Source organism: Tiliqua scincoides, chromosome 1 (assembly GCF_035046505.1).
Source record: "Tiliqua scincoides isolate rTilSci1 chromosome 1, rTilSci1.hap2, whole genome shotgun sequence".
In the NCBI taxonomy this organism is placed as follows: Eukaryota; Metazoa; Chordata; class Lepidosauria; order Squamata; family Scincidae; genus Tiliqua; species Tiliqua scincoides.
The window spans coordinates 186,762,454-187,050,811 of record NC_089821.1 but is presented as its reverse complement, the minus strand read 5'-3'; the positions used below and the strand labels follow the sequence as shown (position 1 = coordinate 187,050,811).

The 288,358-nt window shown below is 41.9% G+C and overlaps 1 protein-coding gene and 1 pseudogene across 2 annotated transcripts; one reads left to right on the top strand and one right to left on the bottom strand.

Annotated features, from left to right (window-relative positions):
* The first annotated feature begins 55,814 nt into the window (after window positions 1–55,814).
* Window positions 55,815–238,943, top strand: EPHA7 (EPH receptor A7). Of its 2 annotated transcripts, none has more exons than XM_066612748.1 (17): window positions 55,815–56,000; window positions 63,116–63,180; window positions 69,941–70,610; window positions 128,970–129,125; window positions 130,003–130,338; window positions 204,014–204,138; window positions 207,497–207,665; window positions 212,879–212,987; window positions 214,254–214,309; window positions 220,092–220,205; window positions 224,219–224,404; window positions 224,998–225,059; window positions 227,454–227,663; window positions 228,746–228,895; window positions 234,654–234,847; window positions 236,086–236,241; window positions 237,969–238,943. In XM_066612748.1, exons 1-17 carry the CDS (start codon window positions 55,904–55,906, stop codon window positions 238,081–238,083), a joined length of 2,970 nt encoding a protein of 989 aa, XP_066468845.1. In that variant the 5' UTR covers window positions 55,815–55,903; the 3' UTR covers window positions 238,084–238,943. The 2 variants fall into 2 exon arrangements, with proteins under 2 accessions (XP_066468845.1, XP_066468837.1); XM_066612740.1 differs by having other exon boundaries at window positions 220,080–220,205.
* On the bottom strand, window positions 126,195–126,311 carry LOC136637679 (5S ribosomal RNA; annotated as a pseudogene).
* Window positions 238,944–288,358: the final 49,415 nt, after the last annotated feature.

The window sequence follows — 288,358 nt, the reverse complement described above, 5'->3', positions numbered from 1 at the left end:
GATTATCCAGACAATCTTCACATCACACTGCATCTAAGCTTACATTTGTGCACAAGAAACAATAGCATATTCTTCTACTTTGCTTCCATTTTCCTGTGCTTCCTCTTTTGTCTCCCTGCCTTCCTTTAGATTGCGAGCCTTTTGGGACAGGGAACAGTTTTATTATTCCTTTGTTAAGTAAGCCACTTTAAGAACATTCTGTGTAAAAGCAGACTATAAATAAATAAAATAGAGTTAGGAGGCATAAAACATTCATCCTGACATGTATACACTGCATCTGAGGAATATGTGTTGAAGTGGCATAAACATACTCTAGTCTAGGGTAAGATTTGCAGCCTCCATTTGTAAAATGGGTATCTACTTCCCAGCTCTGTTCCATCCTGGGGTCTGTTTCCTGGCCATGCTATGATACAGAATGGTTAGGACCTGGTTTTTATTGATGGAGCTGGATTAGCTTCAATGTGAAGAGCTGATGAAGAATAAGGAAAAAAAATTCTTATTTGATTTGAAAGAATGCTCAAATAGAGGGAGCTACTTCCAGCACTTGGTGCCGAAATCAGTACTGTGTGTTCTGCCAACCTAGACTAGCTGGAGGCACACAGCTTTTCATAAGCAGGACATCACACGAATGCATTAATGCCTGGAATTATAAGGCAGTTATCACATTTTCAATTACATAGCACATTTGGCAATTAACATTTTGTTAATCATCCAGTTCCCAATTTCAAGTTATTTTTTAAAGTAAGTATCTTACCCTCTACCTTTGTAAAATTACTGTTTATCATCAGTGAATACCTAATTAGACTTGAAGTTTTGCACTCAGCTTTGCTTAGAGCCATTTCTGGTAGTTAATTCATCCAGTAGGACTGAAGGAGTTTCGTCTGCCATCGTTTCACAGTTTTTTTTTTTATAAAGAGATGGACCGCCTAATCCTATCTCCCACCTAGGTGTAGCATATAGCCATGCCCTGGAGGTGCATGCTGTGGTGTGTGGGGAAGGGGGGTCATCAGGAGGCTGGGGAACAGTAAAGAAAAATAATTTATCCTCATTTTTTCATAGGCCTATGGGTCTCCTCAGACCTTTGCCAGCTATAGCTGGCATAAGATGAAATAGAGAAAAGGGGAGGGACCAGGAAAGCTACAGGGAATAGGATTCTGGCACACGCCAGTCCCACAGGAATCTACCCCTCTCTCCCCCAATCCACACCCTATCCTCCCCATCCCCACCCCAAAATTTTCCTTGCCCTCCCCCTCCTCACCCATGACACCCCTCACCACCAAGTTATTGTGAGCAACAGAGCCAGGGTTTACAGCAACATGGCACCAGAGTTGCCACCACTTTGTGGGCAGCACACTGGACAGCACCGCCTAGCCTCTGCTGCAAGTGGGGAGCAGCTGGATTCATATGGCGGCAGACAGGGGATGCCCACCACCTGAGGTGATGCAGGGGGCAGGAGGGAGGTGTGTAGGGTGAAATGGAGAGGCGAATAAGGAGGAAGGCAGAGGGGTACAGGTTGGGCAGCAGTGGTGCCTGCTGAATCCTGACTCTGTTTCTGGGCCCAATCCATCTTAACTAGTTCGCATGGACTTGCACCAGTGATATCACTGGCACAGGTCTGAGTAGACTTGGAGGCTGGGCACAGGCTGACCCTAGGGCAAAGGAACAATTGTTCCCTTACCCCAAGGAGGCCTCCTGAGATGTAACCTTCCCCACAGGATGCAGGACATGCCATATTGGTGCCGCTGCATCATCATTTGTGGAGTTCAAGTAGAATTGGGCTGTAATATGTCATTCTCTAATTTACCCCATCTAGAGTGTGGATCACATGTCACTCAAAGTGGGTATAATCAACAAGCAATAGAATTGCGCCTGTTCACCTGCCAGCCCATGGCCTACTTCAGTAAGGGCACAATCCTAACCCCTTATGTCAGTGCTTTCCAGCACTGGCCTAGCGGTGCCAATGGGACATGTGCTGCATCCTGCAGTTGGGTGTCAGTCATGGAGGCCTCCTCAAAATAAGGGAATGTTTGTTCTCTTACCTCAGAGCTGCATGGCCCTTAAGTCAGTGCTGGAAAGCACTAAGGGGTTAGGATTGCACCCTAAGATGTGCAGCAGTTGCTGGTTCAAGACCACCTGCCATGTCATGCAGTATTCTAGCCTGCCACTCTCCTCTCCTCTACATGTCTTCTTCTGCTCCATTTCCCATTATCCTTATCATTTTTTCTCATCCAGAGTTGAGAAAAAGGTGGAGGAGGTGGGGACATGCCGACCAGGAGAGGCAGATACCCCTCCAATACATCATGTGAGGCAACTGTCTCAATTGATCTCATGAATGAGTCGGTTCTGTCCATATGTTGAATGTGATACATCACCAATACATAGGCACTGCGTCTAGAAACTAGGCTTGACAATGTTATGCGGATACAAACAGCTTTTCTTGGCAGGGATTGCACATTATTGAGTCAATGTGCACCCCATCTATACGTATGTCAGTCAATTACATCCAAATATATGCAAGTGAAATGAGCCCGAAGCCATGGTCCTAATAGCCCAACTGTGCATTGGTTATAACCAATGTACGAATAAGGCTCAGGTCATCATCAATATGATAAATAAGTGTAATTATTATAAACTCACAACACATAGAACCACAGATAAAATACCTTGGTCATTTGGCACCAACATCCCTCCATGTTTTATGAGCTTACAGTTGTTTTGAGAAGTGCACACAGCCAAATGATATAATTGCAACACTTTTTTCCCATCTCCTTTAATTGTGAATAGAAAATAAGAAAACAACAGAACTATAACACCAACAGAACCAAAACAAAATTGAAAAGGGAAATACATATACAATGTGCATTAAATCTAAATTATAACATTTATCAATAAGCAATCTACAAAAACAAATTAATAAACAATCCCTGCATAAATGTATAAAAACAAAAAAGCCTCCCAGGTGTCCAAAAATAGACCCATACAGAGTTGTCTTCTATAAGTCATGCATTCGAATGTTGATAAGGTTAAAAAGTCCTCAATCCATTAAAGAGCACTTATCTTTCCATTTCTGCACTATAAGTCTTTTGGCTACAATAAAGGCACAAAGAGTCTATTTCTGCTGTCTCTCAGGTAGCTTGCAACACACATAGGACAGCTCAAAGGAGTACTTTGCCAACAAGACTTCTTGAGATGGTTGTGGGAAAAATCATTCGACAAATAGACATACAAAGTATACTGCCATCAGTGGCGCCACTAAGGTTTGTGTCACCAGGGCAGAGGCCAGCACATCACCCCCATGATGGACCTCCTCCCATGCAGTGGGTGTGGCAACACCCTGGGTGGTGGACATGGTGATGCACCATTGCCCCACATCCATTTTTTTTTGGCTATACCTTTCAATAGAACACAGATATTTCAGTGCAGTTTGTTTCATTGCATTCTGCATGAAATTACATAGCGATTGATATATAACATGATGGTATTAAACCTACAAACAATGATTTTAGCTATTTTGGTTATTAGAGGTGTCACACGCCCCCCTCCGGACAATGTCGCTTTACTGACACCTTATTGGTTCCATGCTGTGTCATACTAACATCTCGTTGGCTCTTCGAACACTCAGTCGCATTGGTCTTTTTTGAATTAAGGAAATGTATTTTTCTGTACAATCCTGCCCTGCACTGGAACAGGCAAGCCAAGAGGCTTGCGCTGTATCCAGTGGAGGATAGGGGCCCAAAGCAGCTCAGCCAGAGGCAAGGGGAAACTCTTCCCCTAACCCCAGGGTAAGGCACCCTTGCTCCTATGGGTCTCCTCAGACTTGCACCCCCTCCTGAGATGGTGCAAGTCCGAGGAGAGTGGAGAAGCTTCAAGTCGCTCCGATCTCCCCGGGAACGGACGTTGGAATCTGGCATAACTGCCGGATCCCAGCCCCTCCTCCCACTCCCCCCGCCTGCCCCAGGGCTGCCCACTGCCCACCCGCCCCCTGCCCAGGAAGGCAGGGCTCTCTGAGCTGTGACGCGACTTATTCCTGAGGAGTCACAACTGTGCTTTACAACATATTTGCAACCTTGCGCTGGCCCAACTCATTTTCAGGATTGCGCCCACAGTTGCATTTTTGTTTTCTGGTTTTTTGGCTATAACTTTTGATAGAATGGAGATATTTCACTCCAGTTTTTTTATTGCATTCTGCTGTAAATTACACATTGAATGGTATATAACATGATGGTATTATTCCTACAAACCACAATTTTGGTCACTAGTGGTGTGACCCCCCCATACGCGTCAGCCAGTGCAGTCTGCACCCCATGCACCCACCTAGCAATGCCACTGACTGCCAGTAGTGGGCACTGTTTTGTTTGTTTACTTACTTACTTATGACCAAATCCTATCCAATTTTCTAGTGCCTGTGCAGCTGTGCCAATGGGGCGTGCACCACTTCCTGTCACAGAGGCCACTTCCTGTCACAGAGGCCACTTCAACTTAGGGGACATTTGTTCCCTTACCTTCGGGCTGCATTGCAGCTGCACAGGTGCTGGAAAGTTGGATAGAATTGGACCCTTACTTATTTCCACTTACTGTACAACCTGCTTTCCACCCTACTTGGTTTCAAGATGGCAACAGTATGCAAGCAAAAAAATAGTAACCAATAAATCAAGCCAATACAAATATCAAAAAGCAAAAACAGAAATGGAAAGAAAAAGCAAATCCTGTCCTAGTTGCTGCAGGCAGCTGCCAAGCCCAGACACCTGAAGGGACAAATGGGCATGTCTAAGAGTTTCATAAGGAAAATATATGCAAAGACCTTCCCCATGAAGTTTACAATCTAAATTTGAAAAGTAGGTGATTGGCAATGGAGAGAGACAAAAGGAGAAGAGATTAATGTGAGCAAATGTAGTTAAAGATACATAAATCTGGTTAAGCAAAAGACATCAGAAGCAATTTACCTATAAGTTATGGTAGCTGAATGGAATCTGTATGTTTCTCCAACAACAGATAATGGAAATAAAGAATGGGGAATGTTCACCACCTTCGCCTCTTCTACATAGAAGTTTTTACATGTCTATTGGTATCTGACTAAACTCTGTTGAAAACAGAATATTGGACTGGAGATGGACTTTACAGTAGACCGTCCCTTGTTTTCTTACTGGCCATCCACTAATGTGGCCTGAGGAATAAAACAAGTCATGTAAATTGCAAAGCATAGTGCCACATTCCGACAAAAAATATAGTTCAATGTAATAATTAAAGGCCTGCAGACAAGTAATTATTCTGTACTCTTCTACAAGCAGGCAGCAAAGAGGCTTGGGTCTTTTTATGGAAGGTATCCTTAGGAGATGCCATTGTAAAAGCCTTGTTCTGAATCTCAAACAAATGCATTCTTTTATGAATGACATGCTGGAAACAAAGCTTTCCTGTGAGACCATAAGGGGAACGAAAGGTTCATATGAGGAAAGATGCTTCCTCAGATATGCCGAGCCCAGACCATTTGGGGCTTCAGAAGTCATAACCAGTTATCCCACAGTATGTATTTGAACACCTAGCTTGACACTTGCTTGTGCTAAACTGTCCAGGGCTTGCCATCAATGAAGGCTCCATTACTGTAGGAGAATGGAGAAGTCAGATGGAATGAAATCATCTGAAAACTTTTCATCCTGATTCAGAGAGCAGTTGACATGTAGCTGCCTTTCCTGCAGGCAAACTTCAAAATTCATTCTTTTCCAGTCAAACTGTCATCTGGTAGTTTTTTGCTGAGGCATACTCATGTTGCACAGTACAGCTACTCATGGCAAACCAGAAGAGTATTTAATCATCAAGCAGATTGAGTAATTAGCTGTGGCATATTCATAAAGCCAATTCTTTAAATTTTCTTTGAAGTGTATATGTGTGAGAGAGAAAACTTCCTTGGATTTGTGCTTCCAGTCATTCTACTGATCTTGTTAGACTGGTTTTTGTTGGAAAACTGGAAGTGACTTTTAAAGACCCTCTGGAGCCCTCAGAAGGCTCCAGAGGGCTGGAGGAGGCTGTGCATGGTCCCTGGACACAACCGATAAGGGGGGGCAATCAGTGGGGGGGGGTGCACGGCATGCTATGGTCCTGGCCCTGCGCAGCACAGGGGCCAGGATCACCAGTGATAGAGATATCTAAGATTTTTAGCATATCTATGATCTAGGGAGCAACAGCATGTCCTCCCCCCACCCTATCCAGCAAAGATAGGAGATCTCTCTCTAACAAGGTGAATTGTTAAGGTCCTAGAAGCAAGGGTGTAATATGGGTACTTCCATTCCTGAAAGCGACTTAATTCATATTTCTTTCATGAGTAGTAAGAAATTCAGTGAAAACAGAAGATAACAAGAATGCATGGAAACAGAAATTCAAAGTGAATCTCTTGTAAAGTAGCAATTAAGCCCTGCTTCAGACATGCACAGTTAGCCTTTGATAGTTGCGCCATCCAACAATACTGGCATGTGTGAATGGCTGACAGCATATAAAACAGCACATTCATATTCATTCACAGTACTTTTTCAACAAATTCACATTTGTTACACATTTAGCAGCCCGTTGTTAAGGGCATTGCTCACACACACTTGTTCACACATCCCATGGTGATTTGTGCATGTGAATGGATTATTAAAGATATAATATCCCAGGAAAACTTCAAGTGCAAGGCTTTCCAGTCGTGTTAGTTCACACAACTGTTCACACAAATCTTATTCACATTGTATTACTGTACCCTTAATAACTGGAAGTTGAATAAGGGTACAATTATACAATGTGAATAAGAGTGCAATCCAGGGTGCTTGTTGGGCTGGCACAAGTCCCTTGCACAGGCCAGGGAGTGTCTCAAACTTACGTGAAAGACACATTTGCGCCTCCTTAGGAGTTGGGGAGGCCAGCTCGAGGATGTGTACCAGTCTCCCTGTACCATATTCCCACTGTACAGGGGTGAGTTTGCGCCAGACTGAGGAGGCCAGCATGGGAGGTTGAAGAGGGTAGGGTGAAGGCAGAACAGGGTTCAGAAAAGGGGTGGGCATACCAGGCCCAGGAGAGGGGTGGAACCAGCCCCCAGCACTTAGGCCAGATCCTAAGCCTCCCCTCTCCCTCTTGAGCAGCCCAGCATTACACTGAGTAGCCTCATTAAGGAGGCTGGGGCATTACTCAGAGTAAGGGAACATAAGACCCCTTACTCCGAGTTCCACTCCCTCCACCTTCAAACCTGTGCAGGATACAGTGCAGGCCAATCAGCCTGCCTGTTTCAACATAGGTTAGGATTGGGCTGCCTATCTAGTAATTAACATGCTTGTTTGAAGACAATGAAATGTGGCTGAATCACAGGTTGACTAACTGACTAACTGAAGGCATAACTGAGTTTTGTTTTATATTGAGAGAGCGAGAGAGAGAGAGAGAGAGAGAGAGAGAGAGAGAGAGTATGCTGGATTGTGTCCATTCTTCTCAATACACACAGTCCACCTACTTTTGGGTTACCCTGTATATAGAATATATTCACCTTGTGGGGCTCTCAAGTTTAGGACTGGGCTTGCTGCCAAATATCTGCTTTCAAACTCCAAATGGAAGCAGATCAGCGGATCAAGTCTGTCTCTGTGCAGAGTGCTTGAAAAATCCAGAGGCAAGGCTTACCGCATCCGGTTCATTTAGTTGGAATTGCTTGATACAGAAGACTCTGTAAAGAAAAGTTATCTCATTGAAGCAAGTGAACATATGTGGAAGTGATTCTGTCTGCTAAGGTATCTTGCCATTTCAAGATTAATTTTGCAGTCCACGCTTGGTTGTCTAGTTAGTGAAGAAAGCTGTAGATATCCTGTACAATCCATCAGGATAGTAGAAATAAACTGTCACTACCAATCTACGATGTGAGTATGTTTATGTATGAGCTGCTCTGCGGAAACCAAAAGGAGCAGAAATCTAGAGAGTAATGAAAAAAATGGAGGGCATTTGAAATGCTATATGTTAAACAGAAGCTAATAGAAAACATGAGAGCAAGACATTCGGAATCACTTTTCAATTACAAAGAGGTTAAGGATATTATCAAGAAGTTTGGTTCTTACAATCTAGCTACAGTGAAAATGCTGAACTTGGCAATGAAAGGCATTTGCATTTGAAATGTATACTAGGGGCAACTCATTGTTTTAAATTAACCAAGTTATTAGGCACAAGGATTTGCCCAATATGTGACACAAAATATTTGTTCTGTTTTCACAGAGATAACCAGACTGCATATGTATGACAGTTTTCTATACACTGCATTGCTTATGATTTTACAAGCTGAAATATGCAAGCCTTTCTAAAAGCTACCATCATGACAAAGAGATTAATGTTGTGTTCTGAAAACATCTCCTATAGCTATTCAAGGCTGGGATATCCCATAATTTCTACTCCGCCTCATTAGCAGGTCTGCTTGCTCATATTGAAATGTCAGGACTATCCATGGCTTGGGTTGTATTCATTTTTGAAGCAAGCTGGTGATTCCATTGTTTCTGTTAATTCAGAGACCATTTCTGGGTGGGATAACTTCACCCCAGGATGAAACAGGTTAACGTCTGCAGTATTAGATTACAATAGTAACAATATATTCAAAGTTAGATCTTTGTTAGGTCTTAAGAGGGAATGACCCAGGAATGGGTCCCTGACAGCATTGCAGCGATCATGGCTCTGCAGAGACCCAGGGAGTTCCCCATGGACCTAGGGGTGTCCCAGGGGTCATGGAGGCATGCAGCCGCATCCATGACCCTCTGCACAGCTGCAATAAGGTCTGTTCTGCTCTCGGAGCTCATGTGTGGTTTGCAATTACACAAACCGGAAATGAGCTCCAAGAGCAGAGTGGAACTTGTTGCAGCTGCACGAGGATCTTGGAGGCAGCTGCAAGCCTCCGGAACCCTCCGAGAGGCTGCAGGATACCACCAGGTACATAGGGAACTCCCTGGGTCTCCGCAGAGCCACAATCGCTGTGCTGTCGGGGCCACCCCCTGCTCCTACCCCGCCCCCGCAACATCTCACAGCGGTCCCCACTTCTGAGTAGGTCTTTGGGAACCACTGGGCTATAATATAGCCCAGACGCAGGGTCAGCCCATCTATAAGGCCTGTTGAAGAGGTCACCTCAGAAACAGCTATCTATGTCTGCCAACAGGCCTGCACTGTTGCTCCTCCTCCTTCCACTCCCTGGACTGGAAAAAGAACAGAGGGGAAGAGGAAATGTGGAGCAGAGGAGAGTGCTGAGTAGAACATTGGAGAGTGGGACAAGCGTTCTCAGATAGAGGGGGCAGCATTTGGCATGCTACCACAGGCATCAAAAGGTCTTGGACTGGCCTGCCCAGAAACGTAACAAAAAATATACGAAAGAATTTTTTTTTAATTCAACGTCCTCAATGCAAGAGAGCAAAAAAACAAAAAAATACCCCCCACACCAGGAAATAAAATACAGCCAGTGACCTTTGACAAAGTAATCCAAGTGCAGAGTTATTCTGTTGGACAAGCACTGAAAAAGGAACCAGCTCACTTTTCCTTTCCTGATGATGTTAAGGAACTCTTGAATCAATATGATGCAGCCTCTCTGTCCTTCTTCCTTGCCTGACAGTACAGTGACAATCCAAAATCAGGTCCTCTGCTAAGACGGTAACAGAGTGAGTGTCATGCTTGCTAACTTACGCACTCTTTTGCTAAGGTAGCAGGGTTGGCATGTGAAAGACATTATTTAAAGATATGCTTATGGCCCAGTCCTGACAGGACCTTATGCTGCTAGAACTAGCAATCTGGCAGCATACGGTCCTTTACAGCTCTTGCCGTACAGCACGGCCAGGCTGCTGCCATAAGCAGCGAGTGGTCTGGTCCATGCACCAGCAGCTGGAGAAAGAGCCCTGGCACCAGCAAGTCAGTGGAGGGATGGGAGGGAGCTGAAGAACTGGACAGAATGGGGCAGGAAGGAACACTGTGGAGAATCGGGCAATGAGGAGGATGGATTGAGGCCAGGAAGGGGACAATATTGGCAGCAATTGTACCACCAATATCCTACTGGCCTAGATCTTCTTTCCCAAGTTCATTCAAACCTGCACAATTTATATGTGTGGCACAGGTCTGAGTAGACCCAGAGAGAGCTTAAAGCTGGGAACAATGTTCCCTTACCTTGGAGAGGCCTAAATAGCTTGAATCCCCACAAGATGCAGTGCACACCATTGGTGCGGTTGCATCAGCATGTACAAAGTTAGGAAGGATTGGGCTGCTACTAACTGAGGTGCGGTAGGGAAGAGAAGAGAGTTACAACACAATCTTAGACAAGTTCACTCAGAAGTAAGTCCCATTGTGCTTAACGGGGCTTACTCCCAGGAAAGTGTGGATAGGATTGCAGCCTCAGGGCCCAATCCTATCCAATTTTCCAGTGTCGATGCAACTGTGCCCATGGGGCATACACTGTATCCTGTAGTAGGGAGGCAGTCACAGAGGCCTCTTCAAGGTATGGGAACATTTCTTCCCTTACCTCAGTGCTGCATTGTGGCTGCACCAGTGCTGGAAGGTTGGATAGGATTGGCCCCTCAGACTCACTACTGAAGTGGTAGAATTAGTACAATATCTTAAATCATCAACCTAAATGAGTCACCATCTTGGTATCTCCAGGTGTCCTGAAATCAAGGACTTGTTGAATCTCCTTTTGTTTTACAGCATACTGACAGAGCATCCCCTAGCCTAACCTATCACACCTCCTAAAACTTATGCCTCTAGATTAGTGATTTTCAACCTTTTTCATCTCACAGCACACTGATAAGGCACTAAAATGGTCAAGGCACACCATCAGTTTATTGACAATTGACAAGGCACACTGCATTGTTGGGGGGGGGCTCAAAGCCCCAATGACCCTATTAATAAATGGCCCTCCCCCAAATTTCTGTGACACATCTGCAGACCATTCGCAACACACCAATGTGCTACAGCACAGTGGTTGAAAATCAGTGCTCTAGATCAGGGGTGCCCAAACCCCAGCCTGCAGGCCACTTGTGGCCCACTGCGTGTCCCCATCCAGCCCCCAGAGGGTCCCCCATCTCCTATGCGCACTCGGTCCTCACCCCAGCCCACACTGGCCCGCTGCACAATCTCTGCCCCTTGCTTTCCCTTGCTGCCGCTGAGCTCAGCGGCAGCGAAGGAAAGACAAGCCCAGCACGTGTGCAGGGCCTTTTATAGTGGGAAGGTAATGTGAGACTTGCAGGTCTCGCGTTACTTCCCACTATAAAAGACCCTACGCACTTACTGGCTGGTCTCTTCCTGCCTTGCCCATGGACTGGGCTGGGCTCCGCTCCACTGGCCTCGGCTCCCCTCCCCACCCGCAACATGAGCCAGGGGAGTGCAGGAGAGAGAGAGAAATATCCCCTGGGGGGGGGTGAGGTCTTGCTTTGCCCAAGGGGTGGACTGGGCTCCGCTCAGCTGGGCTTGGCTCCCCTCCCCTCCCCTCCTCTCCCCTCCTGCAACCTGAGCCAGGGGAGTGCAGGAGAGAGAGAGGTCCCCTGGGGGAGGAGGTCTCTCCCTGCCTTGCCCAAGGGCTGGGCTGGGCTCCACTCAGCTGGCCTCGGCTGCCCTCATCTCCTGCAACCTGAGCCAGGGGAGTGCAGGAGAGAGAGAGAGAGAGAGAGAGATCCTGCGTGAGGGAGGGGAGCCCAGCCCAGCCCACAGCACATGTCTCCAAGGGAGGGAGTGCTGGTTGACTGGCCGGCCAGGAAGGCAGGCAGGCAGGCAGCAGCAGCAGCACATGCCACCCTAGCTAGTGAGGAAGGGCAGTTAGGTGGTGGACAGGCAGGCAGGCAGGCAGGCATGCAGCTGGGCGAGCAGGCAGGCAGCCAAGCGGGCAAGTGGGCAACCAGGCAGGAGCACATACAGCCCAAGCAAATGAGGGAGGGAAGGAGGGAGGGAGGCCGAGGGGGCAGGCGAGCAGGCGGGTGTATGTGTGTGAAAGTGTGGAAGATCCCCCCTCCATTTGTGTGTGTGAATGGGATCATAAACTGGCATGAAGATCTCCCCCCCCCTTATTAGGGTGAATGAAATCACAAACTGACTTGAAGATCTCCCCCCCCCCTTATTAGGGTGAATGGAATCATAAACTGGATTGAATTCATTCATTCATTCATTTTCCATCTCTAATATATTCATTTATGTAAATTTATTTGAATTTGAAATGCAAATTAACTCTTTTTTTTCCGGCCCCCAACACAGCGTCAGAGAGATGTTGTGGCCTTCCTGCCAAAAACTTTGAGCACCCCTGCTCTAGATCAGGGGTCTCCAAACTGCAGCCAGATGCAGCCCACAGCAAGCTTCTATCCAGCCTGCGGCCAACCTCTTGTCCCCTGAAAGCCTCTGGCCCACTCAACTGAACATGACCAGAATTGTGCTCTGATTGTGTCTGGAGGGTGTTCTAAGGGCCAGAGAGGTTGAATGAATATACCCATTCATTCATTCATTCATTCATTCATTCATTCATTTAGTAGTAGTAGTAGTAGTAGTAGTAGTAGTAGTAGTAGTAACTTTATTGTCATTGTGCTACAGCACAATGAAATTTATGCACCTCTGAGATACAAGCATAAATATATACTACAATTCCAACAATCACACTCTACACACTCACCCACACATTCTATACGACATGTACGATAATATAAAAACAGTATAACAGACCATAATGCCCAGGAGCATGGTAACAACTATATCGCCTTTTTCAACGTAGTTATGGCTGTGGGATAAAAACTGTTCAGGAATGGTGTGGTGCGTGCTCTAATTGAATTGTGCGTGAATTGTCTACCCGAAGGCAACAGTTCAAAGAACTTATGAGCCAGATGCAAGGGGTATCTCAGAATACTATGTGACTTCTGCAGACAGCGAGTTGTATAGATGACCTCCAAAGCTGATAGATGAAGGTTGATGATGTGCTGCGCGATCTTAATAATTCTCTGCAGAGCCTTTTTGTCCCCTGCAGAGCAATTTCCGAACCACACCAAGATATCATAGGTTAGGATACTCTCAATGGTGCAACGATAGTAAGACACAAGCAGCTGTTGTGACAAATTTAACCTCCCAAGCTTCCTCAGAAAATATAACTGCTTTTGTGCCTTTTTTATCAACATGCTGGTGTTTAGTCCATGAGAGGTCCTCTGTGATGTAAATACCTAGGAATTTGAAACTAGCAACCCTCTCCACCTCCTCACCATTTATGTATAATGTTGTGTGTACATCCCTCTTTTTCCGGAAGTCAATTAGAAGTTCTTTAGTTTTTTTGATGTTAAGTGAGAGATTATTTTCTTTGCATCACAATAACAACTCCTGTACCTTCTTCCTATAAGCAGACTAATCATTCCCGCTAACAAGCCCCACCACTGTAGTATCTGCAAATATCTGTAGTCTCTGCAAATATCTGTAGTCTGCACATTTTATAATTTCATTGGTGTTATGTGATGGGGTACAATCTTGTGTATACAGGGAATAGAGGAAGGAGCTCAGCACACAGTCTTGGGGAGCTCCTGTATTTAATATCAGAGTGGAAGAATGATAAGAGCCCATCTTAACTGACTGTGGCCTATTTGTCAAAAAGTTCTTTATCCACAGACAAATGTCTTGCTGTATGCCCAAAGTAGTCATTTTAAAAAAACAGCCTGCTAGGTAGAATGGTGTTAAAGGCAGAACTATAATCCACAAATAACAGCCGTACATATGTACCCCGTTGTTCCAAATGACGAAGGACTGTATAGAGATGGCATCATCAGTCGACCTATTACTCCTGTATGCAAATTGACAAGGATCCAAGGTGGGTGGAAGACCAGACTTAATATGTTTCAACATCAGCCTCTCAAAACACTTCATAATTACCAAAGTTAGAGCCACAGGTTGATAATCATTGAGAGAAGCAACTACTGTCTGCTTAGGAACTGGCACTATAATAGATGTCTTCAAGCAAGTAGGGACAGAGCACTGTGACAGAGATAAATTGAAAATATTTGTAAAAACTTCAGTCAGCTCTGCAGCGCAGCCTTTAAGGACCCATCCCAGAATTCCATCTGGGCCAGCTGCTTTCCGGACGTTAATATTCTGTAAAACCCATCTCACATCATCAGTCTGCAGGACAAGTGACTGACCATCAGTGGCTGCAGCTGGAATTTTGGTAGCTGCTATCTCCTCCTCAAACCGGCCAAAAAAAAAATTTATTCACTCATCTAAGTTCCATCTCTAATTTATTTATTTTATTCTAATTTTATATTTAAATTTTTTTCTGGCTCTCTAAACCATGCCAGATATTTGATGCAGCCCTCTGGCCAAGCAGCTTGGACACCCCTGCTCTAGATTAAAAGGTACACCATTTACACAGTTCCACTTTACTGTTTCCATGCACTCATCAGCAGTGCTGCAACTGCTAATCATATCTATCAAAGACTGGAAAATATTCAAGCAGAGAAATGTGTGCCTCACCTTCATCCTCCATCTGACTGTAGGGCAGATTTATTTGCCCTATACATTCTCTTGGGAGTCTCAGCTAATTGTTATTAATGTGCTAATGTGCCTTATCTGAGCTAAGGTTTTACTAACATATGCTGCATTAGGCTAAGCTGCTGACCAGTAATGCCCTTGAAAGGTTCATTTTTATGTGCTGCAAACAGTAGAATTAATTCCTTCATTACTAAATTACTATGCGCCCAATATTTCTCCTGTTATGTGACATGTCAAACACAAAGGGGGCTTTGGAAGAATGTAACAGCACAGGCCCTTGGTGTTGTGCCATGCAGCCAAAGGATGGTAGAAATCCAAAAAAATCTGATGACAGTAAGAGCTGAGATTTCCTCTTCAACCAATGTGAAACCCCTGGGAAGCAGCAGAAATATCTTGTTTACTGGGAAGACTGGGAATGTGCAACATGAACCTAAGCATGACTAACAGCCCAGTCCTACTGAAATCCCCCCACTCTGATCCAGCGAGGCCAGAGCGACTTTTGCTATATCTCGCGGGGGAATTTTGTAGCCTGGTGATCTCCTTGAGGTAAAGAGACATTTGTCTCCTTGTCGTGGGGGAAAGCCCCAGTCATGACCATTTGTATAGATCTAGTTTCTCTCTATCTAATTCTGGAAAATTTATTAATTTTATTTTAATGCCTGTAAACCAGTGATTCTCAAACTTTTTTGCAGCAAGACTCACTTTTTAGAATGACAATCTGTCAGGACTTCCAGAAGCAAGACTTCCAGCAAGTCTTGCAGGATTTGCTTAACACCCCCATATGACAAAATCAAATCCAGTTAGAAAGTAAGTAAATTAAAAGTTTACAATAAGTTTAAAAAATTATTTAAAATAAAGAACTCTGCTAACCTCTTAACCGTCCTAACCCTCCAAAGCAGTTGCTGAGTTTCCCCAACCATCCCAGAGGCTGCAATCCTATCCACATTTAACATGGAGTAAGCCCATTGAGTATCATTGTTAAAAGCATATACATAGAATATAGTAGCCTGTTAAAAATACAGTTCTGTAACATTTCTCCAAATAGAGTCACATACCAATGAGTCACATACCATCAAGTCTAATAAATAAAATACAGATTGAAATGAATGGGGACCCACCTGAAATTGGCTCATGACCCAATATATGGGTCCTGACCCACAGTTTGAGAAACACTGCACTATGCTATAGCAAACAGATGGGTGGCCCAATTCTATCTTGCACTGGAACAGACAGGTGGAACAGACAGGTGGCAGACCTACGCTGTATGCGGTGTAAGTTTGGGGCTGTCTGAGGTTCAGCCCAAGGCAAGGGGAAACTTTTTTCCTTACCCCGGGGAGAACCACAGCAGCCCCAATGGGTCTACTCAGACCTGCGCCACCTAAATCAGTGGTGCAAATCCAAGCAGCCCGGGAATGGAGCTAGGATCTGGCATAAGTGCCATATTCTGACCCTGTTCCCTGCTCCCCCCCCGCCCGCCTGCTTGCCCGCCCACTCCAGAAATGACCGTTGCCCACCCTCCCCCACCCCAAAACACCTCCCTCCTGTCTCCTCCCTATGCCCCCCCAGTCCTGCACGCCAGCCACGTTCGGCCAGCACAAACTAACTCTGCCCGGCTCAGGGAGGCCGATGCATGTCCCTACACCAGCCTATCTCCTCTTTTGTCGGCGTGAAAGTGCTTTACGGCACTTTCGTGACAATGATGGGCTGGCTCAAGGGACTTGTGCTAGCCCATCTGCCAATCTGGATTGTGTCCTTAGATTCATTCTAATAAAATTGTTTCATTTTCCTGTACGCACTGTATACCTATATGTAAAATTGCTCAATGTTTATGTAAAACAGGGACTGTATATCTCATTGAATTTCTCAAAGTGATTTGAAATGTCTGTCTAGGAGGAGTGTACAAGTTACACAGTTTTGGCAAATGTGATAATCAAATGACAGCAAAGAAGAGACATTTAGAGAAGATCACTTTCACTTTTGACCGGTGTTAAATAGGCTCAGGCCATTACAGCTGTTTTAATGTTTACAACAGTTGGGGAAGCTTGCAAAATTATTGCTAATTATGCACTCTCATAATAAACATTGAATTCTAGTGTTCTTCCATAAAATGTACCCCCAAGACCAAAGTGAACAGATGGAGTTCACCAAATCACCTTGGATGTTCCTCTCAGGTGGATTCGTCTGCTGAATTTGTCAGTATCAACAACCTTCAAGATATTATTGTGTGCACAAGGTACAATACAGACTAATTCATTGAAGAGCTTTGAACAGTGCCAGTTTCAAAGGACAATATTCATTTGCCATTTTGAAGGCATTACATTTAAACCTGATATTTGCTTGTGTCTATTTTATATACCTTAAAATTGAAAAAAAAATACTGTCATTTTAAGAACTAAAATCACACTTTGAGAGAGACACAGGATAACTGTGATGCCTGAGGGAAGAGAAGGTTAAGGGCCCAATCATATTGGTGCTGTATGCCATGAGCATTCAAGTGGCATAAGGTGGTTTCCAGCAGTCACAAAAGATGAAATGCTGGAGCAAGGGGCTGGCTCTGAGTGCCAGCGAACTACACCCATCTGCTGCCACAGGTGAGTGTGCTCAGGTTGTGGGAGGGAGGTGGGGCTAGGTAGAACAGGGTGTCAACATGGCAAGCAGATCAGGACCAGAAAGGACCCCCTTCCCAACTTAAATCCCCCAAGCCAAGTCCATGCAGACCTACACCAGCTATAGAGCTAGTGCAGGTCACAACAGACCTGTTGGCCCAGCACAGGCTTACCCCAGAGCAAGGGAACAAGGAGGCCTCCAGCTGGCAAAACTCCTCACAGCGTAAAGCAGGCATCATGTTGGCACCACTGCTTCACCACATGAAGAGCTGAGTTGAATTGCACTACCCTTCTCCCACCACAGGCTCACTTCGGCACATATACATAGTAAGTAGAATGGAGGGTGGAATCACCCACATGATTAAAGCTGTTGTTTCTTTCTCGTTTTTTGTTCAGCAGGTGTAGGGTATGCTTGAATTCACGCATATTAAAGGCACATAAGGTGCAGGCCAACTGTATGTACTAAATTCAATACGGGCAGTTGTTCTACACATCATGAAGTCATGTTCATAGCACTCAACATCGATGCACACATTAATACATGCCATAAATGTTTTAAGAGCAGGCATTACTCTCCAAGATACTTGAAAAACATATCCAGTTTCACATGTGAAATAAGACATGGTAGCATCCTGTATATTCTGTGACACTCAACAGATTTTGTGATAATTACAATATGTACATGTGCACTTGCAAAGGTCAGATTCACACACACACACACACACACCCATTCCCAGGCAGAAAATACTTCTGCTTGCACACAGGAGGAGGACAAAAATGCCTTCTCACAGCTGCCCTTCATATTTTATGGGATGCCACTCCAAAGAGCGTTCCAATCTTGGGAGGGAGCTTTGTAAGATTGTAGGGTGCTGCCCCTTGACAGGGAGGCTTTAAGCTTATTCAGGAATAGAAAAAAAAACACGTCTGCACCAATTTGGATCCCGGCTAGTGTATATAGTTGGACCAGCATAATTCACTGCAACATTTCAGACACATTTGATGCTTGCTACGTGAAATCATTGCAACTGCATGATTAGGCAGGCGTTACCTACATATTCAGAAATGCCAAGTGTGAGTCAAGGTATAATAGAAAAGAATGTTTATTTGTTCTTAGACAGGTGTAATATGCACATAGTTACAGAAAATGATGCACTTAATAGCTACCTATAAAATGTGATAATATGTTGGAGCATAAATATTTTGGCACAGAAATGAAATTTTAGTTTAATACTCTCCACTATTTGGGATTTTAGTGCAATCCTGTCCCTCCAACAGTGTTATTGATCAGTAATAGAGGCAAACTGGGGACAAACAGCTTCAGTTTACAGAAGTATAGGGCACCTCCTCTTTTTTTGCTGTTATTCTGAATAGTCTAAACCTTTCCTGAATACTTATGTAATGAACAGGGAAAACCTAGGTACTCTGCATAAAAATATTCATCCATTCATATAGACATTTAACAATTTGCTGTAAGCTCCCCCCCCCCATGAAAACCATTAGGCACAACAGTAATATTTACGTATCTTCTACAAAAGACTATAACTCAAGGAGTAAAAATTACGTATAGTCACTGCAAAGATACTATCACTAAGCTTTCCCAACTTTGATTTAATAATGTGGGAGAAGGGGCAGAGTCATTTGGAATCTGGAAAGTTAGGATAGAATCAGGTGAGCAACGGTGCAATCGTATGCATGTCTACTCAGAAATAAGTCACATTGCGTTCAAGGGAGCTTCCTTCCAGAAAAGTGTTCATAGCAATGTTTCCCAAACTATTGTATTGTAAAACTGACAAGCTGATAGCTGACAAGGAAAATGCATTGAGCCTTATGGAAAGTGAAACTGAGCTGATTAGGGGTTCTAGTATTAGTTCTGATGATGATGATGATGATGATGAATATTTATATATTCCTCTTTTCAACAAAGCAGTTCACAAAGCAGTTTACAGATGAACATATTACAAAGTCAAATAACTAAATGGCCCAAAAGGGCTCACAATCTAAAGAGAGGCAGAAGAACAAAGGCAGACAACCACTAGAAAAGACACTGTGCTGTGGTGAAGAGGGACAGCTATTCTCCCCCTGTTAAATATAAGAGGAGTACCACTTGAAAAGCGCCTCATTTCCCTGTTAGCAGGGGCAACTGTATTATGATACATGGAAATGAGAGGTGGCTCATACTAACAATTTAGAGCACAATCCTATGCTTGTCTACTCAAAAGTTGGTCCCATTGCATTCAATAGGGCTTACTCCCAGGAAAGTGTGGATAGGAAGGGCTAAGGGCCCAATCCTATCCAGTTTTCCAGTGCCAGTGCAGCCACGCCAATTGGGGGTGCACTGCGTCCTGTGGTGGGAAACCGGTAGTCACAGAGGCCTTCTCAAGGCAAGGCAACATTTGTTCCCTTACCATGGAGCTACATTGTGGCTGCACTGGTGTTGGAAAGTTGGATAGGATTGGGCCCTAAGGCAGCAACATGATCCCCAGGATCGTGCTGCTGTCAGGGATGGGAGTTTTTGTTTTCCTTTACTTACCAGGAGCCAGCACAGGGAGGTTTGAGAGGCCATCCAAAGATCTAAAAAACTCCAAAAAACTGAGTGCTCCCAAACTTGAGCTAAATATTTCACACATTTCTTGCCCTTGACATGCATTTGAGGCAGTTGCGTGGAAAGGAGCAGGCAAGAGAAAAGAGCTGCCTTTCTTGAAGGGAAGGAAAGAAGGTAGAGTGCTTTGAGGAAGAGTGAGTGGCCTAAAAGTTCAGCTGATCAGCCCACTCTGGCTTTAGTAGCTTCAGTAGCAATCAGAGAGATATGAAGAAAGATGGTTGGAAAGGACAGGGGTTGGTTTTGGATGTCAGTGGGTATGGTGATTGTCAGACTAAAATGGGGATGACATGTCACAACACCAGCAGGTTAATGCTTCACAGACCAACAGCAAGGCAGGATTCAGTAGGTGAATGAAGAACAAAGAATGAGTGGAGAACAAAGAATGGATGTGGAATGGAAAACCAAGGCTTAAAGCCAAGGCCTTTTATTAGTTTTTTCTCATAAAATCCTATGGGTGACTCAATCTGGGGATCCTGTTTTGTTAGGTGAGGACCCTGCTGGGTTCTGCCTTTGTTTTCTCACCCAGTTGAGGGTGCAATAACTAGCTGGATGGCTATTGGATCATTTCTAGATTAAGCTTAATTATGGGTTTGGTAAGGACCATTGGTTTTGGGTCTGTGGTCTCTTGCCATCAGTCCCTTTAACAGTCACATTACTAATGCTATCCAGACAGGCACCAAGCACCACACATACATGTTTATATGTGTGTCTTCTGCACATCTTTAATTAAAGGAAACAAACAGAAATAAAATATTGACCATGTAATGGGGCCGGGGCAGGCACTCAGGCAATGATCCTTGCTTTCGGGATAAGGGTATTATAAATACACAGGCATGTTTCTCTAGTGCCTGCTGCAGATTTGTGGGAACTCTCATCCCAGATACCCTCAGTGTGCTGTGCTCCCTCAGTGTGGGTCTTACAGCTTGGAAATTATACATCTGGTTTGACTTTAACTCAGATGAAGACAAGGAAGCAATACTTAAATCCCTTTTGGAAGCTCCGTCCCGTGAGAGGCTAAGTGTCACTTCAGAGGTTGTGAGCAATTTCATCTTTTGCTGATTTCAATGAGAGCTGAAGGTACTCTACATCCCATCATAAACTGCGGTTCTTCGTCCCTTACAGCATCAGCAGGGCCATTGTTCTTCATGGTACTCTGCTCATGTTGTTGGTCTACATTCCATCTCCTGTTTCAAAACTGTTTCACCATGAACATTCGCTTAGGTCTTTAATTTCAATTTCGCCTGAGACCACGAGACTCACTCTGTGTTATTTCTCACCTCAAACTAGACAGCAACTTGGCTGAAGAAAATACCAGCCAGTGTGTTTTACTTGCCATTCAGTGCAGGCACCTATTAAAACTATTCCTGGTGCAGTTTTATTAAACAAAAGGCTTATTATTGGCTACAAGCCATTCGGCATAAATATTCCTCGGTCAAGAACTAATAAAATAGAACATCCTGACTAATGTCAAAAGAACCACGTAACAACAAACGTATGTCAGTTTACATAAAAGTGAAAATTTAAAGCAGATTAATTGAAAATTATTGTAGCATATAAGGATAATTTTGCAGGGATATAAATATATATCCCTTCCCAGGTGGAAGGCCCCACTAGGTTCTATCTGTTGGCTGATGAAGAAAAAAGGTGGCTTCCCAAGCCAGAAAGTACATTTTCTCAACATTTAGAAGCCAGTATTATTTTTGTAACTTCCATTTCTCCTCATATCCCTTCCCTAAGTCATGCAAGGTCTATTGATATGAAATGACTGCACCAAAGAAACTCTGGTTACTTGGGGCTGATACTTAAAGCAAAGTTCTGTGCTAACAGACTGACAAAAAAAAATAAAATCCGTATTAAAAGCAAATTTGGAAATCACACAGGGCAAAGAAGAGTGGACACCATTGTTACTGAAGGAAGGGGTACACTCAACATTCAAACAAGAAACAATTCAAAAAGACATGGGTTGTATTCTAATCAGGCACTCGATGAACAAAAGTGCTTCTACTCACAGAAGAGTTGCCTAGGTCCTTCCACAAGCTCAGCTCCCTGTCCATGAACAGAAGAAGCTTTTGTTCAGGTTAAGATGCACCCCAAAATGTCATTTGTTATTGTGTGAATATAGAGATAGAGTGTGATGCCTCTATGCTGATTCTGCTTAACCTAACAGGGACTAACAAGAGGTTGCAAGAGCTGAGCACATGACTTGCAGCACAGACCTCTGCACATCTACTTAGAAATTAGCCCCATTGCGTCTCTGGTAAGTGTGTGAAGGATTGCAGTGTTACAGCCTAATCCAATGTAGGGCTGCGCTGCCCTTTGCAACAGTGGAGCACAGTTTTTCTGTCATAAATGGCCACACAGCGGTGCCCGTAGCATGTTGCCAGTGGCCATTTTGGGTCCGCCACCACAAACAGTGGTAGTGGCTGAAGCTCACTACCAGCTACCTCCAGCAGTGAAGGTAAGCTGGTTCACTTGGGGAAGGGGTTTGCAAAATGGGGTAGGGGAGGAATGGGGAAGTTTGTGGGAGGGGAGTGGGCAGGTAGGAGGCAGAATGGGGGTGGATCCCATGGCACGATGTGTGCCAGATCCTAACCCCATTCCTCCCTCCCCTTACCATCCTTGGACTTGTACCAGTATAATAGCTGGGGCAGATCCAAGGTGACACACTGCAACAGCGAAGGCTTGCCTGGGGTAAGGGATGTTTCAGTCTGTTGCCTCAAGGAGGCCTCTGAACTATGGTTGCATTGATGGAGGGAATTTAGTTAGGATTGGGCTGTCAATTTTATTCATGCAGGGTATCCCATAGGAACATGTATGTACCATTTCTAAAGACATTCCTTGTGCATTTCATTGAGTGCAACAGTGTACAGCAAATGTGCCCTTAGGAGTTCTTTAAATTAACTGGTTTTAGGACCAGGCTGCCTAATCTCATCGGTGATCATTTCTAAAAGGGGAGGGCCCTGCATTCAATTCTTGGAGAAGGAAGCTGAAATTTGCTGAGTGGAGCTCTACATCAAACCTTTCACTGAACCGTCCCAATGGAAAAGTGACACAAGTCAGCTTTTAATGTGACAGCTCAGAGCAAGTTCTTTGGGCTGTCATGTAAGAGCAGTGAAACCAATTCCCAAATAATTTGTGACATGCCTAAAGATATAAAAGGAGACCTGCCACCAAGAAACAAATCTTCCTTCTATGCTAAATCCAATAACGTTCAGCAGAAGCCAGCTACCTTCGTGCCAAACAATACGTGCTTTAAGAAATGAGCTATTAGGTTTTTAATGAATAATATGGGCATGGTACATAGCAAGCAGGTGGCAGACGGTGTCAGTGGGTAAGATGCATTTATTATGCAGCAATGACTGCAGGAGAGAGAAGAAACTATAAAGGGGCCTAGTTACCTTATTCAAGATGACTGCCATTGTGGAAGAAATCCAAGGTAAACTGTTATAAAAGCCAAGGGAAATGTTCGTCGGTAGGCAATGTTGGAGATACCAGTAAATGAATGAAAAGGCTGTTTATGGTGCAATGTGATTGGTTACAGTCTGCTACCAATTGAGCAATAATGTATGCTCTCTAGGCAAAGTGAAGCACTCTTAAATATCATTTATTTCTCTTGAAGGAAGTCCCATACGTACTAAAATACAAACGTTCAAATCTTTGCTCTACCTTAAAGATCACTGATTGACCTTGGACAAGTCAGTCATTCAAACATATCTCACTGGCCAACATCAGGCAGGTGATGTTTTGCTGACAGGATGCTGCTCTGTGGATGGCAGGCTGTGTCAGGATTTCCATGGATGCTGTTGGCATTGCTGGGAACAGTTGTGCCAATATTACTAGGAGGGCTGAACCAACATTACTGGGAGGGCTGCATTGGTGCAACGTTGTCCACACCCAGCTTAGGATATGATGACACTGGTCATATGGATATGTTGTGCTGGTGTCCATGTGACATTGGTATGGAGTCCAAATGGAATTAGGCTTTGAGTAATTTACTGTATTGGATAACTTTTATTATTACATATTGCTCATGAGAAAAACGGAATTGACATCTAAGGTTATTCACTGAATGCCTTGGGCATCACCTGTTAACTATCAGCAAAATAAAATCAATATACAACATTCAAAAAAGAACAAAAGAATCTGAGCTCTGGTCACATTGATCATATGACATTTTTCTGTTGCTTTACTGGAGGATGTTGTAAGATCTTAAGTATCTTGTGGTAATACTCAGCGAAGTAAGAATGTAAAATGTAGCTCCTAAAATTGATTCTAGTTTACAGTAGCGACTGTGGGCCCAGTCCTATCCAACTTTCCAGCGCTGATGCAGCTATGCCAATGGGGCATACACTGCATTTGGCAGTGAGAAGGCAGTCACAGAGGCCTCCTCAAGGTAAAAGAACATGTGTTCCCTCATCTCAGGACTTTACTGTGGCTGCAAGGGTGCTAGAAAGTTGAATAGGATTGGGCCCTCAGAGATGGAGCTGTGAGTCAATATTCAAACTACCTCAGCCATGAACTCACCAGAGAGTATTTGGCAAATTATTCTCTCTCCAGCCCTTCACCTGGGGATAAAAATGCATTTACCTTGCAGAGGAATAGTTTGGAGACCAAACAAGTTGGCCTTCCTTGCATGGCATGCCCTACTCCCTCTTCGGCACTCCTGTTCCATTCTTCCAATCACACACACACACACACACACACACACATATATCAACCTAAATAGATTGCATGAGAGGAGGCCGAGCAGGGCATGTTTGTGCACATCCTTAAGCATGTTCGAAAGGGTGAGCTCAGACACTGCCATTCAACTGGCCCAGGGCTAATGTAACAATGACAGAGGCAACATATGTGAAGCACTTTGAACATTCTGAAGTGCCAACTATTATTATTTATTAATCTCCACAATTTGCCCAAGGTTACAAAACACCCTGTCACAAAATTCCATGACAAAAAAATATGTGTGGAAAGAGAGCTCAAAGGTCTACTTGACTCTGGAAATCAAGCCACGCCAAAAAACTCGTAAGCATTTATACATATTTTTACATTAGCTTCTGGGCACAGTGTTGTTTGCATTTTGCATTAGCTCCCTAAACCACTATGAAAATGTCATGTAGAACCACACCAAATGCCTTCCAAATGTCAAGATGCACTACATTAAAATCACATGATTAGTTCTGTTGAAGTCAGTCGGACCACTTAAATAAACAGGATGCATGTACGTGGAGACATAAGATAGCAATCCTGCTCCACTGAACTCTATGGGAGAGACATACTATTGACTTCAAGAGCAGCGGGATTGCAGTGATGGAAGTGGCTATTTTATCATTTCATTTTTATATAGATACTTGAATATTAATTGCATTGTTTGATTGCTCTAATCAGATGCCAGGCTGAACTTAAATAATCTGTTTTGGCTCATTTACACAATTTACACAATTGAATATTTCTGGAAAAACAAGATATTAAAATATTTTATTGATATAGTGATCTGTTAATAAAAGTAATAACATAATTTTATTTCAATAACTCACAGCGCAATCCTATGAGTGTTTTACTTTAAAGTAAGCAGTCCTAAACACACCTTCCTGAGAATACATTTTATTGAATTGAGTGGGTCTAACTTTTAAGTAGACAAATGCCTAGCTTGCACTGCTTTGGACTGTTAGAACAAGTGCTGACATTCAATGTTTGCTAACGAAGAGACAGCAAGGGTGATCCAGTGAAAAGTTGGATGGATTCAAAGATTAGTTCTACCAGAGTGTAGATGCAGCAATGCCCTGCGGCAACAGCAGACTGGCTGGAGACATTACCTTTCCCTCTCCTGGAGGGTCTGCAGTGGAACTGCAGTGGAAGTTTTAGCCCCCTATGGCAATGTCTTGAAAAAGAAAAAGGATTGACTTGAGTGCTTGGTCAGCAGTAGTAATGGTTGGAGCCCCTGGCATTTGCCAAAAAGGAGCAGACACCCCCTGTACTTAGCTGTGGAAAAAGAAGGGATTGTTAGGCAAGTCTGATGGCAGAGACACATGTGATAACCCTCAGAGTTTCCTCTCTCTTTAGCTTACCTGTGAGAGGTGCATTGTGCTTGCTTCCTCTATTGGGGTGGTGAGGTAGAGGTTGCAGTTGAGAGTGTGCCTGTGGAGTCCTCAGAATACCTCAAAAAGAAATCTAGCAAAATAAGACTTAAATTGTCTTACTGTTGTTGGCAACCTTCAGTCTCGAAAGACTATGGTATCGCGCTCTGAAAGGTGGTTCTGGAACAGTGTCTAGTGTGACTGAAAAGGCCGATTCGGGAGTGACAATCCCTTCCACACTGGGAGCAAGTGCAGTCTGTCCCTGGTCTGACTCCCTGGCTATGGGCCTTCCTTCTTTGCCTCTTTGCCTCAGTCTGTTGGCCGTCTCTTCAAACTGGGAAAGGCCATGCTGCACAGCCTGCCTCCAAGCGGGCCGCTCAGAGGCCAGGGTTTCCCACCTGTTGAGGTCCAATCCTAAGGCCTTCAGATCCCTCTTGCAGATGTCCTTGTATCGCAGCTCTGGTCTACCTGTAGGGCGCTTTCCTTGCACGAGTTCACCATAGAGGAGATCCTTTGGGATCCGGCCATCATCCATTCTCACAACATGACCGAGCCAACGCAGGCGTCTCTGTTTCAGCAGTGCATACATGCTAGGGATTCCAGCTCGTTCCAGGACTGTGTTGTTTGGAACTTTGTCCTGCCAGGTGATGCCGAGGATGCGTCGGAGGCAGCGCATGTGGAAAGCGTTCAGTTTCCTCTCCTGTTGTGAGCGAAGAGTCCATGACTCGCTGCAGTACAGAAGTGTACTCAGGACGTGGACTCACCTCCCTGCATTACAATCTCTGCGCATGAACTGGAGGTTGTCCATGACTTTGTGTACCTTGGCTCAACGATCTCCGACACTCTTTCTCGATACCAAGCTAAACAAGCGCATCGGTAAAGCAGCTACCACATTTTCCAGACTCACAAAGAGAGTCTGGTCCAACAAGAAGCTGATGGAACATACCAAGATCCAGGTCTACAGAGCTTGCGTTCTGAGTACACTTCTGTACTGCAGCGAGTCATGGACTCTTCGCTCACAACAGGAGAGGAAACTGAGCGCTTTCCACATGCGCTACCTCCGACACATCCTCGGCATCAGCTGGCAGGACAAAGTTCCAAACAACACAGTCCTGGAACGTGCTGGAATCCCTAGCATGTATTCACTGCTGAAACAGAGACGCCTGCGTTGGCTCGGTCATGTCGTGAGAATGGATGATGGCCGGATCCCAAAGGATCTCCTCTATGGTGAACGCCTCTATGAGTGAACGCAAGGAAAGCGCCCTACAGGTAGACCAGAGCTGCGATACAAGGACATCTGCAAGAGGGATCTGAAGGCCTTAGGGATGGACCTCAACAAGTGGAAAACCCTGGCCTCTGAGCAGCCCGCTTGGAGGCAGGCTGTGCAGCATGGCCTTTCCCAGTTTGAAGAGACGGCCAACAGACTGAGGCTAAGAGGCAAAGAAGGAAGGCCCATAGCCAGGGAGACAGACTAGGGACAGACTGCACTTGCTCCCAGTGTGGAAGGGATTGTCACTCCCGGATTGGCCTTTTCAGCCACACTAGACGCTGTGCCAGAACCAGCTTTCAGAGCACGATACCATAGTCTTTCGAGACTGAAGGTTGCCAATACATTTCTTTCTCCAAAAAGAAATCTAGCAAAATAAGACTTAAATTGTCTTACTATATATGTTGTAAGGGACAAGAGTTCGTTTGGGCCAGGTCCTCCCTTTGTGCACCATGCCTTTTCACCATTGTGCCCATCACCAAAGTTCCCCTTTGACATATGAAGAAGTTTAGCCCAACGCCTCATTTCTCATCTAAGCTGCAGTCTCCCTGGTAGGGGCTTTAGTACTGGGGTGAATGCAGTATGATTAGCAGGCAAGTATGCTCTATCATAGGGGCAGGATAGGGGCAATTTTCTGCTGTTTTCCTGTTTTGGAGTGCTGAAAATCAAAGAAATTTAAATTTTAGGCATGATTAAGAGTGGGTCATTTCTGTTGTTGAAATAAAGGTATGAGTACCAGCCCAATGCTACATGTTTACACCAAAGTAAGTCCCACTGTGTTCAGTGGCACTTGCTACTATGAGCATAGGTAGAGGATTTCTGCTGAAATCATATCTAACTCGAATCCCATTACTATCAATGGGATGATATGAATCATACTTAATTTTTTAGCTGCATGTACCCTGGGCATAGCAGTTTATACCGTGTTTACTCAGAAGTAAGTCCCCTTGATTTTTAGTGGAATTTATCTCAAAGAAAACATGGTTGGGATCAGGTTGTATGTCTTCCCTGATCATCATAAGGTCACTTGTGCTTTAGTGATATCTAGATATAAATCTATATGAACTTCAAAAGAGCTAATCTGCCTTTTGCGTTTGGCTGTATTTGGTAGAATTGATTTTGCAGACTTCTAGTTAAGTGAAAGAAGACCGGGTTGGGGAGGGAGAAGACTTTGAAATTGGACATATCAGGTCCTTTTTTTTGAAAGTGCATACCCAACACCTCAAAGCAGCTGTTTTTCGATAATGAAGTTTTGCTGCAATTACCTGGTAACAACACCAAACAATCAGGTAGGGTGCTTTGAATTGGACAAAGTGTTCAGGTTTCAAAAGCAGTCATTGGGTGCAGAGTTAAGATGTTTACTATGCAATATATGTTGCAAGATCATAATATGCAATCTGCACTATTATTACAACACAGCAGATCCATTTTTGGAGGAACCATTACCATTATGCTGTTAAATGGCAATCATAGTAATTGCTGACTATATTTATAAAACATAAAAGATGCAGGTGGGTGAAAATGACCCAAGGAGTCTGCCCTCTACATTTGCTGTATGTTCCCATATAAATATTCTTTGTGGGTGTGTTTATATATGTATGTGTGTGTGTGTCTGTGCATCTATGCACAACGCGTAAACTACAAAAATACCTGAGCGTATTGAATAGCATATCTTGTCAGTAACAGCACAATTCTATGAATGTCAACTCAGAAGTAAGTCCCAGTGATAGATATATTCTCCCCCCACAATGTCCCAGATGTTCTCCCTATAATCTCCCAGATATGTCATTGATTCAATACATTGTGTCTGCGGTGAGAAGGCATAGCTGTCACCAGTGGTGGAAAGATGACAGTATGGTAAGGTGGTAGCCATAGTTTTTCTTCACAATGCCCTGAACCAATGTACCATTTAGGACATCTTAGGGGTGGGGTGGAGGATAAAAAACCATGGGCAACATGACAGTTACAGCACAATCATATGGATGTCTGAAGAAAATCCTATTGTAGCTGATGAGGCTTATTCTCAGGAAGTGTGAACAGGACTGCAGTCTTACAGTCCAATTCTGAGCTGCCTGGGACATGGCTGTGGGGGCACCGAAAATGGCTGCTGCCACATCCTACACACCCAAGGCTGCCACTGGCGGCACCTCAGGAGAAGGGGACTTTCGTCCCCTTCCCCCAGGTAAAGGGAGTAGCCCTGAAATGAGACTACTCAATTCACTGCCGATTCACCTCCCCCCGCCATCTCCCTGCCTCCCCCCTATTCCCTGCCCTGCACCCACCCCGGAATGCCTCCTCCCTGCCTCCCCCACATCCCTGCTTACCTCTCCATTGCTCAGCAGTCTATGTGACCGCTGAGTGGTGGAGGCCAGGCGCCCACCCAGCACTAACCCAGCGCCAGCCAGAGCAGGGCTAACACGGGCGCTTGCCTGGCATTAGGGCTCGCAAACGTGCCTTACGGCACATTTGTGACAGTACACACTGACGGTAAGCCAGAGCTCAGGATTAGATTCTTAGGCTACAGTCCTTTCTACACTTTCCTGGGGGTAAGCCCCATTGACTATAATCTGAGCACTTCTGAGTAGCAATGTATAGGATTGGAGCCCAATCCTTAGAGCCCAATCCTGAGCTGCCTGGCATGCAGGGCTGCTGTGATGCCAAAAATGGCTGCCATGGCATCCTGACTGCGCCAGGCAGTCAGGCGTCCTGACTATGCCAGGGGGCCTTCCCCCCTGCCCTCTGCGTGCCCAAGAATGCCTCCGCCCCGACTTACCTTTCCACTGCCAGGCACTTTGCACGGAGCACCTGGTGGCAGATTGTTGGCCTCGGACCTGCACTGTCCCACACTGACCTGCACTGTGGGCTCACGCTGAGACAGCTCCAGCATTGGACCAGCACTAAGCCCCATAAAGCACATTTGTGACAGCGTTCGCCAGCAGTGAGCAGGGACACACAGTTCAGGATTGGACTCTCAGTCATCTGAAGGAGCACCATGGCTTTTTTTTCCATTTTAAAAAGCTTAAAGAAGTTGTGGGGGGAGCCTACTGCTTTACGCACTGCATGGTAAGCCTTTGCTCATTCCGAAAATAAACAAGTCCCAAATGGCATGAATGGAACACATGCCATTCATTCAGTTTGGGGCCTCCCCACATTCATCTCAGATTGCATGAATGAAAAGCGGACTGAATGGGCCCCATTCGGTTCATTTTTCCATTCATTTCGAAATGAACGCACATCCCTAGTCTCAATTTGATTCTTTAAACTCTAGCAAATGTACTTTGATTATTTCATTATTATTGTTGTTGTTCATTATTACTATATTAACGACATTAAATTCATTTCAGCCTAAATGGGATATTCTCTGCTCTCCAACAGTGCTCTTATTTGCTTAAATTACCTTCTAATTACTTACAATATTAGCATATAGAACTGAGTTTCCCAATGGGGCCCAAACATTTTATGGGTGGTCAGATCTCAATTTTTATGTGACGTTGTGCTTACCTGGCTATTGTGACGTTGTGCTTACCTGGCTGTTGTGGGTTATCAAAATATTAGCACAGTTTTATCGGTTTTTTAAAACACAGTCATTTAATGGAACAGGGGGTCTATAACTCAAAAAAAAAAAATCAATAACAGATGGTGAAAAGGGATTTGTTCCCAGTACAGATGAGCACTTCATTACACCTTCTTCTTTCTAAAACTAATTGGAAACATATTCCAAAAAAAGGAGGTATACAGGTTGCTTCTCATTTGGGATGATTAGTTCTGCAGAACACAATTAAATATAGCTGCACCTGCACTTTACTGAAACACAAAAAAATTATTTAATAGTCAAAATTAAAGAATTGTTATATAGCTCCTGTATTTCTGAAAAGGCATAGGTGGTAGTAACTTGGGTTACTGGGTGTGTCCACCCAGTAGGATTGTGAAGTTTGGTAGATGAATATCCACTCCTGTCCTGACCCTATCTTTCCCTTCTCCCTGCAGTGATAGGAGGTGATTTTGCCACCTAAAAAAAGCACAATGCAATAATTATTTCCCTAAATGCTCAATAAATTCATATATGTCATCCCAGTAATAATTATGACAACCCTGTGATGTAGGGCTGTATTAATATTAACATACTACAGCAGGTTGAGAGAGATAGATAAGGCTGAGAGGCAGTGGGCCGAAGACCACCCCAATTGCTTCCATTTCTAGGTCCCATTAGCAATGCTGACACAGCTAGAAGCAGAATTATAACCAAACAGCATCATTAATATTATTTAATAACTTAGGCCCAAATCCTAACCCACTTTCCAGCACTGGCATAGCTGTGCCAATGGGACATGTGCTGCATCCTGCAGTTGGGGGGCACTCATGGAGGCCTCCTCAAAGTAAGAGAATGTTTGTTCCCTTACCTCAGAGCTGCACAATGTCAGCTAATGTCAGTGCTGGAAAGTGAGTTAGGATTGCGCCCTTAATATATTGAATCTTTTATCAAACTTTAATATGAAAATTAATATATGTGATAATATATATCAAGCATTAGAAAGACCAATTATAATCAACAATTAAATTTGAAAATCAACAGAAAACGTAGGGTCCATCAGTTGTGAATTGGCCTCAAACTTTAATTTGACTTTTCAACATGGACTTCTGAAGAGTTAAAAAATGAATCATCCTAATGCACAAAGTTAATTCAAAATATTTCATTGGATCACTTCCCCACAGCAACTGAAGGAAATAATCACATTATGGCTTGAAGATAGCAGGACTTTGAGAATTGTGAGTTTTTTTGTTGTTGTTTTTTGCTTTGACTCTCCCTTATTCCAACTCCTTCCCTCGGTTTTGTAACACCCAGTTAAACAAACAATGCTTTCGCCTTCATGGCGGAAAACCTGAGCCAATGACATAGCTGAGGTTAAAACTGTTTGAAAGCAAATGAAAGCTTTTGTTGGGATCTGGCTGGAAGTCATTGCTTAGTGGAAGGCGAGAGTGCTCCTGCTTTCACCACAAATACTTTACAAGGCAAGGAACTTTAAAGAATGATGACAGCAAAAACTATTAGAAGATTAATGAGGATCCCTGCAGCCTGGTCTTTTATGGATCGCCAGCTTCTCTTTCATCAGCTATATTTACTGGGCAAGTAAATCTAATACGAAGAAATATGAAAAGATCTCCCACAAGCCTGCTTAAGGTTAAAAGACCCTAAACAAAAGACTTAACATGGTCCTGCCAACAATGAATGCCCCAATTTTAAAAAGGAAAAACTGCAAAATGGAATTTAAGGAACCTACTTAACCAGGACAACCTTCATTCAGTCTGTCAGTCATTTTCCTCACCCAGATTTTGAGCTGTCTTTTCCCATTCGCCTAAGAGGGCAACATAAGGTGACAAATTTTATTATAGCATTGATCTTTTATTACACAATATGTTAATGCTATAAGATCATTAATGAAACTATAATGTTTTTATGATGTACAGCCTTTAAATGGAGGATTTATGATTCAAACAGCATCCAAGTACAGTTGCACGCTTAGGAGGTGCGATGAACCTATTAGGAAAAAAAAAAACCCTACACACATATCAGAGTAATAAAAGCATACTATGCACTTATAATAATGGGACCTAGAGAGTAATAAGCTTCATTGGTAATAAATTACAATACAGGTGTGACCAATATGTGGTTCACAGTCTTGTTAAAGAACTGTCTGAGCAGTGTCAGGCTCCATTTGGATTGGGACCAGAAATTATGAGCAAAAAGAGAGAATACTTGGAAAAACGTTGTCCCGGCTTTCAGAGTTCTAAATGTACTCATAATTACTACTCTATAAGTCAGCCATTTTCAACCACTGTGCCGTGGCACACTGGTGTGCCACAAATGGTCCCCAGATGTGCCACAGGAATGTGGGAGAGGGTCATTTATCAATAGGACCATTGGGGGATGTGAGCCCCCCCATTGACTGCACAGTGTGTCTTGTCAGTTGCCAAAAAATCTGATGGTGTGCCTTGACCATTTTAGTGTCTTGCCAGAGTGCCATGAGACAAAAAAGGTTGAAAATCATTGCTATAAGCCTTTGAGCCTCTTTACCTGGTGGGTGGCATAGGTTGGTAACTGGAGAGTTCTCCCTCTGCTTTCTCCTCCTCTCCATCCTCAGCAGCTGCTGTGACTATGGTGGTTGGAAAGTTAGGATTCACTGTTACTTTGGTTCTCATTTTCTTTTCTACCTCTCCTTCTTCTCTTGACTTTTTTCTCTTCCTGTCCCTCTTCTTCCTCTTCTTGGCACCTGAAATGATGGCATATACTGTATACTTTTCAGAAAGCATACCTGACATTGTCAGGGAAAATTACCACCAAAAAGTACCAAACTGCTGCTTTGGACTTCAAACCTGGAGGTTTCATGTATGCATCATAACTACCAGGCATTAACAGACCTATCCTCATGAATGTGTTTAATCCCATATTTTCTGGCAGCAAATTTCATGTATTGATTATATGCATTGTGTACAGAAGTACTTTCTTTGGTCTCTTGTGAATGCGCTGCTAAGGAATTCCATAGGATAACCCCAAAACAGTCTTTCTGTCTACTTTGTCCTCAGCACATGTATAGTTTAGAAACCCCTACCACAGCCCCTCTTTAACACCCAAATTGCTTCAGCTGTGCCTGATAAAGATGGTGTTTCAGCTCCTTGATCGCTTTGCTTGCCCTTTCTTGTATCTTTTCCAGTTCTAGGAAATTCATTTTTCAGATGGGCTGCTCAGAACTGGTCTATGTTATTTATTTTAAAATACTTCTAGGCTGATTTTAGCTCCAATAAAGTGACCACCAAAGCAGCTTAGTACCATACTGTTAAATCCAATAAAATCATCAATTAAAACACCTGAATAATTTCTTTAAAAACACATTGGAAATGGAGCTAAGCAAACATGAAAGAATAAGGCAAGAATAGTCAAATACTCAAAGAACAGAAGCAAAAATGACAAGTAGTCATGTGGCACCTTCATTTATATGTAAAATAAATGTGTCAAGTCTTTAAGGTGCCACAGAACTCTTTGTTTATGCTAGTATAGACTAACACGCCTACCCTCCAAAAACTCAAAAAGAAAACCAACTGAAACAAAAGAGTCTGTACGCAGTGTCCTAAATCAGGCTGCACCAAAGATTCAGGTGGTTTTATCTTCAATCCTTTTCTCAATAACCCCTAGCATAGAATTTGCATTTTCACAGTCACTTCACCCACAGTGAACTGATGTTAGTAGAACGGAAATAAAACATTCTGGTACATGAACAGGATCTAGTCTCAACAGTGCTTTTTTTGTAAAAAAGAAGAAGAAGAAGAAGAAGAAGAAGAAGAAGAAGAAGAAGAAGAAGAAGAAGAAGAAGAAGAAGAAGAAGAAGAAGAAGAAGAAGAAGAAGAAGAAGAAGAAGAAGAAGAAGAAGAAGAAGAAGAAGAAGAAGAAGAAGAAGAAGAAGAAGAAGAAGAGAAAGGAAAGGAAAGGAAAGGAAAGGAAAGGAACTCACAACTTGTTAATCTTTTATTTATTTATTTATTTATTTTAAAGCCATTTTTTATCGGAGAAATAAGTAATAAGATACAAGACTTAACCCACAGCCTCCAGCAGGGGGCTCACTCCAGGAGCTTAACTGTGGGTTAAGTCCTACCTGGGAATTAAAAAAAAAAGGTTAAAAAAAAGCCTGCCTGGGACTGAACTTTGAGGAGTTTTGCAGCCTCAGCTGGCCCCCCTTTTGGCAACTGGCAACCAACCTTTATATTTTGCAGTCATGGAGCACCTCTCCACCTAAAAAAAAAAAATATTCTTCATAGGGATTTGAACCCCTAGCACAGACCAGCACTTTAGCAATTGAGCCATAAGAACTCTTAGGCTGAAAGTGTTTGGAACTAATACTTGAGGCGCTGATGGCCACCAGATGGGCTCAAGACCTTATATATTAGTTCTTAACACTTTAACTATAGGCTTTCCTATAGCCCAATGGAGAGAGTGCCGGGCTGTGGACCACAAGGTTGGAGGTTCAAATCCCTCCCTAGCCAGCAGTGTGGGGTGGAGGCAGTGAGGAGGGGAAAAAAAGGTGCCGGTGGTGCATTCCATTACAAAAAAAGCCCTGAGTCTCAAGGTGAAACCAGAGAAAGTCTGAGAACAGAACTACCTTGGAAGGAGGGCAAGCAATTTTGAGCAGGAATTGAGCCCAGTAATTTCTTAAAGCCCTGGAGATGGAGTCCAACACAAAAGCTTTCTATTTATTGAAGGTGTGTTATTGAAAATGGGTGTAGGAGAGAGGAAAGAGAGATCAGGCCTGAATCTTATTTTTTTGCCAGCTGGCCTGAAAGTGAAACATCTACACAGGCCAGTTGGCAATGTTTCCAGTGGTGAGGTTACATAGTACACCAACTTCTACTAAGTCAGAGCATTGGTCCATTTAGCTTGGTATTGTCTACGCTGACTCGCAGTGGCTCTCCAGAGTTTCAGATGGATGCATCCCAGCCTCACCTGGAGATACCACGTGCTCTACTACTCTGCTATAATGTCTCCACATCCCTTTTCCTCCCCAGGTTAGGTTAAGACTGCAGAAAAGAGCAGTGCATTCTGGCTGAGAATGTGGCAGTGAAGTGCAGGTGAGGTCTGAAAGACATACTGCATTGTTGGGGCAAAGACACACATAATGTGAGAGCTTGGACTGCCACTCTAACCATAAATTATAGTTCATAACCTTTATATATCTCTCAACAATGCGCATGCTGTGGACAAAGTTATATAGTTTTCGGGAAGTGAATAGCCATGCAAAATACCTTCACAGCAGTGCACTTGTGTACAAGCCTCAGGATATACCGAAACAGTAGGGAAACAGTGACAGTGGAAAATTATAATTCAACACACACAAAGGGAAAGTGCTAGTTCTTTAGTCCCACAATCATGTACAGCACCCATAACCTAGGTTTATCATGTCATCAATACTGAATTATAGTCTGGGTCTCCTGCAAGTCCCTATGTATACAGTAATGGGAATGAGGAATCAGATATCTTGCTTTTCACATCCTATAGGTTTTATAACTTTCTGGAATATATAACTTTTGGCCCAAGAGTAACAGTGCCATCAATAACAGCAGCACTGAAAACATCTTATTTTAAACCTGCTAGCAATAAAAATTGTTCAAAAACAAATTCTAGTTTGAACTTCCTCAGACTGCATACTATCCAAATAATTTTCAGTCCTTGACTTGTAGTTTTATGGCATAAAAGACAGGGATTCATATTTGTTTTATAAAAATTAAAAGCCCATATATACATGTAGGAAGATCATGTGGCATCGAGTTTCTGGGACTGAAAACTTCCCCCACTGAAAATTTGGTGCATCTAGAAAATTAGTGCATTAAGCACTAGGCATGACCTTTGACCTGGCAATAGTTTTCCATGGGTGGAGAGATTTTGAGCAATCACGCATCCAATCACATACCAGTAGACTGTAATGATATAGTCCGTTTTGGGTGATCTGCCTTAATACATGGATGAACCACATGATCATGTATGCAACAAAAATTGTTCTTTATTTCGTTAGGACACTAAAAGTACAATCCAGCCCCCCAGGATGGGCCGGTGCAAGTTCAACCTAACAGTGTCGAGAAAGTGCTGTAAAGCACCTTTGTGCCACCATTTGAGGAGGGAGGCTGGTGCACAGATGTGCACCAGTCTCCAGAGGCCAACCTGAGCCCCACTCAGCCAGCACAAGAGGTAAGACCATGCTGGCCGAGTCAGGCTGGTGCGAGTGTCTGGGGGGTGGGGAGGGCAGGGAGGATGTTTTCAGGGCCAGGGAGGATGGGTGGTGTGTGGACCCATGGGCAGATGGATGGTGAGCAGTTGGTGGGGCCAGGATCTGGCACTTATGCCAAATTTTGTCCCCAGTTCTAAGCAGCACAGAGCAGCTCCAGGCTTGTTGGATCTGTGCCACCTCTTGAGGTGGAGCAGAACCAAGTAGCCCCATTCGGGCTACTGCAGTGTTACCCAGGGTAAGGGAAAGGAATTCCCCTTGCCCCAGGCTGAACTGCAACTGGCCCCAACCTGTCAGCCTGCCTGCTTCAGGGCAGGTTAGGATTGGGCTGCAGGGTAGCAAATCTAAATGGAACCGTTGTAGTATGGGGTATGCATAACCTGATAATAATCTGGCCCAATGATTTAGAGGTGTACGAAAAAGAGCCATAGTACTTGCTAACCTCTGTAGTCTTACTTGAGTTTCCTTACTTCATTTAGGACCAATTGTGTACAAATCAATTCCCCTCTACATTTGACTGGTTGAAACAGGGACACTGTTGTGTGTTTATCTCCTGATTATCTTCTATACTTTGATAGTATAGAATCTACTTTGTTTCTGTGTTGTTTTTTTCTGAACTCTGCCTTAGGAGGAATCTGTGAGTTTCGAGTAAGTAAAACTGAACTGAGTAAACGAAGTTCACTGAATGAACAGAACTGGAAACTGAACAGAATAAACTTCCAGATTTTATTTTTCAAAATATGGGGGTCCCTCCATTTTTGGCTTCTTTTATCCCAGCAGCCCTATAAATGTATTGAAACTACATTGCTTTTCAGTGTCTACATACTTTCCCCACCAAACTTCACCTTTTGATTTTACAAACTGCAAACTCTTAGGATACCTCCAACATGCCTTCTTCCCCTTCTCCCAAATCCTTCTGCTTACCATCTACCTGATGAAGTAGTACTCAGGTCGTACATTTCTACTACTCAGGAGACCTCTGTTTGATGTTTGGTTCTTCCTAATGAAAGCAGTACTGTGGAGTTTTCTCCTAATGGATGAACAGGGCGATCTACAATTTTGTTTTGTGTATTTATAACACTCTTATGTTCACACCAGTGATCACACACACACCACTATATTGTTGAAGGTTAAATGTCAGCTGTACTGCACTATTTGTTTACACTACAATAGTCTTTCCTGTACTGGCTTCCAAAGCAGAATATGTTAGTAAACTGACCATAGTCGTTTCCTTTTTAGAAAATTGTATGTTAATAGAATATAAAGTTTCACAGTGCATCTGGTTGTATTTATTACTGAACAGCTGCAGTTCCAAACACTCTGCAACATTTACTATCTGGATAAATACTTAGGTCTGTGCATGAATGTGTATAAGGGGACCTAGTGCACTCCTTACATGTACACACTAACATTGGTTTTTTAAAATAGCCACAGAATACAAAATAGGGACTGGTGATTAGAAGAGTTTTTAACTTTGTAGCAGGAAGGGATACAGGAAAGCTACTTAATGCAGTGATTGTATGTGTTTCATATATGTCTTCTTCCACCATATCCCCCCCCCCCACACACACACACAGTAAGTTATTATGAGGAGCTGCCATGGGAGGACGGCGGTTTTAGTTGTTTGTTCTTAATGTGGGCTTAATTGTTGTATTGAAGCCATCCTTCCTTGCATAGGACCAAATTTTTTTTTAAAAAGTCATCCTCACGTGGGTGAAGCCTCACAATATAAGACTCCAACAGCTATTAATCACATAATCACTTCTGAGGCTAACAAATTAACAGTAACACCCTTTAATGTGCAAAGCACATAAAGCCAATTAACACACAGCAGTACAATTAAATTATACGGGGGGGGGGGGGAGATCTTCTCTGGTTTTACAGTGTTCTCCAGAAAGCCAGGACAAGGCAAAGGACAAGTGTTCTGGTTACGATTTTGGTTAGCTCAGTAGCTCTCCAATAAGATTTCGAATGAGTTCTTATTTGTACACTGAAATAATTCCAGGTCGGTTTTGACAATTCTTCTCTGACTGGCCCAATCTGCATGGCATGTGAGCTGCAGCTGATCAGATCCCATTCACCCTTCTGGCATGTGTATGGTAATCATGTGCGGAGGTAGTCCATCTGATCCAGCCTCTCACATGATTAAAATATATATGATGGGGTAATTTGGACTTACTACCTTGCACAATAACTAATACTGGAAGACAGGCAGAAAAGGGCCCAGGCAATGCTCGTTCATGTGACTCACTCTTGTTCATTGTGTGCGGGCAGGGCAAATCAGACAAGTAATGTCGAAACTAGTGTTTCTCAAACTGTGCTCCTAAGAGTCCTAGGGCTCCTTGAGACAGACCCCTTCAAGGTCTCCATGAGTACACTGTGCATTGTGCTACTCTCTGCATGCACTAACATTCTGGGGCTCTCCAACACTATGCACATGTCGCACCAGGGCTTCCTGAGTTTGGAATATTGCAATATTGCTGGTGCAAGTCTGAATTTATCCACGTTGGTGGATCAAGCCCAGGAAGGGGGACAGAGTATGGCATTGGCCAGTGCCACCAAGACTTCCTTCGCCCAGGCCTGATCTGCCTACTCCATATCCATTGCCTCCCTCCCCTGTCCCGTTGCATCCCCCTTGTCCTCCCCCTGCCCATCATCACCCTATCACCACTCTCCCCATCCTGCTATACCCCATTCCTGTCTTCCCCCTCCTTTGCACTGGACTTATGTGCTCCTTCATACACGGGCACCAGTGGGAAAGCTCTGGTCTTCCCACTGGCGCTCCTGGCCTATACACTGTTGAAAAGCACTTTACCACTGTTTTGCAAAATTGCAATGGCCTGGTTTGCTAGCAGAGCACGCACTCTGCCAGCAGGCTGCTTAGGTAAGATTGGGCCAAAAGAGAGAGGGGATTTGATCTCACAGAGACTGCAGTGGAAGCCCAGAAGGAGAGCTAGCATTTAGCAGCTGCAGACTTGTTTAGAAGACCCATGTAAGTGATGTTGCTTGGAGGAGTTTGCAACCTAACTCCCTCTAATGCTCAAACTTGTAAGTTTTGTTTTATTTCCAAACATACAAAGTTACCATAGGCCTCCATTGCTTTCTCATCTAAAGGAAACCAGAACCCAGGTGACCCTGCACACGTGGAACTTCTCACCACTCAGGGAGCGAGGCCCGGTCATGTGACTGTGTAACATACCTCAACCCTCTCACTTTTATCTCTTGTCACATCAAACATTGCAAAATGTCTTGCTTTATTTTTGGAAGTACGATCTTCAGCTGAATTGTGAATAACAACTTTCAGACAGATTTAATTTTTAAGAGGCCATTAACAAGCTATGGACATGCAGGAGTGTCTTTTAACTACAGATGTGAAATCTCCTGAGATTTAAGATGCTCTTAAAACATCTTTTCTAAAAGCATCTCCTGTTACATCTTAAATTATCATAGCATTATGCCGTAAAAGTAAGTTGCTTGATCTTATCAGGAATTTGAGATATTCTGCTGGTTTTCCATTAACAACCATTCCAAATTCTGACACGTAACAATTTACTAGAGTTTGCTTTCATGAAACTGCTTTCCGGGGGGGGGAGGGGGGGGGCTAATACTAAAAAGTGGCATATTGTGTTTCCAGATTGCTAATCTATAAAACAGACTGGGACTCACCATAGCTATATGGTTAATTGCATAATTAATATAAATATGCAAAGAATACGCTGGTTTGAAAAACTGAAATGTTACTCATGCTGCAGTAAATACTACTTTGCTGGTAAGTTAGTTTGTCTTAATTTAATCAAATTTTCTTGCTAATATGCTTCTTACATAAAATAGGAACATGCTAAAATGAATATTGATAAAATCCTACATTTCCTTCATGCTCAGGGGACTGTTTTTGCTATCTGCTTCTCTCATTTTTATCCACCCATCTGTCAAATCATTCTAGATAAAAAGAAAGAGATTTACACAAGGAACCACAGCCTTGATCACACTTTGAGTGGAAGTGAGTCCCACTGAAATAATGCAGTTTACTTCCCAGTAAATCTGTTTAGAATGGGGTTGTAAATGTTAAAAAATGAGTTTGCTTATTTGGGTTTTTTTCTCATTTTTCTTTTATTACTGATGTGGGTTGCTTATTAATCAATGTTTAACAATATAATTACAGCTGTTTTTAGTCACACTAGATAACACAGATGAATAAATGATCTGCAAGTAGTGGTGTGTGTAAAGAGGGTAATGAATTCTTTTCATAAGCACATTAATTTACTAGTAATAAATGAAGAGTATGATGAATTGGGAAAAATTGTATACTTTCTGAATACTGCAACAAAAGTTTCCAGATGACAGCATTTAATCAGTCTGTTTCCTTCATTTACTTCCCTTCCAGTGTCATCAAGGAGTTGAGATATGGCTTTCTGATCTGAATTAAGCAGTCCATCTAAAGTTTAAGAGTTTATGTAGATTTACATTAGTACAACTGATATCCTTGTGTATCAGTTTTAACTACCATTGTTTGTGGCATCATTTGGATGCAAAGGGATGGCAACTTTTTATTAAGGAATGTAGCTGTAATGCAGCTAAGGCTGCAATCCTAACCACACTTTCCTGAGAGTAAGCCCCATTGACTAAAATAGGACTTACTTCTGAGTAGACCTGATTAAGCTTGTGCCCTGCCGGATTAGCCCCAGGTCTCTGAAACTACATTGGTTTCAGCTTGAAAATGACACAATTTGTAGGAAGAAGAAAGTATTTTGAAAAATAGCCTGCCTGATTAATGTGACATGCTTTATTTTGTTAAGTAGGGTTATCACACACATTCTTCGAGTATGTAACAATCTGATCCACATACAGACTGACAGGGCTCTACACACACACACAGAGAGAGAGAGAGAGAGAGAGAGAGGACGAGGACGAGGACGGACTCTGCTGTGTTGGACCCATCCAAGGAAGAGGATGTGAAGACGCTGCAGGATTGGACTGGGAAGACTGGACTGTGCTTTGAAGCTGCTGTGGACTTGGGCTAGAGGCTTCAGACCTTTACCCACTAAGTTAAGTGAAGTTTTGGGAAAGGGAAGCCTCTGGATAAGAGGAATTGCAGGGAGTGTGTTTGTAGCAATAAATTTTGTTAATTGCTCAAACTGATAAGGAGTTCTGTCTTCATTCCTTTGCACACTGCAGCTGTTGTACTTGGAGAAGGGGATTAATTAACCAAAAAAGTGGGCATTGGGGGACAGAATATTTTGGATGGGGCACCTTCCCAGTATTATTTATATTTTTGTTGAAAAGTGGTATTTAAATTTTTAATAATAAAAATATGGAACAACAGCAAGAAGAGGAGGTGCTGCTGCTGCTGCTGCTGGAACTTGCAATGTCAGCTACTCTGCCTCCTGTTCTCCACATCAGTAAATTGACTTATTCCCAAAAGCAACTGGTCATTGCATAGCTGCTCTGGCTTCCACAAGCCAATGGGAGCATCCTCTAGTGTTCACACAATGAACATTCAGGAGCATTCTGGGGGATGTTTCCATTTGTGGGCAGGAGTCCTAGGAGCAATGGGGCCCGAGCATCTTATTTATTTATTTATTTGTTTGTTTGTTTGTTTGTTTGTTTATTTATTTATTTATTTATTTATTTATTTATTTATTGGATTTTTATTCCGCCTTTCTCCCTAAAGGGCACCCAAGGCGGCATCTTAGTCAACTCACATTAATACTTCCAGATCTGGCCAAATGGGCCTTCTGATGAGTGTTGGTCCTTGACCAGGGCTAAATATGTTCAATCCTGGAATTGCCCCATAATATTGGTTGTGGTCAGGGGAGTAGGTTCACCTCTTTCCCTCATCACAGTTCCCTGACTTAAATTGCTTTCCTGAAGTTGCTTTATTTCCTGAGAAAACTTTTGGGCACAGTGGGCTAAATTTTTGACACAGTGTTATTGACTAGAACTGCCCTTGGCTGTTTCATTTTCCCTGTATTTCCTAACACAGTACTGAATTTAACTTTAAAACAATTTTTTTTGTTTGCAGTTCATTAAACTGATATTTCAGTCAGCTTTCTACAATTGGTGAGATCTCTTTTCTTGATAGTTCATCCTTGATGTTTCATCAAGGTCAGTGTGCATTTACTTTACTTATGCAATTTATAAGCAACCTTTCTGCCTGAAGGCACCTGAGGCAGCATACAACAATGTAGAAAATTATATGAAGCTAAGAGTTTATTTTTACCCTGATTTGCATCACTTTGCACTTTATGAGCTTTTCATAGTACTTGCAGTTTTACTACCCTGGCTAATTAGATGCACTTGGCTTGAAACCAAACAAAAGGATGCATATCTTTTGCTGCTGAAAATCTTCATTCACAGAAATATAATATTACCATGGTATCACACAAGGTCTGCTTGATCATGAAGTTGGCTGAAAACCCTGATCTCTCTGGCTCCAGTCTGTTATGATGGGGGTGAAAAGCAGCATCCAAAACAGTGCCAAGGAAGGTGCAATGTGGACAAATTTACTAGAATGTTTATTGATTGAGCATACCCTTAAGGTGGTCCCGTCTTGTCTAGTATAACACATACAGGATGTTGATACCTCCAGCACATATTGTGATACCTCAGATGTACAGGTCCAAAGTCAAGTGGAAAGTGGAAACTAGTGAGCAGCTGAAAGCAAGGAAATGTACAATTTAGAAGAAATAAAATGCACTGTGAAGACTGAGCTGGAAGAATATAATCCATGACATCACTTTTCAGTTAATGTGACAATTTGGGACCATGGAGGAGGTCACAACTTTGCTATCCCCTCCCTCCCTTTCCAGTGATGCACGGCTTACTTGATGAATTATTTCCTCTGGATACAGCCTGCTGGTGTCTGCTGAAATTTGTACAAATGCTGCAAATTGTACTTATAGTGTTATCACAGCATTGTTTGGTTTCAACTGGATTGGACAATTTTGCAACTGTATTGAATGTTCAAACCCGCAGAAAAGTTAGATTTTGAGAGATGTTGTATGACAAAAAAGTAGCCAAATATTTCTACATCTAACTATATCTATGAAAATAGGTTCTCTGTGTTATAAGAAAATTGCCATTTTTTAAAAAAATTTATTTTTTTGCTGTAGCTTTCAAAAATTATTGGGCAGGGGATGTTTGCCAGTTTGAAATCAACACAGCACTCTCATTAGATCTGCTAAATCCTGGATCATGAACCCCTGTGGACTTAACATGCAACAATTTCCTCTGTCAATGTTGGATGTCATGTAAGAAATACTTATATTCCTTGAACTATTTGGATTGAGTATATATCAAGGAAAACCTTATGTATTGAAGTGTAACTGTAGTTGAGATACCTAAGCAAAATAATGCATATGCAAATAGGTGTGTGAACTGATTTTGTGGGGGAGGACAGAGCTCTCTGTGTGTGGCTTCTGTGGGAGTAATTTGAAGAAAGGGAGAGAAGGAGTTTTGTAATGGGATGATTTGCTTGGGGGAGCTCATTCACAAATCATTACTAAGAAAAGAAGAGGGGGGGAAAGATTTGCCTTAGCATGCAGCAGAAAGAGAATTACATGAACAGGGAGAGTGCAATGTAAATGATGGGAAGCAAATGAAGAGGTTTGAGTCATTTATGGGGAAGCAAACGAGCTCTTGTAAATATTATATAAACCATTTGCAAATTGGTTCTTAGAATCTCAGTATAGCTATGACAGGTGGAGATGGCAAAAGGGGATATAAGCATATCAGAAAACAGAAAGAGAATAAGTGTACATTTGAACTAAACAAAAGGTATAGTGAAGTAATGGTAGCACTGAGAAGTGATGATGTCAACAGACTATGGGAAGGAAGCTATCAGGAAGGAATTTTGTCATTATTTATGTTGTTAAAACTATCAGTAATCTCTTCTGACAATGATACAAAGGAAGAACCTTCTGTTCATAATTGTTTCTAGCCATGCTGCCTACATCTGTAATTTTTAGACTGAAACTTTCATATCTAAGATTGCTACCACTGATTTACTTACTAACATTTGTGTCAATATTAAATATTTAATTTGATCAATGAGTATACATGTAGATGTAAGTGAAAACAGAATCCAACATGGTTTGTGGTTTTGTTGAGTAACAGCTCATGAACTATGAGGGAGGGGTGACCTGAAGGCAAACGAGAGGTAAAGAGACCTCCTCAAGGTAAACCTTCACTACCCCAATGGGGTAGTTTCCTTCAGCTATTTTGGTGGTGCAAGTCTGAGGAGAGTAAGGGAAAGGGAAAGAGAATGAGTTTAGGACCCTGATGCATGCTGGTGCCATTGGGATCCACCTCCTGCTTACCCCTGCCTTATTTTAGCTGCTGGAGGTAGCTGGCTGTCATATACCAGCTGCAGTTTTTGGACAGTTTTCAAGGGTGGCCCCAAGCAGCGTGTTACAGTACTCTAGATGTGACTGAGGCCCAATCCTACTGAGGCCCTGTGCTACTGGTTCTGGCAGCACAGAGTCCTTAAAGTCCATGTTTCTTTTTTTAATGGAAAAGCTGGGCCACTGTTGTGTGCTCTTGGACTACTGCAAAAGATGAGAGACATGTTGCATGTGTCAGTGGCTCCAGGAGGCTCTGCAGGTACCATGTTGGGGGAAGAACTGGGGAGTTTGGTGGGAAGGAAAGTGTGGATCTACTAGCAGTGGCACACACCAGATCTTATCCCCCATTTTTGTTTCTACCCCACCTTTGGTTTTCCTTGGGCATTTTACAGCAGTAAAATGGCTGGCATAAATCAAGGTAACCCATAGGTATGCGATCATGCATACTGGGGGGGGGGGGATTGTTAAGTAAAAAAAAAAAATAGTTTTACTTAGCCCCTGCAGGCTCTCTGATCTCCCTGCACCATAGCATGCAGCACAGCCTGGCTTTATGCTATAACATGGCAGGTGATAGAATTGGACAGTAAGAAATGGATCACTGCAATCAAATCTGCTTTCTTCAGAAAAGAAAGTGGCAATTGATTTAACCAAAGCTTAACAAATGCATTTCTGACCATAGCCACTACCTGTATCTCCAAGAATAAAGCTACATCCAGGAACATCTCCATTGACTACAGTATGTTATGTAACTGAAGGATACGATTACTTCTGGGCATTCTCATGCATTGCACTTCCAGTCCTGCCCACTCCATTCCGTCTCTATCTCATCCTTTCTGTTCTCATCACAATGGATGTGCTGGCAAGGAAGAGGGGACAAGTTAGGATTGATTCACATTTGATAAGGCAAACATGTTTCTTTTTTTGCACAAATTAATGTTGCCATCATGAATGCCATAAAGTCTGGGGAAAAAAACATGCCAGAGAATTGCACCTTATTGTGGCATGTGTCCCCTTAATTTTGGAGATAAATGTTTGCCCAAATCCTAACCAACTTTTCGGCACTGACACAGCTGAACTGACATAGCTGAATTGATGGGGCATGTGCTGCATCCTGTAGTTGGGTGGCAGTCATGGAGGCCTCCTCAAGGTAAGGAAATGTTTGTTCCCTTAGCTCAGAGCTGCATTGCCCTTACCTCAGTTCTAGAAAATTGATTAGGACTATGCCCTTATTCACACTGGATGGTGTTCATCAGGCACATCTATTGCATAACTAGTGAATTCGCTCACATCTAGTGGTCTTGGTATCCAAGAAACTAACAGACCAATCCTAACTACACCACCTCTACCAATGCAGACATGCAAATGGACAGCATCCTGTGTGTTTGTGGGGTGGGTGAAGTTGTGGAGGTCTCCTCATGGTAAGAAAACTTTTGTTCCCTTATCCTGGGGCAAGCCTACTGGCCTAAATAGATCTCCTCGAATCTGTGTCAGTCACTTCTCTGGCAGAGAATCGAGAGGTGTAAGGGAGAGGGGAGAAGAGGGGTAGGATCCTGCTGCATGCTGATGCTACTGGGATCCACCCTCTCTATTTCCTGTTTCGCCTCCTGCCCCCTCCACCCAGACACTTGCCCACCTGACCTTCTGTATCTGCTCCTCCCATTGCCTGCCTTCCCATGCCCATGCCTGTGCCCCACAGTGTCCCCTGTGTCCCTTGCCTGTGCCCCACAGGCACATGCTGCTAAGCCAGCAACACTGCCTCAATTTGGTGTGGCAGTTCCAAAATGGCCACTGGGCGTGCACTGCACATGTTGCCATATGGCCATTCATAACAATGACACTGTGTTCTGCTGTCATAAATACTGATTTACGATTTGGCCATAAACTATTTTTTTAAATTCTTTTCCTTTTGCTGATGAATGGCACTAAGGGCTTTAGCAGCCTAGAGAGGTATTTAAGGAGGTGGCTGTGCAGAGCCCACACCAGTGAGCAGATTGGTGTTCCCTATACATGGTACCTTGTTAGGTAGGAGTGTGGCAGGCCTGAATTATGACTAAGATAAAGATCTGATATCTTGGAGGCAGGCTGTGCAACATGGCCTTTCCCAGTTTGAAGAGACACTTGGCCAGCAGACTGAGGGCAAAGAGGCAAAGAAGGAAGGCCCATAGCCAGGGAGACAGACCAGGGACAGACTGCACTTGCTCCTGGTGTGGAAGGGACTGTCACTCCCGGATTGGCCTTTTCAGCCACACTAGACGCTGTTCCAGAACCACCTTTCAGAGCGCGATACCATAGTCTTTCGAGACTGAAGGTTGCCAACATGAAAGATGTGATAATTCATACATTACATTCATCTCTGCAGGGGTACCCTGTGTGTAACTGAATGTGTTGGATATGTTTTTATTTATATTATTTGGATATTTTATTACCCTGTTCTTTTTTTATTTTGGTTCAATGAAATTGTTAGTGTGCTTTTGCACCTTATTTAAGTACTGTTTTAAGATTATTATTTTGTATTTTTATTGTGCGTTTATTGTATTATTATACTGTTACCAGCCACCTTGTGGTGACCACTGGTTGTGAAATGTGGACAATAAATTGCTAAAAATTTATAAATAATAAGTATTTACTGTTGCATGTAGATGCCACCGGTTTGCTTATAATATGTGTGTATAATATGTGTGACCTCAACAGATGGGAAACCCTGGCCTCTGAGCGGCCCACTTGGAAGCAGGCTGTGCAGCATGGCCTTTCCCAGTTTGAAGAGACACTTGGCCAGCAGACTGAGGGCAAAGAGGCAAAGAAGGAAGTCCCATAGCCAGGGAGACAGACCAGGGACAGACTGCACTTGCTCCTAGTGTGGAAGAGATTGTCACTCCTGAATTGGCCTTTTCAGCCACACTAGACACTGTTCCAGGACCACCATTCTGAGTGCAATACCATAGTCTTTTGAGACTGAAGGTTGCCAGCTATGTGTGTATTTAATATAAATTTGCATAAAACTACAATAGAAGCACAAAATAAGACTATATCAATAAACCCACTTTTAAATAGTAAACCTGTTGAAACAGCAGTAGCCTACTAACCATGACAGGATCAAGTTGCTAGGGGTTCTGGGACAAAGCCATGCACTGCCTGCCCCTGGCAAGTTGGGCAGGATACTACTGCCTCGTGTACTAGGGGTTGACAGGTCTTCCTGGCTTGTGAACCCTTGCCAAGTTCCCAAGGTGACGGACCCCTGACATCACTTCTGCAAACTAGAACTGACCTGAAGGGCTTTCCAAAACAAAGTTATACCACCTTTTAAATGCATTTAGAGCAAGTGTGCCCAGCTGGCCTTTCTTGGAATGGAATTTGCACAGAAAAGGAGCCATCAGTGAGAAGGCCTTGCTTTCAGTAAATGTCAGTAACTTCTGTGAATAGTATTCCCAGATTCAACCTGTGAATTGCTTCCACTTTTGCACATGTATTCTCAGTTTGGAGGAGCTAAGTAAGCAATTCATATGCACACCCCACATTCTCGGATTAGTTTTATACAGGAATTCAAGCATGAATATTCCATGGGGAAAATTCCATGAGTGGGAACCTGGAAAATGTAAACCTGCCCTCAGTCACTGTTCACAAGATTAATCTGGATTCACACCATTTTAGCTGTGCAGAAACTAGCCTAATGTGTGTAAATGGTCACTTGCTAAAATTATCACCTTCAATATATAAATTTACCAATAAATGAATATATTAGAGATGGAACTTATATGAATGAATGAAGGTTCGCAATAGCTCAAGGCCTATAAAAGGCCTTACGCAAAGGCCTTTGCTGTCTCTGCTGCTTCACAGAAATGAAACAGCAAGCAGTGGAGGGAGCCCTGGGCCTGGAGCTCCTGCAAGAGGTCAAGCAGCAAGCACTCATGCTGAGAGCAGTCATGTCGGGCCAACATGGGCTCCAGCAAGTGTCTGGTGGGCCCGACATTCATTGAAGACTGGAAGCTCCTTGAGGGCCAGATTGGGTCCCTGAGGGCTGCAAATGGCCCCCGAGCCAGGGTTTGTCTTAAAGCAAACAAAAAATAATACTATTGAACCCCCAAATCTCAAAACTTTTCCAATAGTAACTTTATCTCATGTTAACCTGTACATGTGCACCATACACATTTGTATACATGAATCAAAATAATCAAAATGTATTTTATATGATGCTTCTTAAGGAGATGCATGTTTATGTGGAAGACTAGCAGTCCAATCCTGTTGTGGGCCTATGGCAGCAGATCTTGTGCTCTGCTGCTGTAAGTTCTGGGTCAGCATCAGATAAGCTATACTACTGTGATGTGCTGCAGGACTGCCAGCAGAAACAGCTGGAGGTTTTGCTAACATGCCAGTGGGTCACCCAGCCCATGCTGGAGCAAATAAGGTGGTGGCGAAGGAAGCTTGGGGGAGGATTGGGGCAGAGAGTAGAACAGGCTGAACCAGGGCTGGTTTGGGAGAAGATCTCAGTAGTAGCCATGCACACCAAGATTTTATTTTCCTGAGGCTAAAATAGCTGGTGTAGGTCCCAGGAGACCCACTGGTGGCCAGGGGGCCAGGCAGTTCTTCTGGAGAGGTAAGTAAAAAAAGATTTGTTCTTACCTTCCTGGGCCATCTGGTCACCTCCCTACCATACCATACAGCATGTACTCCATCAATGGTGTTGCATGCTATGAGCTGGTGGGGGATAGAATTGGGCTGCCTGCTCAGTGAGGTTTGTCTTGAATTAAACTGTGTGTAAGTACAGCCATGATGAACAAACCTACACAAGTTTGCTCAAAAGTCCAATCTATTCAATGGTGCTCATTTCCAAGTATTTGCATAGGATTTCAGTCTTAAGTATGTTAATGTTACTTTATAGTACACACACATACACACCATGTTATGCCTAAGTATTTGGTCCCAACAGTGGCCCAGTGAATGACTGAAGAGTATCTGAAGGCCAAAAGATGCATTCCATTAAGCCCATGACTGGGGTTTATGTGCTGAATTTAAGGACAAGTGGGGGCCATGGGAAGCAATTTGGGTTAGGGCTACAGTACTGGAGATGGAGCCTTAAAATGTTCCCCTCAACATGGTCTCAATCTGAATTGGTTACCCTGCAACTTCCCCCCTGTGACAAAAAAGCATCTTTGTGGGGTGGGTCTGAATTGGGGCTGTGGCAGAAGCAAAGAGGATAAAGCCACCCCTTCCCTAATGCTATGGTCCTGATCTGAACTGGTTCCCCCTACAGCTGCTATTTAGATAATAAAAATCAAACACATAAGGTGAAGCACATCATTAACACCACATATAATTTTGCCCTAAGAATACTGAAAGGTTGCTAATCATAAGCATTCCACAGCTCATTAAAGTCAACAGGAATGTGTCTCACTACGCAGACAGTAAACTGCAGATTTGGAAATAAAACATTATTAGAATAACCAGTCATTTTGCTGGGAATAGATGTGTTTGAATTTCATTGCAATTATAGACAATAAGTCGCTGCTCTGATCTGTCATACTCTTTGAACTTGGGTCATGATCCGAATTCCCTTTACATTCTGAACTATCAACCCAGCAGCAACCATTTATTTAGCCCCATACACAGAATTCTTACAACTAGGTGCTGCTGTGCAGTGTACGTATAAGAATCTGAGCACAAATCGTAACAGAACAGTGCCATAAGAGAACCAGAACTCTCCCAGCCACTCTTCTAAAACAGGCCAGTGGGAGAATAAGGTTGAAGAGGAAGTGCTGTTGTGACCATGTCTGTAGCGGCTGACTGCAAAACCCAGAGAAATGTTTTGTCTGGTTCTGCCTCCTACAGGATTCTCTTCCTCCCAGAAGCTTGCACACACAAGAATTTTGAATGCGCTAATAAAAACACATTAGGAATGCCTGTCATTTTTTTTTTAAGTAATCTTTAAATAGTACAAATTACTTACACTGCAACCCTAATGAAGTTGTCTTGGAAGTTGTTGTTGGTAACCTTCAGTCTCAAAAGACTACGGTATCGCTCTCTGAATGGTGGTTCTGGAACAGCGTCTAGTGTGACTGAAAAGGCCGATTTGGGAGTGACAATCCCTTCCACACTGGGAGCAAGTGTAGTCTGTCCCTGGTCTGTCTCCCTGGCTATGGGCCTTCCTTCTTTCCCTCTTTGCCTCAGTCTGTTGGCCAAGTGTCTCTTCAAACTGGGAAAGGCCATGCTGCACAGCCTGCCTCCAAGCAGAATGCTCAGAGGCCAAGGTTTCCCATCTGTTGAGGTTCATTCCTAAGGCTTTCAGATCCCTCTTGCAGATATCCTTGTAGCACAGCTGTGGTCTACCTGTAGGGCGCTTTCCCTGCACAAGTTCTTAGAGGAGATCCTTTGGGATCCAACCATCGCCCATTCTCACGACATGACCAAGCCAACGCAGGCATCTCTGTTTCAGCAGTGCAAACATGCAAGGGATTCCAGCTCGTTCCAGGACTGTGTTGTTTGGAACTTTGTCCTGCAGAGGAGATACCGAGGATGCGTCGGAGGCAGCGCATGTGGAAAGCGTTCAGCTTCTTCTCCTGATGTGTGCGAAGAGTCCATGACTCGCTGCAGTATAGAAGTGTACTCAAGACACAAGCTCTGTCGACCTGGATCTTGGTATGTTCCATCAGCTTCTTGTTGGACCAGACTCTCTTTCTGAGTCTGGAAAATGTGGTAGCTGCTTTGCCAATGCATCTGTTTAGCTAGTAGGAGAAAGAGTGTCAGAGATCATTGAGCCAAGGTACACAAAGTAATGGACAACCTCCAGTTCATGCGCACAGATTGTAATGCAGGGAGGTGAGTCCACATCCTGAACCATGACCTGTGTTTTCTTCAGGCTGATTGTCAGTCCAAAGTCTTGGCAGGCCTTGCTAAAACAGTTCATGAGCTGCTGGAGATCTTTAGCAGAGTGGGCGGTGACAGCTGCATCGTTGGCTAAGAGGAAGTCACACAGACATTTCAGTTGGACTTTGGACTTTGCTCTTAGTCTGGAGAGGTTGAAGAGCTTTCTGTCTGATCTGGTCCAGAGATAAATGCCTTCTGTTGCAGTTCCAAAGGCATGCTTCAGCAGGACAGCGAAGAAAATCCCAAACAAATCCCAAACAAGGTCGGTGCGAGAACACAGCCCTGCTTCACTCCGCTTCGGATGTCAAAGGGGTCTGATGTTGAGCTATGAAAGACTACAGTGCCCTTCATGTCTTCGTGGAAAGACCTGATGATGCTGAGGAGGCTGGGTGGACATCCGATCTTGGGGAGAATTTTGAAGAGGCTGTCCCTGCTGACCAGGTTGAAAGCCTTCGTGAGATCTATGAAGGCTATAAAGAGTGGCTGTCATTCTCTGCATTTCACCTGTAACTGTCTAAAGCAGAATACCATATCGGTGGTGAACCTGTTGGCTCGGAATCCGCAGTAAATCCTACTAACATCAATGGAGCTACCTGATAAATTGGGTTAATTAGGAAGACAGCCTAGCTAATAACTTTATCTTTTGTGTTTGTGCATGCATAAGTGTGAAACACTTAAGTAAATTACACACTCACACACTCACACAATAAAGTGCAATGCAATTCCACTCATGCCTTGATAGTAGTTGTAATGTCTGTTAAATATGTTTAAATATGTTTAAATATGTGGTAGTGTCAGCTTTAATGGAAACATTTTTATCTTCTTAATGTACTGTACATTACACTTCTTAATGTACGTAGCAGCTGAAAGATAATATTAACATTTTAAGCCTTCACTTTGTGTATTTTGAAATCATTATGATGTACCTAATCAGAAAGCCTGCCTGCCTGCCTGGAGATTTCATTTGAAATTCATTCACCCAAATACTGTTATACAGTATAGAGTACAGTTCAGCCAAAGTGAAGCAGTTGTAAGTTCCAGTTATTTCATTGAGGCAGTTAAGCATGTGGACTTAAAACTGCTTAACATTGGCTGGATTGTACATGCACACATCTACAGTCATGAATGTGTTTTATACATAGTTCTTAATTTGCTATCGCTTTGGTCTGTACTCAAGTAATCCATATACAATCTATGAAGGTCAATCGCGTTATATATTTTGCTTTATAGCATGCCTACAAAGAACAGTAAAATCACAGCATATTCGGATATACTGATCGGAGTATCTCCATCTCCAACTATGTGAGGGATTAAAAAATATTCTCATAGGGTTTTGTAAACTGGGACTACGTTTTTCTGTCCTCAACTGCTTCAAAGATGTAAACAGGTGTTCCACTTAAAATATTTTGGTACCTTTAAAAGGATACAGCCTGAAGGTCTGTAGTCATAAAATTTGCAAAATAAATCTGAATTCTGAAATGATTATTTACTAAGCTTAAAATTTCAAGTTAAAAAAAAATCATTTCCTCTAATCTGAAGTTGAAAGCTTCAAAGTATGGATCAACTATTTTTTAACAACGCAACTCTCTGTTCTGCTGTTGCTGACAAAAAAAAATACATTTTGCTTGTGCATTCTGTTCACACAAAGGCCATTGCTGAGCTAAGACTCTCAAGACAATCAACAGTAAGGTTCCTAGTCTTCTCCCCTTCTCCCTGTTTCATTCTTTAAGCTAAACCAACTCTATACATTTGGTGTTTCACCTATTCAGGTTTCTTTCTTTTTTCTTTTTTCTTTTGCTCCCTCCCAATTAATAACAGATTGAGAGGAGTGGAAGGAATGAGTTTACACTTGCCAGGCTCCTGATGCTGAGAAAGTACTCTTTGCATCAGTGGGCTGAACTTTAAAATAATTTGACAATCTTCTTTCTTTACAAAACAATAACTCCCCCTCCACTTAGTTTTATCTGATTAGTCCCTGTTTCTGGTTTGCTGACTGGAGAAAAAAAAATGCTGAACAGCAGCTAGATTCATGTTGTCATTAAACTGGTTGCTTCATAAGTGTGTAGCGGGAAAAGTGTGAAAACTGAAAATGTTGCTAATGTTAATAATTTTGCTGTACTTTTTAAAGAACTTTTGACAAAGGACTGCAAAGTGTACAAAAGTTTCCAATTACAGGCAACACAAAGAGCTTGTTTCCCCGTTTACAAAGCCTGCATAAGAAACAGAACCAAATGTTTTATTGCAGATGTTCACAGTGTACAGTGAAGATCAAATACATGAGGCTTCACGTTACATCGTTTTATTTGTCATAAAAAAGACTGATTTTTTTAATTGTTTGAACTCAAGCACACTTTATTCCACAAATGTTACAACTGCAAAATTGTTTAGGTGTTGGTAGTTTGCCTTTAAAAAGAAAATACGACCTGCACACGCTTCCTGTCACCTCCACTTGTTTCAAATTCTTGCAAAACACTACATTAGAACCAGACTCACAAATCAACTGATACAAAGTATCAACTTATCTGAGTTGTTTGAATGTTACCATTCAATGAAGGCTCTGAAGCCTGGGGCGGAGTGGATGCGGGAGAGCCCCAACTCCCATCCGGATAACTTCGGGGAGAACACTGACTTTAGAGTCACTAGAGAGAAAGGATCTAAGACTGCAATCCTAGCCACACTTTCCTGGGACTAAGCTCCATTGACTACAATGGGGCTTACTTCTGAGTAGACATGCATAGGATCAGGCTCTAAGGCTGCAATCCTAGCCACACTTTCCTGGGAGTAAGTTCCGTTGACTATAATGGGACTTAGTTCTCAGTAGACATGCCTAGGTTCAGGCTCTAGGGCTGAAATCCTAGCCACGTTCCTGGGAGTAAGCTTCTTTGACTACAACAGGGCTTACTTCTCAGTAGACATGCATAGGATCAAGCTCTAAGGCTGAAATCCTAGCCCCACTTTCCTGGGAGTAAGCTCCACTGACCACAACTGGCCTTACTTCTCAGTAGACATGCATAGGACCAGGCTCTAAGGCTGTAATCCTAGCCACACTTTCCTGGGAGTAAGCGCCATTCACTATAAAGGGGCTTACTTCTGAGTAAGAAGATGCATAGGATCGGGCTCTAAGTCAGTATCCATCAACAAAGGGTGGATGTGTGCTTGTGACTGGAGATGGGGTGCGTGTGCGTGAAGCAACAAGGGTAAGCTACAGAGTTTGCAGAACTTTGTAATTCTCCCATCTTCCAGCCAGCTCACAGCATCAGCTTCCCAGACATTTCAATTCCCTCCAGACCACGACAAAAACCCCACCGCAGCAGCTTCAACGGGGTGGCACATCGGACCGTGAATACAATCTGCAAGACACCGTGCATTGCTGTTCGTTCCACGGACGGCTCCAGCACCACATTCCCCTCCTGCAAAGGCAGCACCAGCAGCAGCAACACAACAACCTGGAGGGGAATCCAGGACCAGCAGCAACCTGACACCTTTCCCCGCTCATTGGATGAGACGCCTGGATCCGCCTCCACCGCCTGCGCCCAGTGGAGCCTCCGCAAGCTGGGATCCAGCCACCTCTTAGGCTGGGCTGCGCTGCCAATCATTGTGAAAGACGGGGCTGCTTCGCCAGCTCTGGTCCTGCCCCTTCCACTCCCCCCCCCCCCCGCTCCTATTGATATTATTGGAGTGTGGAGCAAGCGGCCGGTCTGCAGTCGGAGACTCGCAGGCAGCAAATAGGGAAGAGGGAGAAGGCAGCAGCCGGAGAGAGCTCTGGATGCGAAGGCAAGACACATTGCAGAACAAGCCCTTTCAGACTCGCCCAGTGGCACCAGCAGCAGCAGCAGCAGCAAAGATCCTGCAGTCAGTCTCTCTCTCGCTCTGCATACATATGTAAATAGCTGTCTTTAAAAAGCCTCCCGCTCGCGCACCATGGTGGTTCAAAGTAGGCTCCCCTCTTGGATTATTTTCTGTTGCATCGGGCTGCTTCGCTTTGCACGCACGGGGGAGGCACAGGCTGCAAAAGAAGGTAAGGTGATGCTGAGAACAAAGTTTAAAGCTTCTTCGGTGGCAGGGGCTTGTCAGAGTGTCTCGCGGGGTGCGAACTGCATGCAGCCTCCTTCTGAGCCCCCCTCCCCTTTCTTTTTAACACGGCAGGGGTGAAGAGAGAGAGAGAGAGAGAGAGAGAGAGATGGGCACTCGCCACCCCATTTGGAGTGCATTCATTTACGACTCCTTCCTATGGAAGTGAATGGCTACCCATTCATTGATTATAAGGGATCCAGATTGCGCTCTGATTCTGTGTGTGTGTGTGTGTTAAGGACGATGGTATTTGTGTCAGGATTTAGGTTTGCGCGTGATGCAAACCCTTAAGATGCACTGTGATGCAAACCCTTAGTGTATGCACTGTATGTACGTGTGGGTTGGGGGGGCGGAGTTGGAAGGATCCCTGGGGAGATATTTTTTTCCATAATGATCAGAGTGCAACTTAATAAAGACAGTGATATGAGGAGTGTAACCTCCTTTCGAAGGGAGGGTAAACCGCTCATATATATATACACACACAATGAAAAAATATTCTTGTCGTGGCTCCTGGAGTTTGGGGGGGGGATTAAGCTATCAGACCACTGCAGAGGAGTTTGGAGGAGTTTGGAGACTGGCAGCGCAATCCTATGCATGTCTACTCAGAACTAAATCCCATTGTAGTCAGTGAGACTTACTCCCAGAAAAGTAGGATTGCAGCCTGTCAGCCCAATCCTATGCATGTCTACGCAAAGAAGTAAGCCCCCATTAAAGTCAATGGGGCTTACTGCCAGGAAAATGTGGATTGGGCTGTGAGGCTGTTATCATCCCAAAGGATTTTTTTTTTCCGAGGGGGAGGGGAGAGTGACTTTTTGCTAGTCCACCATGTCACCTATCGCAGCTAATAATAAAGTCCACTAGTCCGTGCGGTGCTGCTGATGGCGTGATCGGAGGCTCGAGAAGGACGTTCAGCCGGGGTGGAAGCCAGGAGTGGGGTAGTGAGTGGCAGAGAGCACGCTCGTGTGTAGAACTATTTGCATCCCCAGATAGTATAGTACCGCCGTTGTGGGTATATATACCGTGCGCATATCTGTACACTTGCCATCAAGCCCTCCCCTTCTTTTACTCTCCGTATGCAACACAGAAAGAGGCTTTCCGTGTGTTTAGGAGGCAGCTAGTGTTGCACCGACATATTTTTTTCCCCTGACATGGCAAGAGGCGCTTCAGAAATCCCATCAATTCCATACGAACAGCAATACTCAGAGGACACACAGTATCCCACAAAATGCAGGTGGTGGACCCCCTGAGTTCGCGCTCTCGAGCACCCGAGATGCTGTTTGGGGTGGGATTGTCATGTCAGGTTGGGAGAGGATTTCTCCTCCCAATACATCGATGCCCCCCCCCCCCCCATTGAGCAACTGGGTGCTTTGGGGGAATCTGAGATGCTGTTAACATCTTTTGGGGAAGGTGGGTGTAATGTCTGGGAGAGGATTTATCCTCCCAGTACTCCCCCCCCCTTGAGCAACTAGCAGTAGGTGAAATAGGGTCTGAGCCTATAGACCGAGGCAGGGGTGGAGAGGACCCCCTTCCCTGTAAAAATCATGTCCGCAAGTCCTCTACAGGGAATGGGGGGAGGATCGTGAGCTCTTCCTCAGCAGGGGTGGAAAAGTTTATCTGAAAGGCTAGTAGGCTGAATGACATGGTGAAAGGGCGAGGGGCGCTAAAAGAAGGGGGGGCGACGAGGCAGCCCAATGCTGACTGCAGGAGGTCGAGATCTGGGGTGGGAGAACCGGCTTCCTTCCTTGCCTTCCATCCGCTGCCCTTGTGGAGAGGGTGGGGGGGATGGGAGGAGAGAGAGGGGGCCCGCAGGAGCTGAGCCTGTGTGTGTGTGTGTGTATGGCTACAATCCTATCCACACTTTCCTGGGAATAAGGTCCACTGAACACAGTGGAACTTACTCCTGAGTAGACATGCCTAGGCTTGGGCTCTGTGTATGCTGCCTGGCTTAAATCCGCGTAGTAATGTGTGGGCTGCCTGGGTTGAGAGTTGACCTGGCAGAAGCAGGGAGGCGTGTGAATGGGTGACAGGCAGCCGGGACCTTTACCTGAGGCAGGGTCAAGAAAGCACCCTTCTCAGAAGCGACTTTTGCAGGCAATCCTCGCCTCGCCTTCTCCCCACTCTGGGAATAAACAAGGGGCGATCGATGGCCCCTTTCCCTGCCCCACTCATGCTTCTGACTTGCTCGGAAAAAGAAAAGAACCGGGAAGGGGAGGAGGGCAGAGGTGGTGGTTTTTCTTTCTTAGCCCAGTAAGGCTGCCATCCTAGCCACACTTTCCTGGGAGTAAGCCCCATTGACTATAATGGGACTTACGTCTGAGTAGACATGCATAGGATTGGACCCTAACCTCATAGGTGGAGAGGGGAAAGAAGAAGCAATGCACGAATGTGTGGCGAGACCCACAGTGCAGTCCTTACACTGCAGTGCTGTGTAAGGTAATGCACTCAGTGCAGCGCAGTGTCTACTCAGAGACGAGCCCCGTGTGTCCAATGGGTTTTACTCCCAGGAAAGAGTGCACGGGACTTAGGATTGCAGCCCCAGTTTGTTCCGAGGGGATAAATGAAGTCCTCGGCGGAGTGCTGAGCCTAGGAAAGGGCTCGGCGGTGAGCAAGTGGGAGGTGTGGCGGTTGCGTTAAGGAAGGGGGCTTTCCTGCTCGCTCGGTCGGGAGCTGCCCGAGTCCTTTCCGCCCCGCCCTCGGATGCCGGCGGCTTCTGGGCTTGGGGCGCAGGAGCAGAAGCGGTGCCTGCTGGTGGCTCTGCCGCCTGCCCTCAGTAAGGCTCCTGCTCAGGAAGGAGGAGCGCGGGAAGTGGCTGCTCCCGCGGCGGCGTCAGGCTGCCCTCCTAGCCCTACTTTCCTGGGAGTAAGTCTCATTGAACACAATGGAACTTGCTTCTGAGTAGACTCGCACAGGCTTGGGTTGCGAGTGTGGGGTCATGAGAGGAGAAGGAACTTCTCCGCGCCTCTCCTACCGCCTCAAGAGCACAATGCCCTCCATTGCTGACTCGCAGTCCAACTGGGATCAGTGGGACTTATTCCCAGGAAAGTGTGCCGCCTCCCAGCCCAATCCTATCCACACTTTCCTGGGAGTAAACCCCATGGACTCTAATGGGACTTACTTCTGAGTAGACATGCCTAGGATTGGGCTCCAACCCCCCTTGGAGGCGAGAAGATGCAGCTGCCACTGCAGGGCTGCCCCCTGTGAAAGGAGCCCCCTCAGAAGAGGAGCTCCAAGACGTCACTTGCCCGCTTTCCTCCCCTTTCCCACCATTGGGTTAAGGCATGCTGGAAATTGGGTGGAAATGCTGGCCAGGTCTCTCCTGAAACCTCCCCCCACATGCTCCTCTGCACCCTGTAGGGAGCCAAGCCCCCTTGTTGACTTGGTGTGTGTGAGGGCTTCAGGCTCCACTTTCCTTGGAGTAAGCCCCATTTAAAGCAATGGGACTGATTTCTGAGTAAACATGCATAGGGTTATGCTCTCAGTTAGCCCTGTGGGTTAAGGCTGAGGCCTGGGCTATGAAAAGTACTGTACAATCAACAAAAAGTGACTGCCCCTCATCTCTGAGAAGCCTTATGACAGCGGAAACCCCCCTTCCCCCAAGTTATTGTGGCTCCTGTAAAAAAAATTACTGAGCCTGCATGTAAACCATTGAATTTAAAGCCCAATCCTATGCATGTCTACTCAGAAGTAAGTCCTATTGTAATCAATTGGGCTTACTCTCAGGTAAGTGTGGATAGGATTGTAGCCTCAGTGGGACTTAGAAAAGATGAAAAGGATTGTACTGTGAGGGTCTAATCCCAAACACTGTTTATTAGGTAGTAGGTTGGATTGAACTCAGTAGAATTACTTCTGAGTAAACATGTTTAGGGTTGTCCTTTACTTAGAAGTGTTTGAAAACTGTGTTTATTTTTCTCAAAAGTAAGCCCATTGTGTTTGGTAATACTTTGGCTGTAATCCTATCTTACTCACTGGAAACAAACACCTCTACCTATACTGGATTTCTTGTGGGCATGAGTTTGTACCAGAATCTGCCTCTTTAAGCCTTTAGTCTTTCAGGTGCCACAGGATTCCTTTTTGTCGTCTTCCCCCCTTAAGAATAACCACAGTCAGTCTCCCCACAGAAGCTGGGCATCTTTGATCCAGGGCAGGTGATATAACTCCCAGTCTGAGCTGAGCACTGATATCATACTGAGCATGTGTACAGGGAAAAACCAAATCTTAGGAACACCTTTTCAGGGTTGTGTTTGAGAAATGGACTGAGAAATTGTTTAAAATGAAGGTGTTTATGAATGCTATTTTCCAAAATGGAAGAGGCCATTCTCTTGGCATCCCTTTCTTTGTCTGTGGTTGTGAGAGAGTGTAAAGAGAGGAACCTGGCTCTTAACTGTGCAGAAAAATGGCACAATGGACCATGGACATGCTACACTTCATTTATCTTTATGTGGCAGACACCAAAGGTTGCACTAGACAAAAAGTTCTGTGGCACCTTAAGGACTAGCTAATGCTAATTTTATTTAGTGGAGTAAGCTTTCACAGGCAGGAGGCTGCCTAGAAAGCTCCACAGTTTTTGAGACCTTGATTAGTGGGGTTTGGTTTTTGCAGTAAAGCTAAGGTTGTGACCAGCGTGTGGGCTACATATCTCATTAGAGACCTTCTCAAACAATTTCTAAATTTTATTTCATTTTTTGCTGTTATCTGCCTGGTTTGTTGGTTGGTCAAAGTAATTTAAAAAGGAAACTCTCTGATTTGAGCAGTTGGCAAGAACTTCAGGGCTGCCTTATGGAATATAAATAAAAATGCCCCTCAGCACTTATAAAAGACTCCCTTGCAAGAGAAGTTGCTGTTTTACTCAGAATTCATAATCATAAAATAGGATTAGGATTGTTCTTATAATATCTTTTTTGGAAGGGGGATTAGCACTCACTAAGGCTGCAATCTTATGGTCACTTTCTTGGAAGTAAGCCCCTTTGAACACTAAGAGACTGACCTCTCAGTAAACATGGATAGGACAGTGCTATATGAAACTTAGTGCTTATATCTTGCAGACTCAAACACAAAAAAGGAATGCCCATTCACTATAACTTGGTGTACTGTGTAAGTTTAAGATGCCTGAGGAACACTGGGAATGTTTAAGGCAATGAGTTACTTCAGTTTTTCAATAGATGCATTGAAGGGGTTAAACAGGCACTATGGCTTTTTTTAGCTAAGTTTATCAGCATGGTCTTTAATTAGCAACCCAATACACAGCATTCTATCAGCTCCTAGTTAGGTACCATTAATAGCTGAAGTCCCTTAGATACCTGGATTAATTAATTAAATAAATGAGAAGTGAAGCTATTTAAAGTTTGAGTCTGAACTTCTTCAGTGAGCAACTTCAAAATTATAGTAAACTATTGAATTATATGGTTTTCTTAGTATGTATGCATATTAGACATAAGAACCATTAGAATAAGTGTGATTTATTTTTAATATGTCTGCCTAGGTGATCAAATGTAGGACTGCAGTCCTGTTTATTTAGAAGTAAGTTGCACTTAAATAAAGTTGCACTGAGGATTAATCCTGTGTACACTTTCCTGGGAGTAAGCCCCATTGAACATAATGTTACTTACTCAGGAATAGACATCATAGGATTGTACTGTTACTTCTATTAAACATGGTTAGGGATAAGCAGTAAGGTTAAACAATTGCTGAAGAATCTATTTTCTGTCTGCAAAGTTCTAAAAGTTTATTATGGCAAGTTTAAGCTTGTTTCATTCCTCAATACAAGTCCATATAGATGGGTAAGTTTCAAATGTTGCTCATCTCAGTCAGTTCTTTTGAATCTTAGACTGCAATCATCCACACACTTGTGCAGGGATTTCAGTGGAATTTACTACTAAGCAACTGTGTAGAGGACTGCAGGCGGTGTATTGATTTATTTTAGTTGGTTATTTTAAATTGAAAAGTGGTGTTCTTTTGTTAAAATATATAGTAAGTTGGCAGAATATACTACATAGGGCTAAAATATGTTCTTGAATAAAACACCAGGCTTATATCGGTGATTAGTGAAGCAATATTGTTTGAAATAGCCTTTAGCCAATTATTTAAACCAACTGCTTGCAGGTTTAGCATAGACCAACATTTTCAGTGGTACTATGGAAATTTATACAGTACAGTAATGTGTTAGCAGGGTTTATGGTTGTGTTTAGTTGTACACTTATGTTTATATTCAGTAAAGTATGAAGAAAAACTACCTATTACATATGTAGTTCTTCTTGAATTTATTAGAGGAGATGTCTGATACTTGTCCATTCCAGCCATATTTGCTTGAACAATAGTGATGTTATATCAGTTATATTCACATAACTAGCAGTGTAGTCTTTAATTTGCAGACATTGCAAAACATATTAAATTTAATGTATGTGGATTGTATTTTAGATCTTATAGGAAATATTTCCTGTTAAGATGTACATATTTTAAAATATTATTGCATGATGATGAATTGTTAAGCTACTATGGTTTTTGGTGATGAAAAGCAACTTGTAAATATTGTTTTATCAATGCTTATTTTCCTGTATAATGTCTTGCTTTAGCTCTGCCTTTCCATTATTGCATTACTCTTTCTTCCCTAACAACCTTAGACCAGTACAGAATGCAGTATTTAGAAGGTTATATATATCTTATATTGAATGTAAAAATAAGAGGCTAAATGAATAGATGTATCTTTTCATACCCCTTTTTATTCATATTCATTATTTGAAAAATAGAGTGTATTTTCATCATAGTTTTTAAAATGAGGATATTATAAATGCATAAAAAATAGATCCACCTAATTTTCCTATACAGTTGTTTTGGTTTATATTATCTGTATTTACATAGTTCCAAATGTTTTCAGATGTTTAAATCTTAATGCTAAGAATCACCTACACTTCAAGATATTCAATCAGCTGCCTTGTGTTATCTTCTTTTTGAATAAAATTTTAGAGAACAAAAATAATATACAGTAATACACTTCTTTCTATTGAGTTTCATCATGAAGTTTTTATTATTAACATTGTTTAATACACAATGGGTTTTTTCTTTCAGTAATATTGTTGGATTCTAAAGCACAACAGACAGAGTTGGAATGGATTTCTTCTCCCTCCAGTGGGGTAAGTATATTATCATGCACTTAAAATGTGGTGAACTGAACTCCACAAACAATATTCATATTTTAAAACATGCCTTAAACGAATGCTCTGGCCCAAGTTTCTCCTGCAAATTTTAACCTGTGCTGATATGTGTTGTTTCTTTTGTAAATAAAAGCATAGCTCAGGTTAGAGCATACAAATTCTACTAATTACAAGGAACCGTCTCCTCATTCACTTAAACACAGTTATTATCCCTTATGGGATACTTAAAAGCTTTGTACAGTATTTTTATTTTAAAATATTGTCACCTCAAATACTTCTGCTTCTTAAAAAAATACTTGCAATCTGTAATCTTATTTGAACATGGACTTTTGTTCATGTTTCTGAAAATGTTACTTATATAACTAAGTTTTGTGAGATAATGCAGTTGCTGTTACCTGTTAAATTAAGTGTTTCCAAAATGTTGGAATCTTATAAGCATGTACAACAGTATTTCCTGTATAACTTGTGCTTCTAAAGCTGCAATTTGCTGCTGCTGTAGCATACTTCACGTACTTATTTTCACAACCTTGTCAACAGACTCATCCCAATGTATTTTGACAGTACAGCGATCAATGTATTTATTTCGTTACAGAAGTGAGCCCTTAACTGTCAAGCTTGGAATTCATTCAAACCTAGCCAAATACAATAACTATATTTTCAGTTCATGCTTATCACTTATCTTTTGAGAAACAATGTTACTAGAGGACAAAATGTCATCCCTAAAAACATAGGTGGTTCTTAAAATGATCCAGTGCCCCTGAAAGTACATCAGTTTGTTTTTAGGTCAAAACAAATAAGTAACATGTCCTCAAAATGCTTCCTCAAATGGAGACTGTTAAGTTTCCAGTGGCTTATGCTGTCACAATACAGTACTTTGAGGACTGGGCTGCCTATAATTTAGAGTAGTTCTTACGTATGCAGGTAGTCTCTTTGATTGCCTGAGAATAAAGTTAGCAAAATCAAGCCTTTAATCCAAAGTTTATAAAGAAATCTGGAACCCAAAGAGCGTGAACTGTGAGTAGGGGATACAAAAGTGTAACAAATCCTGTAAGTAAGAAGAATGAAAACTTGAAAGTGTCTTAGTTGAAAAGCAAGATTGTAAAATCAATCCAAGTACGGAATGGAAGTGAGCTAAAGACTTTAAAAATATATGTAATGTGATCTGAATGCTTAAGATTAAGGAATAACATCAGCATTAGAATTTCATATTGAGGGAAACCTTTTAAGAGGCATGTTGGAAAGAACCTTTTAAAGCAGAGCATTATTGTCCAGATTTTAGATAATAAAGACCTGTCCTCTTGCTGGGAGAAGGGAGGGGGGGAGAAATATTGAAAAATGGTGGGAATCTAGTTAAACAATAACAATCGATCTGCAATATATAGGTAAGGTTAAAAATACTTTAGGAGAGAGTTGGTTAGACTCTCAAAAAAATTCTTAGTGCGACTTATAAATAAAAAAAAGTGGACTTCTGAAATTATGTGTATTTACTGCATCGATTAATGTTCACAAATGCCCAATAAAGGAAATGAGAACAATTTTTCAAGAATTTCTAGTTTGTAGTGAATCTTGAGGAAAAATTGAGTTTGATTGGTTTTACTGAAATGTCTAAAACGTCAGGGGAATTGTATAAAAGTCTAATTGCAAAAAGGAAGTCGGTGCCAAAATTTCCTAACTGTTTAGATTCAGGGTTGCAGATATGGAAAATGCTATGGTTACCTCTTAGAATTCAACAAAGGGATGACATTCAATATATATACAAGGGTTGCATATACCAAATGTGTATGAATACTGAACACGGGAATGTCTTTGGATATTTTTCTCTTTTATAATATGATAGCTTTCACCATTATGGTATGTTGGCTGATACTTCTTGCCCCCACACATGATAATAGTACTGTTCTGTCCTGTTATAATCAAGATGATAGTTGAGTATCTCCTGTGTTAATTGTACTGGCATATAGGCAACTTGATTTACAACCAGTTGTTGTACTTCAATTTAATTCTTCCATGCAAATTATATTAAAACTTTCCCTAAATCAAGGTAAATCAGAAGACCAGGGAATAGGATCATGTTAAGATTAGCAAATTTGATTTTGCTGCATTTTTTCTATTTTTTTTTTTTTTACAGCAGTGGTGCTTCAAGGTACCAGTAAGGATTTAAGTTTCCTTTTTTGTTTATGTATAAAATGTTTTCAGCAAAGCAGGAAGCGCACAAATATATGCTAGATTTCCAAGGGGCGAGAGCTACGTGGCAGAACACAAGCTTGCACACTGAAGGTCCTAGGCTCAACGTCCAGTCAAATGAATTGCAGCAAAACTGGGAAAGATATTTGCCTGTTAGTCAGAACAGAGACTACAGTGTAAGATAGACCAGCAACTTGATTTAATATAATAGCTTTGTGTGTTTTTTCTTTCTCAAAATGGAATACAGGTGGTGCCTATCTATCTGAGAGGGACCTGTTCCCAGACCCAACACGGATACTGAAAAATGCAAATATTGAAATCTTTGGTTTTTGCAGGCCACCTGAGCTCTGAACCCGACTGGAGCCTTGCTCCACTTGCATCCAGAGCTGTTCTAAGCCTCAGAAAGGCCATTCACCACCACTTGAGGCCTCTCTGAGGCTCAGAATGATGCCTGAAGCGTTTTTTTCCAGTGACTTCTGCTTAAACCAGAAGTCACTGAAAAACACTCCAGGTGTCATTCTGAGTCTTGGAGAGGCCACCTGAAGTAGCACGTAGCCTCTTCAAGGTTCAAAAAACCTCCCGGTCATGACCAGAGCAAGGCTCTGCAGAGCAAGGCTCTGGTCACGTCGGGGAGGTCTGCAGGGGGCAATCTGGGGGTTCAGCATCTGCAGTGAAGCAAGTTCACGGATACTGAATCCCTGGATAAATAGGCCCCACCTGAATTATATTTTAATAGGCAATTGAGTTTAGTCCACAAAAAACACATTCCATATATTTCATTACATGGACATGTCCTACCATATGCATTATAACAAACACAGCATTACTTTGAAAATGCACTTTGATGTTTACAACTTCTGTGCATTTTAACATTTACAGCCATAATATAGTTTGTGGTAAGTTCCAGTATCAGTTCATCAAAGTCTTTTTTTTTTTTTTTTTTTGGAGCAGTAGGTCAACTCTGAAATGATCTCACTTGCTGTCAAGTAGTTTTATGAACAATTGAGTGCTATTTGACTTGGGGATTGGTAAGCCAGTTGTTTTGTTAGTGCTTGCCTTACATGAATCATTAGTAGTGAGTGAGGGCTGGAGAATGTTGGGCAGTCTCTTAACCCTAGTTAAGAGGTTACAGGATGACATGTTGCCTCAGCACATCTTTTGGAACAAATCTTCTGGCTCCTTCTCTACTGATCTGAATTGAAGATACAATACATTGGATGGACATTAGCCTGGTGAACATTAACCAGGGTCTGAAACTGGTTAGGAAACCTTGGTTAAAAGGAAATCTATCAGTGCTGATGTAGTCCTTAACTGTGGCTAAGGCCACTGGGGAAATTTGTGCTAGAAGGAGAAGACTGCAATCTTGCAGCTTACTGCCTATCACTAGAGCGACAGCTGTACAGTGCTGGTTATGAATAATCTCACAGAAACTTGAGTATTATGATTCCAACCTGATCCACAGTCCACCAATTGTTCAGTGTTAGGCACACCAGTAATTTCACTGTGTTGCTTTTTTGGTGTGTTTCTAGGTACACTTAAATGGATTTCAGATTTCCAGTGGAAAAAGGAGTGACTCCTATTAAATTGAATACAGATAACCATATTTATGAAAAAGTCACTTAAATATTTGTCATTCTAAGAGAGAAAAAAGTGTAATTGTTATTACACATACTATACAATCTAACTGTGAATGTGTTTATTAAAGGCAAAAGATCCAGGTTCTACCAGTTGTTACACTTGTAAATCTGAAATATGGACCTGAGGTTCACTGATACCAGTTAAAATTATTACTCTGAATTTAAGTGCATTTTCTGAATTTTCCAAAGAGTGAATTCACATGTTCACTATTGACATAATTGGTATCATAACTTGATGTCCTGAATTATTTCAGTTGATGATCATGTGAAGAGATATCAGAGATAATTGCCTTTGAATATGTCATTTTGGGAGCAAAATTGGAAGGTGATACATCGCATGATGTTTCCATTAATGAATGTATGAATTTTGTCCTCCTAATTCATTGCAATCAATGGACTATTTTTGGTTAACCGGTTTGACATGTAGACATTGGACTATGTTCAGTCAATTAATTCTGTCTTATTATGCTCAAACCATGTGGTATTTACACTCAAAATATTTTGTTCCTGAACTGAAAATCTCAATTCAAATACTATTTTGCTTTCTTTCAGAAAAAAGTAGTAAAGTAGATATCATCAATGTAGACTCACATAGTGTCAAGAACTTTGAATTGTAAATAATGGTCTTGATACTAGGTAAATAAAATGGTTTAGTCAGAATTATTCTTTGTGGGTTTATTTTAGTTATCTAAAGCAGGGGTGTCCAAAGTTTTTGGCAGGAGGGCCACATCGTCTCTCTGACACTGTGTTGGGGGCCAGGGGAAAAAAAAAGAATTAATGTACATTTAAAATTTGAATAAATTTACATAAGTTTACATAAATGAATATATTAAAGATGAACTTATATGAATGAATGAAGGGCTTGCAATAGCTCAAGGTATATAAAAGGCCTTGCACAAAGCAGGCTGGCCTTTTCTTTGCTGCTGCTACTGCATCACAGACGTGAAACAGCAAGCAGTGGAGGGAGCCCTCATCCCACAGCTCACTTGAGAGGTCAAACAGTCACCCTCATGCAGAGAGCAGTTGCGTCGGGCCAGTGTGGGCTCCAACAAATCTCAAGAGGGCCAAAGGCTCATTGGAGACTAGGGGCTCCCTGAGGGCCGCATTGAGAGGCCTTGAGGGCTGCAAGTGGCCCCAGGGCCAGGGTTTGGGCACCCCTGATCTAAAGCATAGTTCTCAAATAGTAATTCAGAAGGGAAAATAGTCATATTTGTAGATTCATTCCTTTCTGATGGAACATGGTTTATTTTCAGACGTGAAATTCCTGTTGATTTTGTGAAAGGGGTAGTCTCATCGCTTTGCATATTGTTGTAGCTGGATTATGAATTTGTGCCTTCTTTGAATAATTTAGTGTAACACCTATAGCTGTGGTCCAGAAGACTGTGCAGGGAGCTTTCATTCATTCAGTAGGGTTTCCAATCCTATCCAACTTATAGCCCTATCCTATCCAATTTTCCAGCACTGATGCAACTGCAATGCAACCCCAAGGTAAGGTAACAATAGTTTCCTTACTTTGAGGAGGCCTCCATAACTATCAGCTCCCTCTTCAGGATACAGTATTCACCCCATTGGCGTGGCTGCTTTGGTTTTAGGAAGTTAGTTACGATTGGGCTGTTAAACCCTCTCTCTAATCATGACAGAATCTTCCCATGTTGTCTGATGAGTTTATATAGTAAATTAGGGAAACTTGCGCATTCCAAAAGTAGTCTTTGGATCTTGACCTTGAAATAACATTAATTGTCATCAAAATATTTTGTCGCTAGGGTGCAATTCATAGCATACAGTATCAATGACTAAATTACCTTTAGCTTTAATACCAAGTGGCTGTGAGAGAGTGGCTTGCCTAAGGCTTACTGGTGAGTTCATAGCAGAGGTGAAATCATGGATACTTCAGCTTAAACTCTCAGCTTAAATCTTGTGTCTTATGAGTGTTCTGATCAGATTGAGAACAGTTCATCTCTGTTTAAGAACACTTTATATTTTCAATACTAAGAGTAAGGAACACCAGATGGTGCACCAGCTGCGGCCATACTTGGATCGTGCAGACCTGGCCACGGTGATCCATGCCACGGTGACATCGAGGTTAGATTATTGTAACATGCTTTATGTGGGGCTGCCCCTGAAGAAGGTTCGGAAACTGCAATTAGTGCAGAATGCGGTGGCCCGTGTGTTCACTGGAGCTAGGCGGTTTGACTCTGTCAGCCTGCTTCTCCGGGGGCTGCATTGGCTGCCCATTCATTTCTGGGCCCAATTCAAGGTGCTGGTTTTGACCTTTAAAGCCCTATACTGCTCCGGGCCAGGGTATCTTAGAGACCGCCTACTTCCACACAATCCGGCTCGTCCTCTTAGGTCATCAGAGAAGGCCTTTTTACAAGTGCCGCCGCCTAAGGAGGTACGTGGGGCGGCGGCAAGAAATAGGGCCTTCTCAGTAGTGGCATCAACATTATGGAACTCCCTTCCCCTTGACTTGAGAATGGCTCCCTCTCTGGAGACTTTTTGGCGAGGCCTGAAGACATTTTTGTTTAAAGAAGCCTTCTGAGTGCATGGCCTTTTTAAACATCTTTTCTGTATCTTTTAGTATTTTTACAGGCCTGATTCCTCTGATTTGCTACGTTTTGCTCTTTTTATCTGACTGGTTTTTATGGGTATATGTTAATCTGTTTTTAATATGTTTTTATTTGTGGTTAAATTATGTTTTTAATCTGTTTTTAATATGTTGTGAGCCGCCCTGGGTCCCTTTGGGGAGAAGGGTGGGATATAAGTAAAGTTTTATTATTATTATTATTATTATTATTATTATTATTATTATTATTATTATTATTATTAAAGTTTATTGCAAAGAACTTTGTAAACCAGTAAAATCATATTAGTTATTACTGTCTATCTAAACACAAGTAACAATTTCTTTATTGTTTTAGTGGGAAGAAATTAGTGGACTGGATGAAAACTACACGCCTATACGAACATACCAGGTATGCCAGGTCATGGAACCTAATCAAAATAACTGGCTTCGGACTAACTGGATTGCAAAAGGCAACGCACAAAGGATTTTTGTAGAACTGAAATTCACTCTGAGAGATTGTAACAGCCTTCCCGGCGTCCTGGGGACATGTAAAGAAACTTTCAACTTGCATTATTACGAAACAGACTATGACACTGGCAGGAGTATCAGAGAAAACCAGTATGTAAAAATAGATACTATTGCAGCTGATGAAAGCTTTACCCAGGGCGACCTTGGGGAGAGGAAAATGAAACTTAATACAGAGGTGAGAGAGATTGGACCTCTGTCCAAAAAAGGATTCTACCTTGCATTTCAGGATGTTGGTGCCTGCATTGCTTTGGTTTCTGTGAAAGTATACTACAAGAAATGCTGGTCCATTATTGAGAACTTAGCTATCTTTCCAGATACAGTGACTGGCTCAGAGTTCTCCTCCCTAGTTGAGGTACGAGGAACTTGTGTCAGCAGTGCAGAAGAGGAGGCTGAGAACTCTCCTAGAATGCATTGTAGTGCTGAGGGAGAATGGTTAGTACCTATTGGGAAGTGTATCTGCAAAGCTGGTTTTCAGCAAAAAGGGGACACGTGTGAACGTAAGTAGAAAACATACTTTTTCATTCTTGTTCTAAATACAGTATTTTATTCTTACTTAAAAAACAAACACTCACATCTTTGAATCAAAGCATTATATTACAAAGTTTGAATATGAGTCTGGAAATTTGTAAGCTTCTCACTCACTAGTGTAAATCAATTGCATTTAGGATGAAAGTCAACAATTGGATGTCACATTTTGAAAGGCTGTTACACTGACTGTGTGGAGTACAGTTTATAGTCCTTAATGGTATTATGCACACAGTGTAAATGCAGTTATGTAATGATATTTTTGCACAGAAATAGGCCAAAGAGGACATTCACAGCTTAATGGTTTTTCAGAATACCCTTGAGGAAATCAGAGCTTGCAGAGATGATTCCATTAATATTCTTGTGTATGAGAATTATTTGCTTCTTATTTAGTAGGCTTATGGCACTGTCCTAGGCATGTCTACTCAGATGTAAGTTCCATGAGGTTTACTCCCAGGAACATGTGTGTAGTATTGCAGCCTTATTTGTAGAAAACTGTATAGAAATTAAAACTTATAATGCATTTGTGATGAGCAGCTTGGGATGCAGTTTAGGAGGATAGGAATGTGAATGTGGGAGAAGCTGATATCCAGTAAAGAAAAAGTCCACCATACATGAATTCTCCACATCTTTATCTACATTGGAGACCTTAATCTATGAAAATACTGTGTGGATTGATTCAAAAGTGTAGGCTTCTTGAGTATAAACACATCACTTTTTTTTTCTTCTGCAAGCTTTACACTGATTTTCTACAGTGTAGAAGTGATATTGACATTGGACCTATGCAGAACTGAAGAAATCTTTTAGCACTGAAAAGAATAAGTGCTTATGTGTTAACGAGGGCAATCTCATTAAGAATTGTAATGTGAAAACTACCCATGCAAATCAGTTCAACTTACTCTGCCTTTGTTCTGAAAGAAGTATTAAAAAGAAACTCAGTTTCCATCAAATTACATTCTGTCCACTGTCCTTAAAAAAAATTTGGATTCTAATCCTATCCAACCTTTCCAGCACCAATGCAGCTCCAAGGTAAGGGAATAAGCATTCCCTTTCCTTACCTTGAGGAGGTCTCCATGATTTCCTCCCTATCGCAGGATGTAGCACATGCCCTGTTGGCATGGTTGCATCAGTGCTGGAAAAGGGATAGTATTGGGCCTTTAGTTGGCTTAAGGGGGAGCAGAGCAGTTAATGATAATAATGCAAACTTCATTTGTCTTTCAGAAGAATTGGAGTAAAGTTTAAAACTAATGTTTGTTGGAAGAGACCAGTGTTTTGGTAATTGGAATTTAAGTAAATTATAGGCCTCTTAATTTTAGATGTTGACAATGGCATTAAATGATAACTTGCACTTGAGTGTAGCTAGCTCTGTGTTCATTTTGCATGAACACTTCTCATGTCTGGCCTGTTTCCAAAGCAACTGTTAAGAAAATATCCTATGTTGGAAGTGATCCAATTTTATATTATCCTTTGGTTTTTCTTTTCTGTCCCTTCCCTTCAGAAATCCTGGTAAAAGTTTCAAAAAAAATCCTTGGTCCATACTTCAGTGATGTATTTTTTGTGGAAGTCTGGGAAATGATAGGCTAAATTCCATTAAAACTGTAAGCTTTTCGATGTTGGGAAGACATGGAGTGACTTAAAATGTCTTTAGTCAGCTGCACCAGTCTGATACTAGTTAGAATTTTCTGCTGTGAAAGCATTAATGATCAACCATATAGCAACTTATAATACAGCTGAAAGAGTAATATTCTCACTTGATAGAAACTGTCACTGAACATAGTGACATCAATCCAGTTGCGGTGTATGTGTTTTACTTTATGGCTTTGTAGCATACCAAGCAGAACTTGTATGTGAGTCCTTAGCCCATGACTGTAAGGGGCCTTTCAGCCATCTCCATCGTGCAATTACTTTGAATGGATTATTGAATATTAACCTAAATGTACTATCAAAATGTACATTCCTATTGCTTGCAGTCCAGATTCTGGCACTCCAATCCTGAGTGCATTGGCTCTGCTCCATTGATACTTAAGTACAGTATGATCTCTGTGTGCCCAGGGCTGCACAGAAGTTAGGCACGGTTGCTTTTAGTACTAATCACCTGTTTCTGGGGCGGAGGATAAAGTCTGAATTACGTCTGTCTACTCCAGCTTCCAGAAATGAATTCCTGATTGTACTGTGAGTGGACCTGATTCACCACCAACAATTGACGTTTGAGAGGATGCTGAATGAGAGGATGTAGAATACAAAATTTCCAGTATTTTTCCTCTTTTCTGGGCTCTCAGTCTTGAAAGTAATTTGCACACAGAAGCCTGTTGTTGTGCAAGTTCAACTTGTGGATTGGAATGCTTATGTAAAAAACAAAAAGTCCTATTAAAGAAGTTACTTATGCGCACGTGTGCTTAGGAGTGTGGCCTAAATACTATATACACATTTTTCTATTCTACTTCTAAAACACTGTCAGATATCCTTAATACAGTGAAGGTAAAATCACTACTTTTGCCAACAGAAATAAGTTAGTAATAAAATGCATAGCATGACCACCAATTTTCCCTTGCTTTTTTCCCTTCACAGCACAACTCATGGAGACAATTTACAGACATTCTATCTTACATCTACTGCATGATTTGTTGTTTTAAGTGATCCTTTAGGATTTAGCTATTTGCATAACCAAATCTGTATAAGCTCCTGATGTCAACAAGTTTAAAGACTTTTTTGTTGATTTGTCGTCTAGTTTTTGATCAATCATTTAAAATATAAGTTCCTTTTGGAGTACTTCTGTGCATATGCCTCTGCTCCTGCAGTAAAGAAATTAATTCAGACTTGTGGGAAAACTGTAAAAGAAAACTTTGTGCCAGATTAGATGTGACTTTAAGCTTGTGTCAGAATCTTGTGATTGGGACTCTTCTCACTGTTTCTTTTACAAATAATATTCATGGAGTGTGCTGATATGGATTGGAACCATACTGTAGGGTATTTGGGAGTTTAACCTCCCCCCATGTTATAGTCCTACTGAAAGTTCCCTTTCCAACCCCAGATATGTTTTCCAAGAGGCAAAATTTATATAATCCTTTTTAGGCATCAACATTTAGCAAGAATATGGCATGGAAGAGTAGATTAAACCCATCTTCCTCCTTAATCTGCTCTCTCTGTAGAGACTGGGGCCCTTCACACTCCCTTTATGGAAACACAAAAAATAGGGCGCTTCCTAATGCTGTTCCAGCATGCTGTTAAAGCAATGTCTACTTTGAATTTTTCTCACTGGTTAAATTCTCATGTAAGCTTTGTCTTAAGAAAAAGAAGCATTTACGTAAAAATGAATGAGGGGTTTTGTGGGTGGGGAAATTTTGAGAAGTGCTGATATAATCCATATTCCATATGTTCTGTGTTATTTAAAAAGGGAAATAATATCCATTTGCTCACACACAACGATATAATATTTCATGTGGTAGGAAGTGCTTCTCAGTGTGCATGAAATATATATGAAAATTAATTTGGCATTGTGTCTGAAAATTCATACTTCCAGTGCAAGCAAAATTGATCCATTCTTCCATTTTAGCAGCTTTGTAACACCATGAAAATAATCATCCAAAACATGGGAGAATATTACAATAGTTTTTCCATTACATGACTATGTGTTAACTCTTGAGTTCTCTGCTGTACAGTGGGCAGTGCAATGTGACATTCCAGTGTTCTGGACTGTATGGTTGTGTGTTTTTCGAGTTGGATCACTAGGCAGTACTCAGTACTCAGTACGACCTTTATTGGCATAAAAATCACTAGGCAGGTAGGAGGTTGCTTAACCACTCTTGTGTAAGGTTTTTTTTTCTAGCCTGTGTCTTGAGCTGTTTTTTTTTCCTATCTGAACTTGCTTCTTGTCTTGGATCCTTACAATAGTACCAGTCACGGGCCATTTGTAAGAAGAAAATCAGTAGGTAGGGGAAGGGCTAAGCATCCTAATTCTAGTCAACAGTTCTCTCTTGCAAGTGTAAACTTCCCTTCATTAGTGTTATGAGAAAAATATGACACTGGGAATCCTGTGTTTCTCTTGTAATACATTGTTCCATGTTAGTGTAGGGATTGATCTGTGTTTTTCATGCCACTCAGATTTAATATTGAAATCACTCAGAAGTATTTTATTCCCTTTTCTGGACACTTGGAGGCAAATATTTCTCTATGAAGCACAACGTTAGGCAAGTTTCTTCTCCTTGGTAAGAATCCGGGCCCACCTAATTTGGTACTGTCAACACCAATTTGTATTGGCTTTCCAGTGTTACAAACAGAAATGTTTCTCTGTCCTGTGGGCAGACGTCATGAACTGAACCTGGGACCTTCTGTATGTAAAGTATGAGCTGTACCACTAAGCTATTGTTCCTCCTTGAATTGCATGTTTATTCTCTAATCCTCAAGACCTACCTTGCAGCTGTTGTACAGATTACTGAGACATGTAAAACACTTAGGGTCTGATCCTATCCAACTTTTACTCTAGAAATCTAGAAGTTAATCAGGGTATAGAAACTTCAGTGACTGGGAGAGAAGCATCCACTCTGTGCATTTACTATACTAGAATCTGTGTTTTGTAATTTGTTGTAGTCCCCACCAGGTGCAGAAATACATTTTAAAGAATGTCTGTTCCAAATCACAGCAGGGTCTTTTTTAACAGCGTATAAAGAGGAATGACTAGAAATGGGTTGTGTTTTTTTAAGCTGTTTTTGTTTTTATGATGAGAAACATTTATGCCCTGAAATTGAGAGAAATGGGAAGTTTGCATAAGGTAGAGTCTATTGTGCAAGAACAGATATGGGAAGAGCAAGGATTTTCATATTCAGGTGAACTAATGTCATTATTACATTGTTGCAGAATTCTGGTAAGTTCATATATGTTCCTAGGAGCATTGCAGATGCAGTTATACATTTATGCTTCAGGGTCTGCCTCTGTATGTATTTAAAAAAAATAGTGAAGGTACAACAGGAATAAGAAATGGCAGTACACGAACATTCACAAGCAAGGTGAAAGGAGAAGATTTGCAGAGTGGGGTGGGGGGAACTTGGAAAAAATCAGGCAGTACTCTCTAAGCATTCCATCCATGAAACCGCAGTGGAAGATAAAAGATTTATGTGATGAATATTTGCATGATTGGCCGAAACATTCCAAACCACATGTACCAGTGGAAGATGAAATCATGCACTCACTTTCACCCAGCTGTCAGTCCATTTGTATTGATTAGCACAGGAATTCTAAAATGAGCCTCCTTTTACCTGAGAAACCATGGAAATTGCATGCTCTTTGATCTTTATCTGGGCCTGAAGCTACTCTTATATTTATTGCCACTTAAGACTATAGTGTAAAAAATCAATTATTGCTCCCTCACTTTTAGCATTAATAATACATGGTCTTAATGTTTTTTCTCCATTGTGCAAGCCCCAAACTAGAATGGTAGCCTAGTTGATTAAAACCAATAAGATGTTCATAGAACGTTTACAAGTAGTCATCAAGCCTGAAATGTTATGAATTAAACTGTTTCAAATAAATGTGCTACAGTAGAGAAAATGGAATTTCACTAAGTGACTTTCAGTAAGTATTCGTACTTACTGTTTTTCAGGAATTTCAACTATTTTTATTTGACATAAACCTTCTTTTCATTAAGCATTTGAATTTGTGTTTTTAAAATCTTTCTTCTGGATCTTTTTTAAAAAATTTTTTTTTACCAGACTAAACTGAAGCCAACATGAAAGATGGATGAAATGCAAAGATTTTAAAAACTCAAATGTGTGATTTCAATAAATTTTGTAAATTGAAATGTTTGAAGTAGCCATCTGTTGTAAGCTATATGAAAGTTCTTTGAGATGTCATTTCATTAAATTGAAGTAACAAGATGGTCAGAGTATATGCAGATCACAATAGTGCACATCAGAGCCACATGCTCAAAGTGTAGCATCAATGAATATTTTGCAAACCTGAGAAATTAACTACTCTGCTTTTTGGGGGTGGGTGGGAGTTGTGTTGGTTCAACTCTGTTGGGTGATCTAGTCAAATCAGCAGTGTGCATAGCAGGAAGACTCTGATACAGTGGCAGTGTTGATGAATGTTGACTGAGGAGGAAACCCTGATACTAGCCAACAATATTTTTTGGCAGAGACAAGAAGCACATTGAACTGCATGGCAGGTCCTATCTATGCAATATGCAGGTGGATCTCATAGGCTGCCATCCCTGCAGCTGCAGCCAGCAGTGCAGCAGCCAGTAATTCATGTCTCATCAGTGGCAGGCTGTAGACTAGCCATCAGCTCAGGGAAGGTGGTGGGCGGGGGAGGCAGGTGTTGAACTGGGAGTGGGGATCACAGTGGCAGCAGCATCCGCATTATCCTGTGCTCCCGTTTTAGCCTAATAAGCTAAAGAATTTAACCTAACAAATTTATACTAGCAAAATAGCTGGTATAAGTCTGAGTAGGCCTATTGGGGACCAGGGTGTGGTCCCCAATGAAGGACCCAAGGAGGAACCAAATAAAAATTTTTATTTATTTGCCTCTTCCAACCAGCCTGTGCAATGCAGTGGAGTCTGTGCCAGTGTCCCTGCATCACACAGGCTGACGCTAGATAGAATTCGGTCCTAAGTGCCATTAACTTGTCTTGGTTGGTGGTAGTATGGAGAATATGCATTAACCATTTGTCATGCTTACACTCTGTGTTCCTGCTGACACTCAGTACCACTGCTGCCATTGTACAGTGCCCTCTAGCTTTTCTCCAAGCATCATCTCCCACCCTGCAGTAATATTCTTAGTCTGTTCTCTGCACACCAAACTATTGCTCTGGCACAGTCATCAGGCTCCAGATAAGCCAAGGCCATACAATTTCAGTTCATTTTTCACTGTGTGCAAAAAATATTACTTGTTGTTGGAATGGAGCACTCCTACTTGGGTAGAGCTCCTTGTGCTCATTTGAGCTCCAAAGAATTTCTTTGCAGCTATAGGCCTTGATCCAGTAATGGTTGTGGACAATTAGTCATTTATTACAACGGATGCTACTTCTGGGTTTGGATACCCATGTTCAGCTAACTCAAAAGACATTTAAACATAGCTCAAGACTTGGGTGAATGTTACAGTGAGGATGGGGATTATATATAAGGCAGTTCATGTGCATGGATTTCTTGTAATTTTTTGGGTGGGGCTGATGGTGTTTGTAACAATTTGTTTGACGAATCCAGAAACTATCCTAAACATTTGGGTACAGAAATAGGAGCCCATGCAAATGGTACTACTGTATAAGAATATCTTGACAGTATTAAGATTGCTCTTATTCCATAGGAACTGATAGCAAACAAAAGTTATAATGGTTATTCTGAATATATGATTGATAAATAGCTGTATTCTAAAAATGATTTGGGATTGAAGGATCATGAAAGCTATTTAACAAAGACAAACATTTAACACTGGTATTGTCATCAGTCCTTTCCTCTCCAAAGAATTGTTCTTGATTATTCCTACTTGGATACAGGCACAAATTTATTTCATTCTTTTTTTTGTGCCAGGTTAGAAAAATGTTCTTGTAACTTAGAATTGTTTGACCCTCATGACACTGCAGAACAAACCACTTCAAACTTACCCACTCATTCCTTGTATAAAATTCCTTGTATAACCTAGCCTAGGATAATACAAATCAGTTTCCTTCCTCAGTTGTTTATTACTTGATACTAGTCACTATTAGTGGAACCCTATGCTTTTTTGCTCAAAAATCGGTCCCACTGAGTTTAGTGGGGCTTGCTTCAGGCAAGTGTGTATAACTTTGCAGCCTTAGTACACTTTTTACTAAGTAGGACTTTCTCCTCTATATATGAAACAATGTTCAGGTGTTATGTTCATTCAGTGTTAAGGACCTGTATCAGTGCTTTAATCTCATCATCATCCTTTTGGTAAATTTACCTTTCTTTTTCCTTGTGTCTTTGATAGTCAAAATTTAAATTGTAAGCTCCTAGGGATAGGAGTCTGTCTCTTTTGTTTACAATGTAAAGCATCATTTATATTGCTCGTGCTGTAAGGATAGTAGTGATTTTGTGTTCAACAAGCATATCCTAATGTTTATATAATTCCCAAGGTCCAGACACTGAAAATGCATTCTGAAGGAATGTAGGCAGCCCCATCTGTTTAACTTTAATCATACCACTAGCCCTATTGACTTTATATTATTAAAGTTCTGATTCACAGCCCACTTAAGTAAAAATGCACAGATGCAATCTGATACTCTATTTCCTGGTGTGGGAGAAGAGCACAATTGTGGATTTAGCTTGCTGTGGCTGACAGGTGGTAGGCTACCAGTTTGGATTATAAGCACTCTGCTGACGTGTGTGTAGATATCTTGTCCAGGTAGCTTTGCACCTGATCAGTGATGCCGTAGTAGGCGTTATTACCCTTGGAATATTTGAAACCACAATTGAAGGTTGAAGGAGCCATAAATTTTGATCTGGTACTTGGCAGGTAGATTGCATATACTAGCAGTTGTGGCATCATATGGGTTTCACGTTTTCAGATGGGATACCCACAATACATTTAAGAAAAGGCAGTAGCGTTCATTATTCATTAAAATTCAGTAGATGTCATACTGCTTGTTGCCTGTCAAAAAATGGAGTCTAGAAGAATATTGTGGTTGATTGATGGACGACATTCTTGGAGAATCTACACAAACAAGCTGCTTAGGTAACTTGAGCACATGAAATCAATGTAGCATAAGCTCAAAGATCCTCTCAGCAAGATCTGATTCTTAATCTAATAAAGTTGCAGCCCATTAAACCTAATTTATAGGCTCTACGTCTTCCTTCTGCCTCCTAGGGCAAAATGCAGAGACCATTTGCTTTTTTTTTTTCTTTTTTCCTTCAGTGACTATCCAGGACAAAAGAAGTTGCTGCAGCAAAGACCAAGTACTTTAATATGTCACATTATCATTAAAAAACACTGCCATGTTTAGAAACTGAACTGCAAGATTGTTTGTGCACTGTATGAAGGATACACATTCTTTTAAGAAAGATTTTTCTAACATAAAACAATCCAGCATTCCATTCTGCAAGCTAATAATTAACTATCTGGTGGGATTTATGACTGTATTCCACCTGTAAGCTTGACATCCTGAGGCTTAACATGTCTAAATTCTTAAGTGAGATATCAAATTTCAACCCAGCCTCTTCTGTTATGGATCAAATATTCTGTCATCAGAGACTTAATCCTTGTACTCATTTCTGCCTCTTATTTGCACTTAGTCATGTACATTTTGTTGTGTTTGTTACTGAAGAGAAAAGACTTAATTTTCTGCTTGTCACTTATCAGGTTATCCAGGAGTCCTCAAAGAGTGGCTGGTATTAATAACCAACCATTAGTGGCCAGCATGAGTATGGTAAAACAGAATCTGATCATGTGCAAAGTTCTTCCCTGTAGCCTCACTTATCCCCATATAAACTTGAATAACAGGATTTACACAACAGATAATAAATCTGACAGGTGGACATGTCTCCCATGGAAGTCCACTTGACACCCTCTCTCTCAAAATTCCATCTTCCTTCATATTTCAAACAGAGATGGCTAGCACACTATTAACCTTACCTCTTAACGTTAATAAATAAAATCAATATTAAACCAAATGTTTACACAAGATTACTTCTCAGGGGAGAGATCTGAAGTATATTTAAGTTGCATTCCTATGGTCGCTTACATGAGAATAGGATCTAAGGGCCTGAACCTGAGCCCTTACTGCTGGCGTGTACTGCTACAAATGTGCCGAAAGGCACGTTTGCGAGCCCTTACTGCGGGCCCAGCATCAGAGCTAGCCCAGTATGAGCCCGTGCTGGGGCCAACTCAGGCACTGAGCCTGCATTCTGTCACATGGCAGTTACCCAGACTGTTGCACAGTGGAGAGGTGAGTCGGGGCATGGGAAGAGGTGGGGAGGAGGTGTGGTGGGTGGTGGGACTGGTAGAGCTCAGCTCCACCAGATCTTGAACCCTGCATTGGGCCGCGCCACCTGCCATGGGAGTCTTTAGTTCTGTGCCGGCTCCACAGCTGTACCAGAATCAAGTAGCCCCATTGAGGGGCTACTTCCCTTACTCTGGGGCCAACTTCAACCTTTTGCTACAGCTAACTGAAAGGGAGGCTGGTGGTTTGGAGTTCAAAGTGTAGGTACAAATGAGGAAAAGGAGAAAAAGGAGTGCTTCTGAGCTTGGGTTAAGAGAGATAAGAAACCTAAATCCTAGCCAGTTCCTGTTTTACATTAAGCAGACAGCTTGTAGTGAACAGGAGACTAACAAGGTAACACTGCTGCATTCAACAAAAGTAAAGCAAGAGTTTGTCTCTTTGGGTAAGGAGAAAGGAAAGGAAGGTCAGCGGAGGGGTAGCAAATCTGAAAGAAAACCAAGCTGCCATAAAGGAACTCATTGTCTGTAGAAAATTGGAACAACTCTTAGAGGCTGAATCCAAATGCTGCAGCCATGCCAGAACAGCAGCAAAGAGCCTGGGAGCTTGCTCAGCAGCCTTGGTGATCCCTGCCTGCTTGCTAGAGACAAGGTTTTGGCCCCCTCCCCCAGCGTGCCTACCTACCTGGCTAACTTTTATTATAAAGTGCTCCTTGGTCAAAAATGCATTGGGAAATGCTCAGAAAAGGTAGAGTTGACCGGAATGCCTAGTTTCCATGGTGACATAGCTTGTGTACTCCTTTAATTACTCTCTTGTCTGATGCTGAACAGTATCTTGTCCAATTAGATTGCTAAGGATTACATAATCAAACTTTGTTGCCCTTATCCAGCAAGGAAGATAACTTGTGTTTGGCAACAAGGGCACACAGATTCTCTTGCTTGACTGGACACTGCTTAGAGAGAATGGGTAGAAATGCACAGCTTTGTGATGTCCATTTGAACATGAGGAATCTGATTAATTCACCATTTGCACTACATTCATATCTACAGTGTCGCAGGGCTCATACTTGGTCCCTAAAGTTCCTAAACTGCAATAAAGCTCATCCTGGGTTCCTAAACTAAAAATGGGAAATTAAGTTTCTTTTGAATAATTTATGTAAATTTTAATGGTTTCAGTATAATTTTTTAGGCAAACTGCAGGAATTTAAGCCTGATGTTGCATTTCTCCTGGAGGTATTTCCCAGACCCAAGGAAGTGTTTCTTAACTTTTGACTTGAAGCTGAGGGCTTCCACTTCTATTTTTATTCCAGACACCAATCTCCATATCCCTGGATGACCTTTCCAAGTTGTTTCATGTAGATATTAAATAACATGTATAGAACCCTGCTGCAGCCCACACCCTAATTGTCAAGGTGCCAAACAGGAGTCCACCAGTATCGCCATCTGTGAGTCACAAAGGAGTGGAACCACCACAAGACTGTGCCCCGAATCCCCAACTTGACCAGCCATCCCAGAAGGACACTATGATCGATGGTGTTGAAAGCCACTGAAAAGTTCCAAAAGGACCAGCAAGAATGTACTCTCTCTGTTCAACCCTCAGTGTAGGTGATTAAAGTCACAACACACACACACACACGTTCTCCCTCTCCAGGGCCCTTCAAGGGGCAGGGTAGAAGCAGCAGCTTTCCTTTCTCCCTGAATTGATTGGAACTTGGAGTGGGCCACCCTAAAGCATGGTGGGCACAGGCCCTTGATCCTTTTGTTTTCCCAGCAGGGCATGCCCCAGACAGCAGCTGCAGTGATGGGAGTGAGGCAGCTGCTTCTGCAGGATTCTGCTGTCAGTGGAATTGTCTCTTTTTGTCGTGGCACAACTCCAGCAATCTGCAGGCACTTCTGAGAGCACTTTTTTGATTCCCTTGTTTCACTTGAGGGCTGGCAGAGGAAACTTGTGAGGCATATACCACTTCATTGGGTGAAGAAGAGATCCAGAGTGGCTTTATTCGCTACTTACAAGTAATGGCCTTCTGTTCCCACCTCTTGTTTGGATACGGTGGGTTCAGTTGAGTGTGAGCAGAGCACACTAGGAAGAGATCAAATGCATTGGTGTGCTACTGCTGGATCTTTCTTCCAGGTTGCAGAGACATGATTCCTACATAGCCAGGTATATCTGCTGATTGCAGATCTCCAAAGATGGTAGGCCACCCTACTGCGGCCGTGCACAGGATGCCTCTCTGTCTGATGTGGAGTTGGGAGTCTCCATCATTAGTTCCCATTTCTCTCTCCCTGATTTGTCGGGGGATCAGATACAGTCTCAGGTCCTCTGGTGGATTAGGGGTGTCGTGCCTAAGGGAGTAGAGGAAAAGAAGGATTCAAAGACCCAAAGTGAAGATTACATGCATTGTCTCCTCCCAGGCACCATAAGAGTTGTAGAAAGCATGAGAAACACTCCTTCAGGAGTTGTTACAGTTGCTAGTGTCCCAGAAAGCATCATGACTCAATTACCTCTTAATCTTCAGTTTTTAGTGTCACAGAGACAAGCTGCTCCTCTCACAATCTCTCTCCACCTCCTAAAGGTGAGCAGTGTAAGTGCAGAACCCCTACCCCCATGGATAAGGGTGACAGTCTTGGTGCTTTCCCACTCCTAAATCTCACAGGTAAGGCAAAAAAGTGTGGAGGGAGAAGGGACCTTTTGTGATTATCAGGTCAGGACCATCTGTGAATTCCCCCAAAGAAAACAGTGAACTGTCTAGCGAGGAAATGACAGATCAAGATTTGCTCGAGGATGAAAGTTTTCCTGCTGAAGTTTTTTCCAAGCTTCTGTCCAAGGCCATTTGTATTCTACAGTTGGCCCCAGAAATGGAGACCCATATGGAAGAAGCTGCAGGTCCATTCAAGGCATTTTTTCTACAGGGACTGATTAAGCCACTGTTGATACACCTGTATGGGTTCTGTCGTCTTCTGCTGCAATTCCTTCAGCTGCTGAAGGTGGACCCATGAATACGTGTAGCAAGTGGGTAGTATTTGCTGTCAGATGTAGCTTTGAGTTGTCAGTTAAAGCATCACGGGCCTCTACCACCAATTCCGGGTGGGTGGCTATGGTGGCTTTTCACTGGGTCAAGGAGCTAGCAGTAGTGGAGTCTTTCACTTCCAAGGTAATAAATGATGGTCTCAAGAAACTGACCTTGCTGGCTACCATATTGGCAAATTCCTCTTTGGATGCTATTCACATCTTCTAGGGCAGGGGTGCCCAAACCCTGGCCCTGGGGCACTTGCAGCCCTCAAAGACTCGCAATCTGGCCTGTGGGGAGCTTCTAGGCTCCATTGAGTTTCTGGCCCTCTGGAGACTTGCTGGAGCCTGCGGTGGCCTGACACAACTGCTCTCAGCATGACAGCCAACAGTTTAACCTCTCTCGTGAGCTGTGGGATGAGGGCTTCTCCACTGCTTGCTGTTTCATATCTGTGATGCAGCAGTGGCAGGGAAGGAAAGGCTGGCCTTGCTTTGTGCAAGGCCTTTTTATAGGCCTTGAGCAATTGCAAGACCTTCATTCATTCATATAAGCTCTATCTCTAATATATTCATTTATGTAAATTTATTCAAATTTGAAATGTGAATTAATTCTTTTTTTCCCAGCCCCCGACTTAGTGTCAGAGTGATGATGTGGCCCTCCTGCCAAAAAGATTGGACACCCCTGTCTAGGGTCATTGGATCCTATGTTGTGGCTAGGTGCGCTATCTGGTGCCATGAGTGGGGTGTTGACCTGGAATCCTAGGGGTAGTTGGTAGACATTCCATTTGCATTTCTCAGTTATTTGGTGAGATGTTAGATTCTGTTGTGATCAAAACTAAGGAAAAATGGAAAGCTCTCCCCAAGGCTCATAGGGATAAGTGCAAGCCCAAGACTCAACAGTCCTTTTGCTCCTTTTACTTGTCCTTCAAGGCCAGAGATCAATCCCAACCCTGACACAGCTGGGCTAGATTCTAGTCATTCAGGGGCAGCAGGTTGTTGGAGGAACCTTTGGCCAAGGCAGACAAAGGGCACCATTTAATTTGATTCAAGAACTACATCCAGATCAACCCCAGCCAGATCAATAGGTAATTTATGGTTTCCATGCTCCAACATGACAGACTCTTGGGTTTTTAAAAGCAGTGATGTCCAGATGCACTCTGGAGTTTGCCAGGAGCCCCAAGACAAGGATCAAGAGCTCGTCCAAGGTCAAAAAACAGAGAAGCATGCTTTGCATGCTTCAAACCATCCAACATCTGTCAGAACAATCAAATCTGTTTCTTGGTCCCTTAAGTGTTTTGGGACCAATTCCATTCTTTCTCAGTTTCAAAAAAAAAACAACCAAAAAACAAAAAAACACAACTGGGCTCAAGTGGTTGAACATGTTTCTACACAAGCAGTGGATCAAGATGGAGACCCTGCATTGTATTCTGGCAGCCCTATAGTAGGAAGATTATTATTTTTTTACTTGATCAATCTGTTTGAGGTATATCTTCACATCTCTTTTCTTCCATAGAATATTCTTCCAGGCATTTGGACTGACATCATTCCCCAGGGTCTTTGCAAAGGTCCTAGTGGCTCAGGTTGTTCCTTGAATTGGTCTACATTGCCCTTGGGACAGACTTCTCCAGTCAGAAAGCAGAATCCCTTTGGGGGGCCACCAGCAGCCTGTTCAGGCAGTGCTCCCCTGAGTGAAATATGTAGTGCGGCCACCTGGGCATCCATTCATGTCTTTACAAAACATAGGTTTGACTCCTCCTCAGTGGAAGCAGTGTTTGGTAGAAGGGGTTCACAGAAAGTGTTGTCGACTAAGGTGGGGGTACATTGCCCTGTTTGTTCTTCAGCTTTGTTATATCCTTAGGAATACGGAATGCCCTTCTTCCTCCTCCCAGAACAGGATTTTACAAGCATGAAATTCCCATTTCTCAAATAAAGGTTCAGACTTTTAGCAAAGAAAGTATTGTGTGTGTGGGTGAGTGTAAATGCATAGTATAAATGAAAAGAGAATGTACATCTTCTGTTTTTGTGTCATTTATCATTTTGTACCATTTATTATTATTTTTAACACTATGTGGATAACATATTGTTAGGTGCCAGTCAAAAGGAAGCCTAGGAGAACATTGGCTTTGATGGACATCCTCTGAAACTACATTCCTACAGTCTATTTAGGTCATTTGAGCATGAGGCCAGTGCAACATAGCTCCAAAGATTAGAAAATAATACTTTACCTGAATTATCTCAGTATTTGTGAAATTCACTTGAAATCACAGTTTTCTAAAATCTTTGTCATTTATTAATGAGAATGTTTGCCTTGATCAAGAAAGTCCAGTTGAGTTAATTTTTCCATAAACTTGGAATTTACATGGGAATTTTGATGTTTCCATGTAAGAACATTAGAAGAACCCCGCAGGATCAGGACAAAGGCTAGTCTAGCTCCTAGTGGCTCCCCAGATGCCTCAATGATGTATTGCTTAAAAGTGAGCATTTTTATATGTATGCTTAAATGCATCTGTTGTACCTTTCCATGACCAAATTATAAAACACAAAGTAATTCTAAACGATATGTTGGGATGTGTGTAGCACACATTTCATTGTGGGTTTCTATTAAATTATTTTAAATAAAGCTAGTATGATCTAGTAGCAGACAAGGTTTTTATTGTTGCCTTTGGAAATGCTAAAGAATGTGGGTACTGAACTGTGAATGTGGAACTTTACCTTCTAAAGTTCATTGGGGAGGCTTTGGGCTTTTATTACTATCAGGGATTCACTGGGATCACTTTAGGCTACCTTGAAAGATGTTGCACTTCAATAAAGAAGAAAAAGCAGTAACCACTTGCTATGCTATAGAATTGCTCACTACATGAAAATCTGTAGAAATCAACCAGTGACTACCTACAGATGGTTCTTCAATTGCATGTATGTCAAGGAGCAAGTGCTTTTATATCACAGGCATTTCCACAGAACCCCTCCCGGCCTCATCTGGGATTAAAATCTTCACAGCCACGAGTCCCTGATTTCGGAAACTTGCTATTCCATGCTTTACCTAGAACTATATTATGATTATCCTAAACCTATATGGCATATAATTTAGTTCTAACCTTCCCATGTAGAGTATTAATCTTCAGCATCGCTACTTGGCGCTATGTAAATATTTTCTCCTTTCCCAGTTTGTGTAGTTCTTTGTGCATTCAGTGTTGTAGATGGAGAATTGGCTGGACAGTTTAGAAGGAACAGTAGTACAGGTCTGTCTGGACCATTGAAGGTAGATGTGAGGGAGGGATGAAAAAAGATTACAGAGAAGTGAAAAGGAAGGATCACAAGGATTGACTCAAACTTTCTCGGATTCAGTACACAATGGAGTCTGACAGCCCAACCCTATACAAGTCTATTCTGAAGTCAGCCCCAAACAGGTCAAAGGGACTCACTTCCAGGAAAGTGAGGATAGGATTGCAGCCTGAATGAAATTAGATAGACTCGGAAAAAGTGGAGTTTTTTCCTGATTTTTTGGAAAATACTTAGCATATTATGAACCAGATCATACCTTGCAAGTATGTTTTAGTAACTTCTAACTGTGGTAGTTCTGTGAACATACAGGTGCAGCCTATTTATCCATGGATTTTTTATCTGCCATTCTTTATTTTTTATTTATTAACTGGAATGGGGTTTACTTCTGAGTAGAAACGCATAGGGCTGGACTCTTAAAAGATCAGCATCCCAACTGTGAAAGAAGCTGGGCAGCTGGCAACGGGGAGAGCTGAGTATGGAGCGGAGGGGATTGATAACAGCTGCCTTAGTTTCCTTCCATCCGGAAGTGTCAGGGTGCAGTGTATTTGCGCAACTCTATGGAATCGCACACAACACGTTTTTGTTAATCACGCCGAGTCACGAAATGGAACTAACGCGGATAAATAGGCTCCACCTGTAGTTTATTCTGTAGCTTATAATTAGCATCCAGACCTTTCATGGAGCAGTGCTCCTGTCAGGATCTCCATTCATGTGTGGGCAAAACCTAACCTTCTTATCATGGAGGGAGTTTCTAAGGGTGAAGTATTGCACCACATAAGGTATGAATGCTACTTAGATCATTGCATAAATCACCACTTATTAGGTGGCTGTCATGATAAAATGGTGGTAATTGGGAAAGAATACTTGTTCTACACATATCCAGAACTGTTGCACCATTGAAGATAAAACCCAGTACATTTGCACTGCAGTGAAATGCTCATGTCTGCATAGCATATATGACAACAAAGAATTGCAGTATATTCTGTCTGGCTAATAATTTAAGTGTGTTATCTGTGACTAGCAGCCACATTTGATTTGTTTTCACCCAGTTCCAAATCACTTTGTTTTGCTGGGCTTTGCTCTCTTTGGATCCTTGGATGATGGTTGCTGCTATGACGACAGGGTAACTGAATAGGATTGAGACAAATATATGTGGGTTTAGATTTCATATCTCAGTGAGCCCTTTGGACAAGATAGAACCTTTAGTCAAGTCAGTGGGCAGGTTATGCATTAAAAAATGTTCTTTTTTGAGGCTGTTAATGTGGAAGCTGCACATTTCCTAACAGTACAATCCTATTGTATTGTACTCTGTAAACATTTCCTATGCATGTTTACAGAGAAGTAGATCTTACTGTGTTCTAAAGCAGTGTTTCTTAATGTTTGTCCTCCGTCATACCACTTCATATGGTCCACCTATTTGAAGTACCACCAGAAGTAACTGGAGATGATACAATTGTCAGTTACTTCTGAGTTGGGAAGCCAGATGGAATGTGACAAACGACAGTAAGAGGCTCACGGTGGACGGGAGGAATTTTTCAAGCATGGAAAAACATGCTTTGGAGTGTCCTACTGCTGTTTCTTGTGTCACATTCCTGGTCCTGCTGCTAGGTGGCAGGTTTCTAGGAGTCCCGTGAGTATCACCAGACACTACCTCAAGTACCACTGGTGGAACCCTCATCATTCGTTGAGAAACACTGTTCTACAGGGCTTACTCCTTTCTAACTGTAGTTTAGATTGGGATAAGTTACCCAAGAGGCCCAAGCCCCAGCAGTCTTAAACAAATGAGCACAGCCTGGGGAAGCTAGTCAGACTCAGTAAGAGAGGGCTGTGCAAAAGTGTATGAAAAATAGTTTTTAAAAAAATGTTTTCTTGCATAAGCGAAAACTGCATGAAAACTGTGTGAGTAGTTTTGGCTGAGTTTTATACCTGAAGGCATCAAATTCATTTTTTCGTGTTCAGCATAAGTCAGTATGCTCAACACACAGATGTTTGAATCCAGCTTTAGATTTCCAGTTTATCATGGATATGATTAAGTTCCTCCACATAATTAAAAGCTGTGCCAAAACAATATTTTAGTATTTCACGTGAATACTGTACACTTTCTTGTCTGTACACTAGAGGAATGAAATTGTTCCATGCAGATAAAATTGTGACTACAGTCCTGATTGCTGCTATTGCAATCTGACTTTTTTTTTTTGTTCAGATTACTTTGGAATAAATGAATAAATAGATATGGGTGTTACAGGTGTATTGATGAATAGCATTAATATTTTTAAAGAGATGAATTATTTATTTATGAAACTTAAAAAAAAAAAATCAATCAGCATAAGCAAATCTTTGGTAGGATTATGTACCAAAGCAAAAATGTCATCTCATGCTTGTCACAAATTCATAGTTAAAATTTTTTTTCTTCTGCTGAGAACTATTAGGTAAGTTATAAATGAGTTAAATGCTGCAGTCAAACCACATATCAGTTTCCTCAAAATGCCATTGGGGAACTGAGATAAACGGTGCAGCATTTTCTGTGTTGACATGATGTTCGCCTGTCTGATTGCATCCTTCCCAACAGACGGCAGTGAAGCAATTACAAAATAAAAAGACATCTGTGCCAAGGTTTGGCTAGCCAAAGAGGGCAAACTCTTGTGTTTAAGATGTATAGAATCTAATCGATGAAAATGTCTGGACCTGTTAGTACCAACAAAGCTGAAGGCCACTGGGAAGCTCAGAGAGGGTCTTTTGTTGCAGAGATAGAAAAGGGGCCCAAACAGTGACACTTAGGGAGGAATGGGGTCAACTAGTACCATCATCCATCTTCCTCAGTGGCAGCTTTCTGTCAGCTTCTAACCCTGCTCAGCAGAGGCTCTAAAGCTCTATTGTTGACACCAGCCAATTCTCAGCCAAGTGTAAATGAAGTTAATATTCACTGACCTTATGCATAGCCAATGAAGGTCCTCAGTGTCATCTTGGAAATAATGTTATCTGACACTTCAAAAGCAAATGCTGGCAGGTTGTTTGTGTATTTCGTGTGTATGGGTATATATGTGCGTGCATGCGTTGTGTCCAAGTAAGCAAAGTTCCACTGTTCAGCCATCCTGATGTTGTTGTTTTTTAAAACTGATATATTCTCTACCATGAGAATATTTTTACTTTAAACCAACATGTACTTTTGAGGGGTTTATGTTATAGAATTTACCAGTTTACACTTACGTTATCAGTGTGGGATGACTTTACATAACAGCTGTCAGTAAAGATTTAGGTTCTTATACCGTTAGTACTTGGAACAGTTGTAAACATTAAATGTGTACGCCTAAAATATATACTTTGGGTAACATTGGCAAGGCAAATTCAGCATTTTACAGTGAAATAGTGGTTTATTAAATAATAAACGCTCCCTCTTACAAACAACTAAATATGCTTTATTTTTCCTTTACTAATGAATGATAGCTTTAACTGCAATTTTCCAAGATGAAAATATTAGAATTAAAATATCAGTATTAACTAAAAGACTTAAAAAAAAAATTGGAGTAAAGTATTTTATAATTTGATTTTTCTTTTAATGAAGTATGTGAGTCGCCTTTGGGTGTGATTTTATTGAGTGCCAGCTATGTTTTCATTCTGCTTTTCATGCAAATAGAAATGCTTAACAAATTGAATAGTCATAAACTTAAATAGTAAAATAAGTGCTGTGTTAGAATCAATCTTGGGTGCTATTTTAAAAGCAGTCAGTATTGAATTGGTAGACAGAAGATAAAAACTACTGTCTCTTACTGCATTTGCTTTTCACGAAGCCAATTGCTTTGTAACCAGTTGCTTCCCTGTTACTTTCATGTATCCAGTTGCTTCCCTGTGTCAGACTTGCTTTCCTTATGAGAGGCTATAAGTCATGCCTCATAGAACACTATGCAGTACAACCTCATTTATCTGAATGGCCTGTGTCTTAGTTACAAGGAGATTTACAGCCCAATCCTATGGACACCTTCCACTTATTGAATAAGCATCAGCAGAAGGCCCTCTCCATTGGTGCTGTGGCTGCAGGGACAATGCATGCCATGGGGCTGCCAGCCTGAAAAGCTGGCTACTGCACATGTATGTGCACACACCAGAGTGTCCAGCCACCACTGAGAGAGTTGTGTCAGGGAAAGGGAGTGCTTATTGACAGTAACGGCCTCATCCAATATCCTTTTCCCCCCGTTTGACCTCACCATGCTTCCTTAGGTCTACTTGGACTTGCTCCCGCCAAAGATCTTGCACAGATCTTAGTAGACCGATTGGGAACTGCGATGCAGTTGAGTAGTTCGCTTTATGGTCCCCAGTTGGCCCATAGCATACAATGGAGCCAGCCCCACCACATACTCTTTGATGGCAGTGGAATAGGACTGTACTGTTACCTGGAACCCTATGTACTGTACTGTATTGTACTGTCTTGAGCTCCCTGGCAGAAAGATAGAATTTGTGTTAAACATTAGTAAATACAAATAAAGTGCTATTGAGCACTCATAACTTGTAAACAAGAGTGCTAATTTCATTTGAATTGATTGACATGTAACTCTCTGGAGTCAGTCAGAAGTATTTGAATAGTTTAGATATGATCAGATAATGGGAAGTGGAGTGAAGTTTCAGGTAGACCCAGAATGGTTAAACAATACAGGTGGCCTGCTTTATCCATGGGTTTGGTACCTGTGAATTTCTTCATCTGCGGGTCTCCAAACCTACTGTGTGGGCCAATCTGAAGTCTCCAGAAGCTCTTCTGAAGTCCGCAGAGACTGCGCACATCTGCCGATGGTCTCTGTGGGCTTCAGAATGAAACCCACAGTTGTTTCAAGGCGACTTCTGGTTTTGGCTTAAACAATTTAAACCAGTGGCTCCCAAACTGGTGGGTCATGACCCACCAGCCTGGGAAGCACTTAGTTCTGTCCCCTTAAGGGGCAGGGAAGGGGGGAAGGCAGCAACACAATCCCCAGAATCTCACTGCTGCCAGGAGGGAGAGGTATTTTTTCGTCTTACCTTAGTGGCTGCTGGCCTTCAGAGGGTGTTCTCCAAAATAGTTAAAAAATGTCACAACTCAATTGAAAACCACTTCCTGTTTTTGATCAAAATATGGAAGTGGCTTTCAATCAAGTTTTTTTGCTATTACAGAGGCTTGGGGAGCTTTGCAAAAGCATCTTTAGGGCTCCCCATAACCCTTCCCAGAAGACAGTCTGGGCAGTCTCTAAGATAAGGTGAAAACCGCCCCACTCCCAGGCAGCAGCACAATCCTGCAGATTGCATTGTTGCCATAGCCCCTTCCCCACTCATGCTTACAGTGCTTTCAACTCCCTTGCAGGAGTTTCGGAAGCACTGCTTTAAACAGTGCTTCATTCCTCAGGCAGATGCATGCAGCCTTTGTGGGCTTCAGAAGAGCCTCTGGACCTGACCGGGTTTTGAATACCTGCAGTTTTCCTTATCTGCGGAGGTTCTAGAAACAGAACCCCTGCAGATAATGAAGGCCGCCTATATACAACGTTTCTGTGAGTAAGCAAAAATCAAATTTTCTATGCTGTAGCCATCCATAAATAATAGTTTTATATAAAGCAGTTCAAACTGATTAATAACTTTGGCATGGAGTGAGGTATGATTGTTGATCTGGGAGTGCCAGAAGTAGTGAGGTAGTTGATAAGTGATTATTTGACATGCTGGATAATATGCTAGAACAGATCTGCATCTAATTCACATCACTCATACTACATCTTAATATAAACAGTCTATAAAAATTTTGGAAGATGTGTATTGATTTTTCTTCACTTCATCAGGATTGCTTATTTGTACTTATTAAAGACATGAACATGTTCTCTGTAAGAACAGATTTATTCAGACAGCAGATGATCAGTTAGATTTTTCCTTTTTATTATATTAATTCAAGTCAGATGGGATAGAATGGGCATGACCATATTCCTTGACCAAAGGATACCAAATAAATGAACAGTTAAAAAGGAATTATAAGTTCTCTGGAAGAGGAAGGGGTTAATTCTGTACTGTGTGGGATGCCCCTCCCTCTGCACGAGACAGGGCCGGACTGCTGATGTTGTCTCTTCCACCAGGGGGTGTCCCGGTCCCCAGTCGGGTTCTGGCTCTCCAAGGGACAGGTCGGGTTTTTGTGAGCTTAGCGTTTTCTACCTTTCTCCTCCTTCCTCTCTAAGAAGATCTCTCCCTGGCCTCCATCCCTGCTCTTTTTCTCCTCCATTGCCCTTAGTTCCTTAAAGAAAATAGCCCTGGCAGCCTTAAGAGTTCCTTAAGAACTCCTGGCAGCTTTAAGAGTTCCTTAAAGAAAATAGCCCTGGCAGCCGCCTTTACGGCAGACTCCTCGCTAGATGCACTGCAGTTGAATGCAAGGGCCCTGGTTTCTAACGTGGTTGCTAGGCGCCACATTTGGCTACATGCCTGGGATGGCGATGCAGCCTCTCAGTCTAGATTGGTTGGTGTGCCTTTCCAAGGGGGTAAGTTCTGTGGACAGGCCCTGGATCCTCTTCTGGTGCAGTCCAAGGACAAACGCAAGATACTTCCTTCGGGCAAGAAGGAGCCTAGCAAGGGAAAGTCTAGTACTTTTTGCTCCTTCAGGTCCAATTTCATATCACAGGACACGCCCAAGTCCAGGGCCAAGTGGGCCAAATCCTGCCTCTTCCCCAGAAGTAGGCCCCAGAGCGGCGCTGGCTCAGGACAAACCCCCAAGGCCACCACAGACCACCGGGGGGCATGACACCATGCTTGGAGATGCCCCCTGCCCTATAGGAGGTGCCTCCTTGGCTTCGTGGACTCCTGGCGGGTTACCACCTCCGACACCTGGGTTCCACAGGTGGTTTCCCTAGACAGTGTGCCTCAGTTCTCCCCAAGAGCATTTCTGGTGGGACCCAGTGTCCAGGAATCCCCTGAAACTCCAGCAGAAGCTGGACACCATCCAACATCTATGGGACATCAGCGCAGTAGAGAGAGTGCCTCCAGCCCAGAGGGGTGTGTATTCTGTATTCTTCCTGGTGCCGAAGAGGAACGGAAAAATGAGGGACCTACAGGTCACCATACAGGCACTCAGGGTGTCTTGTCAGGATGTGGTGGCTTGGTCCCGGTTTCACACCCGTCCCCTCCAGTCGACTCTCTACCCCTTCCTACATCTGGTGGAGAGGAGACAGCATCGTCCCATCCCTATAACATGGCAGTTAAGGGATTGCCTGGAGTGATGATTGGCCCCAGGGAGGCAATCACAGGGGGTCAGCCTGGAGATCCCGTCCAGGACTGTGGTGACCATGGACACCAGTCTCCCAGAGTGGGGAGCCCACCTGGAGGACGAACTTGCACAGGGACTCTGGGAACCAAGGGAGTCCCAGCACAGCCTCAACTGGTTCGAACTGCAGACCATCCAACTGAGATTCCATTGCAAGATTCAAGGGGCCCATGTGCTGGTAAGAACAGACAACATGACCGCCAAGGCCTACATATGCAGGCAAGGAGGCACCAAGTATGCACAGCTGATGCAGGAGGCCTTTCCACCTTGGTCTCTCCTCCTGCTGGTCCTCCGCAGGGTCAGGAAACTGGGAATTGAAGTTCTCCTAGTGGCACCACACTGGCCATGCAGGCCTTGGTTCTCGGGGATAGTCCAGTTGACGGACGAGCCAGGGTTGCCACTACCAGCACACACACACAGATCTGCTGCAGCAAGGGCCACTCCTTCATCCCAAGCCACAGATGTTCTGACTGACAGTCTGGCTGTTGAACAGGCATCGCTGTCCCAGTGTGGTTACCCAGACAGGCTTCTGAACACCCTCCTGGCCTCCAGAAGAAAATTAACCAACAAGGTGTATGGGTCTACCTGGAGGCGGTTTGTGCATTGGACCAATGCTAAGAGTATCAGTGCCACCAGGCCCAAGCTTATCTTACAGTTCCTGCAGGAGGGTCTTGAAAAGGGTCTCAGCACCTGTACCCTCAAATGGCAGGTAGCAGCTCTGAACAGTATTTTGGGGGCAGGAATTAAGTGTAGCATCTCTGTGCACCCACATGTCAGGCGTTTCCTTAGGGGGGTAGCTCTTCTCAACCCCCCCAACTGTACATAGGGACCTGGGGATGGTCTTTTCTGCCATGATGAAGGCTCCCTTCGAGCCCATGGCCACAGCCCCCTTGAAGGAAGTCACCCTTAAGACACTCTTCCTGGGCGCGATTATCTCAGCCAGGAGGGTGTCAGAGATAGGGGCCTTATTGATTAACGACAATCTTTGTGTCTTCCACCGGGACAAGGTGGTTCTGCGCCCGAACCCTTCATTCCTCACTAAAGTGAATTCCCTTTTCCATCAGTCGCAGGACATCGTGTTGCCCTCCTTCTGCCCGCAGCCAGTCCATAGGAGGGAAAAAGAGTGGCATACCCCCGACGTCCGCAGGGCTCTGCGTTATTATACAGTGTTCCAAAAGCATCAGGAAAATTGACACTCTGTTTATCACCTTTGCTGGCCTGTCCCCAGGCAAGAAGACTTCAGTGGCCTCCCTGGTGAGGTGGCTAAAGGGGGCCAATGTGGAGGCATATGGAGCACTGGGGATAGAACCTCCTGAGGGTATCACTGTGCACTCCACTAGGGGGGCGGCAACTTCCGCAGCCTTCAAAGGGGTGGCCTCTCTCAAGGATATCTGCAAGGCAGCCACTTGGGCCTCTCCAATTACCTTCACCAGGCACTATAAAATTGACCTGGCTGCCTCTGCTGAAGCCGCCTTTGGTAGGAGGGTCCTGCAAACGGTTTTGCAGCGGCAGGGGGCAATCTCACCAGGCCCACCCAGGTGATATGTAACTTTTGCATATCCCACACAGTACAGAATTAACCCCTTCCTCTTCCAGAGAAAATGGAATTCTTACCTGTGAATATCCTGTTCTTGGAAGAGGAAGGGGTTCATTCTACCCACTGCTATCCTTGGTGAGATTCCTCGGCTGCAGTCCAGTTCCTCTGCAGCTTCCTTGTTGACTGGAGGGTGGTAGTTAGGGCATCCTGAGGCCAGGTTCCCTACCTCTCTTTCACATTATTTTCAAGCCTTGCTGCTTTCAGATGAGGCATTTACCAGGTGGCACTGTAGGCCTCCAGGGTGTTCTGTGGGCCGTGTGGGAAACCACAGCGGCAGTTTGGGGGAATCTTGGTTCTTGCTCTTTAGTCCAGACTGGGACCGCGACGCCCCCTGGTGGAGAAGACAACGTCAGCAGTCCGGTCCTGTCTCGTGTGGAGGGAGGGGCATCCCACACAGTACAGAATGAACCCCTTCCTTTTTCAAGAACAGGATATTCACAGGTAAGAATTCCATTTATTTGTTGTTGTATTTTATTATTCCTAGTTGGGCCATCTGCAGATAATCAGTAAAAATATTTTGAACATTGTAGGGCATTTGAGAACTGCCAGATTTAGTTGATAATTGGATGAATTTAGTGATGATGATGTAGCATTTTGCCTAAGTTAGTTACTCTTCAATATGTAACAGCCCAATTCTAACTAATTCCTTGTGCAGCGATACAGTAGTGCCAATGGGCTGCGCACTGCATCCTGCAGAGTAGTTAAAGGCTGGGAAGTTCTTCTCAGAGTAAAGGAAATATTATTTATAGTTAGTAGTATTAGGAAATAATAATAATAATGATAATGATAATAATAGTTATCTTGCCCCAGGGTAAGCTCTCACTGCCCCAACGAAGTCTATGTGGATTTGCGCCAGGCATAGGATATCGGCAGCATTGCTGCCACAGATACTTCCTCTCGCCTCCCTGTTCTGCCAACTTCCACCTCCCTGCCGAGCTGCATGGTGTGTTGTGTTTTGCGATAGCCATAAGAGACCTCACGCTACTGAAATGTAAGGCCCTGTTAAGATTGGGCTGTAAGGTTGCAATCCTATGACACTTACCTAGGAGTAAATTCAATTGCAGTAGGACTTTGGTTTTAGTACACATGAATAGGATTGTGCTATAAGAATTTGGTATCCCAGTGAAATGGTGGCAGAGAGATAGTGAAAATAGTTATGTAACTATTAATTTAATTGTTTCTCAACAGAGGATTGGTTCAGACAGTGTTTTCAGGTTGAGATGTCCCCTTATTCTGGAGCAGACCATGTTCTCCCAGTCTTTGCTGTCAGGCAAAGATGGCATGACTTGTTGGCTTATGTGGGTGAAATTCAGCATAAGAACATGTGAAGGGCCCTACTAGATCAGACCAAAGTCCATTTAGTCCAGCATCTTCTTTCTGACAGTGGTCAATCAGGTGTCTTTAGGAAACCCAGAGATAGAACAAGTAGGTAAATCATATTTTCAGCAACCTGAAATTGGAAGTAGCATGTTGCCATCTTGTTGCCAAGTAAACTTGTCATCTTTGCATTTGTCTAATCTTTTTGTAAAGCTGTATAGGCTAGACAATCTTGTTGCAGTGAATTCCACAGACTAATTATCTGCTATGTGAAAAAGTACTTTTAGTTTGTTCATCTTCTGCCAGTCAGTTTCATGAATAGACCTTCAGATTCTGGTGATGTGGGAGAAAGAGAAAAAACTTAGCGATTTATACTTTTTCTAACCACCATGCATCATTTTATATGACTTTATCATATCTTAATAACTTTTTTGTAAACTAAAAAGCTACAAATATATTAGCCTTTCCTACTAAGGAAGGTGATCTAGGTGCCTAGTCGTTTGGCTGCCCTTTTCTGCACCTTTTCCAGCTCTAAAGTATTCTGAGATGTGACCACCAGATCTTTGCACAGTATTCTGAATGTGGTTGTACCATCAGTTTTTGTACATCATTATAATATAATCAATTTTGTTTTCAGTTTCTTTCCTAATGATCTCTAGCATGTGAAAGAGGGCAGTAGTTGGTGGCCCTTGGGTTGATTCCACTGCCTTATGGAAGATATCTAGTCTCTCATCAGCCTAGGAGTGAGGCAGGTGTAGGGAGTTGTGAAAATTTGACTTGCTAGTAAGTTATCAAAAGTGTTGGTTGGATGTTTTGCCCTGCTGTATGTTCCTATTCCTCAAACTGCACTCTTCAAAATGAACTGCTGCTGGCTAGGGTGTTATAGGGCAGCGTAAAGTGCAGAATATTGTTTTATATCCAAAGATTGATTTTTTTCCCCCTGGTGTGCAAGGGGACAAAAAACTGTGTTTGATTTCTATCACAGGGAATTTGATTCATTTCCTGCTTTCAATATTGAGTAGCTATTTTGCTTTTTCAGTTCAGGTTTACAAAAAGTTCCTTTTCTTAGAGGTCAGGAGCCAAACAAGTGATCCTCAAATAATCTAAATGGAAAGTGTTTGGTTTAAGGTACACTTCTGTTTGTTTTTCCTGTAAAGAAACGAAGTAAAGAAAAGTCAGGAGACAGGTTCTTTGTACTAAATGTCAGCATAAGATTCATTACTCCAGTAGTGACATCTCTAGCTGTGAATTGTGGATTTCTGAGGAGGTGGCTGCTTTTCTTTTGTTGCTGTCCAAGGGAAAAAATAAGCCTGGCATTACCAACAGCTGTTTTAATGCTGTCACTCTGTCCAGCTTTAACATAGTTTTCCTGTCCATCTCTCATTGCCAAGAGAGACAGGCAAAAGCCCAGGCAGGGAGTGGGAAGATAAATCTCATGTGGAGTTAGGTTGACTTCTCTTGATTAATCTGATTTGTAGTGGGGCAAGATTGTAAGAGGCAAACTTTGACCCACATCTGTTATTCAGAATAATAGGTAATTTTCACCTCGCCTTCATCTGTGTCTCTGTAGAAAAGGTCTGTATGGATTGGAGTTCACTGTGTATTGCATTGTCAGCATAGTTGTGATTTTCTCTGACAGTTACATCAGTGGGGATAAGGAAGGGGGGAAAATGGAATTAAAGCATGAAAAATTGCTTTGTTCTCTTGAGTTCTGGAAAACGGCTTTTGAAGGTTTTCTGTGCAATCTTCAGCACATCTGAAGATAATTAAATTTATAAAGAATAAACATCAAAATTGTATTTGAAAAATTTAATATTGCAGGGGAGAAAGGCAAAACAAAATCAATTGGAAGCGTAGATAGACTATTTTATGGTGAGTAGCCTGCACTGTTCAATAAACAAAGCAGATTATGTGACTAATCAAAAATTACCTTGAAGCCAGCAATTAAACTCCCGGAGTATGTGTGTGTGTGTGAGCACAACAGTTTGATGTAGGGATTAGAGTTAATAGAGAGACCATAAATTACATAACTGAAAATAAGTTAAACCAAATATATGGAAAAGGAAAAAGTAACAGATGGATTTTATAGTAGACTTTAACCTTTAATTCTTGCATATAGGAATATCTTGATTTTCGACTGCTTGACTTTCATCACTTTGCTCTTTTGAGTGTTTCAATTTATAACTATTCAACTTATGAACCAGGTAGCGCCTCAGCATTCCTTGCACTCAATCATCGCTCCCACAGTCCAACACTCATCCAACCTGGCAACTCACAGTCCATCATCCTGCCAGTGGTTACTTGAGACTCTGAAATGGCTGGAGTACAGAAGCACTTCTTAAAGGGCCAGCTGTCTCTGTTGCTGATGAATCCTCAGCAGGCAAGAGGGACAGGTCTCACTTCTGTGCATTAGGAAACAGACTTAATGACTGTCTTAAGAAAGTGGGATTCAGAGGAAAGGGAGAAAGAAGAGTGAGTGTATCCAGAATTAACCCTGAATGTAAATGGAATCACTCCAGATTGTTTAAGACTTGCTTAAAGACAAATCAAACCTTTACCTTCAAAGGTTGGGTGGAATGGATTTGACATTTGTCCATTTTTTACTATTGTCAATGCTCTGGTCCCTAACCAGATGAAAGTGCAAGATATTGCTATATAGCATTTCATCCACTTTCATATTCACCTCTAGGATGCTGTTACAGTAAACATGTTCTGATGTAACAAGGATTCTCACATTTCCATCCTAAACACATCACTTGAAGCTTATGCTATTGATTTCAGTAAGATTTGCTTCTGAGCAAGATGTTATACACAGGAGTGAAAGCTGTGTCACAAGTGGCATGAATCACTTCAGGTTGATTGTATTGCTATGCTGCAGGAATTACTTTTAATTACCTGGTCATTTTGAAGTTATCTTCTGTATTATGCATCAAGTGTCATTTTCTCCAAAAGTTATTTTCTGGCTTGGAATATTAAACAAGATTCTACATGTGCAGGGTCAGCATTCTGCAAACAATGCAACTAAAGCCAACTTATTGTTAACTAAGCTGTAGATGTAGTTTCATAGCAATCAAGAAGAGCAAAGCCAGCTGCTTTGTAAGTACATATACAGCAATTACAGGTATGTGCTGCAACCTTCTGGCCAACAACGGACCACATATATGGTTGGTGTCCTGCTGAATTCACTGAGCTAACAGCTTCCTTCCCTTCTTCCTTACCAGCTCAATAAGCTCATCTGCACTTTACACGCTTTCCATTCATGCTTTCACCAGCTGCCTTCTACCTGCTATCCTGGCCCTGAAAGGCATTCTGGGACACTTCCTAACTGCCATTGGAGGTTGTCCAGACAACAACCAATGCATCTAATGATGGGGTTTGCAGAACGTATCACCATTGTTAAGCGGCACATATCTGTATTTAATGTTATCCCCTTACTCATGATGAAATTCTTATTGATTATTCTAAGTTAGACCATTTAACTATGCAGTCTTTTGTATGGTGGAAAATCTTCTCTCAGTCACTTTTCTTGACTATTTCTTGGAAGCATCTTAGGTGATTATTATCCACTATCCAGTTTAAAAGGTCTTTTTTTTTCCTGATGTTTGTTTGGAAGGAGTGCATAAGTTTCTAAAGACATTTCTGGTGTGATTGGTGCATGACAGTTTCTGTTAAGGTAGCTTAGTCCTTTTCCTATGGAAATCTGCGTAACCATACTAGTTTATTTGAATAAGCTTAAGCAATTTATTCTTTGCAATGGTAAACTGTGATTTATAGAAGTTGCTGCATTTATAGCAAATTGATCTTCTTCAAGATAGTTTCTCAGCCAAAGCACCATAGTTTGGAGTCAATATCCTGCGCAGAGCAAGTGGGCCTTTTCATTCTCCGCAGACAGTAGTGCTATTCGTCCATTTGGGCATGTCTGCAGGACAGAGTGAAATTGCAGCTGCTGATGCTGCCCCATCCTGTATGTGTTTGCCAAAGATCTGAAAGAACTTATGAAGTGCAAACTGTATGTTTGCAGGAATGCCAAGTAATGTTAACCGCTGCGAACTCAGCACAGAGGTACCTTTTAAAATGGTGTCCTTCTATAATGAGTGGGGGGATAGCAGTTGTCCAACCTTGCCCGTGCTTACTGTCTTTTCCAGTGACTTAACATTGTGAACCCTTTAGCTATGTAAACTGCTTTGTGAGCTACTTTTTATTGAAAAAAATGGTATAGAAATATTCTCATTAGTAATAATAGCAGATCCTCAAATAGGCAAGGAAAAAAAAAAAACCTTTGTGCATATAGTCTACAGCAGGGTCTAGTTTTTAGAAGGAAAATCTGTCAGGACCCACCTGAAGTGGCATCATCAAGCAGGAAAATTTTTAACAATCCTAGGCTGAAATCTTACCCGTGCTTACCCAGAAGTAAGTCCCATTTACTGCCATGGTTAAAAGCATATACATAGTAGCCTGTTAAAAGTACAGATGTGTCACGTTTTAATATATTCAAAATAAAATATTGAAATGAATGGGGACCCACCTGAAATTGGCTCATGACCCATCTAGTGGGTCCCGACCCACAGTTTGAGAAACACTGGTCTATAGTATGGTGGTCCAATACATGGTCCGTGAGGCCCTTTTTTGCAGCCCCTGAAAGTCCAGTCATAGCCCCCGCATGCTTCCTCCTGCTTCAGTAGCTTTTTGGTCTTCTTGCCACACTGTTCCAGCTTCTCCTTTGAACAGAATCCAACATTATAGAACAAGCATTTGCTATGGGAACATTGACAGAAACAATTAAATTGGCACTTGAATCATGGTAGATACAGTGATGCTTTATGTTCAAAATGTCAAATTTATCTCAGCAGGTTGCTGAGGAAACCACCTTATCATGCTAATGGTCCAGATGTAATAATTCCCAAGCCACATGGAAAAGTTTCAGTGTCTAACTCTGTGCAGGTCCTCTCACTTGGCCAACCCTGTGTCTGCTGGAGAATGACAGCAATGAGCTCCAGAGTCAGGGCTTCTCTCTAATATATCTACATATATTTAAATAGATGGCCACCCTCTGAACTACCCAAGACACTCGCCTATAAGTCGACCCCACAGATAAGTCAAGGGCAGGTTTTGAACCAGCAATCATGGAATTTTCTATGACCCTAGGATAAGTCGGGGGTTAAACTTAGGGGGGTGTCTGACTATAGTTTTGTCTGATTTTACCCAAGGCCAGATCCTGAAAAATAACCTACCACCAATTGTTACCTAAGAACTGTAGTCTCTAATTTATTAAAAACATAGTAAAAGATCATAAGATACATTTTTATTCTTCTTAAATTCTGGTCTTCATCACCTTTTTGTAAGCACTATCAGAGTAAGTGCACTGTAAACAACATACCAGTAAAACAGTGTTTCCCAACCTGGTATTCATGTACTCCCAGGGACACTCAACAAGACCTTTAGGGATACTTGAAAAAGAATGGAATAATGGCAGAAAAAGGCAGGTCCTGCTCCAGAATGCCTTGCAAGACAGGAAAGCCTTGCAAGGACCAGCAAGGCAGGAAGGGAGGTAGCTAGTTGGCTGTGAAAGCCCCACCAATAGCTAGTTTTTGGTCATCAATTCATGTATGAACCAGTGATTGAAAAGCAGCACAGTAAAAAAGCTGAAACATAATATGGAAAGTGATCAATCACCCAGAATTTCTCAGCACACTTCTGGTGCAAAACAGTGCAAAGGCAGAGTCTTCTGTTCTTCAAACAGATAAAAAGAGAAAACATTGATTTCTCATGAAACATGAAGTCTGGGCTTTCATATAGAGGAGATGAGGGCTTGTATTATTAATTACAAACATTTTGCTAATATGAAGGGTACAATTTATGGAAATGGGCTGCCAAGGGATATGCAAGTGAAAAAGGTTGGCAACCACTGCAGGAGAACCATGAATCAAATCCACCTTTAAGGTGTCTGGTGTGTTAAGCCAGAAGCTCTATGTACAACATACAACCCCTAACACATAACTGGGAGTGTGCAATTCAATTCACAGCAGAGAGATGCAGCAGCATATATTTGCATCCTTTTTACTCAGAAGTAGACCAACTGCTTTCCATTGGTGTTATTCTTAAGTAATGCTGCACTGAATTGTAGCCTGGAACTTTGCTTCAAATGGAAAGGAGGATCCCATCCTGGTGTTGAAAAAAACAGACCTGCTTTGCCAGCATTTACAAAAGGGAAAGAAGGAAGGAGAATAAAAGGTTAACTTTGGCTGGAATTTCCCAGTTGCTGTAGAAACAAATGATCTCTGGGGTACCTGCCTGCTGCTTGAGAAAGAAAGGAAACTTTTCAGAGTTGAAAAGCTCTGCCCTCTGTTTGACCAGGAGATAAGGCAAAATGATAATTTGAGCTTGATTACTTGGCAAAAATTTTACATACTATAGTCCAGTATCTACGGTAATTAAAATTAAGATTTTTATGGTCAGTAGTGTGCTGTATGCCCACTGGAGTCTCATGCCTGTTTGGGAGTAGGATAAAGGTTAAAGAATAAGAAAGGTTGATTTCTTACTCTTGTATTACAGCCTAAGGCAGTGGTTCTCAAACTTTGAGGGAGCTTCACTCCCTCAGCAAGTCTTTGTGGGAGACGGGGCAAAGTCACCAACGTGATCCCCTGGATCGCATCGCTCAAGGGGACAAAAAGGGGTGCTTGAACTTACATTTAAGTAGTTGGGGCTGCAGGAGGTGCGGGGAGCCCTGCACAGCCCTCCATAGGACTCCCTAATGCTTGGAATGTTCAAAAGGATGTGATCGCAAAGCACTTCTGGTTTCCAGGAGGTGCTTTGTGATGTCTCCGTTTGAACATTCCAAGTCTTGGGGAGCCCTGAGGGGATGTTCTTTTCCTTCTCGCACAACACCAGAACCAGGGGACATCCAATAAAATTGAGTGTTGGGAGAGTTACAACAGACAACAAAAAAAAATTATTTACCAAATGTGTCATTAGTCTGTGGGACTCCTTGCCACAGGATGTTGTGATGGGGTCTGACCTAGATGTCTTTAAAAGGAGATTTGACTGATTTTTAGAAGTCCACCACAGATTACAAGCTGTGATTAGTATGTGCAACCTCCTGGTTTAAGAAATAGGTTACTGCAGAATTCCAGATGCAAGGGAGTGGCACCAGGATGCAGGCCTCTTGGGGCGCAATCCTAGAAAGGACTTGGGCCAACACAAGTCCCTTGCGCCAGCCTGAGACTATAGCAAAAGTATGGTAAGGCACTTCTGTGCCACTCATTGGGGAGATAGGCCGGCGCACAGACATGCGCTGTCCTTCCCACGCTGCCGCAGGCCCTGGGGAAAAAGTGAGTTTTGTTGGCAAGCTCGGCAGACACAGGGATCTGGGGGGCTTGGGGAGGGCGGGGAGGAGGCAGGAGGGAGTTGTTTTGGGGCGGGGAGAGGGCGGGCAGTGGGTGGGACGATGGGCGGACAGGTGGGGGTGGGAGGCAGGCGAGGACCCAGCAGTCATGCTGGATCCTGACCTCGTTCCTGGGCAGCCTAGGGCAGTGCCGGGTTGCTCGGATTTGCGCTACCTCTTCAGGTGGCGCAGATCTGAGTAGACCCATTGGGGCTGCTTCAGCTTGACACGGGTAAGGTGAAACGTTTCCCCTTGCCCTGAGCTGGCCTGCAGTCAGCCCCAAACTTGTGCTAGATCCAGGTCCACTGGCCTGCCTGTTTCCAGTGAATGTAAGGATTCCGCTCTTGATGCCTTATTACTTCCTGAGGCATCTGGTGGGCCACTGCAAGATACAAGAAGCTGAACTGGATGGGCCTTTGGCCTCATCCAGTAGGGCTCTCCTTACAGGAACTGAGCTTTGGCTATATTTTAATGGTTGTAATAACACACAAATAGTAGAAGTTTAGTGATCAGAAGATTCTAGAGTTTCTAGCACTATTGAGGTCTATATCTCATTGGATGCCGGGATCACAACACTCAATAAATTTTGAGACTGGGTAAAAACTGAATCAGATTTTTTTTTAAAAGGCTTTCTAAAATTCCAAAGGAAGTTTTGGTACCTTGCAAAAAGTTTACACGTTATATAACAGTTTATATTCAGGCCAACATTAATACTAGCTAATCATGTCGGGTTAAGGACACCGTCCTAACTTGCACTGGAACAGGCAAGCCAGAAGGCTTGCACTGTACCTAGCGTAGGATTGTGGCGAGAAATGGGAAATTCTTCCCTTTACGCCTGGGTAAGGGCTGCTGGTGCCTATGGGTCACCACGGACTTGCGCCACCTCCTGAGGTGGCACAAATCCGAGGAGAGTAGAGCGGCTTGAAGCTGCTCCATTCTCCCCCGGGGAGTTGGGATCCAGCATAACTGCCTCCCGCTCCCCGCCCCTGTGGCTGCCCATTGCCCTCCCTCCTCCTGCCCAGGAAAGCCTCCCTCCCTCCTTCTCCCTCCCCTCCCCACACCTACCTTTTGTCCTTGCGTCGGCTCGCATGAGCCGACACAAGGAGCTGAGGGAAAGCTGGCACGGAGGCTTCCGTCAGCCTCTGCAGGCCGGCGCTTCTCAGCCTCTGCAGGCCTGGCTTCCTCCTGAGGAGGTGCAAACGTGCTTTATGGCACATTTGGGACCCTCCCAGGCCAGCCCAAGCAACTTGGGCTGGCATAGGGCATAGTTTGGACTGCACCCTTAGAATATTTTTCTATAAAAATATATATTTTTATAATGTATTTATTTATAAATCTTATTTTCTCAAGATGACGAAATAGAGTATGGGGTTAATCTTTATTAATTTACGATGCAATCCTATTCACACTTTCCTGGGAGTAAAACCCCATTGACAATAGTTGGAATTACTTCCAAGTAGATATGCATAGGATTGGGCTCTTAAGCATTAAAAATAGCATATAACTGTTTAAAAATATACTCTGTTGAGAACATTCCTGATGCTGCAGAAAGGTAGCCCATTTAAACTCATTAAAAACAGATTGTATGTTTATTCTCACTACGATGTGCTAATAGCAGTTCAGCTATTAGTGAGTGTCTGTTGTGCATTTGCAATAAGTTGCATTGCTTGGTCAGCATGTGCGGTAGTGTCTTGTGATAAATGAGCGATATTAACATACTAGGGCATAAGTAGATTAAAAATTGCTTAGGATGTCAGTTTTGTATTCTATGTTTCAGCCATTTGTTCTCTTGCTAAAATTATGAGCCAAGCATTAAATAATTTATGACTTCACATTTACAAATAGGGTTATGTTGTATTGATCTAGTTGCAATCAGGAACAGTGATGTGAATGTATATTATTCACTTCATTTAAAGTTTGGTAACACTTCAGTGATGATGGAAGTAGCATTGGTATACCCGAGAACCAGGCATTTTTGTTGCACAGATTATGCAAAAAAACAATGAAAATGAGGCAAAAACAGGGTTCCCCCCTCAGGCCTGAATCAGAATGTTGGAAATTTGGGAGAAAACTGGATAGAAAACCGCATTATAAACACTTGTGTATGTTTGAAAGTCATGGTTGGCTGGCAAACTATTTAAAACAATGTTTTGGGATAATATTGCTTCACAACCAATTCAGAGTACTGTAGATTTCTTATATCTAAGGATCAAAGGGAGCAATGTTAGTATTTGTAGCATTGCTTCTGTGTTTGTCTGGCTTACTGAACAGGCAACAGTGTTAGGCCTTCATGTAAAAATACTTCAAATGCTGTAAATATAGAGTACCTTCAGCTATTTGGTGCAGAAGCACAACTATGGTCTTCTGAGTATATTGCTCCAGCAGTATAGTGACAAGTCTTTATACACTTTAGTTTTCCTTGTTTCTCACTTGCCTTAGTTTGCTTTGTCTTTCAAAACTGATGAAAGTTTTTGAAAATACTGTACAGTGAACCCTTGATTTAACAACTCTGGAGAGGACTGGCAAGGACTATGGGCAGGCAAGGAGGCAAAGAGGAAAGGACCATAGGTGAGCTGGGAGTGAGGGTGGAGAGGACCAAGGGAAGAGAGATATAAGAACAAGTGGAGAGGAGAACCAGAAGGAAAAAGTGTAGGAATGGAAGGGATTGAGGATGCTGGGAAGAGAAAGGAGAGACTGCGAGAAGGAACAGGAGGACCTTGGGAGAAGGAGAACTGGCTGGAGTAGAAAAGAAAGGGGTCCAGGGGTCAGCAGGTGGTTAGGGATATTGCATGGGTGGAAGAGCCTAGGGAAGCCTAGGGAGAGATGGGATTATCTCTGTCCTGGCTAGGGAATGATCAACTGCAGATTGACAGGTTTTACCCCATGAGACTATCCAGGTGCTGATGTAAGTCACCCCCTTTTCCCCAGTAAACCAGATAAGTGCAGAGTGCAGATGAGTGTTGTTGGAATAACTCCTACCCCTAAAATATTATTCCCAAGCCCCTATGATGTGAATCTGCCCTCTTGGCGGGGGGGGGGGGAGAGGTTGAGAGGAGCAGGGCAACCACAGGCCCCATCCCAATTGCCAAATGTAAATTTAACTATTGTATTCAGGCCAACATTAATACGATCTAATCATGTCTGGTTAAGAGCCAGACCAGGCATGATATAGGCATGCCTGAACAAGAACTTCCATATAAAACAAAAAAACGTTAAACCTGCTGCTCGTGGTGGGGTGAATTGAATTAAGGCTGTAGCACTAGGAAAAGTTTTTATAAAACCCTTTCTCCCCATACCAATTTCCCAATTTAAATTCCTGCTACTCTGAAAGTGCTATTTGCCCTATAGCAGAGATTCACAAACTGCGGCATTATGACTCCCCAGCCAGGGAAACATTGTCACTGCCCCCTTAAGGGACAGGGTGACAGGGATGGCAGCAATTTGATCGCCACTATTGCACTGCTACTGGGAAGAAAGCATTTCTTTTAACTTACTTGGGGGTTGTTATGACTCTCTGGAGAGTCCAGGGACCCCGCAACCTTCTCTGCAGGTTTCCCCATACCTCCAAAGTGCTGTAAAAAATAAAAAGAAAACAATGACAAAAACTATTTTTTAAACAGCATTTTGGAGGTGTGGGGAGGCCTGCAGAGGGGGTTGCAAGCTCCCTTGACCCTCTGGAGAGCCATAGTAACCCCCAGGTAAGTTTTTTAAAAAAATCTTCCTCCCCGCAACTACAGTGCAGTCATGGTGATCATGTCCCTGCCCCCCCATACTTACTGGTTCCCAAACTCACCCAGAGAGTTGAGGAATTGCTGCCTTTTGAGAGTTGGGTAAAAACATTCAGGTAGCATTTGCGGTTATATCTCCGGTTTAGATGCTGACTTGTTTGCAACTCGTTGGTATTGAGAGTAGAATTCGTCTTCACCAAACTAGAGAATATGGTGGAACTAGGATTAAACTGTTCTGTGTGGTATTTGAATTGGTTCCATATGAACCATATATGCATTACATTGAGTCTGATCATTGATCCATCTAAGTCAGTATTGTCTGTACTGAACATCAGATGGTTTTCAGAATTATTAGTTGTTTTAGGCAACAGTCTTAATTGGTTTAAATATACATGAATATAAAACAAAATTTAAAAAATCACAAGGTCATGTTGATTGTTTTGCAGCTGGGATATTTTCCTTTTAACCTAATAAACATCTCCAACAACAAACTGTGATGCCAAAAAGGGATTGTGACTTAAAGTGTGAAGGAATCTCTCAAGCATTCTTTATCCTGCTTTGTGCAAATTAGTTTAATAACGACGTCTTTTCATAGATCCAGAAAAAGAGGGAGAAACTATGCTAGGCATTCATTTCCAAATTTTCAAGAGGGTCAGAAGCTTTTAAAAAACAAGAGTAGTTTTAAGTTTTGCAAAATGTTTAGTGCTATTAAAAGAAAACATTGGATGTGTAGCCTAATTTGCCATGTCAAATTTTGTAGTCATGAACAATGAGTCAAGTACTTGCCAATACATTCATGAGTCAGTCTTTCTTTTCCTCCAAAGTGTTTTTCACAGAAACAGGAGAAGTGAATTTAATAAGGGGCATAGCTTTACTTTGCTATTTTGTAGAAGGTTATCTCATGTGAAGGATGGAGTTCTGAATGAAACATTTGTCTCTGGCTTCCTTGTAATCTATAGTATGACTGAGCTTGTTAGTTAGGTTGGAATAATGTGCTGATTTTCTGAGGATAAAGAGAAATTTATTCCCCCCTCCCTCCTTTTACGTTCTCCCTGCTGTGTTTCCTTGATTTCACAATACCTGGCTGATTTTAGCAGCTCCCATTTCAGCCTATCACTTTCCTTGGCTCAAGTGTAAACACTGATATACTCTTCTCTTTGAGGGAGAATATTTAGGAAAGGTAGTCCAAGGGAGAGTGCTGTTCAACTATCAACACCAGATACTTCCTTCTTTTCTCTGTCACTGTCTCCATTCATTTCCTCTTTTGAATTTTGGCAGAACCTGTCCTTTTTACAAACTAGATTAGAATACTTACTATGCATGGAGAATGGATTTGGTGTGAAAACAAAGCTTCTTTTTTCTAAAACAACCGTAGGAACATTCGAGAAAATAGTGCAAACATTAAGGGTAGTCATTGCAAAAATATTTAAAAATTCTCCTAAAGGCTACTGAATAAAGTTTGGAATGTTTCAGATACAGACATACCTTGCTAAAAACTTCCTGCTAATGGGGCAAAGAAGCACTTTTTCAAGTGATGCTTCACTTCTGTTTAGCAGGGGAAGAGTAACTGTCCCTTTCATCCCAGCACAGTGTGTTTTCTGGTGTCTGTTTGCTGGTATTCTTCTGTATCTTTTAAGATTGTGAGTCCTCTTGGGACTGGGAGCCATTTAATTATTTGATTTTATCTGTAAACTGCTTTACTCTTAATCCGTGGATAATTAGGATGTACCTGTACCACTTTTCAGCAAAGAATTTGAAAATCGGTACAGGTATATCCTAATTATCCATGGATTTTTCCTCGAAAACCTCTAGAAGTGGTTTTAGAGGATGAAAAATTAGAGGACAAACATCCCTTTTAAAAACAGCCTCACTTACCATTGTAATGGGGGAGAGATGGCAGCAGTTAATCTCTCTCTCTCTCTCTCTTTCTCTCTCTCCAGGCATTTAGAAAGGCTTCACTCCTCTGCAGGCAACCTCTCCCTTCCCCTGAAGCATGTGAAAATGCAAAGTAGAAGTGATTATCCCCTCCACTTTGCATGCTCTTTGCATTCATTGAGGTCCTGGTGAAGTGGAGAGGTTACTTGCTTCAGAATGAACCCTTTCTAAGTGTCTGGAGATTGATTCTCCACCTACTGCCACTCTTGTGCATTAAAAAGGTAAACAAGGCTGTTTTTAAATCACTGAGCAAGGGAACATTGTTTTTTTAATGAATTTCCTTTAACATGACTTTTGACATCCACATGGCTTCTGGAAACAAACTCTGAAATACAGAAATGTCCTCCTGTAAATTAGAATGGTAGGTAGGTGGAAATTTGGTGAAGAAGTTGTTCCATATTCTTCAGCCTTCTTTAACATCTAGATTTAGAACCCAATCCTACAGTGCACACCAGCTCACTGCTGGAGTGCTGTAAAGCACGTTTGCAAATGCTTAATACTGACCCAGCTCTGGAGCTAGCCCAGAGGGAGTGGAAAACTGGTGCTCTGCCACTTGGAGGTCACCTGAACTGCCAAGCAGCGGAGAAGTCACCTCAACTGCTGGGCAGGGGGTGTGGGGGGGGGGAGTCAGGGCAGAGATGTTCTGGGGCGAGGGGAAGTTTTGGGGCAGGGGAGGGCAGGAGCAGTGGAGCTCTGCTCCACTGGAGCCTGTGCCATTGTCGGATCTTGTGGCCTGACATGGAGGCTCTTGATTCTACGCCAGCCCAAGGGCTGCTGCAAAATTAAGTAGCCTTATTGCTGCGCTACTTGCCTTACCCAGCAAAAGGGGATGGACATCCTCTTCTCCTAAGGAGCTGCTCGGAGGTGCCTGGTGCGAGGCAGTCATTTTCAATGCCATGGCATCCCTGGCAGCACCAGGCAGCTTAGGATTGGGCTGTTTGTCTGATTCTATACTGTCAGCAGAATGCAGAATGAGTTGGTAGTGTCCTGAGGTGTAAGAATGGTCTGCAGACTTTACGGTGCAGGTGGGGGAAAATCCATTTTTAAAAAATGCTGCGCTGTGTGAAAAACTGCATATTGAAAACTTAGAGCAGGGCAATTTTTCTACTTGCAGATGTTTTTCTTTGTGGAACATTCAAAAATGGTACCTATCACACAACAGAAAAGTAAAGTTTTAATATTTAATTTAATTTAATCTAATCCAGATTAAGATTTAATTTATTCTTTTGCAGCACCCTTTTATATATTGATGACAACTCTTAAACAACTTCCTCTGTCTTAACCTTCATTTTCTGATTTCTTAGGTAAAATTTCTGGCATCACATCATTTAGGCTGGTAATATTGAAATATGACTAGTTTTGATTTTTCAGGGATGTTTTTGCCATGAAGTATAGGCAGAAACCTATTCATGACAGTGCATGTGTATATATACATGTGCCCTGTACACAGTGATCTTTCTAATATGTCATGTTTGAGCCTGCAGAAATATTACTCTTGTGGCATGTAGTTTTTAGTAGCAATGGGGCTGAAAGATTGAACGTGCTATTCTATTGCTGTTGTTGAGTGGTAAGATGGAAGCTGCAGCCTTTAGCAGACATCATTTGGCAGCATCACAGACACCAAATTCACTGGGACTGTGTTGTGCAGGGGCTTTACCTAAAGAAGGGCTCGCAGTTCTCACGAACCAATTATATTACTGGTTACCCTAGTGGCTATCTTTGTCAAGCATGAGGTGGCAGCTTCTCTTTGTGTAATGTAAGAAACATACATAGGCACCTGTCTTGCACCGAGTCAGTTGGGTTGACACTTTGTGCCAGAGGTTCTCCAGGTTTCAGATAGAAATATTTCTCTACCTTTTCTTTTCTCTTATCTGGAGACATCAGGGATTAAATCTGAGACCTTGCTGACCTTCAGGAATGAGGCCAAAACATGTTCTCTACCCCTGAGGTATGGCCCATGACCTCTGGAAAGGAAATAAGTTTTTCTGCTGCTTGTGGGTGATTGACAGAGGTTGCAGTAAAGGACCATTTCTGAAAAACTTTTTTGAGTTCTTTACCTGATGTGGCTGTCATTTGTGTATGATTGCATTCCCTGCCAGTAAAATTTGACCCAGGTGGATGAAGTGTCTTATGCCAGGGCCACCTTTACTTAGGAGCCACTGATGCTGGCTTTAGGAGTAGCCACATCATCTGCCCCTTCTATGTATGCTCCCTGCTTCTGAACTTACTGAAGTAGAGTAGAATGTCAGAAGTGGTAACTCCTTCAGTAACCTGCCCTATACAAGAGCTGTTGTAAGGAGCCTGGGATGCTGAATGTAAAAAGTGAAGGATAAAACTTCCTTTGGCATTAGGAGCGGCCTCACATTCTTCTCACATTCCAGTTTATATCATCTTCATGTACCTGACATGTGAATAAATACACTCTAACCATGTGACATTTTTTTTTTCAGTAAATGAAATCTGTAAGTAGAAGTTGTATTTGCTTTTATCTGTCACCATATTGGAATGGAATTCCAATGGAACTGTAAACTGATTTCTGAACATGGAGGATGTAGTGCTTGAATTCAATCAGTATGTTTTATTTCTTCACTTCTACTGTAACGTATATACAATCCAGGAATACTACATTATGAAATATGCCATTGTATTTGGAATGAGTGTAAAGCTGCATAAAGCTTGATGTCACATTTTCCTCACCAACTAGTAGGCCTCTGCTTTTCGTTGATGTAGATGATGGGGGGGGGGAACCGACTCCAGAAATTTCTACTTTCATTATGTCTTTGTGGCATTTACTTTAAAGTAATTGTCATTTATTCCTGTGTTAACACTAGAATTAGTTCCCCCTGCTGAACTCCCACTTACCTCTTGTGAATTAATTGTCCATAGTTTTGCTCAGTGATAGGCGTGTTGAATGTAACAGGTACTTCTCTGCACAACAGCCAATGTAAAGCTCAGCGTGAGTAGCACATAGTGAATATCTTTTCATGCTATCTCTAATCTAAATCAAAGTGACAGGGAGCTGAAGGTGTGCCTTTTGAAAGAATATGTATTTCTTTTCTTAGAATATATTAAAATATTCAAAGACGTAAAGCAGTTTCCTACAAGTAATTAGAGAAGCTTCCCCCCTCCCCCCTTAGCACCAGTTTCTCTAGACTGACTTCTTTTGGAAACAGGATGCTGGATTAGATATATATTTGATCTGATTCAGCAGGGAGGTTCTTATATGCTTTACTGTATGTAGCTTTCATGTCTGTATTTTAAAAATAATAATACTCAGTCAAACTATTTTTCCCAGTAAGAAAGACCTGCAACATTTGCAACCCCTATCTGAATGGGACTATGTGGGGGAAGGGGAGTTAGAGTCTTTGACATCCTAACTCTGTGAATTCTTGTGTTCTGAGGAGTGGATGCTCCTCAGTGCTAACGAGCCCCTTTTGCCTGCTACCATGTACATATGGCAGACAGTCACAGGGGGACTGAAGGGCAGTATACAGCCAGTGTTATAGCAAAGGGTGGGAGGTGTTTGGGAGGCTAGCTGGGCGGGCTGCTGCAGTAGGCACCCTGTGTGATATGCCAGCCAAATGATTGACCCTTGCAGTGTAATGATGGGCCTTTTGCTAGTTTCATGTGCTACAGTCTCCCCGTCTGGTATGCCTCTTTGCAGTGACACCAAATGCTAGATGGGGTGCTCTTGCCTATATTTTGCTGTGGCTGGATGGTTAGCAAGCAGCCTTGTGTAGTGGCTGATAAGGGTTCTAGATCTGTTTACCTCTCTTCTTTTGGCTGTGCTGTGGGTGTTTCTGGCCAATCATGCAAAAGGTGAGTGTCTTGCTAATTAGCCCTTGGCAGGGCTTGAACTACTGTTGCTTGGACTGTTCCTTTGTGCAGTGAGCAACCAGTACCCTGCTTTGCCTGAGTGATTTGAGGCTCCTCATGCCAGTTCTTTTCCATTTGGCAGATGCCCCCATGGGGATTCAACCCCTTACTATGGAAGGGCTTGTGTGTTCGTATGACATGGCTGTCATCTTCCAGGGGAGTGATCTTTCTACTTGGACTCTGCTCTGCTCAAAAGGAATTCCTTGGATGCATATGTTTATATTGGTAGGATGAAGGGATGTGAACCCTGGGTAAAGTTCTTTGTTAGCAGTTCTATGCTATTAACCTTTTGCTGCCGATGCCACTGGCTCCTGTAGGAGATAGGTTTGCTGCTGCATCCTTGTGTTATGTTGTTTGTGGTGACCTTGGGGTATCTCCCCATAGACAAGGTGGTGCTTTCTACACTCTTATTCTTATTGGTTTCTGGGGTGGTGCTCCCCAGGCATGGGTTATTGGTCCTGCACCTGCCATTGCCCCTAGTTCATGTGGCAGTACTTCTCTGGCTGCCAGTGTTGAGAGTGATTGGGTCACTGGACATCAGTGACACAAGGGCTGATGTGCCAACTTCAGGAAAATCGTATCAATGTGACATGAATGATGTACTGTTGATTCACTGCCATCAGGACACTGCTCTGTTACTAACAGCCTGATGTAGTGTTTGAATGGACACTGGGGGTGATACTGAGATGCTGTGTAGTAACATTGCTTTGCCAGGATAGGTTTGGCATGTTGCTCTTGTTGTGTTGGTGTGGCATTGTCAGGACAGCCTTAGGATACGATGGAAGTTGTACCAACTTCCTTGTGGTCTCAGTTCAGTATCTGAATAGGTTTGGACTGTTGGAAAGGTACTTCTTCATATGTTGCATAATTAGTCTGTGGAATACTGTACTTTGCTGCAAGATGTGGTGATAGCCACTAATAATAATAATAATAATAATAATAATAATACAGGTATTTATATACCGCCTTTCATGGTCTTCAGATTTCTCCTCAGACTTTATTTCAAGGCGGTTTACACAGGCAGGCTATACTAAATCCCTATAGGGATTTTTACAATTGAAGAAGATTCTGTCTTTCAAGAACTACAACATTTCAGATGGATCCTTTTATGATCTGGTATCACATTCTGGCCTCCAGTTTCCTCCCACGCAAGCTGACAATCCTTCATATCTCACTTGAAGGGCGTCCAAAGAGCAAATGGAAAAAGCTGTCAGCTGCTTCAAGGTCTCGCTGTTCATGGTGCTGGTGGCCTCGAACTGGTGACCTTCAGCTGTTATCTTCAGGCAAACAGAGGCTCTACCCTCTAGACCAGACCTCCTGCCCACTAGCATGAACAGCTTTAAAATGCAAATTTATAGAGTGCAGTACAGATCTATTGATGGCTACTATTAGTCATGATAGCTATGTTATACCTCTAGTTCAGCAGCAGTTTGCATCGCAGTACCAGTGGAAGTGGCAAGGAAGTGCTGTTGGAAGATACTTTTCTCTTCTTGTGAGCTTCCCAGAGGTAGCTGGTGTGCCACTGTGAGAAACAGGATGCTAGATGGCCTTTGGCTTGATCCAGCAGGGTGTCTTGCATGTTTTTATGTCTCCTTCAACACTTAATACAGCAGAAATAGGTATGCGTTTAAAGATTTAGACTACCATGTTTTTCTTGCATGATGTATGTTAAAGAGTTATTCCACACTAACATTTGTGGCCAGTTATCACCCATTTAGAAGTTCAGTGTAGACATGTGAAAATAGGACAAAACACACAGGATAGCATTAGAGTAGGTACATTCTTCTGGTTAATGTATCTGGGATTAAACTCTCCTCTCTCAGTGATTCCATTTCGGGAGGGTTTGTAAAGAATATTATAAGAGAGGCTTTCTTATTTGATGCTGCAACATTTCTGTTCCTCACTAAACTACTGCCTCTCTGAGGCTTGCCACAGCTCTGTATTTCATGAATGTGGCACAATTTCCATTTTCAGCCTTCCACTTCCAAAGGCAGCAGATAAATTTCTTCCATTGCCAGGGTAAACACCTTCCTTTTCAAGTTCCTAAAAATCAGAGCTCCACCAATCTACTTACCAAGTTGCCAGTGGCAACAGACCCCTCTGGTGACCTCCATGAGTTCTCTCTGAATTACTTAGAATTCAGGGCAGAGGAAGTGTCAGTTTCTCCTTTTGCACTAGCTTTGCAGAAGGCAGATGTAGCATGAGAAGCTCTGTAGAAGCTGTGCATGAAATAAGAAGACCCTGCCCCTCTCCTGTCACTTTGCACGCACACTGGGTTCAGGGCAGATGAAGGGAAGAATAGCTGACCTCTTCTTTAGTGCCTCCACAAGAGTCCTGATTGTGCTGTTCTCCTCAAGTGCTGTGCAAAAGGGGGACATGTGAGTAGGTCATAGTGGAGCATGTATTTCCTCCTCCCCATGATGCACTTCAATGAACAAGAAATATCTGGTCAATAGTGCAATCACTTTTGCAAACTTTTTAAGGATATGGCGTGTTTACCTTTTTCATTTTAGTGTGCCTGCATCTGCGGGAGGTTGGGGTGGGGAATGCATAGGATTGGGTCCTCACATTATTGATAGGCAGTTGATTGGGTCAGATCCTTGCAGAATCTTTAACTGGATTTACTACCAGCTCTGGGCCTTTCCTGAATGTTGACTTTCAGTATTACACCTTCACAGTAACTTAATTGGAACATTCACACAAATATTGTAGCTCCTCAGAAATTCAGAAGCACCAGAGCCTATCCATATAACCTTGCAAGTGTGCAAGTAACCTCAAGGTCGTTATTCACTGTAGTTGTTATAAGGTCCCACTTATGTGAAGCAATCATATCTCTAAATCCCTGTTCAATAAAGGTGCATGTCTTCTGGGTAAAAGGTACTTTTGAGATCCACAGATGGTGTCTGTGAATCATCTGCAGGCCTACAATTGAAGATTATGGTTTGGGATGATGTGATTTGACCTCAGTGAGGTTATCATGGGGTAAGATGTTTTAGGCATAGGAAGCTTCAGGAACAGCACTGAAGCACCTTTGATAATACTGTTAAGCTTGGTGACACTGAACTTTTCCACTTGCAGGCAGCCTCAGAAGTTGCTTTAGCAGTAGTGGCACAGTCAGACATTCATGCTTCCATGTCTATAGCAGTATCCTAAATATAGAAGGCAAGTTAGAGTACACTTCTAAATGGTAAAGAATCTGAGGATGCAGTGACATGTTGAAGTATCTGCTTAAGGGATGCTAGCGACCCCATCTCTATTCCTGGTGTTGGTAATTGCAGGGAAGCACTACTGTTGCAGTGTGGCTGTCAGATATTATACAGGGAAGCCCATTCGCCGTACATATTATTATAACTGTTACCTGTCCCAATGTTTGAGACATGCACCTTATTCTTAGGTAGAATTATGCAGAAGTCCCTTTGCAATTAATTGAATATATGTCTGTTATATTAGGATATGGAATCTTACTGGTAGAGCTTGATCTCTCCATTGTGTGAAATCCAAACAAATCCCAAGGTGACTGCAATGTATATTGGGGACCCATCCAGCTGTAGGTGTCAGAATTATTTGCATTAGAAGACATTGCAAAACTGAAAGAGGAGCTTTAGGAGCTGTCTTTGGAGGATATATGAATCGGAACTGTGGCAGGAACAAGGGTTAAAGCATTTCACCATGAAAGCACAATTCAGCACCCCTCTTATAATATGCCAGTGGAAATTACAGAAGGGGTCAACATAGAACAGCTATTGTATTGCACGTGGCCTAGGGAGACCTTGGTTCAAATCCACTCACAGTTGTAAAGCTTATTAGGTGACCAGTTAGCTTATTAGGCCGCTTATTAGCCCGCTTCAAAGCATATTGTGAGGATAAAATAGATAACCCTGAGCTCCTTGGGGGAAGGACATGATCCAACTCTTAAAATAAATGAAATAAGCAAGTGCACAAAAGAAACCTAATGGAGAAATAGCTAGCAGATATTTCTTCTTATAGTATTATTCAAAAAAAGTATTTAGGTCTGGAGGAAAATACACACACAAAAGAAAAAAAAAATACTACAGAACAATTGCAATGCAACTTTTATTTCCCTTTCAGGTAACAGGAGAAAAAAAGGGCAGGGGGAAGAAATTGCTACCAGGAACATTTATTCTGTTCCACAGTTTTGTGTTAGTATTAGTTTTTAATCAGTTGCAAAGGCTGTGTGTATGTGACTTTATCTATGTTCTTTATCCATGCATGCTATGCCTTTGTTATTTGTGGCTAAGCCCCTCTTCACTAGAAGACATTTTGTTTGTTCAGTCGCATTTACAAACACACTTTCTTATCAGATCCTTGTTGAACATTTACACACTAGGGTACGGTTTAAGTATAAAAATAAACGAAATTTAAAAATCTTATTTGACCTGTTCCACCTGGACTCCATCTGTAACTGTTCTGTCATCGGTTTTTCTTCTGTGTGTTCTTTATCATTTCAGATGGGTGCTTTGCTACACCTCCTTCTTTTTCCCTCTCGGTTATACTTAGTGGAAAGTGACATTGCCAAATCCTCAAGTTCAGCCAGGCAGATTTGATACACTATCAGCTGAGATATAGTTTGATGATCAGGGTGTGCAATTAGCAGAGACAGCTTCATTTCACAGTGCAATGACTTTTGCTTTACTACTTGGAACTGCAGAGTTATGAGATTCTGGGAGTATTCCCTCCCAGAAAAACTTCCAGCAAATAAACCTGTCATACAGTTATCACAGTTTCTCTTACCACCACACACAACACCCTCCTATATAGGTTTTATTTAACCCCCTTTCTTCTATTAGCTATTCTTCTATTACCCTATTAAGTTGTATCATTTTAAGTGGGAACTATACATAGCTAAGTATGTATATGCACATACACATTAAAAATGTGCTTCCTGTCAAGTAGCTTTATATTTTAATATATATTTCAGTTATAGTCAGATTTTTGGTTCTAGTATTCAGTGGTAACACAAATTTTGTCATAATGGACCACTGAATGTTCTACGACTTGATCAGCTGGAATAAATTGTAAAAAGCGCTTAACTACTTGGTAAAGCTTTGTTGACCTGCGTTATTCAGATACAGTGGCAGTGGGGGGGGGGGAAGTGAGCTTTCTTTACTGCTACCACAGGTTCAAAATCTAGCCTGTGTTTGGTCAGGTTCACTCTGACTCTCCTGCCAGTTGTTTCATCACCATCAGCTCCTCTGTATATCAGGGAGTAAAATAATTTGTCTGGTCTGGGCAGGGCCATCTAGGAGCAATCAGCTTGATTGCTTGTACTCTCCTTGTTTTAGAAGAAATCATACCTGGTGGTTCTGCCAGAGCTATAAACAGAAAAATCCCCCTTCCCTGAAATATCAGGAACCCCTCTCAGCCTCCAGAGGTAGGCCAATTTAATGTATATTTCCTACCTGTGTTGTCAGGTGTAGCTGATAGCTTACCAGGTCATAGTTCATCCATTCATGACAAAGGAATAAGTACTGATTCCAGTATTCATCTACCACCATTCTCCTGCTCTGTATAGAAATCCACCTTAACAGTGCATTGAATTCCTATACATCAGAGATTCCTGAAGTGTGCATCACAACATTGTAGGGCTGAAGTTCTCAAACTGGAGTGTTGCAGCACCCTTGCCTGAGAGCCTCAGTGCCTGGCCCCTTAAGGTTAGATGGAAGGTGGTGATACTACTAATAGGAGCGAAGGGGGGGGTTGACTTACAGGGAGCTGCTGCAAGGTCCAGGAGGCCTCTGCAGAGCTCCCTGAATGTTAGAATACTGAAAATAAGCAATTGGAAACCATTTTCAGTTTCACAGTCACAAACCGGAAGTGGTTTCCGATCACATTTTCAGTATTCCAAGACTCGGGGAGCCCTGGGGAGGGCTTCATAGGGCTCCCTGCACCTCCTGGACCTCGCAGCAGTCCTCTGTAGGTCAAAACCTCCCCTTCACCCCCATTAGCAGCATGATCCTGGGGATGACATTGCTATTTTTGCCTTCCCCCCAAGACTTGACTTGTGAGTTGTTCTGAGAAGTTTGAGAACACTTGCCTTAGGGTGTTGTGTTGCACTCAACAGGGCACCCTGGGATGTCCCTGGTGGCCCCTCCTATCTGTTCTTTTTGGTGTTCGCATCTTTGATGCCATGAAAGCTTGTGAGATTTGGGGGCCATATTGGATTTCTTGAGATTTTCTGAGACCCAAGATGGTGGCGCCCCACTGAACTGGGAAGGAGAGGCTGCGGAAGCATCATGACTCCGGTAAGTTTGGGAACCACTGCTATACATGTTTATTCTGAAGTCCCACTGTATTTAATGAGGCTTTCTCCAGAACTGCAATGTGAATGTATGATCTGCTTAATGTTTCGGACCTGATATTCTTTGAGGCAGATCTGTGGTTGTCACTGCAACCATGAACTCCCGATGTACATCAGTCAGTGTAGAAGTTACAATCAAATTGTTTTGTATAAATTGGCTTTCACAAGGTATTGGATAATACACAAACATTTCTGCATGCTTTCAGCACATGAAGACTTCAGTGAGTCATTGAAGCCAGTGATTAATAATAAGAATGCATATGCGTGTGTACAGGATAGTCCAGTATGTCTTCTGTTTGTTGAAGGTCTTATTACTGCCCTTTCTTCTGTTTGCCCTTTAGTTCTGTTTCATTGATGGCTTTATATTATGGAAATCAGATTTCTTCCCTTCTCCCTGTTGAATACAAGCTTGAGGTCCCAATCCTATCCAACTTTCCAGCTCCAGTGTAGCTACAATGCAGTCCTGTGGTAAGGGAACACAAGTTCCCGTACCTTAAGAAGGCCCCAGTGACTGCCCCTCTACCATAGGATGTAGCGCACAACTCACTGGCACAACTGCACCAGCACTGGAAAATTAGATAGGATTGGGCCCTGACATTTAGAGCAAGACACTATCGAAAAGAAACACAAATGTGATATTAAAGTATTTTAATTACACTTCAGTTGGAAAGCCTGTAGACATGTCTGCTTCTGTTTATTATTACACATAAGCCCTCCAGATTTATTTTCTGTTGACTTGCCATTAAGCATTACTAGAGCAAAATTAAATTAAAAATCTAATTCACATGCATTGTGGCAAGCCTCTTAAAACACTATCTTACCTTATTGTTTTCTTTTGTCAGTGGTTTGTATCAGACTATTTTAGGCCCGATTCCTTCAGCTATATTTGTTATATCTTGATTACAATAGTCATGTGATAACTTAGTGACCTGCAATAGCTGTTATTGCCTCCAGTGTATAGTCCCAGTTTGCATGTTATGGACAAATTCTAGCTCAGCAAATTTTCATCTCAAGGCACACTGACAAGGTGTAAAAATTATCAAGGCACACCATCAGTTTTGTGACAATTGACAAGGCACACCGTGTTGCTGGAATGGGGATCACGTCCCCCAATGGCCCTATTAATAAATGACATTTCCCCAAACTCCCGCAGCAAACCTGTAGACCAGTGGTTCTCAGACTGGTGTGTCGCAACACACCAATTCATGTAACACTTCCCCTGTTCCTTTAATAATTGGATTCAACCCAAGAAAGCGCAAAAGATAATAAAAACAGAACTATGCTTATACGCTGTAGAAGAATGAAAGAGCTACAGTATTACAACACAGTTGCCCTTCATCCTAGGTGCAGTTGACACTTGGCAAAGAGAAAAACAGTTTTTATTTATTTTGTTGGCATCCTTCAGTCTCGGAAGACTATGGTGTCACGCTCTGAATGTTGGTTCTGGAACAGAGTGTCCTCTCCAGTGCGCGAAGCCTGGGTAAAGTAGGTATGGAGGATAGGCTGTTTCCCATGCAGCAAATCCCCCCTCTCCACGCTGCTGAAATGGTCCAATGGAAAGGCAGAGGCCAATACGGTTGGTTCCAGCGGCGTCGCAGGAGTTGCCAGAACGTGACTGTGTTCAGCCATGAACTGCTTCAGGGATTTTTTTTTATTTATACAGGTATTTATATACCCCCTTTCTTTAGTCGTCAGATTTCTCCTCAGACTTTAATCCAAGGCGGTTTACGTAGGCAAGTTGTTCTAAACCCCTGTAGGGATTTTTACAATTGAATAGTTCTAGTCTTTCATAGAACACCTCACAATTTCACCCACCATTTCCCTTCCTAAACACATGTCTGAGATCAGAGAATGAAACTGCTGTTATCTCAGTCTCACGTCCAGCCTGTCTTTTATAATTTTTAAAGTGTCTATTTCTAACATAAGGGATTTTCAATGTAATTTTGAGTATACACAATTTTAGCTTTACACACCAATTCTGGAACATAACCCTCATGAAAGATGGGGGGCAGCTGTATGATGTTTACTAGGGTCATCCTTTTAAATTAAAAAATAAGGATTTTTCCAAGTTTGGACACTTTTCTTTTGTCTGAACATGGAATGAGCAAATCTTGAAAGACATTAGGACTATGTGTATGACAGCCAGGGTATTACTGAGTAAAGGCGAATAACAAGTCTGAGAAATTCCTGACAGGCAACATCAAACATTAAACTGGTGATGGTATGCAGCCAGAGGACAGTCCTGTTTGGAGATGTCATTCACGCTATTCCTGAAGAACCATTAAAAGTCTTGTGTTTACTCTAGCTAACCATACAATGCAATTCTTTGATGGAAGCACACGTAGTCTTTAGACACCATTGCAGTTTAAAAGAAACATTTGCAAGATAAAGTAAACATATATTAAAGCTAGGCATTTATCACTGTATGGTAGTTAGACAAATAAAATATAGCAGTCTGGGACCCTAATATATATCACAACTATATATTAGGTGCCATGGAAAAAATAACAGATGGCACATTTGACTATAAAAATATGTTATAATGTCCTGTATAGTCATGACTGAGAGTTATATTGGAAAAGAGGATCTAGGATTAAAATGACAAAACACTTGCTGTCTTTTTGCACTTTTCCTAGTTTTTTTTTTCAGTCAGTTGTACCCACTGCTGTTTGATTTTAGATTTTGCTTTGATTTGATAACTCTGAGCCCAATCCTATGCACATCTACTCAGTAAGTCCCATTATGGTCAATGGGGGTTTATTCCCAGGTAAGTGAGCATAGGATTGCAGCCTCAGTTTCATTACAGATTTTGTATGTGTCAATTAAATAACATGCTTGTATTTAATTTACATCCTGCAATATTCCTCACCTTTCCTAAAAACTCAATAAAATGTAATTAAAATACATTCTATGAGACATTTAAAAACTCAATATAAAGAACAGTAAAAACATTATTAAAACCAACATTGATTTTTAAAACATTGGGATAGTAATGTGTGATATAATACAGCTAATATAGTAATTAAAAGTAAAAAAGGATCACCCCTGCTTTTAAAGTAGAAGATGATATTTGTATGCTAGAACTCTGTATTCAATGGCTGTTCATAAATATGCACTCCTTTTTTTTTAATGTGTCACATCATCATGGGTTGCAGAATAATTCCAAAAGATTAATGCATTAGAATACTCACACATTTTTAATTATTGCACCATCCATCCTGTATTCTCTTTGTTTTTAGTGTGAAAAAGATGGTAATGTATCAGTGTCAGGAGGTCTGTATTTGAGGCTATTGTAATTATTCCCACTGTCAATAGGATTAAAATGAAGATTGTGAATCTGTCCATCTAAGATGAGGTCAGCAACACTAGCAGTAGGAGTACTATTTTGGCACACTGTGCTTTCAGTGTTGAATTACAAAAGCATGGACATGAATATGACACAAATATCTAAAAGCTTCATTGGCAAAAAGAACATACTTTTCCAAATAAACTAGAACATCCATCTGCAGTAAAGAAAATGTAGTTATAGTACCTGGTCAGTGGTGTCACAAGGGTTCACGTCAACTAGTGTTCTGCAAGATTCCAAGGCCAAGCTCCACCTAGAGAATTATTATTAGGTATTATTCCTAAACCCCCCCCCCCAGTGCATGTCACCTCCATTGTGCGCATCACCCGGTGCGACTCACACCTCCCTAGCAATGCCATTGGTCCTGTTCAGGCAACCCAATCCTATCTCCCACCAACCTGAATGATGCAGTGGTGGTGGGCAACGATTGCTAAATAAAATATCATTGTATTTGCCTCCCTGCAAGTAACCTGGCCACCAATGGCATAAGCCTCAGAGAGGGAAGAGGAACCAGGAAATGGGAGATAGAATCCTGGCATGGTTGCCACAGGAATTCTGTCCTTCCTACCCCAATCCTCCCCTATTCAGCTCTCAAACCATCCATAACCCACCTTATCTGCTTCAATAAGGCGTCTGGGAGCTGCTGGCATGCAAGGAGAGCCTCCAACTATTTGTGCCAGAGGCTCCATTGCTTTCATGCCGCCAAAACAGTGCTTATGGTAGCAGTTTGTGAGTGAGCTGTTAATGTAAGTGTGACTAGGAATGAGCTGTTAATGTATGAAATGCTGTATGTTCTAAAAAGCTTCAGACCCATATAGCTTTAGTTAAAGTGCAATCTATCTATATTTTAAAATTTAGAGCCGCTTTGCAGCTTCATAACTTTAGTTAATTTAGAGCACAATCCTATGCATGTCTACTCAAAAGTAAGTCCCACAGTATTCAATTGGCTTACTTCCAGGAAGGTCGGTATATGGTTGCAGCCTTAGTTAATTTTGGAGAGGAGGAGTGAGAAAATTTTTCCTCAACATCAAGTGGCAGACTAGGAAGCCTGCAAAAGTAAGGTGACATCCTTTTGAATAATGGACATTTGGATCTAATAAGCTTAAATTGTAACAAAACCAAGTTTTGGGAAAAAGACATTAGCTGAACTAAAAAAACTTAAAAAAAAATTACAATTGTATGACATCAATTCTAGCATTTGGGCAACAATGCCAGCTTCTTATTCAGATTATGGGCAGCTGGGCACATGTTTCACCACAACTGACTTTCAGTAGCTTCTGTTATCCTAGCATACTAAGACAGGAATGTTGCCATTAAATGTCAGTGGTATTACACTCTTAAAAATTTCAGAAAGATGTACCTGTTATTTTATAGTATTTTAACTTGCAAATTGTTATGCATTTCAGTATAACTTCTTAGCTAATGGCAAGTAGCCACTGAAATATTCATAACTGTATTTCTTCAAATCAGTTTCATGATGTTCCTCTTACAGAGTTGCGTGTCTTCCAGTGCAGCTTTCTTTCTCTACGTCTCCTCTATTGCTGAGCTTGGGACCCTTTCTTATAGGCAATCCCATGAATGTGTGTATAGGATTACAACCTTTACATCTTGTGAATTTGACTTGAGTCTAATCTGGAGATATTATCTGAAGTTCACAAAACTAATCAATTGACTTACCAATGGATATAGAAGGTGGTAGAGTCCGGAAGCACAAGAATCAACTGTGTAAATTCCGGCTGCCAGTGAGGGAATCACAATTCTGATTTTCTCATACCCTTTTAGAAACCACTCTTAACAGAAGTTTGCAGAGAAGATGTGGTAGTTTTCTACTATCAGGAAGTTTAAAAAAATGGGGAGGGTTATCAAAATCAACCACTTGTAGTCTAAAGTGGTCCAATTAATCTCCCACATTTGGAGGGGCCATAGTTCAGTGGTAGAGAAAATTCTGTGCTCAATTCTGGCAACTCTAATTAACAGTCCAATAATAATAATAATACAGGTATTTCTATACTGCCTTTCTTGGTCCTCAGATTTTTCCTTAGACTTTATTCAAGGCGGTTTACATAGGCAGGCAAATTAAATCCCAGTAGGGATTTTTACAATTTGAAAGAAGGTTTCTGTCTTTCAAGAAACCACAACATTCAGGTGTTTCTTTCTTGATCTGGTCGCACATTCTGGCCTCCATCCTCCCACGCTCAGCAGATGGAATAGCTCGGCTCAGTTTGTCAGCTGCTTCAAGGTCGCACGGTGCCGGTGGCCTCGAACTGGCGACCTTCGGATGTTATCTTCAGGCAAATGGAAGCTCAACCCTCTAGACCAGACCTCCTGCCAATCTCACTTAAACCTCCTTGCTGCCATGCAATGGGACCAGTGTGGCCTCCACTGAATCCCGTAGCAGATTTTGACTGCTGGAGGTCTCCCTGGAGTAAGGCTTATTGCCCAGCAGCAAGCCCCAGCAGCCACTATTGATCAACTTGGACTTGTGCCAGTGAGATCGCTGGCACAAATCTGCATTGACTCATACAGGTGGATCAGGTCCACCTCATCCACCTGTGGAAAGAAAAGGAGGTTAGATTGAGCAGGATTTACACATATAATGGTTGGCAACCTTCAGTCTCGAAAGACTATGGTATAAGCCTACAGCACCCAGTATTCCTAGGCGGTCTCCCATCCAAGTACTAACCAGGCCTGACCCTGCTTAGCTTCCAAGATCAGATGAGATTGGGCATGTGCATGGTAACAGTTGCTGTCACAACTGTTACCCTGCACATATAACATACAACTGTTACACATATACATCTGGGTCTGATCTGCCCATCCTCTGCCCTCTCTTCTCCCCGTTCTACCCGTCCTTGCCCTGCTCCATCCTCTGTGCCAGGCTTAGTTGCCTCAGTGGGCTTCCCGATGTCTGCCAGCATGCGTGGGAAGACTCTAGCTTTCACACCAGTGTGCTGGCAAGTTACGCTGCCGCAGAGTGCTTTCTGGCAGCCTCCAGTGGCAGAATGTATATTCTTCCGGTGCTACTTTTAGATAGGATTGGGCCTTAATTATATCCGTTAGGTGATGGGAAAGACACATACTTGAAATGTAAAATCTCTTTTTATAAAGAAATTTTTCATTGCAGTGAAGCAAACAATTTGATGATCACAGGCTCACTAGTGCTAAAGGGCACATTCTCAGAGGCATTTTTAAAAATCACTAGAAATTTTGAATGTACTATACACATGTATATGACAAGCTTGCCTTTGTTTATCTAACCCAGGGATGTCCAAACTTTTTGGCAGGAGCACCACAACATCTCTCTGACATTAATTTACATTTCAAATTTGAATAAATTTACATAAATGAATATATTAGAGATGGAACTTATATGTATGAATGGTCTTACAATAGCTCAAGGCCTATAAAATTCTTTGCACAAACCAAGGCCAGCCTTTCCTTTGCTGCCGCTGCTGCATCACAGATGTGAAATGGCAAGCAGTGGAGGGAGCCCTTGTCCCACAGCTCATGGGAGAAGTTGAACAGTCGCCCTCACGCTGAGTGCAGTTGCATTGGGCCAGCCTGGGCTCTAGCAAGTCTCTAGAGGACCAGAGGCTCATTGGAAACTGGGGGCTCCCTATGGGCCAGATTGTGAGTCTGCGAGGGCTGCAAGTGGCCTCTGGGCTGGGTTTGGTCACCCCTGATCTAACCTAAGGGTGCTTTACACTCAACATTCTAAAGCAGGACAAAATGGTCTATCAAGTGACATGAAAGTACCAAGGTAGTTGTTCACATATGGTTCTCTTGAGCTTGCTGTGAAGTGTGTGTTTCAGTGATTGTGTTTGATCCAGTTTGGTTCCTGGCTAGGAAGTGTGTAATTGGATGGTAAGTGTGTTGCATTCCTTCTATAGTGTCTGCTCTTAAGACATTGTCACTTCAACTCCACTTCAATCAAAAATCACATTTCCTGCCACAAATAGCCTAAGGGCACAATCCTAACCCACTTTCCAGCACTGACATAAGGGCAATGTATCTCCAAGGTAAGGAAACAAACATTCCCTTACTTTGAGGAGGCCACCGTGAGTGCCACCCAACTGCAGGATGCAGCAGATGTCCCACTGGCACAGCTATGCCAGTGCTGGAAAATTGGTTAGGATTTGGGCCTAAGTCTATATACTCTGCTGTAATCATTCATAATATGGCAAAGAACTGGTTTCTGATTCAAGGAATCTTTTTTTTTTTTTTAATTTAGGCAACACAAACCTTTCTCTATTCTTTTAACTGTGCATTGAACCCAAAACTACAGTCCTTCTTAATTTCCACCATAATCTTCAGTACTTTCCCTATTTCTCCTCTTCCTTACAATGTCAGTATCTACCTTCTCTCCTGGTTTCCATGTTGGGTTTCTCCTTTCTCTCTTTCTCTCTTAGCTTCCTCATTTTGTTATATGTGTAAGTCCTGCTACAGAAAGGGCACATTCCTTAGACATACTGCTGTGAACTACTAAAATAAAGCTGTGAACTACTAAAATAAAGCAAGGAACCTTAAATCAGTGTTGAAAAAAAGTTACCTCTGATCCTAAACATTTTGTTCTTTAGACATGTAAGATCAAAAGTTTATGGACTTTTGGCTTCAGGTAGAGGATATAAATTGCTGCTATTGTGGCAGGACAAAACCTGAAAATATACTGGAAAAGCAGGCTATTGTATAAGCACAAATGTTTAAAATCAGGTATCACTCCCTTTTAATTGTGATTTTTGGATACATTTTCTTAGAAGTAGATTCCTCTGAAATCTCTTAGACATCCTTGTATGATTAGGATCAGAACATTTGGAGATTTATGTTCTGCATCTTAAACTGAGAACCTTCTCATTGAAGCCTATAAATTATGCAATCACTTATAACTTGTGATTGCATAATTTATATATAATTTGTGATCGAATGGTAAAACAACATTATGGGCACATAAAAGTGCATCTGAGAGCAAATAATTTATGAAAGCCCAGAAATTGTAACTGAATTGCAGCATAAGAGTAAGAGAATTGCAGCATAAGAGTTACTTACGTGGGAGTAAGAACCATTGAATGCTGTGGTACTTGCTTCCAAGACAACATACACAGGACTGTGCTGTTAGTCCCCCTTCCTTTGATCAAATAACGTAAGTGCACATAACAAGCTGCCTGCCATTAAAATCAGGTTCTCTGTATTTATGATTTATTTTCTGTTTTGTTTGTGTGCTTCGTGTTTAGAAAGGAAAAGCAAAGATGATTTATGTTCTTAACTGCAATATTTTTAAAACTGGTGAAACCATTCCAGTTATGAAAGACTGGCAAAGCTCATTTTTGATACTTTTAACATTTTATATTTTGCATATAGCTGAAAGATCCCTCAAAGGCACATGTTCAGATATCTTTTTGTTTCATTCTTTAGCCTGTGGCCGGGGATTCTACAAGTCATCCTCCCAAGACCTGCAATGCTCCCGCTGTCCTATGCATAGTTTCTCAGACAGGGAAGGATCTTCACGATGTGATTGTGAAGACAGCTATTACAGAGCACCTACTGATCCACCATATGTTGCATGCACAAGTGAGTTGTTCATGAATTTAATCACAGTGGATATTGCTTAGCCAGCCACAGGCGCAACCATTTATAAGGTGCTGTCTCTGTAGTACACAACTTTGGCCCTTCCGCATATCAAATAGTGTTTGCAAATGAAGTTTAAACTGAGCCAAAAAGTGGGGAAAACAGAGACTTAGAGAATCTACATAAATATAATTTCCATGTTCCTCCAGGATAACTTGGACAAGCTGCTTGGGAAAGCACGTAACCAGTAACAATGGAAGAATGTGGTTTTTCTACAGATATTTACATTGTCATAAAGAGTATACATAATGTGATGCAGCACCAAATGAATAACATATAAAATAAAAAGTAACCTGTGTGGAATTTGATTGAAATGTAATGGGATCAAGCTTAGTGTTCCATCTGCAAATAGACTAACCTGCAAAGATTGGTGGTTCAAGTAATGAATTTTTACAAGTTCCTCAAAGCTGAGCTGTACCCAGCTGTAAATCGCATCAAAACTGATTAAGAAATATCTGAATGCATTTTGTTTCATGCGTTTTAAATGGGCACAAAAACTCAAACAGGAAGGATTCTGTATGAATCAGCTTCAGAAGTGCATTAACTTATCCCTTTAATTGCACAGAAGAAAAGCTGCTAAAGCTAGGTGTAGTAAATACATGGAGAATGGCTATCCTGTTTCCTTAATGGAAAATAAATAAAGCTCCTTGTCAAGTGAGTTCAAGCAGGCTTTTTGGTAGCTTGTAGTAAGTAAATATAATGAAAAGTTTATGTCTTGGCAAGCTTTTGCCTAGGTAATTAAAACATGAGCTAAATTTTCCCTGATGATTTTTCTTGTGCTTGTTTCCCTCTTTCTTTTTTGTGCTTGTGTTTAACCAAGGACCTCCATCTGCACCGCAGAACCTTATTTTCAATATCAACCAAACTACTGTGAGTTTGGAGTGGAGCCCTCCTGCTGACAATGGAGGAAGAAATGATGTGACCTACAGGGTACTGTGCAAGAGGTGCAGCTGGGAGCAGGGCGAATGTGTTGCCTGTGGGAGCAATGTTGGATATATGCCCCAGCAAACTGGATTAGCAGACAACTATGTCACCGTCATGGACCTGATAGCTCATGCTAACTACACTTTTGAAGTCGAAGCTGTGAATGGTGTTTCCGATTTGAGCCGTTCCCAGAGGCTGTTTGCAGCTGTTACTGTTACCACTGGTCAAGCAGGTAAGTTACAGAACCCTGCAGTTTTGGAACACATCTGAGACGGATGTTGAAAATTACATTTGTCCACAGCTGAAGTGAGGTGCTACGCATCCAGCTTGCCCTCAGCAAATTTGCAGTGCTCAGTGCTAGGACAAATGGTGGTGATGCTAGTGGGACAGGTATTCCTTTGAAAGAACACGTGGGGTAGTCAATGACTTTCTGGAGGAATGGCATGGCATTGCTAATAGTTGCTGTTACCCTGTGGCAAGGAACAAGCCTGGGTTGCAGGGCCAAAGCAAAGGCAAGAACTGTTCTCTTGTGCCAGAGGTGGAACACTTCAGCCACATCCTGTCACTGCATGCCACACAATATAGAATTGAACAGTTAGCAAATGTGTATGGGCTACCTAGCCAAAGTTAACAACACTGAAGTCTCCTTATTTCCATGGGAAAGTTAAGCTTATCATTAGAGCATCAAAGTGCTAACCTTCAATCATATTGTGTTCTGCAGTCTTAATTTGCTGCCTCACATTCTGAATGCAATAAGACATGAATTGACAAACTGTGGCCCAGAGCACATTCATTTTTATTCAGATGTACTAATGCATTGACTTGTTTTTTGCTTGCTTGCTTGCTTCTTTGTTGTACCAATGACCTAGTACAGTGATTCTCAAACTTTTTGGGAGATTTACTCCCAAAGTAAGTCTTTGCGGGGAAGGGGCAAGGGCAGCGATGTGATCCCCAGGATCATGTTGCTAAGGAGGGTGAGGGGGGGATGCTTTCACTTACTTTCTATGGAGTTAGGGCAGCAGCAGGCTCCAGGAAGTAAGGTGAGCCCTGCACAGCCCTTGGCAGAGCTCCCCAATGCTTAGAATCTTCAAATGGAGCAATCGCTAACTCCTTTAAAATTATCGCCTCCCCTCGCCTCCCTTAGCGACGTGATCCTGGTATCGCGTTGCTGCCTCTCCCTTTCCCCTGCCCTTTAAAGGGATGAAGGAAGCTTTAGTCAAGCTTGTGGGTCATGACCCACCAGTTTGAGAATCACTGTCCTAGTATTTTTAAATTCTAAAATGGGAAGTACCTACTTGTTTATGATACAGTTTAAATCCTCTTTTGGCATCCTGAGTTGCTTAGGTGCCTGTCAGTATGTTCCGTATTCACATTCCTCCCTCAGGATTATGCTTCCAACTTATTTAATACTTCCAGATATTTGATGATGAGATTCAGTGAGAATGTGACAATTATTCTTTGTTTCTATATTTATGATAATCTGACAGGTGAAATGTCAGGGAAAATAAAATCAAACTACGCATAACACCCAAGGGGCAAAATGTGTTTTAGTGGTTTTGCATGTTGAAATAGGAAGTTTCGTATTCAGGAATGTGAAATGATAAATTACTTGTTGATAAAATGATGGTCTGGCAAGTCTGCATTTTTCTATGTGATGCTGCTACAAAAGATACTGGAAACAGAAACATTACCCCTGAGATACAAGTGAACTCCTCAGATAGCATAATAATAATATTTTCTGGGGTTCACGCAAATAACTGTATTTGGGAAATTAGAGAGTTGTTTTGGAAATATTGGTTATTAAAGGACATTTAGAGCCCAATCCTGAGCTCGGCGCCCTGGCTATGCACTGGAGCGCACTGTCACAAACTTGCTGTAAGGCATGTCTGTGAGGCTTACTGCTGGGCCAGTGCCCGTGCTAGCCCAGTGCTGGCCAGTGCCCATCCTCCAAGCCACACCACGGTAAGCGGGGGCGGGGAGGAGGCATTCCGGGGAGGGGGGAGGCGTGGGAAGGGCAGAGAGAGGGCAGGTGAAGGCATGCCAGGGGGAGGGAGTGGGGAGGCAGGAGGCGGGTCCAGTGGAGCTCGGCTCCAGCAGATCCTGAGCATTTGTGTAGGGCTTGGCGCCCTACACAAATGCCTTTACTTTAGTCGGCGGTAAAGTGAGTAACCCCACTGCGGGGCTCCTTCCCTTACCTAGGAGAAGGGGATGAAAGTCCCCTTCTCCCGAGGTGCCACCCACGGCAGGCTGAGGCGCACAGGATGCTGCAGCAGCTGTTCTCGGCGCCACTGCAGCTGTGCGCCCTGGGCAACTCAGGACCGGGCTGTTAGTCATCACAATTTATGCAGTGCAGGAGGGGATATGCCTAGAGATCAGTAGAATCCTTTTTGTTTGTTCTTATTCTCCATTGGCCCTGATACATGTGCACATAACCCTCCAGACACTGCCAACCAGGCCCCTTATGAACCTCCCATACGTGGATCCAATCACACTGCTCATCTATCTAGTGTTTTTAATCATAATTTTTACCACTTTATATAGATATTATAATTTATTTAAAATATGTTTATATCCTGCCTTTCCTCCCGTAAAAGAGGGGCATCCAAAGTAACTAACATCAAAGATTAAAATGCAAAATAATGTTAATGAGTATTTTTAGTGCAAATGTTTATTGGTGTAAGTGTAATTTTTCATGATACTGCTGTCTGCAAATAGTTTCTATTCAGTGAACATCCTGGATTTCCTAATATTTTATGCCATAGAAGTAGATGACGGTTATACATAGTTGGATGATGTTGTATCAGCAACTGTTTTTGAACAGAATTTTCAATACCTTGATTCAAACATTTCTGATCCATTTCCTGTGGATCAGAGTAAAGAATTAAGAGTAATAGGCAGATAGGTTATTGATCAGTTGTATCACCTCAAACTAGAATATATTTCTTGTAACTGTCTGAAGAATTTTGAATGTCTTGATTTTTTTTTTTAAAAAATAAGATTCACATTGGGAGAATGTTTTGTACCTCAAGTTTCAAAACTAAAATAATCTGAATATCTACCTTTTGAGTTCTCCCTATTTTCTAAATGTTGACTTGGACTCTAAGAGGGTATGAGTGATCTGAACATGTTTTATTTAATGATTTCTGCTGAATCTGTCCACTGCCTATGTATCTCCTGAAAATTTGCTGCTGAGGTTTCCTGAACCATCAGTTGATTTGCAGAGGAAGGCAAAGCATGGACTGGTGAAAATTACTCCCTGGAGTTAACATAAGTCCTTTCATTTAGGAAACACAATTTTAGGATACAACCCAGTGTTTTCGTATTACGCTGATGGGTGAGAATTTTTTTTTTTTTTGCCTTTTGCTATGCCAAGCTGTCTCTCTGTCAGAGGTCTCTCAGCTCCTTGGAATTCTTTTAAGTTTATTATCTGTTTCTGCCATGATTTCTTGCTGATTCCTGCTATGAATATGATCTGAAGTGAAATAACATTGTTTAATCTAAAACTGCAGCTAGCTACTCATTGATTTTCTCAGACCAAGTACCAATTGCTATTTTGTATTATGGGAAGGAGGACTGCACCTTTGCAAGGCAGAAACAGAAGGTTCCAACTCCCTCGTTTTTAAAATCCTGTTTGGGTTTCAAGTGGCAAACTTGGAACACACTTTTTGTATAATAAGCAGCCAATTTCGAAGACAGAGAGAAATGTTAAAATGTATTTTTTAAAAAAATATTCATTTACATGGCTTACTGAAAGTGAATGGTACACATGAATTGCTGAAGTTATGGTGCCTGGTATGTAACAGGCAGGGCAGCATGAGGAACTGTTTACCTCCACCTTTCATTGTGAAACTGGAAGTAGATCACAATTTCATCAGGTAGCTGTTCTGAGGTGTGGGGAGGCATGCAGAGGGGGCCACAGGCCCCGTGCACCCTTCAGAGGACCAGCAGGACGCTCAGATATGTGAAAAACCCCTTTTTCACTGCAGCAGCACAATCTCAGAAGTGCTGTTATGGAGTTTCCACCTCTCTCATAAAGTTTGGGAATCTCTGTGATAGAGTGGTACCCAGTGCTAAAACGTTTGGGAACCACTGTGCTAGCATACATTGTGGTCACACATAGGATTGGGCTGCCCATTCATTAAAACATCATACATATCCTATCATAGCAGAGTAGAAGTTACCATGTTTTCTTCTCTGACTTACCCCAGAAGCACTGGTGGTCCTAGTGGCAAAATTGCTGCTTTTCTGTGTTCCACATCTTGCCCAAGGTCAATGTAGTTTGTACGAAGTTAAGCAATTATTCTATCTGTATGTATGTAAGGACAATTCTTAACTATTTCTTGCACTTTGAATCGCATGAATACAGTAACTGGGTATTTCAGATTGGTGATTGAAACCACATATATCTATTCTGTGCAAAGACCAAATTATAGCTAGAAAGTTATCATTGCAACTTTGTCCTTCAATATGTCCATTCTCAGTTTTCTTTTTTGTATCATATGATTAGCAGCCCAGTCCTCAGTTGCCTGGAGTGTGGGGCTGCCGCGGCACCAAAACTGACTGCTGTGGCATCCTAACCACAAACGGGTAGCCGCCAGCAGCTCCTCAGAGGAAGGGGATATTTGGGTAAGGAAAGCAGCCCTGCAATGGGGCTACTCGATTCTGCCGCAGCTCTGGAGGTGCTGCAGAACCAAAGAGTTCTGTGTCAGGCTATGTGGCCCGACGTGGAGCTCAGGATCCAGTGGAGATGAGCTCCACCAGTTCCGCCCTCCTCCCGCCCTGCTCCCTCTCCCTGCTATATAGATGCATTTCACCCATGAATTCCTAAAGGCACACACAAGAAAATTTATTGGATTTAACTTCCAATAACCCAATTAAGAAGCCAGGTATGAAAATTATTACATTCTGTAGTTTAGAATAGTTTTGTCGTGTAAATGCTGGCTTCTACAGTTAATAGAAAAGGAAATATTTTAGGGAGACATAATTGAAGACCATAATTGAATATAAAGTCTTGGAGCTCAGTAGAGAAAGTCTTGAAAGTCATTACCCCTGATAACTGGGTAAGAGGCTCTTTTTCAAGTGGGTGCTTGTCTTTTATTTAGCAGGGGGGGAGTAACTGCAGCAGTGTCTTTTCTAGTGGCTGTCTGCTGGTGTTCTTTTACATCTTTTTAGATTGTGAGCCCTCCTGGGACAGGGAGCCATTAGCTGTTTGATTTTCTCTGTAAACCGCTTTGTGAACTTTCTGTTGAAAAGTGGTATATAAATAATAATAATAATAATAATAATAATAATAATTCTGAGTAGAGAAAATCTTGAAATTAGAGCTATGCCTTGGGCATTTGCTTTGGCATGGGAAAGGTGGGATATAAGTAAATAAATACTTGTATTATTTTTTTAAAAAGTTGTCCATGAAGAGAAGGAAAACCTTACCCTTATTCATAGCTGCATGCAGTTTTTATTGATGACTGTTATTTTTTGCTTTATGCAAAAAAAATTGATGACTGTTTTATTGATGACTGTTACTTTGTGCTTTATTTTCTTTAGTCACTTGTTTATGTGTGTGTGTGTGTGTGTACTTGCATATGCCTGAACCCAATACAGGTTGCTAGTGTGCTATTGAATTAAGTAGCCATAATAATGGCTTGTACATCATGCAGTGATTTTTTTTCCCTGTAGGATCAGTTTGTTTCTGTAAATTCACAATTTGGGGTTGCAGTCGCAATATGCAAGTCATTACATAAAGATAATATTAGATTATTTAGAGAAGATGAGGAAGGGCTATAGAATATGCACAACTTGTTAATCCTCTTTTATTTTGCCTACCCAACACCAAGCCCCAAGGAGACAAAGAAGCCATGTCAGAAAAGGGAAGAGTGAAGCCAAATCAGCTGAGAATAGAAGGGCAGATGGCAGGTGATTAAGATCAAATTTTTTGTTATTTTGGAGTTATATGGAGGAGATGTATGTAAAAGGATAATTGACACAGCAGGGCCACATTGCTTAGGCTCCATAATATAATTATTGTGTGTTGTGCTATAATTAAAATTGAAATTGGTATATACCATGCACAGGTTGTACCAAAAGGTCATAACAGTGTTGCTCATTTGTTTAGTCATCTGTGCATCAAAATGTGAAAGAAAGCAGTCAGGAGCGCAAATTAAAATGTATTATTTTAGTTGTGCTTTTAAGCACTCTCAAGAGAAATTTGGCATCTTAGACGTAGGCATTTGTGCTGGCATCTACTTGCCAGGTCACAGTAAGTCACTTGTAAGTTAAGTATAAAGGCTAGTTTAGTGAATTGGTATGCTGAGTCTTTTTAAGTAATTTGTCATACTGTCCTTGATCCCCCCACTACCATTGTACAATTAAACTGAAGAACTGATAAATTACATTTTGTTAAATTCTAATGTGTGGTTGAGGCTTTGTAGTAGACAGTAAAGACATTTTCATGTTTGCTGTACATTTCTTGACGTACAAACTATATGATACAATTTTTGAGTTAGAATGATTCCTTAAATTTCCTTATATTTGATATTAAACAAGGTAAGGATATATAAGTGTGCTAAAGCGGCAACCAAAGATGGCATTTCTAATCAATCAGCATGGGAATCTTTTTTTTTTGGGGGGGGGGGGTAATCATCATTGCATGTGGGCAAACAAGGTGCTGTGAGTAGAAAGGATACACATCCACAACCAGATGTCCTGTTCAGTGCTTTTAACAGAGATGACCAGCACTGTCACATCTGAAATATAATTTTCATAAACTTACTGTAAAATCAGACCAATTCAGCCAAAGGCAGGTTTTCAGGTGACTGGTAACATTATTAACAACACAATGAGGAAGGTTTGGTTGTTGTTATGGAATTATCAAATGGGGTTGTAATAGTTCTCAAACTTATTACTCTGTGTTCTTTCTTTCTCCTTCTCCATGTCCTCGTATTAAAGTGATTCTCAAAATGGAAGAGTGTAGAAGATCTGAATCTGTGCTTTATCTGTAACAAAATTTTTGTTCCACAAACAAATTATAACATTACTGGATAATAATGTGACTGGGTTAATCTCTCATAATTTTAACGTTTTCTGCATTTTAAAATATTGTAATTGGAAGTATTTTCTTCTGGAGTAAAATGCTACACATTTTCCTTTGAGTCTATTTAATAATGACTTCAGAGAGATGATTCCCTGATTGTTTTACACTGGTGTAACCAAAATAAAGTTAATTGTCCCTTGTGTCAGATTAGTCTGTCAGGTATCTGACCAGATTTAGTAACTGGTTTTATGCCTGAGTTAAATCTAGAAACAATGGCTTCCTTGTCTCCATGAAACAAGCATCAGGCCAAAAATAAGAAGTCTGATGATTCAGGTGATTATAGCCACTATCACTTTAACATCATAAGATGCAGAAACCAAGATTGTTGTCTTTGCTTAACAAAAGTAGCATTGTTCAGCAATAATAATAGTGGAACAGGAAAAAAAAAATGTTCTGTACACCATGGGAAGTAACGCATTTCAGCCAGTTTCAGCTCTCTCTAAAAAAAACAACAAAATTATCTGTCTCTTGCTTTATGTCACTTCATACAGTATAGTGGTACCTGATAGTATGGCATCTGGTATTTGGCCTTACTGCCATAGTGTGGCACAGCCTTGCCTGGCCTGACCCCAATGGAAGCAGAGATAGCTGGGGTAGTGGTGCACTATGATGCAAGATATGACTGAATGGCTGTATGGTCCTTCAGAAGAGGCACAGTTTGGGGAAGGAGGGTGCCAGTCAAAGGTGGGAGCAAGAATTAGCAGCAACAGAAAAGGTCACTCCCTCTTGCTTCAACCACAGCTATAGGGACCTACTGATATCTCTTTGGCTGAAATAGTGGTACTTAAAAGTGCTTTACCTGATTAAATTGTGCCTGCTTTTCACGGTTTGTGAATTGAAACTTTATGGTTTGTCATAGAAACAAAATTTCCATAAGAAAAAAAAGTTATGTGTAACAAGCAGCATTATGCCTTTGTAACTTTTGTTTAAGACTTATTCTAATTAACATAAGCTTATTTTAAAGTTTAAATTTACTTTGAATGTGCAGTTGCAGAGCCAATGAGTGCAGAGCTAGTATTGAGGGAAGCCCCCTGCCAGTCATTGGAAATGAGCATCACAGGAAGATGCAGTTCCATTAATCATGGGGAGGTGTCCTAAGAACACCACACCCACAAACACAGTGCAAAGATGCCACACCACCCTCAGCCCCTTCAGAAGCTACAGTGACATCAGCAAAGGAAGTGCAAAAGCAAAGAACCCTGCATCCATGATTCTCTCATCCACCCACACAAACATCCAAGGAATAGTGTTTGAACCACAGAAAAATAGCTCCCTCAGAAGAGGGCAGTCATCTGCAACAAACTTTCTCTATGGCAAGTCTTTGGATCTCTGTAGGGACAGTCACCAGCCAGAAAGAACCTTTTCACCAGAGGAGAGAGTGAGAATAGGTCACAGGAGGAGTTTCAGCAGCATGCAGGTAAAGTCTCAACAGCACACAGGTAAAGTCAGGGTCCTAATATCTCACTGCACAAAGGCATAGGCTGGGAACCAGGTGAGATGACGTTTCTACCTTGCCCTGTTTTGATAGGCTTATTTATAATTCTTAAACCTCAACATTATTACTGTATAGTTTGATAAACAGCTCACAGCTGTTAATAAGTAAATAATAATAGGAAGTAATAAGCACAAAATAGGCAGAAGAGTAGTGAAATCTACCATGCAGCCCAATCCTAACCAACTTTCCAGCACCGATGCGGCTGCAGTGTAGCCCCAAGGTAAGGGAACAAATTTTCCTTTTTTTCTTAAAGAGACTTCTATTACTGCTGACCACCACCACAGAATGCCACACACACATTGTTGGCATAGCTGCATCAGTGCTAGAAAGTTAGTTAGGATTGGGCTATTCGTTCCCTGATAGCTTTTCCTAGAGACGGAATTAAAATCCATTCACTTTCATACAGACGTGAGAACTTGGAATTTTTCATTTATATTAGGACAGTATGCGAAAAAAGAATTCAAAGAGGCTTGTGCACACACAAATACTCCCAACTTTTGACAGTAGCTTTCTTTGTGCTGTATACATAGAATGCTGGTTTGAAGGATCACCTGACCATTAGAAGAGACTGGTGTTTCTTTAAAGAGGCTGGTGTTGCTAAAATGCTTCTGACCGAGTCCTTTGCATTCTAGACAGTGTGGTTTCCTGATCGTTGTTTGAAAAGCACAAGTCTGAAAGGGTCTAAGCCAAGATAACTACCCTGTTTGCAGGAATTCTATTACTTTCCCATCTCCTATTTGTGTTCCGCAGTTCTCTTTACAAAAGACCTCCATTGTGCGAAACAATGTATTTGTTAGCTTCTGAAAAACTGAATTTGAGTGGTAAAGCTAATTAGATGCACACATATTTGGAACTACTTTGTAGCAGTTGTCAGCTTCATAAAGACAAACTTTATGGGATAGTGCTTTGAGCCTACCGTTATATTCCTAAATGGTTATGTCTGTGCACTTACCATATTAATCACCTATTAATATAAAGTCACAAGTCACCTATAAAGTCACCTATTATTAAAGTCACAAAGTATATCAATATGATATACTTCAGTGGCAGACATCTCCCTGACTCACCCTGTGAGCACCCTGACTCACCCTGTGAGCAATTTGCTGAGGTTGCCGTAAATCGTCAGTAGTAGTTGGTGCCCTGTGTTCTGTATTTAATGCTAACATAGCAAATCTTGATTATCTTATTTTTTGCTTCGTTAGTGATGAATGAGAGCAAATTTGATGTAGACAAGCAGTCTGATGGAATGATGCGGAGCCATCTATGAAAACATCTGTACAAATCCACCAGCGCAGTAAATTATTGCTACAGGCAAAAGACATTGATCCAAGAGGATCATTAACAGCTTTAGCCAACTGATCCAAGTAATAGGGTAAATGAAGGAACATTATCGAGTCTAAACTTTAAAAAGCTGTCCATTTTAATTGATAAATCATTGTCACAATTTTGTTTCAATTTGGTACATCATGACTTAAATTCACTTTCTTCTTGTGAGCACAAAATAAATATCAACTAAGTAGTAAAATCTACCCCCCTCCCCCAAATAAACTCATGTAGCCACCCTTCTCTTCATTTACCAGGAGGTCAGTCACAAAAGAAGAGATAATTGCTTCAAGGCAGCAAAATTAATCCATTATGAGTAAGAAAGGATGATGTATGTTCAGTGACAAAGTACATGACAGAGATGTACGTACAAACTGGTAGATTCTTCTTCTGGAGTGGATGCAAGGACAAGAGAAGGAGACCTGTGAAAAACAATTAACATGACTTCAGACTAAGCTATTCTTAATTATCCACAGCATGGATATTCTTAATTATCCATAGCATGTCGACATCAGACAATTAGTGTCCCAATTTTAACAATATTTTATGATTAACAGCAGTCAAACATAAAGAGCAAGAGTAAAGCCAGTTTGGTCCCAGTGTTACATAATGGCATGCACATGTTAATACAAGTCAACAAAATCGCAACCATCCTAGAAAATAGAAATCCAGTTGTAGCTTGGCCGATTCACAGTGCAATCCTATGCATGCATACACTGAAGGAACTCCTATTGTATTCAGTGGAGCTTACTCCCAGGGAAGTATATATAAGAGTGCAGCCTCAGATGAGTTGATGTGTTATAAGTAATCTCTAGATCTGGTATCCAAAGAGAAGCTTCTTCCTTGCACACACTGAGGAGGAGGGTCAGCTGATTACTCTTCTGATGGCATGCCCTGTGCCTTATGGAATGCCACCCTAGTGAGACCTTGAGGGGAGACTTTTCTGACTGTGTGAATCCTGCCAGTAGAAGGAAAGGCTGAAAGGCCCTATGCACATGCTTCCCTTTTGATCCTGACCTATATATCTTTTAATTTGCTAGTATGATTAAGCATGTGGTAAAGCATTCTAATTTAGCAATTTACTGTGATGTTTCTAAAGCAAAATATGCATGGCTAGATATGAAAGAAATGTTGGGGTTAAATCAAATACAATTGTTTGCCTGACTTTTTTTTAAAAAAATTCTTTTTAAAAAAAATACACAGTAACACTTAAGAATTTGTACTTTGTGAATAAGTATCTGTTCATTTTGTGTTCTTGTTTTATCGGTAGCATTGGTTTACATCACAAAGTATACCAGAAAGCAAATATCTTGGTGGGCTTTTACTTTATAGACTCCAGAACTATAATATCAGTGTGAAGGGTCTTTGAAGTCCTGATTTTTTCCTTTTTGTGCGAAACACTTGAAAACAGCTGAAGTGTTAAATGTAATTGAACACAGTTGGCTATATGGCAATACAACTGAACAAATTGACTATAAAGTTCACTGACACACATGAATTTATACTGAAATGTTTATTATCCAGTTTGTTAAAGTGTTCAGTGTGCATGGTCCCAAAGCATTTTTTCCTCCCAGCTCTTCTGGCATACCACAAATGGTAAAAACCAAGTACCTGTTTGATTTGTTCACAAGATCAGCAACATTCAAGATTGTTCCAGAGGTTATCATAGGTATTTACTACTTTCATAGAATCATAGGATCATAGAAACATGGAGTTGGAAGTGACCTAAAGGTCATCTAGTCCAACTCCCTACCTGTAGCAGGAAGTCCTCCTAGAGCATCACCAGCAGGTGCTTGTTGAACTGTTGCTTGAAGTTCTCCAGTGACGGAGAATCCACTTCCTTCAGCATTGCCGAACCACTCTTACCACCAGGAATTTTTTCATGATATCCGATTGGAACCTCTTCTCTTGCAGTTTGTATCCATTGGATCAAGTTCTACTTTGAGAGGCAGCTGAAAGCAAATTTGTTCCTTCTTTCATTTGACAGCCCTTCAATATTTGAAGAGCGCTATCATATCTCCTCTCAGCCTTCTCTTCTCCAGGCTGAACATACTAAGTTCCCTCAACTTGTCTTCATAGAGCTTGTCCTCCAGCTCCCTGATCTTCCTTGTCACTCTCCTCTGAAACTTCTCCAGTTTGGCTGCATCTTTCTTAAAGTGAGGTGTCCAGAATTGGACCCAGTACTCCAGGTGAGGTCTAACCAATGCGGAGTAAAGCAGAACCACAATTACTTGCAACTTCGGTTCTATTAATGCAGGCTAAAAGTGTGTTAGCCTTCTTTGCAGTTACATCACACTGCTGACTCATGTTCCTCTTGTGATCCACTGGCACTCCAAGATCTTTCTCACACGTTGTGTTGCCAAACTAGATATCACCCATCCTGTACCTGTGTCTTTGGTTATTTTTGCCCAAGTGCAGAACCTTGCATTTATCCTTTGAACTTCATCTTATTCATTTCAGCCCAGTATTCCGTTTTGTCTAGGTCTTCTTGAAGGCTTCTACTGTCTTCTGTTGTATTTGCTACTCCGCCCAGTTTGGTGTCATCCACAAATTTGATGTATCTCTTCATCCAAGTCATTGATGAAGATGTTAAAGAGATCCGGGCCCAAGAGAGAGCCCTAGGGCACCCAACTCAAAACCCTCTTCCAAGTTGTCATGAAGCCACTGGCAAACATCCTTTGTGTATGGCCATCCACCTAATGATAGTATCATCTAGCCCATAGTTTCCCAACTTGCTGATTAGGATGTCATGTGAAACCTTGTCAAATGCTTTAGAGTCCAATCCTGTGGTCCATGCGGCGCCGACCACAGTCGCAAACGTGCTATAAGGCACATCTGCAGGGTTTACCACTGGGCTTCCGCCAGAGCTGGCTCAGCTCCGGCTGGTGCTGAGCTAGCGCACGGCGGGCGCCTGCGTTCCACAGCTTGGCGGTGTCTGTGACCGCCAGGCTGTGGAAAGGGAAATGGGGGCGTGTCCAGGGGCATGGGGGAGGCGTTCCGGGGAGGGGGGAGGCATGGCTGGGGGCATGGAGGAGGTGTGTCGGGGGGCGGGGGAGAGGCAGATCTGTGGAGCCAAGCTCCGCAGGATCCAGGGCACTCAGGCAGGGCTGCATGCCCTGCATGAGCGCCTTCACTTTAGCAGCGACCAAACAGTCGCCGCTAAAGTGAGTAGTCCCATTGCGGGACTGCTTCCCTTACGCGGGGGAAGGGGACAAATGTCCCCTCCTGAGGAGCCTCCCGCAGTAGCGCAGGAGGCTCTGGATCCAGCAGGAGCCCTTTGTGGAGCCGCCACGTCCCACAGCTGAGGATTGGGCTGTTACTGAAGTCAAAATAAATTACATCCACAGCATTCCCACTTTCTGGTAAGCTAGTAATCCAATCAAAAAATATGAGATTTGTCTGGCAAGATTTATTTTTGACAAATCCATGCTGGGTTCTTTTGATCACTGGGTTGTCTAGATGTATGCAATTTTATAATGTTTTTGTAATTTGTTCTAATGTCTTCCCCTGTATTGAAGTCAGACTGACAGGTCTGTAATTTCCTGGGTCTTCTTTTTTTCCCCTTTTTAAAGATTGGGACCACATTAACCGGCTTCCAGTTTAGCAGCACCTCCCCTGTCCCCCAAGATTTCTCAAAGATAATTGACAAAGGCTCTGCAAGTACATCTACAAGTTCCTTTAGTACTCTGGGATGCATTTCATCTGGTTCAAATGACTTGAATTCATTTTTAAGTGGTTTCGAACTAGTTCCCTGTCAATCCTAATCTGCAAACCTGAGTCATCAAGGTGAGGATGTAAACTTATCCCTCCATCAAAAAGGATCCAGCATCCACATTTACACAATCCTCCGAAGACAGATGCAAAGTAGGAGTTGGGAAGCTTTGCTTTTTCTTTGTCTTCAGACACCAATTGGCCGTCCTTATCAAGGAGCAATCCCACCTCTCATTTCTCTTCCTCTTCCTTTGGGAATACCTAAAAAACCTTTTGTGTTGCTCTTGACATCCCTGGCCAGCCTCAGCTCATACTGAGCTTTAGCATTCCTGACCCTCACCCTACAAGACTGGGCTGCCTGCCTGTACTCCTCTCTAGTGATCAGCCCCATCTTCCATTTCCTACATGCCTTTTTTTTAAATCTTCAGCTCCCCACTAAGATGCTTGTGCAGCCTTGTCCTTGCTTTTTGAGATGTCTTCCCCTTTTCTTTTTCATAGGGATTGTTTCTGACTGCTTCTATAGACACTGATTCTTAAGGAGCTCCCACCCATCTTGGGCCTCTTTTCCCATTAGTTCATCAACCCTTGGAATTCTACCTATCATTTCTGAGCTTATTAAAATCAGCCCTCCTGAAATCTGAAAGTACAGGTTTCACTGCATTTTCCTTTTTCTCTGCATAAGATTGAGAATTGCAGTAGTTCATGATCACTTTCCCCTAAGGTCCCTAATACTGTGACCTCATCAACACATTTCTCCTGCATTCCAGTCATGAGAGTCATCCCACCAGGTTTTGGTTATTCCTGCGAAGTCAAATATACTTTCGCTTGCTAGAAGTTCAAGTTCATTCTGTTTATTTCCTGTCCTATAAATAAAGCTCATCCTGTTTATTTCCCATACTCCGTGCATTCATATATATGCAGCATAAGCCTTGGAGGTTATGACCCAATGTCCCTTCCCTTTCTTTAATTATGCTGAGCCACTCCAAATATTCCCTAGTTACAGTGGTGTCCTGAGGGTTTCCATCTGGGGCACTTACCTGTGAAATAAGCTTCTGGCTGATATCTGCAACCCCCTCTTCCTTCAGTTTAAAGTCCCCCAATCAGGTTTTCCATGTTTCCACTGAAAACATTCTTCCCTCTCCTTGTGAAGTGCAGTCCATCTCAAGCCAGCAGCCTTTCATCCAGGAAGCACAGTCTGTGGTCCCAGAAACCAAATCCTTCCTAATGACACCATCAATATAGCCAGTCATTCATCTAGACCAGAGGTGCTCAATAGGTGCTCAAGAGGCAAAATGAGTAGATCGCGGAGTGCTGACCCCCCCCTTCAGGTGCCTCTGGGAGGAAATGCCGGGAGTAAGGCCCATTGTACTCAATGGGGCTTACTCCCAGGTAAGTGTGACTAGGATTGCAGCCTCACAGCCTAATCCTAGGCATGTCTACTCAGGAGTAAGTCCTGTTATACTCAGTGGGGCTCAAGGTACACCAACATACATTGTACACATTTATTGGTACATAGAGAGATGTATGTATGTATATGTTATGATGGCGCGAACATTGTAAAAAAACCTCTGGTAGATCTCCGGGCCTTGCTGGGTTTCAAAGTAGCTCTCGAGCCAAAAAACTGTAAGCACCCCTGATCTAGACTCTAGAGTATCCTTCCCTCCTTCTGAAGTCCTCTGCCTGTAACCGGGAGAACAGATGAGAATATCACCTGGGCCCCCAGGTCTTTCACCCTCCTGCCTAGAGCCTTGTTGTTTGAAATGATCTGCTCATAGCTGCACCCAGCAGTATCATTTGTTCCTACAAGGATTAGCAAGAAGGGATAGCGATCTGTGGATTTGACCAGCCTTGGCAATCTCTCAGTCACATCCCGGATCCTGGCAGGGATGGGAACTCAACTCAGGTGACTCAAGTCCAAGTTATGAAAATCAGCTTTTTTTACTGACTCATAGAGACACGAGTCACCTGTGCCAATGATTCGGGAATTGACTCAAGTATGAGGCCACTGACTTGGTCCCCACACATCCCGACTTGAGTTTGTCTGGATGTGCTTGCTTAACTTTTCGCGGAATGAAAGACCTCATGAGGCCATCATTCAGACCGGGCAAGCAGCAGGGAGGTTCCAGCCAGAAGGCAGGGAAGGTTTGATGTTTGCTTTTGCATCTGAGACAGAGGGGGAGGTGGGAGTGAGCTCTCTTGCTCATCTCTGAAGGAACCAATGATCATTGGATGAAGGATGGGCGATCTGATTTGTTTCTGTGGATGAGGGAGGGCAGGAAGAGGAACCCCAAGGGGATTCTTGCCTTGGATTTGGTTGGAGAAGCCCAGGAGGAGGTGGAGAAGTGGAGGGGGAGGTTCGTAGCAAACACCCTTTCTAACAGCATGGCTGTTGTGATTTCCGTTGTTACTTGGGAGAAGGTAGGCCCATTTAATGACTGGTGCAAATGGAACTGCTTCTGAGTAGAGCTGCTAAGGATTGGATTGTCCTGGTAAGCCTCGAAGCTGCTGTATGTGAATCTCTCCCCTCTTGCCACTGTTGTCCCTGCTCCCACTCAGTCCGTCCCACCCCTCCCACCTTGTTTACAGATGGGATGGGGACAGCAGGGGAATAGTTAAAGAGAGCTCACACACACCTGGCAGCAGCTCCGGTTGTTTCCATGGAGTTGCAACTTGCTTTTTAAAGGGAGACTCATGACTTTTTGAGTCACAAAAATGCTCCAAGCGACTCAGAAAGTGCCCCTGTTATGACTCGTTTTCAAGTTGGGTCACGGGGTGGAGACTTGTGACTTGAGTCAAGCCAAGCCTGGCTTGCCCATTCCTAGATCCTGGCACCATGGAGACTGCGTAGGCATAACACAGTAGGACCAATCTTTTAATGGCAGTTAAGAGATCAGTAGCACCTGAAGGGATTGTGTGCACCACCTCACCATCCTCTCCTCTCATGAATTCACTTCTCCAGCCTTAACCATGCTTAAAATAAAAGGCCCAACACCAGCCATGCCTCCTCTTGGGAGTCCACAAGTTGCTTTATAATAAGTCTCTTCTTCCATTTTCTGGTCTACCTGCAAATGCCCCTGCAAAAAACACCATCTCCCTTAAAACAGCTACCCGGTATTTTGTGTGACTGTTAAGGGAGACAACAAAGGAAAACTGCAAAAAAGAAAGGAAGCATTCAGCAGATACAGGTATTCCATCTGAAAGATGTTAAGCCATTTTCTATGAGTTTTTTTTTCTTGCTTATTTAAGATTTATACATTATCCTGTATTCTGATGTGCAGCATCATAGAGGATCAGATTCTATGCTACAAGCAAGCCCTGTGTCCTGTCCACTGGGACTGCAGCAGACAGTGGCATTCTGAGCATTTAACTCTGTGCTGCCAAAAGAACTTTGGGGGGGATGGGACAAAAGAGGATTGAGGGGGAGCAGCTGCAGCAACTGGCTCTGTTAGCTGGTGCCAAATCATAAGAGTCAGAGGAACTGCAGTTTCTTAGCATCAGTGCAATTTTGTGTAGAGGAAGAAAGTATATTAAAAAGTGTTGGGGGGATTATTTGATTTTTCAAGTGTAGCAAAGCTGCATAGTTCTAGCTGGGGATATTTATGAAATTTCCTTTCCAAAATCCAACTGGATTTTCAGGTTCCAAATTACCCAATCTTGTTTCTGAGTAGCATTGATGCTTTAGCGATCTGCTGTTCTTAAATGTTTTTTTTTCTAGCCTTCTCCCAGACACCTTCATACGTGTAGTTTGCCATAGTTTTCCATTTATGTTGTTCCACCTCCTTCCCCAACAAGTTATCAGTGTGCACCAGCTTATATGAACATTGATATAAGCACAATACTGTGCAAAGGGAATCTTGATGGGATTGCATGAATGCTTCAGAATTTAGTTTTGCACTGTAGTTTGATGAATTCACATAATCAGTATTTTTTTTGGGGGGGGAGGGGTTTGGCCTTAATCTACTGTGTTAATAATTAAAATTGTTTTACTTTTTATTCCTCCAAGTTGTTGTTGTTTTTTTTTAAAGTGCAAAGTTTAAAAGAAGAAAGTTTAGCTAACTTTTTCTTTGGAACCAGTGAGATATGGAAACATATTCAACCGGATAATAGCATTTGCTGAATCACATCCCCCGGCCTTGTTTGGGAGATTTCTGCTACTCTCATCTTGGAACGCTGTTTGACTATCTACAGCTGCCGGTACCAAGATGAGAGGAAACGGCTTCTTCCCTTTTGTATCATTATACAAATCATTGCAAGTTTTGAAGGGTGGGTATTCCAACCAAACCAAGATATGTTCAAGTCAGTACTTGAACATTATGAAGTACTTATGCCTTCAGCTCATTGTGCCACATTACTGTTTTGGCTCAATGGCATTATAGACTGATTGTTTGTGCACCGCCCAATGAACACTCGAGACAACGGACATGGAAGAAAGGGCCTCTTTATTTAAAAAGTTACAGAAAATAAAGAACAGAGATGCTGAGACCTGCAGTTCTTATGGCAGCAAAACACCTGTAGTTCAAAGGCTGGAGCATCAAGAGGTACCAGGATCACATCTGGTGTCTGGGCCGGGCGTGCACCTAACTCAAAGCCTTGCCCCTTTCCAGGTGCCGCAGCTTTTCCATGTCAATCCCGTGAAGGGCCAAGGCAGCTGGATGAGCACCTCATGCTGCTGAGCCTTTGACATTATAGATTGAGAATTTGTGGTTTTGGGCTTGTCTCTGTTTCTAAGAGTGCCTAGCCAGAGGCTTTGGAAAGCTTGCAAATGAAAGTACAATGTAAGACCACATTTCCTTGTTTTCCATTCCAGCCTCCAGTAATCAAAGGTTCCATCTGAACACAGATGTTTCATTTGGCTTATAGGTAGTACTATAGGTGATAGGATAGGTGATACTTACAGGTGATAGGAGGGGTTTGAAATGAATGGAGATAGAATAGATCAAGCAGAAAGTGCTTTGGATGGGTGGAACTAAAGGAAAATATGGTGGGAATGGCTTGTCAAGGTGGGTGGGAGTTATAGCCCTGGTGCTTTTTGGAGGTACAATCCACTTCTGCAAGCTAAAAGGAATTAACACTGATTTCAGGAAGAGGTAATAATGATGAGTGAAGTTCTTTTAACTTGATTTATGATCCTGTTTGATTACCACAGCATGTCTTTCATCTGTAAGAACTTCACTCAAGAGACTACTCAGTTTATTAGTTCATCATGTTGTTTTTTATGGTGCAATCTCCATTATGACATTTTTTTTAAAAAAAAACAAGACAAGCCTGAAAGCTGCCAGCTAATTGGCTCTACCTTTTAGATACCTTTATATTTTGCAGACACAATTCTAGCAACTTGTTCAATGCTTTCTCTTTCCTGAAAGTAAAATCACAATACTCTATCTTGCCTTACAGTACTGTAAAGAGAGTAAGGGCCAAAATTGCAGTCAAGTTACTATAACCTCTAAAGAGGTAAAACCTGCATGAAGTTAACCTATAGCTTTTTTAAAAGCCTTTTGATTTATCTGTCACCTGATCTATCAGCAATGAATAATTTTCATGGAAGGTGCACTTTAATTACATTCCCATTTGACTTGCATTATCATGCCCTATCTAGGTAATTAATCTCACCAAGTATCCAATTTCGGCCTTTATTGCTGGCAGGCAGGCCTCTTGAATTATGTGTGCTTGAATGGGTATTTGGTCTATTTTAAGCCAAATGCACCATGAGACAATTTTTGGGGTCTCCAGGGGTTTTTTTTTCCTCTTTAAAATGCCTTACATAATATTCTTTATGTTGGATTCATTTGGTTGGTTAACTTTTACATGACTACCCAGCATTTTAGAATGTGCAGAGGTTAAGGGCAGAAGTTCACAAACTGACTGAAACATAAAGATTGTCAAAATAGCAGACAACCAGCTAGAGAGGATGGTCATGGTTAAAGAAGACCTTGAGGCATGATAAGGGAATGGAATCGGGCAGGAAATGTATTGAATCATGCATAAGGTTCAGACAGCCTTTCTGCCAGTGCACTCAAGGTCCTCCTGGTCAGGAAATCCTCAATGCAGGTACTGAATAATCTACCTACTTTGAACAGGGTTGCACTCACCCTGCAAGAGCGGGTACACAGCTTAGGAGTTCTCCTAGACCAGCCATTTTCAACCACTGTGCCATGGCACACTGGTGTGCCGCGAATGGTCTCCAGGTGTGCTGCGGGTCATTTGTTAATAGGACCATTGGGGATATTAGCCCCCCACCAACAGCAAGGTGTGCCTTGTCAATTGTCCAAAAACTGATGGTGTGCTTTGACAATTTTAGTACCTTGTCAGTGTGCCATGAGACGAAAACGGTTGAAAATCACTGTCCTAGACTCTCAGCTCTCTCTGGAGAACCAGTTGGCAGGACTTGCTATAAGTGTGTTCACTAGCTTCAGCTGGTGCGCCAACTGAGACTATTCTAGCCGTTCAGACCTGGTCACAGTGATCCATGCTTTAGTAACTTCAAGACTGGAATAATGTAATGAGTTCTACTTTGGTCTGCCCTCTAAAACAGTTTGGAAACTGAAATTAGTGCAGAATGCGATGGATTATGTGGTCATGGGGCTAGATAATAAGGGGACCATGCTTCAGCAGCTACACTGGCTGCCCATTCCCTTCTGGTCCCAATTCAAGGTGCTAGTTCTAACCTTTTAAGACCCTCCATAATTTGGGTCCAGGCTATTTGAAAGACCACGTCCTTCCATACTTTCCAGCCCATCTCTTAGGTAATTGGAGAGGGCTCTTCTACAAGTGCAACCTCTGTCCCAAGTGAGAGGGATGAAAGCTTGGGTGCAAGCCTTCTCTGTGGTGGTGATACAGCTGTGGAATTCCCTTTCAGGGGAATTGAGAACTACCTCCGTCCCTCACAGCTTTTTGGTGAAGGCTCAAAACATACCAGTTTGGCATTTGGTTGCTGGGTGTATATTGGCCCTTTGCACCTCTGAAATACAGGTGGGATCTTGGCATCCACTGATTTGATTCACTACTAACACAGGATCTACCTCTAAATGCCTTGTAGCAAGGAAAAAAAAAACACCAAAATTTTATTTCTTACCTTCACACTTTTAAATAATAATTTCATTCAATTAGATTCCATTATTCACTCATGTAGAGGCTGAATGCGGTATATTGTCTGCACTGATGCATTCTGGGGCAACAATGGAGGACCAAGAGAAATTTGTTGGTTTTATGTTTGCTAATGAAAAGTATGCTGCACTTCAGGCTTACAGAAACCAACACAAACATCTTCAATTATTACTTAACTAAGGCAAGTTATAGATCCTAGTTCCTTCTAGTCCCTTCTCCCTGAGGGGCACTGGAAGAATAGCAGCATGCCAACTAGGTCCTTGCTGTAACACTGGATGTGGTTTATGACATACTATTATGCAGTCATCCCCACCAGGAAGGTGAACCGTTACCTATTCAATTCCTAGTTTAAAGGCTTGTGGGTTTCTCTCCTACTTTGATTAGACTTTTCTTTTTCTTCTTTTTCCTCTCCTGTTGTTTTATGCCTCCCTGCCGAAGCGGTCATGACCAGTTGGTTATCTTGGTTTTATTTTGCATTATGTGTACAAAGTGCTTTGTGTAGTTCAGCTCTGTTATAAATTAGTTTTTTCCCCCCATGACTCTAAGATGGAGAGCAGACCCAACCACATGCTACTGTCTCTGCAGCAAAACCGATCTAAACTTCTACCCTGGCTCTTAAAGGCACAGTACACAGCAGTGAGAAAGCAAAGCAGTGTTATGTTATTTATTCTCTGTTAATTCTTAATATGCCAATAAAGGTATTGAAGTGTGTGTGTGTGTGTGTGTGTGTGTGTGTGAGGCTCATTGAAATTGATGGGAGTTGCTCAAGAGCACATTCTTTCTTTCATTTCAGTGGCTTTTGCACAGGAGAACTTCTCAATGTACAGGAAGTTCCTGATTAACGTTGGGTTGCATTATTTGAAATTGGTGTGTATATTGAAAACGCTTAACTTGAAACTGCTTTTCCCGTAAGAACCAACAGGATTGAAGTGGGTTAAAAGTAAAAGTCATTAAGTGCTCATGTTGACGATTAACAATTATGAAGGGAGGCTCCGAAAGTGAAGCTGCTGATATCGATGGCTGAGATAGTTCATTGTCAGACATCGGATATGGTGATGTTTTGGAGAAGAAGGAGAACAATGTTTTTATGTGTGGCTTTTGTCCCCCCCCCCAATAAGATTATTATTAATTATTAACAGTATTTTTATACTTACTTTTATAAAGTATAAAAGTATTTTTATACTTTCAACCGAAAGTTCACAAAGCGGTTTACAGAGAAAATCAAGCATCTCTCAGGGAAGAACCTTCAGTAACATAGCCAAGCATGCTGCCTTGGTTGGGATAGGGGGCAGAATTAACAAAAAGGGTGAATCAGTAGCAACCAGTAATGGAACAATGGGCACCTCAAGAATGTCTCTGTTGTTTTCAGTAGTGCTTGGGCACTTAAGCTGTTTTCTCCTGCTCCGTGTCCATAGGGTGAGCGGGTAACAGTGGGCTCAGGAGAGAACCAGAACAGTATGCTTCCAGACCACAGACAAGGCTGGGGGAAAAGGGAGCTCTTTCTTCTAGGCCAGTGTTTCTGAAACTGTGGGTCAGGACCCACTAGGTGGGTTGTGAACCAATTTCAGATGGGTATAGTGTGAGATAGAGAGACCGATGCAAGACGGGAGTTTTCCAGGCATGGTTTCATGCTGACAAATATGCCATATATTGAAAGTTTGTCTGCTGCTGGCAAAACATGTAGAAGCGCAGGAAGCTTTACCACGCAGTTTCAAACATGCACCCTTGCAAGTTATGCACTTCCTGTCTTAATATGCAAATTGCACTATTTCAAAAATATGCAAATTAAGACCGTGTAAATCAAGGGCTGCCAGCATTGTGTCCATAGGGTGTTCTAATGTATGTTATCACTTCTCTTATCATTCTGAGAATTAAAATGGAAGTTATATTAAATTTAGAGTTCCACTTACTCTGTGGGGTTAAAAGGATAGCATATATATAGTACAGTTGAACCCACAAATTAGCTTCCATGGTAATAGTCTTGTAGAGAAGAGTATTCTTATTTCTCATTCTGTAGGCCCTTAAAAGGATTCCAGCTAAGATCTGCAGTAATTAAGCTTATGACACAGGGGAAACTGTGGAGAAAATAAAGAAGTGTATGGGAGAAAAATTAGAAACATAATTAGAGCCTTTGGGTACTTTAAGAAAAGAAAATTTATATGTGCACTGAAAGAAAGGTTGTTTCGTTTTTCTGAAGGCAGTTGCTTGCTTGGAAATAATAATAAGAGCCGAATGAACCATTTTAGTTGAGAATGAGTTCCTTGCTTCTCAAAAAGTTGAGGTTTTCTTTAGGGTCAACTTTACAGTCTGATCTTGCAACTATTTTCATAGTTTATTCACTTTTTTCACTCATTTTATGTCAGAACAACTTTGCATTGTCTCTTTGCGCTGTTCACCGATTTAGTCATATTTGTGTTTGTTTTAGAAAGCCCTTTAAGTCTGTATCTGAGTGATTCTAAAAGTAAAGTTCATTCACATTTAAAGTGAGACAATGACAAAAGAACCTCAGTTCTCAGATCAAAGACATAACTAGTCCAGCATTCTTTCTTTAACAGCAGTTAACAAGATGCCTCTAAGAAACCTGTAAGCAGAGAAAGAGGTCCAAATCTTTTCCCTGTAACTGGTTCCTAACATCTGGTACTGACAGTTACAGGCATCCTCCGGTATCCAATATCTGTGGATCTATGGATCGGGGGGGGGGTGCACCCCCACGCTCATTAACATTGTTTAATGCTTACTGGGGTGAAGTATTTCTTTTACAGGATGTTTTAAGCATGTAAGCATGACATCTAGGCAGGCTTCAGGTAGCCTGAATGCTTGAAGAGACTAGATTGAACATTGACAGGAAGCAGGAAGTTAACTTAAGAGACTGTCACGGGGTTAACTCAGTAAGGACTGTTGTTTTGTTTCTTAATGACCCTTGATGTTCCATCTCTGGCTTGAGATGAATGCCTTCACCCTGCTGAGGGTGCAGCAACAGACTTCTTGATATTTCAAGCAGAAGCCCAGGCCTCAATTAATATGCAATTCTTCTTTGAATTTAACCTTGGAGTTGTTGAGGGAAGATTGATGGCAAAAAAATAAATGCTGAGAACATTATGGTGTCTGTTCCACATATCAAACAAACTGCATGAGAAGGGCTAGAAGCAACCATTTGCTGTAGTCCCTAACCTAGAACTATAGCAAGTCACCTCTCTCCTCAGCTTCAAAGTCATTGTTGTGCCATTGTTGTCTGTGAGTAGATGTAACAACTAAGATCTTCACATCTTTAGAGTTTTGTTTTGGCTGCTGCTGTGCAACCAACCAGGTCATAAAAGAGCTACTTAAGTAACTGCAAAATTTGAGTTCGTTTTGCAAGCATTACTTTTGTGGGCAGCCTATCAAAGGCATTTGTTGTGCAATTAAGAGATAAGAACATAAGAACATAAAATGTTGAAGAAATCAAAGTTAATATGCAGCTAAATGGGAATCTTTGTGTTTGGTTAACATTTCACTGAACATATGGTAATGTAGTGAGCCCTAAAAGTAATGTGAAGGGGAAGAAATACACACACTATCCAGAACATCATGGAATACTTTATGCCAATGTCACAGACAAAGTAAATGGTGAAAAGCTGGGCAGAGTTGAAACTGTGAAAGTCAAACATTATTTTTAAAACATTAGCAGTGAATAAAAAACTTACTCTCTCTAGCTGTTGATATGGAAAATACAATGACATGACCATCGGGCAAGTTACATCTTCATTTCAGAAATTTTCAATATAATAAAAAAAATAAAACTTTATTTTTATCCCGCCCTTCTCCCAAAAAGGGACCCAGGGCGGCTAACAACATATAAAACAAATTAAAACATAATTTCACAGATAAAAGCATATTAAAAAACACATTAGCATAACCCATAAAAACAGTAGTCAGAAGAGTCAGAATAAAAGAGCATAAAACAGCAGTTCTTAGAGGAATCGGGCCTGTAAAAAAGCAACTAAAAGATATATAAAAGATGTTAAAAAGGCCATAACGTCAGAAGGCCTGGTTAAACAACAAGGTCTTCAGGCCTCGCCGAAAGGACTCAAGAGAGGGAGCCATTCTCAAGTCAAGGGGAAGGGAGTTCCACAACATTGGTGCCACTACTGAGAAGGCCCTATTTCTTGCCACCGCCCCACGTACCTCCTTAGGCGGCGGCACTTGTAAAAAGGCCTTCTCTGATGACCTGAGAGGACGAGCCGGATTGTACGGGAGTAGGCGATCTCTAAGAGTACTTTGAGTACAGAAGTACATTTGAGTACTTGCATTACTGCTTAGAGGCTTGTCTTTTACTTAAAGAAAATTCTCCATGCTTCTGGCTTATTCAATTATTTAGGTATATAAGGAATAAATCTGGACAAATATCCAGGGTCCTCATTATTTCATGGTCTTGAAATAAAAAAAAGAACTTAAAAAAAACAACACATTTTTTTCTGAAACATATAATAATAAACATGGATTATACTGATACTTCAATACATACTCAAACACTACTAGTAGCAGTTACTACCAATCCCTTGTTTGGGTCAGGAAAGCAAACCAGAGGTAAACAGAAGTAGCTTCCGTGAACAAGAAATACTGCTCTAGCAGATCTGCCGCAGAATTTAGAAATAACCTTTTTTGTAACAGATTATGCTTTAAACTACAGCCTCTTGATTGTCTGCAGTGCATTCAACATCTGCTCACTACCTGCTCTAAACATATATATTACAGTAAAGATTTTAAAAAATAGCTTAGTCAAAGTGAAAAAGACTACTTACAGAGTTACTTCGTATTTTATGATGCTGCAATATTTTGCGATTCAGTTCAAATAGTCTTCCCTGCTGCAAAACGTGTGCTTTTTGCATAGTTTGACGTTTTGTAGACCAGCCACTGCTTTTTGTTTGTACTTGAACTTGTCTGCAGGGTCATGTATTTGTGATGCTGTCAAATGTATTGCTTATTTTCTTCCGTTTTGCTGCATCATATCCGGAATGGCAAGCTTTCTTTTTTATTCTTCTATGTGAGTGTTTGGCTATGTTATGGAGAAATATCAAAAATTCTCTCTTTCTCTCTCTCTCTCTTGTTCATCAAATATGACAAATCTTCAGTGTGATAGCAGTACTTTACAACTGCTTGGAAATTTTAAGATCATGCTGTATGAGTGACTAGTTGCTTTAAGACAGGAGATGTCATGGGAGAGATTTGACATATGTGTATTTTTCGTAAAATGACACGTAAAGGAAAGCTGTGAAATGCACAATCAAATGAGAACAGGTAGCATGTAGTTCTCAGAAATGCGGTCAGAAATGAAAAGCAAACTGATGAAAGATTAGTGCCTTTATAGCATCATTGTCAAGGCAAAATGCTTCTTTTTTTCATGGGTTGTATAAGTTCTATTACTCCTAAGAAACTCAGAATCAAATCAAGTGTAATTGTTCAGCTTATCTTGTCCCTTCATGTTTCTTTTTAGAGAATACCACACACACCCTCCCTGTAAATAAGTAATGAATTTGGCTATGTTAAACGAAACAGGTGACAGTTTTACATATTTGAAGAAAAGTATCATATATTTCAAATGAAATATTTGCTTGCCTAAATACATTAGACCAGGGTTGTCCAAAGTGTGTCCAAAGTTGTCCACTGGTAGGTTAGGTCACAGCTGGGCTCTCCCACCCACCCTTGCTGTTTGGCTCCAAATCAGAAAGGGGGATGTAGTGGTCTCATTGGGAGACCCTAGAAGCATCTTCTGTGTTGCGCCAGGCCAATAACATACTCTGTTGGCCTCTGCATGCTTCAGAATGGCCCACAGAAGCCTCCAGAAGCGACTTCCAGTTTTCAGAAGCAACTTCTGGTTTGCCTCTGAAAACTGTAAGTAGTTTCCAGAGGCTTCTGAGGGTCATTCTGGGGCCTGTGGAACCAATAAAGTGGGTCACCAACCTGGCAGGACCCAGAAGAGGCTTCCAGGGCCTTCCCTGGTACCACCAGGAGCATTGTGTTGGACAAGGGGGGTTATGGCACAGTAAATATTGGTAACCTTTGCATTTGACTTAATACCAGTATAGTCAGTCCAAGCAAATTTGGTCCTCCAAAATCCTGAACTGGTTTAGAAATGCAAGGTTGTGAAATATTCCCTGGTGGAGACAGGGGCATTCCTCACCAATGGGATTGTCCCTCACTGCTGCTTCTGGAGGCAGGGCAAAAAAAAAGATGGGCAGAATTGCACAAGTATGGAGATCCAGCCCCCCAGACCGTTCCTGCCTCGTTGGAGTTCAGTCACTTCTTTTGAAGCTCCTCCTGAGAGATTTCAAAAATGAAAGGAAAATTGTTCTCTTCAGTCTCTTCCAACTCTCCTCCTTAGCCAGGTCAGGTTAGTTGAGTTTTGGAGGGATAATCAATAAACAGGATTTTATTTTATGTGATCCTTTTTAAATCCATGAGATACATAATTTTATTTATTTTTTTAAAAATTTATATCTCACCTTTCCCTTTCTTTACAATAATGCACGTTATTGCTTTGCTTGCATCTCGCGTGAAACTCCATAAGCTGAGAAATGTACCATCTCAGAAAATATGAACGCAATCCAGAGCGCCCCTTTGACTGGCGCAGGTCCCTTGCGCCAGCTGAAGAGTGTCACAAAAGTGCCATAAACCACTTTCATGCCATTCTCGGAGGAGATAGGCCGGTGTACATCATGCGCCGGCTTCCCAGTGCTGACGTGAGCCCCGGGGCCTGGTAAGTTTTCACTGGCCGAGCTCGGCCAGCGTAGGGGTCTGTGGGAGGCATGGGGAGGACAGGAGGAGGCATTTCAGGGTGGGTTGAGGGAGGGTGGCGGGTGTTCCGAGGGGCGGGTGGGTGGGGAACAGGCAGGGAACAGGAAGTGGAACCAAGATCCAGCACTTATGCCAGATCCTAGCCCTGTTCTAGGGCAGCCTGGGGCAGCTCTGGGTTGCTTGGATTTGTACCACCAATTTAGGTGGCGTAGATCCAAGTAGCCCCATTAGGGCTGCTGCAGCTTTCCTCGGGGTAAGGGAAAAAGTTTCCCCTTGCCTCAGGTCATATCTCAGACAGCCCCAGACTTGTTCTGGGTACAGCGCAGGCCCGGCAGCCTGCTTGTTCCAGTACAAGTTAGGATTGCATTGCCCCATTTTCATACAACTTTAAAATATTTCAAGTTATGTAATAAAACTGTGAGGGTTGGGAGAAAAAATGTTTCAAAAAAGAAAAAAATACCTCATTTCCCTGTTTCTAGTTGATTCATTATCCATATCAACACTATTCTGGATTTTTGGAGTTTAGAGTAAACTATATGAATAATACACATACTACATATAGGTGTCAACATGAACACCTATAGTCCATATCTTAGAATTTCATTTGCTGCATACTGTCTCCAGAACACTGTTCCTCCCACAGCAGAATTGGTGTGAAAATGTTTAGCTGAACAGATGGTGCCACAGCTGGCACTGTATATGTTTTAACAGGTTTAGATGGTGCTTATATAAATAAAAAGGAAAAAAAAACTATCAGGCTAAAATATGCTAAAGACCAGCAATGACAGGAGACTGAGATGATAACTCCATTTGATCATTCAAGAAGGACATTTATTATTTTTGTACACAATGGGGGGGGGGAACAAACTTGATTCTGTGTGTGTGCATGTTGATGCGTGCACAGTTCTCAAGGTTGTATTTTACAGAAAACGTGGAAATTACACACATTTCATGCATTTTGAAGGGATGCATGATCCCTTCAAAGGATAAGCTGAAGGTGTAACAATTAAAATTTAATTTCTGTTATGGAACTCAATGCCACAAGTTGTTTGTTATGGTAAATGATCATTTCAAAAAAATAAATAAATAAATTTTTGTGTCAGTATTTCTCTAAGGAATTCAGAGTGCCCATGTGGGTTCCTAGGAACTCTCCAGTCCAAATTCTCACCACACCCAATGCAGACTTGTTTAATAGATCAAGTAATGTTACAGTAAGATCTTTGCTGACAGTATTTGTGTAACAGAAGAGTAGTCCATAAGTGGCAAATGTTGATGTGAATAAAAACTGGAACCTCAGTTTTTAGAGAAAATATGACTAGAGTGGGCTCTCAGTATCCCCAGGGGAGCCATTCCTGGATCTCCTGCAGATACAGATTTTGCAGATGAGGAAAGTTCTCAAAGAATCTCCCGGACATGACCAAAACCACTTTTCGGTTTCATCTGGGAGGTGTTCTGAGGCATGCACAGTCCCCCCCCCCCCCAGGCTGGAGTTATACTAGTATGTAAAGAGTTGAGCTTTTTTTTTTTTTTTTTAATGCTGGCAACACATACCATATAAAATCCTGGAGCAGGAACTGCCATCAAGGGGAAGTTCAAGTTAGGTCGGATGTGGCAGATATTGGCTGCAGTTCTATCTACTCTTACCTAGAAGTAAGCCCCATTGACTATAAAGGGGACCTACTTCTGAGTAGGCATGCTTAGGATTAGGCTCTTTGTAAAGTCTTTGGCTAAGACTTTTTTTTTTATTTCCACTTATATTCTGCCTTTCACCTCAAAAGGTCCCCATGGTGACTCAGCGCATATAATTAAAATATAAAACAACATAATCAAAACAGTTCAAATGTTAAACATCAAAACCAAGAGTGAAAAATCAAATCAATCTTCAGCTGCAGCAGACTTCAGCCATTAATCTTTAGAGCACAAATGTCTGAAAAAAAAACAACAATTGGATAGTCTGGGTATTCCGGAAAGGTTTGAGGGGGCCTTTTGCAGCAGAGTTCCATATTTAGGGTAGCTACTGTCCAGCATGCATGCTAATTTGAGTGACCGTGCATGAAGCAATGCGTCCCTGGAAAAACTAAATGGGCAGGCAATTTCAATAGAAGAAAATGGAACTTAAGATATTGACAATCCAAACCGCTAGCCCTTTGAAAACATGAACCAGCACTTTAAATAGGACCCAGAAACTGAAACAATTTCCCATCAGAAATCTGGCAGCAGAGTTTTTCACCAGTTGCAGTTTTCTGCCTTCTCTACTAACATAGGTGCATATATCTCATCTTAATATAAAATCTGAATTTAATATCATAGCCAAACCTTTTCAGGGGTACTGATTTAGCCCCAGTGATCTAGTTGTGGCTTGTGTTCGCTGCAGTGGTATATCATGAGAGTTATCTCAAGTTAAATGACTTAATGTAAAAGAAACCAAAAACATGCCTGTTCTCTTTCTAGCTCTTCATCGTTGTCACAAATTGTAGACAAGTGCCTCTTGAAGCACCTAAAGAGGCAGTATTGTGTTGAAATCAGATATGCAGTTTTAAGTTGGATCATCAATGTTTCCTTTAAATATTTTGATGCTGTTTAAAATTACACCTTGTCATGGGTATAATTGGAGCATGCTGAGACTTTCACCCCTTATTACTTGCAGTTACAAAAGACACCCATGTGAAATACATACTAAAGCTTTGAAAGTCTTACTTCATGACCCTGAGAAGAATAAATTGAAAGTGAGTCCTATTTATAACTCCTTGGACAAGGAATGAGTGAGGAACTGTTAGAGTTTGAATCTAATGATATATATTTCCATGATTCCCCCCACTGTAGTCCAACCAGGGAGTGATGAACAATTTTTTCTCCCTACAGTAATATATGGTACAGTGATATGTGGTAGGTTAGACTAAGGTAGGAGATTTAGGACAAACAAAACAAAATGCTGCTTCCTGCAGCATATAATTAGTCTGTGGAATTCATTGCCACGAGTTGTAGTGATGGCCTCTGGCTTGGATGACTTTAAAAGGGGATTTGACAAATTCATGATGGGACAGATCTATCAATGGCTGCTAATCATGATGACTGCACAACCCCCAGGTTCAGTGGCCATGTGCCTCTGAATGCCATTTGCGAGGGAGCATTAGTAGGAAAAAAGTATATCTTTCTCTTCTTCTTGTGGGCTCCCCAGAGACACAGATAATCCAGCATCCTGTTTCCCTCATGGCTTAGATGGGTCTTTGGCCTGATTCAGCAGTGCTTTTCTTATGTCCTTATGGCTGCAAACCTAACCCCACTTTCCTGAATGTAAGCCCTACTGAACAAAATAGGACCTACTTCTGAGTAGACCTGGTTAGGATTGTGCCTTAAGATTTCTCCAGTCCACCCAGTGAGCTGAAAAGTATGTACTGATTGTAACTGGCTTTCGCACATTCAAGCTCTTGTATAATAAACCACACTATTACAGTTTTCTGCAAAAATGGACACAGTTTGCCTTTTGAGTGCAATCTTGATTATCTGAGTGCCTTAGAATATCAGTTTAAAAAAAAATACGGTTCTAGTGGTATAAAATTTCAAGTAGTAGACTGAATTTGAGTAACTAGAAGTTTCAGCATGAATAGTCAGAGGTCTTGGCTTGCTACTAGTTTTGAACTTCCGCATTCTATTAATGTTAAATCTCTCATTAACTGTATTGGTTTTGGCAACTGTCGTATCACTAAAGCTGATTCTCTACTCTCCTCAGAGGCAGAGAACCCACTAAGAAGGATAGGGTCAAAAACATGGTCTTGACCACCATGTCTCTAGGGAGGAAGATACAAAAAACTGCTGGTAAGGATTGCAGTCCTTGTAATGGAAAGTGGATTTTCTGGGATGCAAATCCTAGGCAGCTTGCAGAACGCCTGTAGTGGTCATGTCTAGAAAGTGGTGCAGGCCAAATCTTGGAAAAACACTTTCAGGCAGCCAACTCAGGCTTTTCTCTGAAAGAGCATAAATATGCCAGTCAGTTCCAGTAATACAGAGTATAAAGGTGAAGACCCTCTGTTGGCTACTCTTCTCTTTGACCGTGTTTTCTTGCCTTATTTCTAGACCAGACACTTGTTTTATGATTTAGGATGAGATGCATGGCAGGGACCTTAGGACTTTAGGGACCCTGAGGTATACTTCTAACTTTCTTCCATATAAAAGCCTTCATCCCTGGTTTTTAATGTAGCATGTATGCCTTTAAATGTATTTCATGCTAAATATCTGACACTTTAGTTAAGTATATTTTATTACTTAACAATCAGCTCCCAGCACCATATTTAGAAGAATGCTACAAAGAGGTATTCTCATGTACTGTATGTCCTTGTTAGATTTTTGAGGGTTTTTAGAATGGAAATGGAAATCTAGACGCCAACATTTGCTTGCACACATCTGTTTCCTTAACATGAAGCATGTCTGTAGTATTGAATACCTTCGAGGTATTAATATTCCATACAAATATTATCAATCTATGCCACATTCAGTCCTGCATTTATTCTTTTGAGCACAACTTATTTTAAACAATAATGTGCAATGTCTTAAAAACTTTGTTCTTTAATTCATGAACTCTTATCGATTGTGTGTGCAAAATTTTGTTCATCAAGCCTATATCCTTATCTTGCCTTTTAGCTTTTTATTGCTGTCTCAGCAGTTCATTAATTGTTTTAGGCCATACTAACTCTAGAGCACTAAATGTTTATGCAACTTATGCATGCTTTAAATAAGATTTGGTGGAATTTTATTTTCTTACTAATGTGTATGTAATTATATAGTGTATTTATAGATAAGCATGATAATTAAAAAGCAATATCACATTCTTTACTTTTGATTGCCTATACTTATTAATTAGAATTTTTATTTGTAGAAAATTGAATAGAGCCTCTGTATCTATACCTGATAAGGTTCTTTATTATGAAAAGTTTCCATAAAAACTAAAATATATTTGTAGAATGAGAAAGAGAATTGGGTTTCTCACTGGTGTAAAAAAAATTGTAGTTGACTGCTTAGTGTAATAGTGTGCTTTTTTAAAGTAAACCAATACCGACCCGAAGCTAGGTAACCGCATGGTGAGCAAAAAATCTCATACTGCAATACTTCTGGCAATGGGAGAAAGGCATTGTTAAGATGGGTGAAACTGAACTGCCATTTATTTTCTTTTAAGTTTGATAAGTCATCAGCAGAATAACAGAAATAATACAGTGTGGTCCAATACGATTTGCCAGCATTTGCCACATTTTTGTCATATTTGGTATCCATAAAATTGATTTCACTAGCACAGTAATCTCAAAGTATGGTTACCTTTTAGGTTAAAAAGATCCTGGACTGGCCAGAGTAGGAGAAGTACCCGAAAGCCATATCAGTTTTTTTAGTTTTATTTTTGGCTTACCTTTTAACTGCTATGCCCACCTTTATCCAGTCCATGCACCTAAACCTTCCTTTGTTGCTCTGTGGTTCTGTAAATGCCTATTTTTGTGTTTGACTTTGCCCCTTTTGTTTTGGTATCTTCATCCTTTTTAATACAAAACTCTTTACACTGTTACTACATTAGCCATCCTGATATCAGTTCACTCAGGAGGGCCTTAGTTGCCCCATCTTCCCACACCACCTGTTTATGTATGGCTTTTAAGGAGATGCCCATTCTTCTGGGAGGGGGGTTTCCCCAAGATATCTTCCTCCTGTTTGGTTTTCCCAGGTTTACTACAGTTCAAGTATAAACCTAATTTCAGGATTAGGTGGGCCAGAAGTGGATGCCACTTGTTTGATGCTGTGCCTTGCACCTGTCCATCCACCACCTCAGGAGTTTTGTCCACATGTTCATAAGAATGGTTGAATAGGGATGAAATCTTAAGATTAATCCAGTGTTCAAATTCTTTTTCTATTTAAGATAGTAATTGAGCCTTTAGTAATGTGTAATATAATAAGTCTTTCATGAAGGATATTGCTAATCCAATACTGGTTTTTATTCTATCAGTCTTAGAAAAAGACTTAAAAATCAGTCTTAAAAGTAGCATTGCTTCCAATCCATGTATATACTTTCTGTCAAGCTGGCATGTGGAAGCATTCTGTATCTTTTAAAAAAAAAGTATTACCAGATTTCCTATTTTTCTTGCTCAGAGAGTTTAAATTTCATTTCTTCTTTTGCCTTCCTTACGTTCTTTTCTTGGTTATGCAGCAAGAGAATGAAGTGCAGTAAAGATATATCCTGCAGTTAGAGTAACAGCTGAGCTTCCCCACCTCAGTGTACTCATAAAACAAGAATGTGTGTTCCATTGAGAGATCTTCATTTGTATTCCCCCTGGCATTTGGAATAAGCCATCAACTGGCTTTACCATCTCTTCTAGGTAGAAGGCAAGCATGGCTAGGACACATTCTGGTCTCTTGAGGAATGTTGGAAGACAGACAGACACTGTAATAATCACCTCCTTTTCAGTTACATCTAATGCAAACCAAGGAATCAAAGAATTATACACACATGACAGAAAAATCAATATCCTTTTTATATCTGAAATTCCTTTCCTTTGCAATATAAATTCCCCTGTTTACAGTCATGACCATTGTATTGAATTTCCTGCCTATAGTTCTACCTAGTTCTCTGTATTTTACAATCCACAGTAAATAAGTAAATAATCAGAAATTTTCACATCACTATGTTAAGGTTGCAGACCTCCCTCCCTCCCCCCATGTTTATTTCTGTTTATGTTACAGAACATGAGATTAAATAAAAGATGGCACTGATTCTGCATGGTAAGGAGCCAAAAGACCAATCCTGTTTCCACCCTCACCAGTGCAGCCATGCCAAAAAGATGTGCACTGTATCCAGCAAGGGAGCAGATTTGAAGGCTTGGGAGGGAAAAGTGAAATTATTTCTAGTCTAAAGATAGTCTAAAAGACACTAGAAGTAACTTCTAGGTTCACCCTTAGTATAATAGGATAAAGAAGAGAAAATGGTAAGGGTGATCTTTGTTGTAACAAGAATCGGTTTTGTTTATTAAACAGTAATACAGTGATTCTCAAACTTCTTAGCGCCGGGACCTGTTTTTTAGAATGACAATCTGTTGGAACTCATTGGAAGTGGTGTCATTAACATGGAAGTGCTGTCATGGCCAGAAGTGATGTCACCAAGCAGGAAAATTTTTTATAGCCCCCCACATGTTCAGATCAATCAAATAGGTATAAGTTTAAAAATTTATTTAAAACAAAGACTACCTCTCCTAACTCTCCCAAGAAGTTGATGATCTGTTTAAAAAAAATTCTCAAAACATTCCAAAGGCTGCAATTCTATCCATATTCTAGCTATCCAATTCTAGCATTTAAATGAATTGAGACCCACCTGAAATTGGCTTGTGACCCACCTAGTACGTCCCGACCCACCATTTGAGAAACATTACTGTCATGCACTTTACACCAATCTCATCTTTAAGTAGTAGCAAGGTCATCACTGGTGTCTTGAAATTCATGTTGGTGAGTCTTATTTTTAAAAAATCTCTCATGGATTTTTTACCACAACTCTGCAAGCAGTGGCAGATTCAGCGGTACTTGATATACCAGTAGCATTCACACCAATGACTCTTGCCATTTTTTCTTTCTCTAGAATACACCAGGAAATCTGTGTCACACAACAGATTTCTTGGTACATTTTAGTAGAGGAAAAAAAATGGTGATTGTCAGGAACTAACTCTTGGAAACATCATCAACACATCAAGCGCTGCTGCATCTTTTTGCACCCTCATAACTCAATCCTATGTATGTTGACTCAAAAGTAAGTCCCACTATGTTCTATTGGGCTTTCCTGTGTTCAGGAAAGTTTGCATAGGATTACTATCTCAGAGGTGAAGGGGGGAAAAAAACAAGTTTAAGAAAAAAAATCACCACCAAGAGTAAACTTACTGAAGCAGGCAATAAAAAATGTTTGAGTACCAGTAAATTTTGTGAATGTAATTACAGTGGCTTTTCTCCCTTCAGTATCTTAAAAAGGCAGCTACACTGACTTTGTTAATATGAAAATTTGTTTAATTGATGAATTGGTGAAAAAGCAGATAATTCAATCAACTGAAATTGTTTACTTGGTTGGTAATCTTAATCTTACATTCTCAGTTGTGTTTTTTTTTTTTTTTCTAAAAGGCCCCAGGTACAGAACTGTTATGGGTTTAACTGCATAGAGCCATACTCTTTTCTCTAAATGAATTCCTTCAAATCACAATTATTTTAAAGACTTGTTTTTGTATATGGACTGAAGGAAATGTTTTCTAATATTCTTTATGTATCCTTTTCTTAACTATAATGTGTTTAAGAGGCTTTTTATTTTATATTGTGCTTTTTAAGTTTCTTTAAGATATAATTTTTCCTCCATTAACTATTCGCTGCAATCCAATTTTATATACAACAATATCTGACATAAGCTATTCATGAATATCATAGTCATGATCAAAACAATTTTGCTTTTGTACTCATTTGTCCATCATTCTTTGACAAATATAGCAATTTAATGGGTGGAATAGCATGATTGCATTTCAAATTGTTTGCAACATGTCGAACTTTGCATTATGAAAGGGCTTCTCCCCCTGTTAAATTAACTGCATGTTCAGTAAACTTTCACAGCTTGTGGTCTGTAGAAGTTCACTCTCTTGGACCTCTATGCCATCGCAGATGTGAACCACTTTGTATGTTACAATTGCTGGTATAAGTTTCTTTAATCGGTGTGCTTGCAAGTGGAAACAAGTATGTCATGTAAATCACCACGTAGGAAACTATAGAATATGAGGCGTCTCTCTTTCAGTATGGTGAAGTATCATTTCAGTTTTACAGAAAGGAAAAAGATCTGATTATTTGTGCTGTGTCACAGAATGCAGTGTTACATAGAATTGTGTCACATTCAGTGGAACCCAAAGTGTTCCCTACCTACTACAATCAGGCTGTAGGTTTTACAGATATGGCCCAACTTCACCCAGTTTTACTGATGCAATTAGTATTGAACCAGATTCAGTTATATCCCAATCGTATCCTGAGCCATCCTGCATGGTGCAGGGCCCTGGACGCAGCATCTGCTGCATCCTGCAGGTTGGCTGGGGACTAGGTCAACTGAGAAAGGTAAATAAAGTAAAATTTTACTTACCTCCTCGACCACTGCCCGGCCTGCACACCCCTAACGAACCCCTCACAGCCACAAGAGCTCTTCTGCTTTTGTGGCTCTGAGGAGCCTTCTGGGGTGGGATTAGGCCTGGGAAGGGAGTATAGGAATTGGCAGATGTCAGTGCTGTTGATATCGCCCGCACCCAGCCCAGTCCCCGCTCTGATCCATCACCAGCCAAGCTTTGTCATCAGGTGATCTGCAAGGTGGTGTCAGTGGCTTGTAACCTTCTGGGCTTTGCACCAGTGGTGACACTTCATAGATTGGTGGAGACATTGCTGTGATGGCATGCTGCAGGTTAGGATTGGGCCATCTGACATATTTAGGCCTTTCGTAATCCATGTGAGTAATGTATTCTATTGATTTCAGCAGAACTTTGCTACAGTTAGTTCACTCCAGGCACCATCCAAAATGAAACTAGCAACCTCCTCATACTTCATAATTAGATTTTAAACATGTTCTGCTGCCTTCGTGAAAGAGGTTTGAAAAAGTGATAGAAGAAATGGTAGTTCCCTTCTATAGGGAGTGCAAAGGCAGCAGACTAATATGAAATGGAGAACAGGTAACAGGCTGGTAGTAAGGTAGCCATCCCTACTAGGGAGGACTTGAGATCTCTTTAGCACCACGGTAGTGTAAGATGTGAGGTGGGCCACAGCATGAAAACCGAGAAGATTACTCCTGATCCTGAGCTCCAAAATGTTTGATCAGGCCATTAGTGAAATTATTTTTTCTAAGAAAGTGCGTAGTAGAATAGAGATGGCATTATCACCTGGTTCTGTCTAGACTTTATCTCCATATACTTAACCCCGCAGGCTTACTTGATCCAAAACAGGAGTGCCTGTACAGATTCTTGTGTGGCAGTTAAAATGAATTGGTTTCAAGTCACACCTTCAAACTCCTACAGCCGTGCCTCTTAACAAGACTTCAATGGTTTGAATACTTCATTAGAGTCAATAACATATCATCCTTCTGATTAGGTTGCTCATAAAATACACTGGGAAGCTTGGAATGTGAAGTAATAAATATTTGAATATAGATAGAACATTAGTTTTGATGCCATTTCAGAAAATTACTTGTAATTGGAAAGCACAGATGTACTTGCTTAACGTTATGTATTGTGGTTGGGTACCCTCCCCCACCCCTTCCATAGGGAAATGAGAAAGCAGAGGCATATCTGTTTTGCTGAAATGACACCTTTAAATGCTAAGCTGGCAGGCTGGTCCTAAGTCAGTTCCACTGAAATCAATTCTACATCCAGAGAAATCTATACGCATATAGGATTCAAGTGCCAGTCTTCTCACTCAGGTGTGTGCCACTTAACGAATGGGGGTACGTTCTCCAATCCTAGTTGTTATGCGATTAGGTCATTAAGTGAACATTCAGTTCAATCTATTGCCTTTGTTGTATAAACAGACACTCCCTGCCAGACACTAGCTGGCTGCACAGGCTACTGGAGATAGATTGCCTCTTCACTTCAGTTAGAGTCTCTCTGTTGTGAAAACAGACACTCAACTGCAGGCTATGGGAGATGCGATTGCCTCATTAAGAGCATCTTTATTGTTCTTTGACTACCGTCATATATGCGGTACGTTTTTAAGTGAACGGTTGTTAAGTGGTGTATTTTGCATACAACAATGTAACAACTTTGATAATGAAAGTATACTTCGTATTTTCTCATCATTCCTTTCTTTAATGCTGTAGGCATGTTTTAATAATACTGTAGAATTGAAAACGCTACTAAGCAAGATCAGGAAAATTTAGGAAAGACTTGCCAGAATGGCAAGAGTTCATGTTTCCCTAGGCTAGGGTAGACCGTACTTTCTGTGTCTGAAATATTCTAGGCAAAGGCAAAATATGCATGATCTTGCCTCAGTTTCTCTCTTCACAAATCCCCACAGACTTAACAGGAAGCAGTTAATTTCTAAGCCATGATGGGTCTGTGCAACCTCCTGGTTTTAGAAATAGGCTACCTCAGAAGACCAAGTGCAAGGGAGTGGCAACAGGATGCAGGTACCTTGTTGTCTCGTGTGCTCCCTGAGGCATCTGGTGGGCCAGTGTGAGAGACAGGAAGCTGAACTAGATGGGCCTATGGCCTGATCCAGCAGGTGTCTTCTTACGTTCTTATCAAGTTATGTCCTCAAGTAATGCAATGAGGTTAATGAAGAAGCATTATTTCCAAAAAATAATCTTGTTCGTTCACTTCATTCATACTTTGAAACTCTCACATTAGTTGTTGCAGTCTGGAGTGAAAGCTACTTTTTCCCTCTACACACACAGAAAAGCTGTTATAATTGTATTTTGAAGGAATAGAGGAAAAGGAACTTGCCAAGTGTTCATCTTATTAACGGATGACTCAGTGAGTTATAAAGCAACATTCAAACTGATTTCATTGATGGGTTTGGAGCGGATCACATTCTTCTGAGTTGACTGCAGATTAGGCTAGATTAATCTGTAGCCCAGCACTTTGCCAGCTGTGAGCTTTGTGGCTTTCTTTTCTCTTAGAGGTGGATTAGTTTTGATTTAGTTTGGAGAGGGAATGGAAGTCACATTTTTCTTTCTAAAACATGCTGTTAATAAATGGCAGTCCTTTTGACAGATCTTTTGCTGGGTTTATTGAAACCTCTTGCACTGGTCACAGTAGGTGATAAAAGGAACCTTTTTAGCACAGTTCTGAAAGCTTCTGAGATGTTACTGAAATGGTACTTTTCAGCTGCATTAAAAGCTTGGTTGGGTTAGACCCTGAGATGGAGCTTTGAGTTATCAGGTGGCACAGGGGTGGCCAACCTGCTACTATTGACACATGGGCACTTTCAGATCAGAAACCTTTATTGGCATCACATGGGCACTTTCTGAGTGGCATGCTCAAAACTGCCATATATATATTTTTTAAAAAAACATTTAAATAAGAACAAGGAGAGCACCGCAGCAGTTTACAGTATGGTTGGTTTCTTTGCTACTCTTTATACAGTCCATTTCCAAGTTTCTATCCCTGCAGTGGGCACACTCTAAGTGGCCACACCTGTTCTGCTTGATTTACTTTGGTTGCAAAACAGGGAGAAAGGCAGGAAAAGAATGATGGACAGGAGAGAAAGTCAATAACGTGGGTGCTGGAGGGCTGCATTCCACTAATTGCAGGTCACTTGCTCGTCCACTCGCTTACCCTGGGTTGGGCTATGGAAGGCGGTGGAGGCTGAGTGGGGCAGCAGAGATGGCCAGTGAGATCAGCAGAACCCAGGTGGACCAACCAGATGGAGATACCATCTTTGAGAATATCATCTGCAAAGAGATCCCGGCTAAGATCATCTTTGTGGATGAGAAGGTGGGCAGGCAGAAGTGCGCTGGGTTGTGCAAAAGGGCAATGAACACACCTTATATGGACTTTGGAACAGGTCCTGCAGGGCCAGACTAAATGTCCATGCAGGCCACCTTTCTGGTCTCATTATCAGTCAGCCAAGTGTATTTGGAAAGCCCCAAATAGGTAGCGGAACACCCATGTTTCTTGCTCTGTACCTTCTGGCACTTAGAGATATACTGCCCTTGAACTTAGAGGCTCTATTTAGCTATCACGGTAATCACTAAAAGGAAAGTTAAGATGGAGTGGCACATTCAAGTTTCTCTATATTAAAGTGGCACATTGCATGCTGCTGGTTGGCCACTCAGAGGTAGCACATCACTCAATAGTGATTAATCCTCAAAGGCTTTGGCAAAGTGACAATTTTCATGCAAGATAAAGAGTACGTTGTCTGTATGGACCCCTTCAACTTTTGTAATATGTACCTCCAAACCTACTTTCTCATCTGCCTACTAAAACAATGCAATTAAAAGACTTTTGTCTCCCTTTTGAAAGTACGGATGGTATTATTGACACAAAAAAACTCCATGCCATTCATAAGAAAGAAATATTGAAATATAAGTGCAAAGTAGAGGCTCATGTTTGTAAAGATTTTAAAAAAGTACTCTTTTTTCCACTTTTTATAATCCTTGTCTTTAAACACTATGTCAAAATATGTAGACCAGCATTCCAGAACGGAACTTGTTGAGGTTAGGGCATGTGGGTTAGCAAGAGGATTAAGCTATACATTGTCAGCTTATTGGACCAAGTAATAATTATTAATATTGCATTCCAGTTTACTGGAATTAAATAAAATTTACCTATTTATTCATTTAATAATTTTTTATACCACCTTTTCTTCACCATATAAATGTCCCAGGTGTCTAACAACCTTCATTAAACAATAAATACATAAGATAAAACATTACCCACAGCAAAAAAACAAACAAACAAACAAACAACAAAAAAAACACCTGTCACACATCAGCAATAGCCAAAAGGAAAATTGGTAAATAGAGAACCCAGTAACATAAAACATTGTAGAATTATTTAAAGCTATATTGGCAACCATAAAATAATATGATAGTGCAAATTAAAAGGCACCATAAAGTGTACAGTAAAACAGCAGCTGAGAGGCATAAGAGCCAAAGCAACATAAAAACAATAATCAGCAAACAAAATATTACTCCCTCCCACCCACCCAATGTACCCCAAACCCACTAAAAACAAAAGCGTTTTCAGCTCTAATCAGAACACCTCCAGATAGGGAATGTTTGAGGAGCAGTTCCAGGGAGAGAATTCCACAACTTTTTCAAGAGGGGACAAACTGTTGGCATTTTTAAAATTCTAGAAAGCACCGTGTCCCTTAGTGACATAATCTCCACTCTCGCCAGCCATTCAGCCTGTTCTCCCCAGGCCACTCTTATAAGCCAAGCTGGGCAAGAGTCCATTGGGCAAGCAGACAGTCTTACGCTCCAAAGTATCCTGTCCGCATCCTTAAGTTGTACAAACTAAAAAGACTCTAAAACTAATGGACCAGCAGACATTTGGAGGATATTAACTGGTACTGTTAATGTGGAGTCCAATTTGTGGTGGCTCAGAGTAATTTTACCTGTGAATTGCTTAGGAGCAATCACAGCACTTGTCTTGGCTATAGATCTGGACTACAGACCACAGAAGGCGACCATACACCCCAACTCTCTCTCTCTCTCTGTGGATCAGATGGAGCATCCCTGAACGACACAGAAAAACTCCTCTGGACAGCTCTTCAGATACACAGTGGTGGCAGTGGGGGGGGGGAGCCCTTTTTGCTGTTATCACAGTCGCTGGGTAGACTGTAATAAGAACTCTAAGCTGTGTTTGGTTGGATTCATCACATGTTTTCTTCCACCTTTGCACGAGATGTCTGCCCAGTTGTTATGTTCCCCGCAGCTCTTTGGGTGAGAATAGATCACAAGTGTGCCAATCAGCCTCTTTGGCTCTACAACAGAGTAGATACCACTCAGGAATTATCTGATCCACAGCCCTAGTCATTTCCTTATACCAGAGGTTAACAAGGGCATTGGATGAGTCGACAGACCTGGCAGCAGGAAAATCACCCAGAGTCCTCAGGAATTCATCAGTGTATAGAAAATCATTTTCTCCATAAAACAATGCCACCATGACAAACATTTTCTCTTAATCTTCTGTTTTCCCAGTGAATAGCACTTCCCTCTTGGACAAACAAAAACTTTGAGGAAGAAGGAATGAAGATTATTTTCTTTGGAGAAAGGGTTAAAAAGGGGAAAGTCCTCAAAACGCTGTTCTTTATCCTAGTGTTTGCCAAACTCGCGGCCTCTGCTGAGAAAGCGAACCAGTGCTTACTGTTCTGGCATGATGCTCACTAGCACCACACCCTATAGCTGCAGAGCAGTGCTTTAGGCAGTCACATCTGTAGCCCACTGCCCCAGCAGGCTTTAGGCACTGACTTCCAGGTGGATACAACCGCACAGAGGGTCGCTCTGCAGCGATAGGGTGGGCAGCATGCCAGAATGGTAAACGCTGTTCATGGCGGGATGAGGCCCATGAGCCATAGTTTGGAGGACACTGCTTTAATATACCTTCTCTGTTTAATTTTGCCAAAACTAAAACAAGAGATGCTGCTAATACTGCTACAGAGCCAAGCTGTAGGCAGTTGCTGTGTATGAGCCAGGGGCACAGCTGGAAGGTTGGGCACAGAAAGCAAGCCAAGTATCAAATCTATGTCCAGGCAAAGTTCCAGCCTGAACAGGAAGCCTTTATAGTCCTTCCTGTAAAAAGAGAGCCAATGAACTGCCTGGGTGATCAAAGCAACTCCAGTTCTTGGGAACCCTTTAAGAATTTCCTTTAGGGAAATGTTTCATCCTCTAACCCTGATGGCTCTTCACATCAAGCAGCCATGTGCAGAATTGAATACTCCTAGCCCCAGCAGTTCCTAACACTATTACTATACAGCAGGGGTGTCCAAAGTTTTTGGCAGGAGGGCCACATCATTTCTCTGACACTGTGTTGGGGGCCGGGGGAAAAAAAGAATTAATTTACATTTAAAATTTGAATAAATTTACATAAGTTTACATAAATGAATATATTAAAGATGAACTTATATGAATGAATGAGGGTCTTGCAATAGCTCAATGCCTATAAAAGGCCTTGCACAAAGCAAGGCTGACCTTTCCTTTGCTGCCACTGCTGCATCACAGATGTGAAAGAGCAAGCAGTGGAGGGAGCTCTCATCCCACAGCTCACACGAGAGGTCAAACAGTCACCCTCACGCTGAGAGAAGTTGCGTTGAGCCAGTGTGGGCTTCAACAAATCTCCGGAGGGCCAGATGCTCATTGGAGACTGGGGGCTCCCTGAGGGCCGCATTGAGAGGCCTCAAGGGCCGCAAGTGGCCCCTGGGCCGGGGTTTGGGCACCCCTGTTATACAGTATATTGAGCCTCCATCTTAAATAGAACTCTTTTGGAAAGTGCAGAATTGGGCACAAATTGTGGGGGGGGGGGGGAGGTGATGAAGGATTAACCCATGTTTTGGATATATGAATGGAACTAGGTGTAATACTATACTCCTGAAGCTGAAAATCATGCAAAAAGTTAGAAAATGAGTAGTTCTGTTGAATTCAGTAGATTTATGCCAGTGTGTTTATCATATTAGCATCTCTGTGTACACTGAAAACATTTATAATGGGTTTAAACCTGACAGTCAATGCTCCAGGGCAGACTTGATGCACATAGCATATTGCTATAAGTACATCAGTATCAACCACTTTGTTCCCTGCCAATCTGTACACATCTGCAGGGCTGTGGTGTAATTCTTTTTCATTCATATTCTTAAAAATCTAATCTTGTCTTTAATCAAAATCAGTACTGCACCCAATTGTGACCCACCAAGTTGAACACAGCCCACCAGCATTGTAAAGAAATTTGAACTTTAATGAAAAAAGTTGCCTTTTGTGGCTGATGGTTTAATATTGGATAATAAAATGCAAAACATGTGTAAACTAACACAAGCCAGCCCACGCACACAGGGATTGCTCCTACACACGCTGGGATTGTGAGAAAGTTCTGCTGTTGAAATTCCAGGATGTAGTATCATTAACAGCTTGATCCAAACCCCTGAACAACATAGTGTTGCCTGAGCTGGCAAATATGCAGTGAGCTTCACTTCAACTACATGGGTATGCAGAAGAACCTTTCAGTAGCGCTGTAACTGAAGTACTAATAATAGGCCCGGCATTGCTCTTAAATTGTTACTAAAGCTCTTTTAAAATTATTAAATATTTTGAGACTTTTCCTTTTATGCCTAAATTTTTAGCCAGGCGCAGGCCTTTGCACCACTGCCACAAGCCTCCGTGCTGCAAGAATGTTTGTAACAGTGTAGATACTCATCTCGTCGGGACGCTATGCAGGATAGGATTGTGCCACAAGAAGCTTGTTTGCTTTGGTGTGGTATAAACATGAAAATATTTTTGGAAGCAGAATTTTGACTATTTTGTAAAAGCATCAGAAAGATTGGAAAAAGACCAAATTCACTTAATAGTCCCTATCTGCCAAATAGTAATTCATTAATTTTAAAGGTGTATATAGTACCTTTCCTGTGCTTAAGGAGGGACAATAAATAAGAACAACAGATAAAAACATAGCAATAGAACCATTAAAAACCAATAAAAGCTGCTAAAAGTGGTACAGGAACTGACTGAAATATAGAAAGAGCAACAACATTAAAGCAATGACATAAAAGCAGGAGCGGAAGATAAAATATAAAGCAAACACTGTTGCACAAGGTGCTGTTCACATATAATTACATTCCAGTACATTTTAATTGAAATAATCGTGCACTGTTTCCTCATGGGCATATCACTGGCAGTTTTATTGCTGATGTACCAATGCTGAGTTGCTTTGCTAGCCTAGTCATTAGTGGGTTCTGCCTCCCCAGACTACCAGTGTCAATTTCCCAAAGATTCCAAATTTGTCAAAGATTCCATCTGTGTTCTCTTGTTTTTGACATATTCATGTTTGCTGATCCCTGTACACAATAAGTGTTAGACATTCCTTTAAAATCATAAAATTTCTTGATTTTTGTACATGGATTAAATGATTCCATGGTGATCTGCTGCCACAAGTTTGAGATATACCAGTGTACATGTGTGTATATACGAAGTGTATGTATAGTGTACATGTGTGCTATACGAAGAAATTTAGAGGGAGAAAGCCTGTCCAGGTGGTGGTTCTTCTTCTTCTTATTAGGGTGATGGGTTTAAAAAAGAAAATATGTATGTTGAACAGTAAAAAATAGAAAACATTCTGGATGGTTGAATGTGTGGGTAAGTGAATGGAAAATGGAAACTCTGATATTACAGCATTCAGTTTAAAAACCTAGTTCTCCATTTGTTTTTCTTCATGTTGACATTTATTATTATTATTATTTGGAGTGGAAACCAAGCACAGAAGCATTGAAATTTCCTGCAGTATCAAAATTCCACCTTCCAAACAGCTGTTGTGATCACATATCACTGATGTGGAGTTTTTGGGCCAGGAAAGCACTGTTTAATATGTTCTCTTGGGTAGCTGCAATGTGCTGTTGGGGCATGTAAACTGATGTGTGCATTTACTGGGAGGGGGGGGATAATACTTTTTAAGCTCAACCACAGATATAATGTTGAACTCTTTTCCTGGTCAAATCACCAGTGTTTATTGCAGAAGTAATTACCAGCAGAATTTTCTCACAATAATGGATTTTTCCCCCCTTGGAAGGAGACCATGAGAAAAATGCAGTGTTATTGTTTGTGCCCACACTTTTTGGCAAAAAAAGGGAAAAAGACAAAAGCATATTTTGAAATGTTTATTTTGGCTCTCGATTATTTTGATGGCCGGGTAACTTTGTTGCAAAGTTGCAAAGTTTTATAACTGCAAAAATGTTGATATTTTGAACTTTTGTTTTAATTCATTGTTTGCTATCATTACCATTTCAACATATTCCCCCAAATCCCATCAATCTTTTATCAATCACAACTGTATTATGTAACTGAAAGATAATGACTATTCCCATGGGTCAACTCTACAGTAAACTGCATGTGCATAATTCAGTCAACATTAAGGATTTCAGGGTCTCATTTAGTTGAAACACAGTACGGTTTTGCAGTATCTGGCATCTCTGGGTTCAAAGGATTTTTGGATATCATAGTTTTCTGAGTGTTAGAATGTTACACCTAACCCTCATGGATACCCACCACAAATTTGCTTGTCACCACTCATTTCCACCACTTAACAGTCATTCAGAGAAGTGTGTAGGTGTTCTGAACTCCAGAGAGTTGTCTGAACTGCTGCTGGGTGTTGCTGGTTAACAGAATAAGCAAAATGTAGTGGGTGTTTTAGCCAGTTTCCATTAATAGAACTTTTCAGATAATCAAGTACTGGATAGCTCAACTTTTACTGGATATGCTTTAACCTCCACCCAATGAAGACGAGGCTTTAATATCATTAAGGGCCCAATCCTACTGGTTCTCTGTGTCACTGCTACATGCATTCCAGTGGTGCAGTATGCTTTAGAGTGGTCACAAAAGACAACCCACCATTTTGCATAGCCGGGCTGCCACTGCAAGCAGCCCATGTCCATGAACAAGCAGTCAACAGGCAGCACCAATAAGTCAGTGCAGAGAGTGGGCAGGGCCTGAAACAAGACAGAGACTAAGGTCACAATCCTAAACCCCTTATGTCAGTACTTTCCAGTGCTGCCATAGCTGTGCCAGTGAGACATGTGCTGCATCTTGCAGTTGGGTGTCACTCATGGAGGCCTCCTCAAAGCAAGGGAATGTTTGTTCCCTTACCTCAGAGCTTCATTGCCCTTAAGTCAGTACTGGAAAGCACTGACATAAGGGGTTGGGACTGCGCCCTAAGGGAAGGATGTGGTGTGTTGAGGCTGGAAAAGGGGGTGATATCAGTGAAGCAGCTCTGCCCAGTTATGTACCTGGCCCGTGTCAGCCTGGGGTGCAGAACTGCAGTAGCGCCACTGACATCATACCAGCCCCTCCAGATATTTACTTAGCTTCATGGAGCCTTACACAACATTCAGGACCACTCCAAAAGCCTTCTGGGACTTCTGGAGCACTCTTAAACAGTACTTCCGGTTTCCCAGAAGTACTGGTTAAGTGTGCTCCAAAGGCCTCAGAAGGCTTTTGGAGCAGTCCTGAATGCCACACTGGGCTTCACCTGCCTGCAGAAGGGAGGGCATGTGGAGGCGGTGCAGCCTCCAGAGGGCATGTGGAGGTGGTGCAGCAGGTGAAGGTGGCAGCAGGCATGGTGGTGCCACCCCCACAAGGCCCACAGGTGCTGCACCTGGGGCTTTTGCACCCCTGCATCCCCAGGCCTGCCACTATCCTATCCCCTTTCCTGGCCTGAATACCCCAACCCTGGGTCCACTTGGACTTGTGCCAGCAAAATTGTGGTGATGGGGGCAGAGAGGAGGATGCATTGAGCCTAGGAAGGGGACTAGGTTGGTGGCAGGGGCGTCCACAGAATTCTGACCCCCTTCACAGGCCTGATCTGTCTTCACTGGTCAACATGGACTTGCACCAGCAATATCACTGGCACAGGCTGCAAGTCTATATACATGTTCCCACATTCTTGGGAATAAGTTCCATTCAGTTCAGTTGAACTTACTTTTGTGTAAATATATATAGGATTATACATGATACATTATATACATTATAATTGTGTGAGATAATCTGACTTATTTGTATAGGCTGTTTACGTATTAAAATTTGCTTATTTAAAAAACCAGTAAATCTATACTGGAACTAGATCAAAATGATTGGGGAATGCCCATCTTTATTTTCAACAACCTCCTCATGTATTTAGGGGTGAACTCTCTCTCTCTCTCTCTCTCTCTCTCTCTCTCTCTCTCTGAGTACTGTAGCTTTTTTACTTATTGAAGCCCAAGTTACCTTGCTTTCTTGGTATAGCCTGTTTTCCTTGAAGCCCTATTGCTAGAGGTGTAATTTTCCAGTTACATTTTTTCACAGATTTCATTTTTTTTACAAAAATGAGATGTGCAGAAATAGGCGTTGCGTGTTTTTATTCCAAGTGTGCATTTTATTACTTATAATTATAAATTGTAATTGCTTTAAAAGTTACTAGGTAGGTGATATAGGTGGCATACTATCATCAGTTCCAACCACAGTAATTACTTATGCACTGCCACAACCCAGCTCAACCAGTCTATGTGACCAATACGTAGAGTTGTTAGAAAACAACTTTATTTTTTCACAGATTTGGGGCTGTTTGTATACAAAAACGAGAAGTGCAGAGAGTGGTGTTATGTGTTTTTATTCCATTATCACTGAAAAATCACATCGCTATCTGTTGCCAAAGGTGACATTGTGTCTTTTGAATAGCAAGACTATTCCCCTCATGCTGTGGCAAATTCCTTATGTTAAAAAGAGCTAATTGAAAGGGATATTCAGTATCCCTAATTGAAAGGGATATTCAGCCACAGTTGGAATACTGTGGCTAACTCACCAGGTTCTATTTTTAACCCTCTGATAGCTCTGTGTTTGATTGGTTCAGTCTTACTCCTGTTTCCACAAGAGATCTAAGATATTGTCTCCACTGTAATGCAGAAAGGACTATGAATGTAGATCTTTCACCTACAAACATTGTTTTTGTTAACCTCATGCTACATTCTGGAATCTCCTTCCTGCATGTTTAGTGTGTGAAACTCTTCATTTCTAATGTTCACTCTAGCATTTTTGCACTTGGCCTCATTACCCTAGTAAGATTAGAATTTATTAATAATTCCTATAGGTCTCCTTTCAACAATTTCTTTCCATTAATGAGAGTTATGGAGGCTTATCTGCAAACAGCATGAAGACAAAGGTCATTAGTTTCTTCAGGTTTACGCTCTGTTAAATCATCACTTCCAAACTGCAGAAATCAGTTTGAAATCTTTCAGAGGTAAAATCTTTGAATAGGCAGGTAGATTAGCTTAGAAAAAGCTTTGATGAACATTTAGATTTTCAAGCATAAATTATTATATAGTAAATCAAATTGTGTTTTTCTAATTAATACCTGTAATTAAATAATATCTGCAATATTCTCTCATTGAAGCATATTACTATGCTAAATCCCCTTCTTTTTTATTTTTTGTTCTAATGTGAATTAATGTGAATTTAAAAAAACTAACAAAAAGAGCATAACAGATATAAAGTTCTAAAGGTAACTATTTGGGGAAAAAGGTAGAGAAAACACAAAAATATACATGATCCACCACATTAATCAGTACATCAACACACCATGCAGCTTACAATATTTTATCAAGGAATGGCCTCCAGATATTCTCAAATATGTCCATGTGCAACTGACACCAATATGCCATTTGCTCAAATACTGATAAACGCATAATATCATCCATCAATTGGGCATGTGTTAGTGGGCATCTTTCCAGCCAATTAAATAGTATAAGCCTTTTTGCCATCATGAGAGTACAGAGAGTCCAGTTATGTTGGCCAGGTGTTAATCTCCAGGTAACAGATAAATAATTTGGATTACATACATACCTGTAAATATCAGAGGCTGCTGCAGCACTATCTTAATAATATTAATTACTTCTTCCCAAAAGCTTATGATAACAGGACATGACCACAACATGTGCGTAAGTGATGCATTCAAACTCGAACATCACCAGCATCTAGATTCATTGCTAAGTACCTAAATACCTTTCTTAAGTACAGATTAGGTATCAGGGATCTGTACTTAAGTTGGAACATTTGGTTCTTACTGGCCCAGCAGTACTGCACCTGTGCAAAAGCACCACCAATTGACATACTATGTTGGGGAAAGCACCAACACAGCTGTCAGTAACTTGGATGTATGTAACTCAAGGAGCCAGGTCTTTCCAAACTTTAGTCCAGGGGCTGGATCCAGAGTTTGGGAAAAGCCTTCCACTTCATGAGTAGAGCTTACCATTCCACCCCTGCGCTGTGTTCATTCCCAGTGGATTTGGGCATCAAGACACCCTAAGCCTGAGGTATTCAATCTGTGCGTCCTGCCTCCCTAGTGAGGCATGGCTAGCCTCCGGGGCATCACCAGGCATCTCAGGGAGAGAGGTGGCTGCAGCTGCTCTGCTCTGCTGCACTGGCTACCTCCTGACTTGCTGCTTTTCCAAGGCTGAGAACAAGGTGGGTGGGGCAGCGTGAGGTGAGGCGGGTGGGGCAGTGTGAAACATGGTGGGGGGAGGGGGGAGAGAAGGCTGACTGGGCAGGCAGAGGTGAGATGGAGATGATCTCATCATGGAGCTCTCTCCATGCGCAACCTCGCCCAAGGACTACATTTCCCAGTGTGCCCCTTGCCCCTCGCATCCTGGGATTGGCCAAGGCTGGAGGAGAGCAGAGGTGCTGCATCTCATCAGCACAGGGCAATCTCCTGGCAGGCTTCAAACTGGGAGGGAAGAGTAAGTACAGGCAGTGCAGGACTTTCCTCTGCTCCTAGTGGGGGGGGGGGTGTCCAAATGCTCCAGCCTGCATCCCTCCGTCTTGCCTGGGGGAACAGGGGTGGCATCTGCATGCTGGATGCATGTGTGTGAGCAGCCTCCGTCTACTTTGGAGTGAGTTGTAATCTTGCTGTATGTGGCTGCAATCCTTTCCGCACTTTCCTAGGAGTAAGCCCCAGGGGCTTACTCAAATGGGGCTTACTTCTGAGTAGACCTACATAGGCTTGGGGTCTGTGTCAGTTTAACCCAGGATCTTCACCTTTCTCTTCCCCCCCTTCAAAAAAGAAAAAAAAAGCCGCTCTTGATGGCTTTGTCGCCAAAAATTGATTAAAAATAAAAATTCCCATTCTTTTTTAGCCATTCCCCTTTTTCCTCCTGCCTCCTTTTGGGGGGGGGGGGTACTCTGTTGGCTGCTATTGTAAGACAAAAGGCACAATCCTAGCTAGGTCTACTCAGAAGTAAGTCCTATTGTGTTCAATGGGACTTACTCCCAGGAAAGTAGGGTTAGGATTCCAGCCAAACAGTCTCTATGTCTCAGTTTGCATCAGTTTGCAATTAGCAGATATACACAAAACAAAGTCTTCCCGTCCCCCAGCAAATTCATCACTTCCCTCCCCCTTTCCAAAACCCTCCAAGTGTGCTACTAACAAACTCAGGGCACAATCCTAACCAGGTCTACTCAGAAGTAAGTCCTATTTTGTTCAATGGGGCTTACTCTCAGGTAAGTGTGGTTAGGATTGCAGCCTCAGAGTGCTGGCAGCCTTGTTTCTAGTGTATAATTATAACACCTTCATCCCCATTTTGGGGATAACTGAGGTGAGGTGTTGTAATGGGGAGCCCTGGCCAATGGCCACAAGGATCAGGGGAGCCGCGGGCTGGAAAAGTTGGAGAACCACTGCCCTAAGCAGTTGCATCTGCCTGGGCGTCCTGTTGCACAGCCTTCTGGGACACCAGGCAACAGACGTGGCTGCCCAGATCATCCTGGTGCCCATATCTACTGGGAAAGAATACTGCGTGGAGGCAGAACAGTAAATTCTGGTCCAAACAGGAATCACTTTTTTGAAGGACAGTGGTTGCAAATTTGGCATCCACTGGTATGGACAATGAAATAAGCAGAAAAAATATCTCCACATCAAAAGGCTTGTGCTGATATTTAAGTTTACAACATGCAACAAAAAGGTTGTGACAATAATGTATACACATTTATCAAAACACATAACATAAAGTAATTTAAGCTTTGATTTGTACTTTAACACTTTCTGTTTGTTTGTGTTGCAAAATTTTATAGTAGTACCCAAGGGAAGCTTGGTACTAAGGGAAGCTTAGGTACTAAGCTCAGTAGTAGCCACTTAGCTTTCTCTTCACACACACTGACTCAGTTAAGTCCTAAGTACAGTTTTACCATCAGCACCATTGCATTTATTGGGCATGCATCTCCCTTGCTGGATGCTACTACAGGGGATCCTTTTATAAGTTAGGGTTGGGACTGGAATGCTTAAACCAGGGGTGTCAAACATAAGGCCTGCAGGCCTAATGCAGCCCCCAGAAGAAATTTTTCTGGTTCTCGTTATAATTAGGTTTTCCCAGCATGATAATTGGGCTCTCTCATATCTTGAAAATATGAATAATATTTGCGCATTTTCTCTTCTGTCGTCTGCAGCTAATACGTTTCTGTGTGAGAATAAAGTACTTATTTCTGGCCATCATCTGCGTAATGATGTCATTTCTTGCTTAATGATGTCATTTCTGACACTCAGCAGGCACCATGAATGCTAACTTCAGCGCTCTGTATGAATCGGGTGACACCCCTGCCTTAGACCAATATTATTCATCAATTTAAGACATTCCTGGTAACGTATATAACTACAGTCTTGTAAAAATGTCCTACAGTTATGTTAATAAAGATATGTGGCCTACATAGAAATTTTTTTACACCTTTTTGTTAATTGTATATTTCCAAACACACTACATTAGCTGTGGTTATTTTTTGTTTAAAAAAAACAGCGTAGAACAAAATAGATGAAAAACATTCCATTCATGTTCCATTCTGAAGTTTCTCAGATTGGTAACGAACAATCTGAAACAAAATGAACCAGGCAGCATGTACTGGATGGGAGCGTATTTCACTATCACCACTGTACAGGATGTCTGGATTAAATAATATAATAATACTTTTGTGGTTTTGTCAGACAAGGCCTGAGCTATTGAAAACCCAAACACAAAACAGGGATAACACAGAATGTTTTTAAAAGAAGAAAGCTGGACAGGCTGAATCCATACATAAAGGCATGCTTTAAAGAATCAGGGAAAATGTCTGAGGGGAAAAAGGCACACCACTTTAAAGGTTTGATTAGTTAAAGAAAAAAAATAGAAAACAAAGACTTTAGGTCTTTGAACAACTGCCAGAGATAAAGAATACAGTAAAATAAAGTTAGATTGATAAGGGGGTCACAAAAGCAATGTAGCATGCAAAATACATGTTATTGAAGTATTAGGGACATGATCCAGGCAAAGTCAATCTCTTTTAAGTGCCATTTATTTCACTGTAAGAGTTAAGCAGGCCATTAAATCTCTTCAGTTGAAATTAATGGGACTTTACTTGACTTTGTGTAGATTGTGCCTTATTTGTTTAATTAATTCTTTCCCAATCTGCTTGTGAGATATGTCTTGTACTGCTACTCCTACAGGGTTTCAGGTATGAATCTGCCTTGTTTTTAATTTGAAATGTTGCAAATATAGTATAGATCATTTGTTACAGATGATGAATAGATAGAGGAAACATCTAAGATCCAGTAGCTCTAATACATATTCAGAATTCCCATTTTATTTGATGAGTATCTGGACTGTCCCTCTTTATAGAAGAGAAGCCTTTTAAAAAAACCTTTTAGATTATGTCCAGTTTACATAAATGGCACATGTGGAGATTTCCACAGCTAGGTTTGAGTGAGAATACGTAACTAAGTATAGGGTTGAAGATAGGTTTAGAAATAAGTTTTCAATGAAAAGCATCAAGAACATTAAGCAGCAACATGAATTAAGCTAGAAAACATAATCTTAAAGTACTAAAAGTGACTGCTGAAAACAAAACAAAAGAGACAATCAGTTTCATTCCCCAAAACCAGAGGATCAGAAAGTTATGTTGATGTTGAAAACAAGTTAAAAAATGACTGACAGAATGGTTGCTCCACTGGTATCCCGACCAGGTAGGACTGTGCTGAGAGCCATAGTCAGTAGCAGCAAACTGGTTCCAGGAAAATCCCAAATGACAAACCTGCCTTTTTTCTGGGAGTGTGATCCTACCCAGAAAAATGGGTGGCCCAGCCATGAAGCGGGTTGATGCGGCTTTCATCCACAGTGAGGAGGGTGAGGGGGGCAATGGATTTGGTGTGTCTTTCACCCTAAGTCTGCCACTAGCACCCTCCAGCCTCCTGCAAACATAAACCTAGAATCATACAGTTGGAAGGGGTCTAATAGGTCATCTAGTCCAACCCCTGCCTTAGGCAGGAATTGATCCACTCCTAGCTTGCTAAAAGCAAGCAGGGATTGGATCATCCACTTTTTCTGACCTCACATGAGGTGTAAAATTTGAAGGAAGTGTGTTTCCCAGAGCAATGGGAAAGAGTAGTGAAGCACTCTGTGTAGAATTTAAAGTTTAAAGAAATTCATTCCCTTTAAATGTAAACCTGGAGCAAGGTGGGTAGCAAAATGCTCTGTCATTGTGTTGCATTTACATTTTAAAGGAGATGACAGACCATGGAGAAGGTAAGAGACCTTTTGTGTAGGAGATGTACTTGTGCACTTGAATGTGCAACAGCTGCTGGTTGAGGGCAGTTTCAGGCAGTGTACCCAGTTAGGCTGCCCCTGCAGGATAGGCAACTAGCTGATCCACTTGGGGCTTTCACCTTCACTATGTGTTTAATATTTGGATTAAGTTTTTCTTTATCCTCATCCAGTTTTAGAAATAAGGAAAAGGAAATAAGAATCAGGAGATTCAGCATAACTTATTTTTGTTTTCATTAAAGAGAAATCCAGAACAGCTTCATCCAGCTTCTACAGAAACTCCCACTACATCTAACTGGATTTAGAACAAACATTTTTCAGTAATGATGTTAAAAAGATTGATTTACCCTTTAATGTTCCTTCAGTTTCTCATAGCCCCATTTTTTAGGACTATGTGGAAAGAAAAGATTTAGTGACTGGATTAGAAAAGAGTGGTGCAATTTTAATCGAAAATAGAATTGCTGCCATGGCACGGATAACTAGCAAGTCTTTGGCAGTGATGAGCTCCTTCTTTCTTAAGAAATGGTAACCCTTTTGAGCCCCCCTTCACTTTCATGATTAATGGACTCATTAGAAGAGTGGCTTTTTCTGTTTGTTATATCTAAGATTTACAGGGTTGTGGTGCAATAGTGTCATTAAATAGATTATACTCCAGTCCAGCTTTTAAGGCTGTGTTACTGGATTCTTTTTTGAATGGTGTTTGCTTTATTGATGTTTTCTTCTTGTGTGATATATGCCTTTCTGTGTAAGACCTGCCATTGACCTATTAACTAATACGTTAAATAGTTCTCCTAATTAGAAGAAATTTGAGAGCACAGAAAAAAGATGAGCACCTGAAGTGTCTTAAGGTAATGATAACTTGGGGTGAAATACAACAGCTGTCATGTAGGGTGTCTCCAAAAAAGTTAATAACAGAAGAGATCCTGGGAGCTGAAAAAAGATATATAAGTTACTTCATAAAGCTCCATAAAGTAAAAGAGTACATGGTTGTTTGCTTATTTATTTGTATGTACAGTGCTATCAATGTTCAGGGCATTTTACAGAGTTTCAGAAGCAAAACAGAGGTCCCTGGTGCCATGGAGGTTACAATATAACTTCCCCAAAGGAAGGAGAAGACAACAGAGGAAAAAGTAGCAGAAATTAAGGGATAAATGTGAGCAAATGTAGTTACTCATACTTAAACTTTGTTACAGTTTGAAGGCAAGGATGAAGAAGTTAAGCCAAATAGTGTAATGATAAACAGGCAGCCCAGTTCTAACCTGGGCAGGCACAGCATGGCCCATGGCCTGCATTGTACCCAACACAGGTTAGGAGGTGGCATTGTACCCAACACCCCAGCTGTATTTATAGGACTTCTCTCAGATCAGCACCAGCTATTTACAGCCCAATCCTATCCACACTTTCCTGGAAGTAAGCCGCATTGACTCCAAGGGGACTTACTTCTGAGTAGACATACATAGGATTGGGCTGTTAGTTGGCACAAATCCAGGAACCCGTTTGTAACACAGGACAGGCCAGAAGTGGGATTAGGATACAGCGGAGTCCTGCTCCTCCAATCCAGCCCACTCCTGAACCCAGTCCTTCCCCTGCCCCAAAATGCACCCTACCCACCTCCAAAACACCCTCTTCCACCCTCCTTTGTGCAGAATTGTTTTGGTGATTATGGTTACAGTGAAAACCACTTTCTAAAAGAAATGTATAAAATGTCTAATGAACTTAGTAAAGAAATATAAACACTCCATTAACTCTTTTAGCTATCAAGGCTTCCCATAAAATTTAACCAGAATGAAGGATTCTCAATTTATTATCATCCTTCTTTCCCTGTAGGATGTCAGGGACATTTTTTGACATTGAAGGAAGACTTCTAGTTTACTGTTCTGCTTGTATTTAACTCAGGCGCTTCTTCAACATATTGCTCAAGCTATCACTTCATACCTACCAAACGGTATCCACTGCTTTAGAAGTAGAATTGTGCTGTTATCATGAAGTAGCGCCAGTGGTTAGAAAGCCAAAGAACTGTCCCATTTCCTAGTTTTGTATTGTTGAGGGCTAATTCTCTGGGTGTTTTAAAGAAAAAACCTTACAAATGTTCTAATCTCTTCAAACAAAAGGAGGAAATTACTGTTTAAATTTCTTTTCCTTTTTTCAAAGTATGAAAGTAATTAAAAACAGAATGGTTGGTTAAATACATGAATAAACATGTTAAGCAACAGTCAATATAAATTTTGGAAATAGACTTTTATAAAGAAATTAAATATTTAAGTATTGATCAATCAAAATCTGATCCAGTGTCTCCAAATGTCACTCTAAAAGCAGTGATTTTCAACCTTTTTCATCTCATGGCACACTGACAAGGCACTAAAATGGTCAAGGCACACCACCAGGTTGTTGACAATTGACAAGACACACCATGCTGCCAAGTTCCAAACAACACAGTCCTGGAACGAGCTGGAATCCCTAGCACGTATGCACTGCTGAAACAGAGATGCCTGTGTTGGCTCGGTCATGTCATGAGAATGGATGATGGCCGGATCCCAAAGGATCTCCTCTATGGTGAACTCGTGCAAGGAAAGCGCCCTTCAGGTAGACCACAGCTGCGATACAAGGACATCTGCAAGAGGAAACCCTGGCCTCTGAGCGGCCCGCTACTCTACTCTGTCCTGCAGCTACTGCCACCTCTCTCCTGGAGATGTCTCACGATGCCCCAGGCAGCTAGCCACGCCTCCCTAGGGAGCCTGGGAGGAACAGTTTGAATACCTCAGCTCTAATCTAACTCAAGTGTGTAAGGTACACACATATTGTAAGTCTTGATTATTATTACACCATTTTTAATAAATTCAACTGCATTTCTACTCATTCACAACCACACTAGTAGCTGCCGAAAAGTAGGTCATTTGATCCTACACAGCTTTGGACCACACATATACCACACATACATGCTTATACTAAATGCACTATTATTTGCAGTTAATTTTTTCAGCATACTACTGTTATATACTTACTTTGGAATTGCACGATGGCATCAAATTCTACTGATAGACGTTGGCATTGATGTAGTGGAATGTGCACACAGGAGTGGACTGAGAATGTCTGTGTGCATGTGTTCATGCATTGTAGAAGTTAGTTTTGACAACACGGATCCTGCCTGTTTGGGGCAGGAGGGACTGCTTTTTAAGGCATTCTGAGACCCAGGGTAGCCCTCTCTGGGCCTCAGCATGTCTTAAAAGACAGGACTGCTGACATTGTCTCCTCCACCAGGGGGCATCCCAGTCCCCAGTCTGGACTGAAGAGCAAGAACCAGGATTCCCCCAAACCGCCATTGTGGTTTCCCACACGGCCCGCAGAACACACTGGAGGCCTACAGTGCCACCTAGTAAATGCCTCATCTGAAAGCAGCAAGGCTTGAAAATAATGTGGAAGAGAGGTAGGGAACCTGGCCTCAGGATGCCCTAACTACCACCCTCCAGCCAACGAGGAAGCCGCAGAGGGACTGGACTGCAGCCGGGGAATATCACCAAGGATAGCGGTGGGCAGATTGAACCCCTTCCTCTTCCAAGAACAGGATATTCACAGGTAAGAATTCCATTTTTCTCTGGAAGAGGAAGGGGTTAATTCTGTACTGTGTGGGATACGCCAAAGCTACATATTGTCTGGGTGGGCCTGGTGCGATCACCCCCTACTGCTGCAAAACCTTTTGCAGGACCCTTCTACCAAAGGCAGCTTCAGCAAAGTCAGCCAGGTCAATTTTATAGTGCCTGGTGAAGGTATTTGGAGAGGCCCAAGTGGCTGCCTTGCAGATATCCTTGAGAGAGGCCACCCCTTTGAAGGCTGCGGAAGTTGCCACCCCCCCCCCCCGGAGGTTCTATCCCCAGTGCTCCATATGCCTCCACATTGGCTCCCTTTACCTCACCAGGGAGGCCACCAAAGTCTTCTTGCCTGGGGACGAGCCAGCAAAGATAATAAACAGGGTATCAGTTTTCCTGATGCTTTTGGAACACTGTATAATAACGCAGAGCCCTGCGGACGTCGGGGGTATGCCACTCTTTTTCCCTCCTATGGACCGGCTGCGGGCAGAAGGAGGGCAACACGATGTCCTGCGACTGATGGAAAAGGGAATTCACTTTAGAGAGGAATGAAGGGTTTGGGCGCAGAACCACCTTGTCCCGGTGGAAGACACAAAGATTGTCGTTAATCGATAAGGTCCCTATCTCTGACACCCTCCTGGCTGAGATAATTGCGCCCAGGAAGAGTGTCTTAAGGGTGACTTCCTTCAAGGGGGCCGTGGCCATGGGCTCGAAGGGAGCCTTCATCATGGCAGAAAAGACCATTCCCAGGTCCCAGGTAGGAAACCTATGTACAGTTGGGAGGTTGAGAAGAGCTACCCCCCTAAGGAAACGCCTGACATGTGGGTGCGCAGAGATGCTATGCTTAATTCCTGCCCCCAAAGTGCTGTTCACAGCTGCTACCTGTCGTTTGAGGGTACAGGTGCTGAGGCCCTTTTCAAGACCCTCCTGCAGAAACTACAGATATGCTTAGTCTTGGGCCTGGTGGCACTGACACCCTTAGCATTGGTCCAGTGCACAAACTGCCTCCAGGTAGACCCATACACCTTGTTGGTCGATTTTATTCTGGAGGCCAGGAGGGTGTTCAAAACCCTGTCTGGGTAACTGCACTGCGACAGCGATGCCTGTTCAACAGCCAGGCTGTCAGCCAGAACATCTGTGGCTTGGGATGAAGGAGTGGCCCTTGCTGCAGCAGATCTTTGTGTAGGGTCCATGGATGAACCCATGTGTGTGGGGTCCATGGTCCATGGACCAGCATGGATCTGTGTTTGCTGGTAGTGGCTACCCTGGCTCGTCCGCCAACTGGACTATCCCTGAGAACCAAGGTCTATGTGGCCAGTGTGGTGCCACTAGGGGAACTTCCACTCCCAGTTTCCTGACCCTGCGGAGAACCAGTGGGAGGAGAGACCAGGGCAGAAAGGCATACAACAGCCCTTGCATCCAGGGGCAGCTTAGGGCATCAACATCCTCCGCCTCTGGGGTGCTTGACCTTGCGAAGAACCTGGCTACGAGCATTCTGACTGCTTGTAAACAGGTCCAGGATGGGGTGGCCGAACCTTGCGGCCATCGTGGCGGAGATCTCTGGGTGGAGACATGGTAGATGTTCTGCCTGCGAAGAGGCTAGGTTGCTCTCCGCCCATTGAAAGAGTTTGGAGGGATCCTGCATCAGCTGTGCAGACCTGGTGCCTCCCTGCCTGCTTACGTAGGCCTTGGCAGTCATGTTGTCTGTTCTTACCAGCACATGGGCCCCTTGAATCTTGCAGTGGAATCCCAGTCGGATGGTCCGCAGTTCCAACCAGTTGAAACAGTGCTGGGACTCCCTTGATTCCCAGAGTCCCTGTGCAAGTTCGTCCTCCAGGTGGGTTCCCCACTCCGGGAGACTGGTGTCCATGGTCACCACAGTCCTGGACGGGATCTCCAGTCTGACCCCCTGTGATTGCCTCCCTATGCTCCCTATGCCTCCCTATGCTCGATGCATGGCCTCTCTCTCCTCCCGCATGTAATAGCATGCATGCAGAAGGCACCTCCGGAGCTCCAGAGGTTGAGGTGGGGGGGAAGGAGTGGGAGAAGGCTTACCCCTGTGGTGGCGTGCCCGAGGGAAGAGCTCGTCCGCGGGGATACTTAATTCCCCCCCCCGCTGTAGTTGTTGCACCCCAAAGGGTTGGTGCTCTCCTGGCTGGCCTGCTGCAGCTGCTGCCCACGAGGCAGAGCCTGTGTCAGTCAGCTCACAAACCCCCAACACACTCACAGCTCACAAACCCCCAACACACTCACAGCTCACAAACCCCAAAGCGGGCCCAGTCCCTGCCTAGGACTAGGGACTGGTTAGGGAAGGGCAATGGAGGAGAAAAAGAGTGGGGATGGAGGCCAGGGAGAGATCTTCTTGGAGAGGAAGGAGGAGAAAGGTAGAAAACGCTAAGCTCTCTGGAGCTAGCAAAAACCCGACCTGTCCCTTGGAGAGCCAGGACCGGACTGGGGACCGGGACGCCCCCTGGTGGAGGAGACAACGTCAGCAGTCCGGCCCTGTCTCGTGCTGAGGGAGGGGCATCTCACACAGTACAGAATTAACCCCTTCCTCTTCCAGAGAACAGGAAGTCACTTTTTTGCCTCCAGGTTTCATTCTGACATACTCAGAGGCCACAGGCAGACACATGCAGCCTCTGCAGGCTTCAGAATGAAAGTGGGTTCAGGGAACCTGTGTTGAGGTGCAATCACAGGTGCAGCTCTGAGTAGCCCCATAGGACTGCCTGTGGCTTTGCTTGGGGTAAGAATCTCCTTACTTTGAGTTGCGCCCCAGGCCTCACCAAACCTATGCTGGATACAGTGCAGCCAGTCAGCCTTCCTCTTCCAGGCCAGGTTATGATTGTGCCCTTATGTGTTGCTTCTGGTTTTGTGCATATTTAAGAACATGAATAATTAACTTTAAAGTACTGCAGTGCCTGGAGACAAGAGCAGTGTGTGGGAGGTAAGCCAAGACTGTTTAAACTAGTTATCCTTTACATCTTTCATACTTGTGAATTCTAGACAATATATGAAAGTTGTAGACAAAATTACTTACAAAAATAACATAATCGTTCCCTGATAAAATTTTAATATGATTTTGAAAAATGGTTGAGTAGGAGTATTAATGATGAGTGCTTTATGATTGGTTACAATAATTAAATTTTTAATGATGTGGAAATGCTTCACAAACCATGCATTAGTGAGAAGTGAAACTTCATATGGAAATAGCATTTTGTATGTCAGATTCTGTTCTGATATGCTGCTGTAAACCAAGATTAAATTCTCTGCAGTCAATGAAGTCAAACTGATGTAACACAGAAAAGCAGAATCAACCCCTTTTCTTTTTAGGGAACTAATCAGAAAACAAAATGGTTTTTTAATGGGCCAAGTGATGCTTTCTTTAATAATGCATATAATGGCAGTTTTGATTTGAAGTACTTATACAATAAATTAACCTTTGGGCAGACGTTTTGCAGTGGCCTTCATATCCATGAAAGGCCACACTGCTCCTGCAGATGGAAATGTAAGCAATATGATGTTTACACAGTATAGATTCCAAATACAGGTGTGCCCCAGTATCCACAGGGGTTCTGTGCTGGAACACCCCCCCCCTCCCGGTTTCCTGAACCTGCAGATACCTGGGAATTCTCTCCTGCTGCTGGAGGTAAGAGGAGCAGAATTCCACTCGCCTATGGAGGAGGCATGCGGTGGGGGCCCCCTGGATCAGCTTTGCAGTTAAGTGATACACAGATATGGGGATCCACGGATACAGAGCTCCCCCTGTAGTCCAAACCACTTGGATCACACTCCAATGCACAATTAAATGTCCTTAAAAAAAATACACAAATGGAGCCTTTCTGAATATCATGAGATTGGGTTAGTAAGCAAGTTTGAGAATGGTGGGACTTTCAACCCTCTCCTAAGATTTAAAAAAAGGCAGTTTAATGGGACTGCATTCCAGCACCCATACCGTTATAGCAGGATTGCTGTTTTTCTGGAAGGGGAAGATGCAGCAATACTGCCAACCTAGCCTCAACTAATACAGCAATTGCTTTGTTGAATTATGATCCAAGGCCAAATATGGTCCAAGACCATACCTCATTCCATCTGCTATCAGTTATCAGTAAGAGTCAGTTATCTCTGAAGGTTCATAAGCCACACATGGCCCAATCCTATCTTGACTTTCCAGCACCAATGCAGCCACAATGCAGCCACAAAGTAAAGGAACATATATTTTCTTACCTTGAGGAGGCCTCCGTGACTGTGCCCCCACCGCAGAATGAAGTGTATACACCCCTTTGGCATGGCACTGGAAAGCTGGAAAAGATTGGGCACACCGTGTTATTCATGCTGTATATCTGGTACTAACAGCCCAATCCTATTTCACCCTTCCACACAGGATTCAAGGCCACTGGTGCTGGGGAATACATTAAAAAAAAAAAAAAACCTTCCGAGCTGCTGCCTGGTTCCCATGGGACTCCCCAGATCTACTCCAGTTCTTTTACTGTTGTAGATTTGAGGAGCCTGCCAGGCATGTGCCAGGCTCAGGACAGGGGTTTGGATATGGCAGACATTGGTGCCAGCATGATCTCACCCCGTCTCCATCCCTGTCCATTTTTTGAATCTCTTCCAGTAGCCAGTTTGCATAGTGTCACTGGCAGCGTATGTCCTTCTGGCCTTTGTATTGGTGGCAATGCTTCACAGACCAGCAGAGAGGCTGCCACAGTGGCAGACCTCACAGTACACTAGCATAAAATTTGATTGGTACTTAAGACACATATTACCTCTCTAAAGGTAGTTTCCATTAAATTATCATGGGATTTGTATTTCAAGCTGTTCTGGCAGGCAGTACTAGGTAGTTCTATTCTTTCTTTGAACTGAATTATTGTATCTACTCACCCAGGTATGATTATTGGAAGAACATGATATGTTCCCTAATGGTACCTGCTAAGTTCCCTATGGCCTGACTTAAACTGTATCTTTTCTGCTGGACTGACTTCTGCTTAAAAGTGTAAATACATGTTACAGTCTGACACAAAGTCTTCCACTGTGAACATAAACCATTATGTGCAGATCAAGAAAAGAATTCAGTTTTTAAAAATCGTATGTAAGTGCTTCCTTAAGGCCCAATCGTAACCATGCAGTATGCTGCAGACTGCCTGGTTTTCGATTGCAGTAGGATGTCTGCTGGTCTGTGGAACGATGTCATCAGTGTAAGACCCAGTGTAAGACCATGTAGAGGCAGTGTGTTGTAATGATTAGAGTGTTGGACTACATCTGGGGAGACCCAGGTTCATTCTGTCCTGTGGAGTTTGCTGTCAGGTAAGTACATTTAGCATTGCAAACTTAAGCTACATATGGTAAGCACATTTACTTGGGAGTAAGTCCACAACACAGTAGGACTTCTAAGCATAGGATTGTGGTGTTCATATATTGCATAACAGGGCAGTCCTATGTATGTTTACTCTGAAGTATGTCTCACTGTGTTTAATGGGACTTTCTCCCTGGAAATTATACATGAGATCATAGCAGTATAATCTGCTACTTGAGGTAAGTAGGTGAAAAATAGACGTACTTTGCTTTTAGTAGTTGAGCATACACTTTTCAGGTAGTTGGTCCCTATTTCACTAACTGTTGTAAACACAGATGAGGTATCAATTGACATGGAAAGCATATGCCAGTGTTAAAAAAATATTGAGACTTGACTTCATTGCACATGCTGTCCAAGTATGCATGAATGAATGTGATTGCAGTGCACAATGCAATTATTATTATTATTAGGGATTTTTATATCACCTTTCTCAAGATTTCTCAAGATACAAGGTGGTTTACATTGGTAAGCTGCTCATAAACTCCATTTTTTTCAAATGGAGTTTTTACAATTATTGTTCTACATACAATTCATAGAACCCTCAATTTCTCCAGAAGTTTCCCTTTCAGTGTGTGGTCATCATCCTGGCTGCACTGTTATACCTTCTGAGCTGTCACAGGCAGCTGCAGATCAACCTTGGCTGGTTCTCAAGATTTTATCTGTCTCTTCTCTGCTGACTCCACCACATTCCAAACACTTCATATTCCTCTGCGACATCTGTCAGCGACTACTGGTCTCCCATTCAAGGCTTATCCTGCTTAGCATCTTCAGGCACGACAACAGCTCCACCTCCAGACCACACCTCCTGTTTTTCTAATTTATGTTAGATTAGCCCTGGAATAGATTCACACTATGAGGTTATCTGAGGACCCAATCCTATCAAGCTGCAGATCTCACAACCTGTTGCTCTAGACCTGGGGTGTCCAAAGTTTTTGGCAGGAGGGCCACATCATCTCTCTGACACTGTGTTGAGGGCTGGGGGGGAAAAAGAATTAATTTACATTTAAAATTTGAATAAATTTACATAGATTTACATAAACGAATATATTAAAGATGAACTTATATGAATGAATGAAGGTCTTGCAATAGCTCAAGGCCTATAAAAAGAATTTGCACAAAGCAAGGCTGGCCTTTCCTTTGCTACCGCTACTGCATCACAGACATGAAACAACAAGCAGTGGAGGGAGCTCTCGTCCCACAGCTCACACAAGATGTCAAACAGTTGCCCTCACGCTGAGAGCAGTTGCATCGGGCCAGTGTGGGCTACAACAAATCTCTGGAGGGCCAGAAGCTCATTGGAGACTGGGGGCTCCCTGAGGGCCGCATTGAGAGGCCTTGAGGGCCGCAAGTGGCCCCAGGGCTGGGATTTGGGCACCCCTGACCTAGACCTCATTGTGGTGGTACAGAAGCTGCACTGCAATATGTGATGGAGTGCTGGTGGAAATCACCAACAGTTCTGCATACTTCGCAGATTTACCCAGATGCTCCTCCGACCCTGGTAAGGTGGCAGAGTTGGCAATTCAGGGAAAGTTTGGGGCAGGGTGGGAAAGGGCTGGATCAGTGGAAAGCTGCATCCTAGACCCTATCCTCAATTTTTCAACTCCCCCCCACAAATAAAAGATTTTTATTTACCTCTGTTGGCTTCTCACCCCACCCCCAATATAAAGCAGTACATGTTCCATCAGCATGACTACATGGCAGAAGATTATGGGGGATAGAATTGAGTGGTGAGACAATAGTGTTCCCTTGAATAAAACTATGAAGTCAACTGTCATAGTTGTTATCTGCACAAATGAACAATAGTCATGAGCGGATAAACCAGTACTGAGAACAATACGATTATTCCTGTTATTAACTTCTCAGTTTTGAAAGTTATTGGTTTACCATCTGACACTTAACATCAGATTTTCTCTATTTTGATTTCTCTCATCAAATATGGAGGGAAGTATTCAAGTGTGTAAATGCAAATTTTGAAATTGTTCTTGCAGAAGTATTGTTACAGTCAACAGAAATTCTACATGAAAGTAGTAGCAGGCTACTTTCAGAAGTAATCTAAAGTAATAATGTCTTTGATCTAGTAGCGTAATGGTTTTTACATAAAAGGTCTGCATGTTTTAGTAATTTCATTGAATTATTTATTCATTTTCCATATTTGAGAAGGGTTTTGGTTGCTTGATTTGTGAGATCTATGGCAAGTGTTGCATCTGTGAAACCCTGATTAAATTTCACAAGTATTTGAAAACAATTTAGGAGCATTAATTCTAAACAATGTTGTAGTTCCTGCCACAAAATTATATCCTTGAACATGGCAATTCCAACCACTCTGTAGCACAGCACTAATTATTGCTTTCTGTTGACACCTGTATGGACTATTTATACAATTTGCACTTGATATTTGACTGTATGCTTGTCTTGCTGTTAATTTGCTTTTTCTGTAACTTAGATCTAGTTTATTTCAGGCCTAGCAAAAAAGAAAAAAAAAACTGTTGTTAGGAGGCTGAAATTTATTGAAGTATCCCTTGGGCATCTCCCTGTAATAAACCTAATCACAGCAGTGTGGAGCCTGTAAAAGCTGTGGTTTTATTCACTGAGTATCTTATTTCTGTGCAGCAAATACTGATCATGCTGGTGGACAAGTTTAAGCCTGGATAGTTTTGCCAACAGTACAGTAAAATAGTGACATATATTAAGATATTTTTTCCATGACTAACATCCTTGAAGTTGACATCTTCTTGTGACTGAGTGGATAGGAGCAACAAATTCAATTACCGAAAACTGTCTCTGTCATTACACCTGTCCACTTCGGCAGGAAATTATTTGTAAATTGTGCTTTATCTTTCCATCCCATAAATCTTGTGCACGTAATTGACACTTGTCATGGAAGATGGATAGTGAAAGAAAGAGGACAGATAAAACATAAATGAGTGAACTCACTGGAAAAAAGTACTTCAGTTTGTGAGGGTGGACTGTTTACAAACTACTGTTCCAATGGGGTACAGCTTGAATCCAGAGTGATCTCATGTGAAGAAATGGTAGGAGTTGTAAACTGAAAATCTACATAAGTGCATACAGATGTTTTTGATAAGTTATACTTCAGAAAGTGTTTTTGTTCCTGATGCATCAGAATACATTTATGATTATGGTGCAGGAGCCCTGGATGGCATGAGAGTCAGTATGTTCCTTGTTACACAGCTCCGAATTAGTTGAGATTGACCATTTTGAAAGAAACAGGAAACTTCGAAGACAATGTTTCAAGTGTCAAGCAAAAATAAAAAAAAATAATAGGGAACTTAAAATAGCTTTAGAATTTGGGTGTGAATATTGATAATTATTGGATCTGAAGCATTATAATTACAAATTTCGCCTAAAATAATTTTACTCAGTTTATTTGATGTGTACCTTACCTTGATTATATTGTAAAAAAACAGGGTACAAAGAAATTAAACATGGAACTTTTTTTTTTTTTTTTGGTGATATCTGCTTCTGAAGTGTAATTTAGAGTATTGGTACAGAAATGATCTTTGGTTCTTACTTGCAAAACCATTTAATAGAGATTGGAAATGAACATGACTGAAAGCATACTCAGCGTAGTAAAATAGCATATATTTTTAAAGATTAAGTATGGAGTACAGTACTGTCTTTAGTGCAACATTTTAATAAGATGTATGCTAAAATATTGTACTCTCAAGAACCAAATGGAAACAGACACAGCTATTTTTTGTCCAGATTTTACATGTTCTAGTCTTGCATTTTTCACTTGATTTGGAGAGGTATTCAAGTAGCTATTGTCACCCCTGCTCTCCCAGGAATAGCAGGTAATTTAAGAGCTTTTCAACCACAAAAACAATGACAGAAAGCTGTAATGGTGTAGTGCAGATGAGTATTCCTGGAGTAGGTTTTCTTTTACCACCTAGTGCGTCAGTCCCTAAGTGGTTCACAGGGAGTTGGTTGCTTCTCTAGCCAAATCTGACAGTGCATTGGAAGGGGTGTTAGATTTATGAGCCAGAAAGTGAAGTGTGTCTAAGAGGAAGTTAAAGTAGTTTCTCTTTTGGTTGTTGTTAGTGGCAGAACAAGTGGCTCATATGGGTCTGTTGTAGCTTGTAGGAGAAATTTCTCCTTTCTTTCACTACAGTTGTGGTTTTGAAGATGTCAAACTTCTTTCATGTACTTATGGATTAATCCTATGCATGTCTACTTAAGAAGTAAGGTTGATTAAATTCAGTGGGACTTCCGTTCAGAGAAGTGTGTATAAGATTGCACTCTTAATCAAGAAGGCATCACAGGAACTGTTTTCACTATCTTTAATTTTACTGGTTTGGATGTCCTTCCATCTTCCCAAAGAATCTTGGGAACTAGAATGGGGTCCCAGGGATCTCAAACAAAGAGTCATTAATACCCACATGAAACAATAATGGTCTTATCTCCCACAATTTACAGTGATGCAGCCATGCCAACGGGCGTGTGCTGCATCCAGAGGTGGTGAAGGGCGATCAGGAGGTAGGTAAAAAATCTCTCTTCATAGACCTCCTTCAACCTGCACCATCCATATAGCTGACAAACGTCTAGCTAGAAAACAGATTGGACAAGATCAAAACGAGGGGATAGGATCCCTGTGCGCACTTGTGCTGCCGGAATTCTCCCTGCCCCCGAATTCCTCCTATCCTCCCCATTCACAATAGGAAATATCTACATAGGTCTTCAATAGATAACAAAGCTATAGTATCCATGCTGTTGGCTGGTTTTTCTATGATTTAATACATACATGCAATATTTCTTTATAACAAAATGAATAGAGTAACTATAGCTCTAACTGCTTAGTTGAGAAATGGTTGAGGAGGGGGGATCTTATGAAGATTAGACCACTGGGTGCTACACCAGTTAGAAGTAGACATTGTCAATACAAAGGTGCTGAAATGTTATTTTAAACTTCTATTTTGTAAATGTTTGGTGCCTCCATTTTTTTTCTCCAAGACGCAACAAAATATGCATCCAGTGAAAGACTTGATGACTGATGGCCCTGTGTAGAGTTGTGATGTATTGATATGAAGCCTTTTCCCCTCAAAGAAATTTAGGAGAAAATGACTGTCTTTTGCTGACTCCTTTTATGAAAGCTTCTATTAAGCTCCTTTAGCACTAGGAGCAGCTCTGTACACTTGCTGATATATAGGAAACTCCTGCTTCCCTTACTTTCAATTTTCTAGCTATCATTGTTTTGTTTTATTCTGGACTCTGGTTAAATTAAAGTGGAAAGCATTTCATTTCACATCAGCCTCTGCACTTTGTAAATTTCATTTTGTACTGAGAAATTATTTGACTCTCAGCTCCACTGTGCAACTCGTACATTTTATTTTGTTTTCTCCCAGTGAGCATATCAGTTAAAAGCAAGTCTGCTCATATGAAATAAAAAGTGCACAACATTTTGGAGAAAACTATGCTCAGGTTCCTCAACTCTAGGGTTCCTGTGTTCTGTATTTGTTTTCTCATAGTATTAAGAATATCTTTGTATCTGACTTAAAAATGACACTATAGCTTCCTGGCAACTTCATATTGACCATTTTGTTAATTCAGCATTAATATTGCCTGCAACTTGGTTTGAAGATGACAAGCTTGAAATGCTTACATACACTGTAAAGCCTTTATCAGTAAAGTCAATAAAAACTATATTTTTACTAGGATAAGATGCCGAAATAATTAATTTATCCCTGTAATTGATAACATACCTGAGGGGGCAGAGGGTAAAGGGCTGCATGCCTGGGGATTGCATCCACTGCCCCTTATGGGCACTTGGTGCAGATGCCCACTTCTTTAACTTTTTTTTTTTCAAAGCAAAAAATGCAAAAGAAGTGGGTGATCACTCAGAGCAGTGCAGAACTACTCCAAGTGGCTGCAAGGGGGGCAGGTTCGGAGCACAACCTCTGTGAGTGTACAGGAAGTGATTGCGGTGACATCATTCACTGCAGTTATTTCTGGGTCAGGTGGGGGTAGCATTTGTAGGCATGGTCCTGGGCAGCAGAAGAGCGAGGTTTGCCTGTACTGCACTCCTTTATACTGCAATATTATGATGGAAATAGATATGGCCACCAAAAGTTCCACTGTTAAAGCAATACAGTTAAGGCTGCAGTCCTATAACACTTTCCTGGGTATAAATTCCATTGAACACAATGAAACTTATTCCTGAGTTAAGCCATAGGCTTGTCTATGCATAGGTTCATAAGCCTAAATCTTCATCCTAGTTGTTTCCAGACCCTGGCATCAGACTTGTAGAATGAAGACAAAGAAAATCTTAGTTGTAAATCACAGGCAGGATTTTGAGTACTGTGTGTGTTAAAACAAACAAACAAAAAATTCTTTACCATAGTCATTCAAATTATGTATAAAATGTCAATTAAGCAAATGTACATCATTTCTCTCACCTTGCAGACTTTAGTCTATGAGTTTGCTTAGTTTACTGTGTTTCTTCTGTGGACAGAGGGAAGTGAGCTATGCTGAAGCCTTGTGCCTACCTTGCCACAGGGAATCTTGCTCAGCAAACTCTATATTTTAAATGATGTCATCAAGCATTTTTCAAGTGTATCAACCATAAAGGCTAGCAAATGCATTAGGCTAGAAAAGAAAATGTAAAGCTTTTATACTCAGGAATTTGAATTCTTTACCTGATGCTGTCTTTTATGATTTTTCTAACAGTCTGCACTAGCAGACTGAAGTCACAGCATAATCAACATTATTGCTGATTTGTGGTTTCTACATTTTGCAGGACCTGGAAGGGTGAGATTAGCAGTAAAATGGATGGATCCCAGTAAGGGACTTTCCCCCTATCCATTGCTTACCTTCGCATAGTTGCTCTCAAAAGTGTGTGTTTTTCGCTCATTTAAACTCAGTTCTCAAACTGGAGCTTGACTAAGGAGAAAAGTCCCCTGGGGAAAATATTGCCAGAAGCTAAACTGCAGATAGGTCAAGAGTTCTACACTCCTAACTCTGGCCCCTCTGTTCTGCTCAGATCTACACTACTTTATCAGGTGGCGCAGATCCGAGTAGACCCACTGGGGCCACTGCAGCGCAACACAGGGTCAGGGGAAAGTTTTTCCCTTGCCTCGGGTTGCACCGCTTCTGGCCCCAAACTTGCGCTGGATGCAGCACAGGCCCTCTGGCCTGCCTGCTCCAGCACATGGTAGGATTGTACTGTAATTCACCCAAAGAGAGCAACTTTTTCATTTTTGTTGTAAAATAACACTAGATGAAATAAAGGAGGAAAATCTAAAAGAGATAATAGTGGTCACAATATTGAATGGTCTAATTAACTTTTTACAAAGAATAATTAACACAGATTTGGACATCACAAAACGTTGAATAGACAGAGTGATAACAGTCATTGCAATATGCCTGACATCAAGTTGAGACTTTCCTCTGTTCTCCTGTTGAGCAGCAAGCAGAGTAGCAGCAAAGGCAAATGGGAGGTTGTAAGCTCACCAGAAGGGTTGTTCAGGGATTGGACATTGGACCCTATCAAACTCCTGATAACATTATCAAGGGTTTTTTTGGGGATCCAAGTGGATCTTAGAATTAGACTTTTGAAAGATGTTGGGAAATAACTGCCCTCCCCCCCCCCACTGAGCGATGGAGTCAGTTTCCATTATTGGTACTAACATTGGAGATGACTAACATTTAATATGTTTAAATTTTGTTCTATGTAATGAATACATTTTTAAATCACTCTGAGCGGTTTGCTTGATACTGTGGACTAAGGGCCTGCAGTGGGCCTTTCCATCGTGCTTCCCACTTGTCTAATGGTAGCATATTGGGTGCTAACGCTCAGCAGGGAAAGTGGGTTCAGATGGACCCTCTGATAGGTTCAAACTGGCTGCTTTGGGATGGTGTGTGTTATTGACCCAAAATAAATAAAATGAAAATAATCTTAGCATTTCTGTGAAAAAAGGAAGGAAGGACTGTCATGTTTATGAAATCATGTTGTTTATGCAACACAGCTATATTTTATATTGCTTCCCTAACCTGTGTTGAGGGGGCTTCAACTTTGTTTGCATAAAGTAAATGGCATAAAGCTCATAAACAAATTTCCCATTTGAAAACGCCTTCTACAAATGATCATCATAAAGGTTTGACTTGTTTGTTTGTTGGATGTGGTTATAACTTTATGGTGTGTGAGATTCTTCCTTTCTGGGTCTTCAGTCCTTAGGAAAGTAAGCTTTGAAGTTAGAGTTGTTACCAAATGAATCCAGAATTGCAGAAGCTGTGATTTTTTTCTAGTGCTCTTCACTTGCTGGAATTAGACAATAGCACAGTGGTAGTGTCATAACCAGCTCAGCTTGCTTTAGTGGCAGATGGCAAGGAGTGGCAGATCCAGGTTGCCCTTCACCCCAAGCCTGCTTTCTCCTCCCTCCAGCTCGCCACTGAAGCAACCTGCATTGATCCAATTGCATTTCTATGTCCTTATAGTGCTCTATTGCACAGTTTTCACAAACTTGGAAGTGGAGGACTTCAGATCTTATTTACAGGAGCTCGTTTATTCAGAAAATGTCTTTTCAGTCACACTGCCCCTGGGTAGGGCATGGTTTACATTCAGAGAGGCCTAATTTTAGTCCAGAATATTTTCAAGTGAAATGATTTCAGGTACTGCAGCAAGGCACTGCCAGTAAGAATAGAATAGTCCACATCCCAGTCCTATGCATATCTTCTTGGACGTAGGTCATATTGATTTCAGGAACATAAGCTTAAATATGTTTATGATTTGGGCTTAAACTGCAGTATCATACTAACAAGGCAAGCTGAAAGCAGTACTGATAATAGTCTTTTTATGAATATATTGGGGAGGGGTGTACATTTAAAAGAATTATGTTTTGATCTTTAGGAAGCAGCCTGGCAAATATCAACCAGTCTATTTAAACCATTCTAATCCATGGAGGAAGTGTGAAGTTTTCTCATGTTATTTGGCAATCACATCCAAGGACATTGTAATCCTCCAAATTTCTTTTGCCAGCTGGATTAAATTATTTCATTTGTTGTGTAGAGAAACCAGCCAAGTGGGAAATTCCTTAGAGATTTCAGACCATATTGTCACAATAGTATTCAAAATGCTGCATGAGGAAGAAATGTCAGGTCAGATTTTAAATATTGCCTTTTTCTTGAGCACATATTTTCCCATTCTTTTCAGGAAAAGAACATTTAAATCTGCCTTACACTGAGTCAAACCACTGGTTCAACTAAATTAGTTTTGTCTACACTGCCTGATAGCAGCTCTCCTGAGTTTCAGGCAGCAATCTTTTCCAGCCCTACCTGGGGTTTGAACCTGGGACTTTTTCCATTTCTTTTAGCACAGTTTTATGGGCAAATCTTTTAGCATATTTCCAGGGCCAGGCAAACCTCTGGGCAGATAGCTGGTGATGCTATGGGTGGCTAAATGCAGGCCCTGGGCTACAATGAATGATTGTGATACAAAGCTGAAAGGGTAGTAGTTGTTCTGGCTGAGATTGGTATGTATGTAATGTCTTAGGTTCCTTCGATGAAAGAATTGGGAAGCATCTATATGGTGCATCTGTAAAGAAAAAGAAACCAGGTTTGCCATTGTCTAATGCTCTTAAAACTTCTTCTGAATGTCAGCAGTGAAAACCGAAGTGTTTTGCTTTATTTTCTATTTTCAGATATTTGTGACTATTGTCGTTGTCACTCACTTTTTACAGTTCATCATCACAAATGTATTTATATATGACTTCCTTCCACTTGCCTCCCACTCAAAATGTTATTCATAAAATTATAAAATGCAATAAAATCAGAGAAATCAATTCAAAAGAAACTTTTAAAACCTTTTTTAAAAAGAATAACCAATGCAAAATTGATTATCCTAAAATCATCTGAGCCATAAAAAGATTGTTAAATGTGTTGTGAAGCTGAACAAAAATAAGCAACAAAAAAGTGAGAGAAAGTGAGTTGTAGGCATTGATGTTTTGCTGAATTAAATCACATTGGCATGAGTTTTGTGAAGTTCAGCAATGCAAACCAGAGAATTCTGGATTCTCTGTTACAGCCCATCACCACACAGAGATTTTAAGAACCCAGTGGGGCAGTGGGTCTCATAGTCTGTCAGATAATGTCTACTGCTGACAGACTATGGTCAAATTCTTAATGCACAAGCATTCAAGGAAATATGATCTTCACTAAAAGAAGAATGTTAGAAGGTTTGCTACTGAAGCAGCTTTCACAGTATGCTGATTGCTTTCAAACAAATTCGTTATTTGAAGGAACATGATGGGTTTGAACTTGAGTTGGAATTGCCAACGATCTGGGTCTGAAGAAGTACGACCCATTGTTGTCTCCTTTTTTGTTCATTTTCCTAAAGGTATTGTAGAAACCTGTGTAATAAATATTTGGTCTACTAGTTTACCACAGGAGATTAATCTGGAAACATATTTTCTTGGCTTAATTAGAATTCATTTGCTTAATTGTCATTCTGATCCCATCAGTTGCTGTTTTGCACTAACTTGAACAATGCTGTCTTTTGCTGTTTGCGCTTTAATTTAGATTTCTATTATGGTTTATGAGCAGTAATAAGGTCCTGCTTGAATATTCATTAGCTTTTTGAATTGTGTACTATGGAAAGGTGCTTTCTCTTACCTTAATGATGGCAGCACAGCATGGGACTGATCAGTAGTGACACTTGATTGGAGACATCCAGCACATTTGCTCATTGTTTATTGACACATCTTTTCCAAACAGCTCCCTCGCAAGTTAGCGGCGTAATGAAAGAGAAAGTGATGCAAAGGAGTGTGGAGCTTTCCTGGCAGGAACCTGAGCATCCCAATGGAGTCATCACAGAATATGAAATCAAGTATTATGAGAAAGTAAGCACTACTCTGAAATGTTCCACACTGGTCTCTTCCTATCATATCATCCTCCTCTGCAGTGAGCAAATGCTATATGCACACTGGACATTGTGACCACAACATCATCTTTGCCCTTGTAATTTTTTTCTCACATCTTCCTGATGATTTGGTTCCTTCATTGTCATCCTGTCTACATTGAACTTTTTTCTTTTAAGTTAGAGCCTGAACATACTCATTTTAATTAGGTCAGTTTTTTTGGAGGAACTAATTTTCCTGCTATTTTCTCTAATAATGGCTGAGAAACAAGTGGCATTTCCTTCTTACAAGACTGATAAGTAGAGGTGTTTGAAAATGGTGTTATTTACCTTACTCAGAAGTAAGCCCACTGTGTTCTGTTTAGACTATGCAGAAAGTTCCAAACTTTACAGGAGAGTTGGGACCACCATATGTACTTGCGGGGGAGGGGAATGGCCGTGATTGCACTTCCGGGTTCACACTACTGCTGAAAAAAATGGGTGCCCACTAACCTAGGGGTTGCGCCGACCTTCTGGAGGATGTAAGGAGCCCACAATCCCCTCTGCGGGCCTCCTTGAGCCTCAGAACATCTTCCTGATGTGATCACAACCCACTTGTGATCACCAGTTTTTGTTGCAAAACCAGAAATGGGTCACAATTGCATCAGCAAGCCGTTCTAAGGTGTGGGGAGGCCTGCAGAGGGGGCCATGGCTTGCCACACCCTCCAGAGGGCTGGTGCGACTTCCAGGTGAGTGGGAACTCCACTTTTTTTTTTACAGAGGCAGTGCAATCCCAGAAGTGGCAATGTTGCCATCCTCCCCCAAGAGGGTAGCAACCAGTTCCCAGTGGCTGGGGCATCACGACACCCCTGCCTTTGGGAACTTCTGACTTAGGCTGTAACCTTGCCTTACTCAACTGAAACAAACACTTCTACTAATATTTCTTATTTATTAAATTATCAGATATCTCATGTTCCCTCAAAGAAACATGCGAATTGACATATATTTAATAGATTAATTGATGAAAAAGTTGAAATACAAGCAATCAGTTTACTAAATTTATTTAATTGTTGACAGCCCTAATTGTAGAGCTATATGTCACTCAGTGACAGGGTATGTTTCCAAACCCTGTCATTAACCAATGGTGTAGTTATGCAAACAAGCTCTTATAGGTATTTACCTGCTTGTGGTGACGAACCTGGGAGCCTCTCCTGCGATCTCTGGCTTGGCTCCTGTGCAGCCAAAACAGCTTGGAATGCCACCCAGAGGTCTCCCCAAGAGTGAGGACGCTGAAATAAAGCATAGAGAGCGCTGTAAAACAGCCCCTCCACTTACACACCTGAAAGGCTATTCCCTGCTGTTTACTGGCTGCCCTGCTGCTACTTGCACACCTGAAAATGCTGGCTCCTTCATGGGTCAGATATTGCCCCAGCAGGCATTGTGCAGGGCCAGCTGATAGGTGGTATTCTGGCTTGTTGTTGGCCCATCAGCTGACCCCACGTGATGCCTCTAGGGTGATACCCAACCAGCGGAGCAGCCAGCACGTTGCAGTGCACAAGTAGTGTTGTGGAGCAGCCAACGGCAACAGGGAATGGTCTTTCAGGTGCGCAAGAAGCAGCAGCAGGGCAATTTCAGAGCACTCTCTGTGGGCTTATTCAGGCGTAGTTACTCTCAGACAGACCACTGAGGCATTATTGTATATGTGGTCCGTTGCTGGTTGGAACGTTGTTAACCGACGCACAACTGTATTATGCAGAATTATGAATATCTGGCTACTCCATCAAGAGGTTTAGGATTAACTCCAGTTTAATTTTGTTTTTCTCCAGAGAATAGCTTCTGTGTAGAAAAACAATAGAAAACATTATATCAGAATATAGATTTCTGTCTGGAAAAAAATCTTTGAGCAGGTGACTTGATCTGCTATCTTTTCACAGCTTTTTGAAATGCAAAATCAATTTTTTTGCTTGAATCGCTATAAGACAACCACCTTATGCAAGGAAAACATTGCATTGGAATAACCCATATACACTGTTTCTTCTGTAACTTCCTTATTTAGTAATGGCTTACTGTTGTCTTGGCATGGTTACCAGAGGAAATTCTATCAGGTGACCTAGATAGTTTTTCTACACTCCTTGCAGTTTGAGTGCAATACATTATTTTTCTCAGTTATAGTTGCCTGTTCCATGCTCTCAGATTGTAGTATTTGATGCACTTACCTCATAGGATTGCAGACTGCTTTATAAATAGTGTCCTAAACATACATGTTCATGATCTGCCTAAATTGCTGGAATAACTTCTCTGCAATATGGCATTATTTTGGCATATGGCAATATGGCAAGTCTTCTGATAAAATCTTGACATTTTCACAAATGTTTTGTAAGATACTTTCAACCTACAGGTAGAAATTAAGGGGAAGAAATCCCTTTTATATCACCCTTGCATTTAATTATTACTTGTCTGGTTGTCATTGGCAACCAGGAATTTTATGTGAACAAGTGGTAGTAGAGAGGGTTTTTCCTTTCTTTAACATTTTTGTGCCTACCTCTGTGGCAGTGGTAGCTTCAGAAGCATTGATAGTGTTCCTGACTAATAGTCATTGATTGGTTCCTGCCAATTATCCCCCTTTTTTTCCTTTTTAGAACATGTCTGGAATTTAACCCTCTGACATGGCATTGGGTCATTTTCTGGTGCATTCTAGAAAGAAAAAATTAGAGCCAGTAGGCTCTTGGCATTAGGAATATTATAAGCATTTCTGAATTCTAGCATTAAAGGGCAGGTCTGTTGCAGTCAGAAGAGATCCACATGTACAATGAAACTCCTGGGCCAAGAAAAAATAGCAGAATGTGTAGAATGATTTATAGAATTTATAGAATATAGAATTATTTTTGTCTTCTGAAAGTACCAGTTGCTATGATATACTAAAAGGCTACACAAGAACATCTATTTGGGGGGAGGGATGGAAATGAATTGCTAAGATATAGTTTTCTGTATTATTCATAAGGATAAATTGATATAATACAATATTTGAGCCAGTTGATGATCAGGTGGCAGAAACTAAGGCAACGCATAATCAAACACAAAAAGGCAATGATTTTATCTCTTGAATTTTTACGAGCTGCACCATGTGCTTCCCATTTACATTTTATGTCATTTTAAGAACCCCTCAATGAAATGACATTGTGTTCTAATGCTCCACAGAGTGTGCTACATTTTTATGTGGGCAGAAAAAAAAATGCCACAAACCAACCACTCTTCATAGCAAATTGAAATAAAGTGCCAGAACCAGTTGTTAATTTCTGATACAGAACAAAATGGAAATCTGATTTTTAAATAGTGTTCAATTTTTTTGTGTGTTTTTCCAGGACCAAAGGGAGAGGACCTATTCAACAGTGAAAACCAGGTCCACCTCTGTATCAGTTAATAATCTGAAACCAGGAACAGTGTATGTTTTCCAGATTCGTGCATTTACTGCAGCTGGCTATGGAAATTATAGCCCTAGACTAGATGTTGCTACACTCGAGGAAGCCACAGGTAAAACCTGCGTATCCCTTATAGTAGTTTACATATCATCAACAAACATGAATTCACAATAATTGCCTAAGGAGATTCAGGAAGGTGCCTGCGGAAGCCCCTGTTTTATGTCATGAGCTTAGTAATACATTATGTTCAGTGCGTATACTGTATATGTACAGTGTATAAATGATTGTCACTGTGCATATGTGCAGTTATTCACATATTATGTTCAATACATCTGCAGCAATACATGCAGTCGCTACTCATATTTTCAATGAATCCGGCCTGTGTTGAAATGAATTCAGAAAATGAATGCACTCAAACTAAAGCATGCATTCATGTAGTGACATCTGTACAAAATGTGTGAATTCTTGGGTTTCCATATGCATTCCAATTCTTCATTTCCATATGCATCCTAATTCTTGGGTCGCTTTTTCTAGATGGTACAACCATGAAAACTATGAGCTTCTCATTTGTAACTGAAAGTGGACAGAAAAGGAGTGATTGTACTTGCCTTCTATTTTCAGTTGTGGTTGTGCATCAGTTGTAAGAAATAGTTCTGGCCTTTGGGAGCCTCATAATGCCCCCCCCCCATTAATTAAGTGATGGTCACAGTTTAAAAGTGAACAAGCCTCTAAACTGCAAGATGTTACAGAAGCTTCCCTACTTATGACAAGATTAGGTTCCAGGGCTCTGCTCTTAAGTTGTTTTATTTTAAGTCTAGCATCAGTATTAACCTTTAGTCGTCGTGTAGCAAGCATGTTGTGAAATATAAAACAATGTTTTGTTCCTCCATAGCCTCTGTTCAGGGCTTTATGAGTGATAGCCACTCATTGCCTCAATTTTTCATTCACTTTTACACTCCCTTGCACTTTGAATCCGCCTCATTAAGCCAGCCCTTGCAATATTTCTGGTAATGGAAACGCTGACCAGCCACATTACAATTGCAAACGTATGTAAGTAGGGGAGCTTCAGTAACTGTCCTATTACTATCACCACCAAGCCAGGGATTCTACCCATATTATGTGCTGTTTAACTACGGGCGCAATTCTAGAATGGACTTCAGTCAACGCAAGTCTCCAGCACTGGCCCGGCAGTGTCACAAAAGTGCTGTAAAGTACTTTTGTGCCACTCATTGGGGACATAAGCCATTGCGCAGACATGAGCCGGCCTCCCCATACCGCCATGGGGCCTGAAGAGAAGGGGAGTTGCGTCAGCCAAGCTTGGCCGATGCAGGGGTCTTGGGGGGAGGCATGGGGAAGAAACGGGAAGGAGGTGTTTTGGGGTGGGGGGAGGCAGGCAGTGGGCAGCAGCAGGCGCAGAGCGGGAGGGGGGTCTGGATTCAGCAGTTATGCTGAATCCTGACCCTGTTCCCAGGCAGTCCCGGGCTGCTCAGATTTGTGCTACCTCATCATGTGGCACAGATTCAAGTAGACCCATTGGGGCCGCTGCAGCATGACAGTAAGGGGAAATGTTTCCCCTTGCCCCAGACTGGCTGGCCTGCAGCCAGCCCCAAACTTGCACTGGATATAGTGTAGGCCTACTGGCCTGCCTGTTTCCAGCGCAAGTTAGGATTGCGCTCTAAATTGTTATAACAGCAGTACTTTTGTTATCAAGGAGCTGGTAACTATTTAGAGACCTTTTTCACATTGCCATAACTATTTAGAGACCTTTTTCACACTGCCATGACACGACAGGTTAATATTTATGTCAAAAGATAGAACACCTATCCTTTACCACATCAAATTGAAAAAAGTAAAAAAATACTACCATTTGTATTGTAGTCATGAGGTGTTTTTTTTTTTTTTCCAAACTGCAAGATTTTCACATGATCTTCCTTTTGAATGTTCATTGTAATGTACTTTTTATTTGATGTGGTAAAAGGATATCTTTTGACATAAATATTAACCTCTTTCCTTGTCATGGCAATGCAATGATTTTAATGGAAAGAGCTGCTCCGGCTCCAGCAAACTGTGTTAGGAAGTGAAAAACAGACTTGGGGTCTTGAGAATTGACGCAGTATACGTAGTGCCAAAGGGTCAAACCTAACACAACACTAATGCTGTTCTTCCTATATCTGGCTTTTTTCAACTATAGCATTGGGACTCTTATTATATTTTTAAATTAGCATAATACAATTAAATTTTCAAGCTTATAGACATGAAATGTTAGTGTATTGATTATAACTAAATGGACAACCCAAATTTATCGAGGACTTACAGGGGCAGATCTCAGAAGCTGCCCCTGTAAGTCCAGGTATGGCATCATAAAAGGTGCTCCTGTCCTGTCATGTGCTGCTGGATGGCCAGTGCAAATAGCCAGAGGCCCAGCACTCTCCAGCAGCTCCTGGACACCATGTTGGAGCAGGTAAGATAGTTATGGGGTGGCTCGTGGGCATTTCAGGGGATGATTGGGGCTGGGAGCAAGGCAGAGAACAGAGTGGACAGGAGGATTTCAGGTGCAAGTAGGGGTGTATCTTGGTAGCATTAGAGCAGGGGTGTCAAACTCATTTCATACAGAGGGCCGAACAGCATTCATGATGCCTGCTGAGGGCCAGAGGTGATGTCATTACACAGGAAGTGATGTCATTAAACAGGTCAAAACCAGAAAGTTCTTGTGTAGGAACTCATTGGCTGCTAATGACAGGAGAGAAAATACAGAAATCTTGATCATATTTCAAGGTATGGGAAAGCCCAATTATCACGCTGGCCACCCTTTTAGCAGTGTCACCTCAGCATTGCTCAGGAGCTGAGAGTCCAAGGGCCAGATAAAAAGCTTCTGGGGGCCACATCCGGCCCCCGGTCCTTATGTTTGACACCCCTGCATTAGAGCATTAGTACATGCTGGATCCTATCCCCCTTTTCCCGGCCTTACGTGCCCCTGCCTCTCCACAGACGTAAATCAGCAAAATAGTTGGCATAGGTTCAACAAGACCCCCTGATGGCCAGGCAGCCTACAGAGAGGTAAGTAAAAATAATTTTTACTTACCTTTTCTGTGCCATTTGGTCACCCACCACCATATCTTGCAGTGTGTGCTCTGGTAGCATGGCTACATCACATAGGATGGTGGGGGATAGAATTGGGATAATAGTTATATTAAATGTTATAAATAACATCTCAAAATGAAAAAGAGTGAGAAACTTCCCTATTGTCATATCTGAACAAGTCTGAATTCTAAAGAACATTTGTTTTGGACTAAGTCTCATTGAAGTCAGTGGGGCTTACTGAATGAATATAAAAGAACTGGGATGCAAATCAACATTTCTAGTATGTTCCCTAATCTATAGTAAATGTGCTAGTATTTGGTGATGCTGGGAAGATGTTTGAAACTAAACATGCTATTTGCACCTATATAATGGAATATGTAGGACAGCAAGTTGGGAGAAAGTTTCAAATCAAGGGTCACCATTGCAGGTTTTGCATTTGAATCTCAGTTGTGTGGAATGCAAAAACTGCCTTCAGCAAGAAAAGCACAATGTGCGATAATGTTCAGAGAACTTGCATTTTTCATACTAAACAAAGACAAGGCATAGACAGTCCATTTGCTTTCAGTTCTCCACTGGAAGCCTGCATGAATTTGAGCTTTTTAAAAATGTGTCCTGTGGCCTCCTTTATCTGCAAGCTTGGCATCCTCTGATTTCAATATCTGTGGATGTTGAGCCTGCGAATGGAGGGCCTCAGTGGACCTCTTGGACACAACCAGAAGTCATTTCCAGGTTGATGATCTGGTCATATCTGAATGCATTCTGAGGTGTGGGGAGGTTTCTCTGGTCCTCAGAAGGCCTCCCAGATACATACAGAAGTCACATATGATTTGTACTGGCAACTTCTGGCCTTGTCTGAGAGGTCCTCTGAGGCCCTCCAGCTGCAGATTTCATTATCTGCTGAATACGGTATCCATGAGGATCAGATTTCCCACGGATTCTGAGAGCCCACTGTACATATATATAATTCATAAGTATTTGTCTGAAGCTTTTCTTAATTCTAACACTTTCAACCAGCTGTTCTCAAACATTTTACCACTGCAACCGACTTCATTGGCCATGGTAGTCATGTTGTGCCCCAAAATACGTTGAGACTTCTGGGTCGCAGCCCAGAATGGGTCACAAAGCATTCTGGGTCGTGATGCAGTCAACAAAATGGGTCATGTATCAGTACTACCCAGAAGCTGCAGGACATTCTGGGGTGTGACATGCAGCAGAATGTCTTGTTGCTTCTGAGTAACGCCAGCCCTGCTACTCACCAAATTTGAATCTCAACACATTTGTTGGTTGTGACCCACAATTTGGGAACCTCTGCTCTAAACAATTGCTTAATATTAAACTTCTTTCCTGTTTGTTCTTAGGTGACTATTGACTCTGTGACTCATGCTTCTGTAATTTTTTTCTTCTTCTGACATTCATGTCATTGCTTCTTGTACCAGAATCTGGGTTATTGTATCTTAGCATTGTAAATTATTTACAGATTCTAGATATCTTCAAGCATAGTTTTCAGATATTATTTATGCAAGTCCAGCATGACCAATACATTTGAAAAATATAGTGAAAAAGCAGAATTCTGTTCAAAATTTATTAGAATGCTTTTGACCTGTCGGTCAGTATTCAAGACCTAAAATACTTAGCCATACTGTTTTCAGTACTTTAATAAATGCAGTGGTATTTTCAGGAATCTTCTGAGGATCCTTTTTACATTCCTGATGTTAAGAGGAACAGAATGTAATTCAGTAGCAAAAGTTACCATGAAACAATGAAAAAAAAAAATACCTAACATGATAATTGTGCAATATTTGTACACAGTGTTCTTTTAGCATAGCTGCTGTATTGGGAGATAAATTACTACCTGATTTTTTTTTAAAAAATGTAAATTTAATGTATATCTGGTAGCAAAAATGAACAGGCTTCAAAGACTAGCCTAGGACTCCTACCCTTTTCCCACCAGAGGCTCTAAAAACACATAAACAACTGCATAGCAAGCAAATGCCCATTAGGCAGATACAGTAATGGCAAAACTGCACATTCGGCGCCTGTCAAAGAAACAGAAAAGTTGTCAGAAAAAAGTGGCAAATCTGTTCCTAGTTCACTTGCATTTAACATGTATCCTGCATTTTAGGTTACAAAAGATGTAACCTGTACACCCACCGTTTCTAAAGTTACAAGGTTTCCTGATTCTCTTGAGAATGGCATTTTGAAATTAATCTTTAGCTTTTTTCTATCTTTTTTTTCTGCTGGCAGCCACTGCCGTCTCCAGTGAACAGAATCCTGTCATAATCATAGCTGTAGTAGCCGTGGCCGGCACTATTATACTGGTCTTCATGGTTTTTGGCTTCATCATTGGACGCAGGTATTGTTTTCGAATCTTAAGTTAGCTTAAGCCTGCACTGTACAAATTCTGCCTAAACTTGAAAAACATGAACAGTTTTAATTCCATGTGAGTGCACTATTTTTGAGATTCTTGCCTGTCCATATATGAACAGGTGTAGAATGACCAAATTCTTGCTCGTTCATGTGTAGATTATTACTACAGAATGATAAAACTGCTTTCCCTCCTCAAAATGTGTGATGAAAAGTATCTGCATTTTAAAGAAAGCCACACTAATCTAACACATAAGCCTATGAATATCTACTCAGAAGTAAGCCCCATTGAGTTCAGTGGGATTTGCAACCAGGTAAATGTATATAGGATTTCAGCCTTGGTTTTATTCATGGTCACGTTGCTAAAATTCAGCAGGGATGTTGAATGTGCTTATGCCTGCAGAAATGAATTGCATGACTAACTCCACCACAATTCTCCTTATAAAGCCTAACTTGCAAAGGACCACACTAGGATTGTAAAAGAATATTTGAGCAACCCCCCCCCCCCAGCCTCTCCTGCCCTCCCAAAAGCTACTCCTGAGGTCACAAGAACCTCCAGAGTGGCATGAGTTACAGTGTAGAAGATGCACCTAGGAGCATCAGTGGTCCTTCATATGCATATGGAAGCACTTTCTGCTCATGCGTATGGATTTTGAGATTCTATGCAATGTAAATGGTCCACTTGGGGTCCAATCCTGTTCACGTTTTCAGGACCGATGCAGATATAGTGCAGACCAAATGTTTCCTTACTTGAGAAGGCCTCTGTGACTGCCCCATACAGCAGAATGCATCACCTGCCCCATTTGCACTGCTGCATCAGTGTTGGAAAGTTGGATAGGATTGGTCTCTTAGAGCGCAGTCCTAACCCCTTACGTCAGTGCTTTCCAGCATTGGCATAGCAGTGCCAATGGGACGTGTGCTGCATCCTGCAGTTGGATGTCGCTCACGAAGTCCTCCTCAAAGTAAGGGAATGTTTGTTCCCTTACCTCAGAGCTGGATTGCCATTATGTCAGGGCTGGAAAGCCCTGACATACGGGGTAAGGATTGCGCCCTTAGTCTATCCAGTTCTTAAATAAAACAATATAAAAGCTCTCTCAGCCTTCCACATCATGATGAGATAAATACTCACAAGGAATTAGGTTCCTCTTGTATTCATTTCATATTGATAGAAGTAGTGCTTTCAGAACTGGAAAAAAACTAAAATGTTGAATTTTTTTTTTTAATTTTGGGATAAAACTACTCTCTTTTTTTGCAGGCACTGTGGCTATAGCAAAGCTGATCAAGAAGGAGATGAAGAACTTTACTTTCATTGTAAGTGTTTTGCTGTTATTTCCCCCAGGAATTTCCAGACCAATTATAATGCATTGGGACTGGCAGTAATAGAGTAGAGACGATACAGAAACAACACTCTTGCAGAGGAACAGCTATAATAAATTTTAAAATGCTGTGTAAACAGCAAGTGTGAAGTTAAGAACTGTAAAGAAGTATGACCTCTTCTAAAAAGGATGCAGAATAAAATCAACATTGTTCACACTACAGATTTTATTGCTGTACATTTGTATGATGTATGGCTGTTTCCAATCCACATTTTTCTTTGGTTGCTTTTGAATAAGTGTTTCACAATATCTTAATGGTCCCCCCTGAGCTAGTGTGACTGATGGCTTGTTGGCCCAGTGGCTATTTGATTTTTTCCCCCCTTTGCTCAGCACATCTCTGCTCACCCCCAAGGCTTAAGACAATCCAATCAAAGCAACCATGATATTAGCAACCAGGATATACATAGAACTTAAAATAACTGATGTAGAAAATAGCTAGCCAACCAGTTAAGGTTTTTATCTACCAATTCTCACCTGATAAACTCAGCATTACAGTATATTAAAAACAATATTTTCAGAATATTTAGGATATTTTCCATATCCTAGTTTGGAAAATATCTTTCTCACTAAATAGTTTCTCACTAAAACACATAATTTAGACTGAGAACCTGCAATAACACATGCATTTTTTCCATTGCATTTAGTAAGTCTTATACAGATATAACTGTGAACAGGATTGTAACAATTGGGTACACAGGATCCAGTATCAGGTTGGATGTTACCCAAGTCAGGTTGGATCTTACCCAAGGATTATGTTCTGAAGTCAGCACATAGGGTGAAATTTGCTGGCTGGCGCTGGGTAGCGCCGGTGGCCACTGGAGCTCCACTGCTCGGTGGTTGCGCGGACCGCCGAGCAGCGGAGAGGTAAGTGGAGGCATGGGGGGATGCGGGGAGAAGGTGTTCTGGAGAGGGGGGAGGCAGGTGGAGGGCAGGGAAAGGGCAGGGAGGAGGTGTGCCGGGGGAAGGAGCAGAGAGGGAGGGAAGCAGGACCAGTGGAGCTTTGCTCCACCGGATCCAGAGCCTCCATGTTGGCACCGGATCCTTTTGGTTGGCAGTGAATTGGGTAGCCCCACTGCGGGGCTACTCAGTTTACCCGAAGGGAAGGGGACGAAAATCCCCTTCTCCCAAGCAGCTGCTGGTGGCTGCCCAGAGCGTGCAGGATGCGGCGGTGGCCATTTTCGGTGCCACTGCAGCCCCACATGCCAGGCAGCTCAGGATTAGGCTGTAAGTGAGTGGACTCGCCTGCACTATTTAAATGGTTGTTCTCAATTTAAATCAAGTAAAATTTATTTTTAAAATCTGGTTTTAATCTGGTAGATTAATTAATAGAAATTATCCAAACCTGTGGTTTTATTTTTTTATTTTGGCACAGAGTTACCTTTTAAATTGCTGTTGTGTATCCAATCTGTTCACTTTTGAAAATAAATTTTAAACCTGTTCCCATTTCAAATTTATTATGATGATTTATTATTCAGATTTATTATTATTTATATTTATGGATAGAAATAACCATCCATAGGGTTCTGGCCCAAACATCTCATAGGTAGATTTTCTAAAATATTAACTTTGTCATCAGAAATATGTTCAACAAAAGGCAAATAGAGAAACCTGGCTGTAAATATATGTTTGTTTTAAAAAAAAATTATATGAATTATAAAGTTCTGAAAATCAGAATTAGTCAAGATCCAGAGAACCCTCCTCAGGTATGCATAATGACTATGTATAATAATAATAATAATAATAATAATAATAATAATAATAATAATAATAATAATAATAATAATAATAATAATAATAAACTTTATTTATACCCCGCCCTTCTCCCCAAAGGGACCCAGGGTGGCTTACAACATGTTAAAAACAGATGAAAACATAATTTAACAAACAGATAAAAACATATTAAACACATTGACAGATATCAAATATCTGGGCTTTGGTAGCCCATATATTAGGGCATATATTAGCCCATATATTAGCCCATAGCTAATATAGCCTATTAGCTAATATATTAGCCCACATATTAGATATATTAGGGCTTTGGTAGTTTAACATGCCCCTCGTACTGTTTTGGATTGCACTCTTGAGGTTCCTCTTCCTTTGAGGAGTGGCCTTTTACAGGCACAATGGGAGAGCCTGAAAAGTTGATGCATATTCAGAAGTAACTGCCCTTTGAGTTCCTTGCTCTCCTGATACAGGTCATCCCTAGCTATCTGCTGGGGTTCCATTCCCGAGCCCCTAGTGCAGGGGTGTCCAAAGTTTTTGGCAGGAGGGCCACATCATCCCTCTGACACTGTGTCAGGGGCCGGGGAAAAAAAAGAATTAATTGACATTTAAAATTTGAATAAATTTACATAAGTTTACATAAATGAATTTATTAAAGATGACCGTATATGAATTAAAGAAGGTTTTGCAATAGCTCAAGGCCTATAAAAGGCCTTGCACAAAACAAGGCTGGTCTTTCCTTTGCTGCCGCTAGTGCATCACAGACATGAAACAGCAAGCAGTGGTGGGAGCGAGAGGTCAAACTGCTGAGAGCAGTTGCGTCAGGCCAGTGCGGGCTCCAACAAATTTACAGAGGGCCAGAGACTCATTGAAGACTAGGGACTCCTTGAGGGCCGCATTGGGAGTCCTCAAGGGCCGCAAGTGGCCCCAGGGCCGGGGTTTGGGCACCCCTGCCCTAGTGGATGAAAAAACAGTGGAAAAACAGATTTAAAGACCCACTTCCAGGTTTCTTGCCCCTCCAGTGCTCCTAATGGAATAAGGTTGTGCCTTATAAGGTTGTGTTATATATAAAATGTCATTCCACAATTCAACAGGAAATTTAAAAGACTCTAGGGAATGTTTTTAAGAAGACTGCATATAAACTCATTGATTGAGAGACCTGTTTCTTTTCTAATTTTTACATTAGTAGGGGTTATAAGAGATTATTTCTTGCCATGCCAACAATAATGTAGAATATATCTTTGTTACCATATCAGTACTTAAATGAAACAAAATGATTGTTTATTAATTGCATTTTTTGAATTGTTCCATTATTTGATATTTGTTAAACATTTAGATTCTAATATTGTACAATAAATGAAGCAGCATAAAAGTACAAGCCATTAAAGTTTTGTTCTAGTAGTTCCTTGGTACTTAGCATTTTAACAGATAATGCTATCCAGAAACTCAGGTCAAAGTCAAGTCAAGGTTTCTTTTTGACCTTCCCTGCTCTTAGAAAATTAGATCAGCCTGGGTTCATTTGTGTTCCCTGAGTTTAAATATGTCAATACTTAAATCACTTCATTAAAGTAAGGATTAAAACCATTCCAGCCTTAGCCAAGCCCTGCAGAACACTCTTTCTAAATCATACACAATAGTAATGGGAATCAGGATTGTTACATTCTGAATGCTGCTTGCTGTTTTAAAAGCAGAACAGTAGCAAACATTTCACTGTTGAAATGAAGCTGTTCTGCAGGATGAGATTCTTTCTCAGATTGTCTCATTTTAGTTGCAGTGAAACTCCTAGGCTATCTAAAATACTTTACATTCATTTAAACATTCCCTATTGAGTGATGTCTGAGGAGAAAATGAAATTAATTGTGTTTCCTTTTACTTGTGACTATAGAGAAAGTGGTTGTGCTTGCTGAAGAATGCCTTTCCCCAGCATGCACTATTTTTAGATTGCAAGATTCAGGGAAAATGTAAATAGGTTAACAGCCTAGTCTCAATAGTCAGAAACCAAAATTGAAAATAACACTTGGTTCCTTTATTGTATTCCTTTCCAGAAACCTAGTGATCCAATATCTAGGGAAGTTTAAAATCTGTAAGAAAAGATTACCTGCCGTGAAGCCTACTACCAAGTTTTATGATTTTCCCTTTTTCTATCAGACTGCTTTTTTTTTGAGCCTCTGAAAGCAAAGCACTGCATTTAATTTGATACAATCAGTTGTTTCCCAGGAAAAATTAAACATGGTATAATAGTCACAAGGCATTTCCAATTTTGCATCCTTTTGTTTCCATGATATCCTAACACTTTTCTTCTATACTAAGGTATCTGATTCAGTGCTCACAGTGACCTGAAAAACCAACTTGCTTCCAGAGCAGTAAGAATTTAACAGAATGTCCACTCTTCCCTTTCAGTTCTCCTCAACTCTCAGTAACCCCAAGTGCTAGATTTTTAAAAGTATAAACACAATGGAGGAGTTTAATCAACCAATTTCAATTTACATTTTGTTTCTTCCTTCCATTTTCTTTCAACAATGTCTTTGAATCTGAGGCAGCACTATTTCACGTTGGTATGCAAAGAAAGCTTTGGCCTGTCAAAATGTTTTATGACAGCTTGAATAAAGTACCATCAGAGACCCATTTGAGATTCACAAGGTTACCTCCAATCCAGGCCCCTTATCGCAACACAAGACGATGGCTTATTCTCCATCTGCTTGCTTGAAAGCACAATATAGACAGTTAACCTATTGTTTTCTGTTCTTTTTCTATTCTGGTTGTAGATGTAAATAAAAAATGAGCACTTATCAGCTCCAGAAGCTGAGGCATTATCATTATGATTAGCACTCAACCTATTGAAAAGTGCAGCACAGCAGAATTAACCTCTGGGGAAGATCAGAGATAATTTCTTTGAGAGCCTCAGTATGCCCATTCAGCTCAGTAGATGACCTCTATATCACTATCATTGCTTTCCTGTGGCATGATTTTGAATAACTAAGTTGCTGCAATTTAAACATGTAGTACCTGCTGAATATATTATATCTACTTCATTAAAATTTTTCTGGGAAGTGATGGAATCTGTGTCTAAAAACAGCTTCTAATCTGTCTGGGGTCTTGGGTACCTGGCGAGTTCATTATCCTAGAACAGTATCCTAGAACAGGATACTTTCTTAATTCTTTTCACAATCACTTTTTCCTAAATATTAATGTATTTGTGAGTAAGGAAACATATTGTGAAGAAATACCCCTTCCTTAAATAAATTTGTGGATATCCAACTACTGGGGATGTACAGATAAAACCTTCCATGGGTTCCGTGGTTAAGATTCACAAGGTTACCACCAACTCACCACTCCTACTCACCACTAGTCTTTTGTTTGCATTGTGTGAATAAAAAAAAAAGATATCACCAAACACAAAATGGTAGTGAATATAATTTGTACCCACCAAAGACAATTATAGACTATTGTCAGAATAAAACATCTTCTCCAGAATATCCAGAAAATCATTTTCAGAGCACAATAAAATATATGTTTATTATGCAGGATGTTTATAAAAAGTTAAATAATCCAAAACAATGATTTGTAACATAGATCCTATTGCAGCAGGACTAGTTATCAATGTACGGTAGAAACCAGCAATTGGATTCCCCAGACTCATATAGAACTCCCTGAGCACCACCAATTGGTCGTTCCAGTTGCCGGTCCAGATGCAACAGAGGTATGCAGAGTTAAGTGAGGACTGTGGCAACAGAATTTGTGAACATTAGATTTGAGAAAGGGGGGAATTGAACCTTAATTCTCCTTCCTTTCTCAAAATAGTCCTACTGAAATCTGCTTGCTGAAAACAGTGTTAAGAAATATGAAGACTGCTATTGCCTGATTCAGTTGGTTTGGCAGGAATTTTGCTGTTCTGTTGAGCACTCTGCATAATGAGATTCCGGGGTTGGCTGCACAATAAGTGCTTTGCTTCATCACAGTCATGCTTTCTTACATCATTACAGTTAAATTTCCAGGCACCAAAACCTACATTGACCCTGAAACCTACGAAGATCCAAATAGAGCTGTCCATCAATTCGCCAAGGAGTTAGATGCCTCCTGTATTAAAATAGAGCGTGTGATTGGTGCAGGTAAGCTGGCTGTGGCTTCCACATACAACCCTTCTATTTAGCCAGGATCGAAACTCATACATCATGATGACAGGCAAATAATTATATCTCACATATAGAGCTTTTTGCCTCCACCAAAGTAGTTGGAAGCAATGAAGCTGTACTTGCTCATAAATGTAAAATAAGTAAACAACCCAATGGTCAAGTTTGGTAATGAACATGTGTGATCTATTTCAGTGTGTAGAAAAATTAAATGAAAATTGCAGTTTGCAAATGTCAGTTATTTCATTCCTCCTTTGAGAGAAGAATACATATAAGTTCAAATCCTGATCACTATTATCTGCGTAAATATTTTCATTAAACTACAAATGTGGTTTTAGAGAAGTGTGCATGTAAAGCAACCACCTTTGAAGTTAGATCATGCTTGTTATAACTAGGAGTTTGTTTTAGAGAGCACACATTTCTTTAGGGACTATTTGTGGTGCTGTTTTTTAACGTATTTCATTGCTACAAGAAGTCCTTGTCTTGGCTCTTGTGAGTGATGGTAATTGTACTGTCATTACATTGCTTTTCTTCCTCTTTCCACATACTTAGGCGCTGGTGTTTGTGCTCTGGAAACCAGTTTTCATTTGTTTGCATTAATAAGATATGTGACACTTTTATTACACTAGTTCATGTAGTAAAATTAAGTATCCATTGGCAAGAAAAATATCAAATACCTGGGACTCCTGGAGGAAACATTCTTTGATTTCCTGTTGTTTTATGCAGTCCTTTTAGAATCCTATTTTTCTTTAAATCATCCTTTCAGCAATTTGACAAGTTCTGTAAATTATATGAAATATTTATTTATATAAAAGGGTAGGGTGGAAATAGCTAATTTCAAATAGCAAAATCTAGACCATAAAAGCAAATAGGAAACATTTACAGACCAATTCGATGAATATTTACGTGTAAGTAATTTCCGTAGAGTCCAAAGGGGCTTAGTCCAAAATCAGAATGTATAGGATTGCATCCTTAGGTATTATTAATAGTCCTCTTAAGTACCAAGGGTCCTCTTTAAGGACCAAATACATGTTAAGCCCATCGCTAAGAGATGGACTTAAAAAAACAAGTGTTTCTTTTTACGCAAAAGAAGCTGGGATGTAGATCAGGACCACAGTGCACAGACAGGAAACAACATGTTCCCCATGCCATTTTCCTGGCCATATCTCCTCCTTAAGCCACTACTTGCACCCAGAGTGGATGCTTACCACAAATTGCCTACTAGGAAGGGCGGCAGTTATCATTAGGAAAGTAGTGCCGGAGAAAATATAAATAAATAAATCACTCTCCTGCATGTCACAGTCACAGTCCACACTGCTGGTTTTCTGGGGTGGGGGCAGGGAAGAGATTTAAGACTACAATCTCATGCATACTCTTCTGTGTTACCACTGACATAAGCCCCACTAATCTCAGTGGGTTTATTTCTAAGTACTGTAGGCATACATAGGATGTTATGGATTGAAATCCATCTTTTAATGACAGGCTTAAATATAATGTGTAATTTGACCCTAAGTAAAGCTAGTCTGGCACATTCCTACTTATCTCTTTAACTCATAATCTCTCAACTAAAATTATGGAAATTCCTTATCGCTGATCCATTCCTACATTTGAGCAAGGATGACTGCCTAGAATGTTGGCATAGTATTGTGCATTGTGATATTGTGCTGGAACCACTTTTTGTGTTTTTCATCCTAAGCACTTATTTATAGGTACAGCAAGGAAATTGAAACAATGGGTTAAATTCACCATGTGCTAGTATTGCAATAACGTGATAGATAAGCAGTAAAATCATCTCTTCCACCATGCTTTTAAGCCACCTATCTGAATAACATCTCAGTGCAAACAGCCAATTGAGAAATTCCCCAGTTGTTTGATTGGCCATTTATATAGATGATTCAGCTAATATAGGAAGTATCTGTATGGAAGAGGGGCTTGTACATTTCTTCAACTGTGTTGTTATAGTTCTGGTCCAGCTGAATTATGAGTAATAAACAACTATACATTACTAGAATGAAGTTATATTTATTTTTTTCCAAAGCAGCATTATTTCCGAAAATGTAACTTTCATACACTTTTGCCTCTGCTCCAGTGGTCTCTTTGAAGAATGATGCTTTGGTACATGAACGGTTTATTCACCACCATTAGTAAGAGTAAAAGCATAGTACAAAAAAATGTAGGAAACTACATTTCAAACAGGAACCAGTTAATTAAGATCCACTGCATTTGGAGTCAGATATTCTACTTCAGGAACAAACTAACTCAGTTTCTTCAGAGTTCCGGTTTAAACAGTATCACAATGTGTAAAAGTCCTATCCTGAACATTTTGAAGGTATCTTTTTCTCTGTATTTCCTACATAACAGTAAGCACCTTCTTTGGTTGCTTAATTTCAGGACAACTATGATGCAATCCTAAGGCTGCAATCCTAACCTCACTTTCCTGGAAGTAAGTCCCATTGAACACAATAGGACTTACTTCTGAGTAGACCTGGTTAGGATTATGCCCTAAGTGGTATACATTGTTATGTTATGCTTACATAGACTCAGTATGACCACAATCGGTTGGAAGTAGATGTAGAAGAAGCCAGACTGGTACCTGAAGCAGGACACAAATTCCGCCACCCTGCTTTTGTATCCTTTTTGCCTGTGTAACCTCTTTCATCACCACCTTCATCTCTGCACCTCCTCTGCCACTGCTAGCACCTCTTCAGAACTGGCCAGGTTTAGAAGATTCTGGGAGCAAAATAAGTTTTTCTTTTGAAGAAGTCTGCTCTTAGGTTCCTCTGTGTTCAGTCTGTAGGAAGGTGGAGGGGCTGGTGGTGATTCTCTGACTTCCTCATCACCACCCTCGCCTCCTCTGCTCAACATTCCTTCAAAACTGACTGGACAGAGCGGATTGTGGGACTTCCAGGATTCTCCATATCTGGTGTGTTTTGAAGACACACTGGGCGGTGGAGGAAGTTAGGAGTCAACAATTTTATTCTTGAGCACTCGACTTCCAGGAGAGCAATGGTTGGCAACCTTCAGTCTCGAAAGACTATGGTATAAGCCTACAGCACCTGGTATTCCCAGGCGGTCTCCCATCCAAGTACTAACCAGGCCTGACCCTGCTTAGCTTCCGAGATCAGTCAAGATTGGGAGAGCAATCAGGCACGAGATTGCACTGGCTACCTCCTCTGCTAGCTCTGCTGCTGTGACTTAGCTGAGATTATGTGTTATTAAAGCAGCTAATGGCAGCATGAGTTAACAATCTTGAATTAACAACCCCAGTTTCCTGTTCCTGTGAAAGTAAGTCTAAATTCTGGTCAAGGCAAGTTTTCTTCAAAAGAAACAAACAATTTTTGATTCACCGTATGTTTATCAGCTCAGAATTCTGCAGGGAAACAGGGACACAAATCTAGAAGCATCAGTCACCTAGCGGTGCAGTGTAAGCATTCTTTGTACTGGGTTTATTTATGGTTCAGTTCAGGGAGCATTATTTAGTGAAGAAGATTGAGGGGGAACTGGGCCCAATAGTTGCAGACTGACAAAGGCAAAAGGAAATAGCTGTGCCATTCACATCAAATATAAAAGTATGGAAAAGCTGTGTAAATGACAGACAGAAAAGTGGCATTGAAATCTTAGCATGTTCCTCTGCTATTGTGGTGCAATTGACTGTGGAGTAAAAGCTCTCAGTTCTTCCAGTGGTTGATGACATGACGTACACGTTTGATTGTGATGAAGGCAACATAATTGTCTACTCTCTTCTCTCTCCCTTTTGCTGACATCTTTCTGATACTGCCTGTTAAGCAGAAGTGTTGGTGTTTATTAAACTGTTGTCTTTGTAGCAAAGCTTGTTTTATACAGCCAATCCAGTTTGGTCACCTGGCTAGATGGAAAATACCTGTTGGGAATCCCATATGTACCCGAGTTCTGTCATTAGTAAATGTAATGAGGAAATTAAACTCCAGTGTTTGAGAGGTGGATCTCCAGCAAATAATAGGTTTTCATTTCAGGAGAATTTGGTGAAGTGTGTAGTGGACACCTAAAGCTTCCAGGCAAGAGAGATGTTGCAGTAGCAATCAAAACCTTGAAAGTGGGATATACTGAAAAGCAAAGGCGGGATTTTCTGTGTGAGGCAAGCATCATGGGACAATTTGACCACCCCAATGTTGTTCATTTAGAAGGGGTTGTTACAAGAGGTAAGTAGCTACCACATCTCTTTCAGACAACATACTAAATGGCATAAAGTTGCTAGAAATAATCTAAAGTCAGTGATTCAGATGAGACTGATGTACAGCATGGATTAATGTCTTTTCTCCTACTGCGTAACTAACTAAAGCAATACTTAGTTTATGCCACAACCTGAGGGGAAAAAATTAAGATTCATGCATGATGAAAAGATCAAGAACTTTCCAATATACAGTATATTTTTTCCTCATCTCATTTGGCCTCAAATACCATGTAGAAAGATAAGATTTCTTATGTTCTTTCATATTAGCTGAAGTGTCATTTTCCCAGAGTCCTCTTCACACAGCAGGAGTCTGAAGAAAACACTGACATTTTGATTTGTATGGTTTAATTCTGTGAATCATGACCATACTCTGCACACAGACATTTGAGTACTGATATCAGAACTCAGTAACTGTGTTGGAAACTTCAGGATCACTCATGCTTTAGCTATTCAGCCCTTCAAAGGAACATATGTTTTATCAGAGGAGGGGGGAGCCACTCTGTTCAGATTATGATTTCTTTAAACAAAATGAGCCTCCTTTTCTTCTTCTTTATTTTTTAGGGAAACCAGTAATGATTGTAATAGAATACATGGAGAATGGAGCCCTAGATGCATTTCTCAGGGTGAGTGAGTGCCGGAGGGAATGAATATAGCACTTCAAAAATAAAATATATATGCTACCAATTTAGCATAATAAAACATTTTCAGTGTAAAACGAGAACACAAAAAACATTAAGAGATCTCTGAATGGTCTCAACAAAATCAGATTAGAAATTAGAAGACCAGACGGGATCAAACGAAAACATTTTTGGCCATCTTAAGTAATCCAATGTGAGACAGATATTGTGGTTTTGATTACCATCGTAGACTGGGACCTGAAGCCATATTGTGGGAACACATGCTACGGAATCACATTTGTATCTTTTCACCATGGTAGAAAATAAATAGTCCAAAAATTAAGTGCAGCAATGGTTCAGAAAACAAGGAAGCAAAAAAAAAAAAAAAAAAAAAAAACACCTCCAAAGCAACCATTCCGCTTGCATTAGTTTAACCAATTTGATCATTTCTGTGCAAACATATGATTTTGGGTAGACAACATCCAAAACATTATCAAGGACAAAAAAATGACAGTATATCAGATAGTTTGATCTATTGCATAAATCTCAAAGTATAATATTTCATTAGTATCCCAGGGCCCAATCCTATCCAACTATCCAGTGCCGATGCAGCCATGCCAACAGGACACACATTGCATTCTGTGGTGGTGGGGCAGTCATGGAGGGTTCCTCAAGGAAAGGGAATATTTGTTCCCTTACTTTGGGGCTGCATTGCAGTTGTATCAGCACTGCAATCCCTGGAAAGTTGGATAGGATTGGATGCACATTGACCCATACAGATTCACATAAAAGCATGTGAGTTGTTTCCCTGCAGTGTGTTATGGGATGTGAATATGCCAGCCATGTGAACAGAGTTGCTTGCTGGTTCTTTCCCAAATGATTGGCACTGCCACTGGTTAGAGCAGGGGTGCCCAAACCCCAGCCCTGGGGCCACTTGCGGCCCTTGAGGCCTCTCAATGTGGCCCTCAGGGATCCCCCAGTCTCCAATGAGCCTCTGGCCCTCCAGAGATTTGTTGGAGCCCACACTGGCCCGACGCAACTGCTCTCAGCATGAGGGTGCCTGTTTGACCTCTAGTGTGAGCTGTGGGATGAGGGCTGCCTCCACTGCTTGTTGTTTCACGTCTGCGATGCAGTAGTGGCAGCAAAGGAAAGGCCAGCCTTGCTTTGTGCAAGGCCTTTTATAGTTCTTGAGCTACTGCAAGACCTTAATTCATTCATATAAGTTCATATAAGTTATATATATGTTCATACAAGTTAATACAAGTTATTATAAGATATTATAACTTATATCATATTATATATATGTTCATACAAGTTAATATATTCATTTATGTAAACTTATGTAAATTTATTCAAATTTTAAATGTAAATTAATTCTTTTTTCCCCCAGCCCCTGACACAGTGTCAGAGAGCTGATGTGGCCCTCCTGCCAAAAACTTTGGACACCCCTGGGTTAGAGTATCGATTAGAATAGTCTCTTTCCCCACAAATTTGGATCCCATCCTCTCTCCCTCCCTCCCTCCCTCCTCCTTATGTGTGTGACAGAATGTAAGAATCTGTTGTGTGGTTATGGAATAAGAGATAGCCTTCACTATTATCCTGAAGATCACAAGCATGCAAGATTTGCATGGTGGACTGTGGAAATTTAATGATATGGGGCCTGTTCAACCCATGCAGTTCCATCCTCTGCAAATGCAAATTCTACCACTTACGTTTTGTTGTTTTCAGTAAATTTTAAAGCATACTTGCACAGTGTTTAACATCAATCTTTTTACCCTACAAAACACAATTTTATTTATAACCTACCAAGTAAATCACTGTTACAAGAGACTACTGTAAGACTGCACAAGGTTTGCTTTCCCTTCAACTGATTCCTTAGTTGACACACTGCATATAGCATCATATATGTCTATTTACTAGTTCCAGTTTGAGAACTTGGCTTATTTTAATTTTGGGTGGGGTGGGGTGTGTGATTCCCATCCTTTTTTTTTCTACACAATAATGAGGACCAGTTCACACAAAGTTCCAGCATATACATTCTGCCCTCAGCAGAACCTGAGATCCATGCACTCCCCCCCCCCCGCATCTATGAGGAAACTTTAGTGTGAGCCATTCATGCACACTCAGGCCCTTCTCTCATAAACCACTTCCTGCAAAATGCAAGATGGATTTCATGAATGTACTTAGGAATGTACCTGTATAAGTCCTGGTTAATACTAAATGTCATGTACATGGGGTAGTGGAATGTGCACAAAGATGTGTGTTTATACCATGCTGCATATGAACTATACAAGGCAGTTGTATATATATGTGTGAACTGTCCTCAAGTGCAAAGACATTCAAAATGTTCATTTCTCAGTTGCACCAATAAGTGATTTTCTGCTTCTATTTTCACTTCAGAAACATGATGGGCAATTTACAGTTATTCAGCTAGTGGGGATGTTGAGAGGAATTGCTGCTGGAATGAGATACCTGGCTGATATGGGATACGTGCACAGGGACTTAGCAGCACGAAACATTCTGGTCAACAGCAATCTTGTTTGTAAAGTCTCAGACTTTGGCCTTTCAAGAGTTATAGAAGATGATCCAGAGGCCGTTTACACTACAACAGTAAGTTCTTCTCTACAAAATAACACAGCCACTTGTCTATATTAATGCCTGAAGCTTCAATCTTACACACTTTTACTAGAAAATGTTTACTCATATCTGAGTAAACATGCATGGTAATAGGCTGTAAGAGAGTTTTGTATTAAGAGGAGAGTCTCATATGAAGTAGACCTACACACAAACCTCACCTGACATGAAAAGACATTTCTTCAGTGGGCTATATGGGGCTACATGATGGGGCTACACAACACACCAGCTCAAGAGCATTCAACAGTGCTCAGTATAGGCTGATAATGAGTATAGGCCCACCTAAGTAGTGCTAGCCACTGTCCAAATGCTAAATTGCAGTGTCTGGACACAGCTCCACTCCCCCTCTCATCCCTAGCCATATATTTCCTGTGTTATCTGAATTGCAGAAAGCTAGATCAGGAAAACTAACAGCCCAATCCTAGTGTTCCAGAAGCAGTAGCTGCTGTACTGTCATCACAAACAGCACTCTGGCAGCACATGAGAGTATGCATTTCCAGAATGCCACCAGAGAGGCGAGAATGGCCCTGCATGAGGTGATGGGGTGAGGAAGGCCCACCAACTAGATTTATCGGGGGAGGGTGGGGAGGTGTGTTGGAGGCAACAGGGAGACTTATGGGGGAGGGTAAGCATACAGCACAACCCATTTTGGTATTGCTGCATAATGTTGTAGGGAAAAGGATCAGATTGGCTTCTAAGATAGAATTCTTCACTTGATTTGTTAGTTTTCTGAGAACTGTTTCAAAGTGTTTATGTTGACACATATGATCCCTCCAGTCTAAAGGGCTGTTTTCTAGTAAGGCTGCATGTCTTGATTCTGTGGCTCCTATAACTTGATTCTGATTAAAAAAAAAAAAAAAAACAACTTGATAGCATGTCTGTGCTGTGCAAACTTTTAAGAATAGACCAAGGAACAATATATCTCCCCAATTATAATGGCATTTTATGTATACCAGGTATAAAAGATTGCGATTGTTGCCTATCTACAGACACTTCCATGTGTAGATAGTGTTATTATCACTTTGTACATTTGTTTTAGGAACTTTCTTTTTCCATAGGGTGGCAAAATTCCAGTAAGATGGACAGCTCCAGAAGCCATACAGTATCGCAAGTTTACATCAGCCAGTGATGTATGGAGTTATGGAATAGTTATGTGGGAAGTAATGTCTTATGGAGAGAGACCTTACTGGGACATGTCAAATCAAGATGTAAGTTCCTAAAAACAAAACTGTTTACTTATTTATTTATACATCCTCTGATTCAGCATTCAGAGTACAATCCTCTCTGCCGGCGCAGCTGCTGCTGAACCAGCCTAGAATGGCACAAACACGCCATGAAACAGGTTGTGACTATTCATAAGGCAGTAGCATGCCCAATCTCATCTGATCTTGGAAGCTAAGCAGGGTCAGGCCTGGTTAGTACTTGGATGGGAGACCACCTGGGAATACCAGGTGCTGTAGGCTTATACCATAGTCTTTCGAGACTGAAGGTTGCCAACCAACCATTAGCACCAGCAGGAAGGCCTGAGCCAACCACCAATGCTGAATTTGAGCCCCTGGGAGAAGGTGAAGTGCAGAGCAGCACAGGGGTTGGGAGAGGGCATTAGGAGGGCATTCTGGAGGTGGGGATGGGGTGTAACAGGGTAGAAAGAGGATAGGACAGACTTAGGAGGTGTGGGATTGGGGGAGAAGGCCTCTGCTGTATCCTAAACCCCTTCCTAGGCCTGTCAGGTTTACACAGGGCTTCCCAGATTTGCACCACTGATATTGCTGGCGCAAGATCCGGGAAGCCACACTGGACAGACATGAGCTTTGCCCAGCATAAGGAGACAAATACTCCCTTAACCCAAGTAAGACCTCCAGCCTCCGCCGGGGCCAGCTGTGCCAGCACAGGTTAGGTTTGGGCTGCTCTTGTCAGACAAATGACTTCAGCCAGAAGATTTTCTTCAAACACATTCTCAGAAATGTTTTATGTTCACACACATGGCACTTTCAATCCAAGACATAAAACCAAGGTCTGCATATGATATACGATCCCGTAAACACAACTACAAAATTACTGGAAAACCAGAAACTCAAATAATAATACGGTGTATCTGAATACTTGATGTTGGTTTTTTAAGTGAAAGGAATAATCTTTCAGCCAGAATGGATTTATTTTCAATAAACTGAATTTATTCCATTTTTTTCTCTATACCAAATAATATAGTGTTTATCCTGAGAGCCCAGAGGGGGGATAATTTCAAAAGACACTGACAATACCACTTGCATCTTCAGATCAGAATTTAGACTCATTCTGACACTTTCCCCACAAAATAGAAGGGAAAAAAATATATTCATCTTCTTGGTCCTAGTCTTGTTTACACAAGTCCACAGTGAGGAGTTAGGCTCTCATGGTAGTCAAGAACTGTGTTGTGTATAGTCCCTTGTGACTAATCCATCTAAATGGGTTATTACTGGCTCAACTTACTTCACAGTCCTATGCATATCTACTCAGAAGAAAGCCCCGTTGAGTTCACTTACTCCCAGGTACATATATATAGAATTACATTTTCATTTTATTCATAGTTGAGAGAAAGGGTCTTGTTCTTCTGTCTTCCCATTTAAGGGCCCAATCTTTTTTTTTTTTCTTTTTTTTTTCCAGCAACCTTTAATGGCATAGCAAAAAAGAAAAAACTACAACATACATACAACACACATAATTAAATAAATAAATAAACTACACCAATACAACACGTCAATTAATTATAAATGACCACAGGGAGATTGCACCCACAAGTACACCAATCAAGGCTGCTTAGAACTGTTAGCAGTAAGGACCTTTGTGAGGAATTCAGCAACGAGAGATGTAATATCGTGCGAGAAGTCGTGTAAAAGAAACGCTGCGAGAAGATGGGGGGGCCAGAATAACTAGAAATGACGGGGCCCAAAATGGAGCAGCAGAGTTTATTAAATGTTGGGCAGACGCAGAGAAAATGAGTAACAGAATCAGGCTCAATACCACACCAGTTACAACGTCTTTGATCGAAGGGAACCCGAGAGTAGCGGCCGTTCAACATCGCAGAGGGAAATATGTTAAGCCGAGCTAACATAAAAGCCCTCCTCTCAAGGAGGTTCACAAGAAGCTGGAAATAGGAATGGCCATTGGCAAAGGTGGGAGAGATTCCATAATAAATGGGAGAACAGACCCGGTTCAGGTTAGAAAATATCCACCGGTGTTCAGACTCCCTGAGTCTCTCAGAAATATGGGATAAAGCCTGATCAAAATTGCAATTGAAAAGAGAATATAAGGGAATGCCAATAGAGGCTAATTTAGAGATACAACACACAGACCAGGAGGATTGAAAAGGGTCTTTAAGTAAATAACCAAGAAAAGAATCCAAATCAATCTTAAAAAAAAGGCGTAGCCAAAATTTGAAAGTAAATTTCCAGGCCATAGTAGAAGGAAGATGTATACCGAGCTCAAAAGCCAGAGTGGACAGCTTAATATAGTTGGGGACCCCAAGGATCCGCCTAAAGAAAGAGGCAGCCAGCTGGTCAATTTTATTGGACATGGCCTGGATCCAAATTGGGACCCCATAAAGCAAACGACTGACCATTTTGGTGTTAAAGATTAAAAGTACAGCTGGAACGTACTGATTGCCTGTTGAATAATGGAATTTGGAAATCGCACCAATTAGGTGAGAGGAAGAGGCAGTCACAGAGTTCCTATGAAAAGACCATTTGAGCTGGTATTGTAAAAAAATTACAAGGTATTTAAAGGTTTTTACTTGTTCAATAGGGTGGTTGTTGATTGCCCATTGAAGTGGCCTCCATGATTTGGAAAAAACCAAAATTTTGGTTTTATCCTCGTTAATGGCTAAATTATTGCGCGAGCAATAAGATTGAAATAAAGCTAGGAAATTACCCTGTGATTTTGTCACTTTATAATACTTGGGAATCACAGTGGTGATCCTAGTGCTTTTCTTCAGGGAACCCCCCCCCCTTTTACCACCCCGAGACCCGGAAGTAAATGCGGTGCCACCATCACCACCGCAATTACTACTGCACCTCTTCCTCCTTTCTACCTTTAAAAAAGGGGGATGCAGCCCAGACTCCAGCAGAGCCTGTCACACCTCTAGAAGTGGTGTCCAAGAAGCGAGTGCCACTTCTAATGATATTCTGTGGATAGAGCAGCACCTGTCTCCTGGGCACTGCTTCTAGTGGCTCTGAAAGGCTCCATTGGAGCTAGAAGCAGTGTGTGCCTTCTATGAAATCAGAGCTCCACTTCCGACTGGTTACCCAGCTGTTTTGAGGGCCACCCTCCTCTCCTCCCCTTTAAAGAAGGAGCCCTTCAGATCAGCACAGAACTGTGGGAGCACAGCCACTTGTTGGCATGGTTCCAGACTGCATCAAAAAATGAGTGGTGGGGAGAGTGGTCATGGTGCTGCCGCCCCCCAAGTCTGGCATCTGGGGCATTTGCCCCCATTGTCCCACCCCTGAGAACACCACTGGGAATTGAAATACCAAGTGAAAATAGATACCAAGTGAAATTTGATTTTGTTGTACTAATTGGAAGTGTGTATGTAAAAAAATGGGGAAATTATTACATTTCTGTTGGGTTGGGTGTGTGTGTTTGGAACTGAGTGATCAACGTCAGAGTTTGTTTAAAAATATCTAGCATACAAAATCTAAATGATGAGTCGGTTTTGCAGAGTGCAAAGCTGTTAATATTTGACAGGTCTCAGTGTCAAAGATTTCATGGACTGTCAGAATGTGGGCAAACAAGTCCTAGGGGCAGAGAAAGAGAAATATTTGCATTCCCTAGACACCCAGTAGAGTTTCATTCCTTTTGACACCTTCCTTCTGTACTGGATTCAAACATAAAAGGTATCTGACAGGAATATAAGAGGCCTCAAAGGCAAAGCTTACCTATCTTTCAAAAAATACCAAGGAAAGAACTAAAAAAGGAGGAGGAAAACTCTTGACAAAATCAATATTTTCATACTACTTACTGAAGTTTTGGTCTGAAGGTATTTCCCAACCCTGTACATGCACCATAACAGAGCAGAGTCCTAGCAGTGTTTCATATAGTGAGAAGAAAAACAATAGACCAGTTATATTCTAATTAGTACATAAAGAATATATTTCCTATGTGGTGAAAGAGAACTTAAATCATTTTAGTCTATCACATATGCATTGACCTACTTGCTATGCCAATAAAAGTCTGACTGACTGACTGACCTACTGTGCTGAGGGAAAAGTAAAAAAAAAAAAATGATTAGCAATTACAAACACAACCACAAGAAATCAGAAATAATTCAAGAAACATTCATGTTTGTTTGTTTTTTTAATCCCAGTTCTATTATTTTACACCAAATACACATGTGTTTGTATTAAGAGCTCAACTGAAAATTTTCAGCAGGATAATTTTAAACATATATATCAGGGGTGGCCAAACTGTGGATGGCATCATCGCCAGTGACTTCCAATGTTCTTCTAATAGGTGGTGGACCATGCGAAATGGTACAGCGGGGACAAGTGGTGGGAAAGGCTGGATTACATGGAAAGAGGCAAGCCCTCAAATATGCTTGTCCCAAGCCCGAAAGGGCCTTAAGAGTCAAAACTAGCACTTTCAGTTGTGCACAGAAACAAACTGGCAACCTATACAGCAGCCAGATCAGTGGCCCAAAACTGAGTCGAACCATCGAACCCCTGCAGCCACATGGGCAGCCACATTCTGTTCAGATACATGTATATATGTGTAATGTAATGGCTGGTATATATGATGTTAGATCAAGTTGTGCTTTTCTGCAGCTCTGGCTTGCTTTCTCCGAGAGATTTTGATACACGGGAGTCTGCCTGTCATTCTTTCCATTCTCTTTCATTTTTCATTTTGGCACATTTGCACACACCAGATCCGTTTTTGTTTTTTTTTCTTAGCTGTATTTGTAAAAGGTATTATATTCATAAAAACCCTGGGATGTCTCTAGTTTTTATTTATCATAGCAACTTTATTTCCTAGGGCTAATCCCAGAAGAAGCTACTGATGCTGGTTTTCTCTACTGGCTACAAAAGAGAGTGTCCCATGCTGCTTTTCAGGAACAAGCACCCTTAGCAAGTCGAACGCAGTTATGTCAGTTAGTGTCACCATACTTAAAATCCCCCCCCCCAAAAAAATATTTTGCCACTTTCTACAACCCCCTATTTATCTGCACATTGCTTCCCAATGCGTTTTCTTATCCTGCCCTTGGGGCTTATAGCAGTTTCTTGTGATTTTTTTTCCCCTCTCCTCATCATTTCTATCTTTTACTTAAATCCCAAATGGGCTCAAGCTGAGGAAATCAAGCAGTGGGTGTAACACTTCCTGTAGACATTAAGTCCCTCTGCACCATATCACATTGCACCACCTTTTCTTATTAATTCTGGGCTTTTCTTCTACTGATTCATTCAGATACCACTCAGTCAGGCTGTGCTTACTCATGTCACATTGCACTGTGGCCTGGTTTTCCTTGTTGTCATAAGGAATATTATGAAAAGGTGTTCAAAAAGAGAACTTTTCATGCACTATTTTTCAGATAATTTTCTTCAAGAGTTCTTGAAGAGCATGTATGAATGCTGAAACCTCTGTTCATTTAAAAACTATTCAAGTCCCCGGGAGGGAAAAAGCCTTATGGGCAAATGCTATTGCTTTCAAAGAGCATCCCCATGTATCAATTTATCAGCTGCACCCTTGGTGAATTTAATTGCTGTTCCCTGCTGCTGATTTGACTAGGTAATGCGACCATGTTCTCAGCACACACCGCAGAATAATCTGTTTAATAAGCATGGAAAATAAAAACAAGTTTATTATGCAGCAACGTGAATGTGCTTGTCAAAACAACAGGCTCTGTTTGAAAGATACATTTCATAAAGCTTTGATTGCTTAATTTGGCTGTTTGATTCTTCATGGACCCTAATTTTTTTTTAATGTTGTTTTGGCTAAAAGGTTATAAAAGCAATCGAAGAAGGGTATCGCTTGCCAGCACCCATGGATTGTCCAGCAGGCCTTCACCAGCTGATGCTAGACTGCTGGCAGAAAGAGCGGGCAGAAAGGCCAAAGTTTGAACAGATAGTGGGCATTCTGGACAAAATGATTCGAAACCCAAATAGCTTGAAAACTCCTTTGGGAACCTGTAGCCGGTAAAGTTACTTATTTGATATCTCTTAACTTTATGGGTCAGATTTCTGGCTGGTGTGTGTGTGTGTTTAAAAAAAAAAATTCAGAAATGCTGCTGTTAACCATCATGGGACATGTACAACACTGCATGTTTAGGCTGCCTCTGCAAAAGTAAGCCAGCAGATATGCATAGCTTGTTACAGAAATGAGAGGAACTGACAAGTGAGCAAGATGAAATATAAGAAATAACAGCTTCCTTGTTTTTGTTAGAAGTGATCACTGTTCAATTATAATTTGCTGGATTTTTTGTCTGTTTATAGAGTTTAATACCTGTCCTAAGTAGCATGCAACACTAGAAATAATAATAATTCTTTCCTAATTATGAACCAGTAAAATAATTTCTAATAATTCACAATACAGTATCTTAAAAGACAGGATTTTTTATTTTCTGTTTCTGCCAACTAGATAAGCTAAAAGTATACAGCAACAATAATGAACTTTGCACTACCCAGCTGCAGGAAAGTTTCTTGTATTTTTTTTGTAAAAACGAAAAAGTTTTTTCTTGCTGAAGAAAGATGGTCAGGGAGGTGGCCAAGTGAATTTGATGAGGATTTAGTTCCAAAAAGCAAAGGGTGGTACACCTCAGCTTCACAGATAGCTTTGATAACAAAATATGGAAAAAAGATTCTGCAGCTAATGAGCAAACTGATTGCCTCTTGTCAGTTGATTTCAGAAAAGTAATTACGATATTCCATCTCATAGTTTCCCCCCCCCTAAAATACAAATGTGCTTGTTTACAACTTTGTTTTCCCTAAAATACAAGTGTGCTTGTTTTCAAGAGTGGGAGGGGGTGGATCTCTGTAGCAGTCATGCAAACCAAGATTCTATCCCAATCCTCACAGCCCAGCATGCCCCCTGACTCTTCTCCAACTTTGCCTGCTGAATAGCTGGTATAGGTCCAAGGAGACCCGTTGGCAGCCAGGCAGCATACAGGGAGGTAAATAAAAAATATTGTTACTTACCTCTCCCAAACCATCTGGTCACCCCCTGACGCCATAACATGCAGCACGTGCTCTGTCAACACCACTGCATCACATGGGCTGGTAAGGGATAGGATTGGGCTGCCCCAGTCCTAGGTGTTTACCTTTTCTTAACCAAAACTGGAGAACAGAACTTCTTATTTCTATCAGGTAATGTACGTGTTCTCACTGTTGCAGTTTTTCTGGAACAATAATAATTTTTGTTTTCCTTCTCCACCTAGACCAATCAGCCCTCTTCTGGACCAGAACACCCCAGATTTCACTGCATTTTGTTCTGTAGGAGAATGGTTGCAAGCCATCAAGATGGAAAGATACAAGGATAACTTTTCAGCTGCAGGTTACAATAATCTGGAGACAGTAGCCAGGATGACTATTGAGTAAGTTAACTCTATGTCTGTGATTTCAAAACTAATGCCTAGCATCCCAGTCTTATAAATACGTGTACAGAGATCAAGCACTGAACAAGAGCCTGTGCCCATCAGAAGGCCAAAGCGAGCCACTGAACCCCCATTCTCAATTACTGCAGTAGTGCTCGGTGTGTCGGCAGCGGAGCCGTACAAGGCCCAGTGCAAGACTTTATTTCAGGATTTCCAGCAAACTCATACCAGCACTGTAGGTGTATGATAAATGGTACTCAAAATGGCTTGAGCTTCTGTAGCAAGAAATCTGAGGAAAGGAGCACATCAGTCATGTTTTGCTGACATTGGTTATAATCCTGTAGTAGTAAGTAGCATATTTAATACTTTAATTGTGTTTGGGTATCACGATTAACCACAATTTTGGAGTGGTATATAAAATACTTAACCTGAATGTGCTTTGAAATTACATAAAATGTTATACATTATTCAGAAGATGCACCCAAGGGGAAATAAGTAGATCCCTAAAACATCTTGTAATACAGCCGTCCCTGGATCCATTGAATTCCCTATCTAAAAGCATCAAGATCTGCCCACTGCTTTCTTAGCCCAAGAGATCAGGGTGCACCGAGCTTCAGTTTTGTTTATATCATTACAGGTGTGCGCCACTTAACCACGGGGATACATTCTCCTGTCCCCATTGTTATGTGATTAGGTCATTAAGTGAACAGTCCGATCTATTGCTTTTGTTGTGTAAACAGATACTGTCTGCCAGACACTAGCTGGCTGCACCAGCTATTGGACATAGATTGCCTCTTCTTTGCATTAAGAGCCTCTCTGTTGTATAAACAGACACTCTACTACAGGCTATGGGAGATGCGATTGCTTCATTAAGAGCATCTTTATTGTGCTTTGACCATTGTCATATATGCAGTTTGTCGTTAAGCAAATGGTTGTTAAGTGGCACACGCCTGCATTTGGATAGTGCAGATAACCCAGAAATATTGATTATATAGTTAGTTGTGACTCCACACAACCCTTTCTTGGTTTAAGATCAATGAAGCAGACTTTGCAGTACTATAAAAGGTGCTTTGTCATTTTGGGAAGCTTCCCTGTTACTGGATTGAAACCAGTTCTAAACTTCTCAGTGTTGATCCAATCTCTCTGGTTAGAGATCCAATCCATTGAGCTTCACCCAAACCATGTCCATATTCTTTAATATGAATAATAAGGGCTACTAAGTTCCTATTTAGTCTGTACCAGTCAACTGTCTTTCTACTGCATGTCTGCCCCAGAAACAGTATGGAAACAGAAACCATATGGAAGTTACAATGTAGATGTAGCTCGTAACAGGCCTGACAATTGACAGGCCTAACAGTTCTGGCCTGTCTGTTGCCATCATGGCATCTCAGTCTGTCAGGCAGTATTTTAATAGTCCTAGTAACCTGACTGTTGTTATTCCTCTACTCCCAACATTCAAGACAAAGGTCATAACATCTTCTTTAAGGAATCCTGAGATGCGCTTGAAGAACAATTGCACCTGTGCTTTTTTTTTTTTTATAAGATGACTCAGTTGAAAAAGACTTCTCTCATTTCCTTTGTTAGAGGGGCCTCACCACACTTTATATCATCTGAGTTTGATACATTTTAAAGCATTCTGAGGAACATGAAGCATTTTAGCCCTCAGAAAAAATCAGTCCCTGACACTTAAATCCTAATCTTGAACCTTTTCTCTTTTTCCTCCCTAGTGATATTATGAGCTTAGGGATTACTTTGGTTGGCCATCAGAAGAAAATCATGAGCAGCATTCAGACTATGAGAGCACAAATGTTACATTTGCATGGCACTGGCATCCAAGTGTGATAGACATTTCTCCCTTATGAGGGAGGTGACAGACTGAGAGAACAGTGCTGGCCTTCAGTGTACATGAAGTGCTGCTAGAAGACACATGATTTCCTGGGTCCTTCCTGCAGATAACAGAAGGCCCACCAGAAGCACCTACAGACTTGAACTCCTAAGTGCCACCATAAAGTTACTTAAAAAGGGAACCCGGATCCACCGATGGCAGCAACGAAAGCAGTGACAATAAACAAAGTACTACCTGAAACACCTACGAACACCTTGAACTCTCTAACCTCCTTTTTATCTAATGGACTTTTTAAAGTGTACATATGGGATTTTAAAAAAAGAAAGAAAGAATATATTTGTCAGATAAAAACCATGCTATTATTGTTAAAGTCAACAAAATATTTTCCTTAAGCCTTTGATTTCGCAGACTCTTTTTTTGAAAGAAATCAGTTGTGTTTCTTCTTCATATCAACTTTTCTTTTATTGTGACATTTATATCTTTGGACCTTCTTAGTGCTAAATATAGGACACATTATTACACTGGGGACCTCGGAAAGATTGTACAAGTTTCTAGTGTCATGTGAAGTGTAACAGAGAAATGTATAACTGGCCAGCCTTTGGGTGGGGTGAGGCAGGGTTGGGGTTGGGTTTTCTTTATGCAGTTTACTTCTATCTGTTATTTCCACACCACATTGAAGTGGTTTGCTAATTGGCAGGAAATCAGGAAAAAAAAGAAGAAGATGTTGCCAAGAGTTCTGATATTTTTAAAAATAATTTTGTATGACTAATCACATGCTCTCTTTAAACAGGAAATGAATAAAATGGAGAACCTAGCAATAATGTTCCCTTGATAGGCCTAGGCACTTTGAACGAAATGGTTTGAAAGATGATTTTAGTAGGTTGCCTGGGTTAAATGGAATCTGCAACTCTGAACTTATTGAGACACCTTTCACTGAATGATTGATTGTAGGTGTCTCAAAAGGCAGGTGCCGCACTGGAGTGTTGCCTAGCCGTTTCATCAGAGCACATTGGTTTAGGGATTTTTTTCTTTAGTATTCCACATTAGAAGGTCTAAGAGAAATAATTGGATTATAGTTAATATGAGATTAAGTTGAATGTAGTTCCTCCTGCAAAAATAAAGTTTTGGGGGTGCAGTTTAGAGAACAGTAGGCATAGCTATATCTCACTGAAGTTCATGGGAACTTAGTATGTTCTTAAATTCTACTGATTTCAATTAGGACATAATCCCTGTTACATTTTGTATGTTGGAAAAGCAGGCAGGCATGCAGATGACCTCACCTATGACCTCCCCCCCCCCCCACCATGCAGATCACCTCATGTATGAATGAACCACTCTTCCATGCCAGAAGCCAATTGGGCTATGCTTTAGTCACATCATCTTTCTGAAACTAAGAATTTCATTCATCGTGGGCATCCCTGTGCCCACTTCATATGTGAGGTCATTTACATGAAGCTTCTTCACCATCACTTGAACAAGAGAAGTTTCAACACTAAAGTATAGTTGAGGAGTAATCTGACTTTTTCTGGACTGCATCCTCGGGGCAACTGTGATGCACAATCCAGCCAGAGAAAGATAGGAACACGTATCCTTCTTAGGAATTAACATGATTTGAAAGCCTAAGTATGCAACAAAGTTCCAGCAATTTCAGTGGGACCCAAGCACACCTAATGTTCTCTGGATTGTACTTCTTCTGTGTAATCCCATAAAATGAATGATAGGTAAACAACAGCTATGGGGTTTGCATGGGAGACATTCCTATCAGATGGTGCCTTTGGATTTTCTATTAGAGCCGTAGAGTGTAAGGCAAGAGGCAGTTCAAAATTTTGAATTTTTTTACAAGCTGCTCTGGATACACACAGTTATTCAAGACTTCGGACTGAAAGGTAGCTATTGAATGAGAAAACTCTTTTTTTAAAACATTTTTTATTTAATATATGTGTACTTGAGTTGAGTGAAATGTAGAACTACCATAAGCAATAACAAAGTGTGTTGCAGGAATATATACAAAACAGGTGATAAATGCTGTCAACAATATCATGAAAATCGTGAGCTACCCCAGCAGTGAATAGCTGTACTTCCAAAGAGAACTGGGCTGCTCCCATTGATTTTCATAAAGAAAGATCCCAGGGATCAGTCATATAAATTAAGACTTGTTTGTTAATGTGGGCATCCACACAAAAAAACCAACCCTGTAAATGTTCCTTTGTAAAACTTGTACATTTTATTTATACTGTCTTGTTTTGTACACACATTTCTGTGCAGTGAGCTCTGAATACATTGAAAATGCACTATATTTTTCTATTTTACTTTCAGAGCATCACAAAAAAGAACATGTTTTTCAGTGCTACATAATGTGTTTTCCCACATTTAGGACCAAAGATAGCTACAGAAAACTCAAATAGATCATTTGCCCTTCCTACCCACCCCATATATATATATATATATATATATATATATATATATATATATATATATATATATATATATATATAATTTTCCCTTTAGATCACTGTACAGTGCTATATTTGTCATTTTATTTATTTGTTTGGTTAGAAAAATCATTTTGATTATACTTATTTTTCTTCTTCTTTCCCCCTTTGTTAAAGAAACTCTGTAAAAACAAACAAATCTTTGAATTAATATACCCCCATTACATAGACACTTCCATTTGTAATCTTTGTAATAGACTGTAAATATATTTTTGGAAATATTACAGTGTGAATAAGGGTTATTTTTCATTGTCCATTTATGGCAGTCACAGCACTTTAGAGTCATATGGGGAGAGCGCAATTCTCCCATGATTCTTGGAAGCACAAAAAGTTTTGGTGATGAATGTGTTGATTTCATATTAAATTGTTAGTTCAGTAGAAATGGTCTACTCTATGTGCACTGATGATTTTTGCCAGATTTATAAAATCAGTTAACCCCAAACATTTTTAAGGCAGTGTCTCCAAATAACATTGTGCAGACTTCAGATCCTAAGCATGTTTACTTGAATTAAGTACCTTTCATTTCAGTTGGTTTATTTACTAGTAGGTATGCTTGATAGCAGCCCAATACCTGGATCCAACAGGCTTCCATGCATCTATCCATGGCTACATAAGAGAGCAACCGGCAAAAGGTCTTTCCCTAATCAGAAAGGACCCATCCATATTAGCGCAGTGCACATTCATAGCCCGACCAGATTGTCAAAGCTAATCATTTATTTGGGAATAAGAGAAACATTGGAAGATAGCCTTCCATTCTCCTCATCCTAAACAGGTGTTTGGTGCTATTGATCACAGCTGGACAAGTTTCTTCGGTCAAAGGGAACAGATGCTCAGCTACCCACTGCTCTGCTGATGTATAGCTGAATAAGTGCCTTAGGCCATAGCTCTAATCTCGTTGAATTTGACGGCAATGCTTATGTTGACTTTAATTGTTGTGGCTGGTATGATCACCCTTCAGATTCATGTCCCTAATATCTCTGTGACCTGACGCAAAGATTTAGAAGCTAATACTTTTTGCTTTTTGTGCAAAAGAAAATTGCCTGGGTGTGGCTTGATATAAATGACTTACTAGAGTTGCATTTACATATTTATAAGTATGTACAAATACACAAGATTGAATGTTATGCATATTTCTCATTACAGTTTGTATCTGTGAGGTTACATAGTTGGGATGCTGTAAAAAAAACAAAAAAAAAACTCTTCCAAAGCTGAGTATTAGCCACTTGCATGACACACAACAGCATTGAACAGTACCTTGCTACACACCCTGGCATCTGGATCTGGGCCAAGTTAAGAAGTCACTGACTTAAAATTAGTTCACTTTTCTTAAAAGAAAGTTGTTATAGTATGCTTTATAACCATTTTAACCTGAAATTTCAGTAATGAATTTATGGTAAATAATATGTGTCAGAGTCTTAATGAATATCAGTTGGAGGCTCCTCTCTTGTTATGCTCTTTCTGAAATACTGAATTTAAGAGCACTCTCTCACACACTAATGTTCCTCCATGCTTAATATGCGCTTGGAAGCACAAGGGATAGCATGGAAAGCAGCATTCCTAGAAGATACATATGCCATGGTAAGTTTTGGACATCTGGTGCACAGCTTGTGATTACATCTGCCACGTGGCTGGGTGCAGATTCAGATTATGTGCCTGTACTATGGCTCATGAATCACCAGTGGGGAAAATACGAGCCTGTGAGTGTTGTACAATATGTCTTGAGAGCCCACTGCCATGAAGTTTCAAAGCATTAATGAAGGTTAGGTCCTTCCTTCCTTCCTTCCTTCCTTCATTCCTTCCAAGAACATTTGATTGTTCTGCCTCAGATCATAGAGCCAGGCTGATTATACTGCATGCCTGAAAATGCCTATTAACAGTACAAATGTACATAAGAACAGCCCCACTGGATCAGGCCATAGGCCCATCTAGTCCAGCTTCCTGTATCTCACAGCGGCCCACCAAATGCCCCAGGGAGCACACCAGATAGCAAGAGACCTCATCCTGGTGCCCTCCCTTGCATCTGGCATTCTGGCATAGCATCAGAATGTAGTAAGCATATATTTTATGTAACATAGGAAGAAAGCAAGGTTTTAATTTTATACAGTAGACCCTGCTCACATTGTAATTAAATATGGCATAGATTCAAATCTTATGTTTGTATCAGAAAATGAAATTTTAGGTTCTATACAGTCTTTGCTGCTAACTTTATCAGATTTCAGAGTAAAAATCTTATATGTATTATTAAGTAATGTTTGCTTGGCTGTTTTTGTTTTAAAATTTGAATCAACCCTCCTTGCAAGCAGATCCTGTGATGCACATTTGACTGGGAGCTAATAACTTGTGCAACAGTGCAATCCTATGCATGTCTACCTGGAAGCAAGTCTCTGTTAATTCAGTGGGACTTATTCCAGGAGCATGGGTATAGGATTGTAGCAATTGCTTCAATTCAGACATCTATAGACAAAGGCCAGAACTGAGTGCAGTGGATTCCACTTGCTCACCTTTTCTAACCATTTTGTATATGAGTTTCTAGTAGATAGGTACTAACTTTTAAAATAGTGATTGTCCTTTTTCAAACTATCCATTGTTTCTTGGTTGACTAAGCTGCAATCTCTCTCTCTCTCTCTCTCTCTCTCTCTCTCTCTCTCTCTCTCTCACACACACACACACACACACACACACACACACACACACACACACACACACACACACACTTTCAGGCCAGTGTAGTGGTTAGACCATGTGGCTATCATGAAGGAACATAAAAAGAGGAGGCAGTCTTTCAGTTGCCACTCAAGGCTTTATAAGTCAGCTAGCACTTTGAATTGAGGCCAGAAAACAATAGGGAGCCAGTGGGGGCACCAGTACAGCAGCATAAAATGCTCATGACCCAACCTTGTTAGAGTAGAACTGACCACAGTATTCTGAAAGAGTGGATGGTGCTGAACCATCCTGTGGCCATAGCCCCATGAAGTGTCTTAATACAATAATCCCAAATCAATAGGATTATGATGGCATGAATGATCATGACTAGACCTGGATCTGGGAGATGAAGCTGCAGGCAGAGTTGATGACTCTCTTCCGAGCATGTTAAGAAACCAAATGGGCAAGGAGCAGAAGCTTGACCTGTGCAGCTGCATGAACAGGTACTGGGGGAAAAGGCAGTGATGGGTCAACAACAATATAGGAACACTGAATGGAACAAAACAGCCTCACCAAACAATTTGGATCACAGTTGCTTGAAGAATTTCATCCTATGTATGCTTGACTGCTAGGTAGTTTAATTGGGTGCTAGAAAATTTAAGGAAAGAAAGAATATATAGTTTGTTATGGCTAAACCTTCAATACCTTTCAGATGTTCTTTTTTTTTAAAAGCAAAAATACATAATTGCCTGGAAGCCGTAGTCCACCTTTCAGCTGTTTGCCAACATTTGTTGCAATCCAAAGAAAGTTATGTTTGCCTCGGTCCCATAGAAATTAATCACTGCAGTCCCATTGGCTTCTGTGGGACCGAAATGCACTTAACTTGCATCCATTATTATTATCCCACAGACCCAGTGGTAGTTTTTTTCCCAAAGTCGCACACAGGTGCAATGGAAATAATAATCGTGGAGTGCCTGCAGCCACCTATATCTATTCACACAGTGTGAAGGCCATGTCAAGTACTGCTTCAGGTTTTTCATAAAAGGAACAGACAGCAGCAACAACTTTGGCCTCATGCTGCAAGAACAAGTCATAAGGCTCAATTTGTATTTTTTTTCCCTCTACTTATAAGTAGTTTCAAGTTGAATCATCAAATCTTGCTGTTGGCTACATATTACTCTAGGCCACCAGATCCTTCTGTGCCGCGTAACTTATATTCCACGATCATTCAACGCTGAGACATAAACAATGAGTACATTTAATAAGTTTTGCAGCCAAAGTGGTGCCCTTTATGGCAGCAGAGTCCAAGCTCTCTGAATGCACCAATAAAATAACATGATACAAATTTCACAGGCTTGTGCCAAAGGCTACAGTGTTGGGAGACTTCAGGCCAGTTCAGTATTTCTCAAACATTTCTTGTTTTTCCCCCCCTACAAACTGCCCCCCCCCTGCCAAAACTCATTCTACTTTTGGAATCCAGCAAAATGCACAGAATATTTGCACACTGCCAACCCCTCCCTCTAGTATGCTTAAGAACAGGTGGACTGGAACACAGGACCACAGTACTAGCATTGAAACGATAGAGTAAGGTACAGTATTTCAGATTCTTTCCGAAAACCAGCCAGTCTCTAAAGGAGGCAGGAAGGGAAGAGTCACTTTGGCTAAAAGGTTCCTTATGGTTTCTGCCAGTTTGGCGCCATTCATCGTAGTTTGGGTGGCTGCATTGCTAAGGTTGCAATCCTAACTACACTTACCTGTGAGTAAGACCCATTGACCATAATGGGACTTACTCCTGAGTAGACATGCATAGGATTGGGCTGTCAATCTCTGTTGCTGGGAGGAAATTGTGTTTAGTTCAACCGGCTGCAAAATTGTCCTCACTCCTGGATAATCATCCCTTCCTCAGCCGATGTGTCTTCCCTTTGGGGCAGAAAGAGGAGATATAAATAGATAACCACATAAATAATCAGCATAAGAACTGAAATACTGCATCACTTTATCTCTCCTTACTTGATTGTGCTACACTCGGGAACAATGATAATGATAGCACTGCATGGCTGTAGGCTGTTTTAAGAAATGAGACTGAATGTGGGAAGAAGACAACATAACACAGGGGTGCAATCCCATTGCCTCCTCTATCAATCTTTTGGACTGTTCCTCCATCTATCTGTCCAATCCCCTTTTAAAAACACCTATGCCAGGTACCATCTGTATTGGAATTGCGGAAGATATTACCGAGGAGATAGGGTGTGGTGTCCACAGTGCCCCTTGCTCTGAGTAAATGCAGGATTAAAGCCCAGGTGGTAGCTGGAGGTGTGCTGCACAGCTGCAGCCACTAGAGCATAAGGAGATCCCTCAGGTATATAGGGAGCACCTGAGGCAGAAAGGGTTTGGTGGGTGATAGGAGTGTAGGTTGGAGAGGAGACTGACTTGGTTTATGGAATTGGAAATCAGACTGTGGATTGTTACTGGACTTTGGCTTTGGACTTTGATTTGGATACCCTGACAGATTGGACTGACCTACCTGGAACCTGACTTTGGATTATAACTTGGAATATTGGCAACTCTGATTGATTGGACTGGTTTACAAGGCCCAGTGGATTGGGATTTGGCAAAACACCAGCACAACATCATGCGGCAAGGAGTTCCACAAATTAATTATGCACTGGGTAAAGAAATATTTTCTTTATTTCCTTTTTGTCTGCTATGTCCGTCCCTATAGGACAACAAACTTTAAAAAAAATTCCCAAAGTGCATATTCACAATTCACTAGGTCAATTGTCCATTTTATTTTGGTTGAATGCCAGTCAAATATTGATTCACTTAATGTTTGTAAGTCTAGTGTTTTTGAGTGCTTTGTTAGCATCACGCTCTTGATGAAAGTAAAATTATTTACTAAGGATATTAGTATTTCCTTTTATTATTAAGGATATTTATTTATTGCAGTTCAGTAGGAGTAGTTCACAAAATGGTTTACGTAGTGAAATAAATCAGTGAATGGTTCCCTGTCCCCAAAGGGCTCATAATCCAAAAAACTACAGGAGTGACACCAGCATCATGGTCTGATGCTTTGCCACTTGGGATGGTGAACCGACTGCTCATCTTGAACAGTATCTCTGTCTGTAGTAACGCTTGCAACTACCTCCACGGGGGAGCTGCAAATATGTGGCATTGTTTGGTCCAGGAAGAGGTGCTTCAGCTGGCTCACCATTCACAGCGGTGCTGACCATGATTGCACAGCAGTTGGGCTGGCTGTCCAGTGACAAAAGCTATTAGTTGCTTGTGAGGGTGTGGAGGAGAGGAGAGGGCTGCATTGCAATGGGAAAGCCATGGGCATGCCAAATGAGTGATCCTACCACATATTTTTCCCAGAACAAAATTCTTTACAATTTGAGTGCTGCTGACCCTCACAACAACATACATTTCAACTGTGCCTAGTTACCAAGGATAGGTTCTCTTTTCTGACCCCTGGTGACAGTGCCCTGGTTTTCTCCCTGGTTTACCTTCGGGGATGTCTTGCAAATGTTTTCCTAAAGTTTTGTTTCTATGATCAGATCCATTTTGTTATTAAATATTAAACATTCATAAATGTTCAATGCAATGGGGAGGGGTGGGAGGAATGGGAGGTGATGGGGCAAGGAGGAGGAAGGATCAGGCCCAGGAGGGAGGCCTGATCGACCTTTATGGGGCAACATAGATTTGCACCAATGATTGAGCAGCTGCCCCATAGTAGCTACTGGGGCTTACCTTGAGGAGACCTCCAGCAGTCAAAAATCCCCCACAGGATGCAGCAGATGTTGCAATGGCGCCACTGCATCACTACATGGGATTTAGGTAGGACTGGGCTGTTAAATGTGAAAGGCTGCAATCCTATACATACTTTCCTGGGAGTAAGCCCCATTGAACATATTGGAACTTACTTCTGAGTAGATGTACATAGGATGTACATAGATGTACATAGGATTGTAAGACATGCAAATTTAGCCTGTGTGGTGCAGGCTGAGAGATATTGACTGGTCCAGAGCCACCCAGTGACCTTCATGACTAAGCAGAGATTTGTGCTAGATGCACTAGATTTCCCAAGTGCAACCCATACAACTGTGGTTCTCAAGCATTTAGCACCAGGGCCCACTTTTTAAAATGAGAATCTGACAGGACTCACCAGAAGTGATGTCATGACCAGAAGTGACATCATCAAGCAGAAAAATATTTAACAATCCTAGGCTGCAATCCTACCCACACTTACCCAGGAGTAAGTCCCATTTACTATCATTGTTAAAAGTATATACATAGTAGCCTGTTAAAAGTACAGTTCTGTAACATATCCCCAAATGCAGTCTCATATCATGGTAGCATCAAGTCTAATACATTAAAAATAAAATATTGAAATGAATGGGGATGCACCTGAAATTGGCTCATGACCCACTTGGTGGGTCCCGACCCACAGTTTGAGAAATGCTGCTGTATGTATGATATACAACACATGAATGTGCAATATTAGGGGATGCAACAACTTCAGGATAACAGAACACACATCACACATCACACGGTTAAGAACATAACAAATCAGATCCAACCAGGAATGAGTAACTGCATGGCTCTTCTGGCAAGTTTACAATTAAGCAGAAAGTGATAAATCCTAGAACTAATTCTGGAGAGTTGCATATTTGGGGATACAGAAGAAGTCATACAAGCCAACCAACAATTACTTTCAAATAAAAATAGTTATTTGCCTTGTGCAGCCTTGCATTTAGCTAGGAACATAAGCACTTGTAATGACATTTCCTTTGGAAAAACAATAGTTTGGCCAATTTTTAAAAATGACTCTGATGAAAGTTGAAAGAGTTTGGAGAAATCCCAAGCATGCAAACTAAATGAATTATATAAGCCCAAGGATACGCCCGCATCTTCAGTTCCTAGAACTGAAATTATGTAATGATCACAATATGGAAGATTCAGTGAAAAAGCATGACTGTAGCAATATACAGTGCTGCTGGAAACCAGGGACCTCAGCAGGGATCAAAACTTAATATTTGGGCTTTTGTCTTTAGGGTTGCCTTGATTTTCAACAATCCATTCTCATTTCAGGCCCCAAGAGTGTGTAAGAATTAGATGGGCAACCCAATCCTAACCTGCACAGGAGCAGGCAGGCCCAGTGGTCTGCACTGTATCCAGTGTAGATTAGGAGGTGATTGGAGCGCAACTTGGAGCAAGGGAATATTTATCCCCTTAGCCCTTGTGGCATGCGAGGCATCCCTATGGAGCTGGCGCAAATCACTGGCGCAAATCCAAGTAGCCTGGTGTAACACTGGGAAGGGGGTTAGGATCCAGCCTAAACTTCCAAGGATCCAGCCTAAACTTCCCCTCCCAGGCCCAGCCCACCCACCGGTCTGCCATCTTCCCACTCAAAAATGCTCTCAGCCAGTGCAAATCCCTTCGCCACCAGTGGATCTGGTACTGGCAGGCTGGCGCATGTCCTTGCACCTGCCTAGCTGGCTCATGAGTCATCATGAACATGCTTTGTGGAATTTTCACAACACTTGTAGGCTGGCACTCTCATGGTATTGTAAAAACCCAATGGAAAAATGGTGGTTTAGATTCGCCTGCTTATGTAAAAAATGTGTAAAAACAGAGAAAGGCTGTATATAAATCTCTCTCTCTCTCTGTGTGTGTGTGTGTGTGTGTGTGTGTGTGTGTGTGTGTGTGTGTGTGTGAGAGAGAGAGAGATTCAAATCACTTCCATGTAGCTCTTCTCCTTGCAAGATTTGAGAATGACTTTAGTTGGACCACAGGAGAAACACTACTGTGCAGAGTTATTTGAAGTGGAGAAGTAGCTGGTAAGGCGAGGGTTACGTACCTGCCCTACTGCTGCTCCAGTGGCATTACTAAGGAGGTGTGTGTGGGGGGGGGTGAGGTCGCAGCGGGTGATGTGCACAGGGGGAGGTGACACCACTACTGGCCAAAATTTTTAAAATCTTGGTATTTTTGAATAATACCATTATGTTATATATCATTTGATACATAATTTCATTCAGAATGCAATGGAATGAACCTCTTTGAAATATCTCTGTTCTATTCAATGTTATAGCCAGAAAACCAGTGGGGGGTGGGTGGGTGATGGTAAATCACTACACCCACTGCCCGGGATGTTGTCCTGCCTACTGCATGGTAGGAGGTTCCTCATGGGGGTGACACACTGATCTCCTACACTGGGTGATGCAAGCCCTACTGACGCCACTGTGCTGCTCCTCCACTTTACATCTCCTCTCTCCCAAAGCAGCTTTTCGTTTTAACAATCAAGGTCAGGGCTTAGTTAAATATATCCCAGAATGGATTGCAGCCTGCTGGATTTTTGAAATGCAAGAATAAATGGAAAACTGAATTCAGGACGTTCTCACCTAAGAGTTAGGCCTTCTGGATTGGTAAGGTGAAAGCAGCAAATGTTTTATGAGGCGCAAACACCAGATGGGATTTTAGTGCAAATAAAGTGAAGGGTGCAGTTGGGAAGCTTATGAGATGGAGAGACCCTGTGGCTAATATCCAGAAAGCATGGAAAAGCTGGAAAGTGAAAACACGAAGCTAATGGGCAGGAGCATGGCATGAATGATAAAGGCAGGGAATGAGCACATACTTCTCATGTAAAGCAGAATATTATCAAACAGAGCTTTGAAAGCATCTAGTGAAATCAGAAAATCCCAGAGGTGTTGGGTAAGCAAAAGTGGAGGGTGTGTGTGTGTGTGTGTGTGTGTGTGTGTGTGTGTGTGTGTGTGTTAACAGAGCCATTGTTAATAAAACACTGCTAATAACTTTAAAGTAAAACTGATTTAGAATTATGATTTGATTTCTCATGCTAGAGTGGAATTTGTCTAAGAAGCTAAATTGAGACAGATGGGAGACCAACTGGCAACCTATAGCTTCATCAAGTGGATTTGAAAAGACATGAAAGGAAAATAAATTTTATGGTGAATGCATGGACATAAGATGGCTGCTGTGATGATATTTGCTCTCTGCAGAGCAGAGATGGGATTTGGGAGGCTTGTCTAGCGAGAACAGATTTCCCTGCTAATAGCATGCAAGGCAAGCAAAAAGACCTCTTGATTAGAATGGTCAGAAGTTCAGCACAAGATAGAGTTGTCTGCTCTATAAGACTGTACGAAAGGGATTTTGAGATGGCTGTACTTTTTACCCACTTCGCTAAACGATACCAGGGATAAAGAAAATTGAGTGGATCTAAAATACAGTAAGCTGAGCACTGTCAATGGGGAACGTGTTTGTTCATTAATCAAAGTGTCCAGATCATACTGAGCTAAATGCCTGGCAGAACAAAGAGATTAGCTGGAGGCTGATTTGTACATTGATTTTTGTAGTGGAGAAATCAACGTTTGTTTGTTGACTTTCTGCTTCACTTTTTGTGGCCATTTTGTGGCCATTTGGCCACTAGTTCAGACACTGAACCAGTGTCTGAACTGAATCTCGACAAGTCAGGTTGATGGGCAGTGTTGGATTTAGACTGGTGAGGCCCTAAGCTACATAAAGCTTGGAGGCTTTTTGTTTTTAAAAAATGGGAAGCTCTTTGTTAAAATAATCACACTAAAATTTGCTGCTGCAGCCATTTATGAATGGTCTGTGTGTGTGTGTGTGTGTGTGTGTGTGTGAGAGAGAGAGAGAGAGAGAGAGAGAGAGAGAGATTTCTGAAATGTTTTTGAGGCCCCTGTGGATTGTGAGGCTGGTTTAGCTTATGCCTAAATCCGGCACTGCTGGTGCATCATCCCCGCGCCTGGTGGGGGCAGATTCTCCCCATCTGAGCAGTATGAAACCTAAGGAGTTCTTTGTTGACCCTGCAGTGCTTTTGAATAAATAGGTGGCTGCATTTGGCAAGGCTGCTTTGTTTTCAGTCAATTTCATTGATTGTCCTTCCTGATCAGAGAGCATCTTACCACACTGATCCATGCTTTTGTAACCTCTAAGCTTAACTCCTGTCATGTGCCGGTTGTGAGACTGCCCTTGAAGATGACTTGGAAGTGCTGAAAATTTTTGGCTACAGTGCCACTGATAAATGGGCTAGGTTGATGACTATGAAATCAATCTACTCACCTTCCTTTTAAATAAATAATGGTTAAAACTATTTTGTAAATAAACATGGGCTAAATGTGGCAAAAAGGGAGAAAGAAATGCAAAAGTGGAATAATTTTGAAATCCTATTTTTTGTCTTCCCCCAATATCTTCAATGTCAAATCATAGCTTAATTTTTTTAAAAAAATGCATTTGCTTTTCTAAAGGTCCCCAACCCCATGAGTGTTGGATTCAACAGCTCGCATATATAGTCATTACGAGAAAAAGGTGAATGAAAATTGCATGACTTCTTGACATTTCACCATGTTGTCTATTGCTGAATTATTTGGTGAAGGCAGCTTTAGCACTAAAATTTCTAGATAGGAGCAGAACATTACAATTCCATCTCCTAGCATATCTTTGTCAAAGAATCTCTACTGCTAACATCCACAGCCAGCGTTCCTGTTTCAAGACAATTTAGTCCCACTGAACTGAAAGGGGCTATAAAGAGGCCTAAATCAACTTAACTAGCCTGTAGATCAGGTTGTAAAAATGATGATAAAAGTCATAAACAATCACTATCTTGTAAGCTTGCGGACTACCTATTATCATTCTTGTTTCAAAGTGTAAAACAGCAATAGAGAATTGTGTTAATCTGGAGAGAACAGAGAAAGGCACTACACTTTGCCAGGGAATGAATTTCTCAAAGAGAGGGATATTGTACATTTTGTCTTCCCTGTTGTGTTATTTTACAAGCTGGTTTTAGCTGTAAACCTTTCGTACTCCCCTCCTTACATTACAGAACTCACATTCTGAGTAAAGCATTAATATGTTTCTTTGAGATAGGGTTGACTAGACGGGGTATTTGCTTTTTTACAAAAGAAAAGAGTCAGAGCCACAGCATACTGTCCTGTTAAGGGGGCTACGTCCTTTGCCTTGTAGGTGCCCAGGGCCCAATCCTAAACAATCTTCCAGCACTGGGGTAAGAGCAATGCAGCTCCAAGCTAAGGAAACTAACATTCCCTTATCCTGAGGAGACCTCCATGACTGCTTCTCTACCACAGGATGCATCATGTGCCCATTGGCACAGCTGTGTCAGTGCGGGAAAATTGATTAGGATTTAGTTCCCAGTCATATGGCTGTGCACTCAGAAGATGTGCTGGGATCGAAGCTAATGGAACCTTCCCTCTTTGAGACCATGGCACTGCTTCATGGAGGCAACACTGGCCTAAGAGCTAAGCTGGACAGTTATGTCCCAAAGACCCAGTCCTATCCAGTTTTCCAGCACCAATGCAGCCACAACACGGCCCAGAGGGAAGGGAACAAGTTTTCCGTTACCTCCCTTACCTTGAGGAGGCCTCCTTGATTGCCCTCTCACTACAGAATGCAGTGCGCGCCCCATTCACATGGCTGCATTGGTGATGGGAAAGTTGGTTAGAATTGGGCTCTAAGCCCCTGTTAACTGGGTAAGAGGCACTTTTTCAAGTGGTTGCTCCTCTTTTTAGCTGGGGGAGAATAACTGGCCCATCTCACCCCAGCAGTGTCTGTTCTGGTGGCTGTCTGCTGGTATTCTTTTGCATCTTTTTAGATTGTGACCCCTTTTGGGACACGGAGCCATTAGTTATTTGATTTTTCTCTGTAAACCGCTTTCTGAACTTTTAGTTGAAAAGCGGTATATAAATACTGTTGAGGAGAAGAAGAAGAAGAAGAAGCCCGGTGTTTGCGAATGGGGACCATGGGTGGTGGTGGGGGGCACACAATCTCTTCCCTAACTAGGTTTTTCACTTCTGTTTATCAGCAGGTTACAGACAGTGCTTATAAAGGAACAGGGCAGCATTTAAAATATCAGTGCAAGGGTGCAAAGGTAGTGCAGAAGGAAGGAAGGAAGGAAGGAGAAGAGGATCCCAAGCTAGAAAATTATCATAGAACAGGGCTCCACTGTCCTCTCCCTTCCACTGATCGTTGGTTCTTATACCAGTGACCATGGGATGCTATAGAAACAGATTCTCCTCTACAGATCCCAGAAGATGAATTTCAAGGCCCTTGCACAGGAAAGCAGCTTCATATAGAGGCCAAAGCTATGGGAAAGATTTGCTCCCAAAGCAGCAACTGGCCTGAGATTGAGCCTGGCCATTTGTGATGGTTCAGCTGTGATAATGTAGTATGGCCAGAGGGGTCATTAAATCTAATCCATGATGTTTTGAAGATGAAACATACTGAGGCATGGAAATGGGCTGTGAAGTCATTCCTCAGCTGTATCAGGCTTTGACTGATCTGACGGGGCAGAAAGAGGAGCAAAATATTTCATCTGAATTGAACAGATATCCCAATTCCCGTAAGGGCAAGAGATCAAAGCTGTGATCTCTGATAAATATTCTTTCTTTGAAAAAATAAACTTTTACCTTTTTGTGTCTTTCCTTACACGGTTCCTTAATTGGTTCAAAAATTTATTTCCTTCCTTTCAGAGAGAACGCATGGTTATCTTTATGTAGTCATGCCTCATTGTGACTGCTTCTTCATGTCACTGACTCCCTCTGCTCTTTCTTAGAGAATGGCATTGATTTGTTGGTGCATTTTTTCCCTCTCCCACGTATCCTGATTATCATTAGCTGCCCCCTGAGTCTCTGACTGAGAGGCAAGATAGAAATGTTTAAATAGATAAATAAATAAAGAGAAAGGACATCCTGACATGGAACGGTCGGGAAGCAAATCTTAGCAGGTGAGGAATTGACCTAAACACGCATTACATGAATGTGAAATGACTTAAGAGGGCTCAGAATGAGGCTCTCTCCCTCCTGCAGATGACTTCCTAAACGTGTTGGTTGTGTTGCTAAACCTCAAGCACGTCTGGCTATTAATTCTGTCAAGTTCCCTTCTGAACCAGTAATGAAACATCTGCTCTGTTTTGTCTGGCTTGGTGAGGACGATGCGTGCCATGCTTTTTTGAAGTCCGTGCTGTTTGGAAGGCGGAGTGCTACCTTGGAGTCACATCATTAAATAATCTAATCTGGGGACAGAATGACAGCCAATACATGGAGTTCCGTCTGAAGGATATTGGTTGGTAGAGAGGGGAGGGAAATAAGACACATTCCTTTGTGGGTTTATTTTTCTTAAGGATTAGTTTTACATTGGCTCGTCTCAATGTCTGTAGTAAATTGCTTTTCTCTCAGGAATTTGTAGATAATTTCGCCAGGGGATTGCTAACCATATGTGTAATTTTTTTGTATTAAGTCCTGGCTCCAAGCCAGCAGTCATAGAGCTATATTGTTTTAGATATTTCATATGGCCAGCTTGTCACTAAAAAGAGAATAAAATTTGCTTCTCTTTTGGCTCATGTTTCTTTTGGCAGTATCAGCAGATTGGACAGTGTCTCCAAATGCCTGATATCATGTAATGATGGAGAGAAGTCAGTCATTAAAGGTTTACAATCGCACATATTCCATGATATGGGGATACAGATCTATTATCATTAGATTGATGGAAATTCAGCCCTTTGACTAAGTTGTGCCAACAGACATCTAACTCTTGAGCTGTTCATAATTTAAGATTTGATTAAATTAAAAGAAAAATAAACATCCACAAGTTAACTGGTGGACACCGCAATCTTGGGACTCATTTCTGATGCTCAGATTTAATGATTGCAGACTTGGAAAGAATAACCTGTATCAGTGCAGATTGGAAATATCGTTCAAGAGCAATTATAAGGCCTCTGCCTGGACTAACAGAAATGGCCTTATAAAAAGTCAAGCACCTGTGTAATTAAAAGAAATACTTGTCTCATCTGATGAGAAATCACTATTAGGAAATGACAGAGGAAAAGTTTCTTATGGCCCAGTCCTATCTTTGATTTATGACCGCATAATTCATATTCTGCGTCATAAATGGTGCAGCACTGCTGTAAAAAGTGTAAATAATGTAGCTGCTGGGCAACTCAGAGCCGCTAATGCAAATGGATGAACTCAGCCCAACTGAACCAGGTAAGTTGTCAGAAGGGTGGGTTGTGAGCAGGGAGTGGAAGGGCAGGGGTGGTTCAGGGGTTGGAGGAATAGGTCCAGGCAGTTGCAACTTTTATTGGGATCCTGTCTCCAATTTTCCCGACTGTCATCCTTCCTCTCCTCAGACTTATGCCAGCTACATAGATGATGTGAGTCCAAGAAGGCTCATAGGAGATCAGAAGGTCCACAAAGGCATAGGCTTTTTACTTACCTCTCATGGGCCTTCTTGTTGCACTCGCCCCCCCAATAGCATGTGCCCCTTTGGTGCGGCTACATGGAGTGATGGGAATAGGACTGGGCTGTTAGTGATTGGCAAATGCAGTGGGCCCTTGGTATCCATGGGGGTTTGGTTCCAGCCCCCCATCCCCAGATACAGAAATCTATAGATGCTGGAGCCCAAGGTCGCAGCACCGCAGTTGTTCACTTGGAGGTAGCGCTGGGCCTTCCACCAATCCATTGGCCTCCCCAAACCTTAGAAAATCTTCTGGGCGCAACCAGAAGTCACAGACATAAGCCTGAAGTTGCTTATGTCACATCTAGGAGCTGTTCTGAAGTGTGGGAAGGCATCCTGGACTGCTGGAATCTGTAGATTCCAAGTCTGCAGATGCTGAGGACCCACTGTATAAGATCATTGAAGACATGAAGAGAAAATAATTGCAATTGGCAAGGATGCTTTGGGTGATGTCATAGTTCAGTAGTAGAGACTTTTCCTTATGCACTGAAGGTCTTAGGTCCAGTCCTTGGAATCTCCACATAGGGCTAGAAAAGGTTCCTTTCCAAAACTCTGGAGAGCTACTGCAAACATTCTAACTAGATAAACCAATAATCTGCTTCCTGGTACCCATTGGATACAGTGGTAGCTGCTTTGGCGCCACTGCTCCATTGGGCGCTAGGACGCTCAGGAGTGGGCTGCTAGTATAAGACAGCTTTCCAGATAAATGAGGTAGTTTGCAAGAAAGGCACATGGGCAGACATACATTGCTGAAGCCTTATTTTGGAGACATTCAGAAGATTGAAAGCCTGGAACTAGTAAAAGAGATGGAAGACTAACAAAGGGTTAGACAAGAGTGAGGGCCACCTTGAGAGCCCTTAAGTGGGGTGGAAAGGCAGGGTATGAATAAATGAATAATGATGATTGAAAGAAGGGGGCCTCTAGCTTATCCAGAAGCAAATCCACATCCAGAGAATATGTGATTGCCTCTACATCAGAGGGGTTACAATAAATCATGCATCCAGTGTAAAGTAGGGGAAAGAGTTAAGATCACACACATGTGATGAAAAAAAAATTTAAATGTCAAAGTTTCATAAAATCAGATGATTGAAATGGTTTGATAGTCTTTCTAAGATCATCATGGCATCACAAACTGTGTTACCCAGTATCCTTGCCCATATTGAGGTGCCTCAGATTTGTTCAGGGTCAATGCTAGGAATGTTTGAGGTCCAAAGGATATTGTTTGTCCAGGGAACACACACTATCTGGTGTGCTCCCTGGGGCATTTGGTGGGCCGCTGTGAGATACAGAAAGCTGGACTAGATGGGCCTATGGCCTGATCCAGTGGAGCTGTTCTTATGTTCTTATGTTTTTCCCTATCTTTTTGACTCTGCCCCTTCCTTGGCATGAGAAACCTTCTGGAAATTGTCCAAAGCAGATGGTAAATTACCCAGTAAATGGTGGTGTTTATTTCCAGTGAGTAAGATTGGATTAGCATCTAAGTCTTACTGAACACAATGGGCTTACTTCTGAGTAAAATAAATAACACCATTTTCAAACACCTCTACTAATGACCTTGCATAGCCAGGAAACATCCAGGTCCCCTTAGGTTCTGCTTTCTTAACTGACTCAGCAAGGACTATAAACAAGGGAACTCAGCAATTCTCAGCTACCTTCGCAAAGGCTCAAGGTGTTGGTTAAGAAATCTGGAGAAGGAGTAACTTCTCTCATTGGAACATGCAACCTGATAGTTTCTGAGAGCCAATCACAATCTTTTGGAGTACAGTATATGCATTGTTTTGAGCCAAGCTGCAGCTGCCCCCTGCATGCCCATTAGCCTTCATAAAGTTTTTCTCCATATATCGGTAGAATCTAACTCTCCCTCTTTTGCATGCTCTAGAAGCTGGATTCCCCTAATGCCAAATTGGCTGATGACTTTGGGGACTTTTCAACTTCCTATGCAATAACTCTTGCACAGTACTGATGTAGCTCACTTGCTTGATTAACTTGGGTCTATTAGGTAAATCACCTACCCGTAGGTAAATGTATTTTGTGATGTAACTGTGCCTCATGGTCAAACAGAGCTTGAATGAGAAATTATTTCAGTTGTAATGGGAGATAATACTAACTTGCAGTCTAACCCAGTGGTTCTCACACATTTAGCACTGGGACCCACTTTATAGAATGAGAATCTGTCAGGGTGCACCGGAAGTTATGTCATGACCAGAAGTAACATCAAGCAGGAAAATTTTTAACAACCCTAGGCTGCAATCTTACTGACCCTTACCCAGGAGTAAGTCCCATTTACTAGCAATGTTAAAGGAATATGTATAGTAGCTTTTTAAAAGTACAGGTCTGTAACATTTCCCCAAATGCAGTCACATACCATGGTAGCATCAAGTCTAATATAACAAAAATAAAATATTGAAATGATGGGGACCCACCTGAAATTGTCTCTCAACCCACCTAGTGGGTTCTGACCCACAGTTTGTGTAATACTGGTCTAACCCCATTGTACAGAAATTAAATTTATACCTGTGTTTGGTTAGATTGCAAAACAGTTTTATAAGACTGATGCTACTAAGAATCTCTCAGATGTCACATTCATACAGATGGTCTTGTCAATAACAGCACTTTGAACGACCTTTCTGTGTTTATCTTTGTAAAAATTGATTCTAGCCATGACAGGAGTGTATATAGGCTTGGCGATAAGTGACCCTGTTTTGGCTCAAAGTAAAAATGTGAATTCTGGACTTCTGTTACCTGTGTGCTAAACCAAAGCAGGACAATCAACAAAAGAAATGATTTACCTTGTGATACCATTTAGAAGCTGCAGAATAAGAGAGAAATAACAGACAAAAGGACAAACAATACCATACTGGGATGAACATTCGTTTCAGTCCCTCTACGTGTTTTGTAGGCATAACAGCCCTCAGGCCATCCTCATAACAACATAATTGGACACAGATAACCATCCATGGGCATTATGCACATGCATCTGATGTATATAAAAACCTTCTTGCCATGATTCCAGATTATAGAGATGACCATACTACCCTACAATGCATGGATGATTTGGACATCTGTATGGTATTAAGCAATCTGCTAGTGGCGTATCCATTAGTTACATGGCGCTGTGGTAAGTAACCATTTGGTTAATGTGGATCTCTGTCTACTCTTTCTAATTTTAGAAGAAATATCTCACTCCAGTACAGATGGCAATTGAACTTCTGCTCCTGAAAGATGTGTCATTATCTCAACGAGATGTTTCCTCCAAGAATACTGATCTGCTATGAGACCTTCAGTGAAGAATAGAAACATTTGTTGTAAATAACTGATGCTTTCTGTAGATCCACAAAAGCAAAACTGCAGCCTTCTGCAGTCATTTTACTCGTCCCCTTACCCTGAGTAAAGCCCCAACCTGTTCAATGGGGCTTCTTGAGTCAGCATCAGCTATTTACCTGGCACTGACCGGAGAAGCACTGACTGGGCTTCCGAGCCCAGGAAAGGGGAGAGCATTTGGCAGAGGAGGCCTCTGCCTGTACCATCCCTCCTAGGCCTATCTCACACTCTCTCTGCACTTCCCCTACGCAGGAACATATCCCCCTCACCCTCCTGCCATCCTCCCCATGTCCGCCATCCTCCCCATGCCCCCACACCACTCAGTGCTTACCGCCTTTCTGCCAGTGCCCAGGAGTTCCTCTGCAGTGTCAACAGGGCAGCGCAAGCCTCCCTGCTGCTGCTGTTTACTCATGGGGTGGAACAAACATGCCTTTTGGCACATTTGTAACACCCAGTGCAAGTACTGCCTGAGTCCTGCCCAGTATTGCCTGGGTCCTGTAATGCTCAGAGCAGCCAAAACTACTTAACAAAGTAATCTGAATACGTATTTCAAGAATAAGGGAGGAAAGGGACTTTGACGGCTCTGTATACATGGAGGAAGTGCCCCTGGCTTCAGTGCAGCCTCCCCAGACAAGGATAGTTGGTTGGGTGCCAGACCTTGTTGCAGTGGAGACCAGTTCTAAACATTCTGTTTTTGTCAGGTTCAGCATGACCAAGTACTGGATCAGCTACATGACCAAGGGAGGGGATGTGTATTTGATACATAGTCTGTTCTTTGACCCCTCTCCAAATGTGAACTAACTGCTGATGTGAGAGATGAAGGCATCAGATGCAGTGTATTCTGTACATTACTAGGAAATGAAACTGTGGGAGGGTCATGGTGGAATAAATGAGGTGGGAATAGGAGCAGGGTGTGATGGGGTCAGAAAACTGAGAGTGGTGATAAATAGTTGGGGAAGACAGGATTGGGGTAATAGTGGCTGGAAGTGCAGAATGCTTAAGGGGAAGGGTCTGGAATGATCCCTTCTTCCTAAACCCCACCATACACATCAACCCATCAGTGAAGCTTCACAGACTTCCTTTTAGTCCTAGAATCATTGCTGTCTTTAGAAAAACCTGGCCTTAATGTATTGGCAGCCTCTTCCCAGGATCCCACGAAAAGCAACAGAGATGTTTATTTTCATGGCAGGATGTATAATGATTACTAAAGGTTGGCCTCATGCTTCATCAGATACTTGATCACCTGTGACTCTATTCCAAGGAATTCAGCCCTGCCAGCCAAAATTAGCATGTCTTCAGCCTAGTCATTTGAGCACAGTTTCCATCATCAAATGACATTCTAAGGCTAATTTTCAGTGAAAATTTGTTGTTTGGGAAACAACAAATCTCTGGCAAAATATTTCAGAATGTTCACTCTCTGTTTCTAGAACATTGAAATTGCCACAAAGTTCCAAGGAAATTGAGATATACTCAGAATATATCTACATATATATTTTTTTCAGACTGATCCACTATTTTACTATTTCTGTCACTGTGGAATATACATAAGCAATAAAGCAGTGACGCATATGAACAACATGTAGTTTATTTTAAAGACGAAATGAAGTTTGACTGAGAGCAAATTCAGGTGTGTTGTAAACATTTTGTCACTGGAACTTTCAATGTTTTGAAACATAAAAACAGCTGGAAGGAGCTCTGATTTTGACTGGGGCAGTTGGACTGGGGAGGAAATGTTTAACCTTGCCCCATTTCATTTTTCCAAATCTAAATAACACCCCACCCAAGCTGCTATTAGCTTTACAGTAGAAACATTTGGGTACCTTGCTGTGCCTGTTTTCCACCCCCCTCAGCAGGGTGAACATGAAAGGACAAATTTAGGTGAGGAAACCACTGTGAGGAAAAAGGGTAGATGTTCACTGTCCTCTCAGAAATGTTGCGTCAATAAAGCTATGTTTATCTGAATTTTTTCATTGCATTTTTGGGGGTGGGGGTGGGGCGAGGTTTGAGAAATCAATTTGAGGGGCGACACAATTTTGAGGAAATGGCTCTTCCCAATTCATTGGTTTTGCAGCATTTGCTCTGTTACACTTGCGGTAGCCATTTTGCTTTACCTCAGATGCCTTGTCCCAAAAGACATTTTGGGAAAACCAAAATAGCCAGTACAATTTGCAACAAGTTTTTAAGTTTTAGCACCACCACCACACCCACACACCCCATTCACCCACAGAAAATTGCCACTTTAAAAAAAAAAAAAAAAACAGTGGCCAAAAGCCCACTCCATTTCAATCTCAGAGAATCGTTTATGAATTCGTGTATACAGGGGGTTCCAATCAAATGGCCCAATTCTAACCTTGTGATAGCACCACATATGCGGGTGCAATAATGGCCCTGCCAACCCACTGGCATAGAAGTCCACACACTGACAGACACACCATAGTTGTGGGCACAACACCTATCAAATAGTTACATGGCATCTGTTCACTTTCCTATAACTGATACAGAATGCAGACCTCATGATGCAGCCAATCACAGTACATCAAATCCAGTATATAAGCCTCTGCCAGCAGCCAGTGAGACTACAGCTCAGATGATAAAATGTATGGCATGGGGCTATACATCTGTGGCTCCTCAAAGGGAAATTTTGGTGAAATAGCACTTGGTGCACAAAGGGAGCACATTGCACAACAACCCCTTGTCCCTCACAACATGTACAGCAAAATATTTTGCCAGTACTTGTCTTCTCAGAATTCATGTTTTCAGGACTTTAAGCACAAACACCCAACTGGACTATCTACCTCACCACCCAAAGGGGAAGCAAAGACAGGGCATCTCACACAGGAAAACAAAGGGGGCTGGTTGGATGCAGTCCTTGGACCTCACATCAATGATGCACAGACATCAGGATGCCATTCCATGGCTTATGGGATGATCAGGATTCCATGGATACTGTTGGAAACACTGGAAGGGCTGTACCAGCACTACTGATGGCTGGTACACTATGGTACACCATTATGGAATTGCCTAGTTTGGTTCTGATATTGCAAGCCACCTGCAGGTGGAACAGCTCTCATGATGGCAGCTGAAGCCTTACTAGAGATCCATCTGTGTAAAACACCATAGGATTGGGCCATTAGTTATTGTACTTATTCACTCTATTCAGAAGATTTATACTCTGCTTTTCCATACTTCTGTCAGCTCAAAGCAGTTTACATAATAAAATGACTGGCAGTCCAATCCTAACTAGGCGTGTGCTGCCCTTTACAACAGTGGAACACAGTTTGCCTGCCATAAATGGCAATATGGTAGCAGGCATAACATGCTGCTGGCACTCAGTTTGAGTCCATTGTCACAAACAGTGGTGATGCTACCTCTGGCAGCAAAGGGGAGCCAGTGGCGGGAGCAGAGAGTGATTAGGGATGGTTGGAATTCAGTGGGTAGGGGGAGGAATAGGGGAGCTTATTGGTGGGGAGGGCTTGATCAGTAGGTAAAATGGGAGAGGAAGGGGACAGATCTTGGCACCACCAGCATGATCCTAACCCCGGTTCTCTTCCCTCTTCCTTACTCTCTTTGGACTTATACCAGCAAAACAGCTGGCACAAATCTGAGGAGACCCATTGGGGCAGTAGAGGCTTGCCCTGAGGTAAAAGGACATTACCTTACCTCCCAGAGACTTCTGTAGCTGCCCCCCTTGCAGGATACAGTGCATGCTCCTTTGTTGCACTTGAATTTAGGTATTTAGGACCCAATCCCATCCAACTTTCTGATGCTGATACAGTGCCAATGGGGGGTGTGCCGCATCCTGCAGTGGAGGTCAGTCATGGAGGCCTCCTCGAGGTAAGGGAATGTTTATTCCCTTATCTCAGAGCTGCATTGTGGCTGCAACACTGTGGCTGCTGAAAAGTTGGATAGGATTGGGCCCTCAGTTCAGATTGGGACCTTAGTTAAAAACAATGCAATGAAAACTGCCAATAAAGTTAGAGATGAGATCAAGTGTCATTTTAGCATTTGCAAGATGGCAAATACCCAATTTTAAACACTAGTGTACATTATAGAAAAATTTATCTTTGCGAAGAATTTAGGCCATGTTCACTTAAGCACATGAGTAGTTCCACCGAGATTCCGATCTCTGTATAATTGCTGAGTGCTTTGGTACTGAGGTGAACTGAAGTGTAAAGTCAGTGCTTTGTAAATGGAAAGAAGGAAAGTGAAAATCATGGCTAACCATAAACATACAGAGGAAACTAAAAATACTGAGAGTTTATATCCTGTAGATACCTGCCGTTTTCACAAGTTGATTCCAAAAATAAAAGCAGTGGTGGTGCTAATTAAACAAATTATTTTTAAACAGCCATCGCCCAGCTGTCAAAGAAACAAGCATAGATCAAGAATGGGAATGTTTGGGGGGGGGGGGGATAAGGAAAAACACAACAAAACCCTTGTTTATGTGCAGTAGCCCTGAGAGGATTTTTCACTGCAGTGGATCAGATTTCCTTAAAACCTTCTCATTCTTGATAAGAGCCACCTCTGTGAGGTGACACACCAAGCCGCATAAATTACCTTAAGCTGCAGAGAAGCAAAAGGCCATTTGGGGGTTCTGAGTGCAGAACATACATGGAGATGTGAACAGCTCACAGTTGGAAAAACTGGCACTCATCTGGAACCTCCCAAGGATTAGCAGTGCAAGCTCTGATTTCCGAACCGTTCTGTAATGGATTGTATTTTATTATCAGACAGTGATGGAGAACAATCTGCAGCCTTTGATAATGTGACAGTTTTAATGGCAGTCCCTTTATCCAGGGGTCATAATTAATTGCATTTGATCTGGGCCTTAACAAGCACCTCACCGTTACATGTAGCAGTTCTTGTCAGTTCACCCTCTTCTGGTGAGGGAACTAATTATTGGTCACTGATTATTAACATTTTGTTGTTAGGAATGATAAGCAATAATGAGGACATTAGTAGTACTAAATGAGATTAGGATGCCAAGAAAAAGCGAAGATCAGAAAGGGGACAGTGAAAAAACAGCACTCGCCAATTTAAATAATTGGTGGCACTTTGAGAAAGACAGGCTGCTCAGTTAAAAACCCTGTTGAGTCCTGTGGTGCAGCAGACTCTTTGTCAGCAGAAGATCCCAGTGTCAGTTCACTTTAAAGGAAGCTTAAACAGTGGTGACTGGGTGAGATTGCTTGTAGTTTTGTTGGGAAGTGAGGTTGTTGAGCTGCCTTTTGTGGTTTTCTGTTTGTAATTAATTGAGTTTTTGTGATGAAAATGGGGGGCCGTAGATGTTTTCAGTACATAAATCAATAAGTTAATATGAGTGTGTGGCAAATTTGCAGCATGCACTCTCTTTCTATGTACTCACTCACTCACTCACTCACTCACTCACTCACTCACTCACTCAGTGAGTGCCATTTAAGATGGGATGTGCCCAATAGAGTTTTTAACGATTTTCTTTCAGCTATGTATGTGTGTGTGTGTGTGTGTGTCTGTTGGTTCTACTGTGATTTTATATCCACACACACATACATACACACAAAATCACAGTGGAACAAATTGGAAAGAACTGATAATCCCTGCCCAGTAAGAACCAAAGCAGTGTCATATAGTCTGTACTCTGCTATGCTGTCTGCTGTGTTCGGATTGTTGCCAATAGTAATACAGCCATATAAATCTGAAAGAATAAAAAACATCATTAAACTCTTAATATTGTGTTCGGCCTTTTTTTTGACATCTATCCAAGTCTCAGCCTGAGCATTGTTTTGCAAAGGTCAGAGCTATTTGGATAAAGCATGCATATAATGTACTCAGGGGGTAACAGAAACACACCCTTCCTACAAAACAATAATTGGATGGCTGTAATAAAAAAAAGTACAACAGCTAAAAGCAGCAGGCACTGGCACTCCACCAAATGGACATGGGGGAGATATAGCTGAAAGTATTCAAGAGGGATGGGTAAATGACAGGGAAATACCTGACCTGCTTTATGTACCATGGTCTCTGATTGGCCACGACCCTGGAATTGGTCTCACTTATACTAGCCACTGGCGCACTGTATTACATAACACTTGTGAATCGTATTTCAATGGAATATTCCTCCATTTCAACTTCGGGGAACAATGGTGCGGGCAGGAATTTCTCCTGAGTAGCCTTTTAATTATGAAAATATTCACCTACTCACCTACTTAATGCCAAGTTCTTCTTGGCTACTGCTGCTTTTGCACCATTCCCCCCCTCCCCCCACATTTAGGGGTTGTTTTACCTTCCAGCATTATTCAGATCCTGCATTACTCGGAGAAAACCTAGCCAGTCATGGGTCTCATAAACAATGTAATGATATCATATAACACAACACAGCCAATTTTTCTATGCGCTGACACCTCTGACAATGCCAACACAATTCCACATTCCACCAGTTCATCGCATCAGTGTTGCTGACAGAGAATGCACTGCATGCTATGGTGGAAAGGTGACCAGACAGTCTGAGAGAGGTAAGTAATTTTTTAAAACATTTATATATTTTTAAAAAATATTTTCCACTTACCTCCCAGTAGGCTGTCTGGTGATAAATGGATCTCCTCAGACCCATGCCAACTATTTTGCTGACACACCCAAGGAGAGGCAGGGGGTATGTTGAGCTGGGAAAACGGGGATAGCATCCCAGCGTATGCTGCCCTCTCCCACCCGCAAAATGCCCCTGGCCTGCTCTGCTTTCTGCTCTGCTCCTCCCCCACTCTTCCCCTCCCACCCTTGAAATGCCCCTGCTGCCCCCTTACTTGCACTGATGTGCAAGTGAGGCATCCAGCAACTGTTGCTGTCCATGCAGGACTTTGGGCCATTTGCCCCAGCAACCCTGAAATGCTTGACAGTGGAGTGCCTTTAATACGCTGAAGCAGCACTTATTTCCACGGTCATTGTCATAAGTGGCCCATAGGATTGGGCCATAAGTCACTTCAGAGTGAAGGCAGTGCTTCCTGGATTAGTAATTTAGATTATGCTTTCCAATCAGGTCCATGTAGTCACTGTGCTGATATCAAAATATCATAATAGTCAATTAAATTTGGTGCTGTATTGGTATCACTTAAGACAAATGAAGCTAACTCAGAGTTTCAAGGCAATAACTGAAAAACCATCAAAATTGGGGTGCTTTAGAAGATAAAAATGACTACTTTTGGCTCCGTATGCAGGCTAAATAATTCAGAATCCTTTCAGCTCCACACTCTCAGATATCATGTAAACGACTCTTTCGACAAACAGGCATAAGGACAGAATAAGTAATGTTATCTGACACCATGTGTGTGGGAACATTTTTTGTTCCTTGAGAATTGTGTGTGAGACAGGCTTAAGCTGTGTATGAAAGCATCACTTTTGAATTGCTCGGAAAAAAATGGCAAAAGCAAATCTTGGCCGCTCCAGGACTAACTCATCCAGCAAAGCACTTAATGTGAAATCCAGACCCCACTGAATTCAAGTAGAATGTAATAGGGCAGTGCCCTAGGCAATAACAGAGTAAGGTCCCTCTTGGAAAAAAAAAAAGCTGTTCACAAGCAAGATCATTTGGCTCAGCCAGAAGCACTGAATCAGCTACAAGAACAATCTGAAAACCTGAGCCAGGGCCTCACTGGGGAAGCCCTCAGATACCAGAACTTACTGTAGAACAGTATGTGCTGACGAAAAAAAAAATAACTGTCCTGACAGTCCCAGGCAGATAGGGTCAAGACTTGTTGGGCAATATGATCTGTTCAAACAAGAGGAATGTGAATTATGTGTTCTTCTGTGTGTTCTGGAAAACAGAAGATAGGCCCCAGTTCAGTTGTTTATCACTGGTGACAGGCTTTGCTTGATGGAGAATTGGCGTGGGCCCCACCCTGGAACTAACATGAGCAAGGATAACTGAAGAACGGCTGAATGGGAAGCAGACACAGCCCTTCCATCAAAGGCAATGGCTGGTATGGTCAACTCAGGATGGAGCAAACAGTGGTCAATTAAGTGCTGTGTTGATTCCCTTCCATGACAGCAGCTGTGATTTGTACCGTTAAGGTGTAGGTCACAACAATATGTGTTATTGTTCAGATTCAGAAGCACATTTTGGAATGGTCTTTGATGTAGGCAGGGATGGTAACTAAGGAACCAATAATCATTGGATGAAGGATGGGTAATCTTTTCTTCCCTCTGGACAAGGGAGGGTGGAAGGAGGAGCCCAATGGAGTAACTGCATTAGGGTTGGCTGGAGGGGGGGGGGAAAGGAGGCCAAGAAGTCCAGAAGCAGTTCCTCATGGCTTCGAATATTGTTACCCGGGAGGAAGAAACTGCATCACTGAATGACAATGGAACTACTTCTGAGTAGAACTGCAAAAGATTGGGTTGTACTCTTAACTTAAGCCTCCCAGCTGCAGCTGAGTGACCCTTCTCCAGCTTGCTGCTTGTGTCTCCTCCCACTGTTCATTCCCTCCCCTCCCTTTCTCCCTTTCTGTAGGTTTGTCCATGCTCCACATGTAGGTCTGTCCATGCTGAGGGCAGAATTGGGAATCATGATGTGAACAAGGTGGTTTCATGTGTAGCTGGGGTTAGTCAGGAACCGATTGGTACGTTCTGGACTGCTGCCTTCACTTGGAGAAAAGCAGAGCTTTACAGATGGTATGGGCTGGGACATGAGGGGAGTGTTTCTGACGCACACACCCTGCCACGAACTCTGCTTTTTTCCGTGGAGGTGCTCCTGACACGTGTATAGAAAAGACTAGTGACTTGAGTCAAATAGAGTCCCAAAAATGCTCTGGAGGGTCCCCTCAGCCACTAATTAAGGCTTGTGCATGAGTCAAGTCAAAGTGGACAGGGACTTGGAACTGACTCGAGTGTACCCGCAGTGGATTTGCACATCCCTGGGAGTAGGAATTGCCTTTTAAATGAATATAGATTTTTGCACAATTGCCTGGTCATACAACCACCCTGTTCAAAACACAACCTGACCACCCCTTTCTTTTAAAGATGATGCTCTCTCTTTATGGTCCTTAGTGAAAACGTTAACAGTGTACATGTACAGAGACATCCCTTGAGGCTATATTGTATGGGGGGAGAGGAACAATATCCCTAAATCCTTCACCTTTCCCTTCCTCTGTTGTCTCTTTTGTGCAACATTTAGATTGTAAGCCCATTGGGCAGGAAATTGTCTTTTCACTGTATGGTAAGCGCCACGTACAGTTGTGGTACGACGTCAGCAAACAAGAGAAATACACACACGTGTCATGCATACAGTTGCACGTAACTGCTATGACATATGTAATTGCCTGGTCTATATGATAATTTTGAAACTCTTCCTAGTTTCCTGCTTGCTGATTCTCCCCAAAGAACATTTTATGCAGAAGTTCAAGTAGTGACAGAAGATGCACGATCCAACACGGAGTTAAGCATGTTTGAGCCAATCAATTTCAGTGGGTTTAGGCTCATCTACCTCTGCACTGTTGGTAGCCCTTTATGTATAACAAGACCCACTGAGGAATACCACTCAGGTTCTTGAAATGTGCTTCATTGCTAATACTATATCCTTGACAAGTGAAATAATTTGCAAGCCCATTAAAATAAATGAATGAATGAATGAATGAATGAACGGCATTCCCTACTGCAAATCATGACATTTTGCTGGGAAAATGTCAGTACTTTGTCTTCCAGGGCCAATGTGTGAAGAACTGTAAATTGGCAGCCAAATGCAGTTAGCTCCCATTCTGAAAAACAGTGTGGAACTGAAAAAATGTTCTTTCTCCCCAGCCTGTCTGCGAAAGATGAAAACTAGTACACAGCTCTGGCCATTCTAAATGAAAAGAATATGCCCACAGCTGGTTGAAAGACCAATGTTTGGAGGCTTTTTTATTTTCCCCCGTACCCAACTTCAAGGTATTAATAGAACTGGTATAAAAACAAAAGATTCCTTTGGTGGTGTGATAAAAAGATGATAGAGTCCAGCCCTTATTGCAGTGCCTTCCTTTATATTATTCAAAAGGTCCTCGATAAAAACCAGCCCTGCTCCATGTAATGCTTTCCAACAGTGTTAGAGTAAAGGCCTAGTATCCCAGCCAAATTGCAAGTTGGCAATTATATTCAGCTTAACATTCAGTAAATACGTGATCATTCTCTTAGGGTTGTGACAGCTGCCATTTAAAAAGATATGCCAGGAACTAAACTAGAAATGTTCTAGGCCAAACACAATTATCTTCATAGTCATAATGAAGACTGCTGGGGATGTGAAACCTGCTTGTCCTCCCTGCTCATCTGCACACTGATGTCTGTCTTTTTGAATGATTGTCTACCTAGGCTGTCCATTCTCAGTTTCATGGGCTACGTAAGCACAATGAGAGTACCTTCTTCACTGTTGCAAGCTAAAAAACTTATTTTCAGCTAGTGAAAATGGGATTTCCTACACATGGGATTTCTTGGGAAAGTTCTGCACAGTCCAACCACAGTCCAATCTCTTCACCACATGTCTTTAGTTTAACACTTCCCATCTCTATAACTTTGATGAGAATGGAAGGGGGAAACAACTGTGTACAACTTGAGACATATGACACTAACTATAGCTTAGGAGAGCAGCGTGGTGAACTAGAAGGGGCTTGTAAATATTCTGTTTATGCCACCTTTCAGAGACTACAGTTGTCAAACAGCTGGCAGGCCCAGGACAAGGTGGGTGGACTACATTTGGCTGGGTGGAGCACAAAATGTGGAGCTATGAAGCTGTTTTCGAAAACGGGACTCTTCAGTTTAAAAAAATTAAATCTGGAATATGCTATTGCAAGCCCCAATGCACTAAGTAGTTGTTGGAAAAGGCAGGAAAAGCTCACAAGAGTGAGTTTATTTTTATTTATTTTAAATATTTCCAGGTTGTTTTTCCCATAGTTGAAAGTGATTGAGAAAAGATCAAGTGCAAAAAACAACAATATAAGGGTCAAACTGGCACACTGAGTTGGAATTAGAAGCTTCAAGGAAACCAATGCAGCAGGCACAGCATATGGGAGATATGCCACTGTATTCTGCACTGAAGCTGAAGCTTCAGAGTTCTCTTCCAGGGCAGCCCCAGACAGAACACACAGCCCAATCCTATGCCTGTCTACTCAGAAGTAAGTCCCATTAGAGTCAATGGGGATTGACAATAAGGAAAATGTGGCTCGGATTGGGCTGACAGTCTAGTAGTCTAGGCTGGAAGTTATAGTAATGTATCACAAGGTCAGCTTTGCCAAGTGTGGTGATGCTTCTACACAAAATACAGATGATAAGAAACCATTTTAGCAACAACTCTCTTGTCAAAGAGCAGACTTGGGTCCAGATTGTTCCCTAGGCTCCTTACCTGATGATATAGGGAGACAGAATTCCATCTATCACAGGCAAGCAACTCCAGTCCAGACCACTGGCATCCCCCCCCCCCCACTGGAACCACCTCTAACTTGTCTGGATTCAATTTTAATCTTGCCTTACATTGCTAATTGGTTACAATGTAAGCGAAAAGCCAACTTGTATCTATCACTTTGGTGAAAGCAGAGAAACGAGATGCAGCTGCAGATAATCTCTCTTTTTTCCCACTACAAAAGAAAAAAAAAATTCTGAACATTTGTACTAACCTGTTTCAGCCATCTTCACTTGCTTGCGAGGTTATTATGCAATGTATATTGGACATGATGCTGTCTACTGCCTCTCTTTACAGCTGAATAAATGGTTAACAAGAAGGCTGTCCAAAGAGAAATTAGGCTGCTGTAATGTGTACTTTGGAACACTCCAAATATTGCAGCCGAATCAAACATCATAGAAGCACAGAGACACAGATGACTTGTAAAAAGGCCCATTTTCTGTAATTACATGGCTAGATTCATTCAGTGCCACTGATCACTTCAGATACATGTGTCGGTCTATTGATCACAAATCCGCTTCTCCCTTAAACTAACAGATGTACAGTTATTAATCTTGGAAGGGTTCCACAGACATTTTTTTCCCCCCTGAAAGATCAGAGAAGCCAATTACAGGATGATATGGCATCCTGCATGCAGGAATTTCTTCCGCACTTCTCCCAGACAGATTCAAACAATGCCAGAAAAAAAGGGGAAGGGAAAATGTGTTCTGTCTCCAGGATCATCTCTTCAACATTTCTGTCTTCCATTTTTGTTCTCAGATTTAAGCGTTTCCACATCTGTGCATTTGCCGAGCTGGGAAAATGGTCCACACCTGTTTTTCAGTTCTTCTGTCCAGTTTTCTGCAGCCAAACTCTTATCTCTCATAAGAGTTCCATTTACTCAGCAGATTAGTACCAAAAGAATGGTTATGAAGAAGCAAGTAGGTCAAACAAATAAACAGCAACAACTACAAAAACCCCAGGACATTAAGTAAGGCACTGGGCTATTAAATAAGACATTGAATAAATAATGACCAAAATAATGTTCTTCTCCAAAGAGCATTATATTTAAATTTTTAGAACATAATAAGTAGCTTGAGGAATCAATTTATGTGGCATGGAAAATTGGTCTGCCTGGCTCAGTGTTGTCTACACTGATGGGATGTGACACTCCAGGATTTTAAGCACGGGTCTTCTTCAGACCTACATGGAGATACCAGGGCTTGGACATGATATTTTCCACGTGCAAGTCAGGCATGCTATCACTGTGGTGCTTCTTCCAAGAAAGCTGCAGTGAAACCCAAGAATACCAGATGAACCAGGTATTGAACTATGGTGGGTAATGCTACCTCTGCTGCTAGTGAGCAAAATCTGGGTAACCAGATGAAAACACTATTTCAGAACATGGCCCTAAAAAGATAAATGTTTCTGAATGGAATCTCTTTGGGATTTTGAAAATCCCAAATGGAAGGGAAATACTTAATACCCTTCCTTCCTTCCTTCCTTCCTTCCTTCCTTCCTTCCTTCCTTCCTTCCTTCCTTCTATCATGCAACTCAAGGAGATACACATGGGTTACCCAAGTGGCCACCCATCTCTACTCAGACCTCCTTCAGGTCTGCTTCAGGCATGCTTCAGCAAGCAGGTTGTATCATGCACTCTCAGACTGAGCTGATCCAAAAATCACCTCAGAAGAAATGCCAATGAAATTTAAGAGTTCTGTGTGAGTGGGGAGGGCAATAAAATCAGAAAAATTTCAGGTGTGAATGAAAGAAGTGTGAATGCTTGAAGGATTTATTTATTTATTTTTAAGCAAAGCAATTTTTATAGCGTTTTCCATACAGTTTATAGGCAGCAAACAGTGTGAGGCCTCTTCCTGGAAGACAGTTCAATCTGGCTGCCATTTTGTTCCTAGACATTCCCAGAATGTCCCTGGCATCGTTTTGAGGCTGACTAAAGTAGCCATTTAGAGTGGTAAGCTGAAGGCTGTGGCAAACTGTTGATGGGTGCCCTGCATACCACATTGTCCATCGCCCCTTCCATGCCCAGTGCCATGCTTCAATGGCATCCATTGAGCCACTGGCTCTCTGATCCTTTTTTCTGACCTTCTGGGCATGAGGTCTGGTCTAGAGGGTAGAGCCTCCATTTGCCTGAAGATAACAGCTGAAGGTCGCCAGTTCGAGGCCACCGGCACCGTGAATGGCGAGACCTTGAAGCAGCTGACAAGCCGAGCCGAGTTTTTCCATCTGTTCTTTGGCCGCCCTTCCAGTGAGATATGAAGGACTCTCAGCTTGCGTGGGAGGAAGCTGGAGGCCAGAATGTGATACCAGATCATAAAAGGATCCATCTGAAATGTTGTAGTTCTTGAAAGACAGAACCTTCTTCAATTGTAAAAATCCCTATAGGGATTTAGTATAGCCTGCCTGTGTAAACCGCCTTGAAATAAAGTCTGAGGAGAAATCTGACGACCATGAAAGGCGGTATACAAATACCTGTATTATTATTTTTTGGTTCACTGGGAGCTAGCAGAATTGGGGCAGTGGCAGCCCACCTCCAGTGGCAGTCCTCCAGTACTCCTGGAGGGGGAAAAAATCCTCATCCACTAAGCAAACAGGTTGGTCAAGGAAGGAAAGAATGCAGCAATCAAGTCCATCCCAACCCCCTTACCTTGAGCTCCAGTGCAGCCTCCTTCCTCTATGGTGTCCTGTCTGAAATAAACAAGATGAGGAGAATATGCTGGGGAGCCCAGAGTAGTAGTAGGGCATGCATGCAAGTTTTTTTTTTTGGGGGGGGGGCATAAACTGCATGCCATTTCAGGCACCACTTTGGCCAAGATCTAGCCTGCCCTGGAGTTATGCTATGTTGTGGTGTAATCTCACTCTGAGGACATACAAAACAAAAATTGTGACTGAATCAAGGTGGTCACCAGGAAGAAGCCTAACAGTAGGTAAGAGTTTAGTGGGTGAAGGGTGAAGCTGGTACTCGTATAAGGGGGTCAACAAAGGGATTGTGCCTGAGGACTCCCACCAAGCAGGGGCTAACCCTAGTTTGCACATCTTCATCATTCACTGTGAAGAACATGTGAATGTGGATGCTCCTGAGGAAAAATGACACGTGAGGAAAAACAACAGGGTATGGTGAGGAGTCTCTTCAGCATCACCCCCAAATGGCACTCCCTAGAATCCTTGTGACTTGTTTCCCACTCTCTCCAAGGTGTATCCGAGGTGCCTTGAAGACATCAGCAACACGTTCGCGATAGCAGTGTGTGCTGAACATTCAACTTGGCCATATACCTGCAAACCATGTGACTGGAATTATTAGTGCTTTACCTTGCTACAAACTGGATTTTTGTTTTTTACATTTGCATTGCATTTCATCTTTGATGATATGAAAATATGCAAAATGCCATTTATTTTTAACATTTATTACCAACACCTTTGAAAAGATGATGTGACTTACTCGAGCGCAGCACAGATTATTTGTGTTGAGTGCAGTTTTGGATGTCCTTTCCCTGCAAGGTGCACAGTTGCTAGTGTCACCTGATACTGGCAGAGCCACTCTTCAGCTCAAATCACCTTTTGACATTGAAGTCATTATCGACGTCTCTTTGATGTTTTCAGTTACTTTGTGGCAGGATTGTCTGCTGATATTTGTACTCTGCATTTCTGAATGGGGGGGGGGGGAGGGACTACTTAAAGGCCAAAACAAATTGCTCTTTCTTTACTTCATTTCTATGGAGGAACAGAAATGCAAACCAGATCTGAAGTGGCCTCTCTTAACAATTGGAAGGCAAACAAAAGGTGGCAAATGCATTCCTGTAAAGGTTCATTTTCTAAAACTGAACACCAAGAATGGCCAAGAGCATTGAGACGTTGCCTAATCAGGCCTCAGCATTCTTGAATCACCGAGTCTAAGTCTGGCAACTTCTGTGAAGGAAGCCACAAGCAGTACAATCATCAGGGAAAAATGTATCCTTTTATTGAAATACAATTTGGCAAGTGTCTCTGCTTTATGTCTTGAGGACAGCACAATAAACCGAGCTGCGCAGACACATTGCAGCCGTGTGCATTGTTCAGTGCAGGACAATCCACTCACACGTGCACACACGTTCACATATTGCTATGGGAGCACACTGCTATGGTGTCAAGTGAGGAGATTGCCTCCTTGCTACAAGCAGTTGTAAAGCTTGTTCACCTGCTTAATTTATTTGCTTGTTTGTACATCACCCTTCAGGACTAGTCCTCTTATAATAACATCAAACTGTCTGGCTGCAGCTGCTAGTGGATTGTAAAGCCGTAGCAAGCTTGAGGAGAATGGCCCCTAGGAAGGATCTGGCAACAATTGTAGGGGCCATGGCTTCCCTTCCAGCATATGTAAGAGCTGTTGCTAGCTACCAACAGTTCTTCCTTGCGGCAATTCTAAGTAACAGCAAGGTTACCCAACTTCATGGACTCTGATGCCTATCGCTGAAGGCATATCATAATTCTGAATGTGAAACTCTAGGCATTTTTTTTTTGGTCTTCCAAAGTTTCCTCAAAAAAACCCAAACATTTACAAAAAGTTCTGCCCAAATGAGCAAAGGAAGATTAACCAGCATATGCAAAATAAAATCAAAATGATCTCTCAAAGAGCCTGAGTGGTGATCTTTGTTCCCTGCAGCTTTCACAATTTACAAATGGGTGGTTAGAAAGAAATACCAATTTACACTCCTGGAATGAAATGCCGCAATGACAAACATTTTAGTAAGAACAATTTTTAATAATTTAAGTCCTCTATTGGATGAGGAAAGTAAAAGAGAAAATTGCATGTAGCCAATTAAGAATTTATGAACAACTGAATACACACACTTTATTTATTTACTAGAAATTGAAGTGGGATATTTTACTGCCTCTGTCACCAAATTAATCACTTTCTGTCTCACCTACAATCAATCTTGATAATTATAGTTCAAGGTAATGATGCAAGGCAAGTTAGAATCAGAAATACCATCACTGGAGTACATTTGCTCCTTGGATCCCAAATGTTTCTGTTTAATTGTGTTATACATTATTTATTTATTTAGTTGCATCCCTGTAAATTGCCTCTTCATCAAAATGCTGGAGTGATGTGCAAAATAGATAATAACACAATAAAATGCCACAAAAGCATCTCCGACAATATCTCCAGGAAAATCAATGTAGAAACAAAAATTGGCTAAAAATAAATTTTAAAAACCCACACCCTGCGGCAATCAGCCTTGTCATTCTCGAAAGCCAGGTAGATCAGCTGTATTTATGAGCCAATCTTGATTTGTCTATTGATGGACAGCCAAGATTAACCTTCGTTATGATGCTTTTCTGTTCCTTCTTAAATATGGGTGTCACCAGATTAGGGTCTCGCTGATGTACAATTATGCATGACCTCCTGATGGACTTCCTGGGTGGATGGAAAATGGGAATGGAGAACAGGGTCATCTGTCCCTGAGGTTTACTGAAGTAGTTCAGTTTGGACAGCAGATTGGCAGGGGATGCCTGGTTCTTCTGTCCACCTGCTCATCTCTACTGTTCTCCATCTCCACTGCAGGAAGCCCAACCTTCCTGCTTCCTGGATTCAAAAAGGAAGAAAGGAATGGAGTTGAACTGTGGAGACGAGCCCTAGAATAGGACTAGTGTTTTGGAGATGCTCCAGTTCACCATCTTGACACTTTCTCTTCTGCTCCATTCCCAGGATGCAGGTAGAGGAGGAGTGACAGAGGTGGCAACTACTGTGCTGTCAGGTAAGTGAGGGTGTCACCAGGCACCATCAGGAGGTATTTTGGCCAACCCTGGCAAAGGTTTATGAATGGGAATAACTTGAGCAGCCTTGTCCACTTTTGCTGTTGTAAATTGTTTCTGTGAATTGGAGAGATGGTGGGGTACAAACTGTTGTTCCTTTTCTCACAACTATCTTGTTGTTTGTAGACTTATCTGATAAACCCAGCAATTTTGCCTAGTTCCAGTTCTGGTTTCAGCTTACCTGTCAAGCTTGTATCCTACCAAGGATGAACTAGAGAACTCCAGTTCCTTCCACACTGTGTTCCAACTCCCTCCTGTTTTCCAGCTCCAAGGAAGGGGGGTGTTCTGATACATTCAAACTTCAAACTTGACTTCAGACTTGAGATTGTTGAACTGTATTGAATTGCAGTCAATTGTACAGGAGAATTCTGTTTTTTTTTTTAACAACTAAGAAAACAGCATTCTTCTATACAATCGACTGCAATTCAATACAATTCAACAATCTCAAGTTTGAAGTCAGCTTCAATTTACGATTGTAATGACATGTTGTGGTGATGGCGTCTAGCCTAGATGCCTTTAAAAGGGGATTGGACAAGTTTCTGGAGGAAAAATCCATTATGGGGTACAAGCCATGATGTGTATGCGCAACCTCCTGATTTTAGAAATGGGCTATGTCAGAATGCCAGCTGCAAGGGAGGGCACCAGGATGAGGTCTCTTGTTATCTGTGTGCTCCCTGGGGCATTTGGTGGGCCACTGTGAGATACAGGAAGCTGGACTAGATGGGCCTATGGCCTGATCCAGTGGGGCTGTTCTTATGTTCTTATGTTCATAGCCTTGGCCCTTAGTTCCAAAGCAAAGCATTAGTCTCATCAATGTTTTTGTAAACCACTTAGATCTCTTGGAAAAATGGTTAAAAATTAAGCTAAATAAATAACAGCCCATTCCTGAGCTGCCCAACGCACAGGGCTGTAGCAGTGCCGAAAATGGCTGCCATTGCATCCAGTGTACCCCAGGCAGCTGCCACTACCTCCTTGGGAGAAGGGGACTTCTCCAGTGGTCCCACCTCCCTCCTGCCCCACTTCCACCCCCTGGAACACCACCTCCTCGCCTCTCCCCATGCCCCCACCTACCTCTCCACTGCCCGGTGGTCTGGGAGACCATCGAGTGGCAGAGCTCCAGTGTTCCACCAGTGCTAGCCCTGCATCGGCCAGCACTGGGCTAGCACTGGTGGTCCTCTGGTGATAGGGCCTGCAAACACACCTTATGGCATGTTTGCAACAGTGCACACTGGCGATGAGCTGGTGCGCACTAAATAGGATTGGGCCCTGAGAGACCAAACCTATCCCTTGCCAGCCTATAGCTCACACCACTACTGAGGGAGCATGTGTTGGATGCTCAGGGTGGGTTGCAGGTTCACAGGACAGCCCAGGAGAAGCACATAAAATGAGTCTTCTGGGACCTACACCAGCTCCTTAGCTGTGTAACTCTGAGAAGACTCAGGGGGCAGGGTGGGATGGGAAAAGGGGATAAGATCTCAGTATGTGCAGCTATCACCAAGATCCTCCCCCTTCCACCACCTCCTGTCCCTGGCCTCTCTCCACCCTGTTCCACACCTGATCTTCCTCTGAACCATCCCTGTGACTGATCTATCTGCTCCAGTATAGGAAGGGGGAGATCCCATCAGCTGGTGAGACTCACATGTGGTCTCTGGCAATTTGCACTAGTGTGCCCAACCTGCAAAATGACAGAGCAACTTTCATGTTGGATTCCAAAACATGGTGGAAGATAGTGAGATCCGCCACTGTGAGGCCCTGATAGAATTGGGCTGTAAAATTTTAAATAAACTAGTTGCTGACTTAAGTGATCTAGAATTTTAAAACAGAAAAGACAAAAGGAAAAGGTAAAAAAAGGAGGCTGAACAAACAGAACAGTATAAGCAAAGAATGTACAGGGTTTTTTCATTTGTTTAAACAATACAGACTATAATATGTAAATGCCCAATCCTAACTAAATCTCGCATAGTGATGCAATGTTGCAGGCATGGGCTATCACATAGGCGATTTTTGGCTGCTGGAGGTCTCCTTGAGGTAAAGGGACATTGTCCCAATAAGCTCCATCAGTTGAAACAGGTCAACTCAGACCTGCACCAGCCGTATCACTGGCACAAGTCCACATTGATCTGCTCAGACAGATAGACCCGGAAAGGGTGACAGGATTTGGTGTGCACTGCGGCCACCTACTGAACCTGCCCTCCCTCCTGGACCTGATCCACCCACCCCCACTTCACTCCATTTCCTCCCTGGTCCATGCCCCCACCCCATTCTGTTCCCTGCACCACGTTTTCCTGCTCTGGTGAGCTGGCACATGGGGGAAATCTTTGGCTTTCCTACTGGTGTGCCAGCTGCACTGCCACAAAACATTTTATGGTGCAGGCCTTGGATAGGATTGGACCGTTAATCTCTCATTTTCTTGCTTGATTTCCAAGTAAGGCTGTTTCTTACAAATATCTGGTGAGCTGATGTTTTTGAAGCATGACCTGTGAGACTGCGAGGAGAAAAACAAAAGGGCTGCCAGACTTGCTAAGCTTCAATAACAGCACCTGCATCTGAGAGGTATCTGGTATGTTTGGATGAGCTTCTAAATAATCTTTAATGATAGAAGCACCTCCTGACCACTTGGAAAATAGAAAAAAAAAATCCCAGCTGTAAAGTGATCCTGTCTCACAAACAAAGTGAATGGGTTACATGCTGGGCATGTTCATTCCCGTTTTATGTCTTCTTTCCTTGACCTTATCAAGTTCTTGACTGCTTGTGTGGGTGGCAAATCTCAAGCTCCAGATTAAACCGAAATGTGATGGTTTGTAAGTCAACAGAAGACTTTATCTCAAAACATGCATCCAACATTCAAGTACAGGATATGAAAGTGAACAGCAGGCAGCTGGATTAAGGCCAATGCTGTGCGCAGCGTTAAAAAGCATATGCCCATCTGCAGACATTAGGCGGTCGCTTTCTTTTCCTTTTCACGCCGCCTGTGCCAGGGAATTTGAAGGTTTCTGCAGCATGCACATTCTGATAACTTTGGGGCAGACAATGGATTAGCCCACACTGAATATAACAGAAAAGAAATAGAGTTTGCTCTCTCTCTCTCTCTCTCTCTCTCTCTCTCTCTCTCTCTCTCTCTCTCTCTCTCTCTCACACACACACACACACACACACACAACAGTGAGCACAAGTGGAGAAAGTATTACTTATATAAATATATACAAGTACACAAACACTCTCTCTCTCTCTCTCTCTCTCTCTCTCTCTCTCTCTCTCTCTCTCTCTCACACACACACACACACACACACACACACACACACACACAACAGTGAGCACAAGTGGAGAAAGTATTACTTATATAAATATATACAAGTACACAAACACTCTCTCTCTCTCTCTCTCTCTCTCTCTCTCTCTCTCTCTCTCTCTCTCTCTCTCTCTCTCTCTCACACACACACACACACACTCTTATAAAAGAGCAGCTCTTTTATAGAAATGCCTTTCTGCAGGAAAAGAAAATGATGTCACCACTCAAAGACTTTACTGTCTCAGGAAAGGAAAATGTGGGAACCAACTATGATATAGAATTGGCCGAAAGGCTGAAACAGATATCTGAGGTAACATACTGGGACCATTGACTGAACATAACTTTCCACCATAATGTGCATGGAACTACCTAGCAAGCTGGTCATATATATTTTTCTGTCAAGTGCTGAGGAGAATTTTAGCTTCATGATGACAAAAATGGCCTATTACTGCTAGCAGTTCCTGTCAGCCCAAGACAAAGAGCAAGCTACTCCTTTGTGGTACTTATTGGCAATGCTTTCTGGTCCAATCATGACAAACAAGGAATAGGTTAAAGGGCTTCCCTTTGGAAGATAAAGCTCCTCCTATCCAGGGTGGAACTGAACCTGGACATTGCAATGCATAGAGGCAGGATTCAATGTTAGGTTTCTCTCTCTGCTATTGACGCTGCTCTTTTCATTTGTTGGTAGCTTTTTGACATGTGCTTTTCATAGCTTGAGATTTTAGAAATTACCTCTTGCTGTGTGCATGTTGTGTTGGAAAGCTGGTTCTCACATTTCAGGACTGAATAATGACAGGAGACGAGATTGCTGGTTAGGCAAGTAAATGTGGCAAGGTTAGGAAAGATCTCCACCTTTGAGATGAAATGTTTCGCAGTCAGAGTTGCCAGTACTGTGCTCATTGTCCAATGGTCTGACTCCATACGCACTGTCTCTCATAATTATGGACATGATATCTCTTTCACCCACATAATTGCACAATTAAAACATTGTGCTTATTCTATGTACTCGGACAGACTGAGCTTCCATTGACTAGTAAGTTAGACAGGGGGACGGGGACCATATATAATATTTAAGAGGAATAAGTAAAAGACATATGCAGCAAATATAGAGGATGAAGTGGGATGGATTGACAATTTTTGGTGACACCGAAGCAAACTTCGCTTTCCTCGTTTCTCCAAAAGGTCCTTAGTTAAAGAATACCTCTGTGACATTTCTCAAACCTCTCACAAGAGAAATCCATTTTTACCTTCCAAGGACAAGATAAGCCTGTCAGATGAAAGAAGGTATGATTCATACCCTTTTTATCAGCCTTTGCAAGGGTAGTTTTTGCTCCATTTGAAATGTCTGGAGATGGAAAAGAAAGTCATTCCGCACCAGCATGTGTTCATTCAATGGATTCTGAAGTTATTTTGATGGTATTAAGACAATGAAGAACAATGCAATGATCCGTCTGGGCCTTTGTTTCACTTCCCCCCATGCCTTTTCAAAGGATGGCTCATACCTTCACAAACCTATAGAAAGCTCGGTAAGTTAGAACAGATCCTTCAAAAAGACTCTGAATCACATTCTTCAGCAGTGAAGTTGTACATTACTTTTATTTCAAATATTTCATGTTTCTTACAGGAAAGGAAAAATGGTTTATCTATCAAGTGAATATTCATATTAAATCAGGGTGAGTCATAGTGGTCTCTGGGATTTTAGAGTACCACTACATCCAAACGGAAAGGAATAGGGTGACATAGTTAATGGTAATGGAAAGAGAAATGTTCAAAGTTTTTTACAGACATCACAAATGCTGGATGTGTCCGCCTTTCATAACAGGACAAATGTCTATCCTGAAATCTAATTTGGTCCATATTTGCACCACCACTGCCCGGTCCGCTTGAGTGATAGCTATGGTGATGTATTGGATCAATTCAATTAAAACGGCAGGGGTGACACAAACACCTTGTCATTAGCGTAGCCCCGGAGGATATCAAGCATGAAAGTGCTGTTGAACCATGATCATGGACTTGGTTTCTGCGTGCTCCAAGACACAATAAGCCTTCTCTGCTCCTGACACTTCCTGACTGATGGGAACTCTCCCTACCAGGCAAGGACTCCCAATGCATATGCATACAAAACTTGGAGATTTCTTCTTCCTCTCACCATGTGCTGTGTTTCCATATCTCTTACTGTTACAGTATTACGGCTCACCCCAATTCTGGAAACCATTATATCAGACAATAATGGCCCAATCCAATCCTCCCCCGTCTGTCACCAGTACAGTGGCATCAACATAGCTACTGCTACATCATGTGGTGGGGGACATTTGTGGAGGTAAGCCTGCAGGGCACATGAAGTCTACTTAGACCTGTACTTGCTAAATAGGAAATAGGACTGGCTCTGAAATTGGTTCTGGAAAGGGAGTTAGGTTTTGGCAACTGTGGCTGCTGCTGCTGACCCTGTCCCTTCCTGAATTCAGTCTGCTGATACCCCACCCTGCCCTATTTCTCCTCTTCCTCCTCACTCCCATTCTGCCGTCACTCACCTTTCCTGCCTCCCCCACTGACTTCCCTGCTCTGGCAAGCAGCGGGGAAAGCAATGATGCAGGCAGGAAGGCACAGGCCTTCCCACTGGTGCACCCGGCAGTGTGCTGAGTGGCATGCTGTCAGAACACCTTCCATGACTGGTGCTAACTGCTTTCATAGTAATCAGCCTCAGCATAGGAGGAGCACTGACAGTGGGCAGCATACATAAGATTGGGCCCTAACCTTCAGAGACAAGGTGGGTTGTGACCATAGAGAAGACATTATCATCGGAGGCAGTCTGTATATGGAGTGGCATCCCCAGACAAGGGATGTAGGCACCCCCAGCATCATTCAGGGATTCTGTCAAAACCATTCTTTTCACCAAAGTCATCAATGATTCGAAAAGTGGATTTTTATCTGATGTGGTTGCACATGTTCCTCATATAATATTGGCTGATTCCCTGCTGCATAGTCTTTCTTCTTTTAATGTCAGCTGATGGCTGGACTTACCTGCAAGCGATGCCAAGTAGAGGGAAGAGTGAGGTACTAGCAAAGGCTTCATGGCCACAACAGTCAGCACATGGCCAGCACATGGCCAGCAACAGTCAGGCACTGCCTGGCCAGAGGAAGAAGTGTATACAATGGGCCTGCAAGCTGCAAGCTGGGAGGAAGGGCCTTGAAGATACAGCACAGCTGGGGATGGGGAACATGAGCAGAAAGAGGGGTATGGGAATCGATGGATGGATGGATGCAGAACGGAAGGGGTAGGGTGGGAAGGCATGGGGCAGGATAGCCTAGAGCAGCCATTCTCAACCTTTTTCAGCTCACAGCACACTGACATTTGATATTTGTTCCCTTACCTCAGAGCTGCATTGCCCTTAAATGCTGGAAAGCACTGACATAAGGGGTTAGGATTGCGTGCTAATTGTTGTATTGATGGTTTTGTTGTGGATTTAGTGTTTCATGAGTTCTGTTGCTGTGACCCTCTTTGTAATCTGATTCACAGAAAAGCAGTATATAAATCTGTAAATAAAAACAGACATATAACAGATTGCTGCTATCTCGACTTAACTCCATTGAGCTGGATTGAGTGGGGGTGGTGGTGATTCAATATTTCATGGAATCATAGAGCTGGAAGGCCTTTTGGCCTTTTCCGCCACACTAGACGCTGTGCCAGAACCACCATTCAGAGCGCGATACCAGAATCTTTCCAGACTGAAGGTTGCCAACAACAGAGCTGGAAGGGACTCACAAGGTCATGCTTTATGCCACCACAAAATGAAACATACCATGCTATTGTCTGAGTTAGGGACTCCCTATCAGGTGATCAGGTGCTACTAGTGGAGTCTGGGTGTATGCTTATTCTGAATCATGTACTCTGATAGCTGGGCAGTGGAGAAGGTGGGGGCAGGTCCCTTTTCCCCCAGCACCTTCAAAGTCGGTGTTATGCAGGTATCGGGGTTGGGGCTGAGATCTGAGGAGGGTAATGGGATAGAATTTGGCTTGGTGTGTACCACCCAATATGCCCTGTCATTTTGGACCCTCTTCTGGCAAATTTGCACCACTGTGAACTCAACCTTACTACAGTGTTTCCTTTGGCAGAGGTGTGTTTCAAGAAACACCAGTTTTATAGGGGTTTCTGCCATATCTTAAAGCTCCCCAGTTGGTGGAGCTGGAGAACAGAATTACTCCCTTGGATTTGGGAATAGTTTTGTTGAACACTGTGTGATTTCCTTCCAAGCCAAGCTGCATAGCCTAGGATTGCACTGTATTGTATGCAGATTTGTTAACACAATGTAAACATGGCTAAACTTCTTTGCAAAAAGTATGATAACTTTGGGGACTCCTACTATTATTTTGCTGATGTGATTTTGTCATGAAAATGCTCCCTTCTCTGATAATGCTAAAAGTTCATCTTGCATTGTGAGGAGTTGTTAAGGGCAATGAGAGAAAAGGATTTTGTTTTGTTTTCTGCTTGCAAAGTGCCTTGAAGATCAGGTTAACAGGCAGTGGAAGAGGTGATGTAATTTCCACTGGTGTCTAAATAGCAGTTCTACAAACCACAGGGGCCGGCAGTAAGTCTCTTTTATTTATGACCGGCAAAGATACAGAATAATTTTAAAGACCACTGAAAATCAATTGCTATGCTCTGTTTCCCCCCCGTTGCATAAAACCACAAACAAAGGAGATAGTAGGGCAGAAGAAAACACGGAAAATGCCAGGTATTGTCTTGGTGACACAGCAGTGATATCATAAATGGTATATTGGAGGCATTAAGTGTCAGCAGGGATGCATTCGCCATCAAATTATCTTTTATTTTATGGAAGGTAGAGCCTCTCCCCTAAGTCAGTATAAAACATTTACAGCGCCTTTGCCATTTCTTTGTGTACTGCTGCATTTGGGAAAGAAGCAAGCGACAAGTGAATAGAGACTGATAAATAAAAGATTATGGGCTTTTTTGTAACTTTATAAGCTGGAGTTGTGTTCCTGTACATCTAAAAGCCCATGACTGCTGGTGAGTCCTGGAGGCATTTGGCCTCTAGCAGCCAGACAGACATCAAGTTCAAGAAGAGATTCAGAGGGAAGAACATCTGAAAGAATTTAACCACACTGCAAGAGCCTTTGCAAGTTGTCGTTTGCTTAAAATTTGCAATGCTATGAGAGACTGTAAATGCAATGGACGCCATGCTAGCAAACACCAAGGACTATGGGGAGAATGCAGGAGACAAAAGAAAAGTGTGGACTAAGGAACTAGGTGTAGAACAATGAATAGTTTATAACTGCCTGTGTAATATGCCTAGCAATCCGCAAGTTACATGTGTCGCTGGCATTTGTGCGCACTGCTCCATCACAAGGGAGGCACAATGCTTTTAGGGAAATGTAACTAACTAGCAAATGGAAATGTATTTGGTGCAATAGAAGTTGATTGCAGGACTGTGTTTTCTCGCTATGTTACAAGGTTGTCAGAGAAAGGAGGCTGGTTATAAAAGTTGTGTTTGTGTTTTTTCACAGATTGCAGTTTTTAAAGGGTCCTGCTTAGTAACAATGAAAAAAAAAATGCATCTGTGTAATTTGTAGACAACAGTGAACTGCACAGATGACCTGAATGGTCTTAGATACAAGGATGATCATGGCATATATTTGGGGCACATTTTGTGTTCTGGTGTAGAACTGGTGGAATGTAGTTGCTCGGAGATTGAGTTGAGCAGTTCAGCTTCACCTGTTTGAATCTTGCCTCTGCCAGGAAGTCACTAGGTAGCCTTTGGCAAGACCCTCCAGCAGTAGCCCACGGATGAGGCCTGCTGGCTTGGGTGAGATGGCAAATTGGTGTGGCATACCTTGCTCTCTGTGCCTGCCTCCTGATGAGCACTGCCTGCACAGCCACTATTCTTGCTCAGTCAAGTGAGCAACAGGAGAATGGAATGGGTGGCTTATTTCCTCCTCCAGTAACTCTGCTGAAAGTCACAGCAGCGACAAGGAAAGAGGAAGCAAGAGCTGCTGTGGTGCTTTCCAAGGAGAGCCACTGACAAGAGGATCATCACCTCCTGATCGCCTCTGCTGCCCACACTCCTACAAAAGAGTCTGAGAATGGAGGACCTTAGGACAGGAAGGTCCCCAGTTTCTACTCTCAGAACACTACCTGCCCAGTCAGTTTTGAATAAACGTGGGTGGAGGAGATAGGAAGGAGGTGACCTCGGTGATGAGTGCAAGCTTGGCTTCTGCAAACACACAGGATTGTATGCATGCACACAGAATGGGGTGGTGATGGCAGACTTTGGCATTCCTTGAGCACCATTCCAGCTTCAGCTGAGCCTGAGTAACGCCCTCTGAGTCTCAGCTGCAGTTTGGGGATAATGCATACGACCCAATCCTGACTAAAGGAAGCAGTGGCAGAACACATGTTCTGTGAGATATATGAGCTTTGCACACTCAGAAAGTGAAACACAACTGCTATGCGTTATTATATTTCCTGTGCTGGCACCAAGTCACTGATGTTCCTGGGGGTGTGTGGAACACTAAGTTTTTCAGGCACCTGAATGCGGGTGTAAAGCGGCCCTTTCCCCTCATCTTCGAAGCCACGCAAGGCTGAGAAAACAAAGTGGAGGCATCTCCTCCACTTTGCTTTTGCAGCCGCGACTGAAGGCAAGAGGGAGCGACCACTTTACACTGGTGCTCAGTGGGGCCACAGACCCACAGTTTGAGAACCACTGTAAAGTTTGCAAAGGCCAGAGGGGGAGCCTATATCAATCTTTAGATGCTGTCTGGTTCAGGGGTGCAGGATGGTGACCCTTCAAGCCTGAATTGCAGTCCATCCTAATTGTTTTCCAGCATGGGATGAGTTGAGTAATTTGCAGAATTACTCAATGGAGGAAGTGAGCAGTTATGTCTGTCTCCCTCAGACTGAATGGGGAGGAGAGGTGCTTCCTGGTCAGGATCCACTGCAGAATTTGGTTTGCATTGTGTAATCAAGTGACCGAGATTTTACCAAACAGCCTCTTGCCTTGTCTAGTCTGGCATCGGTGCTCTTGCAATATGACTTATTCCTGGGAGGGACATCTCTATAATCTTTTGAAAAGTTAGGACAGAACCAGTCTCTCAAGTGTGAATTATTTTCTTCTTGTCTATGTTTCATAGAACTTGTAAAGAAAAGAAATAGTTAATGAATGTTGGATTTAGAAAGAATGAAGCATTTCTTTCTTCTGCTGCCTTATTCATGCCAGCATTGTTCAAATTAAGTATCAGCCTGCTGTTAAAATATAGGTTTTAGTGGGTGGTGAAGACCCTTTAGGAGGGCATGAGAACAGGAGCCCAATTCTAGTTCACTTTTTTTCAAAAAGACACCAAGAAATTCTCCTGGAAATCCAGCCAAACAACAAAGGTTGCCACCCTCCTGGGAACTCCACATGAATTTCTAGTGATTCACTGAAGAAATGCAAGAGGCAAACTCCAGCTGAATCTAGTCAAAGGAAAGTAGAAGAAAACACACTATGACAGGATTAATGTCTTGCCTAATTCCTTGTGTCACTGAGCTGGCAAATAAACATTTTGGAAGAGAGTGCAATGGATTTATGTTGCCAGTACAACCCATGGTATCACATTGGCATTGAAAAATAATCCATGATGCCATGCCAGTGCAAAAGTGGGGTTTGGTGCTGGTATATGGCAATGTTCCCCAATCTCAGGTGTGCCAGAAAGTTCTTTGTATAGCACAGGACCAGATTAATAAGGACAAGACAGAAAATAATGGGAGTGGACAAGGAAAATTTATGAGCATCCTAAGGGCATTCTGGATCATCATGAATCAGCCATCCTAATGCCCATGATTTGGTCCTGACAACTGTGTGATGTGCAATCAACTCTCTTGAATGGAGGAAAGTCCTCCTTTCCCATTCATTTCAAAGGAGGAAACAGGACCATGTATCTAAAGAAATGGCCATTATAAGACTGGAGTGATGCTGCATGACCGCCAAGCAAAAGGTGCATCTTGATGGAATGGGCTGGGCATGTGTTCTGATGCCATAGAGAAACTAGCTGGAAATGCCCATGTGTCCTGAAGAGCAGATGTGTATCAATTTAATGTCCTCCCTGTGACCTCAAGTATTCTCTTCCCTTTGCTGGATTTAAAAGGGCCACTTGAGAGAGGGAGAGAGAGAGAGAGAGGGAGAGAGAGAGAGCAATGATCTTTCGACCAATGGTCTTGCTTCCTCGTTGCCAGCCTTGCTTCTGGCTGTTACAACATCAGCAAGCTCAATAACAAGCAACTATTTATTGCCTGTGATAAACCTTGTTCGGTCTTAAACTGAATCAGTCATGCTGGTGGACGCTATTTCTTTTAATACTGATGCTCCCATTGTTTTATGTTTGACGTTATGGGAAATATCCAGCTATTCATATCATATTGCTTTGTGGGCTTTTTTTTTTTTAAAAAAAGTGTTCTGTAAAGCTGAAAAGAAAAAGGGGAGGGGGTGAAGACACTTGTCACAGTACTGCAGTCTCACTCTAAGATTTTCAAATAGCTGACTTCCAACTGAGACAAGCTTAGCACAGCTATTAGTCTGGCTGGTGGAAGGTTCTCTTTTCGACTCACTCGCTAAACCTGCTTTCTATACTCCCCATGGGTTCTAGTTCAAGGACTGGCTGAGTGCACAAACAGCAAGTTCAGTTACCAGATTTAATCTGTCAGGTGCAAACAGCTGTCAGATCCATCTGTGGGACATTCTCAAAGGATGCGGACATCAAAAGACCCCAAGATTCCTTATGTGAGTCTCTTGTATAGCCCCAAATGCCCAGGGACGGTACAGTGAAGCTCAGTGACTGGCAACGTGAAGACATGTTTGCACCAAACAATAAACAGCACGATTGCTGTCTAAACAAATGCAAATCACAAAGTCTGTCATTTCTGGTGTCATAACTAGTGTGGTGACGTGCCTTCCACAAGGACGTCTGTTGTCACTGCTCCTTTGATCATCTCTGACATCTCTGTAATGGAAGCTACCATGTTGTCGCTGAGTTTGTCTCGTACACGTTGCATGAATTAAAATTTATTCACTGTGTCATTT

What these genes read in the sequence shown, in the direction of transcription:
- EPHA7 (XM_066612740.1), top strand. Translation starts at nt 55,904, where the DNA reads ATGGTGGTTCAAAGTAGGCTCCCCTCTTGGATTATTTTCTGTTGCATC. An exon ending in GGCACAGGCTGCAAAAGAAG is followed by an intron (nt 56,001 to 63,115) that starts GTAAGGTGATGC and finishes TTTTTCTTTCAG; the next exon opens with TAATATTGTTGGATTCTAAA. An exon ending in TGTTACCACTGGTCAAGCAG is followed by an intron (nt 130,339 to 204,013) that starts GTAAGTTACAGA and finishes TTTTCCAAACAG; the next exon opens with CTCCCTCGCAAGTTAGCGGC.